The following is a 288,358-nucleotide window of genomic DNA, read 5'->3' as shown; positions in this document are numbered from 1 at the left end:
GGGGGCTCTGGGGTTGCGGGCGCCCCACCCCCCTTCCATTCCTTAAGGAGGGTCTGTATGTATGTGTGTATTTATGTATATAGGTCGCCGCCCTCCGGGCCCCCCCCCCCCTCCAATGAAGGGAGACTTTAAGCCCTGGATTTCCTTGCGGCTTCACGCTATAAACGGGAGGTTGTCAATTATTCCATCAGGTTGTCACAAAATGCGTGCACTGGACACGACGGTGGTCGAGTGAGCTCGGTGGTGGAATGAGCTGGACTAGAGTTACTGTATATGTTACCTTTAGGTAGCAGAGTTGCGCATAGGTCTAGCTAGCAACCACAGCTTTGCGGCGAAGATGCACTCCGTCTTTGCAGGCGACATGACTATCGGTTCACCGATCGGCATCTTGGGCGTGTCGAAGGCCGGTGATTAACTTTACTGTGAATGACTGATGTCAATCCAGCTCGCTGCAGCGGCGTCGTCAAGAAATACAAAAATTGGCCCGAGCGTCAGCTTCTCCGCAACGCGTGGTTGCTAGCGGCGTTTGGGAGACAGATGCGCAACTCTGCTACCTAAAGGTAGCGTATACAGTAACTCTAAGCTGGACCCCGTCACACCGCGCCCGGCGGTGGCAGAATAAACTACTGCTTTTCCGTGCACCAGAAGACCGTGACTGACGACAGGGCAGGGGACGAGGGAGAGGGGGAGCGCTGAAATTGTCGCGGGTTCGGACAGAGTTCGTTGGACCGGCAGCCTGACGTCGTAGTCGAACGCAACGTAGCAAGATTACTTAATCCAGTAACGTTGGTCAAACCCGCGGCTCGAGTTCGGGCAATCTTCGGCAGCGGCGTGTAACTCGAGTACCTGCTCGACCTCGACCAGCGGCGTAAGACCGAGAAGCCGCAGCCCGGAGCCCACCAGCTCGGACCTTCGACGAGGCACCCCCACCAGATAAAAGCGCCGTGTTTAACGGCTGTCCTCTCTCGTCGGGACTTTCTTAATAAAGTTACATCCATAGTTTGTTTATTCATCGCGTGTTGTTTTTGTTGTTCATATGTTGGCAGTCTGTTAGTATGTCTAATGTCGCGTGTATTTTTTGAGCGGGTTGGAGAGTTGAGAGTACTTTGGGGGTTTAATCACCACGTGGTGCGCCTTGTACTTCGCGTAAAGGCGGGGAGGCTTGTCGCACGTAGTCTGTGTATTCTTGCTTTTATATCGCGTATTAAATTCGACATTTGTTGGTATGTACGCTGTGTCGCGGCGCTTGCCCCTAGCCCGCGTTCGATCAGGCGTGGACCTATCGCCGGTCACAGTCCAACCACTTACGTGCACGCGCCGTAGGTCCGTTGTCTACCTATACCCTCCAAACGCAGAGTGAGGTTATCTTAGAAGATTACCCAGCAATTCCTGACACAATACCGCTATCTCTAATAGTATCTGGGGTTTTACGTGCCAAAACCACGGTATAATTACGAGGCACGCCGTAGTGGCGGGCTTCGGAAATTTCGACCATCTGATGCTCTTTAACGCGCCCTGACATCACACAGTACGCGGGCCACTACCATTTCGCCTCCACCGAAATGCGACCGCCGCGACCGGGATTGAACCCGCGACTTTTGGGTCAGCATATACCGCTAGCTCACATTCCTTCTGATTACAGAGGAGATGGGCTTACCAGGAGCATAGCCAGAATTTTTTTTCGTGGGGATTGAATCACCCTTTACGTATATTTGTGTGTGATATACACACATACAAAATTTAAAGATTCCGGGGGGGGAGGGGGAGTGTAACCTCCCCTTCCCCCCGCCAATGGGGCTTGGGCAGCGCGTTTAAAGGGAAACTACTTTGACCTGTTGCGAACGCCATAGACTACTTACCGAAGAAACCCATGTTGTAAAGGTGGACCACATGTTACTTTCCTCCGTCTGGTAATGAAGGCAAACACACACATTAGGATACAGCAATACATGCGCTTATGCAACACTTAAGCTAAACTTGTATCGTGTCATTTTAAAGAAACAGTGGGAAGACGTGACAATAAATAAAGGTTTCAAGAAACGGCGCCGCATCGTTATCGCTGTTGTAGCATACCTTGAAATGCAGTTGGTGGAGTGCACCTAACACGAGACCAAAGAAGGGCACCGAAATATTCACAGCTTTAACGTTCTGTACAATGCTAAAAGTGGTAACTCTCAACATGGTTGTTGAACTAGGCTGTGTGTGCGTTCCTCGTGTCGGTGTTTAGTCCAGCGTTAGATGCAAAGCGTCAATGACATTTAATGTCACGGGGAAAGGAAAAAGAAAGGTGGGAGCATTACGTCACGCTGCCAGCCTTCGCAAGCTAACCCGTCTTGAAGCCAGCAGTGTCCGCCCAAGACGTGACTTTTTGTTGTGAGATCACGCAATAAACGAGATTTGCCGAGACTTCCGTGTATGGTGCGCGGTAGTTTTTAATCGAAGCTCACTCACTCGGCGCCATAGAGTTTCCTACAATACTTACAAGAGGGAACTCTGGCGCTTGTGTCTATGGGAGCTGCAACGCATGACGCTTCAGCCAGCATGGGAATGATGGGTAGTACACAAATTTGTCTAAACTTCGTTCTTTCGGCTTCGTTTGGCTCCGCGTCGCCTGCATCCGCTTTGTCGCAAGACAAAGTTCAGCAAAAGTCAGCAGTTCCACTTCACCACTTTAACTCTTTTAGGCTCGCCAAATCAAACCTGATCACGAAGTTCACATCGGTCTATTCTTTTATCCGAAACGAACGCCAAAACGCAGCAATAAACAAAGCCACAAGTACGTTTGAAGCCGCAAGCACGAAGACTAGGCAGATTTATGTACTACCCATTATTCCCATGGTAGCTGAAAGGTCGCAGCGCCAGAGTCCCCTCTAGTTAATTTTAGGAAACTCTATGCTCGGTGCCGTTTGGCCGGCTCACGGAGGCGGTTTAAAAACAGAACGCCACCGGTAGTACTAAAACGTACCGCGCGCTCTGACGTTTTGATCACGTGTTGGGCAGACACAGTGGGCTTCAGTCGCACTACGCAATGCCAGTTCCTCTGTTTGTTCGTTCACGTTTTATACGGTGCACCAACAAGTCTAACGTGCAGCTGTAGTCTCGTAGTGCACTGTGGCTGTAGGTTGATGTCCATGGCGTGGCGCCTGCGGTGAAAAGTGTGAGGGTGTTTTTCTCCCAGATCAAGCGGATAGTGGCTTTGCTAGCAAGTGATATGGTAAAACGGACAAACGCTGTACCTGTGCGTCTTTGTGTGCGTTCCGTCAGTTTTGCGTCGTTTAATCTTTCTCATGAGATCAAACAGCGTCAGTTCTCGTCAACTCGATTAGCAGGACGCAAACAAAGCAGGAGAAAAAAAAACCTCCTTACAGGTGTGTTGCCACAAGGTTTATCACGCACTTTCAGGCGCAGTTTCCACAACAAACATCCCTTTCCTGCGATCCACTTGAAGCCGTCGAGAAGCATATACAGCAACAAGACATACAGGTAGTGAGAACACAAAGAGCATACGGTACAGTACGTTTTATTGCGTGCAATAAATGGTCGCTGTCACTCCGGCACTGTATTACTTTTCCTTCGCGTCTGTCAGTCGAAACACTAAGACAGAAAAACAGCAGAGTAGGTTGGGGATGAAACAGGGGTAGCTGATATCCTAGTAGATATTAGGAGAAAAAGAAACGGATCTGGGCACCTCACGTCATGCAAGGGACAGATGACCGATGGTCATTTAGAGCAACGGAATGGATACCAAGGAATAAAAAGCCCGCTTGAGGAGACAAAGAAGTTGGGTTAGGTTAGGTTAAGGTAGGTTAGGTTAGGTAAAATGGAATGGGCTCACGCAGGGCAGGATAGTTTGGAGACCTTCGTTCTCCTACATTGGAGGTAAGATAGTGTGATGATGATAATGATGACTAAATTATGGTTCCAGTCCTGGAAAATCCGGAAAATCATACCAGGACAAAAATCAGAACAGTGAATTCTCAAAATTAAAAAAAGAAAAATGGCTCGAATATGTGAAGAAACCATCCTGCCTTTTAGGACTATCGTACGGCAGCAAGTCACAGAGGCCTGACCATGACCGCATCAACTACATCAACTAGGACGAAATGTGTTCGGAAGAAGTGGGATCTTCATCGAAACCAGCGGTAATGAAGAATCTTCACGAAGATCAGAGCTTCTGATTGGAACTAACGTGGTATCGTAAATCATTAACTTGGTGTCGCAGAAAGAACTCACAAACAAAAGAACCGCTTAGCCATCCGTCGAATGCCCTTAAATTTCTTTGACCAAAAGGGAAAACAGCTCTTCGGTGTTTTCTCGGGGATATTGGAGGAGTCTCTTCTAGCTTCTGCATGTTGAATACTGCTGTCCTTTTGTTCGGCACTCTCAGTCAAGTGGTGTGTTTCTTCCCTGATACCGTGGCGTACCTGGAGAAGATACGAAAACATAACTGTGAACGAAAGAAGGGAATTTAAGGGCTCAGTTTTTTTGTTTCACACAGACTTTACGAAAACCAATAGACAATGAAGCCAAGGAAGCTGTACGGGACGTTATTGGTACTCCTTTTAACTGTATTGTACTAATTATGATATAAATATGAAGAAAGTAAGGTGGCGTCTCTAATAATCATATCGTGGTTGTGGGACGTTAAACCCCAGATATTATTATTAAGAAAGTAAGGTGGACGAGAAGACAACTTGCAGCCGGCAGGAAGAAAATCTGCAACCTTCGGACAACGCGCCCGAAGCTCTATCACTTCAGCTACGGCTGTGGTTCTCCTCCTGTCCACATTATCCGGTATTTCCGTGCATACAAACCTGCGAGTGTTAGCCAGCGCCGCTCGCAGCCATGGTGGTGAGTGTCGAACACTTTTTTTGCCAGCTGGCTTCACGTCGCACGATCTTTTAACGAGCTAGCAGCTCACCAATAAGCCCTCGCATACTACCTGAAGGCATCACGTCTGCCGGAACGAGGCCCTTGCTATGAATAGACGATAGAAGGGAATCGAAGGGGGGGGGGGGGTGTATTGTAGTAACTGCGATATGGATGTGAAGGAAGTAGAGTGGTCAAAAAGACAACTTGCCGCCGGTAGGGACCGAACCTGCAACCTTCGGATAACGCGCCCAATGCTGTGTATTATGACAGAACGCGTCTCTGGTTCATACAGACAGTGCGACATAACCGAACATTGAAGCTATCAGTATACCAGAGAAATTAGAGGACAACAGCATAAACCGAACTCTTGTCGTATGAAACCTATCAAACTGCATCTCCTTATATATCATATCAATAAAAAAAAATGAGACACAAACGTACGAAAAACACTGACGAGAGATTTCTGAAGGAGCGGACAGAGCAGGGAAATACATCGACAGACCACAGGAACAAGCAAATGAGCACTGCAAATCGCCCTGCCATAGCGCTCGGCGAAAAAAAATCTTGTTTTCAAGTGCCATTTCTACGTATGAATTGCCTAATGAAACCATTTTTACTGCATTGATTCTAGATAGTCTTCAGTGGCCCAACGGACGCGCCACCTACGTTACCTTCTGCGTTGGCCATTCTCGAACAGTAAATCATAAGGATGGTATCGAACGAATGCATAGAAATCCTGAACACATATCAGCCCTGTTTGACCTTTGTGCGTTGCAACTACTGCGTTGGTTGATGCCTTAGATAAGAAAGCTGATTGAGCACTTCTCGTAAAATAACTGTAATATGATCAAGCGGACAAGTCTTGGGGTGATATACGATGGATTTATTAAGCGTGCGCTAAAAAGCGAGCGCCCATTTATAATAAACAGTGAGCAAGACAGTACAGTATGACAACGAGTTTTGCAGCAAGCAAAGATCGAAACATGTAAATATAGCTGGAGGGCAGCAGCAGTAATGACAAAATGAATACCACGAGGAGGTAATACTGTCACGTTTCCATACTTAGGAGCTCCCTGAGTTGTGTTTCATTAGTTACTAATCCCTTGCCGCCGCTGCAATACATGATTATGTTTCGTCGTACTGAAGTCAACCAAGCACATAGCACGGCCTCAGCGCTCGAAATACAATGAAAGAGGTCTTGTGTCATGTGGTTCAATGATTAAAACCCCGCTTCACTGCGTCAGCCTAGACGTGCACGTTACTGACCGCCTGGAATGACACGAAGACTGACTAAACTCGATAATACAGTAGTCGCTGTAGGCGGCCACGCTTTCTGGTGTGTCGTAGTAATCGATTACGTCAGCGTAGTACGGTATCGTTTCGAGGCACCGTTGACTGCTCCATCGGATCATCTGTTGGCATTCGTTCTTTGAATTCACTGATGATTGCGGCGTTTCTCGCAGTGATTCGGCTCTGCTGGAGCGCGTTCTCAGCTTCGCGAAGGCCCAGTCTCCTTGATGCACGCGATGTGGCCATTTCCCATCGGCAGGATGGACACTGTGTGAGGTCGTGTTTGACTCTGCGGAGTCGCTCTGATGACGACCACCCTGCAATAATTAGTCCTAGATCGGGTAATCTCGAATCGGTATAAAGGGAGCACAATGTACCGGCATCTCATTTGACTCTTTCCATAAAAGGTAATCGAACCTTTCGTTCTAACAGACATTTCGTTCCGTGCATATTAGCAAAGGTAACGACGATTCTTCAGTCCACCGCGAAATGACGATCCTGCCACTCATCATCCGCAGCAATAATCATCAGCTGTAATGATCAGCAGCAGCGTGCTTTGTAATGACTGCTGCGGGACGCATTTTTCTCAAATCAATCTACCATTGCCTATGCTGTGTTAGTTGGCCGCGAATGGTATGCCTGTAAATTTCCTAATTATATCCCACCAGCTACAGATCTCTGTGGTTGACAACTGCCTTATCCTTCCGCCACCAAAGTGCCATATTATACGCCATCTGGTGTGTGCACTACACGTCATACGACAGGCTTCACTGCATTTCTTCTCCTTATACCTCTTAAATTGACTGTAGACTAATCCCATAGGGCCGCTAGTAGACACTGCTGTCGTTCTGTCTCCTAAAGAGGCCATGATACTAAACTTTTCAGCTTGAATTTTGCACCGAGTGCGATACCGTACGCTTCCGTCAGCAAGAATGAAAATTTTGAGCGCATTCGCTGCGGCACAAGAATTGAATTCGAACTTTTGAATGTCGCAGATCGAGGATTCCACGTGTCTCTGAGCTATTCAGAAGTAGTATGGCCAAACACCAAGCGGTGACAAAATGAAACGCGGCTTCTACCACGGTTCCCTAGGCACAGCGAAAGCCAATCTTTGAGGCATCATTTTTGCCTACCGGAAGTACCGGAAGCGATTACAGGAAACAGGTCCTGGCCGCCTTCCTTCGCTTCGTTTTCGAATGTACGCCCCGGCGGGTTTCTGGTGGTTTTCACCGCACAAGTGTGAGAATGGCGGTGTGTATCCAATGGCGACGCTTTTACTAGGCCGCTGTATTGCAGAGCGCGCGGGGCAGAACCTAAGGTGTAGGCCCTGATTTATTTGGGGTAGACGGTACAGCGGTAGCCCATCATTTTCTGACGTTTCTTTGTTTTGTAGCCGCACACGAATGAGAAGGCAGGCTAATACACATTTAAACAGTTCCGACAGCCCATTTCTCCATATATGGACACGCAAACTGCACAAACAAAACACAGTCTACAAACAGTATGAACAAACTCACACAAAACAAAACAAAAACGGGAAAAGCGGTCAGCATGCGCATTAGTGGAAGTCGGCGCGAAACTTCAATAAATCCCTGCCATGCGAGCAACACATCGATGTCTTTTTTGTTTCAAGTGGCTCTTTAACGTAACGCAAAATAGACACCAGGTTCGTATTGAATGTACTTATCGAGTCAATTTAATTTAATATCTTCGTGCAAGAAAATCACGTAAGGCTTATATGTTCACTGGTGGTGAATTCAGGGCTGTGCTTGCCCGGGGATTTGTGTTCTTGCAAGTTGGAAAATATCTCTGTGCGCACTGCTTATAAAACGTGATTCTCCGGAGCATTATGTCGTCACTTGTCCCCATAATGAATAGCAAGAACATACTTTCTTTAGATGTGTCAAATCTTCAGCTAAACGCGCCTTCTATGTGTACAGAACTGTGCTCCGAACTTAGGTCCGCAGATAAGGTCTTGAAATTTAGGCAACATTAAAGTGCTCCCAAACAACTTCTCAAAACAGAAAGCCCAGCGCGTTATCCTCTCCTGGCGTTCCCCCGTCTTTGCGGCACAATTCGTGACGCAATAGTGTCTTCACGTTACGTCATGGGAAAATAAGCTCTCGATTGGTCCATACACCAGGCATATTAGTTGTGAATTGCCTCCCATCCTGATTTTCCATGCGGTATCACACCCCTTCTGCTTTGTCGCGTATGACTATCGTTCTCAATCAGGTGATTTCACCTCGTTTTGTGCATTTTCGCCCGCACAAGCGAAAATAACAGCGTGTAGCCGAAAAGCTCGAAATACTAATAGGCTGACATTGTCCACGTGTCTTATTAAGAAATACGTGATGATGAGGAGATAGGATCTGTAGGAAGGGTAGTGAAGGCGATAAAAAAACCAATCTCTCGTCTTTGAACACAGAGTGGTTTAAGGGGCCTTCAAGTAAGATATCGTCTTTCTTTTTGCCTCTCCGAGTGCGACACATTTTTCAAACCGTCTTTCGACTTCGTAATACCTTCTGTTTAGCTTCATACAATACCTGCGTTATGTCAAAATCAGTGTTTTCTTCTGCAGGACATGGCGTGTGTAACATTCGACGCTGTGTTACACTAACTCATGTGGTCCCCAGTTTAACAGTTTCACTCTCAAGTTTTAAGGGGAAATCTGGCGCTGTATTCACTGAAGGCAACAAATAAATGCGTGAACTGAGCATGGCTTCGCGCTGCATGCCACAATTTGACTTATTAATGCTTATGGGATTCCCACCACAAGTTGATTTATTGCTTCTTTCGCTTAGCCGGTGATTTTTGTTGAGCGCCGAATGTCCTATAGATCAACGGAGTGAATCCCGTTGCCAAACGTTTGAGTAGTTGTGATTGATTGTACAGAGGCCCTACTACGTCATCGCGCATGTGTTCCAGCATGTCCCACTGGTGGCGTAAATCGTGTCCTAGATTTACTTTATTTACAGATCGGTAAAGCGCCGTTTCGTTTAATTTTGACGCTTTAGACGTTTCCAAGCATCGACCTTTCACTCTGACACAAATTGGTATTTGCCTTTCGTGTTACTTTCTGCAAGAGAAAACGCACACATCTTTTTTTTGTTTGTTTGAAATGACCGTGTCGTTTCCTGGGATTAAGAAAAATGTATATTGTATCTTATACCGGTGTCACACGAACACATTCGGTCGCGATCAGGGCCGATCCGGATCGGACGTCTTGATCGTGATCATTATATTGGTCGCTGCTACACGGTACAACCTAATCCAGATCGAGTTTGGCGCAGACGTCAGTCAAACCGCTATCACGGAGCGAGATCGCGTTGCGCAGATGGCGATGGTATTGATCCCGATCGGGCCTGATCACCACTAAACGTGACATAGTAGCAGCTCTCGATCCGGATCGAGGGCCTAATCCGGATCGGCCCTGATCGCGATCACAAGTGCCCGTGTGACACCGGTACTAATTATGACCTACAAACGAAATGGCCACTCAGTACACATTGTTTTCGACAATGACTATTGAGAGAGAGAGAGAGAGAAAGAGCAGAGGAAGGCAGGGAGGTTAACCAGAAGTTTGTATCCGGTATGCTACCCTGCACTGAATGACTATTGAATATTACGCTACTCACTGGTGCTTGTTCGAGCCGGGATGGCTCAGTTTCCGCAACGCCACTTGCGGGCGGCTGGGAATAGGCGCCTCGTTGAAGAAGACCAACGTACTGATCCTGAAAAATCACAAAATTTTAAGATGAGAACGAGGTCCTGTAAACGCGTATTAAGCAGCATATACGCCAGCCTTTTATGGTTCATTGAACTCGGCGTTTTTCGTAAGTAAAGCTATTTAAAGTTTGTCCATCGTTTATTACCATAATTCACTAATACGATGCCATGATTTCCATCATAATGGCGGTTATGGACGTGGTCATGATGGAGAAAAGGTGGTGTTACTGTGTGCCTTAATGAATGCACAATCAACCCGTCTTAAGCCACTCCTCGAAACCCATCTGAAAAAATGGGAAATTATATGCCTCGGAGAACAGTTGCCTGGTCTGAACGAGGATCGAAAGAGCAGTATATAGTTCGCAGCAACAGAGGCACATGGTAATCGTCTTCTCTGGGCTACATGAGACCCCACCGCGTGCGTCTGTTAATGTGATTAACCTCCGGTTCAGTTTAGCCACATGGACGCAGAGGCAAAGGTTTATCACTTGCTCAAGAGGTAGAAAACATCACCCTACGAGTCTCCATTATTTACACCCCAATATCCACAACTATGATGTGAGGCATCCCATTATTATGGTAGAATATGTTAATGACTGATGGACAAATTTTCAATGGGAAAATTGTATTAGCCGCCAACTAATCACAGTAATTATTGACTCGTAGCAGCACTGTAGAAGCGAACAGCGCGGATTCATTCAGTCTTCCAAAAACGCGCCAAGCGATTCAAAGCGCGCGTTTGTACGAAAAGAATTACCGGGGAAACCCGGTCTATGGGAGGTGCGAACGCTCGGTTTCAGCGCGGGTTTCTGTCTGGAGTTTGGATATCCGTGTCGTGTGTGTGACTACCTGCGGTGTAACTCGAACGTCTCTGCACTGGGAAGCAACTTAGAAAGAACCTAGCATCACCTAGCTAAATCCTAGCAACAACCTACAAGCAACCAGATTAGACTTAAGAATTGTCTAGCCTCGCTGTTTCAAGTTTTGCACGACTTAATGTAAGCTTCGCCATTTTTTGTCGTCGGAAGTTCGACATCGTAGAGGCTACGTTGACATTGTCTTTAAAGCATAGTTTCACAACCCCCCCCCTTTTTTTTAATTTAGTCTAGCAGTTTTTCTGCCTGTGATGCACATAATTTAGTCACCTTAGTGTCAACTTACGAGCTCCTTGAAGTGCTGTGGAGGAAGTGCATGTGGGATGCTTACATGCTCAAAATCACTGGACAGGTCGTAGTGTTCCGATGCCGGGGTAGCCACCTCCTGCGCAGTCCCAATACATCTCTAGAACAGAACTTCTATGTTCATGCTTCATACAAACATCCTAGGTCCAAGTGTGAGTGCTCGAACTATATTCACGCTGATCTGCCATTGAACAACCATCACGACGATCACGAATTGACACGTGTGCATGTGAACTTATTCTACTTGCCTGAACGCAAGCTTGAAAATTTGTGGCTCACGTGCTGTTGGATTGTACTGCGGCACAAGTTTTGGGGACTAGTTGGTGCATTGTTTCAAAAAGGATGGATTGCGAAAAAAACGCAAAGCACGTCAGGAAAAACAGAGAGCTGAGCCTGCAGCTTGTAAGTATTCATTCTGAAAGACTGGGTGTGCAAACACGGACATAAGAGAGAAGTAACTTGTGGTGTCTTGACTTGTGTCTTGATGTATGTTTTTATTGCGTGCACCTGTTGCGTTCCTTTTTGTGACTATGTGCATGAATAATGTATGCTGTCTGCGTGTTTATACTTATGTACGCCAGTTTTTTGTATACCGTCACTGCATGCTGAACTGTAATCGGCTGAGAAGCCTAGTCAAGCTCACAAGAGCTTTTTCTTCCCATGCCCTCTATTCCTGAAGTGGAAAATAAAACGATTGATTGATTGATTGATTGATTGATTGATTGATTGATTGATTGATTGATTGATTGATTGATTGATTGATTGATTGATTGATTGATTGATTGATTTATGTCTTGTGGTTTTCGGTGTTTGTTGTGTCCTGACGTCTCTCTTGTGTCCGTATTTGCCCGCCCAGTCTTTTAGAATGAATAGACAGGATTGTGCTGTGTTTGAACATCTTGTGTTCTACTGTAGGAGATATCTTGCTCCCTTTTTATTCTTTTATTTTTTCAGTATTGTAGACTTAATTTAATAAGCGAGAAGAGTAGTTGCTGCCGACATAAATGAACCAACCACCCCTTTTCAACATTTCAGTTGAAAAAGTAAACAATTTAAAGAGACAGTGAAATGTTTTTGATAAGAAACTTTGTAAGCGTAAGTTACGGTCACCGGGTTAGTGAGAATGTCGTTTTGAAGCAAGCATAAGCTGGCTAATGGCGACGACATTAATAGTTCGTATTTACTTCCTTCCCATACCATTAGTGGGGCCAGAAAATTGAGTCTCTAACCTTAATGTTTCTAACGCTACCTAAAACTGAAAACTCAAGCATTCCAAGGACGCTGCATTATTTGCATTGCGTTTCCTGCGCTTAAACTGCAATTTCGACGTCTAAAACTGGACGTACTAGAAATGATACACTAAATTTTGTGGAGTTGAGCCCCAACTAATATGAAAAAGAAACCTTCGAAGCGCAGCCTATGCTCCTAAAGGGACACTGATGTGAAACAACGAATTGGTTCCGCTTGATAAATTGTACTCCGGGAGCTCTAATGTCGGTAATTTGACCATCTTAGGTCTATTTAAACAGGGGAAAGTCAAGGTCAAAGTTTCTTTACAATGTTGGCGCTGAAATCGCCGAGCGTGACGTCACGCATTTCAAAGTATATTTTTCGTATTTCGACTACATTAGCTAAATGAAATTTCTTGAAACTTGGTATGTTGAGCCTATGGCCCCCTCAGAGGACAATGTACTTAATTTTTACTGATTAGTACAACGTAGGACCTAGCAGACGATGCCATCAAAATCTATGACGTTATGACGTTTGGTGCGGGAATTTCAAAATGGCGTCGCCACCCGCATCATCTTTTTTTCGCGTTTTCTAGCTTGCCAAGCGTCTTCTCCCGGCAAGCGTGATGATCTTGTAATTGTCAAAGAGTAATTCACTATAGTCGGATGCAACTTAAGAAGTCCATAGAGGCCCCACCCAGATGTCCAAAGCACGGCAGCCGACCGCCTCCGACTAAAGAAATAGTGCCGCTCGTGCACTAGGCTACGTTCTAAGAAGGCGGAGTCACCGGCCGTCCGGCTCGTGACGTCAGTCTAGAGCGCGCGACCATTCGTGCAAGCGTGTGTGCATCCGCCTTTTAGTAGGAAATACCGCAGACTTCTAAATTTGTATCCGACTATAATATGAGAAAAATCGTATTCTTTTTCTTTAGGGTCCATTTAAGAAAGTGGCTGCCATAACTTTGTTTAACAGTGTGAAAACACTGGGCTCACATCAAGTTCTTCGTGCTGTTGCCTTGGTGGACAGTGCACCATTGACGAGGCAGACCAAGCAATGTCTCGTTGCTGGGAGTGTACTGCTTGAATTGCTGATCTCGAAGCAGGACCATAACTTGTGTGCGGCGCCTGAAGCAAAGAAAGTGATGTCATGGCCAGCATGTGGGGACATCTGCATGGCGGGGCCGTACGTGGCACGCCGAAGTGGCCGAATAGGAAATACTCGTAAATAAGCCATATCTGACGAACAAAACTAGTTGAAATTGAAATCACGTTACATTCTAGTAGGCACCCACTGGAATGTTCCGGTAAAGTTCAACTGTCAAAGTACAAGGCGTTCAGGTTCCCAGCACATTGGAATATAAGACATCATCTATAGCTTCACGGGCTGCATCGACAAAAAAATCAAAGGGTTAATTATGCATTCGCCTAAGGCGACTCGAAGGCGAAAGCCAGTTTCATTTTTTTCTCACTCGATGTGTTGATTCTCCACCACTCACATACGAAAGCTGCCTGCTCCTAATGCGGTTTTCCACTGCCTCCATGATCGGAGGCATTTCAAGCTCTTTCACTGTCGCGAAAATATTGGGACCATGGGGCTGCCCATCCCAGTTCCGAAAGGCAACGAAAGCGCTCTTACGTTTTCTCAAGGATACCGGACTGATTCGCCGTTTGTGATGTCAAACGCGGAACTGTTACGTCGGCTGAAACTTTTCTCTCCCCCTCTCTAACTTTCCTTCCTGCTCCCCCCTTGCCGAGTGCAGGGTAGCCTACCGGGCTCAGTCCTGGTTAACCTTCCCGCCTTTCTTTTATTCTTATTCTCTCTCTTTCTCTCTGCACCACGCCTGGTTTTGCGCTGCGTCCGTGATCGGCCCACCTTCGACCATGCGAAGATCGCATGTAATTACTTTATCACGTGACGTCTCGTTATATGATGTCACGATGACGTCACGACGACGTCACAAGTTTTAGTGATATGTGATATCATGATGACGTCATGTGATGACGTCATTACGTGATGAAGTTTTGCATTCCTTGTGTTGACGTTGCGCCGCAGGACGCCGACGGCTAATTTCCGCGTTTGATAAGGCATCTAAGGCTTTCGCCTGAATAAAACGTCGTGCAAACCAAATTTTTCCCAGTAACCGCAGCTTATCTTGAACATTTGAATGTATTTCTCCTGTATGGCAGTGTCTGTCAGTTGCGATGACTAGTTTTGCTCGTTAAGCACATCTAACCGTCATTTCACTTTCAGTGACAGCAGGTCACCGTGGCCACCACCGAGAGATGGCGCACTTACGCATGTAGCCCAAATTCTTGGGATTAAATTCATAGTGAAGTGATACTGAACAGTGGTTTAAGCTTCTAGTGGCTATCAGAAAGACCACTGTTATCAGTACCCATAAATATTATTTGCTGATGCGTTTGAGTCTCTTGGCCTCTTAACGTTACCATCCTGCATCTCTAACAATTAAATGATACTGCAGTGCAGACTCATAAATAAATACCTCTAAATGGATGTATTAGGCAATTCATTACCTCGCCGATTCGACGTCACTACACACAAAATTGAAACAACATGCGCTTTAATATCCAAAATGGCGGCACCCGTGAAACGAAAATAGAATTCTGTACAAGCAAGTTTGCTGAATTGAGGTGAAACCACCACTGCTTTCAAGGCTGGACAGCGTATTAAGGCGAAAGCCTTCAATGCTTCATCAAACGAAAAATTTGACCGCTGTCGGTGGCGTCAGCGGCGTCCACCCGGGTGGGGCTAAAAATCACGTGGTAACGTCATCATATGACGTCAACAAGACGTCACAGATCCCCCAAACCTGTGACGGCATCAAGACGCCACTGTGAGATTCCATAACGTGACGTCCGGTGAGGACGCCATCAGATGACATCGTCGCTTGGTTAAGGGTTAGCCGATCACGTAGGCAGGGCAAAACCAGATGAGGTGAAGAAAGCTTCCAATGCCTCCAATCCCGGAGGCAGTGCAAAAGCACGTTAGGTGCACGTAGCTCTCGGACGGGAGCGGGGGAGGATCGGTTCACCGACAGAGAAGACAAAGAAGATCGCTTTCGCCTTGAAGTCGTCTTAGGCGAATTCATAAGGGAACCTGTGTGATTTCGGTTCATTACTAAAATTATTACTAAACAGATTTCAGGTGAGTAGTGTGTGTGGTTCGACGTACCTTACATACACCGGCACTATTAAATGTAGTGCCCCCAGTGTAGGGTAGCCAACCGGAAGTGTTTCTGGTTAACCTCCCTGCCTTCTTCTTTTCTGTTTTCCTTCTTAAATGTAGTGCACTGTACAAACATTGAACTGGAGCTAGTCCTATAAGCAGCTTCTAATAAGGGCACATCATTAAGGGGATTGGTCCAATAAAGCTTGTAACTGGGCGAGTTGGTTCATTACAGTTGGTTCAAGGAAGTTGGTTCAAGGGCATTGGTCCGCGGAGATGGCTTAAAACAGGGGTCTCAAACACGCGCCCCGCGGACCTTTCGCTAGTGACCCGCGGCTTCGCACTGAATAAAGTTTCGTGAGTTTGCTAAAGAGTACTCGCGCTATTTTCTCGCTCATTGCAATCAATAGCGCTTTGTTCGTGTAAGCTAGAGAGACGGGACTGGTCTCCAGCATATTTTTTTCGATGAGGCACCTCCAGCGGTCACGATGATTTGAAACATCACCGTGGAACAAAAACTATATTTCATAGTCGGCATCCAGATTTTATTAATTGTGAAAAGAAGTATCGATATTTTTTTTTCGAAACCTGACGTCAAAGCCCCTTCAGAAAAGACCAATACATGGTATGTGCGAAAGGCGTTCTTTTAAATGGGAACGTTAGGTGATATTTTGTTCCAATTCCCCCAGTCCCCGCTCTCTACCATCTTCACTGCCCCGGCCCTTGTGGGACTAAATTTCGCGATTATGGCCCGCGACCCTAGTAGTGCCTAATGTTGACACAACGTTGCCGCAACATTGAGAAAGGTGCTTTAACGTTGTGGCAACATTGCGTGCTACTAGGGTAGCTCCGGTGAGCTTGAGACCCCTGGCCTAAATAACTAAAATTCAATTCTGGAAATCCTGGACCGTTACCGCGATATGATTGAGTGAAGCCGTAGTGGAGAATTCCAGGTCATTTGTGTATCTCTTGGGTGCTTGGACGTGCAGCTAAATCTAAGTAGACCGTTTTAGGAGCTTGCTGCTTTTGCTGGGCTGTTGTCTCTTGTCCCTCCTGCCGTGTACGCTAGTTCTCAGTGCTCCCGCTAGAGGCGCAGCTGCGCCCTCCGTTGATTCAAGGGCGCGTGCTCCGTCGAGAGTGGAGCACGCGCCCTTGAATCATGCACTTGAAAAAAAAAGGAAACGAAAACACCTAAAAAAACCAAGGCAGCAGCGCGGAGGGCTTGCAATGCAGCAGCAGCGCTGGCTTGTGACCTTGCGGTGAGAGCTCGCGAGGCCGAAGAGAGACACCAGCGCCCACAGCAAGCACAAGCCACTACCAGCACCGAGGCGGCGGCAGCAGCGAGGGCTGGCGATTCCGAAGCTAAACGGGCTCGTCGACAAGTGGACTCCGAGGCGGCACGGGCCCGCGAGGCCGCAGCGAAGCGGGCGCAAACAGAAGCGGACCCCGAGCTGAGAGCCCGCGAAGCAGAAGCCATTATACTAAAAGGAAAACATTCACCCCCGAGCTTATCTGATCCGTAAATAAGCTCTTGAACAAAATGTATATACTGCATCAATATGTAAATTTGTGTATATAGTGCATCGATATGTAAATATTAAACATTGTGTATATAATGCGTATGTGCAATCACACCATAACAACTCTCATGTCACTTCTTTATATGATGATGATTAAGCAGATGTACAGAGGATTTACCGCATTTAACCTCTGGAGCAAGCTCCTTCATCATCATTCACTTCGTGGATATGCTGTGATTTTTTTTTAATTTCTTCCCCATCAAAATAAGGGCAACCTGTCCGGTTATCGAACCCGTGCCCTCGAGCTCAGCCAGACACCAACTTACCCACTAGGCTTCCACTTTGGGCCACATATTGTTTGTTTAGGCGACAAGCTGATATATTAGCAACCTTTTCAATGCGGCAATGTGCCTGTAAGCACCTAGTACCCGTGCTTAGACCAAGGTACGAAAAGTGCACTTACATATTGGTCGCGATGTCGTTGGTCTTGTCCAAAGTGGTTCACTTCGAAACGAAGCCCACCAGACTCTGGGCACTGAAAGACTGCGTGAACTGGCGCACTGGGCAAAATACCTTGATTGGAGAGCGCCTGAAGGACAGATGTTGAATTCGCAGTATTAGGAAATGCTAAACTGCGACCAAGCTCCATTATCTTGGAGTGTGCTCACTGTAACGAAGGGCTTATACATTTGTGACTCGCATCATGATCGACTGTCTACAAATGCGTGAAATTTACATAATATGACGCCAAAGCTCTGGAAACGAGATACAAAGCAATGGGAAGTGTTAGAATAAATTTGTGTATTTTACAGCAGTTTATTGTAATTAAAATTCAGTGGTTATCTAATCATTTTAAAGTGAATCATGCTATATTTCTTGATAAACCGAATTCGACGACCCACTTAAACTGCATACATTAGTTATCTGCCAACGGGTAAATAAATACTTTGAAATTCCTTTTATAACACCGCTTGTCCAACGTCTCGCGAAACACGTTACTGCCTACACCAAAGCGATTTTGTGTATAAAAATTTTTCAACCAGAAGTGACACAAAGTAACATTATGCAACAGGAATGTTTAATTTACTGTTAGCTCAGTCTTTGTGAACTCTTTCTTGCCGCTAGAGCACAGAAACAGCAAACGTAAGTCGCGTCTCCAATGAGGATGCCATGTAGCAAAGGGTTTCTATCACGCCAGTAAATTACCCTTTCATAATGCTAAAAGGGCCACTCGTACCCCGAGAGGAAGCTTAGTGCAGCTGGCGACCCCTCCTTGAGTTTCAGGCCCCAAGTTTCCGTGAAATCACAGACCTTTGTAGTGCCAGTAATGACGTGCATAATTCTTCATCGGTATAAATGAATTACATTGCGCTTAGAGGAGGCCGATACTTAACATAATTTGAGGAAGTTTTAATGAGTCAATGGGGCCAAAATAGAACAACAAAATAATGGCATGTGTAAAGTCACCCTGGCATTCAGACACTGGGCTTTCGGCGGAAAGTTAGAAAAAAAATGAGGCTCTGTCTTTTGTTTTCTCGTTTAACAATAAACCTATCGCAAAATTATTAGAAATTACGTTCTCAAAGTAAAAATTACCACTCTGAACTGATTTAGAATATCCCTTTGTGGTCCAGTTAAGCGTTGTTGTTTAGAAGCAAGTTACGTGCGCTATTATGGCAGTGTAGGAACAGTCACACCGACAGCAGGAAATAATAGTGTATGGTTAGGGATATTCTGGATACATGCATTAAAAAATAAACAGAAAATGCTTTAGGACGGTTTCTGGCAAGAAGACGCGGTAGAATAGAGGTGCATTTCTTGCGTTAAGTCTGAATTAGTTCTCGTTAAGAAGAAACGATTGTTTTGAATTTAGCAGGTGCTCCATGAATAGTCAATACATAGCATATTGCCAATGTGATAAACAGGGACCTGTCAAATGGACCACTACGTTCTCCTACTCTCGAATTTTTAATAGGCGGAACAGGCCAATCACCGCGTTCGCGCTGGGGGACCTAATGAAATCGGTGCCCTGATTGGACAAAAAGTTGCAGTAGGTTTGCCCTGAAATAATACGATATTATCGAGATTAAATATTATTGTACTGAGGACCCTACAATAAGCGGCACTTGCCAAGTGCCTGATATCAGAGAAAATACTACTCCACCGAAAAAGAGAGATTAGTGCTGTGTCAGTGAACCAAGAAACACGAAATAAGGAAGTACCATAGCCATTTTAGTATGGGACCTCACTAACAGACGCTGTCGCACGTGGGTGCAAATAAGGGCTAAGAATGAAAGGTCAGGTGGTCCTTCATGTATTTGCCTAAGACGAAATTCATCTTTTTCTTCTCCGTCCATTGTATTGAACCTCCCCCCCCCTCTCCTCAAAACTCTCTGCTCCTCACGTGGTTTTGCAGCACCTCCAGGATCGGCCCACCTTTGACCAAGCGACTATCTTATGCGATGACGTCGTCATGGGACGTTACGCTATGCGACGTCATAGGGACGTCATGACACCGCAAAGTTTGGCGCCTGCGACGTCACGATGACTTCATAGGGTAACGGCATCGTATGATGATTTATTTTTGCATCACTCGTGGTGACGCCGCCCACGCCGACGCTCACTTTTCGCGTTCGATTAGGCATCCAAGGCTTTCGCCTTAATAAGGAGCTCCTATTATCACATCCAGAGAAATTTTTTCACGGTCAAAGTTACAGAGGAATATCAGGTGGAACTTGATTTAGGGACCGCTGCCGGTATGAGGGGAATGCATTTACCGTGGGGAATATGCGCACCAAGCTACTGCACAAAGCATTTGCTAAACAGAAAACACAGCTCTTACATGATCATCTGGATGTCCTCCAGACCCTATAGGTGCGATAGGCAGCTGAGGTGGACAGTGCGCTCGTGGAAGTTGAGGATATAGCTGCATAGCTGGAACAGTCGAAGGGTACGCTTGGCGTTGAGGTTGCGGATAATGCTGTATTGGCGCTGTGATCCCAAGGTCTTCCCAAGATCCCAAGGCCAATGCCTAAAGAGAAAAGCACGGTTGATGTTGCGGGAAGGCTTCTAATGTTGCATGCGTCTGAACGCAAGTGATTCACAAAGGTTGGCAGGGTTCTGTGTGGCGTCGCAGAAGTCTGTTTCCAGACTCGGGTATCAATGTTGCCAGACTGTCGTTAAATCTGGCGGCTAAATTTGCACCTGCAGTTCCAGCTTTCCTTTATGGTTCCTGTTTAATCCACTGTACATTGCCTACTTCTTGTCGGTGCGCGTGGATTTCCTACTTCTTAGACAGGATCGAGTCCGAGCGCGTGGATTCCCTATTTCTGATACATGATCGAGTCCAATCAGTTAATTGTATAATGGTACATACAGCGAAAGAAAGGGCCCCGGCTTCTGCAAAGCAGGGGCCGGTAATTAAAACGGCCGATTTCGCAATTGCCGATTAAAACGGCAATTGCGAAATGCACAGCGGATTACACAGGAACCTTACAGGAAAGCTGGAATTGCAGGGACAAATTTAGCCGCCAGATTTAAAGGGACACTAAAGGCAAATATTAAGTCGACGTTGATTGTTGAAATAACGGTCCAGAAACCTCGTAGTGCTGCTTTTGTGCCAAAGAAGTGCTTATTTTGAAATAAAGTCACGTTTTTAGTGGTCCGCATAGCGTTAGCGCGCTTCGAATCTCCCGCCTGAAAATACGACTCTCATACGTCACTGCTGCCGTGCCCAACGTTGCCCGCTTTTACTGCGCGGCCGCCGACACTAGTAGCAGCAGAGCGGAAGTAGCGGGACCCACATTAGCAACAACGGCAATCGAAGCCATCGAAGCTTGCCGCTATCGCCGCAATGGATGTGGACGGAGAACTTGACAACGAGACATTGGCTCGCGACGCTGGGCTCCAATTCAGCGACTTGAGCCCCGATGAACGCGGTGTGCTGCTGAGGGCTCGTAGTGCCGGCGTCGTTGCGTACTACGATAGCAGCCTCGGCAGTGACTCTCCCGAGCCCGAGCCCGAAAGCAGCGAGGAAACCAGCAGTGCGGTGTCGGGCGACGAAGCTCATGCGGCATTTTGTCGAACTTTCTGTCAGAGCGACTTTCACGAGCGCGCAAAACACACGCGGGCAGTACGCGATCCCGAAACTACCACTGAGACGGGCGAGGCGCAGTTCGGCGAAAACGGAACCTTTGAACCACGCGCGCCGTTCCCCATGGCAACGCCACGGATGTTTTTTTTTTTTTTTTCATGAATCAAGCGGAAACGAACAAACAGCATTTTATTACGTCTTTTGATGCTCGGAAGGTTCTTTTTTTACTGCTGCTAGTTTGATTACTAGTGATTTATTGTAGGCCGACTTCCATACGTCATCGGGATCACTTCGAAAATGTCCCACTCGTGGCGCTCATCATGCGATACATTTAGCTTAATTTCTCGGTAAGTAGGGCACTGCTGTTGATAATATTGCCGTTTTAGAAGTTGTCATACATTGGACTTTCACTAAGACATAAATTATTTGCCTTTAGTGTCCCTTTAACGGCAGTCTTGCACCACTGACCCCCAAGTCTGTCAAAAGACTTCTGCAACACCAAACGAAGCTTTGCCCAAAAGTAAAGGGAGAATTAACGAAGCGCTCACATGTTCATCAGGTCGTTGTCCTGGTGGCATTGGCACGTTGTGTAATTCAGGGCGATTGTAGTCTTGGTGTGGGTTCTCAGGATATTGCTGTGCTAGCTCTTTGGTCGGGACAGTTTCTTTCGTCAGACGCGCCTGAACAACAAAAGTAACAATTTCAGTGCACTCTAAAGCACCACTCCAGTATAATTGCGATTGTTAAAATAGTTGTTGCATCGGAAACGTTATAGCGCTTCACCACTAAGAAGATCTGCACCAGCTTAGAAGCCGATCAGTTAATTATGAGAAGGAGAAACATAAAATCAATGAAGAAAAACAAAGAAACAATTGACAGAATAAAAAATGCAATGTGATATCGGCAATTACGAACGATGCAACGAAATGCAAACACATTGGAAAGTTTAATTTGAACAGTCAAAACAAGATCAAAGAAAAGCCCGCGACGATAATACTGAAGCTGCATTCTGTACTGTGCTGTCTTTTAAGTCTCATATAGACGGACAGAGTCCTGAAGGCAATTTCAAGTCAACAGCCAGACAGCATAAATATGCCACCAAGGATCGGGAGTTGGAACGATAGAATAACACGAGGCTTTCTTTCCTTGCTAGGCTTTCTGCGCCCCTGCGTGCGTGTGCGCGTGTGTGCGTATGTGCGTGCGTGCGTGCGTGAGTGAGTGAGTGAGTGAGTGAGTGAGTGAGTGAGTGAGTGAGTGAGTGAGTGAGTGAGTGAGTGAGTGAGTGAGTGAGTGAGTGAGTGAGTGAGTGAGTGAGTGAGTGAGTGAGTGAGTGAGTGAGTGAGTGAGTGAGCGAGCGAGCGAGCGAGTGAGCTTATTCCGCACTTGTGTCCAGTCAGCATAGTCAGCATAACGAAATCAGTGTAGCGTACTTCGACTCACTGAGTGCCGATGTACTCACGACTCATCATCATCATCATCAGCCTGTCTACGCCCACTGCAGGGCAAAGGCCTCTCCCATGTTCCGCCAATCAATCCGGTCCTGTGCTTTCTGTTGCCACGTTATACCTGCAAACTTCTTAATCTCATCTACCCACCTAATTTTCTGTCTTCCCCTCACGCGTTTGCCCTCTCTTGGAATCCAGTCAGTTACCCTTAATGACCACCGGTTATCCTGCCGACGTGCTACGTGGCCGGCCCACATCCATTTCTTCTTCTTAATTTCAACTATGATATCCTTAACCCCCGTTTGTTCCCTGACCCACTCTGCTCTCTTCCTGTCTCTTAAGGTTACACCTATCATTTTCCTTTCCATCGCTCGCTGCGTCGTCCTCAATTTAAGTTGAACCCTCTTTGTAAGTCTCCAGGTTTCTGCTCCGTACACCAGCGGTGCCCCAACAATGAAATGCAAGTGCCATTTTGTTCCCGCGAGAACAACAGATATTTAAAGAGAGGTGATTGAGCTTCTCAAGTTCCTTTGTGATACCGGGTCAGGCTATGCATAGTGCAATATGCGGGTTTATGCAAGTTAAGTGACGCGAACTGTGCTGCTACGGGTTTTGATGAACATCAGATTGTACATCATTTGATAGGTGGCGCTCGAGCGCAGCGTCTATCGACACAGTCTGCACTGCTGCATCTGCATGACGAAAACAGCAATCCTCCTCCTCGTCCTCCTCTTCATCATCAACAACAATGTCATCACCATCATCATCTGTTGAGAACTCTGCACTCACGAAGCCACTTACGACTACCATTCCTGGTGTTCGACTGGCTCCGGGAGAATCCGGGCGAGGCATCCGTTGTTGACAAATATTAAAGTGCTTTGGCATATTTATTCTTTTCACATTGCGTTTGCATAATGGACAGCTCTGGATGGCAACATCATCGACGTTACTGACCGCACATGGCTGTAAGGGCAAAAAAAAAACGAAAACAAATCAATAATGTATATAAATACACGCGCGCATTGGGACGCTTTTTAGTAATTATTTCTTTATGGTTAAGACATCCTCTGTACGTTTCAGGAATATTTGACTAAACGTTTCTTCTGGGTATCACCGAGTTATTCATTCCACGCAAAGTTCGAAACGGCATCTGTGCGTTCATCATATATGCAACGCATGCGCAACTAGACACCTTCAGGCTATGGACACTCGCTTCGTGTTAAGTTCAACTGTAACGGGGCACGGTGGTCACGTCCCCTTCAATTTTGCTTCTTCCTCTCGCTAGGCTATGCATTCTGGCACTGCTGTCGCACGTCGGAGGCGCATGGTGCCTTCTACACGATTTTACGTGACATATTGGCGCCGCCATTTTGGGCTGTTAAACGAATGATTTCTTATTTTGGTATCGATAAGATCAGGAAGCATGGTATGCACAAACCCAACCGTTTTCATCATTCATGAGGATGCGTCCACCGTTGCACTGATCGTTTAGTTAAAGGTATACGAAAGGGCAAGGTTAACAGCCCAATATGTCTGCACCAAAACCCATCCGTAAATTGTGCATACAGGGAGTTTCAGCTAACTTGTGCGAAGAAGAAGGTAAACTTTTTTGCCGAATCAATAAGATTCGAGTCCGGCGCATTTTTAATGGATCTGGGCACCCGCCGCGGATGCGGTTCCGAGACCTTGTCTCGAAGCAGCTTTCTCGGCTCGCTTGAGAGCCTAGAGTTGTGCTGTCATGTTCGAACTGAGCGGTGTAGTCTTCCAGCTCGAGCGCAGGCTGGCGGTGGAAGAGACGGAGTGATTCTTACTGTACGAATCATCTATCAAGCCCTACCATGCGAAGTATATATTTTTTTATTTCATGCACTTGAAAGAAATGCCGGAAAAAATTGAAACAGGACAGTTATCTTAGCATCGATGAAATAATCCGACCATTCTGAACAAGTGCCAGAACTTTTTCACTTAAGATTTTTTGCTAGAGTTGTTATCTGAAATACTAGTTAATCGATCATTGTTAATTACCCAGGAAGGCGAGTTAGCAGTTATCTTATTAGTGATGAAATAATCCGACAATTCTCAACAAGCCCTACAACTTTTGTATTGAAGCCTTTGTTTTTTGCTAGATTTATTATATTGAAAGATAATTAAGGAATATTTGCTAATTATTCAGCTTGGGATTGGAAAATATGCCATGAGGTGCTGCTTGCGGCTCAGAACAATACTGAATGAATTAGACACGCGTAGGGCATGTCTCTTTTTTTTTTTTTTTTAAGCGAAGCTTCTACGAGTTACAGATTTCGGTGGTCGCGGCGGAATAATTCGCGAAAAACCCGGCGCCGGCGACCGTACAGAAGTGCGGGTGCGCACAATTAGGTCCTCTAATGTGTGTCCGTCACATGCGCCTTTTTTGTATGCGCCTTTCTCCATTCATTGATGATCTCTCGATCGTGGGTTTGTCGGCGACCAGCCGTTTCTAATAAGGCCATCCGATTTTTTATCGAGGCCATTTGTCATTCCACGTTGCCACACTTCATTGTCCTTTCATTGTTGCATTTCACTCTGTCTGGCATGGCCATCGTTGTTGCCTGTAGCAACCAAGTGTTGCGCTGCTAAGCATGTGGGGTGAAGGTTGAATTCCCGGCATGGAGAAAGAAAAATTTAGGGGGGAGCATTTCGAAATGCGAAAGAAAGAAAGAAAGGGGAGAAACAAAGACAGACAGACAGACAGACAGACAGACAGACAGACAGACAGACAGACAGACAGACAGACAGACAGACAGACAGACAGACAGACAGATAGATAGATAGATAGATAGATAGATAGATAGATAGATAGATAGATAGATAGATAGATAGATAGATAGATAGACAGACAGACAGACAGACAGACAGACAGACAGATAGATAGATAGATAGATAGATAGATAGATAGATAGATAGATAGATAGATAGATAGATAGATAGATAGATAGATAGATAGATAGATAGATAGATAGATAGATAGATAGATACAAACAAAGAAAGAAAGAAACAAGAAAAGAAAGAACGAACTAAAGAAACAAAGGAAGTAAGTAGACATGGCACGCATGCCCTGCTTCGCTTGCTTCCATTTTTCGGATAGGGTAGGGTTCCAAAATTTTTTTTAACACGAAAGTGTTTTTTGCATGGTTCCACCAAGACTTCAATGACGTATTTCCGTCACGGAAATGACGTCGAAAACATTTACACGGTCAGATGGCAAAGAAAAAAGGTTCCATCAACGGGCATCGAACCCACGACCTCTCGGTCCGTAACAGCAGATGCCGGGCACGCTATCCACTGCGCCACGGACACAGACTCTGAAGGCTTTACAAACGCGCCTTTTATATCTACTACTCTCCCGGTCGGCAGGGTGGTGTTGCCCTCTGGGAGCGGTAGAGTATTTCGTCATTACTGTGGAGTCCGGAATTAACACTTGCAACGCGTTACACGTCCGTCCCATTGGGCGTGAATTCGATAGAAGTTCAATTTTGTCAATGCCTTAACACACCGCGAGGTGGCGATCTTAGCCCAAGCGTCATAAAAGCGTCGGCCTCGCTCATAGCATCACGCTAATCCAAACCAAAAATAGCTCTGAGACGCGCGCCTACCTCACCTGGCTGTTACACCGCGTTCCCCACTAAAGCGCTCGCCCCGAGAAAAATCATGGCCGGGGCAGCACGACGCGCTTTGCGTTTCCCTCTAGTCCGTCCGTGGTGTTCAATCACATTTTAACATGCCGTGGTATGGCGACCAAGTACTGCGTCCAATATGCGACGCTCTTCTGGCTATCACACCTCGTTCTCTTATTACGCTTTCACCGTTAACTACTACAGCTACCACAAGGTTTCGTGTAATCATTTAACATGGACGTTAGTCGTCGGGATGGAGATGTATCACCAATCGTCAAAGTGGGTGAATCCACGTTAAACGGTGCTATCGCTGCAAGGCATCAATATACATTGTGCAAACTCTTTTATATCACTGCACAGTAAACATTCAGTTACTTCTGTAAGGGCATGCTTTACTTTCGTGTTACTCCTATTCCTATGGCGGAGGGATCAACCATCTTTTTTAGGGGCGAAGCTCCTTAAAGGGCCCCTCACCAGGTTTGACAATTTTGAGCTGACTAGCGCAATGCATACACTGCGCGTTCACGATCACGTCTGCCAAAATTTGCAACGCTACGCGCCGCAGAGATGGGTCAAATTTCAAGCTGAACGCTGCTTGCCCTTCTTCTCGCGGCCGCGCCCAGAGAATTAGGGGATGACGTACATGAGAGAATGGCCCTGCGTAGATGGTAGTGCTGTGACGTCGGTCCTCTACGTAGACGACTGTGCTCTGACGTCGCCAACAGTAGCACGTGACACTGCGATAAATATTTGACACGACGTGTAGTTTGTGTAATTTGTTGCTTGAATGGATGAATAAAACTTGTGAACAATAATAAAACACACAAACGGAATGTGTGCCTTGTCTTTTTTAATTTTTACTGCGAATCGCAGCGAGATTCGAGACTAATCTACCTCCGTTTTGCACGCGTTCGTGTTCTCGCGCTTTGCGCATCGTGCAGACCATAGAGTTTCCTACAATAAACTCTATGGTGCAGACGCCACCCCTTACAACGAAACTAATTTTCCACCGCGTTCCAGCGCTTATTAGGCTCACTTATCCTCCCGCGTCTAACTAGATGTTCATGCGGCACACGGCTAGTCTCGCGTCCGTACAAATGTCGCAGCTTTCGGGTTCAGTATTAGGTTGAAAGCCAAGTGATCGGCGAGGGCGCATTCGGCATAACTTGCAGAGACGAAGCGCAAAGAACGCCGCCACAACACCGCTCGCGTCTCGGGGGCTCGGGCTGGTTCGGGCACGTCATGCGTTCGTGACATTGTGTGCGCATGACGTGTTCATGCGTATGCGTTATGTGATCCTCCCGCTCGCGTGCCGAAGAGGGCAGGGAAGGGATTTGGCTTGTGAAGGCTACACGGGGCGAGCGGCAAGGGTTTGCATCTCGCCTCCTCGCATCATGGTTTCGCGCCGCTACAAATTATTGTTTTTCTCGGCTTCCATCGGACCGATTAGAAAAATTCTTGTAGCATAATGCTCCTTATTGGGCTCGCAACAACTTCCAATGTCTAACTAAAATTCATTATGTCACCTGGTGAGGGGCCCTTTAAGGCGGCACTCGTTCGTCCCTCGTAGTCGTAGTAGTGCGTAACCAGTCGTAACGCTAGTACCAGATCTTGACCTCCGAGGTGGTGCCGGTGGGAGATTTTTCCTGTGCGTTGTTGAACAATAAAAAATTCGCAGCGTGCGCGTTAACTAAAAGCCGAATTCTTCTGTCTCTCATTCCCATTAGCAACGATTGTTTACCTCCAAGGTAGTGCCTGGTGAGATTTCTCCTGTGCGTGAATAAACAATAAAAATTTTGTTCAAAACGCCGTTGATTGATAAAATAAACCAACGAAAGACGCCAGATGTTTTCTAAAAGCAAAACGAAAGAACGCCAGATGTTTCTAAAGCAAAACGAAAAGACGCCGGCTGCTTAACGAAGGACGCCAGATGTTTTCTAAAGCAATGGTTGTCTAAACAATGAAAATTCACAGCGTACATGTAAAATTAAAGTGAGCTGCAAGTCGTCATAACTCATCGAACCTTTAGTATAAACGCGCCCGATCTCACGTCGGTGATGATGTACTGGGCAGAATTCACGGAAGATTCACGGTTTACCGATGAACCTCCGCAGCTTCGCCCACTCATCATCATTCACTCCGTGGATATGCTGTGATTTTTTCCTCTTAATACTTAACGCAAGTTAGCTGAAGTGCCTTGTATATGCCAGCTAGCACATACTTCTACGTTTAGAGAGCAAGACAAGCGTACCGTATTCGTGTAGACGACCTCTGTGTTGGCACGCACTTTAACCATGGCTCCAGGCATTTTACGATGATTGTTCCTGCTCCCGGAAACCGAAAGCCCTTCGTGATTTGGGTCCGAGTCGCTGTAGGAGCGTGCATTAGAATCCACAGTCGTTGCCGGGCATGACTCCACTTCTCGGACAGCGTTTGGATTGGAGCTGCAGACACGTTCGTGTTGCTGAAAATAAATTAGCCAACACGTGAATAAACACGACATGTAAACGTTCATCGCACACGGTTAAACCTAGGCCTTCACTCTTTCATTTATGGAATTTGCAGCAAGATTACTGGGATTGTAAATATATTGGACATATTAATTTATGAAAAAAATGTTGTTTGGCACTTAACGTAATTAACATATTGTAGACACATGGTGCAATACACAAGGGGCTTCTCTGTTCTATTTTGTATCAGTAACATAATTTTTAAGTGTCACCTATCGGTCCCGACGTGGGTGCGGCCCGCTACGTGCTAGTTCACGCCCCGACGGACCTAAATAAAGTTTTTCCATACCATACCATACCATACCATACCATACCTACGACATATGGCATAATTCTACACTCTCGATCAGGTCTCGCTTAAAGTGCCGCATATAGTCAGGAAACCGGACATTTTTCGTCTGGTTTCCTGGATATAGCCAGCATCGAACCAGGACCTTATTAAGAGCGTACTTCTTGAGACAGATGATACTATTACAAACGCCCGCTATTTTTTAGTACAATCAAGATGACCAGGGGCGCAGCCAAGGAGGTGGGGTTGGGGGAATTGAACCCCCCCCCCCCGAAAATTTTCAATTTCGCTTGCGTATATATACACACATACAAACGCACGCACGAACATACATTTGAACCACCCCCGAAAAACTTCTGGCTACGCCCCTGAAGATGACTAAAGTTGAAACCCGCAATAACGAAATCGGTGGGGAAAGCACAAAATGGCTCTCTTGCAGGAATTTCGTTGGCGCGAGAATGTGGCAGGAATCATATGGTATTCACAAAAAAAAAACACATTTTATTTCCAAAAGTCAGCAAGTTTGCTTTGGCAGGCCTTACCATGAAGCAATTTCATGTCTCTCGATCGGGAATCTCATTCGCCACGGTACAATGTTCGCCCCATTCACTGGTCAGTAACGGCGGCACTGCGCTGTCACCAACCGTCATCAAGCGCGCCGACAGGCGAACCTTCTTCCGGCTCCGCTGGATCAGCGCAGATCAGCGCAGAATCGTGGACAGCGAGCTGCGCGCAACGCCGAATTCTTCGACGATGTCCATTTTTTCCCTGTCCTTTTCCACCTCACCGATGATTGCAGCCTTATCTTCCAGCGTGATGAACTTCCGCTTTTTCGTTGGAGGCGGCATCTTCGCAGGCAGTGAAATCGGACGAAGCAATCGCAACACACAGTTCACGTTGCACCAAGCGACCAAGCAAACGCTTCACAAATGGCTCCACACACGCGACTATGTACACGCAAAGCCGACAAAGCCAAGCACAGAGCCAAGCCAACGAACGTAACTGCATGAGGAATGTGGATTTGGCTACGTAGTCCGCGATAACGAGCAGGTGCTTCGGCAAGCCATCATCATCACCATTGTCGCCAGCCTTATGTTTTTTTTTTGTAAACAATGGTGGCGGCTGCTTCTCAAGTGCGCTGTAGCGATAGTTTAGCACAATTTAACTGTAGCATGAATGTATTTCAGCAGTTTTCGAATGTAGTTAACTTTGCGAGAGTAGATTATTCGCGCACTCGTGTTTCAAAAATTTCGTTAATGAGGGGCTGCGGTATGAATATCTTTCGTAGTCGCGAGTTACGAAATGCATTGACTCCTATGGGCGTTCGCCGGTGCTCCGAAAATATTTCGTTGCGGTGAGAATTTCGTTCCCTCGGGATTTCGTTATCGCGGGTTTCGACTGTATTACAAAAATGAACAAGGTTCGCTAATTAGGTTATATCCTCATTACCTAAAATGCACATATTGCAACTGAGAAATATAGCCGGTAACTAGCAAACTTTCATGCATATAATTTACTCTAAACATAGCAGCATCCTAAAGATATGTATTCTCAATGTTTTTAGCTACACGCACTGGTGTTACACTCACTTTTTAGCTTGAATGCATACAACCATGTTTCGGTAAATTAGCGAACGTATGAACACCGGATGTTTCACCGCAAGTTCTGACAGCTTTCTTCCTAAAGCTGGTACCAATTTTTAAAGCTTGGTTCCCAGTGGATGTGCTTCATGGACTGCCTGCTTTAATTTCGCGCACTGCCCTATACACGCTATAGCAGTTAGTTTGAACGTTGATTAGAAAATATTCATTGCACGGATGCATTTCGGTTGACAGTGCGAATCCTCTTTCGCAAGTAATCCATTTTAGTAAGTTCAGTTGTGAGCAATATAAAAGGGAACACTGGAATTACTTCCAAGTGGCCATAGTGCCTAAACGCACTTGCCAAGCGCAAAGGGGTCCCAGCACTAAATATTCAGTCGTAATGGCATCTCCTGGAAATCAGTACGTCACATCCGTATCCGCACATCACTAATCCCTGCTTAAAATGGCCATGACTCCCAATTTTGAATCATAATCTGTGTCATGTGGGTTAATCCTTGTGCTTTCACAAACAAGCCGACGAAATTTCAGTGGATTAGCTCGAGCACTTAACTTACAAGGGACTATTTTTATAAGCACGGGAGCGGCCTGAGAGTTGGACAGCACTGGCGCACTCGCGAGCCGTGACGTAACAAGCTGCTTGCTGTGCGAGCCTCTGCATTCCGGCGGACGATTTTGTTCCGTGGTGAGAGCTGCGCGTGCGATGGAGCCGTTTCCGCCTTCTCCAGGTTGGCATTGAAACTGAATGATTGGCAGCGGCTGAAACATAGAAGACGACAGCTCCGCGCCGTGCCGCACATGCCGTCACACACACCATGGAAAAATGACGGTCGCCGGCAGTGGGCAGGTTTATAGCCTGCGAGTTCTAGGAATAACTTTGCATTGAAATATTCGTTTACATTCTATTGTTCATAAATGTATCGGCTAAGAGACCCTCTACTTCCATTCTTCGCTGAAAACCGCAAACTGTGGGGTGACCATGGATGTCATGGCCGCTTTCAACACTAACTCGACGTTCCATTTCATATTGGTCATGGCTGTACATTTGACATGCTAGTGGGTGTCCTTAAACTTCCATTATCGATGCAGTAAATACAGCGTAGGTGGGTACTTACCTCCAGCCTCCAACGAGGAACTGCCACAACGCAGTGACGGCACTGCAGAATTTGTTGTGGGCATGAAGTAACGTGGCCTTGCCAATCAACGCCTTTCACTGCATCACCGCAGGACAGGCAGATGACTTCCGTTTTCTCACATTTCAGTATATGTTCCTGAAATTAAAACAATTTCTTGTCTTTGGTCGCATTTACAAAGACAGAGGGTATAAAGAATGAAACAAAACATCTCAGAGTTCTATGAATGTGAGGTCAAAAAGCCTGACACTAGGAATAGAAATTTAACACCCCACAATCCTCACTCTATGAAACGTTTTCGCGAATTTTAAACTGCAGTAAAAATGGAGCGACAAAAATCAAGAAATACGCCGCTTTTTTGTTATTAGAGCAGCCATACTGGTGAAAAAGCTGCGGCCGCAAGCTCCTAGCAGAGTGGTTATATTCAACCTATTTTCTAATTAGCAGTACATGACTGGAACAATTAACTCACCACTGCAGCTATACTTGTAAGCTAAACTAATTTTCTTGTGTCGTTGCTGATAAATACTTGATATGCTAGTTACTGCAAGCGCTAAATTATTTGATGGAATAACAGTCAGCAATTGCTTATGGCTGCAAGAGAGATAGATGCTAGGTCTCAGGAGGGAAGCGTTGAGAATTTTATGGTGAATGAGTAATTAATTACCTCCAAGTCTTTCAAAGCGCAATGTTCAGAGCAGGAGTCGCCGTCTTTCGCGCTTGGACAGTAAACCACTTGATCCATGACGATATTTAATATGTCGATTGCGGGCATCATCTGCAAAAGGCAACGGAGAAAAACAAGCCAAAGGTTTAGGCGAGCAAATGGCAGAATATTTCGCGGGAGAAATGTGCCTGCTGATATTAGCAGCTAATCACGTAGCTTGCTAACTAACCGACTAAAGAACTAGCTAGCTTGCTAACTATCGAACTAACTTGCAAGCTAACTAGCTATAATCTCTTAGAACCTAATAATAAATGTAAGCCCCGTTCATAGCGTTAACTGTCCCACCCAGAGAAATCTGCATTGATTTCCCCATCCAATCGCAATTGCTCGTTTCTGTGATGTCAAGCACATTTGGCGTAATTCAGGTGGGTGACTTTCCCATACACACACATGCTCGTTTTGCTGGTTTTCGGCCGATGAACTGGAGCTTGCTTGCAAATTTAAGCAAATATTCTGAATCACTGCTCGGGGAAAAAACCCTTAAACAGGATCTGGGTGCTCGAGCCGACGTTTCGACAAGTGGACTTCTCTTCTTCAAGGCTGGAACTGATTTCAATTCCAGCCTTGAAGAAGACAAGTCCACTTGTCGAAAGGACGGCTCGAGCATCCACCCCCTGTTTACGATTTTTTTCATCGCAAGCTCCCATCTTCCACTTCCTGCCGTTTTTGTTTGCTCTGGGAAACGTAATATTTTAGGTAGGCATGCCGAACTTTTACTTATTAACCTGCGTAGTATTTACATTAGCAGTGAAAAACTACTCATGGTTAGAACAGAAACCACCTGGGATAGCACTCTTGCACAGATGCACAGATGGAGAGAGTTGTTGGCAGGGTTGCCAATGGTGGCTACTTTTCGCCAAATTGGCGAACTTGAGAGGCCCGTGGCGACCTAAAATTGTGAATGGCGACATGGCGAATTTTTGGCGATTTTCGGCTTAGGTCTCCACAGAGTTTTGAATCCTAAGCTCAGTGTCTTCCTAACGAATGAGCGGCAACATTCTCAGTACTTTTCTTGGTTTTAGACCCACGAGTAGAATGTGCACATTACGCGTCATTCGGTATGTCCGTCCTGTAACTCATGTGTACCTCCTCAATTCATCTAGAGAGATAATAAAACGTTTATTTGATGTTCTGTGAAAATAAGATCAGTGAGTGGGATCCCTAGTTCGGGATACCATCTAGATGCAGGAGGTACTGGAACGTCCCCCAGCGACATTCTAGCAAAATGTAAGTCAGCGGACTGCCTTGAAACCGTGAGGGGGCAGTGATTGACTATAGGTTTATGGCTTTATGTGCTTTAAGCTTATCTGAAGTTTCGCATCTGAAGGGGCAAGACGACGGGTTGGCCGCGTGTTCCGACCATTTGTTCCGCCAAAGCTCCAACTACTCTGAATAGCTTGGCGACTTATTCACTGTTGTAGTACCCCCAGTTCAGCTCGCAAAGACTGTTTTGGAATAGCGAAGAGAGGCGGGATACGCGGCTATTTCTGCAATAAAAATTATTTATTGAGGCATTTTTCACTGTTCTCGGTGAGCGTGTGCAATAAAAACAATTGCTATATAACATTTTACATTGTTATACAGCAATAACGCATCGGATTGATGCGTGTAGATATAAGGAACTATAAGAAAGGGTCAGTGATGTCCGGTATCATATTAGTTCACACTGAAAAGGTGTAAGACTCACTAATGATCGGTTCATGTAAGAATTCTGTCGTGTTACCTTCAATAAACTTTTTATTCCTTTTAATTCATATAAGGGTACGTAAAGTTGTCTACAAATAATGCTTTCACGGTTTTCGCCCAAGATTTATACCCCACTTTTAGCTTTGAAACGAGAGGACAGGGATAGAAGGATATCATGAGCGTTTCGTTCATTCACCCTTGCGCCACCACGCACATCTTGCGGCTAGTCGGAGAAGCAGCACCATGCACTCCCATGGTGAAGCGGGCAATATGACTGGCATCGAGAAACGTCAATATAATTTAAGGGTCTTGGATGGTACTGTATTCTACGGGGCTATACGTGAGTGGAAATTTTTATTACTGGGTATGCTGCACATATCTAGAATGACGACTTTTTTGGCGAAATTTGTAAAAAAATGGCGACTTTTGGCGACTTTTTGCTCGTCGTTTGGCGACATTTACTCGAAAGTCAGTGGCAACCCTGGTTGTTGGGGCGGAGCTCGTAGTTATTCCTAACTATAGATAACTCTCATCCATTAATTATCATGAGAATATAGCGATTCCCCCCCTCCCCTCAGCATCAGTCACCAGCAATCGCGTTTCATGATTCGTGTGCACAAAAGTCTTCTCAGGGTGTTAAGTACCGAAAGTATTTTCACACAGATCGCTTGTGCAAACATGTAAAGAAAATCTGCATTACCTCGTCGACTGAAACGTCCTTGTTCTCGTATTTGCAGTGTATTTTCTTGCGGTCGCTGCACTCGAAGATGCATACGCTGCAGAACGCGTGCGACGAAGGATCCTCGAACATATCCTTCGAGAGCATGCCACATTTCGAACACAGCGTGCACAGCGGCAGCTCGTCGGCGAATTTGACCATTAAAGGGCCTCCGGGCAGGTCTCTGTACTGAACGTCCTTTCTCATCCTGGCAACAAGGATATAGTCGATCCTGCAATGAGAACACGTGGTTCGTTCGGTTACGGTTTGGTGTCTTCAGTGAGCCAGATTGATCGAGGGGCCTTATTGTTCAACAGTTTTCAGGCTATCTTCAAAAATGCCAAGAAATATGCAGGACCTCTCAGTATAAACAAGCATCTGAATTATTCGGTTGAGGCTAAGTGTGTATTCTAAAGCATCAACAACTGAATTATTCGCTTGAAACTATGTGTGTATTCTAAAATGGCAAGAGGTATTCAGGACGCCTGATAACATGAACGACCAGTGGTACACAGGTGAATTATTGGATTGACACTAAGCGAAGATAATGCTGATTTTATTAGAGTGGATAGCCATCATTCGCCGATAATTGCCAATATTGGCAAACAGTTAACGTACGCGGGCCAATACTAGCCAAAATTTACAATGATTGGGTTAGCGCAGGACAATACAAAATAAGACATGGCCTAATTCTGCAATTAGTGGTGTATAACATGCAAGCAAATGCGGTAACAACATCGAAACGTCTCTACTAGAGAAATTTTGAATTAGGTCAGAAATTATCGTCAGCCTTATCGTGAACATTACCATACCCTGTCAGAGAAAATTGGTGAAAGACGCTCATAGACACATTGCCTGAAGTAAAGAAAATCTTAAGTCCTATATTCACCTAAGCAAATTGTTTTGAACAAACGCGTAATGGCATTTCCCGAAGTTCGTTTAGTAAGTGATAACTAAGCCTGCAAAACAAAAGATCAAGTACACAGTGGCAATTACTAACAATCGCTTCCTACATATCAGTGTGTGTTGTAAAGGCCAGATTGCTTTAGACAAAAGTACGCCCACCGCGTCACCTGCAAAGTGCATCTACATTTCACGTGACGTCATGGACGTGGCTTCTCGTGATGCTAATACATAAAGAAGGGGGCCACTCTGACGTTATTGAGACAATGTGATTCGTCAGCGGCGAACATGGACAAAAAGTAATCTGGCCGCTGTGATTCTTTCATCCCTGTATGGGCTTCATATCAGCTTGAGATAAGATGAGCAAGCCGCAGAGCAAACGCTTTTAGCAAATTTTCGCAAGCACGCATTATCGGCGTCACTTGAAACGCGAACAGCGGAGCGCGTGGCCCGAGCGTCAGCGACGGTATAGTGCGCATTGTCTTGTGATCTCCACTGACAGGCGCGCGCATCCGCTTAGGCAGCAATGCGCGATACCCGTACATTGCGATATCCTCGTTTCTGCTCTAGTTCTGATATTTGAAAGTGAGGCAATAAAAAAAAGTTCACAGCATATCAACGCGTAACACCACGTTCCCCGCTTACGCTCGCCCCGAGAAAAATCGCGGCCGGGCCAGAGAGGAGACACGACGCGCCTTCCCTCTAGTCCGGCGGTGGTGTTCAATAGATCTTTAACACGCAGCGGGATTAGCTTTCTCAATTGCTAGCCTAGCATCTGTTCTCGGTTCATGCCTCAACCATGCGGCAAGGAAAGGAACATCTGTAAGCGTTAAATTGGCCTTTTCAAACTATCCAAGAATGCCTACTGCAAGTACAGTTGCGAAGTGCCCACTAGATGTAGATGTAGATCCTCTACTGCTGGCTCACACCCACTCAGGGGGATTGGCCAAGAATCGGGTAGCTTAGAAAAAATTATTTAAAAATTAGTAATGAGAATAATTTTCTATTTTGTTTAACAAAAATATTTTTTACAAGTTAATTTTGTGAGAATGATAATTAAAACAATAGGGGGGAAAATAAAGATGGGTGGAATTAATTTTCATCAAATAAGAAATACCTAAATATAGAAACGAATCTTGCTGTACTTTGCTTCTGGTTAACTATGGAACTTTTCAACTGTGGTTATTGTTTAAATCTCTTTGACTGTTCTATGAAATCTTGCATGGCCTCGCACACTTTCCCGCTGCTGTGCCCAAGGGTAAGTGCACCTAGAGATAGTATATTTGATGTTCTCAACTCTAATCCCATTCTGCGTAATGGCGTTTCTAGCAATGTCTTTCGTAATGTAGAAAACGTCTGACATGAGATCAGTGCCCACTATACGCAATAATTCTTCCTTTTGCGAATCAGTGAAAGGCCCACTACATGTCCGTATGCCAACACGTGACCCTACGCAGATGCTCACGTTGTTGATGCTTTTGCGGAGACAGAGAGAGAGGGAGAGAGAACTTTATTTTTGTCCTTGCTGGGGTCAAGGGAGGCGGGGGCCAGGAGACTAGCCCTACCGGAGCCCCCCTTCCTCAGGCGGCGGCCAGACCTTGGGTCTTGGCGGCGTCTTCGAGGATTAAATTCTTCTGAGCGCTTTGTAAGGGGTGGGCATCGAAAGCACCCACTAGTTGCGCAATTCACGTGTTTTGACACCTTGCGCTATTCTACGCTTCTGCTACGTAGTATTATCTGCGTTAAGGAGACTCCTCCCACTACATGGCATTCATATAATGGTTTTTTCTTTTTAGACAGTTTCAAGCAATAGCGTCGCTCTTTGGTAGAACACCTGCTTGCCACGTTCAAGGCCTGGGTTCGATTCTCACTCAAGCCGACGTTTTTTATTATGCATTTTATTTACATCTTTCTCAATTTTTCGATCACGGACAACGACGCCGACGCCAGAATTTATGCGAAACGAGCTCTTCAACGCTATCGCGTTAAAAACTGAATATTCCCGCTGCTTCGGCAGGCAGCCTTGTATTTACACTTACGGCCTGATCGAAAATGCACGAAGAACATTTGCTGTGCAGTTCGATTGATTACAGTCACACTCTAAGAAAAAAAAAAGAGTATGCGTGACTCTTTTCGGAGAGTTCTGACTTGCCACGTATACGACTCTCTTTAAATAGTCACGGTGACTCTCTTGGTGGGTCAGGATCGGCTCGCTCTAGATGAGTCCCCTGACCCTCTAGGAAGAGTGGAAAGACTCTCATCCGAAAGAACACGTTACTACTTGTAGGGAGTCAGACGACTCTTGCCGGTAACACTCCTACGGGGGTCAAGTGACCCACACCGAAGCGTCAAGCGACTCCACAAGTATTTTAAGCTACTCATTGGACCCTTGCTCTACTTTTGCGCGACTACTGTTGAAAATAGTGGAGTATTCATTTTAAGCAAGTCCAATAATACTTGCCGTTCTGCCCAGCGACTGCAAAAAAAGAATAGTTCAGTTTTAGCATTATTTTAGTAAAACTCGTCAAAACAACACATATTTTCTAGCAAAGTTATATAGAAAGCGCGTAAAGATGGCTTTGATTTCCAATTAAGAAGTTTGGGTATTCCTCATTTACATGCTTCTATGAGTATAGCCAACTAAAATGTGTGAATGATGTGCATAGTGCCATATAGTACAAAATATACTGCAGAAATCGGCATCATGTTTCAATCTTTATTCCTTATGATTAAGAATATATCAAAAAGTGGTGACGGCTGTAGGCATCAGACTTGTGGCTTGCTAGGTTGTCGCTCCTGTTCAGCGTGAGCACCATGAAAAACGGTATCTGAAAAGCAGAACGTGATATTATGATGAGAAAATGAAATTGCAGTAAACGTTTGCAAAACCTACACAATAAGTGGTTCACACAGACATAATAAAGGCTAACAACAAAACAACAAAGCACATCCTCCGGCAGCCAGGGGCATGTCGTGAGCGGTTATTGACCGCATGTTTTACAAACGTAACCCATCCTTAAATACTCAGATAAACAGATGCGAGTACTAGGGCCCGAACGACACCCAGAGCGTGCGTACGCCGTCTACGTCGAGATCAGACATGTCATGTGCTTGAATTAGCGCACATAACTCCCACAATCACGTACACTCACTCGATTCTGTTAGAGCGCCCAACGTCATCGCAGTGTATGCAAACCACGAAAACAGCAAACAGAAAAGAGGGAAAAGAGTGAACGCCGGCGGCCGCAACGACGCGCGCCGTTGAAAGTCTAGAGCTTTTTCACTTTACCGGCGAGGCGTGTCCAACTTGAATGACTACCGCGTACATTCTGGAAGCCACCGTACTATATCTGCACCTCAAACTACCCTCTTTCAGCCAACAAAAACCATTACATATAGTGCGTCTGAGCGTTCTGTACACAGGCTTTCTTTTTTTCACGTTCCCACGCGTGGAAGCACGGTGAACACTCAAGGTCGATGGAAATGTTATTATGAAGTAGACTAAAGGGCATCTCAAAACGACATCTTGCACCTTCAGTAGTGCAGACACGACGTGCGATCAGCAAGAAATGACCCTCGATTATTGTTTGCATCGCTCACTTTATGGGAGTTTGTACAGCAACGCGCATAACGGTGGCAACTCGTTAACTGATAGCTATAGTTGGGCATCCGCAACAGCCCCGCGGATACAGGCTACTGTTGGAAATGGCTGGCAGATTCCGCAGAGCTGCTGCAGACGCCCAGCTACAGCTGTATAATTAGGCAGTACACTCACCGTTAACTGGCGCCCGTTGTCGGTGTCCGCAGCTCCATGAATATTCCGCCCTCCAAGCGTCACTTCGTGCACGGAGCCGGCGTCAACACCACCGAAGACGCGCAACCAACGCAACGCATTCCAATAGACCAGGAGACGACTGAGAGAGGAGAGCGGCGCGCCATCCCGGTGCCAACCCCGTCTGCGTCGCCGAGCAAGGCGCCACAACGGCGCCAAAGGGCGAGCGTTCTATATGTATGGCGTATACGGCGGATCTTCCGTATACCGAAGCCAATCGAAACGCGCTTTAGGAGGGTCCAGTGACTCCTTCCCAAGTGCGAACTCTTTTTCTCTGCCTGTACCTTCCAAAAGGGGTCAGATGGACACCCGAAGAGAGTCACGGTTCCATGACCCTCTTTTGACTCTCTTTTTTCTTAGAGTGCACTGACTACTGGGAAATTCAGTTTTCTCGGACCTATAGTGGCCTCTAAACTTTTGAAGCTGACTGCAAGCCTTGTGCACACTCCCCGAAACAGAAGAGGTGCAGGTGGACAAGAGCAAGCTGGAACAGACAAAAGAACAAAATAGATAAAAGAAATAAGTGAAGGAGGAGGGCAGGGCAGGGGAGATATTGGAGATAGCGAGGTTGGGGTGATAAAAGCGGGATTGGACTTCTACAGCAGGAGGGAAACAACAGGAGCAGGCATGGGTGTCCGGACGGGGTAGAGGGGGCAGCCAACTCCCCCCCCCCCCCCCTCTTGCCTCTCCTGGAATTTCGGATATTTTTCTATGCAGTGGCAATAAGCTACACAGTTTCATTAGCACATTCAGCTACCGTATATGCATGTGAAATGGCCTTCAGTATTGACAGCCAACTTAGCACGCTACACACTATTGACTAATCTTGCCGGTTATGTCACGGCAATGAAAGAAAGGCAGCTCGTGCTAGACGTCTCCCCTCCTGCCCCCTGACCCCCCCCCCCCCCGTGGATACTCCCCCCTCCCCTGCAAAAAGTTCTGCGGGCGCCCTTTGGGGATGGGGGGTAGACAAGGGCCGATACTAGTGTTGGCCTCATTAAGTTTAAATTCAAATGGAGTCATGTGCTTTGTACACCTGGAGCCAGACACTTTGTAACGACCCAATATACATAGCTTGCACGCGACGTCATGGACGCACAACATGGCTCCAACATGGCGGCTTAGATGACGTCAAGGCACTATAATCACGCGTCGATTAACCTGCTTCAGTGTGATAACGACGTCGCTGGAAGGCTATTGGATCTCTGTGCATGGATAACGAAGACACCAGCATGCGAGGTGCTGATAACACGAACGTGACGTCACAAAGTTCGCCTGCCGCCATGTTGGTACGCCAACGTGGCCGTTTATGCTACGTTAGTGCAAGCCATCTATAGCGAGGTTAATAAGGTGTTTCGATGAGAGTAGCACGCTATTTGCTTTAACCGTGCACTTAAAGCACCATGCGTGATTCTGTTGCAATAAATGACGCAACTCAAGCAACCCGGAACACTTTTACGCTCATGACACTCTCTGAACACGGAAGTTGATTGTGTACCGAAGCAAGCAAACCGAGCTCTGCGGTATGCAACAAGAATAGGTGTGAGCAAATCGCCATAACCCTTAAGATCAAGCATGGCTGCCCCGCACTCTCGCTTCTAGATTAGTGACAAATCAGCGTTTTTAGTCAAGTGGAAGAAGCGCATGTTGGTGAGTAAATACGGCTAGTAATTATCAGTATTGCCAGCAAAAACACGTCACGTGAGTGCGGTGCACATTCTTTCAAAGCGCTTGTGTTCAGAGCGATACGACTAGTGCGTGTCTAATCGGCAAATCTCCCCTCTCCACTCAAAGCTAGTTGACCGATCGGTAATGATAATTCTTGGGGTTTTACGTTTCAAAACTACAACATCATTACAAGGGATGCCATAGTGGAGGGCTCCGGAGATTTCGACCACCTGTGGTTCTTTAACGTGCGCCTAAATCCACGTTGACGGGCCTCTAGCATTTCGCCTCCAATGAAATGTGGTCGGGATTCGATCCCGCGACCTTCGGGTCAGCAGTCGAAGTTCACCGAGCAAGAACGGCATCTATGGCCGCTTGACCACTGCACTTTCGGGACCACCCACAGCGAAACGAAGGATCTGTGCCACGCTGCGATCGCAAGCCTGCTGTTCTGAATAAATCTTGGTAGCCTTAATAAAGTTTTTCCATCCATACATCCATCCATTCATTCATCCATTCATCCATCCATCCATCCATCCATCCATCCATCCATCCATCCATCCATCCATCCATCCATCCATCCATCCATCCATATTTCTGCACTGGGCGTTTGCCTTGCACTTGAGATATCATTGATAAAACGCTAGAACACGTCCCTTCAAAACATGCTTCGTCGAATACCAACTGCAGGAAAACAACCGCACTGACCTGTACTGACGTCCGGAAAATGGTGTCACGCTCGGCAGGAGATCGTCAGTAGCGAAGATTCACGCGAACACCACCAGGAAAGAAGTTCGACGCACGTAACATTTCTCATTTGCTAAAGAGGCAGCCATATTGCTTCGAGGCTCCACTATGGCGCAACAGCAAGCAGACAGGGAAGCGTTTCCGAGCCGAAGCCCCGATATCGCCACGCTGATTGTTGCTATGGTGACCGCGCCGGTACCGCTCTGCTTTCACGTTACACGGGAATGCCATCCGCTGTGGCTGTGTATGCAGTCGGCTTGGCTGTTGGCGGCGCTGCGCTGCTGTCGAGTGCGCTGCGGCGCGTTTTGGCTTGACAATCTCGCTTCCAGCCCGTTTTCGCGTAGCGAAAAAAGCGTTCTACTACGACAGCGCGACAATGGGCATGAACTGGCAAAAATACGAAGCCTTCATTGGCTGTTTTTTGGTCATCGAGCATGTTTGAAACGAAAGTAACACCCCGTTACGTTAGTGCTTGTCGGCGGGCTAGTTTGGTTTGGAAGCATGGTGATGAAACAGCGCTAAGAGACGAGGACGGTTGTCAGTACGCGCTCGTGTGTGTGCCCTTCCGTCCTCGCCTCTGAGCGCTGTTTCATCACCATACCCCCTTATGTAACACCCCCTAGTAGGGTCTTTAAGGAAAAATTACACCATCTCCCGCTAAAGGGGATCATGAGGCGATGCGAAGCCGGAGCACTTGCACGATCGCGTTCCGTTGGCGTTCATTGGGCATGCTAACGACCTCGCGTCGTGGAACGCGAAGAGGGACGCTACGCGCGTCGTATCTTCCATCTAGCCTGGCCGTTAATTCTCACAGGGCGAGCGGGGGGCAGCGTAGGAGAGGAGAGAGAAGGGGAGGGGACGCGCATGCACTCGAGCTCATCGCGGCGTTGCGCCGGAGAGAATTTCGGCATGTCTAGCACGCGTTTCAGAGGAAGAGTGGAAAGGGGGAGGGGAGAAGGGAAGTGGAGAGGGGGTGGGGAGAGGATATGTGGAGAGGGTATGCGCATGCGCAGTAAGGGTGGTCACGCCGCACACCACCACCACCACCACCACCACCACCGGATTGAGCTCCGCCTTAAGATACTTCGCATCTAATAAAAAGTTTTGTCGTTTTACTGGTGCGCGGTGCAATATGTATCAGGTAGCTGGTACATAACCTGGTGCCTGTGGTAGCTCTACGCACCCAGGGACGCTGTGGCCGCAGCATGCAATACCACGTCTTGCTTCCACCTGTAGATCTTCAGGAACCGCATTGCGGCCGGTGTGAGCTGTGCAAGACGATCTGGCTTGTTCTTGCCTGCCCATGAGAGCGCGTATTCAAGATCGCTCCGAAAGAAGGAAGTAGTGGGCGTCAGCAGTAATCAGGCTCTTGTATGTAAACAACTTTTAAACCGGAAAGATAGGAGAAGTAAGATAGCGGCGCTGAGCAATACACGATCAGCTTGCACCCGTGCCAGTGAGCAGTCCTCCAAAACTGCTATCTCATGTTTTTCTTATTCTTGTTTTTCCTTAATACGGTGCCCATGGCGCTGATCCGTGCTTCCTTAAAGGGCCCCTCACCACCCTGCCAGGGGGATGAAACTTCGCAGTTTTTCTGCCCCGTGACCGCAGCGATCCTAATGTTTGGGGGCTGTACTACCTACGAGCATAAATGAACGTCGTTGTTACATTTTATATTTATTACCAGGTTACTTATTAACTCCGGAGTTTTTAATACGCAAGTGAACCTAAAGGTTCCAGTTCGAGATTGCCAAAATACGAGCGCCACCCCGAGTGGAAAACGGGAACTGCGCCGTCCTATCTCTCACGGCGAAAAAGGGGCGTTTCTTGTCGCGCGCCCATGTATGCTACGGCCTACGGTGTCCCAAAGGCCGCTTTTACCACTGTAAAGTTTGTCTCAGCGAAACCCTTGCAAGCTTCAGCGAAAAAGACGCATGAATGGATTCGCGCTGTCATCACAAATCGTGCTGTGCTGAGTGGTGTCGAAATTCTTCACGCCACACCGGCATAAAATTCTTTCGGATCCCGGCGGACGAAAGGTAGGATCTGAATGCTGCTCGTTTTGTTTTTCTACGCTTGCACGGCATATCAGGATGCGGTTGCAGCAGTAGCTTAAAATATTCAAGTTGTGTTTTTACTATATGAATGGTACGTTTAGACAATAAAAAATTCAAACGAACTCTGCTCTTTATTCTTGTCTAATTTATGTGTACACGTAAACAAAAAATTGGCCGCGTATCTGCGTGCTCCGCTGCAAATGTCGTCTAAAGACGATAGAAGAGGCGCTGCGTGAGATATGAACGCCATCTGGCAATACGTCGGGAAACGTGAATGCTGTGTTGCGGGCTAGTAGTCCCAGCGCAGCAGCAGGCGAAGACCGGCGGTGACCAACGCGACCGGCGGGGACGCCAGCCAGCCCGAACACGCGGTTTGGCGCGAAGCGCCGAAGCAGAAGAAACGTCCGCACTCAACGAGTACTCTCCACACACTCTTTTATATTCACGCCGCCTGGGTAAAGCAGGAATGCCAGAGCGGCGCCCCATGGCACTCGTACAGTGCAATACTGAACCGAAACCGAAACACAACAATGAGCTCGTGCAGAGGGCACGGAGGAAGCCAAGTTTCGGCGCAGTCGCATTTTCAGCGCAGCTTAAGAAACTAGGGTCTCTAGAATTACGTATCTATGTATTTTCTATTAAAGGAACACACCACCTAATACTTACCTAGTGATGTTGCGCCTCATATATGCGTAATGTTTGCTTTTTGATCAACAATGTACACAAGTATGAACCTAGTCAGCCGTTCACGATGGCTGGCCCTTGGGCAAGTGGTTCAACTTTGGCCGAGTGGCTGAATCGAGGGACGTGCCGACAAACAAAAAGGCAGACAGAAAGACAGACCAAAATTTCTGCGTTTAAGTTCCCCAAGAAAGACTATCGTCTTTAAAACACTTACTTAGAATAAGTGATGCAAAATAGGTGGATGTACAAACCTTCATCAATCAGAACGCAACGATTGCCGTTTTGATCACGTGGCGGGTTGCGCAACAGGAAGAAGGTCGCGCGCTCGCCATCTGAATACTTTCCACTCGCTCAATTTGGCTTGCTGGTGCACCCGAATTGAAATTGGCGCTAAATCGCCCCCCCTCTCCCCGCGACTCGAATCCTCAGTCCTCATCAAGATGGCGTCCTCAGCGCATGTCTGCAATGCGCCGCCATGTTTTAGTACCACCCCCAAACACCAGGCGTTCGTCTGGAGCTGCGAGCGAAATCGCGTTCCATGGATGGTATAGGAAGTTTCACTCCCCTGACCATGCGTTCAAAGACAAGGAAGTGGTTTCCTCCTCACCTTCACTACCCTTCCTACAATACAGGCCATATATCTCCCTCGCCACTTATTTCTTAAAAGCACGTTTACCTCGTCAGCCCTAAGCGTTGACCATATCAAGACTTCGCGCTTGTAGGCTACACGCTGTGATCGGCCTACGTTCGATCAAGTGACGATATCATGTGATGGTATCATCATGTGACGTCACGTTATGCAACATCATGACTTCATAGGGAAGTCAAAATGACGTCACGAATTCTGGCTATCTGTGACCTCAGATGCCGTCATATGGTAACGTCATCACGTGACGTTGAAACGAAAGTAATGAAAAGATAATTATCGAATTCTCGTACTCAGAATTCGGGGCACGACCAAGCTTTCCGGAAATCAAGAGAAGGCCGAACAGTATACATATGACAAAGGTGGCTCAGCGCCCTTTCCACACCAGACAAAATTGGAGCACCACAAACAGTGTAATCTATTTTATCCAATTTATAATTGGCTTTTTACACATATTAGAGGCCTTATAAATGCGGCAAAAGCTGTACACCCCAGAAGGGTATTCTGCTGCGCCAAGTTTGAATCCAATTCATGAGCTTGCAGTGTTTTACACTTCAAGCTACACTGGTAAGCAATGGTCCACTAATAAGCGAGAAGCAGCTCCGTCGCCTGTAAACAATTTCTGTACGCCACAAGCAATATGATCTACTTTATTCAATTGATAAATGGCTCTTTGCACATCTTCTAGGCTTTATACAACCGGCAAAGACTGTACAGCATATCAGTACTGTCTGCTGCATCATATCTATGCCTATCTCACAAGCTTCCAATGTTTTAGGTACGCACGTCAGTAAATTATACGAAGACAAATCAACTTCTCAGCCTGTAAACAATCTTCCGTCAGATTCAGGTACTGTGACGCGCCTCCTTGCAGGACCTCAATAAAGCTTTTTTTTTTCAATTGAATCCAATCGAGAGTCCAACATCATGTTCTCTTTTGAAAACAAACAGCGTACCTCCATTCTCCCTTGGAATGAACCCAAGACAGCGAGAAGGGTTACACGATCTTCTATCACTTTGTACGCAACCGCGCACTGACCAATTTACCGTGCAAAAACTGTGGCTCCATCGAAATCGTGGAACAAATTTTCTTTGATTGTCGAACGTATGCCGATGAGCGTGCGCTCAATGAAAATTGCATGCTTTCGATAACACAAAGAACATTATCATTTGGCTGCCTTGGAGCATTTAGCCTGCCTCACGCAACAGAGGTGTGCGATGAAACTTCTGTTCACATACTTTGATAGTATCGGTCAGCTCGACAAACTTTAGTTGCACCTTGAATGCACAGAATGAGAGACTCCATCAGCGCACGTCTCCACCCAAGAGACAAAAACTAAGTCTGTCCTTTTTTTATTTTTTATAATATTTTAACATTCATATTTCATTTTATTTTTAGCTCTCTTTCTTCCTCTTTCCATCCTCGATACCCTTCCCCGCGCAGAGTATCAAGTCAGGTATTTGTATACGATGGCTAAATCTCTGCGTTTCAATTGTCTCTCTCTCTCTCTCTCAATTCACGGTCCAACGGGGTATCTTTATGCACATCAAACGCCGGTCTTCTATCCTTCTCACTCGAATACACCCTCGATAGCGAAGTCAGAGTAGTTGAGTCCGCTGACGCTGACGGCGAAAAGCGGTGACGTCACGTTCCCGGCGACCAGCGCCGCACCGCGTTGGCCGGTGTCCACCGCAAAGGCGCGCCTGCTGACGGCGTGGTCCAGCATCACCTTGCCGATGACGATGGCACCGATGCTGAAGAGCGCAAGCACTGCGACGGCCATCAACGTTCCCATGGTGCAACGGGGCCTGTCGCCCTCCCACTCGGTGCTGTCGGTGCGTTCCGGACGCAGCTCGTCGGCGCGACGTCCCAGGTTTTCCAAGAACCGCTGGGCATCCTTGGGTCGCATCGCATGTGCAGGTGTAGTAGAGGTTGCGAGGGACTGATGATGACCATCCTTAGAACGTGGCAGATACCCACAATGAGTATGTGCAATTTGCAAGTGAGTTCTGCGGAATCGCGCGAGGTTGCGGAAGGGTTATGCAAGGGACAACTGACCAGCACCCGTTTGTAGCACGAAGCCACAAGGAAATCCATGATGATTTCTCAGAAAGTAAATCCTCTTAGTTTGAAGAAAAATTCATGCTGGCCCGGGGTCCAGGAGGAATTTTCCTTCAAACTAAGAAGCTTCCTTTGTGAGAAATCCTTACGGATTTTCTTGCGGCTTCACGCGGCAAACAGGTGGTTGTCGATTGTCGCTTCCATATGTGCTATTTGGTCGATGATTGGGAAATTTCAATAAACAACCACGGGCCATGTATCGACTTGCCAAGCTAGCTATTTCCCTGCATTCGCTTAGAAGGGAGTAATCACTACGTCACATTTCGCCATCTCCGTACCTGGGACGGCTGATATCACGCTCCGTATACTCAGAACCAAATGAATCTAAGAGGAAAGTAGAGGGGATATTAATTGTTGCCTTTAAATGTAGTGCACTAATTATGACGCAAATTGTAATTAATGAAAGTGGACGAAAAAGATAACCTTTCCGTCGGTGGGATCCGGACCCACAACCGTCGAATTAAGCATCCGATGCTTCACCAATTGAGCTACAACCGAAGGCGTTTCCCTTACAACTCCGTTGAGTATTTTAACATGTGCAATCCCTGGGAATGTTAGCCCTAGCGAGGGCATCGTCCAGGAAGGCTTAATGCCTTATAGAGTAGCATGCGTAGATCTATTCGTCAGCTGCCACTCCGTGCAAAAATCACGTGCAACGTGACACCATCTGGAGAAAAGAGTGTTCCACACTCGCAGCCTTGACTTACGATATGCGCTGCTAATATTCCCAGAGATTACACACACAGAAATACCCAACGACGTGGGTAGTTCTCATAGGCGTGCGCAGGGTTCCCCTTCAGGGGAGCGAAGGTTTGTCGCAGCGCTCCCCCCCCTCCTCCCCGAATCATGTCAATGTATGGCGCTGACACTGCGCCGCCCCCAAGTCGCAGCGCCCCCCTCCCTATTTTGTCATGCGTGGGGCTGTCTTTGCGGCCGCCCCCCCCCCCCTCTTATGTGAATAGGGGAGGCGGCCGCCCCCCTGTCCCCCCCCCTTCCCCGTGCGCACGCTTATGGTAGTTCTGTATGTGTAGCTCAATTCGGAGAGTGCAAGACGCGTAATTCAGAGGTCGTGGTTTGGGATGCCAACGAGGGATAGGGTGTTTTTTCTTCGACTTTCATTCATTTCAATTTGCGTCGAAATTACTTCACTATAGTTAAAGACAACAATTAATGCCCCACGTGCTTTCCTTGGTCTGATTGTATGTTGGGTCATTTGGTTGTCTGTTGGTCTAAGAAAGAAACGAGCCTCTCGAAAAAAAAATTATCTTCTTTCGTGCATACAATACTCGGCTGCTGTAGGTCCCACAGAGAGGGTGAGAAAGCGGCGTGCCTCGTCATAAACGTGAAGCCTAACAATTAACGTGTAGCGCCTCTTCACTCCTTTCAAATATACGATCACTTTACTTTGATGCTGCCTCTAGGATTGGCCCAGATTGCCTTGAATAAATATATCTATCAATAAAGAATCCTGCTCAGATATGCGGGGAGATAGGCGATCAACATTTCAACAATGGGAAACATTAGGACACCAATTAATTTATGTGCCAGCGCAGAAAGCTTTTCTATAGTAATTTTCTTTTCACAATTACTGATAAAAATTAGAAAGTTGACACATCAATACGCATACCGTAAGTGCACCACCGCAACAGACGGGGTAATGCATTTCATCGCAGTAGTTTTATGGCCGTCTGATGGTGTTGTTCGAATGAAGACGTCAGCGTATCGTCCGTTTATTTTCATTCTGGACGCAGACAATACCATTCAGAGCCTGTGAAATGTTTTCGCTACCTTATTTCTGTGTATTAGATAAAGGAAATCGTAGTTCAGCTTAGCAACCATCCTTCATTGTTTCATTTTTATCTTGGAAATAAGGTAACAATGCCTGCTCTACGCTCGCATTTATGTTGAATTTCTTTTAATTTATAGTAGTCGTTGCAGAAAAGAAGCATATGATACCGCCCCATAAAGTGCAATCTTTCACTTTTATTTCACAACGACGCTAAATTTCACAACGACGCTAATACGCCGCTTCTCTTCAAGAGAGGAAAAGACGCTATCTCTGCAACCCTAGATGGGAGCCCATCACTTCACCGAATCTCGTACAACTCAAGATGGTGGTCTGCTGGGTCACTGGGTTCAACGTATTTGTAAACGTATGAGCGCTCGAACAGTAGGAACGCAAAGTAACTTACAGGACAGACGCTCAACTTACAACTAATGTTTGTCGGAAATTTTTTGACAATAGTACCGAATCGCGATTGTGCAGCCAAACTTATCACAACGTGGCTAACGAGAAAGCTTACTTATCAGGACAGATTATTGACCGCCACTTTAACTACTTGGAAAGCCCATTTTTTTATCCGTCACCACTATCGAGGGAACACTGACGCGCGTGGTTCAGGGCGCACTAATCTCAGCTTGAGTTGTCTCCACGGCCAGTCTGTGTTTAGACTTGCCAAGTGCATCTGTACTACTGAACTGCGGATTGCACCCACATTCTTTGAAGTGCAGTGAGGTTGTATACAGAATTTCGTTGAGCAACAGAAAGGGGCACATCGGCCAGACGGGCCGATGTCTAAATGACAGACTCAGAAAGCAAAAAAACGGCAGGAAGTGGAAGAGGGAAGCTGCGATGAAAAAATCCGTAAACAGGGGGCGGGTGCTCGAGCCAACGTTTCGAGAAGTGGACTTGTCTTCTTCAAGGCTGGGACTCAGAAAACAGTGATATAAATGTGAAGAAATTAATGGGGACGAAAAAACAACTTGCCGCCGGCAGGGACCGAACGTGCAACCTTCGGATAACGCGTTCGATTTTCTAACAATTAAGCTACAGCGCCAGTCGTCCTCCCGTCTACTTTATAGGGTATTTCTGCGCATGTTAACCTGGGAGTGTTAGTCAGCGCCGCTCGTATACCCATGACGGCAAGTGTGGAACACGCTTTCTTGCCAGCTGGCTTCACATAGAATTTGAAGTGGACACCTATAACAAACATCGTTTTGCCAGCTGGCGTCACGAAGCACGTGACGCCAACTAGCAAAAAAGAGTGTTCCACGCTTGCCGTCATGGCTATGACCGGCGCTGACTGAGCCATCAGTCACACAGCCGTCAAACGCTCCGTCGCGTAACCGTCACGTCAAAAAAAAAAAAGAAAAACGTACAGCAGGCGCGACGGATCAGTAAACAAAAAGGCGACGGCGGCGATAACGTCGACAGTAGCACGTTTTTTTTTTTTTTGCAATGTTGATTGAGTGGTCCCGTGGTCGCCTAAACCTAGAGAAACGAAATCAGCATTGTGCAATAAATAAGTTAAATAACTTCTTATTTGTGTAATGTTTGCGTAAACTAAGAGTAATTTTTTTAGTAGTACACCATGAACACGACGTTGATGTTATTGTAACGCACCATTTTTAAGGATATTCATCATGTCGGCTGCCATGACAACCAGATATCTACTTTCGTAATGCTGAGCGGTTTTCTGATGATGTTGCTTTGTAAGCAGGAAGAGCGACGACAGCACGAAGCTCGGCGACGAAGAGGCATGTGGTTGCGAAACATGTGCAGGCATCGCACGGAGTAAAGACATCTGATTCATTCTAAAAAGACAGGGCGTGCAAACACGGACACAAGAAAGAAGTCAGGACACCTGACTTCTTCCATGTGTGCGTGTTGACACGCCCTGTCTTTTTAGAATGAATACTTACCAACTAGCTCAGCTCTCTGTTGTTCTAAGACATCTGATTGGTCCAATCTGTAGAAGCGGGGCTTCGTCACCGTGTCGGCGACGGAAACGTAGAGCACCGTACTACGTCGTTGTCAACCCGTTTTTGAGGCGAAAACGACTGAGAAATCCTCTACCCTGATGAAGAGCGGGACCGTGAAGGTGACACGACGGACGTTTGACAGTAGGTTGTCTAGGATATGCACGACTCCTCTGCTACAGGGTGGAGACACTGTTTTTGTGGGCGCCACATTTGTTCAAACGTTCCCGTTTGCTGGCACTCCCTGGCATACAGCGATGGAGCCCTTTCACTAAAATGAGCGGATATTTGGCTCAGTTTATCCGTTCTGACCGTACGGCTTGCGCATATATCTTTAGATCTTTAGTAAACAATAGGTCAGGCATTTATTATTAAACGCGAAGCATTTCATGGCAAACCAAAGGTATTTTGAGCATATCTATCTATCTATCTGGCCGCCTAGGTCATCGTGTTTTTGAGGCCTTTTGATGAACTTGATGTATACCAAAATTGGCACGGCATGACAAGAGCGTATGAAGAGCGCAATTGACTGGTCCTAAAATGAAAATCATGCCATGCATGTCATGTGCGTCATAACAAACATGACCTGGTCATGATATTCTAGCGGCCGTTTTATTAAATTGATGTATGCCAAAATTAGCATGGCATGACAAGGGCATGTGCCAAACACAAATGACTGGTTATAACATGAAAATTTTGTCATGTATGTCACGTACGTCATGACATACATGACCTGGTCATAGTGCTCTAGTGGTCGTCATGGTGCTCTAGGCTTCGAAGAGTTTTGGCGGGATCTGGTTTCGTGGTTAACTTTTCGACAGCATGTCTGAGCTTCGCGTTGTTTTGGCAGGAACGAGTGTCTACTTCACACGGGTTTTCCAGTGATGCTTTGGTCGGGTCAATCAGGATGAGATTAATCCGCGCTAATCCGGATTGGTTAAACTGGCCATACTCAGTCATAAAACTGGCTAAGCAAGCTCAACTTGCTCAAAATTGACTTGTTCAGTATTAGAATAATCCGGATTATATTAATCCGGTTTAAGCCGAGTCAGCTTTATGTGGCCGTATTCAGTCATCAAATTGGCTACGAAATGTCAAGTTATTCAACATTGACTTGTCCAGGATTATCTTAATCTGGATTAGTTTAATCCAGCTTAATTCGGGTCGGCTTAATGTGGCCATACTCATTCGTCGAACTGGTAACGCAATCTTTACTTAGCCAAACTGACTTTTTCAAGATCAGCTGAATCCGGGCTAATCCGTATTCGCTTAATCTGACCATACTCAGTCAACAACTGGCTGGCATTCTCAACTTACTCGAAATTTACTTGTTGGGGATTAGCTTAATGCGGATTGGCCTAATCTAGCCATACTGAGCCATTCCGCTGGCTAGGCATTCTCAACTTACTAAAAACTGACTTGTTCAGGATTAACTCAATCCAGTCGGGTGTAATCTACCTCATGGCTAGGCCATCTCATCTTGGTCCGGAGTAGCGTGATTAAATTGAGCACAAATTTATTTGGTCCTGCGATAAGCGTAATCTTATATAATCCACACTAATCCGGCATAATCTGGCGTAATTGGTATCGGTCAATATTGACTGGCACTGACTAGTGTTGGGAGGCTTGTCCAAGCTTAATTGGGCCGGGATATACTGGCTTATAACTAGGCTTTTTAAAGCTTAACTAGGCATAATCCGGCAGATTTATTGATATCGATTAGTATTGATTGGCTTGAATAAGCTTAATTAACCTAAGCTATGATTAACTTGCCTTAACTAGGCTTATCTAAGCTCAAGTTGGCTTAAGTAGGCACAGGTCATATGGGCCGAATTTCTGTTGACTCCGCATTGCCTAAAATAGCAGCTTTACACAATGATTATGACGTGCAGCTATAGCGAGACAAGTATTTAATTCGTGCATGAATTTGTCCAACAGCGTGTTCACGGCCAGCGATCAAAAATGCACGGTCACACGCTGCGACAAGTCAACAACTGATCTCTGGTATCTTGGTACCGCTGTCTGTCGGATGCCAGCGGTCGCGTTTCACTTGCGGCTCCCATATTTTTTAAAGACGATAGTCTTTCTTGGGATACTTAAACGCAGAAATTTTGATCTGTCTTTCTGTTTGTCGGCACGTCCCTCGATTCAGCCACTCGGCCAAAGTTGAACCACTTACCCAAGGGCCAGCCATCTTGAACGGCGGACTAGGTTCATACTTGTGTACATTGTCGATCAAAAAGCAAGCATTACGTATATCTGAGGCGCAACATCACTAGGTAAGTATTAGGTGGTGTGTTCCTTTAATATAAAATGCATACATACATAATTCTAAAGACCCTAGTGTCTTAAGCTGCGCTGAAAATGCGACTGCGCTGAAACCTGCCTTCCTCCGTGCCCTCTGCACGAGCTCATTGTTGTGTATCGGTTTCGGTTCTGTATTGCACTGTACGAATGCCATGGGGCGCCGCTCTGGCATTCCTGTTTTACCCAGGCGAAGTGTAAATAAAAGAGTGTGTGGATAGTACTCGTTGAGTACGGACGTTTCTTCTGCTTCAGCGCTTCGCACCAAACCGCGTGTTCGGGTTGGCTGGCGTCCCCGCCGGTCGCGTTGGTCACCGCCGGTCTACACCTGCTGCTGCGCGTGGACTACCAGCCCGCAACACAGCACTCATGTTTCCCGACGTGTTGCCAGATGGCGTTCATATCTCACGCAGCGGCTCTTCTATCGTCTTTAGACGACATTTGCAGCGAAGCACGCAGATGCGCGGCCAATTTTTTTCTTCGTTCGCGGTTGCGAGGGAAGCGAAACATCCGGTGGCCTTTCGCGTGTGAAACAGTACACAGTGACACACAGCAGCGTGTCATAGCGGTCAAAGAACTGGTCTAATAACACCAACGCGTTTGTAGCACAGTCCTCGCGCTAGCCACTGCACTCCACCTGACACTTTAGAACCAATATGCCCCCCCCCCCCCCCCCGAAGAATTGGCGTCGCGGGGTAGGTCAAAAGGTGTCCCCACCCTGGAAGCGGAGGTGCTGGCATCGATGCATTCTATTTGACGGCTGTGCAAATGAGGAATAACACTCCCAGGTTTAGACGCACAGAAATACCCATAAAGTGGATGTGAAGACGACCGCTGCTGTGTCTCAATTGGTAGAGCGCCGTACGCTTTATCCAAGGGTTGCAACTATAGTCGGATAACCCTTAGGAAGTCAGGAGAGCCGCCGCCCAGACGACCGAAGCGCGGCAGCCGATCGCCTCCGCGACTAAAGAAATAGTCCCGCTCATGCACTCGACGATGTTCTCCGAAGGCAGAGCCACCGGCCGTCCCGCTCATGACGTCAGTCCTGAGTGCGCGCCCATTGGTGCCGGCTTGTGTTCATCGTCCTTTGAGGAGCAAATGCCGCTGACTTCTAAAGTTGTATCCGACTATAAGTTCGGTCACTGCCGGCGGCAAGTTTCCTTTCCTTCCACATTAATTTCTTCGGATTCATATCATAATTACCGCAATACAGTTGAAAGAATACAAATAACGCCCCCGATACCTTCCTTGATTTCGTTGTCTGTTGGTTTTCACGTTGGTTTTATTAGGAGTGTTTTCTGTAAGGATGTTTCTTGGCCACGAATTGGTTAGAAGCCATGGCAGTCCATTTACCAAGCATTTCCAACCATATCGCTTTTTACCCTTTAGAACAAACGATTTCGCAGGCTTTTCGCAGGCTGCCATAAAATGACAGACGGGTTGACCTGCCAAGTCTGAGTTTTTTGGTCGGTGCGAAAACACCCATAAAGATAGACAATGTTGCGTGCTATAGAAGCCCCGCATCAGTTTTCTTGTTCTAGCCTACACATTTGATTTAGATAGGCAAAATGGGAGAGCAAATGCGGATATTTTTAGATCGCATACGAACACCTCATATTGCAACTCGAATGCTTTTGTTTAGGCTAGAAGATCTGGGATGCGAGATGTTGAAAAACCCCAAGCGGATGCATTTATCTAGCAGACCTCCACTGCGGTGCTTTTTTAAAGGTGAACTGTCGTTGCTGTACATTAACCATCGTGGATAAGTCTATAATGAAGTCGCGATATTGATGAAGCAGTACACAAAAGGCATATGTATACACAAGCGCTGGACTGCTACTGTCGCTGTATTGTTCTTTGAACGATAAGGCCAGAGCCGTCTCATGTATGGTGTAGCCTAACGAACGCATCCACTATTGCAGCAGTGATGCATGAACAAGACTTGAAACGAAACAAAAAAAGGAAAAGAAAAAAGAAAAGAAAAGGTAAAGATGGCACTTCATTTTAAAATTCATTTCAGGGTGGGGTAGAAGTCCTAAACGGCACACTTATTCAGAGACTGATACCGACAGAACTGTCACAGCGCATGCGCTTGTTACACGAGATAATGCGGGTCTTTGAACAATAAGGGAACAGTTGCAGTCCAGCAATCACGAGCGTGTTTCCTTAGAAAAAAATTCAGGAGCCTTTCCCGCATGGAGCCAAGCGAAGCTTACGTTCGCATGCCTGTACTACTACTTTTTTGTTTGTTTCTTTCTTTCTTTCTCTTTCTTTTTCTTTCCTTCTTTCTTTCTTTCTTTCTTTCTTTCTTTCTTTCTTTCTTTCTTTCTTTCTTTCTTTCTTTCTTTCCTTCTTTTTATAATGAAACGGGGGCGCGAATAACACGGCACACAAGAAAAGATTGACACAGAACGACGCGCTTGTTTTCTTTCTTTCTTTCTTTCTTTCTTTCTTTCTTTCTTTCTTTCTTTCTTTCTTTCTTTCTTTCTTTCTTTCTTTCTTTCTTTCTTTCTTTCTTTCTTTCTTTCTTTCTTTCTTTCTTTCTTTCTTTCTTTCTTTCTTTCTTTCTGTCGCGCTGCGCAATGCTCCCTTCTAACTATTTCCGTCCTCCATTGGACCTTAATCCAAGTGCCTGGCAGCGCAACACTTGAATTGCTACATGCAACAACGACAATCATACGTTCATATCCAGTGAACAAATGAAATGTGGTAGCATGAAGTGACAAGTGGCCTCGATAAAAGAGAACACTGCTATATCAGGAACGGCCGATCGCCGACCAGCCCAGGATCGAGAGAGCATCAATTATTGGTAAACGGCGCACACAAATACGCATGCGACCGGCGTACCATTGAGGGCCGCGTTTCTACGCACTCGCGGGCACCGGGTCTTTCGCGTAAAACGCCGCCTCCGCCACCTATAGACTATGTTACGTAAGGCATATGGGCGCCGCCATCCTGGGCTGTTAAACGAATGTTTTCCTATTTTTGTATCCCCTGACGCGAACTGATAAAGTCAGGAAACGCCGAATGCACCAACCCAAGAGTTTTCATGTGTATACGCCCAACGTAACACTGTTCGCTTAGTTGTTCAATATAAAACACGGCAAGGTTAACAGCCCAGTATGGCGGCACCGAAACCCGTCCGTAAAATAGTCTATATCTGTAACTCATAACAAGATTCGCTTGAAAAGGCTCATGAAGTGGTCCAATCATGCAATATTTGTTAAGTAACGAAGTTGGGTTAGTTGAAGAAACCGTCGCATCGAAGGTAGAATCACCAGAACGTGAGAACGTGCTAGCTAAGCGTGTACAACTTTCCAATTCGCTGACAGTGCAAGAGCCCAGGCACTGCAGTGAATTGCACTGTCAGCGAACTACTAACTACTATAACGCGCTTGCCGACCATACGCGGGCATTGCACGGTCAGAGCGGTCACGTTGCTCTCAGTCAGCAGCCTCGCAGCAAATACTCGTATTCGGTTTCAGCTCCCATGCAGTTAGGAGTGATTTGCGCGTGCGTAGAGGCGCTGTATATAGTCTATGTTATGGACGTGTTTCTATCCCTCAAGAGGAACGCATATAACAGCAACATCTTAGCGGCACTTACATACGGAGCGGAAACCTGCAAGCTTACAACGAGGGTTCAGCTTAAATTGAGGACGACGCAGCGAGCGATGGAAAGGAAAATGATAGGTGTAACCTTAAGGGACAGGAAGAGAGCAGAGTGGGTCAGGGAACAAACGCGGGTTAAGGACATCTTAGTCTAAATCGAGAAGAAGAAATGGGCATGGGCAGGGCATGTAGCGCGTAGGCAAGATAACTACTGGTCATTAAGAGTAACTGACTGGATACCAAGAGAAGGCAAACGCGCAAGGGTGGAGACAGAAAGTTACGTGGGCAGATGAGATTAAGAAGTTTGCGGCGATGACGTGGCCACGACAAGCACAGGACTGCGTTGATTGGCGGAACACGGGAGAGGCCTTTGCCCTGCAGTGGGCGTAGTCAGGCTAATAATGATGATGATGATGATGATGTTGATGACGATGATGGATGTTTTTTGGTGCCGCCAATAGGGCTGTATAACCCAGCCGTTTTGTATCTTTAACAACTAAACGAAGTGCGCTACAGTAGACGCATGCGCGTGAAAACGGTTGTGTTGGGGCATTCGGCGTTTCATGACCTCATTAATTCACGTAGCGATATACGGAAATAAGAAAAGATTCGTTTAACAGCCCAAGACGGTGGCGGCCTTGTGTCTTACGTAAAATCATCTATCCTTGCAGTATTACTTACACTCGACAGCTGGGCCAGTCTGAACTGAGATATTTCCTGCATTTCTTGCTCTTATGGTCGTTGGCAGGGGGGTGCAAAAGGGGTTCTTGCCCCCACCCATGCCGTGCCAGTGCTGGTATCAGCGTCCTGCCTCTTTTTTCTCATTCATATTCTTTATTCTCCGTATTTCTCCGCCGTTGTACGTTAACAGCAAAGTGTCACGCTGCTAAGATCAAGGACAACAGTGTCGATAGTTGGGAGAGTCGGTGCACGATTGTAGACAAAAAAAAAAAAAACAGCAAGAAGCAACCTACATACACATCTTTTTCTGTGCCCGTTGTTCCTTACTGATTTTTTCATCTACAATAAGATCAAGGAAGCGGAAACCTGGTAAGCTTGGCCAGTTGGTAATGGCAAATGAAATGTTAGGCATGCGCATAATTATGTATTTTGCATCTCGAATGTTAAGTGCTCGATCCCCTTTTCGTGTAATCGCGTTCATGTATACAGGACAGACAGGAACCTGTCTCAATGTTCGTCTCAGAGATCATTGAAACTCCTTGCAATGGCAGGCAGGCATAAATGTGTCGGTGCACTGCAAAAAAAGTGTGGTTGCTCACCTCTCTTTGGTGATGCTTCTGTTGTGTTTATGAAAAATTCGTAAACGGGGTGTGTGTGCTGGTGCCGACGTTTTGACGCTTCAGTACCCCCCCACCTCCTGTTTACGAATTTTTCATCGCAAGTTTTCATCTTCCCCGGAATCCTGCCTTCTATTGTAATAATAAGAATATCTGCGGTTTAACGTCCCAAAACCACGATATGATTGTGAGAGACGCCGTAGTGGAGGGCTCCGGAAATTTCGACCCCCTGGGGTTCTTTAACGTGCACCTAAATCTAAGTACACGGGCCTCAAACATTTTCGCCTCCAGCGAAAATGCAGCCGCCGCGCCCGGGAGTCGATCCTGCCACCTTCGGGTCAGCAGTCGAGCGCCATAACCACTAGACCGCCATGGCGGGGCTGCCTTCTATGGTGTTTAGACAGAAATCAAAGGGCACGTGAGTTTGTTGAGAATGCGCATATCTACGAGCATTCGCAGTTGTGCGTCAGTGTGCCTTCTGTCACTTTGCATGAAAAAGTACTACGTTATCTTGGACTTGTTTGAAGGGTGTTCCTCTGGTGGTGTGCCGTAGTTTTTTGCATATGTCGGTTCCCCTCGCCTTCCCTCGTTCACCCGGCATCTCTTGCGCAGTAACAACATGCTTTTTAATGTTTTTGTTTATATTGTCTTGTCCTTAGGAGTAAAGCTTCAGTTGATAGTCGACGTTTGTTTTTGTCTCTTTCTAGTGTAACTTTTTTGTGGTTTTACGCCAGACAACCACGATATGATTATGAGCGACGCCGTAGTGGTGGGCTCCGGAAGTTTCCACCCAGTGGAGTTCTTTAACGTGCCCCTGAACCTAAGTACGCGAGCCTCTAGCATATCGCCTCCATCGAGATGCGGCCACCGCGGCCGGGATTCGATCCCGCGACCTTCGGGTGAGCAGTCGAGCACCATAACCTGGCGATTGTACACCGCGGCGATTGTGTAGGCCCTGAGTCACAACTTAAACGAGAAATCAGTTCGAGTGAGATCATAACTCGTGTGAGCACAGGACAGCTCATCGATCGATCCTCAGCTGTCACTCATCCGACAGACAATAGAATGCGTGTTGCGTACATATTGCGTAACAGGCCTGTTCCTGAACGCCGTGCTATTTATACGGGATGTAGTCTACACCTCTCGCGAACCTCCCAGCAATACGAGCGTGATTGCGAGCCAGTGTTGCCGGAGCACCGGTTTTCCTTCTCTTTCTTCACCCACGAGTAGGGCTTTATCTTCCGCGCTGGAAAGAGTAGACAGACAGAGGGGGAGGAAAGAGAGAGAGAAAGAGGGGAGGGGGGAGAGAGAGGTTAGTAACGCGATAGGCCTTCCGGCGCAAAAGAGGGGGCGTCGATCAGCCGCTGCCGGCACACGCATCGGCACTCTCACCCGGCCAGCACCCGGCACACTTGTCAGCGCGATGGCGTCGTCGCGCCGCATCGCGTTTCGTCTGGTGGCGGTCTTGCTGGCTGTGCTCGTGCTTGGAAATGAATGCGCCGGCGTCAGTGCCAAGGTGAGTGGCGTGCGTCGTATTCTACCCGACGTCGTGGTCTAGTGGTTGTGGTGCTCGTCTGCTGACCCGATGGTCGCGGGATCAAATCCCGGCCGCGGCAGCCGCACTTTCGATGGAGGCGAAAATGCTACGGCCCCTTGTACTTAGATTTCGGTGCACGTTGAAGACCCCAAGGTGGTCAAAATTTTTGGAACCCTCCGCGGATGTCGGTTGTCAAAAACACATTAATCGATACCGAATGAAAAACAAGAACTATACCTTCAACACTTCCACTACGGTGTCCCTCGCAATCTATCCTGGTTTTTGGGACGTAAAAACCTCAACAAGTATTATTATGCGTCGTATTCACTACAATCGGTATCATCCTAAAAATAATGACAAGATCCGGCCCCCAAGAACCGCTGCGTGCTTGTCAATCACCTATGCAAGATAGACATGCAAGCTAGTTTCTTTTGGAACCGTAAGTGCTTTTTATGTGCTAATGTATATGCCACGCATATCGAAAGCTAAAAGGTTCGTTAGCTACAATCTAAAATATTACGTTTGGCTAAGCATGTGATGTCAGAATCTCTGATTGTCTGTATGGGAGCACCAACTATCTGAAACACGCTGAAAAGTGCATAACAGCACGGAAATGCGCAAATGTGATTGGATGGGACGCGTATGCAAATTCTCTCTGTGTGGGACTGTGATGACAGTGGGCGGAGCTTGTATACTATCTTAGGTTGTAAGTGACTGTAGAATGTCGCATAACTCCTTGAATTGGTCCTAAGCGTTATGCTTTGGCCGATGGTGAAGCGGGGCAAAATTTTAGCGGTGTTGAGTAGTCAGTTGCAAATGATACGCGTACAAAAGAAAACAAATTACTTGCGGCGTGAGCCGTCGAGGTTTTGAGATCGAAGAACTTTTACGGCTCGAAAGAGACACCGGAAGGGGCGTTTGCAAATTTCTTTCTTTCCTGTCAATCGCTTGTTGATTCTGAAGTCAGGTCTTCGAGATCCACTTTCTTCCAATGATGGCAACTGCCGGGCGAGATTTCGCCGGTCGGTCCTTTGATATTGTCCCAAAAATTCTGTCAGTTGATCTCGTTGTAAATTTAGGCACGTGCGTGTACTGATATGACAAGACTTTCGGCTCCAAAGTCGACGCAATACCGGCTGCAAAGAACAACGCGTTCATTTTGCGCTCGCGCGTGTGGTTGGAGTTTCACAGAAGACACGCAGAAAGTGCTTGTGAACTGGAACGAGAACGCTTAGGATTAGGTTTTACTTCTGGTAAACACTGTTATGCGGAAAACCGAAACAGCAATCACGGCTATTTGTAACTGACACCACCTTAAGTCTCATGCTGGCCACCACTACGAGTGTAAAAAAAAACGTTAAATACCCTGACGACAAGTGCAAGAGCTCCTACTTTGCTGTAAGCCTCTTCTAACTGTCGGGACGCGCATTATCTACAGAAGGGTTCACTTGAGAGCAGAACCTCGATAAAGGCAAGAACATCAGTAGGGGAAGGCGAGGGGGTGTTAGAGTGGTTTCGGTATCCGGACTTTGATGCATTTCTAGCGCTTAAAGGGACACTAAAGGCAAATATTAAGTCGACGTTGATTGTTGAAATAGCGGCCCAGAAACCTCGTATGCTACTTTTATGACAAGGAAGTGCTTATTTTGAAATAAAATCACGTTTTAGTGGTCCGCATCGCGTTAGCGCCCGCCTGAAATCAGTTTTTCACACGTCACTGCTGCCGTGCCCAACGTTGCCCGCCTTTACTGCGCGGTGGCGTGCACTGGCGGCGTGCGCCATTCGGGCATCCGGCAACATCACATGCATGCGGCATGTTGTCGAACTTTCTGTCAGAGCGACTTTCACGAGCGCGCAAAACACACGCGGCAGTACGCGATAACGAAACTACCACTGAGACGCGACCGCGTGAGCGAAGCAGGGCGCCGGGCGAAGCGCAGTTCGGCGAAAACGGAACCTTTGAACCACGCGCGGGTTCCCCATGGCAACGCCAAAGAGGTTCTTTTTAACATGAATCAAACAGAAACGAAAAAACAGCATTTTATTACGTCTCCCGATGCACGGAAGGTTCGTTTTTAAATTGCTGCTAGTTTGATTACTAGTGATTAATTTTAGGCAGACTTTCATATGTCATCGGGATCATTTTGAAAATGTGCTGGTCGTGGCGCTCATCGTGTGATACATTTAGCTTAATTTCTCCGTAAGTAGGACACTGCTGTTGATAATATTGTCGTTTTAGACGTTGTCATACATTGAGCTTTCACTCTGACATAAATTGTTATTTGTCTTTAGTGTCCCTTTAAGCGGAATAGGGAAAACAAAACAAAACATGCAGACACGGAAAGAAAAAGGGACCGTAAGAACACCGCTCTTCATGTAAAGTTATTACACAGAAGGGACGTTTTTCTTTCCTTCTTTTTAACAGCTTTAATATCAGCCGACAAACGCCGCAACAACGTGTGTGGCACGTAGTACATGATGCCACTGAACGGTAATTCATAGCAGATATGTTTTGAGAAAGATAATCCGTTTCATTTTGCGACAGCACGGTAGACACAGTTATCACACAGTTTTCATTTTGTTTTCTCATACAAAAGCCCCCCCCCCCCTTTTTTTTTAAATCTGCGGCCGCTTGCCAATATTCTTCAGTCATAATAATAATTGTTGAGGTTTTACGTCTGAAAAGCACGATATGATTATGAGGGACGCCATAGTGGAGGTCTCCGGAAATTTCGGCCACCTAGGGTCCCTTAGCCTGCCCCTAAACCTAAGTACAACGGCCTCAAGCATTTTAGCCTCCGTAGAAAATGCGGCTGCCATGCGCAGGATAGATCCCGCGACCTTAGGGTCAGCGTCGAGCATCACAGTCGGTACACAACCACGGTGGGTCATTCTTTACTCATAAATTCAATTCATACATGCCTCAATTTATGCTGGTCGTTCTTAGCCACTAGTTCACAAAACTAGCAAAAACAAGTTGCGTAGACGAATGTGCACAAGGTGCCTCAAAGGGTCAACGTCTCCGGCGTCCCGGCAGCGGACGGTGGCATGCCGGTCTCGAAGGGAGTCGGCGGCGCCGCGTGCGAAACGCCGGCCGGGGTGACTCAGTTTTCTCCACCACGTGCCCTTGAGTTTTCCGCGTGATGTTCCGTCGCCGACGACAGCGCGGCACAAACCGGGTGTGATTACCGACCGCTTTCAGCGCAGAGGGGCAACTCTCCTTTCCTTCTACCGGTTTGCCATATCCTCGTTTCCCGTCCCCCTCCCCCTCTCTGCCGTTTTTATTATTACCACTTTTTATACGTTGCCGTTGAAGCGCGCGCCGAGGAGAAGACTGCATAGCTGTGCTAACATGACGGACTTGATTGCGGACGAATCAATCACGCGGCATGCGACGCGTTTCGGATTGCTCCCCAGCCAGCATTCGCGCGACGGTGGAGAACTGACGCTGGAAGGGAGAATTTCGGTATTGACAGCGAAGCTCTTGAGGCTATCGGTAACTTGTGCTCCGTCGTCATGAACTCTTCAAGGTGGGCATGCGCCACAGCAATTGGGCAAGCCCCGCTACCGTGTACAGCAGGTGCGAGCGTTAAACGAAAACCCTCCTCGGCGAAGCGGAGCGCGCGAAAGAGAGGGAAAGAAACAGACATGAAAAAGAGATAGAAACAACAAAGAGCAAGACAGAAAGAGAGAGAGAGAGAAAGAACTTTATTTATAAAGTCCAGCGAACTTGACTTGGGGTAGGCCTCAACCCCGGCCTAGGCATCGGCCGCGAGCCCTTGGGCTCGGGCGGCTTCCTCGGCTCGCTGGACGGCCCAAAGTTGTTCTTCGATTGCGGAGCTGAGCAGAGCCTCCTCCCAGCGCACCCTGCGGTTCGATACTGCCTCCTCATGGTTTCCGTGTGCTTTGTCGTCTAAGCTCGAGCACTCCCATAGTATGTGGCCCAGTGTTGCCCTTGTATCGCACATTTTGCATTTGTCTGTCAAATAGAGATCAGGGTAACAGAGACGAAAGATAACTGGGTTTGGGTAAGTGTGTGTTTGCAGCTGCCGCCATGCAACTGCCTGCTTTTTATTTAATCTATTGTGTGGCGGTGGGTATTTGCGTCTTCCTAGCTTGTAGTGCTCATGAAATAATGCAGCACTACAAGACAGAAAGAGAGAAACAAAGAAATAGAGAGAGAAAGGCAGAAGAAGCGATAAATAGAAAGAAAGGGAAAAGAGAGAGTATAAATAGAAACATGCAAATAAAGAGATGCATCAAACAGAGTGAAAGATAAAGAAAGAATGAAATAAAGAAATACTGAAAGAAAAAAGGCCACCTAGCTCCGCTCTTCTTCAATCTTTGCGCCACTAGTGCGAAGCTGCCGTAATTTTTTTTACAGCGAAAGCTGTTATCATTTCAACGGCCGTTTTTTGCGCCGTAGTTGTCCGCCGCCGCCGCCAGTGTCCGTAACCGCTATCGCGCGAAATAAGAAAGGAAACGAAATAAGAAATAATATCCAGGATGGAACGGGGTTCGCACCTGGGCTCTCTGCGTGGGAACCCAGCATTCTACCTCAGGGCCATGCCGGTGCTTGAAACTACTTTGCAAAAAGACCGTGCACAGGCTTCATGTCGGCAAGGAACCACATTAACATATGTAATATGGCGCGGTAGAAGAGTAAAATAAAAGCCAGGCGTCACACAACCCGAATTCTGTAGCCAGGCGTCACACAATGCGAATAGCGCAACGAGTGGGTTGTTGAATGCTTCCAACCCATTACAAAGCGCTCTGCCATAATTCATCGTCATCAGACACAGTATCAACAAAGTGCGCGTAATTCCTTACAGGTGTTTAGCGGGTACCAAGGTTCTCCGCGGAATGACGAAAATGGCACAGTGGCTGCTTCCCAACTTCACAAAAATTATGATGATTTATAGCGTACGCTCACAGAAAAGATCGAGTAGAAAGGGCGTTTTTTTGTCCCACGACAATAGTTATCTGGCTTGCTTGCTTTTCCTTTTTGAAAAATCAGCTCTGGCCACTTTCTTACCAAGAATGTTTTGTCACGCTGATAGCGCACATTCCGTTCGTGGCCAGAAAGTGCCAGGCGCGTTGCGATAATGCAAGGAAAGGAGGGAAAAATAAATGACGATTATTGTTGTGGTACAAAAAGACGCCCCTTTTACTCGATTTTTTTTTCTGTGAGTGTACTGGGTTCCTCGCAAGTGCACTTCTATTGGTTGCCGAGTAATCCCATATGCACCCATGATCCAATTCCTCAGGGTCTCAATAAAGTTCTTTCCATCTAGCTCTTCTCCATCTCCCTCTTTCTCACGTTCACGTATGCCATATAGCGTGGTGGGAGAGTGAAATAACAACCGGGCGTCACACAATGCGAATTACATAACTAGTGGGTCGTTTAAAGCTTCCAACCCACTACAAAGGGTTCAGCCATAATTCTTCATCGTCATCTGTCGTGGCATCAGCAAAGTGCACATAATGCCTTACACATGTGTAGCTGGTACCTCGCTTCTCCGCAGAATGACGAATAATGGTGTAGTAGCTGCTTCCCAACTTCGCAAAAATTATGATTTTTGACGTAGTGGGTACCTTGCTAGTGTACTTGCATTAGCAGCCCAAAGTGAGTTAAAACGGGCTCTAGAAAAGCCGCTCTTCCAGCTTTCTCTGTGACTGTGCTGCACTTTCTGCGCGGGCCTGGCGTTTATTTATTTTTTTCCTAGATACTGCATAGCACGCATTCGACACAAGACAGCGAAAGAACACAGATGCGCAGGACAAGCACTTGTCGTAGTGGAGGGCTCCAGAAATTTCGGCCTCCTGGGTTCTTTAACGTGCACCTAAATCTAAGTAGACAAGCCTCTAGCATTTTGCCTTCATAGAAATGCGGTCGCCGCGGCCGGCATTTGATCCCGCAGCCTTCGGTTAAGGAGCACCATAATCAACAGACCACTGCGGTGGGTAGCGTAAAACTGAAAGGAATCATTGTGAGTGCGAGACAAGAATGAACGATTTTCTGGTATGAACACATCTACTGCAGTAAGTCTTGCTAACCTCCACAGCGTTGACTGCTGTGTATGTAACGGAGTATAGATATGTTATTTTTTTATTTTATTTAAAAATACCTTACAGGCCTCCGTTGAGGCATTGTGTAAGGGGGGCAATACAAACAAGTGGACCTCCGAAGCATAACACAACATAACACAATGTCCGTAACATTACACAAAGTTCATGAACAGCGGTCATGTGATCACATAAGAAGAGCAGTACAATATAATTAGTTCATCAGCAATGGTAACAAAACTATTTAAAAGAAATCAAGAACACTAGCAAATATAAAACGTATAATAAGGAAATATTCATCTAGTCAAACACAACTGAAATCTTACAGTAGTAGGGTTAAATAGAAAAAAAGAAAAAGAAAAGCGACACTGCGGTGCTATACAATAAGAAATTGCAAAAATGTTACGACACAGAGAGCACACTGCGATAATGGCAAACATTTTTACACCTCGTTGGCCAGATAACTGGTCAATTAGTCACGAAATGCATCAGTGTCTGTGAGACATGCGATGCTATCCGGCAGGGAATTCCTTCATCGGACTGCACGTGGAAGCGCAGAGCAGTTGAATGCACGTGTTGATCCGTAAATGCGGGTATAACTAAACTGATCATGAAGCGTGTGTGACGTGGAGTAGGGCCTTTTAAAGCATGCTAGTGTTGTTCGAGATGAATGAATGAATTTGTGAAACAGTGTCAGCAAGGCAATGTCACGTCGAGTACTCAAAGATTGCAATGAAAGGTTACGTTTGATTTGTGTGACGCTAGACTGATAGCTGTAGTCGCTAGAAATGAAGCGGCTTGCCCTGTTCTGAATTCGTTCCAACATGTCAGTAAGGTATTTCTGGTGAGGGGACCAAATAGGGGAAGCGTACTCGAGTTGAGGGCGAACGAGGGTAAGGTATGCTAATTTTGCGAATAATCGAAGGAGCACTTCTTAAGTTTCGTCGCAAGTAACCCAAAGATTGGGATGTTTTGGCTGAAACGGAGGTGACGTGTTTTGACCAAGAAAGATTTGTAGTGAATATAATACCTAGATACTTATATTGTGTAGCGATTGCAACGATGTCTTTTTTGATATTGTATGAATGTCGGGAAGGTATAGGCTTCCGAGTAAATGACATTACTTTACATTTTGACGTATTCAATGTCATTAGCCATTTACTGCACCAGTTACTAATTTGTTCGAGGTCATGCTGAAGAACCAGATGGTCGTCTGTATTAACTATTCTGCGATAGACAATGCAGTCGTCAGCAAATATTCTTATAGTGGAGGACACGTTATGCGGAAGATCGTTAATAAAGATAAGAAAGAGTAATGGACAGAGGACGCTTCCTTGTAGGACACCAGAGGACACTTAAGTTAAGGAGGACGAGAACTTATTTGCAATGGTGAACTGGTATCGATTAGAAAGAAAGTTCCGGAGACATGATAAAGTGAGACAGTCCAATTGAAGAGCTAAAAGATTTGAAATAAGGCGACAGTGTGCGACGCGATCAAACGCCTTCTAAAAGTCCAGAAAAGAGCAGTCAGTTTGTTGGTTGTTGTTCAAGTTAGTGTGTAGGTCTGTAACAAATTCAAGCAACTGTGTCTCGCACGATAGGCCCTTTCTAAAACCATGCTGATTATGAAAAAAGAACTTGTTAGTCTCGAGGTGTCTGTAAATCTGCGAGGCGATAATGTGTTCCAGTAACTTGCAAGAAATACATGTCAAGGAGATTGGACGGTAATTTTCGCATGATGATTTATTGCCATTTTTAAATACCGGTATGATTTTTGCCATTTTCCAGTCTGTAGGAAGGAGGCCAGTCGCGAGTGACTGCTTAAATATGTGAAGAAGAATTTCATTTGACACTGTTACTGTATTTCGTAACATTTTTGAGTTTATACCATCTATGCCACAAGAAGACATCTTAAGGTTATATATGAGTGATGATAGTCCCTCCAATGTGATTTCTATAGGTTCCATGTATTGGTAGCTGAAATCAGAAACGTAAGGTACGCTTGAAGTGTCCTCCTTTGTGAATACAGAACTGAAGAATGAATTAAGAAATCTACAAAACAATAGTTATTTAAAGTGCGCATCACGTCGCTGTTATTTTAACGTCCCTTCACAGTCTAACTTGCTAGGACGGCACTTATGGCCACGAACCGGCCTGCTGTTCAGAACGAAGCCGATTTGCGCAGCTACGCTTGGGTTATCTTTGCGATAGAAATAGACTCGGATAACGAGGCTCCAATTGAGCTGTCTGAGGGGGCGATGCACAACCCTCTTATCGGGATAGTTTATTCAAGAAGCCACACGGCGTGGGAGAATATTGCGAGCGAGCGCCCGAGCAACAGCCACAAAGTCCAGGCCCTGTGCCCTTCCCAGAGTGCACTGATAAGTAGTCCGGAGGAGCCACATAAACAGCCTCGCATAACTATGCTCTTGTCATATTGCACTGGGTCGTTGCTCATAAACAAAGCTTGTCAGGGTATATTGGCACACTCGATTGCGCTGTGTGTGTTGGCCGAACCTGTCACGTATCGCTATCTTTTTCTGTATGTATGGTCTGAATCACTCTTGTCTACACTATAAGAAAAAAAAGTGGTATGTGTGTCTCCTTTCGGATAGTCCTGACTTGCCACGTGTGTGACCCTCTTTAAAGAGACACGCCAGCTCTCTTGTTGGTCACAAGGCTCTCCGAAGAGGGTGTAATGATCTCCAAGGAGAGTTGACGTTCCTCTCTAGAGTCATATACGTGGCAAGTCAACTCCCCGAAAGGAGTCAAAATACTTTTTTTTTCTTTTCTTAGAGTGTAGACCGGCCAATCAGCCGTTTCAGCCGCCGTATTGTGCGAAAATGTGCAGACCCACGCCGTACTGATACCAAGCCTGCACGAAAGAAGGAAATTTTTAAGGGCTCGTTCATTCTTGATACAACCTTAATGAAAACCAGCAGATAATAACGCCAAGGAAGGTGTAAGGGACGTTATTGTACTGTTTTAAGTGTATTGTAGCAATTCTGATATAGATGCGAAAATGTAAAGTCGACGAAAAGCGAAATTGCCGCCGGCAGGTGCCGAACCTTCCGAAGGTTCCAGCTTCGGTTCCTGCAGGTTCCTTTTAAGGTTCGGTTGCAGGTTCTTTTTAAGTGAATTGTAGCAATTCTGATATAGATGCTAAAATTTAAAGTGTGCGAAAAGCGAAATTGCCGCCGGCAGGTGCTGAACCTTCCGAAGGTTGCAGCTTCGGTTCCTGCAGGTTTTTTAAGGTTCGGTTGCAGGTTCTTTTTAAGTGTATTGTAGCAATTCTGATATAGATGCTAAAATTTAAAGTGTACGAAAAGCGAAATTGCCGCCGGCAGTGCTGATCCTTCCGAAGGTTGCAGCTTCGGTTCCTGCAGGTTCCTTTTAAGGTTTGGTTGCAGGTTTTTTTAAGTGTATTGTAGTAATTCTGATATAGATGCTAAAATTTAAAGTGTACGAAAAGCGAAATTGCCGCCGGCAGGTGCTGAACCTTCCGAAGGTTGCAGCTTCGGTTCCTGCCGGCGGCAAGTTATCTTTTCGTCCACTTTACTTTCTTCACATCTATGTCACATTTACTACAATGCACTTAAAACAGTATTATTAATGTCCCCTATACTTTCCTTGACTTGACTATATGCTGGTTTTCATTAAGATGACACCAAGCATAGTCATATCGTAGGCTAGGCCATGGTGGTATAATTTAAGCTTGAACGTAAGCTTGTATCTAACGCGAAGTAACAGCTGCTGATGGCGCCAGCATCCAGGGCCAAGCCCTATACTGCTCTAGACGAGTGTGATTCTGGCTGTACAACCTAATAACACTGTATAGCCAAGTTGTGTAGAACCAGTTCGAAGGTCGTGCGTTCAGATCCCATCGACGGAAAGGGTGTTTTCTCGTCCACTTTCAGTCATTTCAATTTACGTCATAAATAGTACACTACAGTTAAAGACAACAGTTAGTATCCCGCGTGTTTTCCTTTGCCTAATTGTCTGTCGAAGTAATTGTCTGGAGCCATGTTGGTGGTAATTAAAATGATAATTTCTGGTGCTTTAAATGCCGACACCACAATGAAATAACGAGGCACGTCGTAGCGGAGGGCTCCGGAAATTTCGACTATCCGGTGTTCTTTAACGTGCACTGACATCGAACGGTAGACGGGCCACTAGCATTTCGCCTCCGTCGAAATGCGACTGCCGCGGTCGTGATCGAACCCGCGACCTTCGGTACAGCAGCTGAACACCGCAACGATTACAGCATCGAAGCATACTACACGCAACCCAAGCGTTTTACCGAATAAATATGTTGCTAGTAATTGTTCGATTTACCGATTTACTACAATAGACCCTTTTCAAATTCCGCGAGTGCGCTTCCCTGCGCTGCACATTCGCCGACCTGATGGCGGCTCGTGTTGTGCTTCAAGTAGAGAGGGCCGGGATCGTAGTTGCACGTGCTGGGGCTGGTCTATTATGCGTGTTTATACCAATAAAATTGAGTCTACATTTTCTGCGTCATAGCGCAAGCAAAATGCGCTTGAACACGCTGTTTACAGGGTAACTATCCGCCATCAGTTGGGCCAACTGAATCGCAGGAAAGCTAGCGTTACAATTATGAACACAGTCTATTAGAATATCTAAGTAAAAAGCCACACATGTCAGAAAATTTTCCGCAACATTTACAGTTCACTGAATTGATGCAGATGACTGGGTACTAATGTTGCTTGCTGAATGAACGCCTGCCTTATTTTTCAGGAGGCGCTGGCTTTGATATTCTAGTAGATGTTAGTTTACGGGTGGTGAAGTTAATATTATTCTCGTATCTCTTTGCAGCGCCAAACAAGAAAAGAGAAGAGTCAAGTTGACGAGCCGACTGGAAACATCAGCAGACGCAAGCTTCGTGAGTGGAAGATAGTCTGTACCGAAACTTCCCGGCATGCATTGCGCTGCTCCCGAGCTTGTCGTCGGCTGTGGGGAATGACAGCTGTTTTGAGCGACAGCGGCAATTTTTTCTTTACCTCTATAATAAGCATATCAGCAACCACTTCGCTGAAACACCTAACTCTGGACCTTCCCGACTTGTAGATTAAAAAAAGCTCGTCAAACGGGCGTGAATATGTACAGGGCCGTGTACATCAAAGGTGAACACTTCAGTTATATTCAAGACCTCATAAAACCTGATGTTTAATACATAACTCGTGAAATTATTATTGTGCTTATCTACACCTTGATTAGACGTCGTATAACGGGCATTTCCCTCGTGAAGTAAAATAAACATTCAAGTTTTAGCGGCTTGCATACTATTGAGGTATTCACGTTAGATCTAGTCAACCCTATGCTTGCTACCAGAGGCGTAGCCAGAAATTTCTTTATGGGGAGGAGGGGGGGGGGACGCTACTCGAATGCTTGCCACGTTCTCACCTAAGCTCGATTAATTACTACACATATCCTAGTTATAGCTTTAAGATTAATTAGATTAGTGTAGGTGGCTTTAACAAAGTCAGTTTCGCTGCAAGGGTGAAGCAATGAATGCGATGGCTAAAGTGGATGCAGCGCTGTTGTTCGTGGTTCATTTTTCTTGTGCTTCGTCTTTTGCGCCGTTTTTCTTTCCGCGAATGCGATAGCAACGACATGGAATGTTATACGAAGTCAGGCTAGCATCTAACTCCTTCAGGATCCGGTCTGGCGTAACTCTACAAAACAGCGGCGTAAGGGAATACAGCCGCACCAGTGAGCGAAGCGGTTTTCTGCTGTTTGCCGGTTCCAAGCTATGTAAGCGGCGAGAGCGCAGCACATACAAAGGTACGAGCCGTCCGATGATCTGTGTCGAGGTAGCGACCGCGCCCTTTCGATCAGAGTTAGCACTTTCTGCCCGAGTGACGCTGCTTGCATACTGGTCGACGAAGCATGCATAATTTGGATACTGTTCAAAGCGACACCTGACAGAAAACTTTTTTTTTTTGTCGCGCTAGTAAATGACTCTTTCGCGATACCAAAAAACGTCACGGTTGCTGCGAGAAGACGCTTGGTAAGCGAGAGAACGCGCAAAAAGGAAATTCAGGTGGCGACACCATCTTGAAGTTCCCGCATCAGTTGCCGTGACGTCTACTGAGACCTACGTAATTTCTAATCGGTCAAAATTAAGTACACCCTCTTCTTAGGGAGCCAGGGACTTAACATACCAAGTTTAGGGAAATTTCACTCAGCCTGTATGGCAAAAATACGATACAACACATTGAAATCTGGGACGTCATCATGGGTGGTTTCAGCGGGAAATATGAAAGTGAAACTTCTGCCGTTGATCTTCTTGTCTATTGCTAAACCTATGGTGGGGAATACTGAGGACACTAAAGTTTTCAGAGTGCTTTTTGTCAAACCAATTTATTTTTTCACTTTTGTGTCCCTTTAACCAATGGATCTTTATTTTGCCTTTTTCAGCTCCGCCCACGGACCTGAAGGTCGAAGTGTCTTGTGATAACATGTACAAAGCAACTTGGAATTATGACTTCAAGAATAGCTTCGACGGCTTTAATGGGACTCTCTGCAGCAAAGATGAATGCTCCACCACGCACATCGACTACAAGGATCGAAAGTTTTCGTGGCCGCTGCCATCGCCCAACAGTAGTTATAACTTTACTTTGTACGCATACGACAGCGACGGCCGGCAGAGTGATTCAGCAGTCGCAGAGTTCACATCGTTCCCGAAACGTGAGTACCGAACGCTGCATCAGCAAAAAAAAAATTACAAGTCCTAACGCTGCGTCTCCACTGTTGTAATGCGACGTCATCGCGACGTCATCGCATTAAATGAATACGTATTAATCTGTACTCGGTTATAACTGGCGGAGCAAGAAAAGTTACAACGTAAGAAAAACTCAGTTCCACCCACAGCCATCGCAGTGCCTCCCACAAAAAAGTTGCATAAGCACTCCATCCAATAGAGGTTACTCATTATTGTGACGTCAAGCGCTTCTCGAGTGCTTCAGATAGCGGACCTTCTTATACAGATCCACGTTTGTGTCGCTGGTTTTAGATCAGAAACTTGAACGTCTTAGAAAATTTCGTCGGGGATTGTGACATCGCTGCTCAGCCCCTCTGTTTTATGTAGTAGCGACTAGCCATTAACACTTAATATGCATAATATTTACATTAGCATAGCAAAAGTGCTTACGGTTCAAGAGCAAACCAGCAAGCACGACTGTCTTTCACAGGCAAAAGGGCAGCCGCGCCGTGGTTCAATGGCCGCAGCTGCCATTTTAAGTGCGGAGCACTTTAGAGGCCCAGGATATCATGTGCTGCCATCGTTGTCTCATGTCGCTTGGCGTGACGCTGTCAAAGCCATGTAAAGCGCAACCATGTATAGTAAACTATAGCAAGGGGTGGGAAAGGGGGGTGAGTGGGAGTGAAAGGGGGGGGGGGGCAAAGCATATCATAGCTGGGTGTCGTATAGTGTAGCAAGAGGGCGAGGAGGAGAGACGAGAGGGCGAGGAGGAAGGAAAGGAGGAGGGGGATGGAGAAGCATAGCGCGGCCATGTGTACTACAGTGTAGCAAGAGATGGGGAAATGGCAGTGAATGTAAGGAGGAGTGATGTGAGGGTAAGGAGGAAGGAAAGGAAGAGGGGGAGGGTAATGTAAAGGATATTCATGTGTAGTACAGTATAGCAAGGGGAAAGGGAAGTGAGGGTAGAGCGTAGCTTAGCCGTACAGTATAGAAAGGGGCGGTAAATAGAAGTGAGGGTTAGGAGAATTGTGAGAGTGAGGAGGATGGAAACGAGGAGGGGGAAGGTAAAGCATAGCATAGTCGTGTATAGTACAGCAAGGTGGTGGAAAAGGCAAGTGAGGATGAGGAGGAGAGGTGTGGGGATGACGAGGAAGAAACCGAGGAGGGGACAGTCACCATTACATCACAAGTGAATGTTTACTTTCCCGCCATGGACGCCTAGCAGGCTGCAGGTTTGGAACGCCAGTGCTTGCTTGCCATGTGGGCAGGCGAATCAATGCTCCGCACTTCCTACAGCTCTCACGTTGAGTGCAACTGCACACATTTTTATTCTTTGTAACCGGGCATAGAAACATATCTCCTACGCCGTAATTTTCCGGCAACTGCTGACCCATGGAGTGTTATTCTGGACACTGTCGAATTCGGCCATCATGTGAAATTCGCCACCATGAGAAATCTGCCACTGAGACCTCTCGAATTGGCTGAAAATGCCGTCATTACAGAATTTGACCAGGTGCCGGAGTTTGCCTCTATCCAGAATAGCGCCCATGATCGGCAGGCTTCTGCTTGCCACCCCTTGGGCCGTTTATTTATCTATTTATTTTGTTTATTTATTTGCTTATTTATTTATTTATTTATTCATGCGAAAACCTTTTTGCCTCATCAAGCGGAAAAAGTGGCCCTCATGGTGGTTGTCGGCGTCAACCGAAGCGGTACCAATAATCTGATGACGTCATTCGAGTTTCCGAGACAAGTCGTGCGAGATGTGACGTCACGACCTGGCGGATCGCCAATATTTGTGACGTCATCAAGCTATATGACCACGCAATCACATGAAATCGTCGCTTGGTCAAAGATAGGGCGATGGCGGAGTTAGTGCCGCACCATGCGAGGTGCAGAAAGATTCCGAATTGGGGGGGGGGGGGGGGCGGTGGATGAACAATGATGTCGGCTGAGGAGGAAGAGGAGAGAATGAAGATGATGATGGAGATGGAGATGGCTTTCCTCTTCGAGTCGTCTCAGACGAATGCATATGGGACCCCGTGAGTTCGATACTTCTTTATTTCTCCTTTATTTTTACGCACTTATTTATATTGCAAGCACCCTTTGGTCACATTAAACAGTGAAAAGTAGTAAGAAAGGCAATGCAGCTTTTCGAGAAAAAAAATTCTGTGGTCGTTTCACACTGTGTGCATATACAGTGCAACCTAAGGTGGTTTTGTCTGAGTTTTCTTTCTTGTAGAGAATTGCTTTGCGATCACGGTATAACCAACTGTATGCCTTCATTTTCAGCGCCATACGTTATAGGCCTTACCGTGAAAGCCACAAGCCCTACCGAGCTCAAGGTGATATGGTCGGGCAACTGGGTATACGTCATTGAGCTCAGCGCTTGCTCCGCGACAACATCGTGCGTGAGCGCCACGGTTCCGGCACAGAACAAGACGCACACGTTTAGTGGTCTCGAACCTGGCACCAGGTACGAAGTGACTGCTCAGGCGGCGGTCACCATGAACAACCGCACCTGCAAGGGTGACGCCGCCAAGCAAAGTGGCACGACACAGCATTTGGGTGAGAGCTGCGTCCATTACACTTTTGTGGCATAGAGTTTCATAACACTACACTGGAGGCAAATCTGGCGCTAGTCTTTGTGGAAGTTGCAACGCATGACGCTTCAGCCAGCATAGGATTGATGGGAAGTACATGGATTTGTCTAAGCTTCGTTCTTTCGGCTCCGTGTGGCTTGCAGCCGCTTTGTCTCAAGACGAAGTTCAGTAAAACTTCAGCAGTCCCTCTTCACCACGTTGACGCTTCTATCCTTACTCATTCTTCATTCAAATCAGCTCACAATGCGCACAACGAGCCTTCTTTTATCCGAAACAAAAGCCGAAACACAGAAATAAACAAAGCCACAAAACCGTTCGAAGCCGCAAGCACGAAGAGAATCCATGTACTACCCATCATTCCCACGGCGGCTGAACGATCGCAGCACCACAATTCTTTATAGTAAATATTTCAGGAAACCTTATGTTATGTGGTATACTTTGGAAGCTGTCCAGAGCCTGGACGTCGCATGGCTGATGCATGGGCGTTGGCAAGGGAGCGCACGCTTGGCAGGATTACGGTGGCAAATAACGTGACGCGAGGCGTTCGCTCAGATGCCATTATCTGAGCCCGCCGGTCACGTGACCTCGCTTTGCCCAATACGCAAGCGCGCGTATTTCAAGTCTAGTGGCGGAATTACGACATCACGTGATCTCGCTAGCCAATAATATACTCTCGCGCGCTTGCTGCTTCGGTGCCCCGCGGTTTTCACAACGAGGATCTGGCTGCTTCTTTTGTCCCGATAGGTTTTGTCGCATTTGTAAATATGTCACCATAGGTAGTAATTTTGCGGAAATCACTACGCGTTTCAATGAGCAACAACAACAAAAAATGTGGAAACGAGCCGGCCCTCTTGTTTCAATTATTATACGTGCCTTAGTTGCATCTTTCCTTTTTTTTTGTCGCAATGTAATACATACCACTACGTTGTAGGTTCGTTAAATAAAACCAACTTATAAATGATTCTTCTTAGAAGCTTGCGATACTGCTTGTCAAAGGTGCATAAGTAAAGCACTTCTATAATGAGATTGAGAACTCAAAGTGCGACGCAGAGTGGAAATTAAATTAATAAGGTCTGAATATTAGGACGTGATTACCACAGTCACCGTCGGAATTACATACGAAGGTAGCCTAATAGGCACTGCCTAAACAGTTAGTCATTTTTCCTCAATATTCACAGGCGTGATTCAAGAATTACGAAAGAAAATTGAACAGTCTTAAATTTTCATGTTTCTGAATTGCTCGCATTACGATTGGGTGCATTTTCGTCCGCTTTAATTCCTTTAAATTTCGGTTATAATCATTACACTGCTGTAAAACACAACATATAATGTTTGATATGCTTTTCTTGGCTTAAGTGTCTGTTAGTTTCATTGGTTGTGTCTAACAAAGAAACGGGCGCCTACAACAATTCCTTCTTGCGTAGTTTAGAATCAGAAGCAATTTATTTAAGCTGATATACAGGACTGTTTTACCGTGAGACGGTTCATCTTATTCGATAGACTAAACACCTGGTCAAGACAATGCGTTCACTTATAATATGCGCTCTGGTTGACCTCCAGATGTGTTTTTTTTTCAGACCCACCCACGGACTTGCAGGTCACAGTGTTCTGTAACAACACGCTGACAGCCACTTGGGCATACAATGATGAAGTGGTTATTTCTGGCTTCAACGCGAGTCTTTGCAATGAAGATGGAACGCGCTGCCTCAACAAAACCTACCAGTCCTATGTCCGAGACCTCTCATACGAACATCTGAACCAAAACAGCAGTTACACGCTTTTTCTATACGCAACCTTCTATGACAGTCGCAGCAAACCAGCCAAGGAAAGCTTCAACTCTTTCCCGAATAGTGAGTACCCAACGCAGCAACCGAAGAGGTCGCAGGTGCTCGTAGTGCAGCCATCACAACGAGTGGCGTAGCCATTGTGGGATAGGGATTCAAACACCCTTCCCTCCAAAATTTAAAACATTTTGCATATATAGGTGCACACATACAAACGCATGAAAGAACGTACATAAAGGGGGTTGAACCACCTCGAAAAAAATTTCTGGCAACGACTCTCACCACAACTGCAACGCTATAGCATTATACTCTGTTTCATGCATCAAGTGCGATGCTGTGGAAGCTATGCAAGAAGTTCGGTCAGTAAAAGGAGTCCGTGCGTCTCGTGCATGGCCTCCGCGATCAGTTCTGGTTGCGCGCTGCCGGAGCTAGTCACGGAGGCCACGATATGAAAATAAAGAGATGTTAAGCGACCAAGAACAACCTATTGAGAACCGAGTGGCGTTTGTTGATTTACAAAGCACGAAGAGCCGTTATTTATTACTTAGCCTAAAAAAAATAAGATACATTACGAGTGGTAAATTTATCGGACTAATTCTTTAGTCGAACGCATCTACTGCAAGTAGCCTCTTTATGAAGGAAACTGCGCAAATAAACGTCGACAAAGAGTGAACAGAACAGCCCAAGCACATCTAACAACTGAAATTTGTATTGAAAACACGAATAATATATAGGAAAAACCCACGTGTGCGCGATTAAACAAAAATACCTACATGTGCGCACCAAGATAGCCAATCTCTGCTTTGCGTAAGGATACGGAGGGCTTTGCGACACAGCTGTCTCCTGCTTTGAAAATAATACAAGGTTCAACAAGCTCACGTGTCGTGTGTTCTTTGTGCCGCGCAAGAACTTTGGTTCCTCGGAAACGTGGGCTGCAATTACAATCAAAGCAACGTAATGACAGGTTTGTTGAAGGCTGTCCTTTCATTGAGAACCGGTTGTCATTCAACCTCTCATTGAGACAGCGGCCCATTTGCCCGATGTAGTTGTGGCCAAAAGAGATAGAAACACAATACACCACTCCCATACCACAGTCTGATGAACCGTTCCTATGTTTGACTTTACACTCAAACTACTTCTGTGTAGTGCCGTCCACCTTTCTTTCGACAGCCCCACAAATTCTGCTTAACTTATTTCTCGTGGAAAACACCATATGAACACCGTACTTCGCGCCAACCTCCTTGAGACGGTGTGACACATCATCTATGCCCTTGTGCTGTTCGATTCTCACTTTTTCGACGTTTCCTTTGCGCAGTTTCCCTCATAATGAATTACCTACTCGCACAACAGTCTATTCTTCTAAATAGCCTCACTAGCTTTCATATTTGTGCACTTGATGTATGCAGCGGAGCGTACACGTCATCGCTTTCTTCGCGGATACATAATAATATAGGATCATTCAGTCATATTAAATTCATGCTCGATCTGTGAACTGTGAAGTCTTGTTGTTCTGATACTGTCTCCTGTTTATCCTTAAATAACATGCTTTTTTTTTTCTGAGGAATCCGTAAAGACTTTGTTGCAGCTTTTTGCTACAAAGTGGGTCACGGCAATATTACGTTTGATGACACTTAACCCACATGCCGGATTAATTAGAATTGGTTCCTCATACTAACTCTTATCACATTTGTTTATTTATACATATGCATATTGCAGGCCCAACAACACAAACACACACAATAAAGAAAAAAGCTTTGAAAAGAACTAAGCATAATAAAATCTCTTCATTAAACATTCCGAACAGTCCGATCACCACACATAGGCCACATGATTTGGGCTTTGCGAGAAAAAATGCACTGCGCGTAAAAACCAGGCAGTTGCCGTAGCGTCCGCTAACTGTGAAATGACTGCGTGGCCCTGGAGGCGGTGTCGATTCTAAACGAAGGGCGCGTGCCTTCCTGTTGAGGGAGTGTCGCTTCGAGTGAGATAACTAGGAACAGGAAGTTAGTTAAGGGTCTGGATGTGGAAACTTCAAGTGAACGCACAACTGGAAGTGCGTCATGTTTAGGTTGCTGGCTTTTCTTTGTTTAGTTTCTTTCTCTTGCTCTTTATGATAATCAGACATCGGTCATAGCAAATCATACCCAGTTACAGAATGACGCTGGAGAGAGTCTAAAAATACTTTGCATTCAGAATAATTGTTAGGAATGGCCGAATGTGTAGAAAGCGAACACGCCACAAACGCCAACTTACTTCTGAAGGGCGGTGTATTGTTGGCGAAATGACTGATTCTGTCCGCAAGTGTCAGTTACTTAATTACCTAATAGTAAGTTTGACTAATCCTCGTTGCATGCCAACACAGTGTTCGTTCAGTCTCTCAAGCTAGTGGTGCTGTCTCGTATGCATGTACACTGCAACTTAAGTTGATGTTGCCTGACCTTTTTCTTCTTCATTTTTTTGCGAATATTTACCAGTTTACGCCCATTTCCCTTGTTGCTCGTTCTGTGCTGGCACTACAAATGTGCGCTTTTCTTTTCAGTCCCACGCGTTCAGGGTCTTACCGTGAAGCCCATTAGCTCTAGCGAGCTCGAGGTGTTATGGCTGATCCAGTGGGAACAAAACATTGAACTCAGCGCCTGCTCAAAGACAGCAACATGCGTCAACGCCACGGTTCCCGCCAAGGACATGACGTACACGTTTAAAGGTCTCCAACCTAGCACGACGTACGAAGTGACTGCTGAGATTGCGGTCGCTATGAACAACCGTACCTGCGAGGGTGACGCTGCGAAAAAAAGTGGCACGACACTGCAGTTGGGTGAGAGCTGCTTCCGTTACTGATTGTGTTACATTCCATAGAGTTTCCTACAATATTTAGCTGAGGGAACTGTGGCGCTGCTATCGTTCAACCACCATGGGAAAGATGGGTAGTACGTGTATTTGCCCAGTCTTTGTGCTTGCGGCTTCAAACACACTTGTGGCTTTGTTTATTCACGTGTTTTGGCTTTTGTTTCCGATAAAGGAATGGCTGGTTGTGAACCTCGTGAGCTGACTTGAATTGGCCAACCTAAAAGGCTCAAGGTGGTGAAGTGGGACTGCTTTGCTTTTGGGGAACTTCGTATTATGACAAACCGGCTGCGGACCACACGGCTGCGGACCACAACTAGCCGAAAGAACAAAGTTTAGGCATATTCATATACTACCCATTATTCCCATGCTGGCTGAAGCGTCATGCGTTGCATCTTCCATAGGAAACCGCGTCAGATTACCCTGAAGTGTGCTGTTATGAAACTCTTCCGAGCAGTCCAGAGCCTCCTGTTTGTGCGTCCTGCATTTTATAGCTTTTCCCGCTCAATCTAATCCGAGCGACAGCTAATTTGGCTGTCGCTTGGATTAAATTGAGCGGGAAAACCTGTAGCGGTCGAAATTGAGTGCTCGGAGCACAATGTGCACTACTTCAGTGCATTCGGCTGCTGGTAGTATTCTTGCACTCAAGAGAACTTCGGTGGTAGATGTTAAATTCTAATGGTCAAAATCACGTGTTCGGAGCAAAATGGGTATCACTACATTTCTTCATAGTGCGATGGTTATTCTGATCTCCAATCGAAAATTCAGACCTTTTTTCCTGCGTACTTGTGTTTTATATGTATTGCGACGGTGCCAATAAGAGGAGAGAAGGACCTAGGACGACGATAAACTCTTACGAGCCGCTGCTGCATCTCAGTAGCTGTCTCGGCGATCCTTCTCCTTCACAAGCATTCATATCTAAACAAACACAAGTCACTCGTCAAAATATATAACATTATCCCTTTCTCAACCCTTTCGCCACCTTGCGGGATTCCGCAGAACTCAATTGCTATATTCTTTGACCGCGTGCTTCGAGTTGTTGACTAATTCGTCTTCGCGCTGCCGATTGCTAGCATCCTAGATTGACAGAGCGACCACACCGGAAAGGCGTTGGGCCCGGGTTCGATGCCCGTACCAAGACGAATTTTTCTTCAGCTAAGAAGGTTTCCTTTCCGAGAAATCCGTACGGATTTCCTTGCGGCTCCGTGCTACAAACGCTTGGTTGTCACTTATTCCTATAATGAGCAGTAGCTACTACTACTTTACGTAAATTGGTCAGCTTATTATCTGAAGTCATTCGTGTAATCTCATACAGTACTGCCTTGCCGGGAAAGGGATGTCCTTAATCGATAGAATAAGCACCAGCTGTAGTAAAAGTGGCCACTCGTAACACGCTTTATAATTAACCTCCAGATATTTCCTTTTCTTTTTTTCAGACCCACCCAAGGACCTGCAGGTCAAAGTGTTTTGTAACAACACACTGAAAGCCAATTGGGAATATAGCGAAGACTTTAATATTTCGGGCTTCCTTGCGAGCTTTTGCAGAGAAGATGGATCTCAGTGCAACAACGAAACCTACGGCTCTCATGTGCGAGGCTTATCCTACGAACCTCTGTACCTGAACAGCAGCTACACTCTTTATCTGTATGCATTTGTCTCCGAGAGCCTCAGCGATCCGGCCAATGCGAGCTTCCACTCTTTCCCATACCGTGAGTACCGAACGCAGCATTCGAATGGATCGCAAATCAATCAATCAATCAATCAATCAATCAATCAATCAATCAATCAATCAATCAATCAATCAATCAATCAATCAATCAATCAATCAATCAAATAGTGAATTAGTCATTAATAAATAAATAAATAAATAAATGAATCAATCATTTCATCAATAAATCAATCGGGGTCGGTCGCTTTGTATTGTTACATGCTAGCTTAATTGCAAAATGTACAGACGCGGGTCCCAAAGTAGACGGCTGCAACTGGACCCTCGGTGAAGGTTACATATAAACAATATAAGGATTAGCACCAGTGCGAACAGTGGAACCGATATGTCAAATAAATAAAACCGAGCATAATATAATATAAAAAACAGAACTGCTTGAAATAAGGAAATGAAGAACTTAATGAATAAACGCAGTATATGGAAACAGAAATATAGTACATCTGTGGAATGCAGATAAAAGAATTAACAAATAATCGTTTATGCCACTATCATTAAAGCGAAACTTATGCAATAACTGCATACTGCCAGTTCTAACATATGGGCCTGAAACGTGGAGGATGGCAAAGCAACTAGAGAATATTTGAGGACCACGTGGCGTGCAAGGGAACGTAAAATGATAGGAGTAACATTACGAGATTGCAGTACGAGATCGGAGGATGGCAGAATGGGTCAAGGAACAAACAGGTGTAGCAGATATCCTAGTTGACATCGAGGGAAGGATATGGACCTGGCGATGTAAGGCTTAGGACAGCCAACCGGTGGACAGTAAGAGTACAAGAATGGTTATCAAGGGATAGGGAACGCAGTCGAGGAAGGCATAGAGTTAGAGGGAGTGAGGAAATTAAGAACTTCACTGAGATTAAACAGGATCAGCTCGCACAGCATATGCTAAACTGGAGATTATTGAGAGAGGCCTTCGTCCTGCAGTAGGCTAAAACAGGCTGAGAATGATGATGCTGAAATCGAATTCTCGAATGAAATTATGGAAGCATTAGATTTCAGCGACATGGGTAAACGATTCCATAATTCGGTCACACAAAAGAATGAAGATGATTTGCCATAATTAGCGGAGGCTTTACGAAGTAACAAGTTATTGTTATTAACAAACACGGCACTGTTGGTATTTACTGAAAGTAACTTATCGGTGAAGTCACCCAGTGAAGGTTCCCTCAATCCAGCTACCGCACGTGTAATTCGACATCTTTACGACGTAGCTTTCTTTGATGGCAACCAACAATAGAAGAACTTTGTGCCCTACTCTATTGCAGCCACGATCTGATAACTTTTAAAAGACGTTCTGCTGACACTAGCTTCTGCTATTGGCGTCAGATGAGCTGTTCTTTATGAGGCGATGAAAAATCATTCAACACTGGGTGTCGCTGCAGCCAACGTTTCGACAAGTAGTCTTGTCCTCTTCAAGGCATCAACTGACTTCAAGAAGACAAGACCGCTAGTCCAAGCGGTGGCTCCATCGACACACCGTGTTCAAGCATTTTCCATCTCTTCAAGCCTCCATCTTTCACTGACTTCTGCCTTAGATTTATTTTCTGTCTGAAGATTACGTATGAATTTCCTTGCATCTTTGTGCTACAAGCAATTGAACTGCAATGTCACCTTTCATGACGTATCTTCTGTAGTGCGGGATTCTGTAGAACTGACTCCCCATGCTATCTCTTACGACATTCACTTACACATATTTCTTCCGTGCTCCCTCATGCCAAATAAAAATATAGTAAAAGCAGTAAAGGTAACAGCCCCTACAGGCAACGCCAAGGAAAGCTCAGGCGAAAGTTTGCGCCCTGAGGAGACAATAAAGAGAAACTAGCGCGAAAAATGATTTGTCTCGTATTAGTAATTCATTGGTCAACTGCCAGCGTACAATGATCACGTGCTACGTGATTCCTGCTGGCAAAAAAAAGTGTTCCACACTCGCCGTCATAGCTAGGAGTGGCGCTAGCCGACACTGCCACGAAGAAAAAAAATCACAGCTATATCATAATTACTACAATGCAGTAAAAGGACTACAAATAACGTCTCCTATACGTTCCTTGGCCTCATTGTTTTTTGGTATTCATCAAGTTTGCATCATCATGGAAGCGTTTCACATACACCTAGCTTCATATTCACAAAGACTGGACGTCATTGTTCCATGTATTGTTCTTTCGCACAAAGAGACATTTTTTTTATGTTCGTGAGTCAATTATCGGTCACGTGCTTTTCCTGCCTTTTGAAACCGTGGCTTTGTCTTTTTGCTTCGCACACAATTCATGAATAGTTGTAGTCATCCTCTGTTACGTTGCTTCCTGTCAATTCAGCAGATGTGCAGTTGGCGCTGTGCTTTTCTATTTATGTGCTTTTTCTTTTCAATAAAATTTCGCTTGCGAGCATGCGCTTGGCCTTTCATGTCTTTTCTTCGCCTCTGCTAGCGTTGCGCTACCAAAACATCAAAAGAAAAAAGAAAAAAAAAAAACGGCATGCCTGCGCGGAAAGCGCAGCACAGTCACAGCGACAGCGGGAAGAGCGGCATTTCCAAAGCCCGTTATAAAATCTCTTGGGGCTATTAATACAAGTGCAGTAGAAATGTACCCACTACGCCATAAATCAATTTTTGTGAAGTTGCAAAACACCCAGTACGCCATTATTTCATAATTTTGCGGAGAAGCGAGGCACCAGCTACACATGTGTAAGGCATTATGTGCACTTTGTTGATGCGACGGTTGATGGCGATGAAGAATTATGGCTGAGCCCTTTGCGATGGGTTGGAAGCCTTAAAAGACCCACTAGCTACGTAATTCGCACTGTGTGACGCCTGGTCGCTATTTCACTCTCCCACCACGCTATATGACATACGTTAACGAGAGAAAAAGAGAGAGAGAGGGAAAGAACTCTACTGAGACCCTGAGGAAAGGGATCATGGGGGCCTTATGGGCGTCCTCGGCAACCAATAAAGTGCACTTGCGAGAAACCCACAACGATATAAATCATCCTAATTTTTGTGAAGTAAGGAAGCAGCCACTATGAAATTTTTCGTCATTCTGCGAAGAACCGTGGTACCCGCTAGACACTTGTGAGCGTACGGCTCGGAACAAAAAAAAAAGGGGGGGGGGTTAAACTTCACCTTTAAGAGTTGAATGCGATATCGATATCTGCACGCGCACACACGCAAACACACGCGACATACCCATAGCAGAGATTTCCGCCAGCACTTTTATGACAACAGTGTATTGCTTGTCCAAAGTACGAGCGAGTATTGTGCGCTGGTGCACTGTCGGGGCAAACTATAGACAGTGCCCTGCGCCTCTGTTCTCGCTGCGTTTGTACGCGATGAGTTCACTCACTGCACACATGCACTGCACTGACACTTTCAGTCACTGCGGTCAGTCAGTCCGAATGCACAGAATCCATCACAAGCGTGTCAACAGCCCAATAACGTGAATGAACGTCTACGCGCGTGACAATTTTTTCGAACTATCGATTAACCCTCTACTTGCGTGTAAGAGAATGCGCGTACAAATGTGTGCGCCCTTTGTTATGGATAACTAGCGCTGCACCCACTGTGTGTTTACAAGGCAACGTCCGCGCCGACTGGTCGCGCCATCTCTGGTAACACCGCGAAGAGATGGTGCGACAACACAGCCGCCCGTTTCTATCGAAGGCGGCGGCAACAAGAGTACAACGTGGTAGCGTAATCGGGCCGTGTTCGTATCGCCTTCCCAATCGCTAGCCTGCCTTCGCTTCGCGGTGGAGACTTCAACCATGCCGCAAGGAAAGCTAAAGTGCGGGCGCCCTCCGGCTCACATCTTTATTTGCATCTACGTCGAACTTTCGCTCACAACCAAAGACGCCGCCGCCGACATCGACGCCCGAATTTCTGCGAAACGAGCTTTTTAACGCTATCGCGTTAATACTGGACCGATTCGACACACGTAACGCGTGCTTATTTTTGTAATACTAGGCGCAAGTCAGCTGAAACACCCTGTATGTTACTCGCCTACGTAGTGTTCGTTCAATCTAAAGGTTGCGATGCTGGATCATACATGTGTAGACTACAGCCTAAGTTGATTTTACCTCACCTTTCTTTTAAGAGCGGAGCTGTTTCAGCTTTTCGTTTGTCCGCATCGCGTAGACAAGAAACGGGGCATGGCGTCACTGCGTGTTGCCTAGCAACCAATTGGCACAGCTGTGTATTGTATGGCATAGCCGGATGGTGGGAAAGGGAAGTGAGGGTGAGGAAGTGATGTGATGATGAGAAGTGAAAGGAGGAGGGGAGAGGGTAAAGCATTTCATTAGCCATGTATGTTATGTTACATCAAGGGGGTGGGCCATTGCCATTTTGCATCGATTTCCTGTTTGCGTGCATTTCCTTTGTTGCTCGTTCTGAGCTCGCATTGCGAACGCGTGCCTTTTTTTTCAGTACCACACGTTGGAAGTCTTACAGTGAAGGCAACTAGCCCTACAGAGCTGAAAGTACTATGGCTGAGCGACTGGGAACAGGACGTCGAGCTCAGCGCCTGCTCCAAGACTGCACCATGCGTGAACGCCACGGTTCCGGCCCGGAATCAGACGCACACGTTTAAGGGTCTCGAACCTAGCACCACGTACGAAGTGACTGCTGAGACTGTGGTCACTATGAACAACCACACCTGCAAAGGCGACGCTGAGGAAGAAAGTGGCACAACTCTGCAGTTGGGTGAGGGTTGTTACCGTTAGTAAATGTAGTGCAACCGGCTAGTTGTTCCCGAGTAGTCCAGAGCACCCTGGTGGCTCGTGCCGCGTTCGAACGACCGAAATGGTGTGCTCGTCGCACAATCGGTTCTGCCTTATGTGCAGTCGGCACGACTGGAAGTTGAGCGAGTTGGTTCGGATTCATACTTGAAAATGCGCGAAAAGACAGCCACAAACGAAAGGCGCAAAAACACAGAACGACGCGTATCATCCCGTGTGTTCTTTTTTTAGTTTCTTTCGCAGTTCTATTCGCAAATTTTCAAGTACGGATAGGTACAGTCGGCAACAAGATCATACTCCCCACACGAGCGCGTGACGACATGGCGTCAGCGCTGTCTAGTGGCGAGCCGTCTGCTGTCGAGAGCATAGCTAGGGTAAGTGCGCCGCCAGAGCATTGCTGTGGACAGCAACTGCTCGCCACTAGACGGCGTAAACGACAACTTTGCCATGTGCTCGCGGGGTCCGTACTATTTCGCGACCGACTGTACATTCGACTGGTAGTGTGCTAGCGCGCCAGAGCACTTTTGTGGTAAGAGCTGCCCTACGACGGGTGAGACGGAGTGCTGTGAACACTTTCGGTGCATTCAGGTGGTAGCTTTCTAGCACCCCAGAGCACCCTGGTGGCGCATGCCGCCCTCGAATTGTCGAAGTAGCGCGCTCGGGGCAGAAGCGGTTCTACTTAAGGTAATTTTGGCTGGTAGTGTGCTGGCGCGCCAGAGCTCTCTTGTCGTATGTGTTACCTTCTGTTTGTTGAAACAGAGTGCCGGGAGCACTTTCAGTCGCTTAATCGTACGGCCGCCTAAACACACACACACACACACACACACACACACACACACACACACACACACACACACACACACACACACACACACACACACACACACACACACACACACACACACACACACACACACACACACACACACACACACACACACACACACACACACACACACACACACACACACACACACACACACACACACACACACACACACACACACACACACACACACACACACACACACACACACACACACACACACACACACACACACACACACACACACACACACACACACACACACACACACACACACACACACACACACACACACACGAGGCCATCAACAGCAACGGTCGCTTGCGCTAATCTTATTCTGCGGGGTCTATACCGTACATTCCGATGGTAGCTTCCAAGCACTGAAGAGCACTCTGGTTGAGCCTGTTGCCTCCCGTGTTCGACATTCGGAGCTCGGAACTCAATCGGCCGATTCTTTCAATGTCACTGATCAGAGTGCTCGCAAGTGCTGTCGCGTTCAGTCAGGGAGTTCAGCTAAAATCTGGCTGAGTTCGGGGGCACACTGTCCGTGTTTCGTCGTATCGCTTGCAACGAAAGCGTTGACGTCAATTTACTTCTGTTTCCAGCCGCGCATTGGTCTCCCGAGCGGCCACACATTTAGCGTAGTATCCTTAGAGCAGTGCTTCACATTTTAAGCGGAGTCTGCCTTGTTAGAGCGTCTAGAACTTCAGAATGCATACCAAGAGGCGGGAAGCGCGGCCGTGGATAGCAGCGTGTTAAACTCTAAGAAATAAAGGGAGGAGTTTGACCCTTTGTTGTGGGTCCTGGCTCACCACATATATGACTAAATTTGAAAAGACGCATAAGGATGGGTGTTACCCATAGATCAACGGAACACCCCTAAGGGAGTCATTTTTTTGTAAAGTGTACTATAGTCGGTTACAGACCCGTAGCCAGGGGGGTGGGGGGTGGGCTCCCCCCCCCTTTCCGAAATTTTGATGTAGGGGGGTCTTTTACCTTAAATAAATGAAATATGTGTTTTTCTAAAATAGTCAAGGCCTCCAGCAAGTGCCCCCCCCCCCCCCCTCCGCCCGCTCCCGAAAAAAGTTACTGGCTACGGGCCCGGTCGGTTGCGACCCAAGAATATATGTAAGCTCCGCCCACTGCCGTCGCTGTCCGACCCAGACAGAATTTGCATAGAAGCCCAATCCAATCACATTTGCTTGTTTTTGTGACGTCAAACACCTTTCGCACATTTCAGGCAGGTGACTTTCCCATGCAGGCACATGTTCGTGTTGCTGGTTTTCGGCCGAAAACTTGAACGTCCTGTCAAATTTCAGCAGAAATTCCGACACCACTGCTCAGCCAAACGTAACACCGTATTTTCCCGCATATAACTCGCCCCTGCATATAGCGCACACCCCTAGCTTTGACTCTACAAGAAAAAGAATATATATATATATATATATATATATATATATATATATATATATGGTACTGGTTATATTCGAGGAAATACGGGTGCCTTGAACAGGGATGATATATTCTTAATTCTTAATATACGCAGTATTTACATTAGCAGCGCATAAGTACTTACGGCTACAACGAAAACCACATAGCACGACTCTCTTGCTTAGACGAATGGCAGGCGCGGCGCAGTTATGGGGGAGGAGCTTGTATTTATTCCTATGCTGCGACCGACTATAGGCTGCGCATACCAAGGTGTGTTCTTCGATATGCTACTTTGGGCTTGATTATCACGTCAAGAAATTGATACTTCTGCAGCATGCCGCTGAAATAATGCCCAATCTTTCTCTCCAGAACCTCCGACGAACCTCAGCGTCGACGTTTCGTGCGGCAATCAAGCGCAGGTCAACTGGACGTACGAAGACCTGGAATCCATCAACGGCTTCGTCGTCACGCTTTGCCACGGAAGCGAGGCGAAGTGCGAGAACAAAACGCTTTCCAAGTACCAGATGGAATGCTCCTTCCAGCTGCAAGAATACAACGCGACCTACAACGTTAGCGTCCGCTCCTTTCACGACAATACTCGGAAGAACAAGACGTACAGTAAACCAGTCGACGAGAGCCTCACTTCATTCCCGGAATGTAAGTATTACTGGATTTCTCAAAGGCCGTACCACACGTTCGTTTCTGAACGTGCCCGAGCTTGCGTCAGCGCGCACTTCGAAGGCCCCTAAGCCAGCCAGAGGCCGAAGTTCAGTTGTGGTGTTGCAGTTGTGCGCGGGTCTACAATGACGACATAGCACCGAGAACTTTTCGAAACGGCGCCGTGATAGCGGAGTTGAACGCGTTTGGTGATCTATAAGAGGCCATCGCTCGTTTGGTTGTTCACTTCGCTATGCTCCGTTTCATGGGCTCGTCTCCTCCTCGCCGTGCGAGGAAGAAGAGCGGCGAGTACGCGTACGGAGCTTCGAGCAGACAAACAAGTTCTTTTTTTTTGATGACGTCACGGCCAACGCTGGAGGTTACCGAAAGGCCCGGAGAGGACAAGGGATTGTTTCTTAGGATTTGTGTCGCACCCGCGGCTCGTAGCGCTGCCACGCGTTTGGTATTGTTGATCGTGACGATATTCTGAGCTCGATGTGCGCTTTTACTTAAAATGTTAAAAAATAGTATCAGACGTGATTTAGGCACCCTTAAAAAGGCTGAGCATGCGCAGACGGCGTAAGCGCTTGAAAACGCGCTGGGTATACGCGAGCATTCGCCGCGGTCTGATGTCGACCTTGAAACCGCGCGCGTGTAGACGTATTTGGCGCCCTGCAGATGAGCGTAGCTGTACTCAGTCACCAGCCTTGCCGACGTGTAACAGGCAATTCAGATTGATTTCTTTTCTTTTTTCTTTTCACACGTATTTAATAACAGTTGTTGGGGTTTAACGTCCCAAAACCGCGATATGATTATGAGAGACGCCGTAGTGGGGCGCTCCGGAAATTTTGACCATCTGGGGTTCTTTCACGTGCACCTAAATCTAAGTACACGGGCCTATAGCATTTTCGACTTCATGTCGAAAATGCGGCCACTGCGGCCGGAATTGGATCCCGCGACCTGCGGGTCAGCAGTCGAGCACCTTAACCACTAGACCACCGTTAAGGTTCTCACGCATATTTAACATCCCTACTTGGTGTGTAGCCCAGCGGTTAAGAGACCACATTTTGGAGCGTAGGGGACCGCGTTGAAATTCAGCCCCGGCAAGGAAATCTATTTTGATTCATTCATTCATTCATTCATTCATTCATTCATTCATTTCTTTATTCTCAGGGCGTGTTCTTCGAATGCATTAGTTTCTTCCACAATTTTATGGATTGTGCGAGGGGTTCCCCTTCAATCGCGGAGACCATGATTTAATGCTTTAAAGTGTACCGCTGCTCCCTAGGTGGCGCTAGGTGTTTTTCGTAGACACGGGGAGACGGCACGAAATTCAAGGTGTACCATTCCCAGCTCCGCTCTAAAAGGCAACGGTTTTTGTGATGGTTACTCGGAAAAATCACCTGATTGATTTACTCGAACCGGTGCACTTCCCCAACTGTCGCCCATTCAGTACCTCCAAAACCGCCGCAGAAGCCTTTGTTACGAAATGAAGTTTTGATGAAGTATTGTTTTTACCTTCGCGAATGTCACGCACACAAGCTATAAGTTCATGGAAACTTCGCTGGCAACGTAGATTCTTTAATCTCATATACAAACTCTTGGCGTGTGGTTACGAGGACCGAGAGAACTCACTTTTTTGTATATCGGTAGTAAAAACCTTAAAGGGGCCCTCCAACACTTTTTCTGAAGCGCCTACATCGCTGCCGACCGCATCAACGCGTAGTGGCGCTCGCCAGAACTATTGCGGGCAGAAATGACGAAGTTGAGCGCTGGCCTATGATAGGATAAATATAACGTTGGAAGTAATAACGGCGTTACATCACAAAATGGGTTATTATTGGGCTAAGTTTTTCTTTAGCGTGCTTTTTTTCACTAAACACCAATTATACGAACGATCTTAGACTTTTTCAGCTTTAAAACTGCAGCGCCCGGCAAAGAATGCGCCGAACGCCAAGGCGCTGGAGGAAACGCGCTGGGGACGCTCCAGGCGCCGTTGTTTGTAGAAACTGAAGGGAAAAAAATGTGAGAGCGTTGATATAGACGCCGCCGTAACAAGAAATATGACTAAAACTACAAAACATGGCGTTCGCGATTTGCCTCGTTTCGCACGTGCAGTTCACTCTTAATGCCCACATTGCTTGCTACTATCGCAACGGCGTCATCGTTACGTTGGAATGAACGAGCAACATTGTATGCAAGCTTTCCGTACGTAGGATCTATAGTACACTATAGGGTGTGTTCCAATACTCACCGTAGACGGCTAAATAGACAGCTAAGTAGACAGCGGCCATCTTAAGTCCCATTCCAGTTCTCACGTAGCCGGCAAAATAGACAGCTTCGAGAAAGACAAAAGCGATGCAGGCTACTTTGCTGTCCAAACAAGATGGCGGCTCAGCGCAATGCTCGCGTAGCTCGGATCTCGCCGGTATGGTCGTCTGTACACCAACAGGCGCTTTTCCAGGCGCTCAATGTAAGCTACGTTAATTTTTTTAATAGGTGTGAACACGAAAGAGGCTAAAGAAAGAACATTTACGTTTGTTTTTCTTAGCTTTCTCTTCTCGACGCGAGGTGGCATCACGTCGCGTAGACGTCTTCTAGACGCGTTCCATTTGTCGGACAACATGACCTCGATGCTGTCTTCTAAGCTGTGAGCGTAGACTGCCTACGATGCTGTCCAGAAGTGGAACACAGCCATGGGTGCTATCGCGGAACGATTCTCTTTCTTATTCCAATGCTTTTCGTGCTTTTCGCGCTTGGCCATTGGTCAGAACGACGGTCCGTCAGCGTTATCAACGCGATCAGCCAGCCGCGAGTGGTGGATGATAAGAAAAGCATAGAATATGGCATAGAATCGGAAATAGCATCGTTCCGCGATTGCACCCCATGGTAGGATCTTTCAGTTCATTTCATTGGGGCGCCATGAAACGTCACAGGGCGAGTGAAACGTGGTCAGGTGACCCCGCGAAAATCGAGTTGAGGGTAGGCCTGCATTTTATTGTATTTTGAGTGTTCTAGGCTGAATAACTTCGGACTGCTTGCCCCTATCGCTGCCGTTCTTGCTGCACTAATCTCTTCAGCCTTCAGTCCACGCAACCCGAAAGTAAACGATGTAAAACAATGAGGTCTGGAAAAGTGTTAGAGCGTCCCTTTAAGGGCGCCCTTAGCGTTGAAGTATTCCATATAACAATATGGTCGGCTGAGAATGAGCATGACTAATTGTAAGGAGTGTCTTTTCTATGGTGCTTATAAAAATTTGAGAGAGTTTAAAAAACACCGAAGTGAATGTCTACTTGTGAGTCACTTTATTGTGAAAATCTATTTCTTAGAAAATGAAACGAAGCCTGCGCTCCAGTAAATCAACCCAAACTAAGTATAATAAATCTGACTGAATTCCGATTCCCAAAGCCCCTAACATTTTAAACGCAATCCTACAGGGCTTTTTTCTCTTGTTTTCAAAATGGGAACCGCTGCGGTGGTATGGTGGTTCTGTTACTCGGCTGCTGACCCGAAAGTCGCGTGTCCAATCGCGGCCGCTGCTGTCGAATTTCGATGGCGGAGAAATGCTAGAGGACCGTGTACTGTGTGATGTCAGTGCACGTTAAATAACACCACATGATCTAAATTTCCGGAGCCCTTTTATTACGGCGTGCCTCCCGGTGATATCTTAAAACCCCGCAAATTATTATTATTATTATTATTATTATTATTATTATTATTATTATTATTATTATTATTATTATTATTATTATTATTATTATTATTATTATTATTATACATGTAATGGGCTGTGATCATTTCTGTTCGACATCAAACCTGAAGTGCATTGCAGACAGGAAGTGATCTTTAGAAACAAGGGGCGGTAACCAGAAGTGAACTGAAGAGTGGAGGTGAATTTAGCACAGATCGTTTGTGCCCGGAAGGATTGTACATGACATAACTGACGTTATACATGATACGGAAGTGACGTGTCGGAAGTGAGAAATACCTTCAAGGGGAGAGCGAAGTGCGACGTTAGTTCAGACATTGCCTTCAATACCCCTAAATCCAATATTAAAGTCTTAAGAGCGAAACTTTATATGACCAGGTTCTGACGGATTGCGTCCGCGGACAAAACGACGCGTAGAACAACAATTATCGGTGCTGCTCGCCCCCTCGCCACCGCCGATGCCTATGTTTTCACAAGTGTCGCGATACTCGGCGGCGGTACTTTCCACCAATCGCTGTGCCCCATTGTTTTGTGACGTAGAGACCGCGCTAGCGCTGTTATCAGCAGTTACCCTTTGGTCTCGCTGCGCGACTAAAGCGTGTCGTTCGCTCAGAGCGCCGACGCGCACAGAAGCGCGAATGGGCGCGGAAACGACGTGAAGCCGCTGCCTTCTGTCTTCAGAACAGCGGAAGAGCTCTGAGTTTTTCAAGCGCAGCTTTCGAACGTCGCACACTTCAGCGATGGCGCGGTAGGTGGAAAACCAGGCGAGGGTTCAGAGATGTGGTCCTCAGAGGGGCGCAGGTCAGATGCGCATTTGTATGCGCCGTTTTCCAATTACTGGTGCTCTCACGATCGTGGGCTTGTCGGTGAATTGCCGCTTCTGATACGGCAATATGATCTTTTATCGATGTGACTTGTCATTTCCCGTTGCCTCATTCCCTTGCTTCCAGGATATAAACGCGTAACCGTCGTTGTTGTTTGTAGCAACTGAACTGTCGCGCTGCGCGTGGATGAATGTCCACTTTCCAGTATGGAGGAACGAAACACTTAGGAGGGGCCATTGCGTAGTGCGATAGATAGAAAGAAAGAACGAAAGAAAGAGAGAAATAAAAAAAGAGAGAAAGGAAGAAAGAAAGAAAAAAAGGAAGAAAGAAAGAAAAGTATTACGTCAGGCTTCGCCTGCCATTTTTACGATAGGGCAAGGGCTCATGAATTTTATTGTAATATTTGTTTTTTCAGTGCCTGAGCTCGATGACATTGCTGTGACCGGAGTGAGCGAGAATGCCTTGCTGGCGACCTGGACCACCGAGTGGGACGGCGAAATAGCGTTCTATATTTGCTCGATGCCCGAGGAATGCCAAAACCACACCATTCTCGGAACGCCTCGCAAGCACACGTTCGAAGGACTAGCGTCGAACACCACTTACAGGATCCGCGCTCAGTCGCAGGCGACACTCCAGAAAAAAGAATGCCGGGGCCACCTTCAAGAACGTTCCGCCTCCACGTTTACAAAACGTAAGTAGGAAACAAGTGCCGCGCTGTTTTCGCTTACATACACATGTGAAAGCTTCGGTGTCACTCGTCCTGTTAAGCATGGACGCGATTGCTAAAGCGATGCATAATTCGTACGGCGTAGCGCACCACGACAAGGACAGAGAAGAGGGACGCACAGACACAGCGCTAACTTGCAACTAATGGTTTTATTTGCGATCACACATGCCTTATATACACTAACAGTGAATCGATAAAACCGAGAGAAAAACATGTAAAGATACAGCACAAAGCCTGCACGTGTCATCACTAATCACAATAATCTGCACCCGCCAACGTTTAAATCGAAGATTCCAGATACATCTTTTCTTTAGCTGACAGAGCCAAAGAAGGCACACTTACACATTTTTCTTTATTTTTGTCGATTTCGTAGGCTTCAATTATTTCTCGCGTGGTTCTGCCGCGGGCCCTACCGAGAATACGGGTATTTGGAAACATTGGGGCGCAACCACACCTCTGACAGTGAATTCCTAAATGACCAGATACAACTTTTTCTACATTGTACTGGTGCTCCCTAAGTCTTTGGTTCACACACCTTCCAGTCTGGCCTATGTACACGCGTTCACATGTCAAAGGGATACAATACACAACTCCTCGACTGCAAATGACAAATTTTTCCCGGTGCTTTATCGCACAATCCCGCTTCCCGCTACTCTCAGCATTTACCTTTCTGCACATTCCTTGTAATCGTTCGGGAGCAGAAAAAACCACGTCCGCACCGGCCTTCCTCGCTATCCTTCGCAAATTATGTGAAATGGCATGCATGTAGGGCACTACAGCAACCTTGGATGCCTTAGTAGCGGCTGCCGGCTCCCCGGCGTTTGCCCTTCCCTTCCTGCTCACATTTTCGGCAACGGCGGTCAACAGACGCGTGGGATAACCAGAATCCGTTAAACGTTTTGCCTGGGCCCACAAGCTTGCGTCAAGCTTGTGGTGACACGACTTCATCATTGCATTTTGAAAACAGGAATTTATCACAGCTCGCTTTACCAATTTTGAGTGAGCGGATGTGAACGGGAGGACCGGTTTATTTCCTCGCGGTTCATAGCTCCAGCACACTCCTGCCGGCGAAAAATACAGCCCGAGGTCTAAAAATCTTATGAAGTTGTCCTTAGCTACTTCATGCGTCAGCACTAGGGGAGATAACTCCGTCGTAAACATGGTTAGAGTTTCTGAAACTACCGCGTCAAAATTGTTACGTTCATTATTAGCAACTATAAGATAGTCGTCTACAAACCTAAAAACAGCAACAACATCTGTGTGCTTCACACGCTCTTCCAGAACCTGGTTTCGTTTTGCTAAAAACAGATCGCTCAAGTATGGGGCGATGCAGGAACCTATGCATATGCCATTCTTTTGTTTCACAGTGTTCCCTTTCCACGTCGCATAGGTCGAATTAAGATAAAAGCATTAAGGTGAAAAAGTCGGATCAGGTGCTAGATTTTTTCACAGCCAACGAAAAAGCGAATCTTTTAGCATTTTCAATTGATGTCAAAGATCTTTATTACACCCTTCCTCAGGCTGACTTGATGGCGTGTGTGTCCGAAGGTATCGATAGAGTAGATGCGGTTCAATTCCAAAATGCTGCCGGTGTATCAAGTGAACAGTTTTTGGAGCTCCTTTGCTTTTATCTTAATTCGACCTATGCGACGTGGAAAGGGAACACTGTGAAACAAAAGAATGGCATATGCATAGGTTCCTGCATCGCCCCATACTTGAGCGATCTGTTTTTAGCAAAACGAAACCAGGTTCTGGAAGAGCGTGTGAAGCACACAGATGTTGTTGCTGTTTTTAGGTTTGTAGACGACTATCTGATAGTTGCTAATAATGAACGTAACAATTTTGACGCGGTAGTTTCAGAAACTCTAACCATGTTTACGACGGAGTTATCTCCCCTAGTGCTGACGCATGAAGTAGCTAAGGACAACTTCATAAGATTTTTAGACCTCGGGCTGTATTTTTCGCCGGCAGGAGTGTGCTGGAGCTATGAACCGCGAGGAAATAAACCGGTCCTCCCGTTCACATCCGCTCACTCAAAATTGGTAAAGCGAGCTGTGATAAATTCCTGTTTTCAAAATGCAATGATGAAGTCGTGTCACCACAAGCTTGACGCAAGCTTGTGGGCCCAGGCAAAACGTTTAACGGATTCTGGTTATCCCACGCGTCTGTTGACCGCCGTTGCCGAAAATGTGAGCAGGAAGGGAAGGGCAAACGCCGGGGAGCCGGCAGCCGCTACTAAGGCATCCAAGGTTGCTGTAGTGCCCTACATGCATGCCATTTCACATAATTTGCGAAGGATAGCGAGGAAGGCCGGTGCGGACGTGGTTTTTTCTGCTCCCGAACGATTACAAGGAATGTGCAGAAAGGTAAATGCTGAGAGTAGCGGGAAGCGGGATTGTGCGATAAAGCACCGGGAAAAATTTGTCATTTGCAGTCGAGGAGTTGTGTATTGTATCCCTTTGACATGTGAACGCGTGTACATAGGCCAGACTGGAAGGTGTGTGAACCAAAGACTTAGGGAGCACCAGTACAATGTAGAAAAAGTTGTATCTGGTCATTTAGGAATTCACTGTCAGAGGTGTGGTTGCGCCCCAATGTTTCCAAATACCCGTATTCTCGGTAGGGCCCGCGGCAGAACCACGCGAGAAATAATTGAAGCCTACGAAATCGACAAAAATAAAGAAAAATGTGTAAGTGTGCCTTCTTTGGCTCTGTCAGCTAAAGAAAAGATGTATCTGGAATCTTCGATTTAAACGTTGGCGGGTGCAGATTATTGTGATTAGTGATGACACGTGCAGGCTTTGTGCTGTATCTTTACATGTTTTTCTCTCGGTTTTATCGATTCACTGTTAGTGTATATAAGGCATGTGTGATCGCAAATAAAACCATTAGTTGCAAGTTAGCGCTGTGTCTGTGCGTCCCTCTTCTCTGTCCTTGTCGTGGTGCGCTACGCCGTACGAATTATGAATCCTAACCAACTAGCCCGGCAACGTGCCTTAGCTAAAGCGATGGTATACTACTTTGTTTGAGAGTCATTTGATTGCGGTCAACATAAATTAGCCGCAATAAAACATTGGAGTTGCTTTACTGATTAACTAGAGATGTTGAGTGCGTCCATAAACTTCCTGTAGTTTGCAGATATCGACTTACTGGAGAGCCGTTCGCGGTAGTAGTAAAGCCGGAATCGACATCTGCTGGCGCTTTGTCTAAATGTAATACCACGAAAAAAAAAAAAATGACAGGCTCGTCAGCGTTACCGTCGAAAGAATGTAATAAACGTACTGTGAGTTAAGAATTATTTCACTTTCAGTGCTTTACACGTGCGCTTAAGCGCACGAAAATCACTACAGTATCAGCTCCATGTGCCTCTAGTTAGGCTCTGCGTCAGAAGGTGTCGCTAGTTGCGTAGGTGCTACCGTATACATCTTTGGTCACGCGTAATACGCAAAAGATGAGAAGTTAAAGGGTGAAAAAAAAGTGTGCAGTTTCCAAGTGCGGACTTCTGATCCACTGTTTCGACGCGAGGCTGCCTGATGAACAAATTCATAGTGTTTGAGTGGGTACTCAAAAATACAGGAGCAGTAGATTCGCCGAGTTCGGTGCCCTTTTTCTCTGCAACATTAGCGGAGTGGCTGACAAGAACACTTCGACTGCACGCGGTTATTAGGGCGAAAGCCTTAGATGCTTCATCAAACGCGAAAAGTGACCGATGGCGGCGTCAGCACGAGTGATGGAAAAATACATCATGTGATAACGTTACTGTATGACGCGATGATGACGTCACAGTTCGCCAACATTTGTGCAGTCATAATGACGTCACTGCGACATCTCTCCACGTGAGGTTATACTACGGCGTCATCACATGAATCATCGATTGGTCAAAAGTGTGCCGATCAGGGAGGCACTGCAAAAGCACTTGAGTTGCAGAAACCTTCCAAGTGCTCCAATCTCGGAGGCAGTGCAAAAACACGTTGGGTGCCGAAAGCTTCCTGGCGGGACGAATACATACGCCTGAGAAGACAAAGAAAATGACTTTCACCTTCTAGTCGTCCTAGGCGAATGCGTAATGGACCATGTGCCTTTTTCGGTTTGTGCTTAATGATTATTGAGAAAAGTGCAAGATCAGTCGTTGGCAGCAATGTTGAAACATAATCCTTCAACATGGCGCCTGTTTAGTGAAGTGAAGTTTCTTCATGTCAGGTCATGTATACATCTTTTTTTCTTTTGCATGCTGATTGAGTAATCGGAGGTTGCTGCTTACTTTTTGTTAAGAGGTCCCAAAGTGAGAACTGTCAGGGGGACCTCCTAACAAAAAGTAAGCAGTGGATCAGCTCATCCATCAACAAACAGTGGTGAATTAGCAGTAAAATATATATAAAAAAGTACATAAAAAGTAAGGCGGCACAAGGAACCGTATTTTAATTCTGCAACAAACATTGCTTCGTATAAATTTGTGTTAGTGCAGAACGAAAATTATGTAAGGACGGCCACATGAAAGCGTTTTTCGGGTGTGAAAAGTGCTGCAACAGTAGTCAGTTACAACGTAAGTATAAATGGACTGCAGCAACACAGCTATTTGGTCTATATGGAATGTGCTCATGCTTAAGACGCGCGAAAGAAAACGCAGGGACGAAGCAGAGAATACACACAGGACTGGCGCTTTCTAACAACTGGTTTTATTACCGGAAAACTGAGACTTTTCATCTGAACGGAACTGCGCAAAGCTCTGCTAGTACCATCATCAGCGCACCTAACGAAAACACGTGAAAAGACAATCGCGAAAACGCAGACAGTAGTGATATCTCTTTGTCTGATATGGCAATTGAAGGATGACTTACACAGTCATCTTTGTGCTGTGAAATGAAAAATACTTCAACGATTTCCTTAGTTGTTTAGTTATCGCAAAGTGCTTTGCGCAGTTCTGTTCGGATAAAAAGTCTGCGTTTTCCGATAATGAAACCAGTTGTTAGAAAGCGCCTGTGCTGCGTGTATTCTCTGCTTCGTCCCCGTGTGTTTTTTTTCTTCGCGCTTATGAAGCACGAATAAATGAACGCTCCACCCACGGTCGTTGCTGTCCCGCCCAGAGAAAATTTGCATTCATGCCCCATCCAATCGCGCTTGCTCATTTATCTGACGTCGAGCACCTCTCGTGTATTTCATGTAGGTGAGTTTCCTATTTAAATACAGCTCGTGTCACTAGTTTTCGGTCGAAAACTCGGACTTCCTGGCAAATTTCAACAGAGATTCCTACATCATTGCTCAGCGAAACGTAATATTTTGAGTAGGGACGACGAACTTCTAACCCTTAATACACGTAGTATTTACCTTAGCAGCGAATAAGCACTAATGGTTAGAACAGACAGCCCCCAGCACGACTCTGTTGCACATGTGAATGGTAGGCGCGCTGTAGTTCAGGGGGCAGAGCTTGTGTTAAGACGAAAGCCTTGGGTGTCCCATCAAACGCGAAAGATGACCGTCGGCGACGTCAGCGTCCCGCGTCGTCGGCGCCAACACGAGTGATGCAAAACATCATCCCGCGATGACGTCACCATATTACGTCATCATGGCGTCACCCGCCAAATTGCATGACCTCACTAAAACGTCACATAACGTGACCTCACATGTTGAAGTTATCGAATGATATCGTCGCTTGGTCAAAGGTGGGCAATCACGGGGGCAGTGCAATACCGCGTTAAGTGCAGTAAGCTTTCAGACGGGGACGTGGCGGGGGGATCAACACATTGAATGAGCAGGGTGATGGTTTTTGCCTTCGAGTCGTCTTAGGGGAATGCATAAGGGACCCTGTGAGTTTTTTTTTTTAAATGCGAATGCATTTCTTAGTCGGGCTATGTCAGGCGTCGGTGTCCGCGCGCCGGCAGGTGTTATCTCTCCGCTCTCACTCCCTCTCCCATAGCAACAGCTGCGGGCGCGCGCGCTTATCCTCGCCCCTAGCAACCGGAGCAGGTGGTGCGGGCGGAGTAGCGGAGAGTGAGTGGAGAGGAGGAGCGCACTCTGGCGTGTGAGGGCGCTCGCATCGCGGGAGCTCGGCGGAGTTCCCGCGTGTGTGGAGAGAGTGTAGGAGAGGGTAGGTGCAGTGCTTCGCCGCTCCTTCTCTCGCCGTTCGCTCTCTCTCCACCCTGCGCCCCACTCTCCCTTCCGCTGGAGTGAAGCGCGCGCCTGACTCTCGACCGTTCGCTGGCTGGGCACCTCTCATGGCGATGGCAGAAGTCGGTGAAGGCGAATGTCTGACGGCGTCATTAATTTACGCTATTAACATTACTATGTCGTGTACTCTCGGCACAAGAAATGCATTCGCATTTCCTCACGATTCCCTTCGGGGAGGTGGGGGAATTCTTTTTATTCATAGCTTGTAACTTACTATAGTGGATTTTGTTCTGCGCGTCTTTCTCTTCAGGTCCTGGCGAAGTCCGCAACGTTCACCATACTGTTGAGAATGGCACCATCCTTCAAGCCAGTTGGGAACTATCCGAAGCTTCCAACGCGTCCGGTTTCACCGTCAAGTGTGAAGACCCAGAGACAAAGTACACCGAGTCTCGAGACGTTTTCGACCGCACGCCACCGTATCATGTCACTGTGGTTCTTCAAGAGTCGGTAGCCAATTTCAACTGCTCCCTGTTTGCGTTCAACATTAACGCTACCGGCGGGCGCCTTGATGGACCTGCGTACAATTTCAACGTCGCCACGGATGGTATAGGTAAGTCCGACACGTCAGCCCCACATCATCATCATCAGCCTGACTACGCCAACTGCAGGGCAAAGGCCTCTCCCATGTTCCACCAATGAACTCGGTCCGGTGCTTGCTGCGGTCACGTTATACCCGCAAGCTTCTTAATCTCATTTGCCCGTCTAACTTTCTGCCTTCCCCTCGCGCGTTTACCTTCTCTTCAAATCCACTCTGTTACTTTTAATGACCAGTGGTTATCTTGCCTACGCGCTACATGCCCTGTCCATGCCCATTCTTCTTCTTGATTTCGACTAAGATGCCGTATGTACTGAAAAAAAAAAAAGACTTATGACCATCAAGGAAGGAACCGAGACAGAACAGAAAAGGGCGTCACTCGCAACTAATTCATTCTGAGAAAAGCTGCAACATATATAGCTGTAGTAACCACGCTCAAAGCACGACGCCTCACAAGCTCGTCGCAAATACACTTGATAGACGGAATCACCAGAACCCTTTACGTCGCTGCTTCTCTGATAATAATGTTAGTTGTTAGTGACGCCCTTTTCTGTTTTGTAGGGTCCTTCCTTGATGGTTACGCGTCTTTTTCTTTTTTTTGTATTTGAGTAAGCATGCACCAACTAGCCCAACAGCAAGTTCTGCTAAGCCGTATACATGGTCATGCAGGAATGTTTGTGCCAAGGTTCGGTCCTTGAGCTCAGCGGTAATATTAGGTTTACAGTCATGTTGATGAGAGTGGCCACCAGAAGCGTCAATTACAGTGGCGTAGCCAGGGGTTCGGTTTACGAGGTTCTACCTCCTCCATCACTCCCCCTCCCCATTCCAAAATTTTAACATTTTATATGTGTATATCAATAAGGTTGGCTAGTTGGTATTGATACATCTTTTTTATTCATCATCATTATTGATCACCTAATTTAGTACGTGTATATACCGGTGCAGACATACAAATGCACGCAAACAAACATACATCAACAGGAGTCACCCCCCCCCCCCCCCGTCCCACATCTACGAAATATTTCTCGCTACAACACTGGTCAGTTACGAGGGTGCACCTCCATCCCTGAAGGACTGTCCACGGGTATTATTGTTATTTAATATGTATACTCAGACGCAGAAGGACAGAGAGCAAATAGGGAGAGACCAGAATGGCAAGTGCCTCATAGAGGGGCACAACGCCTGCCTATTCTTTCGATACGAAGGAATATATAAGGGAAAGAAAGATCAGAAAAAAGAGATGACAGAAAACAGGAAAGCAAGAAAGAGGTGGTACTTAGCCAAAGTAAAAACACAACGACTAAAACACTGTTGTTTCGAAAACTGTTGTTTCGCAAAGTGTTCTCAGAACATTTAGAAAGTTTTATTGTGAAATGCTTTTTTTTTTCTTTCTTATGCAGCATCCCCGGAAAACTTAACGCTTGTGGAACGCAACGCCACGAGCTTCACTCTCAGTTGGTCCGTCGATCCAAACGCAACGAAGTGCGAAGTCACGGTGACGCCGGAAGGAGGATTCAACGAGGAATTGGAAAAGCTGGAAAGCTCTTGCGATCACGACAAGCCACAAAATGGCACTGTGACGCACACCGTGACCGCTCTTCACCCGTGGACACGTTATAACGTCTCTGTGAAAAACTGCCGGGAAACTTTCTGCGGTCTGCCAGCGTTCCTGAGGAATATCACCGAAGTCGCTGGTAAGTATTTTCTTATTACTATATATTAAGGCAAAAGCCTTAGATGCCTCATCAAACGCGAAAATTGACAGTCGGCGTCGGCCTCGTCGGCGTCAATACGAGTGATGCAAGAAGTCATCATCATCACATGATGACGTCACCATATGACGTCATCATGTCGTCACAGATTGGCAAAATTTTGCCATCTTTATGACATGACTAAGACTTCACGTCGCATGACGTCACATGATGACGTCACATGCCATTGTCGATTGGTCTCAGGTGGGCCGATCACGAAGGCAGTGCAAAACCAGGGGAGGCGCGGAGAGCTTGGAACGCATCCGATCCTGGAGGCAAAACGACGTTAGGTGCAGGAATCTTTCGGAGGGGAGCGGGTTAGGATCAGTGTATCTAGAGTTACTGTATATGCTACCTTTAGGTAGCAGAGTTGCACATAGGTCTGGCTAGCCGCAACAACTATGCGGTGAAGTCGCACTCCCTTTCTGAAGGCGACATGCCTACCGTGCCGCCAATTAACACGTCTGGCGTGTAGAAGACCGGCGGTAAACACTGAGTATCGTTGTCTAGTGTTAATTCAGTTTGCTGCAGCGGCGGTGTCGAAAAATACAAAAATTGTCCAGGGCTTCAACTTCTCCGCAGTGCACGGTTGCTAGCGGCATTTGGAAGACAGATGCGCAACTCTGCTACCTAAAGGTAGCAGATACAGTAACCTTAAGTGTGTCGACTGAGAAGAAAAAGATGGTTCTCGCCTTCGAGTCGACCTAGGCGAATGCGTAAGGAACCATGTGAGTTTTTTTACAATACTGCTGACTGCAATGGAGTCACTGCAGAGTGGGCCGCAATAAGTAGTTACATATCTAATGATCTCTTTAAAAATGGTAGCATAAAATGCATAAATTACGAAATAAAGCAACGTCATCATTGCAACTGGCTTGAGCAAAATTATGAGAAAAAGGCACGAAAGAAAAAAGGCAATGAACTTTATACAGCTGACCGGCAAGCGACGATTAAAACATTTTTATATTATCTATATTCTCGCTCGCGGGAAGCAAGGACACTTAAAAACATTGTTGTTTGTTATAAGCGAAATCTAGATTCTGAATTTATAGTTTGGGCAACTCCTAATCGAAAACATCTTGATTTGTAGTCGAATAATTCCGGTGTTTTGTAAGCGTTAAAGAAACACTGTGTTATTCTCACTGTTGTGAATGTCACGGTATACCTAAAATGGTATCGCGCTCGCACCTCGGCGTCTTGCACCCTGGTATTACTTGAGTTAACTTTGTGTCTACTCGCACAGCAGAAGCGAATCTCGGAGGCCGTGTTGAAAGAAGCACGTGGTTCAGAGCTGCTCCGCCACGCGCCGCAACGATCGCAGCTGCTCACAAGAAAACCAACTGCTCTGTCTATGAACTCATTTAATTAATTGTCATTTATTATCCTGATATTTAATTGGCACTTAAGCAGAACCCCTTGCCCATGAGTTAAAATCGACATATTTGCCGAAATATCCTGATGCGAGCAATTTCGTGTATCTAAGACGTGATCGCATTTTCCCTGCCATGGCAGGGAAAATGCAATCAATGTATTTGCATCGATAATTCTATGGATATATTTAAAGGTTATGTGGAAAAATTATCCCTATGGGACGTGCATTATGATCAAATGTTCATAAATTTAGAAAATTGGATGCTAAGGTACAGAGACCCAGTTCAAAGCGAGTGGAAGAACTTGAATAAATTATTTTGTATTTTATAGCAATGCCTTGTAATTACAAGTTAATTAATTATCTAATTATTGTACTGCCACTCATGCCATATCTCTTCATGAAACGAATTCGACGACCCACTCAAATGAAATGTAATAGTTATCTAACGGCGGTACACATCCCCCCCAAAAAGTAAAACAAATGAGAAATTCTTGTCGGAATGCCCCAAGTCCAGAGTTTCGTTAAACACGGTACTGCCTTTGACGAAAGCTGTTGTGTGTAGCGAAATATTCCACCCAGAAGTGTTATAAAGGAATTTTATGTTACACGAATGTTTAGTTTACCGTAAGTCTAGTGTTCGTCGTCTCTACCTTGCCAACAGTGCACGGAAATGGCAAAATAATGTGGCGTCTCCTAATGAGGACGCCTTGTCGAAAGGGTTATACCCCTGACACACGGGCAAAAGTAAAATATTTTGCAATAAACCACTTTTGTTACACTGAAGGACCCTTTGCAGAAAGAAGTTGCGCCGGTGACGCATGGCACCGCACTAAGAGAGTGAAAGAGAGAGAGAGAGATGAGGAGGAAGGCCGGGAGGTCAACCAGATATTGTCACCCGGTTTGCTACCCTGCACTGGGATGAGGAAATAGGGGTCGGAAAGAGGGTGTAGAGAGAGACAAAAATGCACACACACAGAAAGGTCGTTCTGATTACTGTCGTTCAGAAAGGCCAGTCGATTGCAAGAAGCGCAGTAGCGCTTGCAGGGCCTTCTTCTGCGACGATGTGTCCTGTCCATGGCGTAGAACTCTTTCTTCCGACAGAGGTTTGTCATCCAACTTAATGAGCTCGTTGCAAAGGGATATAGTCGCTGTGTTCTGTACTGTGGGCAGTCGCAAAATATATGTCCGCAAGTTCTTTAGGTCGTTCATTGCCTCTGCGATTAGCTCCGGTTCCTCAGATGAACACGCCATCGCCTCGACAGTGCATTTGGGGGGGGGGGGTCACGCATATCTACAATAGCTCCAGAGGAGATTATGACCGCGCCCAGGGAACCTTTGTCGAAAGGCCGCACTGTTGAATTGTGGACGCTGTATTCTAGAGAACATCGTTTACGTTCGAAATGTAGATGCGGGATCTGCACTCCCGCGATGGAACTTTTCGTGAAGGGAGGTACTCCTTTGTCGTGTGTCACTGCGCACGGATGCCTTTCTGAAAGGTCTCCCCTTACCTAAAGGGCGCTAGAGGACCCGTGTGTCAGAGGTATTTTTGTGTTAGCCACAGCATGAAGTTAGAGGGCTCGTAAATTTTGTCACTCACTGTTTCAACCCCATGTCTATGTTCCAGCTCCTTCGGAAGTGCGGAATTTCAGTCATACGATTAAAAAGGACGTCAGCGCTCTTCTAACCTGGGAAAAGCCGGAACAGCCTAACGGACCAATCAGCGGCTACGTCATTCAGGTTTACAACGAAGATCACAACAAAACAAGTGTCGTCAAAGCTGATGGAGACGTCACTGAGAAAGAAATTAATTTAAAGGATCAATTTAACCTTTTCAACGTGTCCATATCAGCCTACAACGTGGCCGAAACCAGCAATCAGACCATCTACGGCCCAGAGTCTGAGATACAGTTCGAAACGCTTGGCAAAGGTGAGTTGAATAGAGGAGAGTATAATTAGTAGCCATCTTATTCAGAGGTTATGCCTGCACTAGTTGTCATCAGGTTGTGCTCATACACACGCACGCACGCACGCACGCACGCACGCACGCACGCACGCACGCACACACACACACACACACACACACACACACACACACACACACACACACACACACACACACACACACACACACACACACACACACACACACACACACACACACACACACACACACACACACACAACAAATATAACAATTTACTGTGCAATATTAGCGCATGTTTTCTTTCCGCTGTGCACGTTTGCTTTTTCGTTGTTCACTTTGTAGTATCTTTCACCATGTAACCATCTAAATATGTTTAGGAGTGTCGAATTACCTGTAGTTTCTTATATTGTCTAATTTTGGCTTTTCTTTCCTTTTTTGCTGCTTTTTGTTGTTATTTTTCTTAACTCGAACTCTTTTTTTTTGCCTGCGATGTATTTTATTGTTTTCTGTACTGCTGTTTGCTACTTCAATTAATTTTTGCTACATTCACTATTGTAGGAGGTCTCGATTCAATGTCTGACTATGGGACCTCCTTCTGAATAACAAATTTCGTAATTTGTTTATTGACTAAATAAAACCATTTCTGATTTTTGATGTACTAGTCAAATTGTGGTAACGTCACCATTTACGTAGTGCATCAGTCTGGGGAATCAAAGTGGAAAAAAATATAAGAACTTTATGATTGCCACAAATCATTAGTCACTATAATGTTTTAAAGCTCAGTGAAAAGTTCAGGGTTCAATACTAAATCACGGCAGCGGCATTTAGACGAGGACAACACGTGAAAGTTTCCGAGTAGTTATGTTTACGCCCAAGTCAACGTTCTAGCCCTAAATGATCCGAGTTATTACTATTTTTTCCATAAAATGTAGTAATCAGATGAACCCTTAGGCTGGAGACGATGTTTCAGCAATGAAAGTATCCTTAGAAACGTTGACTCGTACTTGTTCCTTTCGCACCACGTGTTGGTCACATTAAATTTGATACATCAGTGAACTATTTTTCTAGCTGTAGTTCTTCAAGTGTTGGAGGACACTTTGTGCCCCTAACAGGCCCAGCTTTGCGTTGATAGGTTAAAACCAATGAATAAATTAAGGAAAAAGATATGTGCATTTCAAAGTACAAAAACCGATTAGTGCTCTTTCTCCTGACACTCTGGCTTCTCACAACAAAATTTAAACATTGCTACGCAGGAACAATAAAGTATGACAGTTTCTTTAAATGCTCCATCGCATGTCCCAATTGACAAGAACTGTATATATATATATATATATATATACATACCTGCCAAGTCTCCCGGATTACCCGGGAGACTCCCGGATTTTGAACGTTTCTCCTGGTTGTACGGGTCATAGGAAAATCTCCCTGAAATCCAGTTTTGCACCGCGCGTCCAGTGCTTTGTCTGGCCACATGAGCAAAATTGTCTGGCCACGTCTGGCCACATCCTAAATGTGTTATAGGTTATATCAGCCGTTAATATTTCGTAGATGATGCGTTTGTGTACACACAAATCTATCGCACAAGTTATCTCGCCTTCAAAATTTTGTGTCACTACTGCTTGAAGTGGAGAGCCCAGCACTTAAAAGGGTAGCCGTTACCGATGTCTGTCGAGATAGCGCATTCGCCAGCGCTCGCGACCGTGTCCGTCTCAACGGCGCCCCTTATGGTCCCTTAAGCCGGGTTCAGACTACAGTCGCATATGTCACAAATGTCGTATCGCGTAACAGCTGCATCGTCCGTTTGCGTTGCTAACGACCTAGTATGTTCACATTGAGCTTTTCGGTAAGGTACGTTTTTTTACGACGAGCCAATCACCGTTCTGAAAATGCGTTGCGTCCTCACTACAGTTGTTGTAGCCTAGCAAGGTTCGCGTGTTTAGCCATGGCTGGGCTGGCTGGACTACGGGTCATGGTTACAGGCCACGGGCACGAACGCAATAAACACCGGCAAACCAACTGCACAGACACGCTACTGCATGACTTGCAAGACGCGCATGAAGACGCATAATCTGGGGAGGACGGAAGCCCCGTGAACGGAAAATGAAAACCGAAACTGCTTTGCCCATTGGTCGTACGTAACGGTCGCATCAATAGTTGTCGTAAAAGTCGCGGGCCCGCCAACATTTACGCAACGTTACGTACTTTACGCTGAATACAACAACTGAACAAGCTCATTACGTTGATTGCGTTTACGGTCACGATCCTTACCGACGATCCGTACGTTGCGCACGTAGTCTGAACACGGCTTTACCCGACGAAATAACTGGTAAGCAAGCGACGACAGGCCTCGCACGCGGAGCGATGTTATCGCATGTGCCCTTCGCGCGACGGTCACGGCCGGGTCGTTTCATCTCTGCTTCAACCGCGTTCGTCCCTAGCGCTAGCGCGCTTTTACTCGCACGTGAAACAGACGATGCGTAAGCGATGTTATCGGTTTGGACTCTCTACAGGCCAGCGGCGACCGCAAAATCCCGCTGACAATGTCCATATAATTGCTATCGCAGTACCCCCCCCCCCCCCCCCCCCCGCGGTCGGCATACTTCATACCCCCCCGTGGAGTATATCTCCCGGATTCCGTTTCTCCAAACTTGGCAGGTATATATATATATATATATATATATATATATATATATATATAGCCACTTAAAAAACCTCCGTAAAGAACCAACGTTGAGCAGGGTACGTGACACTCAGTTTTGAAGCAAGCTGCTTTCCTTTGATGCTGTTTCACTTCTTTTTTTTAACTTGTGAACAGATTTTCACTGCCAATACAAACGTGTAGACGACTTCGATAAGGTCAGGTCACGTGAGATTAAGTTAGGCTTGCTTGGGTTAGGTTATGTTGGGTTAGCACTGTTCTTAAACCATATCACTTGGGGATTTTAACGTGTGAAGCACTGCACGGAGACAAGACACGAAAGGAAGAAACGATTCGACAGGACAACAGCTGTACTCGCCACTATTTATTTAAAAAACAAACAAACAAAAAAACAGGGTTATATACATACACACTAGCGTACCACTTGTAACAATGACTTTCACTGATACACTGAGAGAAATCGTCAAAGATTTCCACATCGCTAAACGAAAAGAGCATTGTACCAGCCAAGCATCAGTTGTACTTAGCGACTGTGAAGTTTCTTTTTTGGTAAATTAACGTAAAGGTTATAACTTCGTATTAGTGGTGGTGATTGTTACACGTGGTATGAGGTTGTGTATGTATGTTAGCCCTGTTTCTTTTTTTTTTTCAAAGCAAACTAGTTGCGAGTGCAGCGGTTGTCTTGTTGAATCGTTTTTTACTTTTGTATCTTGCCTCGGAGCGCTGCTTCATACGTTAAAATGAAATGTGCGGGGTACTCACTTGGTGAGTAGCACGCATACACAATCCAGCATTGCCGATGTTTTTATCTTTTCTCAGGCCCATTGCCTCCACGCCCAAAACCACAAGAAGTAAAAGAGGACAGTGTCCACCTCTCGTGGGAAGAGCCTCAGGACCCGAGGTACAACATCACCGGCTTCAGCATCAAGGTCAACGATCAGCCACCGAAGGAGATCAACCAGTCAAGCTATACAATCGAGCATCTACAACCGTGGACTGAGTACAACGTCAGTGTTGCTTCTTGTACGAATAAAACAAGCTGCGGACAATGGAGGCACCTGGAGTTGAAGACAGATTTTGGAGGTGCGAAAAACAATTTTCGTGTCTAGAGAGCTCAGTTGTTTAAGTTGAAAAAGATGAAAGGAACCGCGTTCTTTTTTTCACATCACAATGAGTAGTTTACTTGAATATTTGTGTTTATTTTCGCTATGGCTGTTAGACGAGCTTGCTTCAAATCGAAGTTAAAAAAATAGTGAGGAAATTAGGACTACACAATTAGAGATTATTATCAGTAGGAGCATTTAGAGGTTCAGTTATAAGTTGCGCACTTACAAAATACTTCCGCTTAAAGTGAAGAGCACCCAGACTGTTTTTTGTGTGTGCACAAGTTCTTCTTTTGTGCTTTTCAGCCTGACTGCTCTGAGTTACGGATAACAAATTCACCCGTCGACACGGTACCCTTTCTAAGGTGCTCTGAAATGTAGGAAATGATATGCAATAGTGGGCAAACGTTGTTCGTAGACACATAAAATAGCTTTAAACCAAGTTGTTTGGTGCAACAAAATGTACAAAGGTTCTAATGTCTTACAGAAGCATTTGGGCAAGAATAAAATCGGGAATAAATCTTCCGTAGTAGAGAACAGCCAAGTAGAGAATGCTTACCTGTCTTAGCACTTCACGCGTAATGCACACGTTCCGTGTTGCCTTGCATCTACATGTTGCAATCAACTTACATGTTTCCATCCACCGTAGAGAACAGAAAGGACAGGCTGAGGGCTGGCTTCAAATCAAACTTCATTTCTCAAAGAAGTGGAAAATAAAACCAGAGCTATCGCAGCGCATTTGTGCACTCCCGCTTCTTAGCTTCGTAGACCTCGAAATTGATCAAAGTACGACGCCAGATTTTTGCAGCAGAAACGTTTCACTTTCTAGCAAACTCAACAACAGTACTGCCGACAAACGTGCAGCATTTTTTTTCTTGATTAGGAAAGCTCGCACAGCGTGTCTCCTGAATTAGCATGCTTAAGATATTCCACGCGTTTGGTAGAACAATTACACAACCGTATTCCCGACAATTGAATGAGAGGTGAGAAAATGCTACTCTTTTCGGTAAGCTGAGGCGTATTATGAGCCAAATGATTGAACATTAAGCTGGTTTACGAAACGATCCTCTCAAACTTCCCTAGTTTACCGATGTAGTCATTAAGGTGTCAAAAATTTGAGCTCGTAAGAGAAGCTGAAGATATGTGGCACGTGTTTCAGCGCCATCGGCACCGCTGGATCTCAAGGCTCCTGAAGCCGGTACCCACTGGATGGAGCTGCAGTGGGAAAAGCCCAAGGTCTTGAACGGCCCGCTGAGCGGATACAATGTCACCTTCAGCCACGGAAGCAGCCATCTGTTTGCTGTCACCACAAATGTGACCTACAACTTCACGGATCTGGTTCCCGGCACACTGTACGATGTATCGGTGTATGCATTCAACGAGGTGAAACCCGTTACCAAGCGTGGACCTCCCACCTCTCTACAGGCCAGCACGCAGGCTGATAGTGAGTGCCACCTCTATTTTTCTCGAGATTGCAGAATCTTTTATCAAATGTGGAGACAAATGAAAAACAAATAAGAATACGATATAGTTATGAGGTATTGTGAGTGACATTTTGCCTTGTCATGAGGCAATACGCCGTATAAAATGCTTTGCCGGGCGAGTTGGTTCATTGTCTTAAAGTAAAAGCAAAGAGCAAGAAAGCGAGAACAAGAGAGACAAGAAGATAGGAAGAGAGCTCACTACCAACTGGTTTATTACAAAAAATATGAGCGAAATTTCCAGTCAGAACGTCACAGGCGCGCCTGCTCACACATCAAAAAGCGAATCCATCCAAAGATGTCCTACAGACTACGGCAAAGTAGCTGAAACTTTCTCCCGCGTACTGCTTTGAGCTGCTTTGCCAGAATCTGTAGGAGATATTTGGAAGCATTCGCTTTTTGATATGTGAGCAGGCGCGCCTATAAGTACTGACTGTGCATTTCCCTCAATTATTTCGTCATAAACAAGTTGGTAGTGAGCTCCTGTCCTGTCTTCTTGTCCCTTTGGTCCTGTCTTTCTTGCGCTCTGCTTTTATTTTAAGGCATTTTGCCAACCTGTGGTAGCAATATACTGACCGACTGTGAGTCGGCTTCTCAAATAGTTAAACACGCCAGGTTTCATAGCTGTTGAAGCACCTGTTCTGTCACCTGCGTTGTTTCTTTGTCCTGTTCAATTTCGCGCTGTCCAGTAATAAAGACGCGAATTACGACTAAGAAAAAAGGGCTACTATTGACTCTAGTCTGAAGCGCTTAATTGGAAAAGAACAAAGGTCTGGTTTACTACGAAAAAGAGCAACCATATCAGGAATAAATCGCAAGCATAGACATGACGGCGAACAATGAAAAAGAGTGACCAAGTTGGAACGGACAAAAAAAACCGCTACTACAAATACGCTGCCTAACCGACTGAACCACCTTTAAATCCTACCGGATTCACGTCAGGTTGTAAGCTTTGAGAACAACAGACCCGTTTTGATTCGTGAGTGTTGCAGTTATCTTTTGATTCGTAGAGTGACCCCTTAATTTTTCTCATATGGGACCCAATGAAACTAGTTTTCTTTAAGCTCTTCACTGTGTGAATATCAAGTTTATGGAGAGCAAGCGATATGTGTAATTTCATATTCTAAAAATAAACACCTGCCTATAACAAATGAAAATAATGAGTTGCTGTCTTGACGAACACACGACCAGTTGTCAAAACATTGAAAAAAGCGACAGTGCCTGCTCAAGCATATTATTTTTTTATCTCTTCAAGCCTCCATGTTCCCCTGAACTTCTCTCATTCGAAGAGTGTATAAATGAACTTTTACTGGCGTTGAGTGACGATGCATTGTGTTGCGTTGCTATTGGTGCACATACAATGCGTTTTACATGACAAGTTCAACACAGGTGACATCTGCGTGCATTTCGTGATGATGCGTTTCTATTTCTCTAAATAGTTTTATTGTCCTTGAACGTGCATAGATATGTAACAAAAAGGTGAAGTTTCCGAAGGAATTTTGACCAACGCATCATACTGTGTCCGTTTGTACTTTCAGCCCCCAGTGGTAATGGAGCTTCAGCTGCCGTGATTGCCGTGGCGGTCATAATTCCGCTGATTTTTATAATTCTCATCGCTGCCTACTTCTTATACAAGAAGTTCCAGAAGAGGACAGGGTATGTGTCGCTTCAATAAAAAGACGATAGTTCAGTTATCAGCAACGCTCTTCCATGTAGGTATGTTGTGATCACTTGGGATGTTTTCGTTGGTATGCCATATTTTGATGTTCATTCATTCATTCATTCATTCATTCATTCATTCATTCATTCATTCATTCATTCATTCATTCATTCATTCATATTTATTTCAAATTCTGCTAGTACGTGAAGATACACAACACTGGATACACCCATAGCCATCGGACAGTAGAGGCTCTAAATAAATATAAATTGCATGAAGAAGTTGTGTTAACAAGGCAGGTATTTTATAAGTACACTCCAATGAAAACAAGAGACAGGAAAAAATAGAGAAAAACTCAAAACAAAAGAAACATGTTTATGAAAAGGCACTCGCAGTATCGTACAACGAAGTGTCATTTGCATGAAACGAATTGTATCTATACTGTACAACAAAAATATATGGAATAAAATATGTGAAATACCGGAGTATATATGGAAATGGGGATATTAGTTGGGTCGAATGGGCAAATACTTTGTTTGGTAAGTACGCCTTGGGAAACGAAAGCCAATCACATTCGGTTGCGTATTGAACTCACGTGATTCGCAGATCCCTGTATTTGAGGGAATAACAGCGCTAGGACGAAGACGAGAAAGAAAAGAACGTGTTTGTGTGCTCTCGCCTTCGTCTCGTTTCCAGCGCTGTTCATTTTTTTTGAGGTTCTCTAACCGTCTTCACTACTGACATGTTCAGTTTGAGAGTAGGTTCAAATTTTCTACTTGCAAATTATCCCAGCAAAAGAGCTAGTGTTTGCGAGTTCAAATCTGAGAACTGAAATCTCACCTTAAACATGCACATATATATGGTATCAAATTTCGTGAATCGTCATTTTTTTTTGTACGATTTGTTACCAATATTGACAGCTTAGCAGCTAAACTACTGCGCTGCTAAGCTTTGGATGGCGTGTTCGAATCCCGGCCACAGCAGCCGCATTTCGATAGATGAGATATGCAAAAAAAAAACAAAAAACGAAACACTTACTTGCAAGTTAAAGAACCCTCAGTTGTCAAAATAAATCGGAAGTCTGCACTATGGTTTGCCTTATGATCACATCGTGGATTTGGCATGTGCAATCCCGCATTTTAGGTTTTCCTGATAATTTTACCCGTCCACTTTCAAAAGAATGGATGTCATAGTCTTCTTCAAAGAAAGATTGATTTCTGAATCGCAACTTCTTGTCTTAAGGCATTTTTATTTTATCTTTTTTTTAGGGAGCGTACGCCTCTGAGATCAGCTGAAGGAATGTAGAAAAAAAAAAGATTGTGTGATTTGAATTCAAGGCGCAGAAGAATGAACATTCCTATTGAGTGCATTGTTTCCTGCATGGTTGTGTTTGAATGATGGATTGTTATGTAAATAAAGAGTGTGCCAAACTGTTACGCCTCTTGTCAAGCAGCATCAGTGGCCGTTCAGTACAATTTGCGAAAAAATAAAGTCGGTTACGGAGAGGCAGTTTCTTATCGCTGGTGTGGACGAGGACAAAAGGAAGAGACACTAGACACATAGTCGGACTGTCGGAGAACGACAGCCCGGCTTGAATTACAAAGTTGCCTGCCATTATCGCTCATGTCACTTGTGGGAAGCATTTTCTCCCATAGATCGTACTTTAAAAAGAGAGCATTGGATGGCTTGCCCATGTTTGAGTCATCCGCTCATATTCTGAAGGAAGAGAATTTTTCGAATGCTTGTTTCTTTGTTTGACGCAACCTTGATGAAAACCAGCAGATAATAGACGAGTTGCAAAAAACAGCGCCATCTGTACATATGTACAGGAAGCAGCCAACGGCCGCCATTGTGCATGAGCAGTCCCGTGCGTTTGGCTGGACATGCATACCACCTGGATCTCACAAAACGTTCGCATCCAAGTGAAACGTTTATCTCACGTTCATACTTCTTTTCACTCGCGCGAACGCCATGTTCTTGCGTGTTTTTTTATTTGTTTTCATGCACAATGGCGGCTTAGTTCAGTGTTGCCTGAACACTTTGGGGCTTTTTACAGTGTTGCTGGTATTTATGCAACTCGTCTATAAATCAAAGGAAGGCATAGGGGGCCTTAATTGTACTGTTTTAAGGGTATCGTAATAATTGTGATGTAGATGTGAAGACATCTATATCACAATCGTTCATAGCGAAGGTCTCGTTCCGGCAGAGTTGATGCCTTGAGGTAGTTCGCGAGGGCTTATTGGTTAGCTGTTAGCTCGATATAGGTTCACGTGCTACATGGCGCCATCTGGCACAAACAAAGAGTGTTCCACACTCGCCGTCACGGCTAAGTGCGGCGATGACTAACTCATTAAGGGTTGGCATGCACATAGATACCGGATAAGTGGACGAGGGGGCGACCGCCGCTGTAGCTCAGTTGATAAGAGGATTGCGCGCGTAATTCGAAGGTCGCAGGTTCGGTCCCTGCCGGCGGCAAATTGTCTTTTGGTCCACTTTAATTTCTTCATATCTATATCACAGTTATTGCACTACACTTAAAACAGTACAATTAACGTCTCCTATACCTTCCTTGGCTTCATTATCTGCTGGTTTTCATTAAAGTTGTGTTACTCATAATCTGTATTGTTTAGAACAGTGTATCTGGTTCACGGGACACGTGCTGCATGTTCACTGTTATTCTTTACATGGATTTTGCTCATTAACTTTAACATTTCACCAAATATGTCTACTTCTTTGAGAAGACACCTTGCCACTGCAAGCAATACAACGTAACTTTGTTTGATAGTTCACTAAGGTGGTAGAACACATTTGCAAACATATACCGCTCACGAAGTTGATAGTATGGTGAACGAAATTCAGATTTTGTCCTTACGGAGTCCTACGGAAGTGCAGCAGCAGCAGCTGAAAGTATCTTGTTCGGGGTGAGTTTTACCGAAATGTTACGACGTCTTCGTTGTTTAATCATTGTCAAGCCGCTGGCAAACGAACAGGGCCTCACAAAATAGCAGCCTCTGGAAACTGTCGATGAAAACATACCGGTAAACTCTGATGGTTATGCTGTTCAGGAACTCTTAGCGACTTGCAACCCCCCACAAAAATAATAATCTGGGAAGATTGCAATAAGTCGCAAATAGCTTACCACAGTGAAGCACGGACCCGTCGACGCTCGCTGGGCAGCCCATTTCTCTATTACTCTACATATCTCTATACAGCTGGGCGGCATTTCTGGCTCCTGTTTAGTTTCCTCTTTCTTCACCCTCTCTTTCTTTCTCTCTATTCTCTCTGTTTTTATTTTCTGTCTTTTTTGTCTCTGTTTATTTCTATTTCCTTTTCTCTTTTTATATTTCGCTCTCTTGTTTTCCTTACTATCTGTTTTTTGTCTTTCATTCTTATCTCTTTCTCTCTCTCTCTCTCTCTATTCCTCGCTTGCTTCCTCTTTCTTTCTATCTTTTTGTTTATTTGCCTCTTTATTTATTTATTTATTTTTGTTTGATTCTATCTCTCTCTCTCTCTGCATTTGTTTCTCGCTATTTCTCTCTTTCTCATTCTTTAAATGCTAAAGCTTTACTCTCTCCCCTCCTCCTTTCCCTTCTACTCAGCCTCCCATCTCTCCTCCTCAACCTCACTTTTTTTTTCTACCCCTTTGCTACACGATACTGTGAGGCTATGCAGTGTTCCGTCAGTGTACCTGGATAGCCAATTGGTGAAGACGCTCGCTTTCGGATCATGGGTACGCGGGTTCGAATACCGTCGCCCCATGAGGAATATTTTTTCGCCGAGATTTTCTCTTTCTTTATGCCTTTCTTTCTTTCTGTCTCTCTATTTGTTGCTCTCTTTCTTTCTCCGCCCACCTCACCGTCACATCTCTCCTTCGCTTTGTGCTTCCCGTTGCTATATGCCGGTCAAATCGGAGCACGTATTCTGGAAGGGAAGATGAAGAAGAGGACAAAGAGAGTGCGTGCCGGTTCATGATGATGATGCTAATTTTGGGTCATGACACATTACGCCGAGTTAGACCAGCTTCGCTGTTAAAAATCTTTTCTGGCACGCTTTAAAAACAAAATGGTGGCTGATTTATTGGTTCTGCTGAGGAAATACGAGAGCCGTTTCCCATCAACAAGGAATGTTTTTGCAAGGCCGTGGGTGGTTTGCAGTTGCTTCGGCTAATGAGCCATCTTGCATGTGCAGCACGTTACAGTGCTAAAGCGAACACACGAATGTGCACCTTTCAGGTTGCTGGTACCCCTAACTGCAAGTGGATCTGTAAACGTTGGTCATGAGTGGCACTAGTCTTTCGAAAGGAGCCAAAACAGTCAACCACCAGTAGTCTTTATGCACATCTAAGCCACTATGCTTTTACAAGAGAGGGAAATCCAGAGGCGTCCAGTAGGCAAGTGTTCCCTTCGACAGTGGACACCTCCGTACCTTTGCAGTGGAGCTTTTATAAGTCTTTTGCTGACGTGTAATCCATCAAGTGCGAGGTATGTGCATAACACGTTTAAAGCTACAGTAAGGGATTGAACTTGCTGCTACAAATCCCGAATTCATAATCTCTGGGTGCTCAACCTTAATACTCATTCGCACCTGCGACTTGCACCGGTCGCACGACCATTTGCGACTGGCGGCTAAAAAACGACTCAAGGCGACCGACGTTCGCAGCTGCGTGCGACTTATGCCCGTCGCCACACAGAATTTGCGTGGGCTCGCATATGGTTCGCATTGCTATTGCCCCGTAAAATAAGCTGGCATCCTGTTCCTGCGCATGTGATTGGTTCAGAGGTTTGCGACTGCATTCGCGCGACTGAAAAATTGAGCAGCGAGCAACTGAGCCAAGGTAGTCGCTTTGCGAACAAAGCGACCATTTCCGACCAGTCGCTTTGCGTCTAACTTGGTCGCGCGACCGGTGCTATTCGCATGTGTGAACAAGCCTTCACTACGGCATCCACAATTAGCGCAGCGCGTTTTTCGCTGTGAATAATTTCGAGGTGACGGAGTACTCTGATAACCTCGGGAATGCCGTGGACTTTCCCCGAAAACCACCCGCTACGGCGGACGCGTTGCGAAGTTTTGAAACGCTCTTTAGGACGCAGTCTAGATGTCACGGGAGACGGGTGATAGCGTTCGGAATGACGCAGGCCAAGGACGCGATATCATTACTCCACGATGTTGGGCGTTAGCGGCTGATGAGGCGAATCTTAGAACGCAGCAGCAGCGACAGATAGTAGCGAGAAAGAAAAAGGGGGGACACCAGAGACGTTGATCTCATTTCACTCGTGGCCTTGCTGCGAAGATGAAGAGTGTGGCGACGCTGATCCTCCTGCTCTGGGTCAACTTGGAAGCTGACCCAGGAGTCACGGTAAGAAATCGCATGCACCAAGTTCAGTGTTCATGAACTCGGGTCTTGATGTATCGCTCTCTCTTATTCTGACGTGGTAGTTACGATTAAGAAGGCGGTAGTCAACTGGAAAAGACGAAACTATTTATTGGGCTAGCTTGTGCCCAGAAAACTAACTCGAAGTACAAGAAAAGCACGATGTACACTGATGGCGGTGATCACAGTCGTCAGCCGTCAGTGATCTGATCGTCGGCGGAACGCGTCATCTTTTATAGATCAGTGATCTAACCTTCCAGTGTTATCGGTGGTGCTCGTGTAAGCACCCGAATAAAATAGGCTACTCGCGTCCTGCGTGTAATCTGAAAAGAATAATCTGAAACAATCGCGAAGCCTACCAAACATTACTGCGCGGCTTGCGCCAAGTGGTGCTAACAATTTTTTTGTGGGTGAACCCCGAACACATAAGAATAAAGTTAGGGCGCGTGACAGTATTTGGCAGGCAACGCTACAGCTACGCACTTAGTGGGATCACAAAAGTCTCGCTTAAACTCCTATCGGTATAAAATGGGGTTAGCGCTTTTCCTCAGCGGTGACGAAACGTTACAGCGTCCGCTTTAAATGCGGATTGGGGGTTACCTGGTTCAACTCTCAGTGTCAACCGGAAAAGCACTGGTTTTCCTAATGAGTAGAGAAGTATCCTGACTTGGGTGTTCGGTGGTGTACGGGTTTTAATTTCTAAAGCTGGCCCTATCAAAGATCAGCCTTAGTGAACTGCTCGAGCATACGCCGCTGCTGTGGAAGGCGGAGAATCGGTGCTACAGGTACCTGTCGGTAAAAGATGTACAACAGGGCTTTCGGCCAGGTACTATAAAGCACGGAGTCTTTAGGCGTTTGACTCCTATGCAGTTTTGTTTACATACGGCATTTCGAAAGATGACGCATTCCTGGGTCATTCCAATAGTGTTCTGTAGCGGAGTCTGATGGTGTTAAATTCAACAGAACACTAATTTTCCCGAGTTGGGACCTTCCTTAGCTTGGTATTTTATAATGCACACTTGAGTAATCAGAGTACAGAGAGTACATTTCGTAACAGGAACGACATTATTGCGGTTATTTACTGTACCTATTGGTATTCTGTAAGAAAAGTGATGCTTTAGTTGAATTTTCCTGAGCGATAGCCAAAATTTTAAAATTATTCAAGAAATGCAGCTTTGTATTATTTCTATGGCAATCCACTGACTAAGTTCACTATCAAATCGTTTGCGGATACCTGCTGCGTACTTATTGAGACTACAAGTAGCAGGTGCGAGTTTACCCTAAGAAAAAAAGGTGTCCTTTGATTCTTCTTTGCTACAGATTGCATAGGTCGGTAAAAAAATTGGAGCTCACTCAGTCTCAGTCAAGAAATATATTTTGCTCTTAGTGCTCACTCAGACTCAGGCTCACCAAAATTTTCCTCAACCGGACTCACCCGGACTCAAACTCAACCTCTGTTGTACACTTCTGTTGTACACGTAACATTACGTACAACTGTTCGTGTTTTTTTTTTACCTTTTTTTCCATAAGTCTTATGAATGTGTATTACTATGTATAATGATGTATAAAGACCAGATCCTCTCATGTTTTTCCTAGTAATCGCTACATTTACCTCTTCCTGTCAATGTGCATTCAAATCAAATGTTTTATTTCCAGCAAAATCAATTTCTGTGTGGTTGATCATTTTTGCTGCTGGACTTTTTAGGGGGCCGGAGCTTTGTCAAGCCGCAGTACTGCGGCTTTTTTTCCGTCACCCCCATATTTCTCTATGAGAAATAAAAGTTGATTGATTGATTGATTGATTGATTAATCAGCCGGACTCACTCGGAATCAGACTCACGGTTTGACATGAGTGCGAGTGAACCTGCGTGAGTGGACTCATGAGTCCGTTAGCATAAAATTAGCTTTTTCGATCATGGTTTCAATGCTCTTTAACGTCAATATCGCACATAATCGGTGCTCTACGATACGCTCTTTGATATTGTACCTTGAAATACGAGTTGTCAGTGGTTTCAATCCAGTGGGATATTTTTCTGAAATGCGTGAATCACACGACATATTTGTATCAAGAACTTCTCGAGAATGAGTTTGCGGAGAAAGGTTGTGGCATCCCCCTTCTTCCCTAACTCATGCATCTGATCAATAAATATTGAGGTGGCGCATGAACGCTAGTGAGTTGAAATATGTGAGAATAGACTTGAGTATAAACGTAAGCCGATATAAGGTGATAGTGATGCTGAAGATGATTAAATAGGACCATAGGCCGGCAAAAAAATATGGAGCTAACTCAGACTCACTCAAGAAAAATATTTTGCGCTTAGGGCTCACTCGGACTCAGACTCACAAAATTTTCTTCAATCTTAATCACTAGGACTCAAGCTCATCAAAATAACAGAATAATACTCACGCGGACTCACTCAGAGTCAGACTCAAGGCCCGATCTGCGTCTGAGTGAGTCTGAGTCAGTCTTCTGATGAGTGAGTTTGCCGACCTATGTACACATGTGACACTCTTATCTATAACTCTCTTTAGAGAGTCACGTTAACTCTCTTTAGGAGAGTCGTGGGACGCAAGACTCTTCAAAAGAGAGTTAGCGTGCCTTTTAAAAGAGAGTCATACATCCCACGACTCTCCTAAAGAGAGTCAGCATGCCTCTCTAAAGAGAGTTGTACATAGGAGTGTCCCACATTTAGCAAAGAACAAAGAAAGGACGCGGTGCTGCAAGTATGCGGCACGCAGGTAAAGACAGTTGCGATAAACCCTCGAATGCCTACGACGTACTACGCTCGCGTCAGTGGTGATAACACTCGGTTAAATATAGGCTGCATGTGACCGCCCGCGGCTACATATTTTACTATTGCTTGTCTTCTTTTGCCCCAAATGTCACATGCGAATTTAGTGCCTGCGTTTGTCTTCACCACATGTTCTCGAAAAGTGTATTGACCTCAGAAACTATTCTAGCTTCCGTTCGGAGATCTGTTGATTTGTGGTAATTTGGATGCGATATAGGTCTCCGAAGCGTTTATGTAATAAATCTTCGCATTTTGAAGCTCTTGTAGCTTTTCCAGCGCCACATACAGCTTATGAAACGAAGTGTAATATTAAGTTTTGCAGTTTTGCGTCCCAATACTACGATATGATTATGTCTGAAAGCGCAGTGGAGGGCTCCGGAAATTTTGACCATCCGGTGTTATTTAACGCGCACCTAAATCAAGCATTTCGCCTCCATCGAAATGCGGCTGCCATGGCCGGGATTCGATAGCGCGACCCTCTGGCCAGTTGTAGAGAACCGTAGAAGATATATGTTCTGAGCAGGGACGTCAACGTGACTTCAGTATGATGAATGAGGGAACTGAACAGTACAATACTCGAGCATACATTCCTTAAGGCAGCGTGAACCGTAACCGTCGACCCATCAAGGGCTAGAATTTCAGTTTATTCGCGCAATCGGCAATTGTAAACGCGCTGCAATTAGCATCCTCGTGGCCAGGACACGTTTACTACAGCTATCACGGTCAATGAGCCAAAGCAAAATTTGTGTAGGTAAGGGCTATTTCCAGAAAGATTTGTTTCCCGTGCAACAAACACAGCATAAATACGGTATATGTTGCAACTTCTTACATGTCGGGCATACTTTGCTTCTTCGTAATTCTCCATCCATGAGCTCTGAGACAACTATGGTAAGATAGCAAAGTCCCTTGCCCTTCATCCAAGACAAATGCGAGCGTGGGAATGTTTTCAATAAAATCTATAAGAGATCTATATTTCTCAGCTCCTTCACAAGACGATTGTGCGCTGCCTTTTCTGGATTCGTTGTCGCAAAATGACTTCCTGTTTTACCACAGCTGCGGTTCCATTAACACCACATCCTGCTCATTGGATTTTAGCAGTGGATCTGTTAGGGCTCATAGTAAGGTGGCTGTCGTAGACAGAATATTCGGCGGGCATGTGCTGCAGAAAGCGGGGATGTCCTAAGCATCTAGCGTAGCATAGCAATGCATAGCACAGTGTAGCAAGGGGGTGGAAAATAAAAACGAAGGTGAGGAGGAATGATGCTAAGATGAGGAGGAACAAAAAGAGGAGGGGAGAGAGTAAAGCATGACATAGCTTTATGTAGTCTAGTTCAGCGAGGGGATGGAAAAGGGAGATGAGGGTGAGCAGGACTGATGTTAGCGGGAGGTGGAGGAAAAGGAGTGGGTGAGAGGGTAAACCATGGCATAACCATACACAGCATAGCATAGCAAGGAGACGGAAAGGGAAATGAGAGTGAGGAGGAGCGATGTGAGGGTTATAGAGGAGGCAAAGGAAGAGAGAGGGTAATATAAAACAGATAAGGAAAGATGAAAGAAGGCGATGATGGTGAAGAAATATCAAGAAACGGCACAATCTGCGTTCGCTAGGAGGCAGCGCTTGCTTGCGAGCTCCGCTGTTCTGGCTCTATCTTTTTTTAAGTCCATTGTGCCATTGTGTTAACAGGGTTCAATCGTGCACTCAAAAGTTGGAGCACTCTCAAGACTCTACAGAAGGGAAGTCTTCGACAGTTCCAGCACCGGTAACGCTCTCAGTCTTCAACCTCTTCCGCCTCTGTTACTGTCCCCCATCGTTTCGCTTTCTCTTAATGTATCATGTATCTTTTTTTGCCTGTATCGCAGTGTTACAAATCTCTAACCTTGAGGCTACGGTTCGCGGTGGTAACCGAGCCACTGTCAGGTGGGAGAATGCGACGGGACCCGTCACCGGCTACAACATGACGGTGTGCCTTGTCAGCGACCCACCTAGGTGCGAATCAGCCACGGGTCAAAAAACCAGCTACAACCTTCACCATCTTGCGTCTGGTACAAAGTACCAGGTCGACGTCTACGCTTACTTCAGAGATGGCGGCGACACTACGAATGGAAGAAATGAGAGGATCTTCTTCAGGACAACAAAACGTGAGAAAAAAAAAAGATTGTGTGCACCCTAGACTTTCTTACACCCTTAAGGGTGTTTTATCGCCCCAGATATAAAGGGGCCATGACACGAAGATTTCGATTATAATATGCGTTGTGTGGGTTAATGCCTGTGGGTTCACAAATATGCTGGCGAAATTTTAGCTCATTTGGTCGAGCACTTCATTTGTAATCCAATATATGGCAAACACGTGAGCGGCCTGGGAGTCGGACAACAATGACACACTCACGAGGCGTGACGTAGCAAGCTGCTTGCTGTCCGAGGGTCTGCATTCCGGCGAACGATGTTGTTCTGTGGTAAGGTGCGTGTGGAATCGAGCTATTTCAACTTTCTTCAGCCTGGCATTGAAACTGAACAATTTACGGCAACTGAAACTTTGGCAGAAGATGACTGCTCCTCTCCCTACAGCACATGACGTCACACACGTTATGGCGAAATGGCCGTCGCTGGTGGTGGGCGGGGTTTATAGCCGTTGATTTCTAGGGTTTATTTTTTACTGAAATGTTATCTTAGAGTCCATTTTTCATATATGTTATCACGGGGATCACGAATACACACCAGAGAAACAGAAGCGAGTATACTTACAATATTTACAAGTCCCTGTGTCACCGAATGACTGCCAGTACCTCGCGCGGCATTCCAGCTTCTTTTTTTGTCGCTTCGTCTCCAAAGGCGTGCTCATGCAGAACGCCTCGTCACTATATATATATATATATATATATATATATATATATATATATATATATATATATATATATATATATGTGCACAATCGACCCTTTACTTCTATTTTTCGCTGCAAACCGCAAATTGTTTGGTGGCCGTGTCATGCCCCTTTTAATACCCAGACATTAAAAGCTACAGGGGTGTTAATACAAACGATGCAAGCTCTGACTACGTGTGCGATGAGAAATGAATCGATAAGTTCTTTACAGTGACTCTGACTGATTATTGTGTGACTGTAATCTGAAAAAAAAAAATGCGGCACATTTCCTTATGAGGTACAGCCATGTGTCCGAAGCATTAGCTGCTCATGATATCGGCAACACCAGGCAACACTATCCAGCACTACCCAGTAGTGAGCCAATAGTAGCCAATATCAATAAGCACATAGATTACACAGCACACTGTGTGGACAAAAGGAAAATACACGACAGCTGTAAATGGCACAGTGGTCCGACTGCCTCTGCCTTCGTTCCGTCCGTAGCATAGTTTAAACCTTTCTAACGTGCCAGTTAGCTACCCTAACAACGTAACAGTACGCATGAATTAGCCAACGTTTACAAGGGCTCGTATAATGTCTCCAGGAACTTGTCACTCTTCCCATTGAGTCTGTAATAGGGCCCCCCCCCCCCTTTCAGTGTTTTCTTTAAAACAATCTCATTTTATGTTTCGTCGTCATAGCTTTCTTCTATTTTAGTCTTGAAATTGGTGGTTTAGGTGAACATTACAGCCAGTTTTGAAACCACAGCATACTACCTCTAAGGAGTTTCACAATCTGGTCATTCTTATTTTCTTTTCTCATGACAGTTCCATCCGTGGAGCACCTCGAAGCCACTGCGCTGGGATCCACGTCAGTCGAGCTCAAGTGGTCACCCAGCGTGGAGAACGTGTCACACTTTGACATCGACGCCTGTCCAGCGGATGGAGGTGCCTGCGTTCACGCCTTCACGCCCAACGTCACCCACATACTCCAAGGCTTGACACCCGACACTACATACAATATCCACGTCCGTAGCGCCACGGAAGAAGATAAAGAACTTTCATTCGGCCCTGCAACTACGGTGTCGGCTACTACAACCCTGCTCCGTAAGTTCGAAACCAGTCGACAAGAAGTTGACAGCGTAACGCTAAGCCTAACTTTGACAGCCTTAGCCTCACGCTAGGAGAGTCCAGGCGAAAGCCTATGCTCCCTTAAAGCAGAGACGCAGAAGATGGAAACCTGAAGAGATGAAAAATCCTTGAACACGGGGTGTCACTGAAGCCAGCGCTTCAACAAGTAGTCTGGTCCTCTTCAAGACAAGCGGCGTTGTCTTCCTCAGATTTCTGCTTTGAAGAAGACGATCGCGTAAAGCACTCCTTAAATTACCTTGGCTTTCTCAGTCTCTTGCGACTCAACTTTAATTCACATTATTTCTCTTTTAGTTCTAATTTATTCACGTAGATTCACATGTCATTCACCATATTCACTTGTCACTTTTAGTCACTTGGCGTACCCCGCCGGGTGTTTTTTGTATAACACCGTCGTGTCCTTGACCCCCCCCCCCCCGCATGTCCTTTTATTGACTTAAATACCGTGACGGAAATGACATGCTCCCATTTTTGGTGGACTTCGACATAAAAGAAGAAGAACAAAACTTTATTTTAAAGGAAGAGGTAGAAAAAAAATTCTACCAGCTTACACTAGGAGTGCCAAGCCTGAAAGAAGAGCGCAGCTGCAGGTGGCCTTCCTTGTATCTGTTTTTTTCTTTCTTCCTTCTCTTTTTTTCTTCCAGTTTCCTGTATCTGCTTTTTGTACTTGTTGCTGTCTCTTTCTTTCCATTTCTTTGTTTCTCTCTCCATCTTTTTCTTTATGCCCTTTCGTTCTCTCACTCTCTGCTTTTTTCTCTCTTTCCTTGTTTCTCTTTATTTCTCTCTCTCTCTTTCGGTCTCGCTCTTCGTTTTCTATCTCTCTTTTTAGTGTCTGTTTCTTTCTTTCTCATTCTCTCTCTTTCTATGTCTTTCTCTGTCTTTCTATCTTCTTATGTCTTGATTCCCTCAATTTCTCTCTATTTTCTCTTTCCTTCTATCTCTTTCTTTCGCTCTCTCTCGCTCTTTCACGTGTTTCACGTACTCCACTTCGGCGAGCTGAGTTTTCGTTTAACGTTCGCACCTGCTGTACTCGGTAGTGGGGCTTGCCCAATTCCCGTGGCGCATGCCCACCTCTAGAGTTTTGCGGACACCAATATTTTTACGGCCCCTTTAAACAGCCTCTCTATTAAAAGAGGACTCAAGGGCATGTTGAATTGGGCCCCAAGTTCGGAGCCCCACTGGCTTCCGCAGCTCGCCTGACGTAACTCGGATGTGGTAACTGGACTTCTGGTTCCGAGCTGGCGAGTTGTGCCTCCCACTGCTACCAACTCTTTACAAGGTTGTAGCCTAAAAATGTTTTTAATTTCCCTGACTTCCGGCGACACTCCCATGAGATGTGGTAAAAGGGTGGCAAACCATCGCACCAAGGACAGGCGTCATAGTACAACGTAGGATATATTTTACTTAGCCGCCATAACTTTGAAAACGTTCTCGACTGTACCATGCGGAGGTCCGAAGTGTCTTCCACATGAAGGAATTTATGGGGTACGCTATATTTTCATGTTACAAACATCGTGCTAAAGGGTTATTGTAGCACTCCGACCTCCTGATTCATTCATTTTTCCCGTTTTTTTTCTTTTTTTTGCAGCGGCGATTTCTGACGTCGTCATTAGGGCGACTTGCGATCACTTCATCATCGCGTCATGGGACTACGCCTTGGAAGGCGTCACTGGCTTCCTGCTGAACCTGTGCACCGAGGGCCAGGCCTGCACGACCCGGTCAGTCGACAAGGATGACCGAGAGCACAAGTTTAGGGTGGACCCCGTGCGACGCTCGTACACGCTTTCTATAGAGGCGTACCTCTGGAAGGGGAACGCCAAACACTCAAGCCCTGTTGTTAATGCATCGGTTACGTCATTTCCCCAAGGCAAGTGCTACTGTGTGGCTGCTACTCTGCAATGATCATTCATACAGTTATAAATTGCTTGCTGTATAGACATTGAGGTATACAGCCCCACGGCTAGTCCGTATCTCCAGGTTCTAGATAAAAAAAAAACACTGGTTACCCTACCATAAAAGAGCAAGTAAAAATTAGATAGGAAAATAAAGAAATGCAGGAAATAACATGAAAATGGACAGTTCCCTAATTCCCCTCTGTGAAGGGGCGTAGCCAAGTGGAGGGGGGAGTTCAAATGCCCCCCAAAGTTTTCGATTTTGCTTGCGTATATATACACGCACACATACAAACGCACGAACGAACATACATAAAGTATGGTATAACACCCCCCCCCCCCCTCCTGAAAAAAATTTCTGGCTACGCCCCCGCCTCCGTGCAAAGTGCGCGAACAAAAGAGGCATTTTTTTAGCAAAAACTAGTACGTTTGGACAAGCGCCCTTTCACATTAGAATTAGTTGCACCGTGCCCTGCAATACATCTGCTGCCACCGCGGCAGCGCTGCCGATGGTGGCTACTTTTCACCAAATTGGCTACTTTACGACCCTGCTTGGTGATATGAACTTCCGGTTGGCGCCATGGCTACTTTCTGACTACTTGGAACTTCTATTTTTGCGCATTTAATAACCATTTTTGTTACTATTTGCAAATCAAATAGCAATCAATCCTAAAAAATAACCATTGTTTCCGAGCTTTCCTGTAGTGTTGGCTGATGCGGGCGCGTGTCCTCCCACCGCCAACGGGCTGGTGCACGACGAGGTCTCCAATGCTCGGCGCGACTGCAATGATGCAATGGCGGAGGTTGCGCGCAAGTATGCAAACACGGCTCCGCGGTGCCGAGTTTGCAGGAAGTAACCACGGAGCTGTACCATGAGACTGAAGTAACTAGAAGAATAAGGATGGGTTGGAGCACATTCGTCAGGGATTCACAAATCGTGAATTGTAGTTTACCACTATCCCTCAAAAGGAAGGTATATAACGGCTGAATCTTACCGGCACATACTACAAATCAGAAACCTGGAGACTTACAAAGAGGGTTCAAATTAAATTGAGGACGACGCAGCGAGCAATGGAAAGTGATAAAGTGATAGGTGTAACCTTAAGAGACAGGAAGAGAGCAGAGTGGGTCAGGGAACAAATGGTTGTTAAGGACATCATAGTCGAAATCAAGAAGAAATGGTCATGAGCAGGACACGTAGCGCGTAGTCAAGATAACAGCTGGTCATTAAGAGTAACAGACTGGACTTCAAGAGAAGGCAAACGCGCGAAGGGGAGGTAGAAAGTTAGGTGGGCAGATGAGGTTAAGGAGTTTGGGGGTATAACGTGGTAGCAGCAAGCATAGAACCGGGTTGATTGGCGGAACATGGGAGAGGCCTTTCCCCTGCAGTGGTCGTAGTCAGGCTGATTATGATGCAAACACGTGGCCAGCACACTGCTGACGCTGCCCACCATCTCTTGCTGACACCAGTTCTTAATGCCGAAGCACAGCGCCTGTTCTGTTGTGAACTTGACAAAAAGAGATATCTGCAACAAAATGAAGCTGGACTGCTCATTTTCAACCAGATTTCGCTACTTCATGGTGGACTGGTTATATGGTAACTCTATGTCAATTTCGGTCTGCGGCTTCGAGGAAAACAGCTTCAACATTTAATTTTCCATACTGAGTTGTAGGCCCTAAATGACGTTGGCAAGAAATATTGTAGACAAACTCCATGTAGGTGCACTAAACTTGTACGAATTATTTAATATCTTTCGAGCTCAACCGTGGCTTGAAAGGCAAGCAAGAGGGAACAGTATTGTGCTTCTTATCCTGCATCTTGGCTTATTCGAAATGATATTATTTATCGCTTTTTTTTTCTATTTGCATACAAATCTGGCGCTAAAGTTTTATGGCATGGCTACTTTGGCTACTTTTAGCTTGAGTTTAGACTCTTTTTCAAGTATTCTCAACGGTAACCATGCACCGCGGCGGCCCAGTGCTCGACTGCTCGCACGAAAGTTGCGGGTTCGATCCCTGCCGTAGCGGTGGCATTTCGATATAGGCGAAGTGCTAGAGGCAATAGACATGGGCAAGAGACTGCGGCCGCGGTGCGAAACAAGGATAGTTTAAGTGATGCTGCATATAGACTATTTTACGGATGCGTTTTGGGGCTGCCATATTGGTCTATAGCCTTTCCGTTTAGTATCGTCAACAACCAAACGAAGAATGTTGCGGTCGGCGCATGCGCCTGAAAACGGTCGGGTTGTTTCATTCGCCGTTTCATGATCGTATTAATCCAGGTCGTGACACACAAAAATGAGAAAACATTCATTTAACAGCCAAAGATGGCGGCACCTATGTGTGATGTAAAATCGTCATTGGCGTAGCCAAGGGGGCGAGGCTGGGGGACTCAAGACCCCTAAAATTTCTCAATTTTGCTTGTGTAGGCATGCATGCACACAAAAAAAGTTATGGCAACGCCTCTGAAAGTCTTGTATAGGACGCTCATGGGATGACGGTTGCATTTCAGTTCCCAGGCTCGATCGCTTTGAAGTCAAGCCAATCTCGTCCAGCGAAGTCCGGGCCAGCTGGTCGAACGGGTTCGACGCCGACGTCCGCATACAAGTGTGCGTGTCGCATTCGACAGAAAGGAACTGCGCAAACTACGTAGCCCACGGCACGCAGCAGGCCTACATCGTCAGCGGTCTGTCCTCCGGCACCAAGTACAGCGTTGAAGCGACCACAGCCGTTACGTTGGGGATAGACACGTGCCTTGGTCTGCCTGCCAGGAGAGACGTGACCACGCTTACAGAAGGTGCGTGACGACAGCTTGAGTGAGCAGCACGAGCTTTTGACGACCCAAATTTCAGGCACGTGTTATACCCATAGAGTTTCCTAAAATATTTACTAGAGGGGACAGACAATACGATAAACGACACATCTTAAAATCTGCCTCTAAGACCAGTTGTCCGCAAGAAACGCAAAAAAGCTCTCAAAGCCTTCTTTGCTGAAGACAGTCTCGGCCAGCGTGCTAAGACTCTTTCCTCCTTCAATTCTATTCTTTTTTCTTTTCTTTTCCTTCTTCTTCTTTTTTTCCCTTAACTCCTTCGCCAGCAAAAGGTAGCCATCCGATCTGAGAACTGGCTAACCTCCCTGTCCTTCCGTCTTTCTGTTCTCCTCCTACTCTTTACTAGAAGGAACAGTGGCGCTGCGATCGTTCAGTGCCAATGGGAATGATGGGTGGTACATGGATTTGCCTAGTCTTCGTGCTTGCGGCTTCGAAAACACTTTTGGCTTTGCTGTTGTGTGTGAGCTTTTGTTTTAGATAAAAGAACGGCTCGTTGTGAACCCCATGAGCTGATTTGAATTGGTGTGCCTAAAAGGGTCAAGGTGATGTAGTGAGACTGCTGAACTTTTGCTGAAATTCGTTTTGCGACAAAGCGGCTACAGGCCACCCTGAGTCGAAAAAACGAAGCTTAGAGAATCCATGTACTACCCATGATTCCCATGCTGGCCGAAGCGCCGTTCGTTGCAGCTCCCATAGACACTAGTGCCAGATTTCCCTCTAGTGTACTACTAGGAAAATGGCTATATCTACATTTGATAACGAAGTAAGCGTTTATGATTAAATTCATACTGGAACAAGCAGCGCAAAATAGGAGGATACAAGAAGGAACAGGAAAACGAGACGAGCGCTAAACTGAAACTAAAGTTTGTTCAATCAATAAACATTGATCCCAACTGTACATCATCAAGCATAAGCAAGTCATCCCGCTTCCCAAAATGATACTTTATCGTTTTGGCAGCGAGGTGAGGTGTTTATGCGTGAAGGTACGCACCGTCACTGGTACGCACATCTCGAAGGTATTTCAGCGTGGCAGAGGCTTGAGCACTGTCACCCGCGAAAAGGCACAAAGGGCAAAAGGAAGTGCCGTAAAGGGCACCGTCTGACATGTCTTTCGTCGCGCCGCATGGCGGTAGGGCCCTGAGGGCTTCCCTACTTTGACTTACAGGGCGTCGTCGCCTGTGCTCGTGTGCTTATCTCGAGAGGGGGGAAGTGGGGAGGGGTCAACAGATGGCTCATGGTTTTGTGCTTGTCGAGCTCTCGTCGTGACAGTTTGCTTTGAAGCCATGAAAGCACGAAGGTCACTTCGCTCGTTTTAACGGCCGCTTTTGCCAAAGGAGTGAACTGCTAGCTTTTCTTCCTGTAACATTTCAATTCGTTGCTATCGCAATCATTGCTTGGCTCTTGCGACGAAGCTATGAATTTTTTTTTGTTCCAGCTGTCTGCAGGTATGACGACGAGCTGATGCAGACAATCAAGCAGATCTCGGACAACGTGAAGGCGTTGACTCGGCGGCGAAGCCAGTTCAACGCGAATAGGAGAGACGATGATATCAGTGCGAAGTGCGAACTGATAGAAGCCAAGTTGAGGACATTGCCGGAGAAAGACGTCAATGACTGCTTCGACGACATCGACAACCTGATAGAGACCTACAAAAGAAAAACACCCGACCTGAGCTCAGAATAAACCGATATCATTACCCAAACATGACATGTATTTACAAGGCGTTACCTTTCTCTGTTTTCACCGAAGTTAGGTTGTCCTAAGATGCTGCACCGAATATAGGGGTGTCATGACATGACAAGAACTTCATTGATGCCCTGGAAAGCTCACCCCCAGGGGGACCCGGGATTCGCTGGTGCCTTCACCCATAACGGGACTGCCAGACTTGGGCCCACCGCAGCATTATGGGCCTTCTGGACGGCTTGGAGTGTTCGTAGATGTTCTGCACTCTTGAGGGCAAATTCACTGGAGCCCTTGATATTAAGTGAAGAGGCGTCTAAAGGTGGGCACAGCCAGAGCATGTGTTCCAAATTAGAACATTCGTGTGCGCACTTGCGGCATTCCTGTGAGTTTTCTGATTTTTTAAGTGCATTAAACGGGGAGTAGGGTAAGATCTAGTCTGTAGCATTCTAAGGCTAAATACCTTCAGTTCAGTTCAGATTTATTTCCTTAAAGGCCCCCATTCAGGGGGTGTTACATAAGGGGTGGGATTACAAATAATGACAAACAGTGAATATTCAATTAACATTGCAAATAAGACAAACGGCGAAGTTTCAAATTAACAAAGCAGGTGATCAGTGACGCGTTCCTGGAAGGTAGATGATGAGGCAATGGTGACAATGTCATAGGGCAGGCCGTTCCAGTCTGAAGCTGCTCGGAGGAATAATGAAGCAGAAAACGTAGCGGTGCGTGATGGCGGGAGGGCAACTTGAAGTGGATGACTGGTCCTACTTATTAGAACAAAACTGTATACCAGTGTGGATGGGAAAGTGCGCACCCGTGAAACATGACACTGTATGTTCGTAACTTTCGTTTCCTTAAGGTAGTTTTTGCTCAGGAAATATTCATACTGCGCCAATAAAGACATGGCTACTAAGAACATTACGTTACAGATACGAGCGTATTAAAAAATTAGGGCATGCTGAAGCTTCGCACTAGTGCTGCCAAACCTGAAGCAAGTGCGGAGCTGGGAGCCATTCTTTGTTTCTCTTTAGTTTTCTATTTCTTTCTTCCTCTCTTTCTTTCTTTTTATTTCTATGCCTTTTGCTGTTCTTTCTCTCTATTTCCATTTATTTATTTTCCTCTCTCTACTACTCGCTTGCCTGCTTTTTTGACACGAAAGTGTTTTATGCCGAGGTCCACCAAGACTTCAGTGACGTATTTCCGTCACGGAAATGACGCCGAAAAATTTTGTCCTTTCTTCTCACTCTCTATTTCTTTATCTCTCACTTTCTTTGATTTTCTCTCTGTCACTCTTTGTTTCTTTCTACTACTCTCTTGGTTATTCTGTCTACGCTATGCTTTACTCTCTCCCGTCCTCCTTTTCCTCCTCACCCTCATTTCCTTTTCTCAATCTCTTTGTCACCCTTTGTTACCCTCACTTTCTCTTTCTTATGCTGTCTATCTTTCTTTTTCTTTCTGTCTCTTTCTTTTCTTTCCGGCTAGCTTCCTCTTTATTTCTATCTTATTCTCTTTACTACTTTCTTTGTGTTTCTCTGATACTTTGTCTTTCACTCTTTCTTTCTTTTTCTGACTTTTTTCTGCATGTCTCTCTTTCTCATTGTTTCTACGCTACTCTTTACTCTCTTCCCTCCTTCTTTGCCTCCTACTCACTTCACTTCCCTATCACACCCTCTTGCTATGCTATACTGTACAAGACTATGCTATGTGCTGCTGGCATGCCTGGATAGCCGAAGGTTTACGATGCTCGCCTTCGGATTGTAGGAACGCGGGTTCGAATCCTGACTCGCCAATAAATCCCGCCCCGCGAAGCTGGACGATTATCAAGTCTAACAGGACAGCCAATAACCTCGAAACAACGTAATAAAGCTCAGCAATGACCTAGAAGGAACCTAAAAAACAACAAAGCTAAGAGCCTAGCAACTACATAGAAACAACCTTGCGTTACCTCGCTAAAGCATGGAAACAACCTAGAAGTAACCCAGAAACCACCTAGCATCTCCTAGCTACCCTACAAACAACCTACAAGCCACCTAAACAAACCTAGCATCACCAAGCTAAAGCCTAGCGACAACCTAGTATCACTTAGATAAAGCCTAGCAAAACGTAGAAGCAACCTAGCATCACCTAGCTAAAGCATAGCAGAAACGTAGAAGCAACCTAAAAACAACATAGAATCACCTAGCTAAAGCCTAGCAACAACCTATAACCAACAACCTAGCTAAAGCCTAGCAACAACCTATAACCAACAACCTAGCTAAAGCCTAGCAACATCCCCTTGCCCTCTCCTCCTGTGGCAACACCAACGCAAGAAACCGTGTTCTATAGCAGCTTCGTGAACATCTATGTGTCTTTCAACCTGCACAGGCACTGGTTTCTTTGCTGAGGATTGCAACAGATGCAGGTATGAGATAGATGTTCAAGGAGTAAGAAAGGGAAAATAGACAACCACCCGTTTGTAGCAAAAAAGCCACAAGGAAATTCATACGGATTTCTCAGAAATAAAGCCTCTTAGTCGCCGAATAATTCGCCCTGGTCTGGGGTTCAAACCCGGGACCAACGCCTTTCCGGGGCGGTCGCTCTACCGATTGAGCTAACCAGGAAGCTAGCAATTGGCAGCGCGAGGACGAACTTATCGACAACTCGAAGCAACTGGACACATTTTGCAAATCAGTTCTGCGGAATTGATTTCCGCAGAACTGATTTGCAAAGTGTTCAAGGAGTGTTTCCTGCTATCCAAGGAAATAAGCGCTGGAGCACGTATTATGTGCAGCACTTCTGAATCCACAACAATTTTCCAGCAAAATTTGTCACATCTCAGGTTTGGTGCACTGAAAACACGCATGAAATCACCGAGACGTCGCCGAAATTGTACAGGAATTGCGAACTTTTGGATCGGGATGTAACTCCAGGGCGGTTTCATCATTACCCGTTTACATTATGTAGTACAGATTTAATGTGCTCAAGAGAATGACGCAGTTTCTGTTGCCTTTTCATTTGTTTTTTTTTTGCTTTTGTAACGGTATTTCATATGCGTAAGTATTATGAGGAACTCGAGCTCACACGAAGTGATGATATACCGAGATAACGAAGAAGAATGGCTCATTTGTTTGGAGATGAGTCACTCATTTGTCCCTGGCCGAACGTATACAAGCCTCAAATAATGAGATAGACTGGGGCAAGGGACGTGTGATCGCTACCGAGAAGGACCTGACCTCCAGGTTGTATCTGGAATCTCTGATGATACAAAACAATTAGCGCAGCTGGCACTAAGTTGCGCGAGGCTTCTTCACAGCAGAACTGGTGGGCACTTACCGTATTTACTCGAATCTAGGCCAGCCCCGATTCTAAGCCGACCCCCGAAATTCCCAAGGCCAGGAAAAAAAAACTTAATCGTACTCGAATCTAAGCCGATCCCCCCACTTTCACACATCGTTTTTTCGAAAAAACGTCGGCTTAGATTCGAATAAATACGGTAGCTAATCCTGACTTCTCTAGGCTTCTACCCTCTCACATCTCTCTTTCCCACCTCTTGCAATACTATACTATACTATACTATACTATACTATACTATACTATACTATAGAATACTATACTATAGAATACTGTACTATACTATACTATACTATACTACTATACTATACTATACTATACTATACTATACTATACTATACTGTACTATACTATACATACTTTCTCTCCCCAAGAATTTCATTCTTGGCGAGAGCCAAGGTTCATGATGATGATAATTTTCTATTTACGACATATGGTCAACCCCGAGCATAACGACACTGCTGTAAAAGAAAAAGCACACTCAACCACATGAACGGTAATCTGCTCCCCGCGTACGCAAGATGTACACGCGCTTTAGCATATATAAACGCTTAGCCCTTCTTCCTTGGCTTTTACTGCGAACAACGCTCCCGTTCTGGGTGCCGAAACGTCATTACATTGTTTATCCTCGTGTGTTCGGCGTCCTCGTCATTTTATTCAATTCCCTCATTTGTTGCGCTCACCATACGTGAACTTTGTACTCCCACTGCTATGTTATTGTCACCTGGACCCCGTCAAGCCGCTCTCATGGCTTTTAGCCCAGTGGACCTTCCGGCATATTGTCTAGTAGTTGAAATTTGATTCGCATTCTGATCATACCAGCTAAACAGCAGACTGGAGATGATTTTTGCATAAAACTCAATATAGGCGGCAACAATACAACGAAACGTTCAATAGCACTCGCTGTGAATAAGATGGATATTTTTCACCCACTGCTATTCACCGATAAGGCCTGTCAAAAGAACACCAGATGGTCAAAATTTCCGGAGCCCTTCACTACGGCGTCTCTCATAATCATATCATGGTTTTGGGACGTAAAACCCCAGATATTATTATTATCATCACTGTGGCGAGAAAAACAGGTACGGCTGCACTGGGTGCGCCGTTACCATGGCGACCGGTGTTCTTTCCTGCGCACTTAAATGGGCACGGCGTAACAAAGAAAAGAAAGAGACAGCCGAGCAAACCAAACGAAAGGAACAGCTTAAGACCAGTTTAAGAACGACAAACCAACACACCCGATCCATCGCACTAGTAGTTATAACGTAGTTCTAACGTTCTAAGAAGCATTACTAGTGGGTACTGCTAATGGCATTTGTAATTATTTCATTTTCACTCTTTCTGAAAGGATCGCTAGGCGTAGATAAGAGTATCAAAGCTGTGACTATGTCTCTCAGAAATTTCGCGGAATTCTCATGATGTGTAAGTGTTCGTGACGTATTGCCGGCGTTCAGAGAATAGGAGTGGATCATGAGGCCTACGTATCGGACAAGGCACGTAAACGTTGTGCGCCCTATGACATTTGAACCGCTACGCATCTTATCTCTTATCAGTTGCGACGCTTGCCAGCTTCGTTGCGAAAGCACCGAGCAACTGCGTTCATTGGAAGATCACCGCAAGCCAAAGTCCAGGTGCATGGGTTGTATCGTAAATGAGTTTTATGTGCAACTCAGTCCGGACTCCTGCAATATCTTTCCTCCCCCCGCTGCGCCAAGGGCTGCTACATCGCGACGCAATAGGTGCTCCAGCTGATGACGTATGAATGGAACGTCATCTCCATATCTGCACGGGAGCTGATAAGGAATAATAAATATATACGTGGCAGGTGTTTCCGCAGGGGATCGCGGTTCTCAACCAGCGACGTGTAGCGGCATTCGCAATGGCTCAAGTGTGGCTATTGGTAGCTTATGTCTTCATTGCTGGCGCACTCTACGACGCACCATACGCGAAAGCGCAAGATGTGGTAAGCTTAAATGTTTATACCATTAACTTATACCAATATCAATACAAACTCAATGTGGACTGCCTCATGCAATATATCTCCTGCCCTTGCTGTGTCAATCGCTACATCGTGACGTGATAGGTGTTCTAGTTGATGCGCAGGAATGGAACAGCATTTCAATATCCGAACGTGAGCTCAAAAATAAATATATAAGGGGCAGGTGTGTCCGAACAGGGTCTCTGCTTTCAACGAGCAGCACTCGCAATGGCTTAGGTGTGGTTAGTGGTAGCGTGTGTATTCAATAGTGGCACATTTCTACGATGCGAGATACGCGAACGCACAAGATGTGGTAGGCTCGAACGTTTGCTCCAATATCTTTGGTCAAGTATTACCACTCTTGAACATCTCACCATTCATGCGACCTGCTCAGCATTCACACCGACAGCAAGGCTAAGAGAATTGTCGATTCTGTGAACGGTGTTTGAACGATATACTTACGCAGATGCGCACACGCCATAGAGCGTGACGCAGTAAAGGTACCGTGGTGGTACGTAGGTTTTGTTGGTGTTAAAAGTGTAGATGGGAGGGAGGTATTACGCTCAGTCATGATTCAGCTGGGGCTCAGGAAAATCGCTTCTTTGTACTTAGCTCAAAAAATTAATAATAATGTAATATGTACATCAGAAGTGAGCAGCGATAGAACATCTAAATTTTATGATAAAAATGTTTAAAAATTCAGAGAGACAACGCTTAAGTGTAACTCGTTGTCGTTATGTGCCCACTACATCAAATAGACTCAAGAGCTCCCTTTGAAGCGTTTATACCTATTGGTTGAAGTGTGTTAAGCTTGTAAATCAGATATTACCTTATATTCGAATTTGAAGAATGCTGTGGGTTGTTCTCACAGAGCCATATCTTATACCCCTCCGTGAGCTCATGGAGATTTCACAGAAAAAGAAAACTTTATGTTCTCGTTTATAATGGTGCAATAGGTGACACGTTGTCAGACTACCATCATCGTTCATGGTGTCTTCATTTTTCGGAAGGTTTATGGAGTACATCAAATTTCCAATGGGAATATTCTTTGATCAAAAAGATGCTATATTTTATTTGTACATTGCAGGCACGTGTCGGTTCATTCTATTTCAACTTTTGTATTCTCATTTCAGGTGCCTGCCGGCAAAGCGAACGTACCAGATACATGCAAGTATTATTCTTCCTATAGTTGCTCAGACGCAATAAGGTTGCTTGAAAATGCTGGTAAATCTACGCTAAAATTGCAGTGCTCACAGAGGCCGATGAAGCAGTGAAGTTCCCAACACGTACAACATTCACCTCCACTACTTGTTAGGGTCAGGTGGTTTCGAAAAAACATTTTGTCATGGCTTTCATACCGCCAAGCATTGACCATAACATTAATATGTGGGGTTTAAAGTCCCAAAACCACGATATGATTGTGAGAGACGCCGTAGTGGATTAGTCCAGAAATTTCGACCACCTGGCATTCATTTACCGCTCTGTCAACTGGCGTAGTGTCCTGATGCGTATGTGGCATTTGTCAATGTTCTTTTCTGCATACTTAATCTGTTCAACTTACCGTTTTATTGACTTGCACATTGGGCGCAAGTATCATAAGCCTTGAAATTATCTAATGATCCTTCAGTACGGTTGCTGCTCGAATGCGCATCACGAGTATGAGATCCGTATACATAAAAAGTCATTATGTAACTAGAAAAAAATCAATTGAATAGCTGTTAGGTTTATATTCGGCAAATATAGAAGTGAATACTTTTCAGTTAATACGCACGGACAACGTTCAAACCCTGTAAGCCCACAGAAAGATTGCTCGATCAACACGTCTTTATAATAGCATGTCAGAAAAAAATAAGCTCAAGGTTCCAGAATGCATTAAGCCTCCCTCAGTGAAAAGGATTCGCAAAGTGCATGAGCATTCACTTGCTCAAATTCTTTGCCGAAATTAACAGTTTTAAACATAGCTTCTTCCCTAGAACCGTTCAAGAATGGAATTCGTTACCGCCATCTGCTTTGTCCTCAGAAGACTTTACTAGTGCATGTGCACATGTACTTACTCACTAACATTATTACATGTGAAGCATCTTATGGCGGAGTTTAATCCGGTGGTGGTGGTGTGCGGCGTGACCACCCTTACTGCGCATGCGCAAAACCCCCTCCCCACACCTCATCTCCACCTTCCCCCTCTCCACTCCTCCTCACCATTTCCCCTCTCCTCTTTTCCATTTCCCCTCTCCCCCACCCCTTTCCCCCTCCACTCCCCCTCTCCCCTCCCCCCTCTGAAACGCGGGCTCGACATGCTGAAACGCTGCTTCGCATTGCCTCATGGTCCCCTTTAGCGGGAGATGGTGTGAGTTTTTTATATATCTTTTATGTTATACTTTTCTCTTTTGCGTTGTGTTAAAAGTGATGTCTTTATCCCGCGGTGACCTTGCGGCATTCTGTTGATGCACCCCAAATTACTTCTTAAAACTGCATTTGGTGTCGTGTTCGCAGTGCATGGAAACACGTGTTATTTCGATTGGACATTTATAATGAGGCGTTCAACCCACCTTACTTCCTGCAGGGTTTAAGGTCACGGGCCTCGAAGCCAAGTACGTGGGCGGTGGTCACGCCATAATTGAGTGGGTGGAGTCAACGGGCCCCGTGCTGGGATATGATGTCATCGCATGCACAGTGCAGATGCCCCGCCTCTGTGAAAGGGCTGACGTCAACAAAACGCGCATGAATTTAAATAATCTTCAGCCGGACACTGAGTACCTCGTCAAAGTCAGGCCCTTTGATGACACTCGTCCTATGAGATATCACGGAGAGCAAGTTTCAATAACCTTCAAGACTCGTTCACGTATGTATTTGAACACTGCCTTTTTTGTGCAGTTCTGTTAGACTATTACTGCATATTGTTCCTCATATTCAAGTGTACTCATATTCAGTAGCGTTGCTAGAAATTGTTTTCCTAGCGGAGGGGGGGGGGGGGTCAGTTATACTTTATGTATGTTCGTGAGTGCATTTGTATGTGTGCCTGTATATATACACATGCAAAATTGAAAATTTTTGGTGGTGGTTCAAACCCCTCCAACCCTCTCTGGCTACGCCAGGGCTCATCTTCTTCTATTCATAATGATATTCGTAGTACTCATATTCCAGCGTGCTGCGTACGCATGCTCAAACGAATCTTGTACTGCCTCACAAGTGTTGGTGTCGTGGGTGTGATCACACACACACACACACACACACACACACACACACAAACACACACACACACACACACACAAACACAAACACACACACACACACACACACACGCACACACACACACACACACACACACACACACACACACACACACACACACACACACACACACACACACACACACACACACGCACACACACGCACACACACACACACACACACAAACCGCGGTGACTAGAGCGCAAAAAAAATGCGGCACTCGAAGATGCGGCGGTGACATGCGTACGCCGTTTTCCGGTAATTGATGCTCACTCGATCGAGCGCTTGTTAGCGATCAGCCGTTTCTGGTGCCGCAATCCGATGTTTTATCGACGTTAACGAGGTGACTCGTCGTTTGATGTTGCGACATTTCATTGTTGCCTGGGTATACACGCACGACCGTCGCTGTTGCCTGCAGCAACTGAAGTATTGCGCTGCTAAAAAACGTGGATGGTGCTACAATTCGCGTCAAGGAGGAAGGAAGCAGTTAGGAGGGGCGTTGCGCAACGCGATCGAAAGAAAGGAAGAAAGAAAGAAAGAAAGAAAGAAAGAAAGGAAGAAGAAAGAAAGAAAGAAAGAAAGAAAGAAAGAAAGAAAGAAAGAAAGAAAGAAAGAAAGAAAGAAAGAAAGAAAGAAAGAAAGAAAGAAAGAAAGAAAGAAAGAAAGAAAGAAAAGTTGTACGTCAGGCACGCACACACTAAGCTTCGCTTTCCGCCATTTTCCCGATAGCGCAAATATATAATAATCTGCTTTTTACGTCCCAAAACCACGATATGATTATGAGGGACGCCGTAGTGAAGGGCTCCAAAAGTTTTGACCATCTGGTGTTTTTTACCGTGCACAGAAATTTAAGCACACGGGCCTCTAGCATTTCGAATCGATCGAAACGCGGCCGCATCAGCAGGCATTCGATCCCCCGACCTTCGCGTCAGCAGTCGAGCATCATAACCGCTAGACCGCTGCGGCGGGTCCGACAGGACAAGTGCTTCTCAATTTTTTAAGCGCCATAGCAGCGCTTACTATGAAATCTTACTGCATCCATATCTTTCTTTTTTTAATTCAGTACCAGTGGTCCGAGGACTGAAGGTGTTGAGTTCGAGCGCTACGACCGTCAAGCTTGAGTGGACAGCCCCGGACGTGCACGTGAAAGGATATTGTGTCACTGCCCAGTCCTACCAAACTACACCGCTTGAGGTCAACACGACTGACAATTCGATGACCTTGACTGACCTTATTCCTCAAAAAGAATACGCAATAGGAGTAGAGACAATTAACGAAGAGACAGGTGGCGCGACGTACGGCCCCGCTGTCAGAGTGTCGGCAAGGACCACTGCACTTGGTAAGCCTTTCTTCAATTCAATACCTCATTTAAATCTCATTTACAATGAATGAATGAATGAATGAATGAATGAATGAATGAATGAATGAATGAATGAATGAATGAATGAATGAAGCAGTAGTCACGTAAAGCTACTGCACTGAGTAGCTTGACCAGGCGACTTTCCGTTATAACGACAGCAACCGAGAGTGCGTAGGATGTGCATAAATAAAAAAAAAACACACAAAACACATACGCACACAGAAACGCATATATATTATCAGCAACGGCTTATGACTGAGGCGGTGTTTAGTCTATCGAACAAGGACAACCGTTTCTTGCAGCGCAGTGCAGTATGTCAGCTCACATAAAGGACTTCAGATCACAGGGTATCCGATTTACAAAAAGGGGAAATAGCTACTGCTCATGAAAGGGATAACTGGCAATCACCCGTGTGTAGAATGAAGCCAGAAGGAAATCCGCAAGGATTTCTCGGAGAAGAAAGCTTCTTAGCTCACGAAAAAGTCGTCATGGTCCGAGGATTGAACCCGCGACCAACGCCTTTCATGTGCGGTCGCTCTAGCAATTGAGGTAACCAGGAGGCAAGCAAAAGGCAACGCAAGTTCGAATTAGCCGAAAACTCGAAGCACATGAACACAGAGTGCCGTAATTTGTGTTCTCCGGAACCCCTCAAGGTGGCCCGAAGGGTGATGAAAGGGATACCATCATATATTGTGATGCGTGATGGGTGTTTAGTTAAAAATAAATGCTTGTAGAGGTGAAGAGTCGCCGATACAGCTACTGAGATGCACAAGTGGTTCTTAACGTAGTTTTTCGTCAACCTCTTCCTCCATCACCTCTTATTCGAAACCTAGTAAGCGATATTCAGTTTTTTTTTAAATTCAATTCAATCCTATATTTTTCTCTGCTATTAATGAAAAAGAAAAACTAATACATTTGGGAGCTCGAGTAGGCGACTGCCCCCTTACAGCGACAGCAGCAGAATGCGGACATTGCGTAGGATGGGCATCACTAAACACACACGCGCGCGCGCACACACACACACACACACACACACACACACACACACACACACACACACACACACACACACACACACACACACACACACACACACACACACACACACACACACACACACACACACACACACACACACACGCACGCACACACACACACACAGAAAACGAGGCACACAAGATCAAAATGTTAGACGTTAGTTGTCCATTCCACAACAGTGGTATAAATAGAAGTCTCTATGTTAAACTGTTTCAATCAGATGAAACAAATCTCTGAGAGAAAAAAGGTGGCAAAGCGGTACAAACAAGGCATTATGCAGAACTCGAGCAACGAATAGTGAAATCAAGTGGTGAGTAGTATAGGTCGCACTAGCCGGCGTTAACATCGGTCCCTATGAGTCGCCCTTTGGTCGTCAGTCGCCGATGGTCGGGAAACCTGTGCAGTCGCAAGTGTGAATGAGCCTTTACCTGTAAACTTCATCTAACAATGCTCACACAATGATATTTGGGAATATTTCAGAACCTCCAACTGGCGTACAAGTGTTTTCTACCTGCGATCGCAAGGCGATCGCTTCGTGGAAGTACTCTGGCGACCCACTAACCGGCTTCGGGCTGCTATACTGCTTGAAGACAGGCGACCGTTGTATGCAGAGGGACGTTTCGGCCACGGATAGGAACGCCTCAGTCGACGACTACCCGACACCGGGAGATTACATGTTTACCATTCATTCATATCTAACGAAGCAGAACACGCGGTACTCGAGTGTACCGATTACGAAGAACGTCAGCATCGCCGGGCAAGGTAAGTGTAATGCCACGATTTGCAATATTTATTTTAGCAGCGTAGCTGCCTCAGCTTTTCGTTGAGTAGCGCAGTGTTCGAAAGAAGGGCGTCTAGCAGGTGTGCGTCACTGAAGTAACAGTACAAAACTATCGTACCAAGAATTGTGAAATTCACTTCCATCAATATCGAAATGTATAAAAAATTGAATATTTAGATAGCCAAAAAACACCGGAAAGAAACAAACGAGAACAATCATCGGCATGAAAGCATAGATTTCAAGGAAAACATAGACACTTTTCCACCACCAGCAGAAAGACGTGTCTAGTTTTTTTTTTTTTTTCGATGTTATGTACGAACTAGCCCAGCAACAAGTTCTGCTACGAAAGCGTAGATGTATAGCAAAGTGACATAACATATATACTCGTATAACGAAATACACTCTATAAATATGAACAATAGTCAACTACATTAGTGAATGCAGCAAAAACGTCTTTCGAGTGGCGGATATCGGTGCATCGGCCATTTCCCACACAACCTTCCCAATATCAGCTTCAGCTTTATATAATTATGAGGCAATTTATTTTTCTGCAAGGAGTACAAGTTTACATATTCAGTACATACCACAGAAAATAAATGACCAATTTAAAGTGCTGTGTAATAACGCGCATAGTGTTAGTTTATCAAAAATTACTTCAGTGTAATCGAGCGCTTGTCTGCTGAAAGTTAGTACAGCCAAACATGCTGGGGTGGTGTTTAAATTCCACTGCGTAGATTATACGCAAGCGGACTTGATAATTCGAAAATTTGAAGAGAACTGCACAAAAATGGCGAACCTTGCACTAAGTCGCGCCAGTCTTGATTAGGCGAAGCTGGACGATACTGAAATCTAACCTGGTTGCTTCTAGGTTTTTGCTAGGCTTTAGCTAGGTGATATTAGGTTGTTTCTATATTGCTTCTAGGTTGTTTCTAGCTTTTAGCTACGTGATGCTAGGTTCTTTCTATGCTGCTTCTCAGCGGAGAGAGGTTCGTGGTAAACCACAGACAGTCACAGGCACGACACGGATATCCGAACTCCAGAGACAAGCTCGCGCTGAAGCCGAGCGTTCGCACCTCCCTTAGATGTACGGGCACCTCGTCGTTCGCGTAGGGCTTTCAATTGGTATTACCCGCCCACCTGTTGCCTTCTTCATTTTTAGTGTGCCAGTGGTGAGTAGGGGTATCTTCACAATTTCTGTGGAATACTCGTTCATGTTGATTATAGGTTTAGTGCACACGAAAGTTTTTACGGCCAGCCTAAGCAGCTTCGCTAATAAAAACTGATGGTATCACGGCAGGAATAAGGCGTAGTGAGGTAACTGGCGGGTTCGAATCTCACGCAAGCGTCTGATTTTATGTTTCTTTCCATTTTTTTCCTCTTTAAATTTAAACAGCTCCTCCTGTCGATGCCCTCCAAGCACGTTTCCTCAACGACACGACTCTTAGAGTGACATGGGGAACAGCGCACGTCGGCATGATCCACATCCGGGTCTGTCCGATGCCTTCTTCCGGAAAGGAGTGCACCTTTTACACGACCAACGGTGACTCGCTGGAATACCAAATCTTCGACATTGGACGTGACCCTGCGTACGACGTACTCGCCAGCTTCAGCACCTCAGTGGAAGACATGCGGTGCCTCGACGCGGAGTCTTCAGTTATTGTCAGAAGTCCTTCACCCGCAGGTTCGATTACTTTCAGTATGCTGTAATTAGAAAACTGTTTAGCGTGGAGTAAGCAAAAAGTGTCTCCGTTCTATGCGTAGTACATTTACAGTTGAAACTCGATTTAACGAAACGACGGCCACGCTCGAATTACTGGTATTTCGTTAAGAGGTGGTTCGAAAAATCGAGAAAGGAATTATTCGGCTCTTCGAAATCTACAGAATCACAGAGTCCATAATTGAGGAAACTTTCCGGCTCAAATTGAACGAGGACACATAACACAAAGAAAGAGGACAGGCGCCAACTTCCAACTAATTTTATTCCAACAGGGGAAAGAAGATTTTATAGCACAGTCAATAACGATGCTCATGTGCGCGCGCATCACAGTTCTTTTTTTATTAACAACAAAAGAACCGCAAGGTGCTGCTGAAAAAAACTTGGCTCTTTATTTTGAAGTCATAGTGAAAATGTGCTGACGCAGGTGTCGCCCCTTTGCGTTATGTAATACGCCTCTATTATTTCGCTCTCCGTGATGCGCGCGCACTGCCTCCGTGATCGGCCCACCTTTAACCAAGCACGGATGTCGTGCGATGACGTCGCCATGTGACGTCAAGTTATGTGACGTCACAGGGGAGTCATGATGACGTCACAAAATCTGTCAGTTTGTGACATCATGATTGCGTCATATGGTGACGTCACTCGTGTTGACGCCGCCGACAGTGAACGCCGACGCGGACACCGGTCAATTTTCTCGTTCGATGAGGCATCTAAGGCTTTCGCCTTAAAGACACAGTAACGCAGCAAGACCTGAACGCTACCATGTCATTGCTCGTGCCATCCATCTACACCTGCCCATGCGAAAAAACCGCTAGGGCGGCCCGGACATAGAGCCGCCCGGACACAGGGGGCACCATGTCCGGGCGATGCAGGCCAGGTAGACGGTTACGCGACGCAATGAAAGGCTGCCGATATGCGGATACGCGGAGAACGAATGCAGTGATTGTGTAAGCAGGCCAAGTCAGAAAGTTGCGAGGAAGCGATTAGTGCAAGCCGTCGCATAAGCGATGAAATATCGAAAGCAACCACCGTCGCACTTAGCACCATCCGGTACGCACGAGCGTTATCGACTTTCAACTCCATTGTTCCATGCATGGTAGTGGCGTGCAGCCTTGCCAAGGTAAAGCTATGGCCGTGAATGGGGCACCCAGACGCCAAAACGCGTGCTCGAGGAAAAACCAATTTCTATGACGTTGTGGCATACTTTTCTTCTTCTTCTGGCACGACGCAGTTGGGACATAAACTAGTAGTGGGTAGTCTGCTGAGGAGGAAGAAGAAGTAGTTGGAACAATGGCGGAGATACATTAATAAACCGCGCTGTGTTTTCGGAACCGCGTTCCAACTACTTCTTCTTCCTCCTCAGCAGACTACCCACTACTAGTTTATGTCCCAACTGCGTCGTGCCAGAAGAAGAAGAAAAGTATGCCACAACGTTATTTCAGTAAAAACTTCGGTAAATCGAGTTTGATGGCCGAGTTAGTTCGTGAATTCTGGTTGATGATAACGCTGAGCCCTATGCGTATTCGCTGGGGAATCGAAATTTATTCATCAGATTGGGAACTAGGTACAATTGTGTTTTTAACTGTGTTAAAAAATTTTGTCGAGTTTTAACGGTACTGGATACTATTCGGAACATGTCATATTCCGCCACATCGTTGGGTTCGCCATTTTGTCTGTTGTTATTCGTCCAAAGGGCAGATACATCCTTTCTGATTGGACCCGAATACCGCCATTAGAGAATTTTCATAGTATACTGGAATTCTTCGATGCCCAACATAGTGCTCCTTGTAATCAATCATGCGGGGAGAGCCTCTTAGAAAGGTGTTGACTCGACGGATGGTTGATAACACCACCGCCGAAAGTTTAGATAACAAAAGAAAACCGAGTGGGGTAATGCAACGACTGCCAGACTTCGCGCGTTAGCAACGAGATAAGATAATTGCCGATCTTTGCCCTTCGCCGCCACTCTCAAGTAGTCTGGGTGTACCGGCCAACTTACGTCACGATTCTGAGTGCACGCGCTGTTTCAGGTCCACTCGACATTGCTTTAACGTTGCAACACATTTTTTATTGGCCACGCTGCATCCCATTGCGGCTGTCTATGCGAAAGGAGTATCTCATTCTTTAGATTATCATACTTTCTGTGGGCATTTTTTTTTCGTTGAAAAGCTTGTACTCGCGTTGTAATCAGGATACTGGGTTGAACACTTACTGCAGTTTTCTTCATGTAGTGTTCTAGTTTGTCCTAAGTATACACAAGAACGAAAACTTTCAATGACTGAAATTGTTGCAGAGATGAGTAATTTACTAAGAATCTGTAGATCCCAGCATGACTTATTACAGTTGGGATACAACGCAAGAGGTTCTCGATGTAATTACAGAAAGTACAGATCACGGATTTTGATGAGTAATATTGTATAAGGATACATTTACAGCAATACTTTAACAAGCTGTCGGTCACTATTCAAGGCTATAGCGTTGATGCGCTGAAATTCTGCCACCGCATAAAGATAAACGTACTGATTTTTTTTAAGGTGAAAGCAATACATGACCCATCAGTGGAAAAATCCGGCTGGCTTAGTAAACCGTGCAAAAAAAATACCACTAACCACAATAAACTGTGGCTCGAGGCGTGCGAGCTGTGCATTTCCGTGGTCTTTGTGATGTATGCGTGATAAACACTAAAAAAAAGCTGCATTCGATCCACTCAAGTATGGCTCGAGCAGTTCGAGCTGCGCGCTTACTTGGTCTTTGCGGCATTCGCGTATAAATAAAGCCAATTTTAGAGGCCATATGCGCTTACGCCTTCAAGTGGACTTAAGTGCGTAAGGGACTCCGGTAACGTTTGGTTTGCTATTACTGAAAACTCACTCAGGTTCGTTTGTTGGCTGTAGTAGTGAGACACTCTGTTTCCATATTACACAAATGAAGACAATCAATATAATGCAATGATTTACTGAGTTGTCTCAGTAGAAGCAATACCTTTCATCTGCAAAGTGAAATTGCGTCTTTTCTTCAACTAATTTATGGTTATATCACGCATTACGTAATACAATTATGCAGTACAAGGTGAACGACATGTACTGCGACAAACCACGCATAAAATATCCACGTGAAGTCTTGTCAGGGGACGACGTTCTCAACTTAAGAACATCAATATCGAGCTAACAGACTTTCTTAAAAAAACGTTGACGGTGTTTTAGACATAAGCAAGAGGGTTGCTCCTGTGTGGACATTTGTTCAGAGCATCCGGGTTTGATGAAGAATGCATCAGTAGGTGGATCGATATGCATAGATAAGGAGAGCTTTTTTTCAGTGAAGACATGCGTTGCAGGACAAGGCCAAGTCGACTTACTTGTGCGAGCAGGGCTTACATTGGGTAAATAAGGCTGGGGTGACAGTACTTCTAGTGCATTCTTGTGTCGTTGCACTGAAGCTCTAGGCACAATTATGCTGAGTTATTACTTCCTGCTGACAAAATGCAATAATGTGGCATATATAATAGTGCTGTAGAAGGAACAATCTGGCATACATAAATCTTTCAGACATTTCTTACATAAAAAAAATATAAATTTTGGACACTGTCTTGCATGCTTAGACATGGTTTCAGAAAAGTGAGCAAACTAGTGCTCCAAATCTTAGATACAGACTCATAGAACACAGTTCGCGATAACAGTAGTCATTTCGCTGGAGCATACTTTCGAATATTCGTTGCAATACTTGTCAACTTATCTTGAAAGCGGTTCCACTTGGGAGAGTGGGAAATATGTGCTGAAATTTTTCACTTATTGCTTGCACTGAAGTGCAACAATATTATGGGTGTATAATAAAGTGTTAGTTACATATTAACTTTGAATTCCTTCGTTCTACTCGTACAGGTGGGCACAACTCAGCCTCGTCCAGTGGAGTATGTGGACTATTGATGATGACGTTACTGCTCCTTCCTACGCTGAAGTCTAGCTGAGGAGGGACCCTAAGCTTTCATCGACTCATCATTACCGCCCCAAGAGGAACTCGCGTAGAAGAGTCAACTTCACTTGTGACCTGAGGACAGATGTGGTTATATGACTGAATGTTTTTTTGTGGTGCTTGTTGCTGTCCTTGGGCAAAACGTCCGTAAAATATGTATTGACGTATGCGTTCGAATTTCACCCAGCTTTTTCTGTGCCGACATGTGAAAAAAGAAGTGCCAGACAGCATCTTTAGTCGTAATTACGTGTATCCGCTTTTATTTGTGCTCTGTTTGAGGACTATTTTTGTATAATGTTTACATGCTTACGCTTGTATATAGGGTGCCATGTACTACCATGTATGTGTCTGTGTGACTAGTCAAGTTTATTATTCAGATTAAAGCGCTCATTATGACGATGCATTGCCGATGACGAGGCGTGCATCAAACTGTCTCGCGTTAACGTTCAAGATGAACGCGAGGGCTAGGCCTTATCTATATAGGGTCTTCGCCTAGATCGAACCTTAAGAGGAGGAATATGTGTGCTTCAGCAAAATATGCAGCCAGCGAAACACTTTCGCAAGTGTACTTCATCTGAGTTGCGTCATCTGAACACTATTCAGGCCTGGAAGGCAGCGCTCGACGAAGTCTAAGCACACCCTCGATCCTGGCAGATAACGACTGAACTCTGAAATTATACTTTTAATTAATTTAGTAAAGGAGTTACAATACACATTACACTTCTGCTTCAGTTACATAGTTCAGTTACACAGTCCTAGGCGTAAAAAGGCAGTGGCGTGTGACCACCCGCTGCACTCAGCTGCACTCAAGTGAAGATCTTCCTGCCACACCCTGGTGGTCATAGCTGGCCAGTGTTTTGAGCCCATGATCCGCGTTGGGCCAGATGACGGCGAAGGGCGCAGTTTCGTTTTCGAACATGGGGTAGCGGATGAGCAGGACAACACAATTTAAGGAATGTAGCGCTGATCTTTTCTTTAGTTAATGGTCACCTGTGGAAACGTTGAGTGAAACAGGCCATGAAAGGAGGTGAATGACAGAAGACAGAAAGCGACGGGTCATTAATCTGACACCTCCTGCTCTTCTGACGTCATACAATGTTGAAGTTCACCTGAAGGTATGATACATTGAGTGATATAATGCACCTTCCGAAGTGAATGTTAACGCCTGGCTAATTTATCGTAGGACGTTGTCTCAGGTAGGTTAAGTTTCCAAGCGCAATTTATCGCTGTGGCCTTCGTGTATGAAGATATGTTTCTTCATTGCAAATAAATTGCTAATTTATCTTCATTTTATTAGCTGAAATAAAGAATGATGACAACAACCAGAAGCTTGCCTTCTTCATCGCTTCTTTCCGAAATTGTCGCGTATTTCCAGTGAACAAGAGTTTTCACGATCACGAACTAAAAGCCCCCAATCCATTCAATGTACACTTGAAACCACGCATTCAAGAGTCCATGTAGAAAAAATTCCTCTAAAGAAAATGAGACCTTTCATGGGGATCATTCTAGTCCTGGTAGCAGTTGTCAAACTGCTCTCCCTACTTTCACTACGTCCTTGTATATCTGTGTACGCAAATTAAAAAAAAAGTTAATACTGCATTCCTGTCAATGCGTAATCACGTGATACTGAGCGCTTGTTCCCTGTCTATTCCTTTAGTTCCCATGTTGTTTTTCTCACTGTCAACTTTCGACGTGAATCGTTCACTATCCCAATAACCCGCCTCGATATCGACTATGACACTGCCGTGCTGGAGTGTGCGTGCATTTTTTCCCTTTATATAATTCCAATCCTTTCTTTTTTTTTCCTTCCTTACCTTTCTGTCCCCCCTTGAAACTTCCCCAGTGCACGGTAGGAAACAGGAAAATTTTCTTCTGCTTAAACTGTCTGCCTTTCACATAGCTTTTTCTCTTAAACCACTCTGCTTTGCCGTTTATGGCAAAGAGTGGTTTTCACGAAGTCATTCTCCTTTCGATTCGAAGTGGCTGACAACCCTTTTTCTGACAACTGTGCTTGCAAGGAGACATTATAGCACATATTCTGAGACTGTCCTCGCTACAATGCGCAGAGAAAATCACTCGCGGTATCTCTAGCTCACTTTGGTCAGAGACCGATGACGGCGGAAACTATTTTGGGTTGTCGTCCTCAGAAATCATCGCGGGGGAAGGCGACGAAGGCAGTGCTCAAGTTCTCGAAGACATCAAACTTTCACTGGTGGTTATAGACTCATGACATCATCATGACGGTGAGGTGTGTGATTTTGTGCGCACGTGCTCTCCCTCTTTTTCGGTCCCTTTCTCCCTATCTTTATTTTTAACCCTTGGTGGGGCAGCGGGACTCATAGTCTCACTTTTTTCTTCACCATGTTTAAATTTTTTAGAACAAAACCACTGAATCGACTGCTTTCAGACTTTTAGCGCGACCGCATGGATGTTCTAGAAAGCGATTTTGGTAGTGTTTTTAGGGTATTCGCAAGGTGGCAGCACATGCCTGTGTTCCAAACGAACCATTCCGCTTGCACGCGCTGTATCCTTTTTTCGTCAGATTTTGGCGCGCTCTCCATTCGATTCAACATGAGCGGTATGCTTGAAAACTTTATTTCATACTCACTATTTCCTAAATGTGCTATTATAGAGCTTTTAATCGTTCCTACCGATACAGTTTCCTCGAAACTTTGTGCAATGCAAAGTTGACGACATTTCAGTGATATACTTCCGAAAGTGTAACCAGTGTAACATTGTGTGAAACTGATTGCAGTATCCAATTTTCATTCTGCTTCACGCAGGGATGTCTCTTCCAGTGGAGGAAGACACTGAGTTGCTTTTTTTAGTTGTTTTTTTTCGTCAAATTAAAGGCCAATGCCTGAAGACGCTTGAAAATGTACTGGTAAGCGCGAGTGTGCCCTGAAAAAGTAATTGCAGTATGTTTTTAAAAACTAGTGTCAGTTCCTACTGTACCCTGACGTCATAGCACGGTATGAGCTTCTCGTCACCTGCTCGCGCAAGATGTCATGACGTTTGCACAGCCGCTCCGCTCCAGGGCTCCGTTGGTGACCAAAAGCGCCAATTTTGAATGCTTAATTTGGTACCTCACGTCATCACAACTAGCCATAATGTGGCGTGAAGTGACTAGAATTGACGCTGTAGCCTGACGTCACGATAGTGTCGATGTCAATAGGTGTGCCGTGCGAATCAATTTTCTCATGGTGCAGCTATTGACATCGACACTATCGTGACGTCAAGCTACAGCGTCAGTTCTCGTGAACTACAGTTAAAAACTACAAATAATGTCGCCTAGGCTTTCGTTGGCTTCATCGTATGCCGTCTTATTTATGTTGTGGCCAAACATATTTTTTCGACAAGTTATCTTTCTGGAAACACTGTATCACCGGCTTCGGTTAAAAGTTACCTACACGAATAGTTACCGCTACGGCCAGACTGCTACAGCCAGACCTTAGTATCAAAATAAATGTCCTTATCACCATTTACTGAGCTTCATACTTGCTATGAGAGCCATCTATGTATAATCGAAATTTGTGCGATGGAGTAAACTAAGCATCGAAAATTGGGGTCAGTATCCGTTTAACACAGGATGCTGGGTCCCTGGCCCTGCCCATGAATATAGCGAAAATGATCGAACTTCTTGTTCGCATACATCGAATCTATTGGTCTTCTCAGCAAACTTTGATGCTTAGTCAGGAAAGTGAGTGTCGTGCCCATAAGTGTTCCTTTCCTGTTATATATATATATACACACACACACACACACACACACACACACACACACACACACACACACACACACACACACACACACACACACACACACACACATATATATATATATATATATATATATATATATATATATATATTTCAAATTTTGTAGTAACTGTCGGGCCTGTCCATTCATCGCTTGTGACAGCTATTTTAATATCTGAATCTTATTGTTTTTTGCATACATTTCCGTCCACACTCTTTTAGGGCCATTTTTCCCCTCCTCTCTTCTCCCTGCAAGTAGGTGAATACACGCTGGCTGATCAATCTGCTTTCAATAAAAAGCTTTCTTTCTCTCTCTCTCTCTCTCCAAAAACCCCATCTCTGGCTACGCCAGTGAAACAGGTTGTGTTCTTTAGCGGCATCGTTAACATCGATTTGTCTCTCGGCATCCACAGAAGCCGGTCACGTTGCTGAGCATTGCAGCGGACGCAGGCATCAGATACATTTCAAGGGAGGGTTTTCTGTTATCCAAAAAAATCAATGCCTAATGAAGCACGTGTTCACTACAACCCTCTCTGTAACCACAACGTTTTTCCAGCAAAATTTGTCACAACGCGTGTCAGGTCTCGTGCACTAAAAACATTCATAAGAATTATCATAGAGACGTCGCCAAAATTGTACATAAATTGATACCTTTTGTGTCGGCATATGATTCGTCCAAGATGGGGTCATCTTTACCAATTTACGTTGTTGTATACAATTAGTGTGTTCAACCGACTTACTCAGTTCCGTTGTCTTTGTTACTTCTTTGTTTTTATTGCTTTTCTAAAGGCACGTATCATATTCGTAAATGTTATGATGAGCTTGAGCTCACACACACTGATGATGATATATACGATGAGGAAGTTGTGTTAGTAATAATCATATTCCGAGATGCCGGAAATGCATAACTCATTTGCTTAGCTCACAATATGTGAAATTTGTACCCCAACTGCCATGCTTTTGTCACCTGAGCCATGTCAAGCCGTTCTCACGGGTTTTATTGATTTAATTACTATTTAGAACATACTACAGGCCCCATTAAGGGCCCAAGCAGGAGGGACGTAAGCTCACGATATGAACAGGTATAAGAGAGCGAAATGAACACTGATTGAACAGTAATACAAATGTTTAGCAAGATGTAAAACATGGCGCGAAAATGAACAATTGGAATACAAATTGAGCAAGAAATACTGCAAATGCGTAGCGATATGAGAGTAGCAAACAATATATTAGCAGTTCAACCTAACTACAAAAGTGTACGAAAAACGACGACATATTAAACAGCTTACTTCATCGATAGCGTAAATGCAGAATAAATTAGCTTCGGGTGAATTATTCCAGTGACATACGGTACGGGGAAAGAAAGCATATTCGGGGAAAAAGCCAGTTCTCGTGAGATAAGGTGTTAAAGATTCATCGTGTCGGTGCCTCGTTCGGCGTGCTACAAATGGCTTCCAGAAGGGGTGTGGACAAATAGTGAAATGATCGTTTCTCACCATGAAAATGAATTCATGTCTATAAATTTTCCTCCGTAATTGCAATGCTTGAAAGTTATTATCTAGTATTTGTCTGGGTAGTTAGTTAAGCGATATTTGGGAAAAAATGAATCGGACCGCCCAAGCTTCCAGCTCACTGTATGGGCATTGAAATTTGATTGCGATTATCATCACCTCAGCTACAAAGAAGACATTCGACGATTTTTGCAACAAATGCAATAAGTTGCAAACATACGTCAAGAGGTTCAGTAGCACTCGTTGTCGAAAATATTGTCACGGGTATGGAAAGGTGACTATATGAATCCATTTTCACACTCTGCTATTCACCGATCAGGCACCCACGATTACGACGAAAAAGACAGGTACGGCTGCACTGGGTACGCCGTTACCATGGTAAGCGTTCTTCTGTTCCGCGCACATAGGCTGATACAGCACAACAAGGAAAAGAAAGAGGCAGCTGAGCCTGCCAAACGAATAATAATAATAATAATAATAATAATAATAATAATAATAATAATAATAATAATAATAATAATAATAATAATAATAATAATAATAATAATAATAATAATAGCAAAACCCACGATGTGAATGTGAGGCATGCTTTAGCGAAGAGCTCCAGAAATTTTCACCATCTGGTATTCTTTAACGTGCACTGACATCGCAGAGTACACGGACCTCAAGCATTTCGCCTCCACCAAAACGCGACCGCTGCGGCCGCGATCGAACCCGCGACCTTCGGGTCAGCAGCCGAACACCTGTAAACGCTACACCACTGCGGTGGACTGCCAAACGAAGGAACGGTTTAAGAACAACTTTAAGAATGACAAACCAACCTTTCCAATCCCAACCACTAGTGCTCTCCTGCCTAGTTCTAATGGCGTTTTCCATAATTTGATTTTTGAATTTATTTCTGTAGCGTTACATTTTCTATTGGCAGCACTGCATCTTCTTGTGGCTATAATAATAATTGTTGGGGTTTTCCATCCCAAAATGATGATATGATTATGAGAGACGCTTTAGTGGAGGGCTCCTGAAATTTCGACCATCTATGTTCCTTTAGAGTGCACCTAGATCTAAGTACACGCGGCTATATCATATGACCTCCACCTAAATGTGGCAGCCGCGGCTGGGATTCGATCCTGTGACCTTCGGCGTAGCAGTCGAAAACCATAACCACTGGGCCATCGCGGCGGGGTCTCCTTGTGGCTGTGTTTGCGAAAGAGGTGTCTCATTGTTTAGATTATCATATTGTCATATTTCCCATATTGTGCTATCTTTCTTTTTTTCGTTCTAAGGTTTCCGACACATGCTGTAGCTAGGATACTGGGATGCCGTGTAATGCAGTTTTTAAAATTTCGATGTAGTGTTCTAGTCTGTCCTAAAAACATACGAGCACGCAAAATGAGAAGGAGGAGGAGGAGGAGGAGAAGAAAAACGGAAAGACAGGGAGGTTAGCCAGTTCTCAGACCGGCTGGCTACCCTGTGCTGGGGAAAGGGGATGGGGGAGTGAAAGATGATAGAAAAGGGATGTTACAAAAAGAAGAAAAAAAAAGAACAATAGTACGATAAACGACACTGCTTAAAGTCTGTCTATGAGATTAGTTTTGCGCAAAAAGCGCAATAACGCTTTCAAAGCTTTCCGTGCCGAGGATGGTTTCGGAATGAGAATGTTGCAGAGATGAGTATTGTACTGAAAAGCTGTAGATAGCCTAAATGATCATACTTGGTGTACTATACACCACCTTCTCGATGGTAATTAGTGTATCCAATCAGATGACAGATTATGAACTTATCTGGCGTAATACTGTATCCGGCTTTATTTACTGCAGGCCTTTTAACGAGCTGTCAGTCCCTTACAAGGCTAGAGTTTTGATGCTAAAAGGCGGGACGTGCAAACACAGATGACAGAGAGAAGTCACGAAAATACAAACGCCTTTCTACTTCTGCTCTTTTGACTTCTTTCTTGTGTCTGTGTTTGCACGCCTAGTTTTTTTAACATGAATGCCTACCAACTAGCTCAGTTGTCTGTTATTCTAAACTTTGATTCTCCTATAACCTGCCACTCGCATAAAAATAAACGTAAGTTCTGCAAGGCGAAACCATGATATGCCTCAGCAGACGAAACAATTTGGCTTGCTTACCAAACGGTACACAACATACCATAAACTACAATACACCGTGGCACGAGGAGTTGTAGCTGCGCGTTAGCTTCATTTATGCGGCTTTCGCGAAGAAAAAAAAAACGCCGTCTTTCAAAGGCCATATGCGATTTCCCCATCAAGTCGACCTAAGTCCACAAGGGACCCTGCAACTTTTCTTTGCGGTAACACTGAAAACTCTTCTAGATTCGGCTGTTCTCTGTAGCAGCCACAAACTATATTTTTATATTACCAAGGTGATGGCAACTAATATAACATAAAAATTAACTGAGTCGTCTCATTAGAAGTAATACCTTTTGTTAGTAAAATGAAAATACGTCTTTTCTTCAACTACTCTACCATTACATTCCTTACAGCTATAGTGTACAGTACTTACGGATTGAAATGCGACACACATTTCTAGTATAACGACTGCCACGAGCAATTTTTCATGATATACTGCGGTCATGATAACTTGCCTCACACAACAGAGGCGTGCCATGAAACTCCTATTCACATATTTAGACAGCATCGGTCAGCTCGACAAACTTTAGTTGCACCTCGAAACCACTTAATGAGAGACTATCAGCGCACGTCCCCACTTAAGAGGCAAAAAACTGTTAGCTTTATTTATTTTTTTTCTATTTTAACATCTTATATCATTTTTTTCTCTCACTCTTTTCCTGTGTTTCAGTCCCCAATCCCCTTCCCCGCGCAGAGTAGAAAGTCAGCAACTTGCATACGCCAGCTAAATTCTCTGCTTTTCAATAAAGTTTTCTCTCTCTCTTCGCCCAACATTTTCGGGTTTCAGTCCGTGAGTACTTTACAAGGTAAAGAACACGTACCGAGATAAAACACGGGCATGATATTCACACGAGGTCTTATCAGGGGACGACATTCTCAACTCCAGAGCATCGATATCGATGTAGCACTCTTTCTTTGATAAATGTTGACGGCGCTTAAGAGATAAGCAGTAGAGGGTTGCTTCTTCGCTTTTGTTCAGAGCATCCGGGTTAGATAGGGACTGTGTCGGCAGGTAGACCTACATTCGAAAATAACAAGAAGCTTTTCTCAGAGAGGACATGCGGTGCAGAACAAGACCAAATCGACTTACTTGCGCTTGAACTTAGCATTGAATGAACTAGGCTGCAGTGATAGCGCATCTAGTACAGTCTTGGTTTTCTTCCTTTCCTGCACGAGGCAGATTTATACTCATTTATCATTTCCCGCTGGGAAGATAGAATAGCATGGCATATATAATTGCGTTGCCTCAGTAACAAAGTCGCCGGTATGAAGATTTTAGACGTTTATTACATATCAAAAACAAACGCTGGGCACTATCTCGCGTACTTAGACATTGTTCCGGAGGGGTGTGTGAAGTAATGCTCCAAATATTATGTACAGAATCGCAGAAGACAGGTCGAGATAACAATAGCCATTTTTCTTAAGCATGCATTCGAATGTTTTTTCTCATGAGGATCATATCTGCAATTTCAAACGTGAAGTGACCTTGATGATTATTTATTGTAAATTCTTATTTATTGCACTTCTTGAGGACTGCATACCCACATAATCAATGTTCTGATTTTTTTGTTATTTGAACAGAATGCTTGTGCTGCTCCGTGACGCTAAACTGTAACAGGCTGGGCAACCCAGCCTTGCTCTGCTGAGCTTTTTAAGCGAAACTTCTATGCGTTGCAGATTTCAGTAAAGGCGACGGCGGTATATAGTTCGCGAACATCCCGCTGCCGGCGAGTGTACAGAAATGCGGGTGTACACAGATAGGCCCCAGAAGGTGTGCCGGTCACAGGTGTATTTGTATGCACCGTTTTCCATTAAATGACGCTCTCTCGATCGTGGGCTTGTCGGCGATCAACTGTTTCTGAAATGAAAATATAACCTTTTATCGAGGTCACCTGTCACTTCATGTCGCTACATTTCATTGTTGCATTTAATTCTTTAAAGCACGACAGTCGCTGTTGCCTGCAGCTAAAGAAGTGTTGCGTTGCTAACCACGTGTGTGAAGGTCCAATTCCCGGCATGGAGGAAGGAAAAAAGTTGAGCGGGAGCATTGTGCAGTGTGATATAAAGAAAGAAAGAAAGAAAGAAAGAAAGAAAGAAAGAAAGAAAGAAAGAAAGAAAGAAAGAAAGAAAGAAAGAAAGAAAGAAAGAAAGAAAGAAAGAAAGAAAGAAAGAAAGGACGTAGGTCAGGCACGCGCATGCGAAGCTTCATTTTACACCATTTTCCCGATAGGTGAAGAGCTGCTAATTTTTTTTTCGTAACATGGCCTTTGCTCTGTGAAGCGCTAAATAAATAAAATTCAATGAAACTGACATATTTATTGTGGCACTTGCACATTTATTGCGGATGCACTTTCAATTAGGAAAGAGGCAAATATGTGCCGAAAATTTTCAGTTATAGCTGACACAAAACTGCAACGATATTATTGGTATATAATAAAGGCTTAGTCATATAACAACTTCGAATTCCTTGGTTCTCTTCGCACAGGTGGGCACAACTCAGGCTAGTCCAGTGGAGTATGTGGACTACTGGTGCTGACGTTTCTGGTCCTTCCTCTATTGAAGTCTAGCTGAACACGGATCTCATGCTTTCATCGACTCATCATTACCGCCTCAAGAGGAGCTCGCCAATAAGAATGAACTTCAGCAGCGATCTTAGAAGAGATGTGACAGTATGAGTGAATATGCGTTGTACTATTTATTGTTTTCCGTCTGCAAAACGTTCGTAAAATATTCTTTGACGTACGCCTTCAAATGGCACCCAGTTTTTTAAGTGTCGATAAGTGAAAAAAAGTGCCAGACACAACGTTGAGTCATGTTTTCCGCACATCCGTATCACACATACGCATTCTGTCCCTTCTAGTCCGCATATGTCACTCTCATAGCTGTATGAGTCTTTCCATATAGCAGATACGGACTCCATTCATTTCTTGCGACAAAATCCCCATACCCATACGGAATTCTTTGCGCACCATGTGTAGGTCTCCATATCTTCCTTACCATTACCATAAGCCTCCGTGTACGTCCGTAAAAATCGATATATTCCTTACGACAAATATAAGGAATCCGTATGTTTTAAGTAAGGCAACATAAGGAATTTTTTAATAGGAAAGTACCTGTAGTATCGTGTTGTGTGATTGTGCGCTATTTTCTATAACTTTTACGTCCTTACGCTTGTATATAGGGTGCTACGCAACTGCCATGTATGGGCTTATGAGACCAGTCAAGTTGATTGATAAGATTGAAGCCTGTATTATGATGATGCATTCCCAGTGACGAATTGTGCAGCAAACTGTATCGCGTTAACGTTCACATCGAACACGAGGCCTAGGTCTTGTGCACAAGTGCGCGAGTCTTCAACAAACCCGTAGCCACGAAAAGTTTTCGCGGCTACGTGTTTGAATGAGGAAAACTTTATCGATGCGTCTTATCTGAATGAAGTCTTGGCCTCGATCGAAGGTTAAAAGGCGCAATATGTTTACTGCTGGAAAATATACTGCCCGCGAAAGATGTTTCTATGCGTATCCCATCTGAGTTGCGCATATGAACACAGTTTAAGGAACGTGACAATGATGTTTTCTTCCATCCATGATTATTTATAAACATAGCGTAAAACAGGCCTTGCACGGATGTGAATCACGAGGTGAATCACGAAGAACGCACAAAATTACGGGTCATTATTTTGTGACCTCCGAACCTTCTGAAGTCATGCAGTTGATTTAAACATAGGATACATTGAATATTATGATGTTCCTAAGTGAATATTAACGCCTGTAAGATTTATTGCAGGGCTTTGTCTCAGGGAGGTTAAATTTACGCGCATAATTTATTGTTGCGGGTCTTCCTGCGGTACGATCAGTTTTCTTGGTTGCAGATAAAGTGTTAACTTCCGTTGATATTCGTACCTCAAATAAAGAATGTTGACAACAACCAGAAGTCCTACCTTGATTGCTTCCTTGCTAAATCGTCGTGGTTTTCTATAGTATATATATATGTATATATATATATATATATATATATATATATATATATATATATATATATATTATATATATATATATATATATATATATATATATATATATATATATATATATATATATATATATATATATATCTATATATATATATATATATATTTCCGCTGGCTTCCGACGGAAATCATCCGTTGGAAGCGAGCGCTTGTTCCGCGTGTATGTGTTTTGCTCCCATAACCAAATCACTAAAATCCAAAATCGATAACCAGAGGCTAATCCATCAGACCATTAGGCCGGCAAAAGCATAACGGATATTAATTGTTGTCCAACTGCAATGTGGTAATTATGACGTAAATTGAAAGTAATTAATACTTACGTAAAATCACCCGTTCTGTCGGGGGCTTTGAACCCACAACCTTCAAATTGCGTGTTCCGCACTCGCCGCCTTGGCTATACGAGTGGCGCTTCGTGGGATTACACGTACAGAAATAACCTACGGAGTGGACGGGGAAGCGTCTTCGGTCGTAGCTCAATAGGTAGGGCATGGGACGCGTAATTCAGAGGTTGTGGGTTCACTGAATGACATAATGCAGCGCTAAAAACACACACACACCACAAAGTAAGGAACACAAACCGACGGGACAGGCGCTACTCACAACTTTAATGAAGACTGCAAGATTGTGGCACATGTATACATATCCCAATGCGCAAACGCAACGTCACAAACGATAGGGGGTGTATCATATAAAAAATTTGAAAAAAATGTGTTCCACATTGTACAGTTGTAAATTGTAATTGTAATTGTAAAGTTGTGAGTAGCGCCTGTCCCGTCGGTTTGTGTTCCTTACTTTGTGGTGTGTGTGTTTTTAGCGCTGCATTATGTCATTCAGCAAGCACCAACTCGCCCAACAACACGTTCTTCTTTTGTGGGTTCTGATCTCACCGACAGAAAGGGTGCTGTTTCGCCCACTTTATTCCTTTCAATTATCGTCCTAATTACTGCACTACACTTAAAGACAACAATTAATGTTCCCTATGCTTTCCCTGGTCCAACTGTCTGCTGGATTCGCTTGGTTGTGTGTAACAAGAAATGAGCCCCTGGGAAAAAATGACCTTAGATTGTGCACTTGGTATTTGTAGCGCTTTTAATTGTTAGTACAAATCGCTAACTTTCGAAGTTGGACTCTTTACCACATTTCTCACTTTCGACCACCAATGTTCATAAATAAGTGTCACATTGCCTTTGCTTAGAATCAATGCTCTTCACAACGCGCTGTGGCGGAGTCCACGCACAGAGTGTTCTGGTTCGTGTTCTACTTCGAAGTCCAACCAACAGAAAGGACAGAAGCACAATGTGTTTCCTGTTGATATCTGTTCTTGGCACTGGCACAACAATAACCCTTATCACCGTTGTCCGAGTGAGCCGATAACTTCTGCGCTGATAGACAAGGTTCCAAGTACACTGCCGTTCCATTTCGAAGTTGGAGATGGACGTTGATGTCGCTGCTGATGCCATAAAGTTCCGCATCGTTCTGTGGCTTGTTGCGCTGTGCGCAAACATTGATACAACCTCGTTAACGGTGAGAGTTACCTTGCTGAGTTAAGTTGCCTTGAACTGTTCATATTCGGCTACTGGAGCTGCGTAGTATGACCAGTGACATGTCATTTCCACTTCATGTTAGGCTCAAGGCTATGACGAAAGAAGCGCTTCCAGTGGATACTTTGATTACACCGGTGAGTAAAGTTTCTCTTGCTTCAGTGTGGGATACGAACCAGAAAAGGCATGAAGCATGTCAAACGGTTTCACTTGATGAAATGTAGAACAGTACCAAAAAGCACGCACAAAGACAATACATACACCACACGAACGCTGTTTCACTGTCAACCTACTTTGCTAAAGAAGTCGCGCAATAAAATGTTTCCTGACAACACGTAATTTTGTGCAGGACGACAGATTAAAGAAGTGAATGAAGCAAATAGAGAGTTCATGCATAACAAAAGCTTTATGGCTGGCATGCAGTCGTCTACTAATCTACCTGGGAAAGAAACGGCGTTGCTTAACACAACAGTATTGTTGCAGCAGCGCCGCAATATTTTTACCAATCAATCAGGCTGCAACTGTGGTGTATTTAAAAGATCATTTTGGAACGCTTAACTTCACCAACCTTTATTGTTTGTTCGCTTATATTTTGTAATTTTTTGATCAAATGATGTTGATAATGTGCTGTCATCTAGTAAGCTAAATAATTTTGCAGAACATATTTATTCCGCCACGTGACAGCAAAAGAATAGTCTTCATGAACTCGTATAACATTTCTATTTAAGTTATTCTTTCAAGGTGGTTTTTACGTTTTCAAAGACGTTAGGGAGTTTTAGGATAGGGTGCACAAAGCTTTGCGTTAGCGCTTGTCACCACTGCGCAGGCGTCATACGCGATCCTCTGGGCATCCCCATAAAGGGACGAAAATAGCGTAAGTACCCAACGAACGCTATCTTTTCATACCCTACTGCGTACCCTTTGCGTACTGCCTATTAGTCATGAAAACTATGAGTCAGGGTGCGGACGTGACGACAGCTCTAGACACTTAGGTTTCAAATTTTTCCACGGCTTCTTGTGAGTTAAGCATTTACTGAAACATTCCTAAGGATTAACGACCATAGCTTAAATGTCTGAAAACACAGCTCGCGCTTTTCAGCAATCCGATGCCCTTATGAAAATTCTCTAAATGGCATTGTTTGCAGAATTTCTCGTTGTTTATAGCTTTTAAGTATTGTATGACCAACGCTTCTTTCTTTATAAGCATTGAACTAAAAGTGTGTACAAAAAAGAGGCTTGAAGCAACTGAAGATACTTAAGAAGTTATCAGCGTGAGAGATGTGCAGTTACGCGCATATAGATACAAGGAATGTACGACTATCTGCAAGTTTAATCAGTTAGAAGATAAGATACCAGAGCTTGGCTATCTTTGTTGCTCTTGCGAAAACTCGAGAGAAGTGCTGTTGGCCAGTGCAAATAGGCTGAACAGAAAATTCTTTCAGTATCCACCTGTCACATGTAAGCAGGGCAGAGAGAGAGGGAATAAACGTTTATTTTGAGCAAGCGCACTGTGCAACCAAGGTGGGCGGCCTCCTTATTCCAGGTAGCCGCGTGCCTTCGCCATCTCTCGTGTCCGTTGAGCCAGGCATCACTGATTCTTGAGGTCTGGGTCCGATAGCTTGGCTTCCCACTGCTCTTCGGTTAGTGTAGCGGTACTAGGGTTTTGTATGCATGCCCATACTATACGGCATAGAGTATGCGGGACATCACAGTACCTTCAGATGTACGAGTGATCAGTCGGTGAGATACGGAGCTGGCGGATAACTTGTGCCTAGCCTGTAGTGCTGTAAGATGTCGCTGCAATATTTGGGTACACCTTCCTTCCTTCTTACGCACAGTCCACTTTGATTTATAAGAATCATCTGTAGCTCCATCGAAATCAAAATTTGCCTCTCTATGACGCACCTCTTGAAGCGCCTCCGATTCACATGAAGGTGCCATCCAGTACTATGTTATCAAGATACGAACGTGCATGGAACGCAACTGTCTTGTTTAAGCTTGCGCGAATTTTTGTATGCTCACTTCTTTCGATCTTCCTAATTTTTCATCCCTTAGTCCTCTTCCCCCCGCGCATGACAGCAAACCGAACGCGCGTCTATGTAACCTTCCTGCATTTCCCTCCTTCCTTTTTTCTTTCCTTCCACAATGAAAAATCAGATGCATCAATTTTTCTGAAAAACATGAAAATTGATTTTGTTCAAACTGATTAGTAGTCGTCCAATCTCACAAAAAATTAGTTTTGAAACTATAAGGCGACCACGTAGTAAATGTTTACCTCTGTTCAGCAGTTTGCCAGTAAACCAGATTGTCATACTGTTTTCAGGGGGGGGTCAACCCCCCCCCCCCCCGAATTTTTTCAATTTTGCTTGCGTATATAGGCACGCACACATACAAACGCACGCACGAACATACATAAAGTATGGTTGAACCCCCCCCCCCCCCGACAAAAATTTCTGGCTACGCCCCTGCTGCTTTCTTTTAGATATTGGCCCTGTACAGAAGCTCTCCTACCGTATTACCAACGTCACTACTCTCGAGGCAACATGGGAGCAACCTGATACCACGGAAAACATCACAGGGTACGCTTTGGAATGCACCGAGGAACAACGCCACAGCATCAAGAAGATAAAGGTATTTCCAGAATCAAAGATCGTTCAAGCAAGCCTGAATTTGGAGGTCCAAGTGGAAACCTTCGAATGTAGTGTGTGGGCGTGCTCTGAAGACCATAACGGAACGGCTGTTTTCTTCAACATTACAACGTTGGGACTGCGTGAGTATAACGTATTTCCTGTTGTCGCTTTTGGAGTACATTCGCGAGCGACATAAGGTTTGTCAGGATGGCCACTGTGTTCGGGACAAACAATGTTCAGTAGAACAGACAATTCTGTGAGTTGGTTAGGATCTACCTTAGGATTCTTCTTAGGAAGGAAGAAACAAGCGGAAAGACAGGGAGGTTAGCCACTTCTTAGACCGGCTGGCTACCCTGTGCTGGGTAAGGAGGATAAGAGGTGATTGTAAAGAGACGTTACAAAAAAAAGGAAAGAAGAGCAAAAAAGGGAAAAAACACCGCTCAAAGTGTGTCTTAGAAAGGGTATTAGAGACACACCGCTCAAAGTTGTCCGCAAGAAGCGCAAGAACGCTTTCAAAGCCTTCTGTGCTGAGGACAGACTCGGCCAATGTCCCAAGACCCTTTGTTTCGATAAAGGGTGATTATCAAGTTTATCTAACGTATCTAACGTATTTGGCGCATTCACACCGGGACACTAACACATTTTAAAAACAACTCAGAAACACAAGGAAGATGGAAGACACAATGCGAAAGGGCCCGTCCATTTGTGTTTTCCATCGTCCTTGTATTTCTGCGCTGTTTTTTATAGATGAAACAACGTTCAACTTGCGGTTAGAACTGTAGCAACACCCGCTCTACTCATGGCTTATATTTGTATGTTTTAAAGCACACATTGTTGCACAACGTACATAGCATTAATGATAAAAACTGATTTAAAGTGGTGCGTAAATATTTTCGACTCGTCGACATAAGATGTGCTGCCAAAAATATCAGTGACTCGTTTGATCACCCCTCAGCTATTATAGAGTATTTCCTTAACGTGATTACGTGATTGTTATTGTTCCTTTACGTTGTGACGTTTGCATACGATCGCTTCTTAGGCTTTTGGCAAAACTCAAAGTGGCCGACGCCTGCAGCACGCGACCTTCATATGGGTAACTTGCGTTAATGTTTGGCATACATACCGGTCATACTGAATTGCAGCCTGTTCAATTCTTGAGGCAATTGTGCATTGTGTGCTGAAGTTGTCAATGCAATAACGTAGCCATTCTCTTGCTCACACACTTAATTTGCCCTTAAAATATTGGATATAGCGTGGTTAAGTAAATTGGCCTAATAATATTTGCTGGGTTTTTACATCCCTAAACCACGACATGATTATGAGGGACGCCGTGGAAGGTTCCGAAAATTTTGACCACCTAGTGTTTTTTTTTAAATTGCACCTAAATCTAAGTTCACGGGCGTCAAGCATATCGCCTTCATAAAAATCTGGCCGCCAGGGTCGGTATTCGATCCCGCGACCTTTGCGTCAAAAGTCGAGCACCACAAACACTAGACTTCCATGGCTGTTTAAAATATGTCTATTCAATTACTCTTCCTGCAGTATGGTAATCATTGCTATGATAAACAATTATCAATATTTATATGACAACAAGTTGGTCACATATCTTGTACGTCACTATGCGTGCGCCTCATTTCCTTTTCCATTTTTTGTGAACAGATCCCGTGGCGAACCTCAGCTTCCTTGGTGGATGTGATGGCAGTTTACAAGCAACGTGGTCGTACGCGTACAAGAATGAAGCTGGGTTCAATCTTACGATCTGCCGGCAATCAGAAAAGAAATGTAACACGACTCTGGTCAAAAAGAACGTTCGACTTTACAAGTTCTTGGCAAAAGCATTGGACGTTCAGTATCAACTAAGCGTGAGCGCGATCGGCAAGATTTCTGGAGTGAACGTCCGTAGCAAGGATATTATGGCGAACGCCACGTCGTTCCCGCGAGGTGGGTTCTATCTTGTTTTTCATCGATTTATGTGATTTTCTACTCACTTTGCATGCCTTTCAATGCTGAAGTTCACCCCGCTGAAAGTGTAGATCTGTTGCGCAATGATTGTTAGTACAGTGGAATCTTGATACCTGTTTAACGGGACCGTAAAATAAAACCTAATATAAAAACCGTATTAGCCAAAGACAGGGGCGTAGGCAGAAATTTTTTCGAGGGGGGGGGGGAGGCAGATGTGGTAATTTTTTGCTGTGTATGCCATGGTAAAAAAAATACGGGGGGGGGGGGGGGGCACGGGCCCGGTATGGCCTCCACTGGCCAAAGAGGATGAAAAAAAAAGCAGGAAAATTTTGCTAATCCGACAGACACTCCCTTTCATTGAGGAACAACGAAGTAGCTAGTCAATTTGCGTTGCATTTCCTTATTTTCATTAATTGGACGCATGGGCCGCGCCTGGCAGCGGTCTCTTCGCCGCAAAATTGACGTTGCTGCGGCCTCAGCGACTCCGCAACGTGCAGGTTGTGGCTTTTTCAAAAGTGGTTTATTTGTATAGCGAAGGACAAACTTAGTATTTCTATGTATATTGCTCAAGATCCACATTCGCGGTCGTATTATTCAATTTTTGAGAAAAGCATGATCGTATTAAACGCACGAAAATACATTATTATCCAGAGACATTGACCGGGAATAAAAAGAAAAGGGTATCATGGAGAATTGTATCAACGAGATTCCACTGTATGTAGTTTGCATGCATTCATGCAGCCCAACTATAAAACGACAAAAAATAAGGCATAAGCTCGAAAAAGACGAGATAGTCAAGACAAGATAAACATCCCTGAATACGGGGTGTCGCTAGAGCCAGCATTTTGGCATGTGATCTTATGTTCTTCAAGGCAGAAACTTCCTTAAAGAAGGCCAGACCACTTGCCGAAATGTTGACTGCCGAGACAACCACAGTTCAAGGATTTTCATTACAGAAAATTAATATATCTACTTTGAAATTGAATACTGACTCGTTTGCCTAAATTATGATAATGACGCAAGTGCGTGAAAATCATATTTCCTAGCATAATGAACCCACCTACAATTTTTATATCACCTCTGATGCTAAAAAGGGAGGAGGCTTTTTTAGGCATACTTAACAGTTTTTAGTGCAAACATAGTTTATAAAACTGCCTTGATATGGGTAGCTATCGTCAGTAATGAACGTGTGGCTATAGGCGTGCGGTTACAGGTGATAGCTATAGGTGTGTCTTTTAATTTTATAGTTTGGCTTTAGCACAAGATGTGAAATACTGCCAATGTTCTTGCACCATTGTTGAGTAGTCTCACATCTCTCTGCATTAATTTTAGCCTGGGCTGTTCAAAATCGGCAGTTTTAAAACAGGCCTTTAAAAGGCCACAGTTTTCCTAAACTGTGACTGGAGAAACGACCATGCTCTCGTAGTATTTGTTTTACCTCAAAATTCTTGTAATGGGAATGCTTTTTTTAGTGCATCTTTCCATTCAGTTTTCTGCAATATGATTGGTGACCCTCACAGTTTCAGAAACTTCATTTTTTTGGTTGCTGGGCTGCCTTTGCGAATAAACAAAATGCTTAGATATTAGAAATCAACTGATGCATGAGAAATTGACCTATCACCGGACCACAAGCAATTGTCCCTGATGTTCCTAATTCCGCACAGTTGCGTTAAAACAACGTTCCCAGCGGGGAATTTATCTCTTCCATCTAGTGCCACTAGCGCCAGCAATACTGCCCATTCTTCCTATCTCACCTGCACATTGTTGTCAATTTTTCCCGGGCATCGACATACCGAGGTACAGGACAGGAAGAATGGCCGAGGTTTAAAAACGAATTAATATGTAATTACGCCAATGGTAGCAAATGAGACCTTAATAGTTACCTTTAATTGTAGTTTGGTAACTGAAGAAAATTAAAATAAAATAAAGTGGACGAAAAATCACCATTTTTTCTTCGGTAAGATCGGAACCCACCACCTTCGAATTACGCGTAACTTAACGTAATAATTGTTAAACTACGGTTAAAGACCACAATTAATGTCCCATGTGACTTGATTGACCCAATTCTCCGTTGGATTCATTTGGTCGTGTCCGACAAAAAACAGGGCCCCGCGAGAAAAGAGTTCTCCTTCGTTGATCAGTTAATATTACTGTCGCTGTTAATATCACAGTACCACACTTCAGAATATCGCAGTATTAGTCTCACAATATCACAGTATCACAATTGTCATCACAATATCACTGTTCCGGACTAATGCAATAGAACGTAAACCCTCAACTTTCGGGATTGTTAATTTACTTAAGAAACCAACACCTTGTATTTCAACACTTTTTCTTTACAGTTCCCTTGCTCGCCGACGTGGCAGTCCAAGGTGCGAGCCCCGAAGCGCTGACGGCAACATGGCAAACAAACTGGATCCACGAGATACACTTTTCCCTCTGTTCTTACAATCATACAAGCCAATATTGCCAAAACTACAACGTGTCTGGCACGCTTCATCGAGTCGACTTCACAGGCCTGCTTCCGCAAACCACGTACGACGTTAAAAGCAACGGCCAGGTCACTTACGGGAATCGGACATGCGTCGGGCCACAAACAGAGCAATCGGCTTCCACGTATTCGCTGAGTGAGTATTTGAAGCCGCAACTCTTTGAGGCTTTATGTACTGAGCATTATTTGTTTTAGGCTGTAAATGCGGAACGGTATTCGGCTCACTTACCCCTTCTGGGTTGTTCTAACTTGCTTGCTGTGGAGAGGTTGAAGTGTGCAGCTACTCAGCTACTCCATATCGCTGGGTTCTGTACCACAAAAAAAAAGAGAAAGGTTAGTCAAAAATAGAAATGAACAACAAAACAAATAGCGACTTGCAAAAAATACAAAGTAAAGCTGTTTATACGGTACGTATGCTCACATAGTGTACAAGTGAGCAAACCTAAACACAGTGATTATATCCTCAAGCACTGAACTTTGAAAGGAACATTTGTTGTTGTGCAACATTTCATTACGCTCTCTTCTCCTTAATTTTTTTTTACAATTCACCGTAACTAAAGTAACTCAGTGTGGAAAGTAAGTAGCTCTTACTTTCGAAATTACACAAAGACTTACTTATTAGTCAACAGTCATTCTGCTCGTTCTCTCACAGTAAGTATACAAAATGAAGAGTAATAATTGGTAATAAACTCATCTTCCTTTTTTTTATGAAGCTAGGTGTCATTGTCTACAATGTTAAAGAACGGTACCAAAAATCTGGTTGGTTCAGCAGTTACTCAGGTTGTTGCTGAGATATTTCTTGCGCTCTGCTTGGTGACAGCACCGACCTCAATTGCGACGAGTGCAAATGAGGAATGCTACACGATTTCTGCGGTTGTGAAGAGTCACGTGACTGTTGGTTTTAGCTGTTAAAAACGCATTAAAAGCAAACGTCAAGCAGGCAAACCTATTTATCCCGTGAGCCAAACAGGGGGGTTCATCGTGGGCTCTTTTCTTCGGTAGACACAGCCTCATGAAACCAACAGATAATGAAGGCCAGGAAAGCCCAGACGACATTATTTCTGGGCTTTAGCTGTAGTACAGTACCTATTACATAAATGGAAAAGAATTAAGGCGGATTAAAGATCAACTTGCCGCAGGGAGGGACCGAACCTATAACCTTCGTCGTCATGCTTGCGAGTGGCGCTGGCTAACACTCCTAGAATTACACAAAACATACGTACCCGATGAAGTTGATGGGAAAGTGACCGCCGTTGTAGCTCAATTTGTAGAGCATCGGGCGCGTTGTTGGAATGTTGTAGGTTCGGTCCCTGCCTCCGGCAAGTTTATTTTTCATCTACCTTAATTCCTTGTCATTTAGGTCATAATTACTATACTTCAGTTAAAAACAACAAATAATGTCTCCTATACCATTCTTAGCTTCATTATCTGTTGGTTTGATTATATATACACTAAGCCAGTGGCGTAGCCAGAAATGTTTTTCGGGGGGGATATGGTTGCAACCCCCTTCCCTGCTCTCGCCAGTGCACTGAGCAACATTCATATCGTGCAATTCAACTTTGGTATCGAAATATTGTGGTTTCCATGACTGGACTATAGCACTGAAACATTTCTGTGTCTACTATTTGTGATCAAGGCTATAATTACCACGTGCATTAGGTTAATTATGGTTGTTTAAATGAAGTAAATGTGTGAATTACTGTTAGCAGACAACCATGTATGGTGAAAATATGCTAACGAGCGGAATATGTTCAATGAATGGAATAAGTCAAGAGGACTGGTGTCGCCATCTGTGTGAAACAGTTTCAGACGCGCTGTCCACTTCATTCTCATTTTCACGGATGGTGGCGATAGCTACTTGCGCGCCTTGACTTCAGGTTCTGTGTGACGACTTTTGCGATGGCAGCAATTTTTTATTTCAAGGCGTCGTTCGAAGAAACAGATGACAAAGCATCGTCTTTGGACCTACCAAACATATATCGGTCAAAGAAGACAAATCAGGTGCATTGGGACATCGGAGTAACGTACTGTTGAGGTGCAAAAAAGGTCGAGGTTCTCCTCTAACACCATGCACACCACTTGGTGACTGAAATAGAGTAATCCGGCTCATATTCAACAAGTGAAAATTTTCCTGGATAGCGTAAATGTAGGCCTATAACGAGCTTTTGCAAATGCATTTTCAGAGTATTTACTGACATAATTATTCTTAACTTATTCATGTCTCAAAACTTTTATGAGAATTTGCTGTTCTGCAACCTGCAACTTACAGCTTTATCCGATGTTTGTAGGTTCGGGCTCTACGGGCGGGAAGTGGTCTGTTCGTCAACTTTCATTTCATTCTATTTGTATCACAATTACGACACTACAGTTTAAACTACACATAATAACTTGATTGTTTCCTTGGCTTCGTTGTCGGCTGGTGTGCTGTGTCTAACAGAGAAAACGAGCACTTGATCATTTCCCTTTCATTCGTTATTTTACATCCAGTATTTTTTGTACGACGCTTGCAGTTCTGTCAATTCAAACATTTATTAGTACACAACGCAGGCTGAGTGCCCCGAAAAACATAAAAATCTTTGTGTGGCTGTTTTTAGCATGATCAATAGCTTATTCATTGCTTTTGAAAGGGACATAATGTACCTATTGGTGTCTGTTTCTTTTTCTTGTCTTGTTGTCCAAATGATATACTTCTGTAGTTTTCTTCCCTCTGCGCCCTTAAAATCCACGAACTCTCAAGGCAAACAGGATTGCATGGCGCCATCAGAAGCAGTAAAGTTCATCTCTTAATTGCATTATGCGTCGTTTTTATTGCTTTGCGCTCCCAGCTCTTGCTCGGAGCCGCTTCATAAAGAATTAGCTGTGTTGATCAAAAAAACCTTATCATAGTAATTTGTTTTATAACCTAATTATGCATATCAAAGCTGCTTAATTTCTCTACAGATCCTGGTCCAGTTCGCAACTTGAAATACGAAATCGACAACGTCACAAGGCTCGCTGCAAGCTGGGATGGACCTGTCGAAAGCGTCGATTACGACGGTTACGTGTTGCATTGCGTGGAGAAGAAATTTGGTCCAGTGAAAAGTATGGAAGTTTCCCAGGCCGAAAAACACGCTACCATAACGCTGGATCTTGAAGAACAGCTAGCAGAGTTCGATTGTGCAGTCTGGGCTTTTGCCTATAATGGAAGTGCACGGAACAACGGAACGACCAGCAAATTTTCTGTCGAGACAAGTGGTATAGGTACGTGCAAGGCAACATATTTCGATAATTGAGCATCCGTGACGCACATTCAGAGACATTTCAAATGTGTAAAGACAGCAGTATTCGTATCGCTATGTGTTTGAAAATTCTCATTGAATGTTTTCGAAATTGCTACTGTGTTTTCGATGCAACGTTTGAAACCACTTGATTCAACATCTTCTGGAATTGTTGTGAGCTGATAAGACTTCCATTTAAATTTATCACTAAGCTATTCAAAACACTGTGAAGATTTATCGTCACTAATTCTAATTACGTGCATGAAGTGTCCTGTATAAAGAACTACTGAGTGAGGCCTACAAATACACGTACGAAAGCCAGCCTGTAAGTGATGTTTATTGAAGTGTTATGTTTTTAGACATATGATTTCAACCCATCTAAAGCATACTATTTTTCTGCTGATTTTTTTAAAGCATGTATTTCTTTTCGTAACAGCACTATACTTATAATTTACTTGTATGCTACTTGTATGCTTTTAATAAAATAGTTCGCTTTTTTATCTCTGGCGGTAAATAATTATGTGCAGGCCCGCCGGAGAACGTCACACTTCTTGAAAGGACAGCAACGAGTTTGGCGTATTCATGGACAAAGGATCCAAATGCACCGAACTGTCGTGTCGAAGTGGTGGCTATGAACGCAAGTGAAGTATTCGAAGATGACTGCACCAGCATCAGTGACAAGGACCTCATTCACTACAACGTCACGAATTTGACTCCTGGAATGAGATACAACGTTTCGATACAGAACTGTGCCGAATACTGTGGTCTAGCAGCAGTGATTGGTGACCACACGAACGTCGCTGGTGAGTTAGAAAGTACCGTTTAATAATTACCGTAACGGCAAATATTGTACTTACTATTTTTCGAAAATGTAACGTTCAAACACTACCTTGTGTATCAGATGCGTAGTTTATAAATCAGACTCTCCACTCGAGATTAACATGATTTTTGTAATACTACAATAAAGCCAGTTTTAATCATTATAACTTTTAACAAAAACACAGATTGAGTCGTGTCTATAAATGTTTAAAAAGGAGACGCCCAAAAGCTTCACATATTTGCATTGAAGTCGACACTGTGTTTGTGCTCGCTGTATTTTTGCTTGACCTTTCTATGACTGCAGATCTATATACTTAACTTATAATACTGCACTTCTGAGGCCTGTTAAATTAGATGTGTTAGTCGACTACGCACACACACTTTATATATCTGTGTCACGAAATATGATACGTGGAATCTACAAAAGCTAATAACGTGTACGCATACACAAAAACAACTCTTAGCTAAGGCCAAGGAATTCAGCTGGCATTTTCTCTTAGGATGGAGGTTTACTCGTTGCACAAAAGTTACGTTAATAGTAACATTTTCCAATATACTTCGCTTAGTCTATGGAACTTATATCTAGAACTGCATAAGCACTGTATCTTTCTTAATAAAAAATATATTGCAAGATATTGTTGGTACGCAGTGACCCTGACGAGAAACTGGTCAGAAGTACTATCTGACACTTAAAAACATTCACTCGATGTAGCGTGAACTTAGTAATGGAAACATGTTGCGAATTTGTTCCACATGTTTTGTGGAACCTTCGGGAACGAAACATTAAAGTTCTCTGTGTAACCGTTTGCTTCTATTGTCCACTTTCAGCGCCATCAGAGGTGATGAACTTCAGCGCCTCAGTCACTGGGTTTGTAAATGTGACGTTCACGTGGGAAAAGCCAGCCGAACCAAATGGGCCCATCGATGGGTACCTGATCCGCATCGTGAACGAAGACAGCAATGTCACAACGGAAATTCTCGCGAACGGATTCAGTACAGACGTTACCATCGTAGTGGTATCGGAGTTTACCTACTTTCGCAGCGTCGTCACCGCCTACAACGTGAAAATGCCAGGAGGAGAAAAACTCTTCGGTCCGGAAACATCTACCACCTTCGAATCTCTTGGAAATGGTGAGATTCTCTAACTTTGTTTCTAATCAAACCAGAATGAACATGGGAAAAACGCCAAGCTTCATCTTCTACATACGAAATAGGACCTCCATGACAGTCAGTACTGTCTGTCACGGCAAGTAGTGAAGTGACAAGAACTCTAAGAACCAGAATAGATATTCAAGTGGCGATATTCATTTTCGCTCATAGCCAAGTCATCGATTCTCAAATTTGTTCTAGTGGTGACATGCATGCTCCAAAGAAGCTCTACCTTCAGCAACAAAATAAGGACGCAGAATGTTGCGAAACTAAAAGGTGTGTAATTAGTACTGGCAGTAAATATTAAAAACAAGCAAATAAGAAATTATAGGGCTGTTTAGGTTTCTTCCACAATGAATTGACGCACAGACCACAGAGATCAAATAAATGACACAAAATATTTTTATCACATTACTTCGGCGGAGATTATAGAAAAACCTTTTGAGGGCTATTGCACTTTTGAGACACGAAATACTTAGCAAATAACTATTGCAATGTTTGGAGCAGCGAAGTTATTTGTATCTTAATTATCGCCTTTAATCGAAAACCAATCCTATCAAAATTAACATTTTTTTCACTTTTGCAGGACCGTTTCCACCTCATCCAACCGTACGTGATGTTCAGGAAACAGATGCGGGAGTATACTGGGAAAAAGCTGAGGACCCCAGATATAACATCACCTCTTACAACGTAACCGTCGAAACGAAAGGCAGCTTTCCCACAACAGACACCAAATTTAACTTAAGCGAACTGAACCCATGGACGAGATACGTGGTCAGCGTTGCTTCGTGTGCACGTGAGACTAATTGCGGTGAAGCTAGGTCCACGTCTTTTCGAACGGATGTCGCAGGTAAACATACCTAACTACTTCTTGGACCAATAGTTAGTATATAGGGTATATATCAGATAGGCCGTGACATCAGCACGTTTTAATGCGACAATAGGTTGAAATAGTTTACAGAGCAGCAGCGCATTAGCAATAGGGTGAACACACGCGGAATGTGGATCACAAAGTCCCTAGCCTGATTGTAAAAAGTGGGAAGCACAGATGAAAGTTAACTGGCTGAAATACTTGGTATTTATATCCGTATTGCTCGACTCATCGTACTATTGAATCCACTAATAATATTGCTATGTGAAAAACAAAATCAGATTTTGAGCAACTGTACGTTGACAGAATTTAGGCTAAAAGACACAACTGTTTGTGAGGCACCTGTTCAATGAAATCAACGTGTACTGGCACGAAGTATTCCTCCCAAGAAAGTTATCTTTTTGTGATTGTTGTTGTGAAGTTAGTCACTGAGCAGGGCACCATGAATTTAACAAGATTGGCATGCTGTGTATCAATGTGCCATTACAAAGGATTACATGATAAAGTTTTTGCTAGTTCATTTAACATTAATGCTAAATGAAGCAAATAGAGACACTGCCAAAAAGTGGTGTGCGTCCACACCTCTTGCAATGCAAGGGCAAGTGCCCTCCTGTTTCAGTTAGCGGCAAATTGCAATGTTTGCGCATAAGCTCATTGAGGCATCGGCCCGTCTGGCCGACGTAGGACCGACCGCAGGAGAGAGGTGCCTTTAAGGCACCTCTCTCTTTTTTCGCAGTGTCTCGATTGTGGGGAGGGAACGTAATAGACTGGAGAGAGAAGTATGTGAAGCGTTCCACATCAGGAAGTTGGGCGCTGGAATATGTGTCAGTATACCTTCGGTGTACGTCACTGATAAAAAATTTCCATACCTGGCGAAGCGATAATTTCCCATGTAGTGCACGTGTTAAGGTCCGGTTAAGATAAAAATAAAGGGGGCGGAACCTGTTAGATAGTATGTTCGCGTCATCCTCCTGTTGGCTCTTTAAGCATGCGTGGCGGCGCTCTAGGGAATACCGCTTTTAATAAACTTCAGTTGTAAGTCCAGCCTTGTCCTGTGCGTTTCATTTCTTCTTGTGCTCGCGTTTGAATCTTGCTGGAACTCTTCACTTGTCATCATGTACGAACTGGCGCAGAAAACCACACTGCTAAACTCTTTTTACCGTAATTCGCCAAAATCTGCTGCACATGGAATATGAATCCACCTCTATCAATAGCGTCTACCTTGTCGCAATCATTGCCAGTAGGTATTCTTAAAAGCACTTAGCTGAGTTTTCGAGACAATACAAAATACATCCTCTCCTAAGTGACAGGTACGTGATACAGTTGTTACATAAGCACCGCATACCAACTGGTATTATAGCTAACCGATGTTCTCCCAAAGACAATGTTGGTGTTTTCTATCAGTGAACATGATCGAGCCACGGAGATAACGGTCTAGAATAGACGCATCGCTATTACTGAAGTCAGATGAGCGCTGCAGATCCTGTTAGAGGCCTATCTGTGATATGCTTGTATTTTTAAAAGTAAGGCTGAATAAATCAACGTATACAACTCCTCTACTTTTCTAAGTGTTAACCATTACCCGCCGCGGTGTTCTCGTAGTTATGGTGCTCAACTGCTGACCCGAAGGTCGCGGGATCGAACCCCGGCCGCGGCGGCCGCATTACGATGAAGGGGAAATGCCAGAGGACCGTGTACTTATATTTAGGTTCACTTTAAAGAACACCACATGGCCAAAATTTCCGGAGCCCTCCACTACCGCGTCCCTCATAATCATATCATGATTTTTGGACGTAAAACCTTAAAAATTACACTATTATTACTGCATAGAAATGCACAATAATTCACCTTTAACTTTGTCAGTAACAGAATGGAAAGACTTATCCTCCAGAACTGCCAGAATGACACAGTCTTCTTCGTTAAACTCACGTATTACGTATCTGTATTCCTGTCGTTTTCGGTAATGAATGTGATCTCTCAGGGCAGTCCTTAACATCCGGTATTTTGATTGGTTAGTTGTACAATTTTGTAATACATTTGCCTTTACACTATGTTTCGCGAATCGTTGTACCATAGCACTGTATCAACCACCTGCAATGATTTTTTGTATGAAATAATCTGTTGTGCTTTAAGTACGCCCCCCCCCCCCATGATTATTACAGCGTTAACCATTAAAGTATCGTTCCTCTAAATATACTCTCTACAGCGCCATCAAAGCCGTTGCGGCTTATGGCCAGGTCTGTCGGTGTCGAATGGATTTACTTGGAGTGGGAGCGCCCAGATGTGCCTAACGGTCCAATTGACGGCTTCAATGTCACCTTCGCCGGTCGAAACGTTTCATTCGACGCAGTGACAACAGCGTTGTCGTACAATGTATCCCAACTAAGCCCTGGAACATCGTACAGCGTCTCTGTGTACGCCTTCAACAACGGATTCTACAAAGAAAAACGAGGTCCTGCTGCTACGCTCACGACGTCTACTTCGAATGTTGGCAAGTACAGACCCCGTATTCTTTCAGCCTACTTGATTTGTGTTTCGGGGCTACCTGAACTGAATGTCATGTGAGAGATCATCGGTGCGAAAGAAAGAAGGCGAAAGAAGTAATGTTTTTATATCTTGAGTGGTCTATGATGATCTCGTCACCTCTGCAAGTACCGATATGCGGTAGAGAAACTTACTTGGCCTGTGGCTGCTTTATTGCTAAAGCCTTAGATGCCTCATCAAATGTGAAATCTGACCGTCGGTGGCGCCAGCAAACGTGATGCAAGAAATCATCATCACGTGATGACGTCACCATGTGGCGTCATCATCACGTCGCAGATCGTCAAAATATGTGATATCATCATGGCGTTATCATGAAGCCACTATGACGTCAGATAACATGGCGTCACATGATGACGTCATTACATGACGTCCTCGCTGGTTCAAAGGTGGGCGAGTCCTGGAAGTACTGCAAAACCACGTGATGTGAAGAAGGCTTCAGTTGCCTCAGATCACGGAGGCTCTGAAAAGCCACGACGGGTACAGAAAGCTTCCTGGGGAAGGGGAGTAGGGGGGATCAATACACTTTAGTGAGAAGAAAAAGACTGCTTTCGTTTTCAAGTCGTCTTAGTCAAATGAATAAAAGGCCATGGGACTTTTATTGTAGACATATATAAATGTCATGAAATATATCGTGCTTAAGTTCAATTTTCATTACGCTTGGAGCAAGTATGGAAGTCATGGCAATCTCTTTCACGTTGAAAGAGAGTGAAAGAAAAGCAACAGCGGAAAGGTCAACCAAATTGTACCCCATTTGCTGTCCTACACCGAGAGTGCGAAAACGTCAGGGCAGTGCTGCATGTTTTACAATGTTCACGTCAGCTTTTTGTACGTGTGTGCGTGTGTTGCGGCATCATTTGGAATACGTGTGTGTCACTTCTTATACAATTGTCTCCTTAATGTTCTTGTTACGAACACATCTCATAGTCATGTTATATTAAGTGCATAAAAAACCGTCTCTACGGACTCTATCCGCGATAGCCTGCGTGACCGCCTCGTATGTATTTCACTCTGCCCTTAGGTTTTCTCAATTTTTTATGCACCAGATATCGTATATGTACATAGTGCTTATGACAATTCTTTTCCTTTATTCTTATTTTACTCTTTCCAGTTTTTATTGTTTTTGAATGTTTCTTCAATTACTAATATCATGTTGATAGGATAGCCGGCTGTAATCTAGCCTACCTTGCCATCTTTTTTCATATATATATATATATAACAGTGTTCAATTTTATTTCCAGCAAAAGCTACAACCGTTCTATTCCTAATAATCGCTGTGGCGTCGTTCGTCATAACAACTGCTGCTGTCGCTGTATACTGCCTGTGGCCGCAGGTTACTTCAGGAATTAAGTAAGTACGCTTTCTCTTAGAAGTATTTCTACAGCGGAAACATTCTGTTTGAAGAAACTAGACTGTTGCATCGAATGGATTAGGCAGAGAAGAGCTTACAATAACTAGAAATTTGCACAACTCATAATTTCAGGCGTACAACGACGTTTTAAGAAGACGGACCGCCTTCATTGTAAGCCGTTGCTTATATAAAACTTCATAACTTTTCTCTCACAATTTATATGCATGTATGGCGCATGCTTTGAGTGGAATGGAAAGTTCTTGAGCACAGCTATGCCACGATAGATATGTTTTGTTTTTTAGTTGTGGCTTCTTTCTCAAAATAAAATAAAATCATGTACTACGGTTCCTTGTGTACCGTAATATCGGGGTGAAAAGTACCAAGCACACCACATTTGCAAAGAATTTTTGCCTTAACCTCACAACATCGGTTTTATGTAAAGTGTCAGCGTGCAGTAAATTTTGTGACCTACGCAGTTATGTATTAGGTTCGAAGGATGATGCCTTAAGGAAGCACAAAGTCGCATTTGCTGTAGAGCCCGAGTATGGATACTTTTTGACCCCAGGAATAGTTGCACTATGAGGCATCACATGTGTTCTCTCCCCTACATATTTGCTTCACAAAGTAAAGAAGATCGATGTTTTATTGAGTGTAGCATCTTCGGTGGAATCTTTTGGGGCAGATTTTTGACATATGAGAGAACATTTCAAAATCTAATCATACGTGCGCAGAGTTCTTGTGGGCTACTCAAAAATATGTTGTAATTACTTTTGTTTGAAATAACGCATCTATGTCCAGTTTGTGGCTGTTCGTATTTTGTCGACCATTATTTCTTACGTTGATGGAAAACCTAACCAACCTTCAATAAAGAAAAGCTGTTTATTTTAACGCATACACGTAAGCACGTTGTGACGCATTATTATGCACCAAGCAGCAACGACATAAGATAATTACTCCTGAATAAGACCAATGGCATGTTGTTTAAGTTCATGTGAGGAAACATGAAGTAATCTATTATTTTGTGATATTTAGCTAAATATCTACAAGTGATCACCTCGTTCTCAATAGTTCTTCTGACCACAAAACTCTCAATCACTCAGCTGATATACGGTAGTTCGTGTGTTCGTTAAGCTACAGGTGACCGATTTATTTGAAGTTGATTTGCTTAATTTACAAGATGCCCATACAGAATCAGAAGCCACAGTAACGTGCACTTTATATTCACAAAGGGAAAGAAAAACAAAGCACGCGAAACGGAATAAACAGTATGTACAGAATGGTATGAAATGTTTTTATAAATATTATCACACAAGGTTATGTTGTTCGATTATAAGACGGCTCCGCAGAGGATTAGTGATAGAAGTTGATCTAACATAGAAACATAGTAACTGTAGAAGCCAGTACACGCTAACAAACTTGGGAGTTATGCCATGTTGGGAACGTATAATTTTTGCAATATAAGTTCAATTTTCTTTTGTCCAATACAAACCTTCAAATCACCATATTTCTTTTGTTCCTAGAAGAAAGCCACCTACCGAAGAAGATGAGACGGAGCTGCACACAATCAAGCCATGGCTGAGGGTTCGCCGTAAACTGTGTCCCAATGCTGTGTTCGGAGAAGACAAGGATGAACATCTTTTTAACTGAAAATTTGTGTGTATAAATGGACGATTACGAATTCGTCATTTTTCTGTTTTTCACTCGCATGACCTTTTATGCCTCACAAGCTATTTTAACACAGATCGCATTAGTTAAAATACAGATGGACGCCGACCAAGGTGAGAAATATTTACTGACGTTTCGACTCCAACTCGGCATGCTTGTTGACGGTGAAGGGCGAAACACGAAGGCAAAGGGGTTATATGCGGTTGAATGCATGACGTAATGTGGGGGCGTGTATAGGATTAATATTTTCCGTTGTTGCGATTCAAAGTGCGTGCCGTTGTCTGGATACGCAAACCGCATTAACTTGAATTTACGTTAATGCAGCCGTTGGCCACTCAAACCCCGGTTCAAGCTTGGCAATGCTTTAGGTTACTTAGGCAAGAACGTACATCATAACTGCATATCGGGTAGCGGCGCTGAAATTCAGAATGCCCGGGCTCTAAGTTACTTCAGCGCCATCATCCGGAAATTTTCGAATTCCAGCAGTAGCCGCCGAAATCCATGGCGCACCGCAGCTTGGGCCGATTACGGGGTCTGGGGGTGCCTTTTTCAGTTATTGTTGATAGGGGGAGACACTATCTCTCACGCGGCGCCTTCGGTTCCAAAGACGGCGAAACGACTGGTTTGGAAGTACGCTTTAGGAGTTTCATCTCTCTCTCTTTGTGTATTTCAGTCCCCAATGCCCTTCCCCACGCAGAGTAGCAAGTCAGCGAATTTACACACGCCGGCTAAATTCTCTGCATTTCAATAAAGAGCTCTCTCTCTCTGTATACGATGGGCCGGAGTCGGTAATAAATGTCTTACATTATCACTAACTACCCAAAGAGCGTACAAATGCAAACATTTATTTAGAAAAGCAGGCAAATCTGCGGTGTGTATATTGGGCCCAATCGATTAAACTATACAACTAATGTTTCCCCCGAATAGAGGCCTTGGCTTCTTTTTCTGCAAGCTGGGTGGGAGAGAGAGAAAGAAAGCTCTTTAATGAAAAACAGAGACTTCTGTAGGCGTGTATAAAGGATCTTACATGCTACTCTGTACGGGGTAAGGAGAGTGAGGACAGAAAAGAGGAGGAGGGCAGGAAAAGAGAAGGAAGAAAAGAGAAAAATAATATGATCGTGTTATGCACATGTCACAACGTAATGGTGCTGATGTAAGTTACGTTCAAACTGGGTGAATTCCGCGTCTTATGCATGTTTGAACCCACGAGGTTATCGGTGACACGATCGGTACAAACCAATCGTAACCCAGAACCGCTGTCAACCCGTACCCTTAGCCTCAGAAGTTCCAATCCGGAGCATGAGAGCAGTGCAAAAACAATAGTACACCACGCTATTACACCACGCTCAAAGGCTGTGTCTAAAACAATTGCGCTTAAAACGTGACCGACAGGTCTTTCGAGGGACACGCAACGTTTTGCTGATTATTTACTGTTCAATACGGATTCAATCTCGTGTCATCCAGCTCTCGTAATTTTCTGTGCACATCAGAGTACCCTGTTTGCTTTATACCAAATGCCACTCAATTTATGTATGTTTCATTTACTTTCAAAATTTCCCATTACCTATACATCTATTTATTCATTCAAAGTGGCCCCAGAAGACCTGGAGCGTTATCTGTGTGACTGCAGGCGATACAGATCAGAGAGACAGTCTCTGAAAGCCCCTAAATATTTCGGCATCTAGGTTAGTATCCTTTCACAAGAGGCCGAACTATACGTGCATTGGCGTTACACACAAGGTAAGTCTTGTATTGCGACCTGACGTTTGCAATCCTGGGATTTTAACGCGCCGCACCTCCGTCATAATTACGAGGCATGCCGTAGCCTGGTGATTCCGCATTAACTTTGTCCAGCAGCGCAATGCGGGCACCGCAACATACTCTGACGGGTGAGATCAAGATAAACTTTCCCGCTTGTTTTTTTTTCGGCATCAAGAAGAAACAAGCAATCAAAACAGGAGAGTGAGAGAGAGAACCTAGCTGTCTTTGTTAGATGGTTCAAAGTTCACCTGGTGATAGTGTCACGCGCGTTTCATGATTTGCAATCAGTGCTTACGTTGCGTGCTCAGATTAGTTAACGAAGGCACAGCTTTGCGATTCCGCATGTAGACCATGTGCGCATTCAAGCCATTCCCAAGAGAAGTTGCTGTTCTCTACCGTGAGTGGCTTTTCAAGAATACTGTTTTGATACTGACGGGGTGGCCCGGATATATCACTCGATATATTGTTGAATATAACCGTTGGGGTTTAACGTCCAAAAACCACGTTATGATTATAAGGGACGCCGTAGTAGGGGGCTCCGGAAATTCGGCCACCTGGGGTTCTTTAACGTGCACTTAAATCAAAGTACACGGGCCTCAAGCATTTTCGCCTCTATCGAAAATGTGGTCGCCTCGGCAGGAATTCTATCCCGCGACCTTCGGGTCAGCAGTCGAGCCCCATAATCACTACAGCAACGGGGCTGGTGATATATTGTTGATGTAACTGTCAATTTGTATGAAAGTAAACACGCGAGTGCGTGGCCTGCGCGCTCCAGCGGCTGCTTGCAGCGCCTTCAACAGCGAGAGCAGTCACAGCCTCTTTTAGCGTCATATAGTGGCGAGCAAAGCAACCAGTCATGAGTGATATGCAACCGGCTGCAAGATTGCAACGCCGTACCCCTTCAGGACATAAGAGGCGGGGCCAGTAGCGTGTCGTCCGGTGCTTCTAAACTGTGCTTGTCAGGCGAGCGCACTCGGAAATGGGAAGCTCTGCCACTTGGCTTTCACGCGTTACGCTTAGGCTAATTTAGAGCGATTTTAGCGAGAGTCATGCAGTCAGGCGCCAGAGCGCGCAAGCCATGCGCTCGCATTTTCATTTTCATAAAAATTGACAGTGTGCATGCTCGTGTTGTGCTGCTAAAAGGGACGAAGAAAATTTTACGACTTGTAACCATCAAAATGGACTGCATGATATTACTGGCAGAAAAGTAATAATAATAATAATAATAATAATAATAATAATAATAATAATAATAATAATAATAATAATAATAATAATAATAATAATAATAATAATAATAATAATACTAATAATAATACAGTAAAAGCTCGTTAATTCGAAAGTGTCATTTTTCAGATTACGCGGGCTTTCATTATCAACCGGAAAAAATGAGTGCGCAATTAATGCGTTGTTAAAAATTACGCAGTAGGATGTCACTTGAACATTCCTACATATGCCTCATTGACACTTTGATAATTAGGAGAGTACTGGTCGAGTTACAAAGATCATTACCATCTTTAACGAAAAAATAGTGGTGTCTGCTCCAGTGCACTACGAACAATATGAACTAGGTTTGCTTTGTGTAACAGCGTTCCTGTATTTTTAAATCTTGCTGCGTGATAGTTGCGACTCCCTGTATATTGCTATCGTTGCTATCCCTGTATATTGCTATTGTTGCACCACATTATCACTCATGGCGTTCTTTAGCCAAACCTGGCTCTTGTGCCATTAAGAACTACATATCGTCCAGGGGCGTAGCCAAGGGGGGGTTGGGGGGGTTCAAACCCCCCCGAAATTTTTCAGTTTTGCTTGCGGATATAGGCACGCACACATACAAACGCACGCACGAACATACATAAAGTATGGTTGAACCCCCCCTCTCCCCCCCGAAAAAAATTTCTGGCTACGCCCCTGATATCGTCCTTGATAGCACTTTTACAGTTCTCACGAAAATCAATCTTCTTAACATTGCCGCATTTAAAGGGGTCGCGACACCCAATTTTCGATCATAATCAGTGTTATGTGCGTTCGCAAATAGGCTGGCGAAATTTTGTCGCATTTGATCGAGCACTTAATTTATAATTGGACAACTTTACGAACGCTCGAGCGGTTTGCGAGTCAGGCAACACTGGCGCGCTCGCGAGCCGTGACGTAAAAAGACGCTTGCTAGGCAAGCGTCTGCATTCCGGTTAAGGATTCCGTTACGTGGTCACGTGTGCATCCAATCTAGCTATTTAAGGTTTATTCAGCTTGGCATTGAAACTGAATGATTTGCAGCAGCTAAAACTTTGGTAGAAGACGACGGATCCGCTCCATGCAGGCTACGGCATCACACAGGCCATATAGCGACATGGCCATCGCCGGTGGTGGGCAGAGTTTGCAGGTGGCGACTTCTAGGGCTTACTTTGCACGGAAATATTAGTTTACAGTAAATTTTTCAGACATGCATAAACATAATAGCCCTTCTACTTCTATTTTTTCGCTGAAAACCACAAATTGTTAGGCGATCGTGCTATGGTACCTTTAAGCATTGTGTGTTAGCCAGGATTTCCGTGCTGCAAGTGCAGGCTCGACATACAACCGCCGCATCTGCGATGCGCTCTTTGCATTTGCGATGTTTGTTTGCGATGCCCATACGCTGCAATCGACACACGCCCTATGACGTAATGACCGTGGATGGCCAATATATGTAAATAAGACGTTTGAGTCAACAATGCAGCATACCACAGAGGCAGTCGATAATCAGTGAAAGCACACTTATCAAGCCTGATCTCCGATAGCCCGTACCCGAGGCCGATCGTCATGCATTCAGATTGATGCGTGTTTTTGGTTTCTAAATTGGCACAACTACGGGGCATTACGCAGAAGCGCAATAAAGCGCACCTCTCATGTTTATATACGTGTTCTCATTGGCCGCATGAGAAGGACAGCGCACGTAGGATTCTATTTATACTTGAAAACACACAGTCAAGGTGATAACCTTTGTACACTTGACGTGAAACCTACAAAGGTGTCCCTGGTTTCGCATTAAACGCCATTTTATCGCGACAGTGAGATGCAGCTTCAACATGGGCACGTACACGAGGATCCAGCTGATAGTTATACTGGCGTTATTCGGCAAAGAACAGCAAGCTTTGTGCAGGGAGACGTACGTTAAGGTGAGCAGCGTTACGCCATTTGCTTTTTTGCTTTTCTTGGATTGTTCAAGTTGCATAGGTCTCTAACGGTACGTACGCTTTTACAACTACTGACAGGAGGGAGATGCTGTTCTTGGCTCTCAATATGCTCCTCCTAGCTTCACTGCAGAAGGTGAGTGTTTTTACCCAATGTTACAATATCTCATCCAATAATAGCTTACCCAATATATTAATACCCAATAATATATAGCCCAATAATTACCCAAAATTATATCAATAATATCTGACGCTTTACGTGCCAAAATCACGATATGATTATGAGGCACGCCGTGGTGGACGGCTCCGGAAATTTTGACCGTGTGATGTTCTTTAAGGTGCACTGACATCGCACAGTACACAGGCCTCTAGCCCTTCGCTCCATCGAAATGTAACCATGCGGCCGGAATCAAACCCGCGACCCTCGAGTCAGCTTCCGAGCACCATAAACACTGCACCACCGAGGCGAACGCACATTATTAGGCAGTTTTAGAATAGGATACGCAAAGATAGTGTTTGTCGGGTACCATGCGCTATATGACGTCAAGATGACGTCATATTGTGACATCATCACGTGATGATGTGTTGTATCACTTCTGTTACGTCGACTGTCAATTTTCGTGTTTGATCGGACATTTAAGGCCTTAAAGTTAAACAATGAGTGGCAGTCCCTCAGCACGAGCAACAGCACGAGCAACAACACGATAAAACACTTAGGCGCTCAACACTATGCAATTACATCGTTAAATTTTCCGACAGTCTTGATATCGTTAAACTTTTATCGCCAGTCTCGTTAATTTGATTACGAAGACTGCGAGTGTGTAATAAAGTGCAAAGTTAGACAACATGGTAGCAACATTCACTGGTGTCGACCCTCAACGCCTGCGTGTTAAATTAGAATTGATCGACGAGGAACAGGGTCACTGATATCAAGGTTTTTTTTTAAACAGTTGATTCGTATGCCTGAGAAAATTTGCTGTGCGCTTGGATTCTCTCTTGAGAAGATTAATGTAAGACGTAGTACGACTCTCGGGTGATTTTCTAGCGCAGACCTGTTTTTATTCGTAACAACATCTCGTTAACCATCGGGACAGCCAGAAGGCTACGTCTATGTGTAACAAGGTTTATTAGATTACCGCTCACTGTGCGCGGCTCAACAGAAACGTATTTGAAATCGCGTTTCCTCGCTCACATCTTCTACCTCGGGCACGACTTTGTGAGAAACGCCGTTCTAAATTAAAGATGAAGGCGGGAAAACGTTTCGCAGAAACTTGGCTACGCAAACGTCTGTCGTTTTCTTGACTCAACTTGACAAAAAATAAAATAAGCCTTACGCGATAAGCCTTACGCTATCATTTATAAAAGGGTCGTTCCACTGTTCCGCATCCCTTACAGACTTGAAGTTTTATGTGCAGTACTAGGCGATTGAAACGCGATACTCGGAGCATGTGGGTGCTGTCGGTGAGGGTGACGGTGAGTGCGAGAGCGTTGGGGACACATGGCGACTGCATGCAGTAGACATCCGTTCAGTCTGTGGTTCTTGGTGGTGCCGTGGAAGCGCTCCTTCCCATGGAGCCAAAACACTGCGCTCACGTGACGAGTCGCGCGAAGCGGCTGGAGAGAGAGAGAGAGAGAGAAGAAATAATAGAGAAGGAAAGGCAGGGAGGTTAACCAGTATAGGACAACCGGTTTGCTACCCTACACATGGGGACAGGGTGAAGGAGATTTAAAGATGGAGAGGAAAGAGAGAGAGAAAGATAGAAAGATAGCAGATGACACTGCACACACAGAATCAGTCAGTCACTCTTTTGTGGTACGCGACATTTCTTTAACAGCCGCTTGTCCAAATTCGTCTTGGACAGTAGACAGTAGACAAATGTCTGCTGAAACAGTCCTTGCATGTCGTCAACAGAAGACATCACAGCGAAGCGGCTGGAGCTTGCGGACGCGCTTACGGTGGACTGCAGCACTCTGCCGGCGCCACCGAGAACCACAGGCTGAACGGCTGTCTACCAGATGCAGTCAACATGCGTCTCGAATACCCTCACCGTCACCCTCACTGCCAGCAGCCTCAAGCTCCGCTCACTGTGACGTGATCAGCGTGCGCTAAGAACGTCTCCTGTGTCCACCAAGGTGGTGATGAAGTACTGTCGGCCGCAAAAGTTTGCGGGATCTGCAGCGCGTGGCGGAGCGACGGAAAACTGCATTGCTGCGTCAGCTACCGTGACGCAGCAATGCAGTTTTCCGTCGCTCCGCCACGTGCTGCAGATCCCGCAAACTTTTGCGGCCGACAGTACGTTGGTTTTAACTGAGGAACAACAAAAAACGCTGCAAAATATCCAACTCACCCTATTGGATTCCACACACAGCGGACCTCCTTCGCATTTTCGCATATCATCCAACGATATGATGCGAAGTGTCTTAGTGGTATTGTTTCACACCTTCCTGTGACAGTGCATTCGGCAGTACACGGCGAGGAACGATCGTTTTTAACAGAAGTTTGTATCAGAGGACATCTCAAAGCTAAGTGGTCCGCCGCGGTGGTATAGTGGTTGAGGTGCTCCACTGCTACTTCCAAGGTCGTGGGTTCGATCCCGGCTGCGGGGGTCGCATTTCCATGGAGGCGAAATGCTAGAAGCCCGTGTACTGTGCAATGTCGGTACACGTTAAGGAACATCCGGTGCTGGAAGGTCTTGGAGCCCTCCGCTGCCGCGTGCCTCGGAATCATATCGCCGTTTTCGGACGTAAAATCCCAATATTATAAAAACTGCGCGAAAAACGTGGACGAAGGGAGACAAGAACAGCACAAGCGCATGGATTACCAACTCGCCCAGCAGTTCATTCTTCAAAGTAAAACCCGAACAATTATTACTGTTATTTCCTAGTGACAATGTCGTTACTGCTACGTGAAAGAAAGTAGTGATCTAACACGGTGTCTTTTCTCTAATTTCAGGGAATGAAAACTCTGTCCTACAATTATCCGAAACTCCGCCAGCGGCACCGACAAACTTCAGTGCATCGGCTACCTGCGACAGTCGGGTCGTCGTCACGTGGTCGTACTCGGACGAATCTGTGACGTCATTCCGGCTTCGAATGTGCATGGCGGGAATCGCGACTTGCCAGGAAGCAAGCGTAGCCAACGACTACAGAGCGTACACTTTCCACGTGGGAGCGACACAGAATACGTACCAACTTTCGATGTGGGCTACACGAGAAGATGGCTCTCACTCTGTCAACAGCACGCGCGTAGCCGCTAACGTCACAACGTTTCCTCACGGTACGTCTCAGCTTCGTGTACAGTCACCCACAAAAGTTTACGGACCACGCGAGCGCTTGCTAAACTGCCTGGCTGCGCCACCAAGTGGTGCGCCACCTAGCGTCGACCACAGCGCTGGGCCGGAAATGGTTCTCCTTATTATGCACTGGCATATCAATTTTCTGCTACCGCGCAGCGCATTGCTAGTTCGTTGTTCGTTCACGCAAAGCGTTTATCTCCAGTATGACCATCCCACTTCTACCTTGATAGCAAATCTAAGTTAATCTCGGCGTGCCTCGAAAGGTGTGCCGTTGGCTAGATATCGCCTTGTGAGAAAGATTGTGACAGATAACGGTTATGCCGATAGGTTGCTCTACAATCTTACGCACATAAAGCCACGGCTGTCGAAGAGCGCGTTGCGTTAAAAAGAGGAAGGCGGCAAATATTTGTTCCCAGTGAGAAAATCGCCAGGCCATCGATGAAGGAAGAGACGAGTCATGAGCGCGCAGCGCTGCTGTCGATCGCCGCTGGTGTTGCGGAAATGTCGCGAAGAGGCTCTTGACCCCGCGATCGCGTGGCACGTAAACTTTTGTTGTTGACTGTGCAGTGAGCATGATAAATTTGGGGATCACTGGGTTTGAGGAAACTTCGAATTACTCAATTTGGGACTGTATTCTGTGGGACTGCACAGTATACGCTGTTAGCGAGTTTTAGAAAAGGTCAAATATATGTATTCGAGGCTGCCTGCCGAAGCAGCCGTAACATTCAGCGCATTGTCTTGCCTCGTGATTCTTAAACTGTTGACGGCGACTGTAGAGACACCGCAGAAAAAGATTAGCCCGAGTGATATGTGGCCGGAGCGGTGAAATCGCCATACGCGGCGCTGTTGGCGAGCACACCGGTAGCCAGAGTGCCAAGCACAGTCCACTTTCCCAAGCGGGGGTGATGGGTAGAAAGGCGACCCATCTTAACGCCCGCCTGTTAGATGTTATCTTACGGGTTACTTTACGACTCATTCATGCGTTATTGTGACGGGGCACGTGACCCTCTTCATTTATTTATTTATTTTTTGTTCTGGCGTAGCGCACAGCTGTCTTTTTCACCTCAGTTTCGACCAACACTTTTCTGACAGAGCTTTCCATAAGCGGGCTTTCGAAAGAGTCGCTTCCTGCCGGCCAGCCCCCGATTAGGAAAATGGACGTGTGCTTGGCACTCTCGCTTATCAGTGCGCTCGGGAACAACCGCACTGCGAGTCGCGATTCCACCGCTGTGGCCACAGATGGCACGCGCTAATATTTTTCTGCGGCGACTGTACCTTGTCACTTACCATGTCACTGTGGGAACATGGCTTTCGAAATATGTCCCTGGCACGGCATCTATGCGTGGGTTTATGATGCTCAAAAAGAAAGCGCTCGATCTGCGTCTCATGTATACAGCCAGAGTAAAAGGTTCACTGATGACGAGACCCAAGAAAAACCCGAATATTCCCGCTGCTTCCGTAGGCAGATTTAAATTTAGATTTCCGACCTTTTATAAAAAATGCCAACAAGTACTGTACAGTTCCACGGAATAAAATAAAGAATTGCTGGGCAATTAAAAGCTTTCTCAAACATGGTAGTATTCAAACATTTGACACCGACTTTAAGTTTTTCTGTGCGTTTTCTCGTTCTGTGTTGCTGGGAAAATATTTTCTTAGCCTTATAAGCATGTCCCCGACAGAATGTCCTTGCGTGGTTTTTAACGTGCTGGAAGAATGATCGGTCCGCCTCGGTGCTACAGTCGTTACGGTGCTCTGCGTTGACTTGGAGAGTCTCTGGTTCGATCCTGGGCGCGGCGGTCGCATTTCGATGGAGGGCAAATACTATATGCCAGTGTATACTGTGCCATGGTCTGACTGTATTTGTGCGCGAATATTGCTTACTGTTTATTGCTTGTCTCACTATGCACATCCTTTCTATTATGAAAGTATTGCTCTCTTTCATTCTTCCCATTTGATATGTATACCGTTGTTGTAGGAGCTCTCGATGTTTGCTGCCATGTTGTGTGGCTAGACGGGACTGATGAAGCTCTCCCTGACGCAGCTTTTGTCCCGTCTTCCTCATCACACCTTTAATAAGTATAGTAATTGATGCGGTTTTGCGTGCTAAAACCACGACATAGTTATGAGGGACGCCGTAGTGGTCTCCGGAAATTTCGAGAACCTGGGGTTCTTTAACGTGGGCATAAATCTGAGCACACGGGCCTCTAGCATTTGGCCTCCATCTAAATGCGGCCTCCTCCACACGCCTCATACATGCCCTGTACGTGTTGTGGGAAATAAACTCAAACTAAATATCAAACACAACCAACAACTTGTTATATAGTTATAGCAGGAGCCGAGCGTATGCGGGCGCTCCTGCTATAACTATATAACACACACACACACACACACACACACACACACACACACACACACACACACACACACACACACACACACACACACACACACACATATATATATATATATATATATATATATATATATATATATATATATATATATATATATATATATATATATATATATATATATATATATATATGTATATATATATATATATGAACTTGTCATATCCCAAATTACCTTACGCTCCACATTGTTGTACACTGCAACCAAGCTGAGGACCGAAGGCCTTTGATGCGGCTCATTTGCCGGAATATGACCTGGAAATGGCGGAGCCGTTAATTAACTTTCAGCTGTCAAACAGGAGAGCCTAATTAAAAACCATGTCCGAGGACATACAGGAAGTAGCAATTTACGGTCAGCAGCACCAGCGGAAACTCAGTTTGTAGGGTACTAATTAATCTCATTACCTCTAACATTCTTCAGTTCCGCTGATGGACTCGGCCGTTGTGAGTGCGCTGACGTCTAGCGCGCTACGAATTACGTGGACGACGGAGTGGAAATACCAATTACGCATCACCGTGTGCCCGTTGGAAGGAACAAAGAGACATTGCAACGACTACGTCGCGGATGGCTCCGAGTACGTGTACACAGTCACCGGACTCAGTGCGAGTACGCTGTACGAGGTTGACACGACTGCGCAGGTGACTCGTTACGGGTTGACCTGTACGGGCCCGGTGTTCGAACAGGACGTGACGACGTTTTCATCGGGTGAGTGCGGGAGTTACGTTGATTGGAGCTTAACTATATTAGTTATGTACAAACCACTAATAAGGAACCCGATGTTAGACATCACAACGGTAGGAAGGTTTGTGAGGCAACCAACACAACTACAAACGTGAACTTGACAAACGTATTGTGTTCCACCTAGCGCTTCTTTTTTTTCACTTCGGCGTTTCAGTTTTATGCGATGTAAGCCCTTGCGGTGCTCTGCCTCAAAAATATTGGTTTAACTGGCCTCAACGCCAGTTAAACGAGTGAAAAGCAAAAGTGACAAGCGAAAAGATAAGATGAAAAAGATGAAAAATTTGCGAACACGGGGCGTCGGTGGCGCCGACGTTTCGAGAAGTGATCATTTCTACTTCAAGGCTTCAGTGGTCTATCTTAACTCGTGTATGTAATACACCATACCCTCTCCTCCAGTCCAAACAAACGAGGAGGAAAGATCAAGTGTGAAAATGGTGGTGGGGGATAGCGGAAAGCTAGAATTTTATGAAAGAACTCACAAGGGCTCTTTTGCATTCGGCTAAGATGACCTGTAGGCCAAAACCATCCGTTGTGGTTATTTTACCGAGCAGTTCATATGACGCGAACGCCGCATTGTCAAATCTATACACGACTGCCAAAGCGCATCGCCTTCATAACCATGTATAGCACATAACACTGTTCGACGACGCGGTGGTCTGTGCATCTTATCTCGCTAATGGCTTCAGCAAACCAAGCGGCCATATGCGTTTCTTTTTAACGTTGGATATTTGACTCTTTATGGGAAAGATTTCGCACAGGGACTCCACGAAATCCCGGATTCTAGAACAAAGGTAGCTTCCCTGTAAGACGCAGGTACAACGTTTGTTTCAGTGTAATTGACTGCAAACAGTGTAATTCTAAAATTGTAAAATTAACTGCCATCAGTGCAATTGACTTCAAACAGCAAACTTAGATGAAAGAGAAGATGACTTCGCCTTTAAGTCATCTTAGGCGAATGCATAAGCGACCATGTTACTTTTTATTTTCACATTTTCCTTGCTGATGTTGTTGACAGTACCTTAGTTTTATTCCCCACAGCCATAAGAAAAAAAAACATTATTTATGGGGCGGGTTATCTATAGACTTCAATAAGCAGTGCGGCTACTGAAAACCCGCCCATCGATTCGTTCACAGACATAGGTCCCGTGCGAGACCTCATCCACACGGTGATCAACGTAACGGTAATCTCTGCAAGCTGGGACGAGCCTGCCGAGGCTGATCGGATTGACGGCTACACGATTATTTGCAAGAACGAAGCAAGCGGCCAGTCCACGACTGCTGAACTCCTTCGCACCGGCAACGTGAGCATCGTTTTGGACGTCAAGCAACAGCTCGCGAACTTCAACTGCTCAGTCAACGCGTTTGCAACGTGGGAGAGTGGGCGCCAGGAAGGACTGGCTAGAGTATTCGAAGAAGCTACTGATGGCATAGGTTCGTTCTTTTATTTAATTATTTTTTAAGTATTTTTTTGTTAGGAGATGTAAGCGCTTTTGTATAGCACCGGCTACTCATTTTCATATACAACAAAGAGAGAGAGAGATTTATGACAGAAAAGCTCAGAGGTCGGCCTGAATCCATTTTCTGACCTGCTACTCAGCGTTAGGAGAGGAGAGGGGGTGGAAAAGAGAGGAGAGAGGAGGTGCTTGTCATGAGGACGGAGGCGGCGATGAAGCAAAACCATGAATGTCCAAAAGCTACTTACAGCCACTTGTCGAGTTCCGTATTTCGCAAAAACTTGTTCAGCGCTTTCACAATATTGCGCTGATAACGAGGTGGAGGTCCTAACAGAGCTTTTTCCGATACTTGTTGCTTCAACAAGAATGTGGCCATCGATTTTCTTCGCATGGTATGTCGCGGGCAGACGCTCAGGAGGTGTTCTACGGTCTCAGAAGTACCACATACCTCGCAATTCGCACTTCCTGAAGAACACACGAATACAAAAAAAAAAGTTACACAGAAGAGCACCTTGAGAGAGTTCATGTAAATAAGTTGTCATAAGGATTAGGAAATATTCACGAAGTCACTTCCCGTAGCGACACGAAAAGCTACACAAAATACAGTCCAGTCACATAACACCGTAGTTCCCACAAACCGCAATCACATGAACACTGCCCACGCTGAAAATAACACTACACAACGTCCGCAGCAGCACTGAAGTTGGCAAAATTCATTCACGATGTCACATAATTATATTCCATACGTAGCGACACACAACGTGGCAAGTCCTTCGGGGCAGAAACAGGAATGCCTGTGGAAATCTTAGCTGCATGTCCTGATCATTACCTTAGTGTCTCGTTCGGTTATCAGGATGGATGCGCTAGATGCGTTTTTTTTTCGTCCAGCCTTCCATGGACGATTCATTGCTATGAATAATTTGGGACCTATGACTACACAGAGCCGCATGCGTTGATAATAATTGTTGGGATTTTACGTCCCAAAACCACGATATGATTACGAGAGACATGTTGGAGGGGGAATGCACTACAGTTAACTACGACTTAATAAAGCTAGATGACGGACGAACGTAATAACACCGATACTACCGAACACCGATCGTAGATTGACTGTTGTCCCCTTTCATAGAATTTTCGCCCTTCAACGTTCTCTTCAATAAATTCAGTTGATAGTTTGCGCTTGTCGTGTTCATTACGCGTTCGTCCGTCCTCTAGCTTTGTTAAGTCTCAGTTAACTGTAGCGCATGCCCCCTCCAACATGTATAACCAACTAGCCCAATTTCTAACTTTGCTAACTTTGATTACGAGAGACGCCGTAGTGGAGGGCTCCAGAAATTTCGAGCCGCGCACCGTGAGTGGATCGTACTGTTTAACAGTAATAAATACAAAATACAAGTGTTCTCATAGAAAATAGATATTATTTAGTTTATCACATACATAAGCAGAAAATGCCTTGCTATAGTCGTTATTTCGTAGACCTGTAAACGCTAGGTTCCCACGCCGAGATGGATCGTGGAAAGGATCACCGCAATTTACTGCCCTGGCAGCTTCTTTTTATGGCGTCCATATTTGTAATGTTCAGCAGCAGCAAGCTCGTTAGCGAACCGAATTATCAGTCCACTCGAGTGAACCCAGCTGTTTATGAGGTTATTGAAGCTTCATTTTTCGCTAACGAAGTTTCTAAAACCAATACGCAATCTCGGAATTCGTTCACTTCGGCATCGCCGACGTGTGGAGCCTGAAGAAAAATGAGTACCTGAAATATACGATCCTGCGCTATCAACGAAGATTGGGGTGACTTTGTAATTTGCTTCATAGATCTACTTTTTATGAAGAATGCAGTGTTGCTTTTTTTTGCTTATTGACATTGATGCCGCATTATTAATGAATAAAATCGATCGGTTCGATCGAGACACTGTTGTCCGCGCCGGCCTGCTATCGCCTTCGCTGAAAGTCAGTGAATTTCTTTTTTCAAGGTGAGAACGTGGATGGTAATCTGCATTAGAGCAAGACACCCCCCCCCCCCACCTCCCAACAAAAAAAAAGAAAAAAAAAACACGAAACGTAGTTCGTTTACCAGGTTTTCACTGGGCACGACTCATGTCCACTCCCCATTGGTCTTACTCTTTGGCTACTAATGATCACTGTGCTGCGTCCCCACTGACACAGTGAGGAGATATCTTCGAGCACGTGGGTTAGGGATACGGGTTGATAATAATAATAATAATAATATCTGGGTTTTTACGTCCTAAAACCACCACATGATTATAAGGGATGTCGTAATGGAGGGCCCCGAAAATTTCGACCACCTGCGGTTCTTTAACGTGCCCCTAAATCTAAGCACACGAGCTTCTAGCATTTTCGCCGGCATCGAAAATGCGGCCGCCGTGGCCGGGATTCGATCCCGCGACCTTCGGGTCAGCAGTCCAGCACCATAACCACTAGATCACTAGGCCGGTTTAGAATACGGGTAGACGACACCAATGCACAGGCGCGACGGCACGAAGACACGCCATCTCTGTGCTGAAGCTTGCCTGTCTGCGCGTCTTGTTCGAGGTGTACTGTGTGAGGCACCAGATTTCTTGATGCCTTGTAAAGGTCAGCTGTGCGAGTGAGTGAGTGAGTGAGTGAGTGAGTGAGTGAGTGAGTGAGTGAGTGAGTGAGTGAGTGAGTGAGTGAGTGAGTGAGTGAGTGAGTGAGTGAGTGAGTGAGTGAGTGAGTGAGTGAGTGAGGTTAGTAATTTGATGGGACGTCGATTGATGTGACGTAAAATGCAAAAGATCAGTGTTGGAAGTGAACCAGTGAAATTAGTTAATTAGGAAATTTTAACATCCTTAGGTAGCTTGTTTGCTTCTGGCTTATTATATTCTCTAGGTGATTTTGTAAACTTCACAGGAAGCATTAGAGTTGTTGCGAGCAATAACAAAAGCGCATTTACATTGTTCAATGCTGTCCTTCTGAATTTTTTGCAGATTATATCACTTAAATCATGTCTAGCGATACCTTAAAATACTTGTGACAACAATCTTTCGTTCCAGGCATGGAGGAAATAAAGAAATGCATCTTCATAAAAACTTGTACAAGCCGATTTACCGATTTTTCTTTTTCTTTCTTTTTCTTCTTTCGTTTTTCTTCACAGCTGCACCCCGTGAAGTTAACCTCACGAATTCCACGAAGACCAGCCTTACTTATTCGTGGTTGGCCGATCCAACTGCAAAGAAATTTCGGATTCACGTGAGAGCTGTGTCGCCTAATTGCAGTACTTTGGACCTCATTAGGTGGCTCGACACAGAAGCGCACGTAGCATTCGTCGAGAATACAGTCCTGCATTTATCTCCGGGAACGCTGTACGAGGTCTCCATTCAGAACTGCGCCGACTACTGCGGCTTGTCGACAGTCGTCCGAAGCACGACCGAAATAGATGGTGAGTTTTCGTTATTGTTGTGTCGTGTTCCTTCATGTACCGCGTAAGCGTCACTATTAAGGCTAAAGCCTTAGATGCCTCATCAGAAGCGAGAAGTGACCGTCAGTGTCAGCGGCGTCGGCGTCAACACGAGTCATGCAAAAGATCATCGCCATGTCATGACGACACCTAGTCATACCATCATGACGTAACAGGTCGCCAAAATGTGTGAGGTCATCATGACATCACCGTGACGTCACCTACCGTGGGATAACCTGGTGACGTCATCACGTGACACCGCTGTTTGGTGAAGTGTGGGACGATCTCATAACCACCTGAGGTGCACAAAGCTTCCAATGACCGCGATCCCGAAGGCTGTGCAAAACCAAGTTGGGTGCACAAAGCTTTCTGTGGGGGGGGGGGGGGGGGCGGTTCAATACAGTAGATTGAGAAGATAAAGATTGATTTCTACTTCGCATCGTCCTGCGCAAATGCGCAAGTGATCGTTGATGTTGATCGTTCTCGTTGGAAAGAGCATTGAAATTAAGATATTCTGATTAAGTTCGGCACGAAGCCTATTTCAGAGCACCCCACATGGGCACGTGCAGGATAATTCGCGATGACAGGGCAATTAGGGCTTAGCGCCGCCGTCCTCGCATTTCTACACATAAGGGACGATAACAAGGTATGTGCAGAACAGAATTTTTTAAACGTTGGAGTACTGCGCCTCTTTCCACCCATTTTTTTTTTACTGATAACTTTGCTATTTGATTAGCAAACATACACAAATGTAGAAAAGGCACAGAGAAAATACGGAGTGGGCAACCGCCACCCCCCTAAGAGGCGCTAGGCCAGCCTACGCTTTCGCGAAAAAGGAACACAAATATGAGATGAAGTTAAGAAATAAATAGGAAATAAACACATACGAATGCCAATGCTAAATACGCGCAGGCATGAAACCCATCAAAAATATTATCATGTTGCAAAAATTGTAGAAGAGATGACGGGTAAATGTTACTTACAGCTTGCTTACAAGCCAGGCTGCAGTACTTAGAGACAAGCTAGCAGCCGAAATCAATAGCATTTCGCAAGAGCAAATGCAAAGAACGAAGTGTTCGTGGGCTGTCGTTAATCCAACGTCCCTGCCTAGAGATAAAAGTGCAGGTCACTTTAGTGTGCGTAGTAATGTAGGATGGCGATCGTCTTGCAAAGTTAATCAGCACTAAAGACGAAAACACAAGAAAGAAGCACACACAGGACCAATGCTGAACTACCAAGTGAGGCTTATTCGATGAAGGCGCCTTTTAAATGCGAAGCATTTCTTAATGAACCCAAGGCACTTTGAGGGCTTCTATCTACGTATCTATCTTTATAGCCTCCTACGTCTGGGTGCTCTCGTGATCGCCTCCTTAACTTGGTGTACACCAAAATTGGCATGGGAGGGTAAGAGGGCTTGACAAATATGACTGTCTGGTCATGACATGAATAGCGCAAATATCATCTCGCGTACGTCATCAAACCCTTTCCTCCCGACACGTGTGGCACATACCCATTTACCAAGGGCCGCGGTGTACGGGTATGCGCACCACAGGTGATTGACAGTTTATATCTGTCGAGGAGCAGCGAGAACAGACATTCGTAATTTATATGCGAGAGCGTTAAGAAAAACCGACATCGGCAGCGTTGACCCGACGAATGCAAAGAAGAAAAGTCAGGAACCCAGCAAGATTCGAACGCAAGCATTCTGCGCGGCAGTCAGGTATTCTACTACAGAACCACGCAAGGTCTACAAACTGCGTTGGAAAAAGACCATATGCAGGTGCAATGTCGGTGAAACGTCAATTGTGGTTGCTGAACTGGCTATATAATTTTACAACAAATGTATACTACGATACAGGTGTCATGTTAGGTTAACGTCTGTGGTTACAGTGTTGGCACCGCTTTCATAGCTGTCTAATAAACATTAGATTTTTATTTCTATGGTTCAGCGCGCTATATTCAAGCGTTGCTCTACCCGGAGGAATACGCTAACGAAAGTTATGCATGAAATTCACATCATCGCACCTTAAAGTGCACATCGTTTGGATAATACTGACTTATGTGCTCTAATGTGAGCGCTGACGTTACGTCAGACCATAAGTTACCCTTTAAACGCCAGTTTAGTCGACGTTCCTGGTAAACCCCCGTTGTGCACACAACTATTACACGTACAGAAACACGTCGACCCACCTTGTAACGCTTGGCTCAAAGCCAAAAAATGCCGCATTGAACTACTCGCTGACTGTTTCGCATGAAACCAATTCCCACAAGTCATATATGATCTGTCGAAATTTTTATAGTGTCACCCGTCACCAATGACACGACACCACTCGAATAAACACAGAATCTAACCACAACATCACTGGTACCTTCTCAACAGAAATCAGGGAAAACAACAAGGAGACCAATACACGGAAGCGTGTGACATCTCGGCGATATCACGTTGAAGCACGAAATGTTATTACGGCAAAGTGTAAACAAGTTTAGTCATTTATTGGTAATAAATAATTGTTGGGGTTCAGTGCCCCACAACGATGATATGATTATGAGGGATGGTGTAGTGGAGGGCTCCGGAAATTTTGTCTCCCTAGGCTTGTTCAACGTGCACCTAAATCTAATTACACGGGCCTCAAGCATTTTCGCCTCCATCGGAAATGCGGCCGCCGCGGCCGGGATTCGATCCCGTGACCTTCGTGTCTGCTGTCGAGTGCCATAACAGCTAGACCACCGTGGCGGACGTAGTCATTTATACAGAGGTCACGTTTCTGGAATGGGCAGAAAAGTGTACCGCGTAAATTCACACCGTATTTTTCTTTATTTTTTCAGCACCCTCTCCCGTGCGGGAGCTTCAGTCGAACCTAACGGGCTTCTCTGATGTCACGCTGACGTGGGAACGGCCCCAGATGCCCAATGGACCGATTGACGGATTCGTCGTCAAGCTCGTGAATGAGAACGTGAACAGAAGTGATGTTCATACAGTTGATGGAAGAAATTTGAGTCTCAGCGTTCACCTACGCGATCATTTCACGTACTTCAAGGCATCCGTGTCCGCTTACAACGTTGATTATAATCATAATTTGACTTTGTACGGCATTGAAGAGGAGACAGACTTTGCCACACTTGGAAAAGGCAAGTTAAGGTATTCTATTACGCGCTCTTTAGTGAAAAGGAATATGAGTCCTTTCAAAGAATGTTATATCATTAGATAGTCTAAGGGTGAAACCGTAGCTCAAAAATATATGACGTGTATGCCATAGTGCAGCCGCTAAAAACATATTCAGTATTCAACGTTGTGAGCTGCCTCTGGGAGACGGCTGGAGCTGAGCACCTGTCTGCCTTCTTCTTGTCCGCCACTGTGCGCATTTTTCAGTTGTTAGTCGGCGTTTGTAGTGTCTTGACTTCTCCCTTGTGTCCGTGTTTGCACGATCTGTATTTTTAACATGAATAATACCTACCAACTAGCTCAGCTCGCTGTTATTCTAGACAGCAATGTGTCACATATTCAAATAGAGAAGCGGGCAAGGGAGGGGTAGGGGGTGAGATAAATATAGTGCGGTGAAAGAATAGCAAGTGGCTTGACAGCCGTAATACATGTTATTGATGTTCATGTCATAGTTTGTTGCGGTCATGCCTCTTCATGTAAGAATAACTGGAACTCGGCAAATGAGTTGCAGGCTGTGTAGCATTCCCTAACCTGTATTTTTTTGTCTAAATCTTTAACTTGTAGATGGTAAGAGAGAAAGAGAGAAGGAGCACAGGAAAGGCAGGGATGTTAAGACTATGTCCTGTTTACTACCCTACAACTGGGTAGGGAAGGGGTACAAGAAAGCGATCTTATATAGACATGAGAGATAGAGAGTTGCCTAGAAATTGGCAATATATATTGCCAGCTTTCATTAGCTTTTATGATTCTTGGCAGTATAAAAAAGAACGCTTTCTTTACATTTTATGGCTCTGCATTTCACCTCGTAGTTCAAGACGCGTCCTTAAATTGTCTTTTTTTTCTTCGATGCAGGTCCTTTTGCGCCATTTCCTAAAGTTGAAACCATTGGGGAACGTCGAGCGACGTTGTTCTGGAAAATACCTCGCGACCCGAGATACAATATAACTCACTTCTGCGTTTCCCTGAATGGAACCGCGTGTTCCTTTACTTCCGGATATCGCTACACTCTAGACGAGCTACTACCATACCGGGCGTACGCCGTTAATGTATCGTCATGCACCAGCATGATGTGTGGAGAGAAGCGTTCAGCACATTTCTCAACGGATGTTGGGGGTAAGCGTGGTTTTCGCAATAGACTGTTTTACGGATGGGTTCCGGTGTCTACTATACTGTGACAACGATGTTATCTCTAAAGTTAAAACGCCGTTATATCTACTGTTACAACGCATATCGGATATAACGAACTAACTTACCGTCTCGATGTCACTTCGTTATAGCGGGGTTCGGCTGTATTACGTGAAGCATAGTGCCCCTGCTGGACAATCATATGCTTGATTTTCTTTTACAGTTCCCTCACTTCCAAGAAGTTTAACCATGGAGTCGTTGGGCACATCTTGGATTGATGTGAAGTGGCAACGTCCAGAAACACCGAACGGTCCCGTAAGCGGATACAACATTACATGGAGCGACGGCGATCACGGCATCACGTCCATAACAAATGAAACCACGTTCAACGCCACACATTTAAAGTCGGGCAGCCCCTACAAGATATCTGTGTATGCTTTCAACGATGGTCGTCAGCAAAGAAAACTTGGCCCCGAATCAGTTATAAATGTGTCTACGGACCCCCAACGTAGGTTGCCGCCTCACGCCGATGTGCTTTTCTTGCAGGGTCTTCGATATTGTTGCTTATAATAGAGACTAGGAGTGGTTTCAGAAACAAAATCTACATATGGCCATAATAATAGTCATTGTTGGGGTTTTCCGAAAATCACGATATGATTATGGGAGGCGCCGTAGTGGACGGCTTCGGAAATTTCGACCATCTGGGGTTCTTTAACGTGTACCTAAATCTAAGCACTCGAGCCTCTAGCATATTACCTCCATCGAAACGCGGCAACCGCGGCCGGGATTCCATCCCGCGACCTTTGGGTTAGCAGTCATTCACCATAACCACTAGACCACCGCGGCGGGTAAGACATGGCCAAAGAAAGAAACACAAAATAAAGAAATTTACGTACTTAATAACATTAAATTCAGCCGTTTTGCGTGCTGAAACCAAGATATGATATGAAGTACGCCGTGATGGGTGACGGCGGAATAATTTTGACCATCTGACCTCCCCATAATGCAGCGCTCTGATCGGAACTTCAAGCTAATCCCACCTTAGCTGCTGGGTATCATGCCATAGCTGCCATGCTGCTACGGTAGGCCGCATGCACTTTTGTCGTTTAAAGTCCTGTTTCTATTTATCAACCAAAAGCCTTTCTAGTAATGCATCAGCTAACCCGACATGCAGAAGATCCATTGAAGGTAGCTGCACAATTTACACCCTTTCAGGCCCAGTGGTCCCTATTGGAATAATCAATATTGCAGGCCTGTCAGCAACTACATGTCAGCAAAAAGATGCTCTTCCATGACAACTCATATTTAGCATCTGCTCTACATGTGCTTCTAACTTGCCAGACTTGAGACAGTGAAGTGAACGATGAATTTACAAAAGAACTCGCACTGTTCCCGCAATTCGCTGAGGGAACTTTTACTTTCACACTGCAGAGGTAGGGCCTTTATTTTAGTTTTGTGTAGAAAATTCAATTTTCGCTGTTGGGCATTGTTCTGTACCATCGAAATAGAATTAGGTGATAAATTATTAAATATTATTGCAATTATCGAAATAATTGATTTTTTCCGATTACTGATTGTTTTGAGTGAAAGCATAAGTACACATTTAAAAAAAAATTATGCATTACCAAGATCAAGCGCACCTAAAGTTGTAGAAACCTGTTCCTTAGATTGAATCGAATTGATTGAACCTGGAAGTTTTAGTAATACATGTTCCTTGCAGAAATACCCTCCAAAGAAACACCCACATCAACAATAGCAATTGCTGCCACAGCATTGTTCATGGTCCTCCTTGTCGGGTCTGCTTACGTGACCGTTGAAACGATACGACGAAGAAAGCTGGCACGCCTTGTGGAGGAATTGTAAGTGTCGAGCAGTCCGAAATTCTCGCAGCTCTGGACAGTCCATCGCTTTCGGCCTGGTTTGCTATTAAGGGGAAAGCCTTAGATGCCTCCTCAAACACGCAAACTGATCGTCGGCGGCGTCGGCGTAAACACCAGTGATGCATAAAATCATCGCCACGTGAGGACGTCACTACGTGACGTCATAATTACGTCACAGGTCACATAAATTTGTGACGTCATTACGACGTCATCATGACGCCATATAACGTGATGTCACATGACGACGTGATAATATGATATCGTCCCTTGGTCAAAGGTGGGCCGATCCCGGAGGCACTGCAATACCATGTAAGGTGCAGATGATGTCTGAGATCCCGGAGGCAGTGCGAAATCACATTGGGTGCCGAAAGCTTTGGGAAGGAGGGTGGATGCAGGCAAATGCATGAGAGACAGCGAGACCTTTTTTTCGGGTGCCCTTGCTTTCCTCCAAGCCCGTTAAGGTGCTTAAATTCGCAAGCAAGGAAACGGAACTTCTGGTTCTGCTCATTGGGAATTGCCTTTATTCAAGATGATTAACTTGCGGTCTGATTCGGCGAGATCCCGAATGCGTAGTTAGTCTGCAGTCGAGAACGGACATGATTATGTGTGATATTATGGGAAATTCCCTCTGTTCTAATGACGGGAACTGGTTCAAGTGCTAGATAGACGCTTTTCAATATTGATTAATCAAACAGACACATTTATTTATACGAGGTATTTGAGTCGAATTACTGTGCCGGTAAACAGTTTAATAAAGAATCAATATCGTCGTCAAGAGCCATATTTGGAGTATCCATTTGAAGCAATGTCGTAGAGCTAAATTTCTCTTATTTTGGTAATGGCAACTAATTCAATGGACCTAAATTCAGTACTATCCCAGACAGAAGACAAGTGAAAAAAAGGCCACCCGTGAAAGAGATGGTTAGTTGGCGTTCTTCAGGCCACAGGAAGACGTCCAGCCGAGCCTAACTAACTTGAATTTAGCAGCTCTCGCTGGCGTGTTGTTAGTTATAAACGAGCTATTCAGTGGAACCTAAAGCAATAACAAATTACGTACTCTATGTATTTCTGTACCACATTAAATGTCATTAGGCTAGTCATTCAGGTAAAAACAATTGTCGCTTACAACTACAGTGAACTAGAAGAGGGGTAGTGGGCTCACTGCACGATAGCGCCAACTGGAGAAGTGAAGCTGCTGATGTTGCGGTGGTCAAAGAAGCTGCAAGTGTAATCGACGGTCGCGACACCTGGTGCGCAGCAGTGCTACACTCTTAATCAAGTACCGCTGAAAGCGCTAGATATAGCCAGCATGGATGAATAAACTTTATTTCGGTCCCCCGGAACGCGCCCTAGCACGTTGCGGGCCGCTCCCATGTCGGAACAGGAAGACCAAGTCTCTCTGCTGCGTCGCGGGCCCGTTGGACTGCCCATAGTTGTGCTTCGAGTCCGGAGCTGGTAATAGCATCTTCCCATTTTGACGGCGTCCGGAAACCGGACATTTTTCGTCTGGTTTCCTGGATAAAGCCAACATTTAACTAGGACTTGATTAAGAGTGACAGAGGGGAGACGCGACTCGCAGGAACGAATGGTGCTTACACTGCTACGCACCAGGTGGCACGACAGTCGAGGCCACTTCAAGCGTTGGTCGATATAAATGAAGCGTCTGTGACCAACGCTTTCTCGCGAAGAGACAGCGCCGGCCTCACGCGTTCGGCGTCAGTGAGCCCACTACCTCCCTTCTGGGTCACTGCAATTACAGCCTAATCGTAACTGTAAGCTCCACCTAGAGCCGTCGCCGTCACACCCAGCGAAAATTTGCATAGATACCCTATCCAATTGCATTTGCTCACTCCCATGACGTCAAACACCTTTCGCGTAATTCAGGTAGGTGACTTTGCCATAGAGACACACGCTTGTGTCACAGGTTTTCGATCGAAAACATGAACTGCCATCGAAATTTCAGCAAAGATTTGGACGTCATTGCTCCGCCAAACCTAATATGATCAGTAGGGACGACGAACTTTTAATTCTTTGTATGCGTAGTATTCATATTAGCAGCGAAAATGTACTTATAGTTAGAACGGAAACCAACAAGCACGACATTCTTGCACATATGAATGGCAGGTGTGCTTAAGTTCTGGGGGCGGAGCTTGTATTTGTTCTTAGGTTCTAACGAACCGTAGTACCGTAAGAAAAATATACTAATTACGTATAACTTGCCTTTTTTTTTCAGTGACTGTCATCCCCTGGTCTCTGGTGAAATAGCACCGCCGCCTAGAAAGCACATCTTAAATTGCTGGTCTTCCAGCGTGTGAACTGCGTCAAGATGGAATAAAAAAAGAGGGCGGAGACAGCACTTCTACGTTTGCTACTTTTACACTCTTAGGTATTCAGTCGCACTGCATAATATTAATTAAACAATACGCTTGCATGCAACCATATTTTATCGCCATAATCATCAACTCTCACATTTGACTGTACGCAGGAGAAGTATATCGAGCTTTTATTTAAAGAATGGCGTAGCAAATTAAAAACGCCGTTCACTGTAAAGAAATAAAAACTCTGTGGACGTACACTTAGCCTTTAGCCTTTAGGCGATGTTTTCGAATGTAACATTTCGCGTTTGTCATCCACATACGCATAAATATATCTAACTGCCATCAGTGAATCATTCAATGTCATCAGAGAGTTGCTAAAAAATTATGATGTGCTACTCCTGCAATTTTTTCTGCCACTTGCTTTTTTGACGTCAAACGTTTCCGTTTCTCCTTTGCTGTTCTAGTGCTTTTAGTACGTAAGGTATTTTTCTTTGCTGTTTTTTACAGAAGACAAATTCCCAAGCCAGCAAAGGCCAAATTTCGTCTGGAATATGTGTCCCTATAGTACTAATGATACTCTACGAACAAATTCTTCACTGGTATCTAGATCATCCACCTCAACCTTTCCACATGATAAAAAAAATACCTGGCTGCGATAAAAAAATACATGCGTCAGACAAGGTGGACTTGTGATATCATCGCACTCGAAAGGGTAGGGCCCAACATTGTAAAGACAGTTATCACAATAAGATACTTGTCAAGTGGTCGGTACATTTCTTTTTGCAAGTTTATTCCTACAGCCTCCAACGCTCGTAAATATGCTGAAACAATGACCCATGTTTAGTATCATTTCTATGGAAATTATTTCAGTCATAAATCTGTTGTACACGTATTTGGCTAATAGCATTTAGGTTTCAGAGGTTAACCACTCACCTTAAAGGGAAGCTGAAGGCAGACAGCATTTTATGCCAGAGTGAAAGGTCAACGCATGGGAATGCCTAAGACGTCAGTAATATGCACATCAGTCCTTTATGCAATCGAGAAATTAGGGTAATTGCAGGACACTATTTGCGCCGCAAGTTGGAGATTCTGGAACACAAGCCCTATGACGCAGCAAGGCCTCAGTCTAATCAATTACAAGTACGGAAGCTACCCATGACAACGAATAACATTTCGGTGCATTGCAAGACGAAATAAAATCAACTTTGCGATTTCCGTCTGGTTCATGCAAAAAAAGAACTTCTTCACGCACTCTTGACAACGACGCAAGTTATGTTTTTGCCTGCTTGTGCCCCGCTAAAGCTCCGCTGCGCCGTACCGCCAGCTGTCGGGCAGTAAAGGGCTGGCACTGTGAATTCTACGTCGCAAGGCCATTCTCGGAGGCGGGCGATTTGAACTGAGCTAATGGTATGCGGATCACTGCAAAGTAATTTTCTTTCAAACTAAGATTTCCTTGGCACCAAACATGTGCTATAGTTATTGGAGTTATTGGAATATTGGAAACGCGTTCTAGTTATTGTTGGAAGTTGTTGGAACGCTATTTCAACAATCTACGTCGGCTTAATAGTTTGCCTTTATTGTCCCTTTAAGGATCGAAAAACGGAAATGTTACATACTGCAAAATTTTATCTCACCGCAGAAGTACAGAGGTGCACATTAGTGATCGTGACGGTGGACTAAAAGCTCTATAACGGCAGCTTGAGTGGTCAAACTTTTCGTCTAACATTGACAAGAAATCCTATGGTAAGAAGAACTTAAATTAAGCATCCTGAGAAATGCCATCCCTTAGGGCGACACTATGAGACGGTCCCACGTGGGGACAGTTAGACCTAGCCTTATGATCGCACAAAGTACACTTTACACAAAAAGCACATAATATCATGCGAAACCTTCTTAATTTTGAAATAATTGATTTTGAGAGTGCAATTTAGAAGTGCGGACACAACGAGTTCCACAATCTTAGTAATCTATTCATTGTTAATTAATGTAGGCTTGCAGTTATTGATTGTGTTTGCTAATTGTCGTAGGAAGCCGGTGCTAAAGTGTTTTAAAGCCATAATTGGAACTTTACTGTCAGTTTAACTCATATGAAGACAACGGAGGTTTTCATGCAAGTTAGCAATGTTTTGTTACATGAACTATAGCTTAGCTTGGCTCACATTAGAACGTTCAAAGGTCGTATAATGCACTCTTAAGACGCTAAACATGTGTTACGATGACCTAAAGGCACGTTACCTAAACCACACTCACCAAAAGATAGCCCTAGGAATTTGTATTTCATCCGGATTTCAACCATTGCAGTAGAGGCTGTGCCTCCCCCTGAAGCCGCAGAACAATGAAACAATGCCAATTCAGTAGGCGTGCTTGGCTAAGCAATACCTTCTTTTCAAATGCGTAGCCCCCAATCTCTAGATAGGAAATGATAGCCAACTTCTTTCCTTCTAAGTAGCCTGTCAAGGTATGTTTCTAAAATAGTTGCACCCGATATTGCAAACTGCTGACATGCTCAACGCATCGTCTGCTTGTTTGCGAAGGGAAGATGCGAAACAGACGGGAACGCGTCTGAAACAAGCACACGAGCACTCAGTGATGCAAGGCACATCACGTAGTAATACGCTGCCTACAAAGGTCATGCAAAAATTCGGGGACAGTTTAGCTTCGTCTTTAAAGTTGAATGCGGTAGCCATATCCGCACGCACGCACGCGGGAAGACGCGCCGACCCCCCCCCCCCCCACACACACGCACACACACGCGCGCACACATACACACATGACATGCAGGGGCGTAGCCAGAAATTTTTTTCGGGGGGGGTTCAACCATACTTTATGTATGTTCGTGCGTGCGTTTGTATGTGTGCGTGTATATATATGCAAGCAAAACTGAAAAATTTCGGGGGGGGTTTGAACCCCCCCAACCCCCCCCCCCCCTTGGCTACGCCCCTGATGACATGCCTATAGTAAAAGTAAAGGTTTCTGCCTTCTTGAACAGCACTTTTATAAGCAGCGCACCCGCCTGTCTCGGAGAAAGCGGGATAAAAAAAAAAAGAAAGTGCGGACGCCCTCTGGCCCATATCTTTATTTGTATCTACCTCAAAGTTTCGCTCACGGACAACGCTGCTTTTTCGCTCACAACCAGAGACCCCGCCGCCGACGACGCCGACACCAGAGTTTTTATCGAAACGAGCTCTTTAACGCTGCTCGTTAATGTACACAAAGCAGTGCATGTAACGGTGCACAAGATGCAAGGTTGTATCGATTTCAGCGAGAAGAATGTTCACATCGAATGCCTATTGATACCTGGACCTTTTTATAGCCTTGTAAAATGGTCATTTTCAACGATGCACCCTTTACGTAAAACTGACAAGAATGATGTGAACACGAGCGTTAGCGCGATGACTAGCTCATTATTGACAAGAACTCAAATAAGGAAGTCGAGAGTTTTACACCAGGTGTCATATCTGAGCGTACAGAATCACAGATCACAGAACATAAATGTTACATACGACAAAACTTCACCGAACAAGGGCAGAAGTATACAGTCGTCAGCAAGCTTAACTCGAATGCTCCGCAGCGTGTCATAAGACGGTTTCAGTGACGCAAGCGCTATCAGTCACCCCTAGGAGTATCAGTTGCTGAGGCATTATTTCCAGGCAGTTATGAATGTTGGTGTAACGTTGCAGATGTTGCATCAGCATTACGGCAACGATTAGGTCTACTAGAGTGCTGACAGCAGAATTAAAGCTGTATAAGTGCAGTTTCACTAGTTGCACAATCCCGCTAATTTCGACAGCGAAGCGTGGTGACATAACCATTTCGCAAAGTACAAATACACAAAAAAGTACACAGAATCAAACGAAACCTTCTTAATATGCAAAGCGAATGTACAAGGAGCCCGAGACAAGAAAAAAAATCACAGCATATCCACGGGGTGAATGATGATGAGTGGGGCGAAGCTCCGGAGGGAATCATCGGTAAACCGTGAAACTCTTCCGTGAAATTCGCCCAGTACATCATATAAAGAGTGTGAAACACCGTGTATATATTTAACATCAAACTTCTATTGTACTGTTGGTTTACGTGGTCCCTTCATTATCACCGCTTTGTGATCACTGAAATGCAGGGAAAGTGTCCGCTCCCGAGCGAAAGAGAAAGCGCGCCAAGAGCGAGCGCCTTGTCTGCCTCCATCCGGCGACTCCGAGCAAAAGAGAAAGCGCGCCAAGAGCGAGCGCCTTGTCTGCCTCCATCCGGCGACTCCGAGCAAAAGAGAAAGCGCGCCAAGAGCGAGCGCCTTGTCTGCCTCCATCCGGCGACTCCGAGCAAAAGAGAAAGCGCGCCAAGAGCGAGCGCATTTTACGATTGCAGGCATCCAATGACATGCGCAATTCTCATTATGCTTAGAATAACAGAGAGCTGAGCTAGTTGGTAAGTATTCATTCTAAAAAGACAGGGCGTGCAAACACGGACACAAGAAAGAAGTCAGGACACCACAAACGCCGACTAACAACTGAAGAGACGCACAACGGCTGAATGAAAGAAGGCGCGAAAACTTATCTGCGCATGCCCATGCAACAGGCGAACCTATCAATCCGGCACGCGTGGCGGTCTACGTGGAAGATAACTGTTAAGGCGTTTGATTTCATCTTTATGGAAGTTAATCGACGGTTGGCTCACGCATGCGCTACCACTATTCTCGATATGCCATGCTTCAATCATCAGGCGCGTTTCTTCATTTCTATGACGGTACAACACTGCGAATTCATCGAATTGTGGCGTGCACTTACAATCTCGAGAATGTAAAGATAGATTAGAAGGTGAGCCTCCTCTTAGCGATCTCTCATGTTCCAACAATCTCTGGTTAATGCATCGGCCCGTTTGTCCTACGTAGAAGCGGCCGCAGCTGAAAGGGACATTATACACCACACTCGTACGGCAATCATGCGCCATTATACAAGCGCCATCTGTCATCTGTTAACCGCAACTCTGGATGGATGGATGGATGGATGGATGCTATGAGCGTCCCCTTTATAACGGGGCGGTGGCAAGTGTGCCACCAGGCTCGAAAAAAATAGAAAACAAAAACAAAAACAAAAACTTCACTCTTTTTTTTCTTAGCTTTGGCCTAGTGTCCTTACTTCAATTAAAACTATTTTACTCAAGAAAAAAAAAAAAGAAGAACTTAAGTTTTCAGCTCCGTTCTCTGCCCTTTACGGCAGAATGTCCTTATTTTTGTTTTCCAATATTTATTTTTGTCCTTTCTCTCTAGTTTTCTGCCACCAATACTCTAACCGTCTCTTACTTATTTCAATCGCGGGTATGTTCAGCTTTCCATTGTCTCTAAAACCCAAGGCGTCATGTAGGCTCGTGCCCAAACGTACACCTGGGTGGATGTCTCCACATTCAATCAGAACATGCTCCGCCGTTTCCTGATCTTCCCCGCAGCACGTGCAAGAAATACACGAAACGCCATCTAGTGAGCAATTCATTAAACTAGAGCTGGCTACATACATACATACATACATACATACATACATACATACATACATACATACATACTACTACTACAGAGGATGGAACGACTCACACCCTAAGGAGCTTCGCCCCTAAAAATTACATTCGCGAAAGCGTTTGCAGTAATTATCAGTAGCATTTGCAGGGAGGCTAGTCGCCTCAAGCCGCGAACAATGAAGAAAAGTCGATACAGTGGGTGTGCTTCGCAAAGCAACACTTTGTCGTCAAATCTGCAGCTACAGCACCACCATTTATAGATAAGAAAAGATAGCCAGCTTTTTGTCTTCTGCATTCCGTGCCAAAGTATTTGAAGTAGTTACAGTCGATATTGCAAACTGCTGACACGCGATCGTTCCTCGTCCTTCTCGCTCTGTTGTCTGGCTGCTCTTTAGGTGGTTTGGGCTGCTTACGTTAGGAATGCTTTTTTTTTTTTTTGCTGAGGGGACATGCTCTTAACAGGCATAACTCATACCGAAGCAGCCACATCGTTTCATACTTCACCACGCGAGGGGCCCCGATTTGAAAACTGCGCTGTCAGTGTCACCAAACCTTGAGAGCCCGTGGTCTTAGCCCCCTCCCCCCCGCCTCCCCTGTGGGGCGCTAGTTCCTTACAATATTTAGGTGGGCGTTTGGAAGCGACGCTAAATTGGTCACAATTAGACGCGCTAGCATTAATTATACGATCCGTTAGAACATATCCGATTCTATTTTTCTATCACCAGACACAAGCCTACAAATTATCGTAAAAAAAGTCACCAGCAAAATTTTCTCTGTCAGGGGTCCTTTGACGCGAAAGCCTTAAATGGATCATAAAAAGCGAAAATTGATCGGCGTCCCGCGTCAGCGGCGTCAACACGAGTGATGCGAAATATTATCGCATGATATCATCACCGTGCGACGTCATCATGGCGTCACAGATCGCCAAAATGTGTAACGTCATCATCACGTCATTACGACGTCGCTGTGACGCCACAACGCGACGCCGCCTGTCATCGCGTGACATCCTTGCTTGTTCAAAGGTGGGCGGATCACTGAGGCAGTGCAAAACACGCGGGGGTGCCTCCGACACTGGAGGCAGTGAAAAAGCACGTTAGGAGCAGAAAGCGTTCAGGTGGTGGCGATGCAGGGTCAGAAAATCGGCTGAGAAGAAAAAGAAGAGGGCTTTCGCTTTCGAGTCGTCTTATACCCTTGTCACACGGGTAAGCTTAGCCGCTGTTATAGCCAACTGCAGTGAGCGGACGTAACCAGTTACCGCAAAACAGACAGAGGCGCTGTCACACGTTTGCAGCGCTTCCAAGCGTTCTTTAGCTGATATATGGCTGCGTTCGTGCAACACCACTATAACACCGCCTTGTACAGGGCTTCACGCTCGATTATGGACGCGTCAGCAGCGTGTTTTGATGCTCGTCTATTAAATAGCGCGAAGCCCTGTGCAATGAACGAACGCAGCCGTGTATCAATCTCTTGAAATGCACACGAGATTTTTGCAGCACGGACAAACTTGTACCTCAAAGCCGGTAATTTATCTTCCCAAATGCGTATCAACGCCTCCGTCGTCGCAACGGTCCAGTTGACACGCTTTTGGCTCGATATTTCGCTGGGAGCCGAGCTGCTCGCGTCCGACATGGGGGCCGCCATGCCGTCAGTTTACGGCGCTAACAGGGGTTGCCTACCTCCGTTTACGAAAACGGTCGTTAGCGGATTAACTGCGGTTAGGGTTGTTCATGTGACAAGGTACAACATCCGTTAAACTTAACGGCTGTCGTACTTAACTGTGGTTAGACTACCCGTGTGACAAGAGTATTAGGGTGAATGCATTAGGGACCCTGTGAGTTTTATTATGGTATTGCCACTAGGGCAGCACGTATGAATGTCATTTATCATCTGTTCCGCATATACAAAACCAAGTTCTGCGCGTTATTTTTAGCTTTAGTCGCGAGAGTAATATCATTACCATACGCGGGGATAATATTTTCCTCATAGCGACTTATTTATTCGCGCTCAATTTAATTATCACGCTTTTCAGGTTAATTAATGAACATCTCACCCACAGTTTTATTTCCTTCAATTCTTCGTAGGATATTAACCATACTGGCTTCGCAAAAAAATTATTTCTCGCTGCACAAAGCTGTTAGTAATTACGGCAACATGACAGCATCAATCTGCGCAATTAAAACCTGCAATTTTCTCCTGTATCCATCTAAACATTTTGTGCTGCATTTAATGAAGCACTCAACCTTTAAATAAATACCTGAATCTCACATGAATTCTTGATTGTACGTACAGAGGTGTTGCGCATATTTTTTCTTTATTCAGTTTATTTTAGTTTTGTAATTACATCACATGATAATGATCCTCATTTTCAGTGTTCGTTTGAAGCTCAATTTCTTTATTAAACATTTATGTTATTACAATAAAGTTCCATGGTCTTATAAATTGTGGTTATCAATGTATTTTATCAATATTGCATGCCTTTCTGCAGAATTAACGTGTATGGACGTTCTATCTGTTACTTTGGTAGATTCTATATTTCTTGTCTAATTCCGTAATTACTAAACATTAACCACGCACAGAGGATCCCGGTACAGTCTCCTGACCTTTGCACCCACTCTTCTTTATCATTTTTCTCGTAATATTAATCATCATCGTCATACCGTTGGTTAACCTATGACTAATCTTGGTTATAGTTGGTTTATATTCGTTAAACGGCCTAATTTTGGCTAAACGTAGTTCAATTAGCGCTAATGCCTGCCAGCTGCAGTCCTAATGCTGACAAACGTCGGTTAATGGGACAGTATGTCGGCCTAATGACTGCTAGTGCTGGTTATAATATCAGTTAATGTAGGCCACCCGCTCTTATAAAACCAACGTTTCCTCCATACAATTTGTCCCTCATACGGTTTTTTAAATGTGAACCATGTTTGTCGAGGCAAAGGAGACGCCCGTGAGCTGGACTTCCTTTTCAAGCGATCCTTGTACTGACTGACCAGTGTAGCTGGGGATGCCGGTGTTCCAAAAAACCCTCCTCACCCACAGCTGGCACGCACCCAAGAAATATTAAATAAAAAAATTCGGCAGATACCACGTACCGTGGGAGTCGGAGTTATGCGAAGCATGCGGCGGGAAGGTGACTGTGGCGTAATTTTTTTTACTGAGCGACACGTTACAAAATGACGCTAAAGATCTGTGTAAATTTGATACGCACATATATATGTTCAAGAGCAGCATATGTGTTATATAACCAGTTCTTTACGGTTGGGTGACGCTGCCAACGGCAACGTGGGTATTACGAACACCAGAAGCGGTAAGCTGATATGTAGTACTTACACTTGTCCCTTATGATGGTGAACGCACGCACGTTTCACGAACCCGTGTGCATGTGTGGAAGAAGTTCTTGACAGTTCTTGAACGAGGTCATCATCTCCGTGATCAGTGAGCACCTTGTTATACTTGTTATAGGATCCGGTGGTGATCGCGGTGACCAGGCGTCCATGTGTAGTGAAGTATGAGGTATAGTACAGCTGTTGGAATTCGTGGATGCCTCGGTCATTTTTTGTCGAGAAATTGTCTGTCGATAGAGCCGGCGACATGTCGGAACCTGAAGCCACCCTTCGCGTTGGTGAGGTATAGGCCGTCGAGGCTGGTAGGCCTGGATAGTGCTACATAGACCAACATCAGTGGATGGTGTTTGTCGTATTCGTAGACTACCTGGACGTATGTGGCCTACGTAGTCTAGTCTACAAAGCGGCTGACAATCAATCTGGCATCATCCTTGGTCAGCATGAGGCCATCGCCCAGCCTCGTAAGAAATGAAGAGTACACTGCGTCATTCTTGCGGACTAAGTGCACTTTGCGGTGCGGTGATGTGGATATCATACGTAACTTTCATTCATGTATTCCTCCGGGGTCGAGCAATGCTTCAATATAGCTTGCTGAATCATGGGAATACAAATGTAATGTATATTATACTGCTACAAAAGCGGAGCCAACACTGGAGCCACAGACGTTAATCTGATATGGTGCCGGTATCGTAGGAGTATCATGTAGTGTTTATTGCTTTTCTGTAAAATTAGATAGCAAGCACCACAACCACAATTGACGTTGCATCGATATTACGCCCGCGTAGGCTGTTTTTCCAAACCAGTTTATAGACCTGGCGTGGCTCAGTGGTAGAATACCTGATTGCCACGCAGAATGCTTGGGTTCGATTCCTGCTGGGATTCTAATTTTCATTCTTTCCATTCGTCCGGTCAACGCTGCCAATGTTGATTTTTCTTAACGCTCTCGCATTTAAGCTACCAATGTCTGTTTTCGCCGTTCCTGGGTTGATATAAAGTGTCAATCACCTGTGGCGCATACCCGTAAACCGCGGCCCGTGGTAAACGGGTATGTGCTACACGTGTCCAGTGGAAAGGGTTTGACGACGTACGCGACAGGATTGTCGCGTTATCAATGTCATGACCCGACAGTCATATTCGTCAAATCCTCTTACCCTCCCATGCAAAGTTTGGTCTACACCAAGTTAAGGAGGCGATCATGAGAGCACCCAGACGTAGGCGGCTAGATAGATAGATAGATAGATAGATACGTAGATAGAAACGCCCAAAGTGTCAAAGGTTCGCTAAGAAATGCTTCGCATTTAATAAATTATATTTTCTTTCCGGGGCTGTGGTTTGAACACGGGTCTCTCCGGCTCGAAAGCGAGTGCCTCGACCACTAGGCGCCACGCCTGCGTTTGCTCAACGTGAACTGAACTGAAGCGTATGAATGCATTCTACTGACGATGCTCAAAACAAATGGGAAAGCATTAAACTTGCTATTGGCGCTTCGTTGAAATATTTCGTGTTGGTGGACTAAAAGTGATTTGCTGGACAACGCGTAAGCTGGACATCAGGAATTGCCCATGTAGGGGAAAATTCTGACTTCCCGAAAATCGAATTCCAGCACGCGTTTCAATGATCGCGTGATGGTCCTTTCGTTAATCGTCCGTTCTACAGGCTGACGAACCCTGGAAGAAATATGAGAGACGCCATGCGATTCATCCCGAAAACAGCGTCCCGCAAGGGCCGCTGCCTAGAAAGAAAGAAAGAAAGAAAGAAAGAAAGAAAGAAAGAAAGAAAGAAAGAAAGAAAGAAAGAAAGAAAGAAAGAAAAGCAGTACGCCAGGCATATTCCCGATTGTGGAAGGACTACCGATCTTTTCTATCTGTGTTCGTCTTCTCTCGTACAGTTAGATCAGCACGAATACCGATCACCCTGTCCAAGTCTCGCGGGCTCCAGTCATAGGAATAAATCGTCATGCCAGTAAGCACACTCGTATGTATCAAGTGCGGTCAACGACCGACATTGCTATTCAGTGCCGCAACTTATTGTCGCGCTTCAAAAACAATACGCATTCCTCTTTCCACCGAACTGAAACTCCACCAATCGTTGTTTTCAACGCCTATAATTTAATCTCGCACACTTCGCTGTTATCGGACAAAAACAGTCTACGCAACTCACAGCGGGTGCGTAAAAGGCAGCTCCAACTTCTATCGCTGCTCTTGAGGACGTCAGCTTCCGAGGTGTTGGGTCGGACTATCTTCGCAGTCGTATTCCAGCACATCGAACCGGCACCATGTTCCGCTGCGTCGCGGTCGTTCTGCTGGCCTCTCTTCTCTGTCGTGTCGACTCGCAGGTAAGTACTATGGCAGGGGTAACCTTAACCATAATTTAAACAAAACATGCTCAGTCGCTAAAAGTGCACTGCGCATTGCAGAAGCCTAACTGTCATTTTTTGTGCGTGTAGAAAGACAAGTGCCTTGAATGTTAAGTAGTCGTGCTATTATGTACAAGAAAGGAAGCAGAAAGGGACAAGGCAGGGAGGTTAACCAGAAATAAATCAGGTTAGCTACCTAGCACTAGTTCTCATCAGTGCTAGGTAGCTTCAGTGCTAGGAATCAGGGAGGTGGAATAGAAAGGTGAGAGATATTGAGGAGGGAAGAAAAGAAGAAAAAGAAAAGAAAAAAAAAACAGTGAATTCACTGCAGCGGGCAGGACTACATCACAAGTCACAGGTGTTCGCTAAAGCCCGTCGTCCTCAGAAAGAGCAAGAGTGCCTTCGCTGCTTTGTGGGCTGGCTGAGGAGTGATGGGGACGGTGTACTAGTGGCCCCATCATGAAAAGTGGACCATCGTCCGGTCGTCGCAGTGCGTTGGAAAGTACTTGTTTCTCCGAGGCAAATCGCGGACAATGGCACAGCGAGTGGTCGATGTTTTCTTTGGTGTCGCGAACATCGCATGCCGTGCTGTCAGTCATTCCAATGTAGGAATTCCCCGAAGTGATCTTCGCCTCCAGGTTTATTTCACGGAGCGAAAGTACAGTGTGTCCGTAAAACCATGGTACGCTTTAGACAGGTCACAGAAAATTGATGATGCAATGTGGAAATGGGAAATCTTCACCAAATACACGGAAAACTCTTCGTGTTTCTTACCTGTTCAGTACAGTTCAATGTTACCGCCATTTTTTTCTCGTCATAGGTTCGGAAAAAAAAAAGAGCTCACTCAGGACTCACTCAAGAAATATATTTTGCTCTTACGGCTCACTCTGACTCAAACTCATCAAAACTTTCCTCAGCTGTATTCAATTGGACTTAGACTCACTAAACTTTTTTTTTTTTCAGCCGGACTTTCTCGGACTCAAACTCAACGACATATTACTCAGCCTGATTCACTCAGACACAGACTCAGGGCTCCATCTGAGTCTGAATGAGCCTGAGTGAGTCAACTCATGAGTGCGATAGCATAAAATTAGCTTTTTCGACCGTGGTTTCAATGCTCTTTAACGCCAACATCTCAGATAATTGGTGCTCTACGCAGCGCCTTTTGACCTTGTACCTTCAAGTGCGAGTTATCAGTTATTGCGCTCCAGTAACGTCATTTTTATTGAGAGACTTCCCTCACACGAAATATTTTTATCAAGACCTTATCGTGAAGAGTCTGCGCGGAAAGGTCAAGGAACACCCCCCCCCCCTCCCTGAGCTCACGCCTCTGATCAATAAATATTTGTGGTGGCGTATGAAAGCTAGTACGTTGAAATATGTGTGTGTAGACGCGACTATAAACGGGATCCGATATCAGGCTGATACTAATGCTGAAGGTGGATATATAGGACTATAGGTCGGCAAAACAAGTGAAGATCACTCAGACGCACTCAAGCAATATATTTTGCGCTTAGGGCCCACTCGGACTCAGACTCACCAATATTTTCCACAACCGGACTCATTCGGACACAGGCTCACTAAAATTTTTCTCAGCTTTTCCACTCGGACTCAAACTCACCAATATATTACTCAATCGGACTAACTCAGACTCAGAATCACGGCCCGACCTGAGTCTGAGTGAACCAGAGTGATTCGATCCATGAGCGGATTTGCCGACCAATGGTTCTCCTATACTCGCCTAAACGATAATGAAGTTCTTTTCACACGCGGTTAGCGACATGTAGTCTAAGAGTGAATAACGTCTGTGATTCTCTGCTTGAAATGATTAATGTCATTGATGCGTTCATTGTACACGTTGCTTCTCATAACCCCATAAGTAAAAGTATAATGGCGTCAGGTCCGAGGCTCGCAATAGTCAAGTCTTGACAGATTCCCTGCCAATTAGCCACTGGGTATAACTATCTAGTGCACCATTATTTTACGGACACATTGTACTTCAAAAAATATGTTCGACGAAAACTTCAAATCGCGTATATGAACGAATGGGGTGAGAGCTTCGTATTTGTGCAGCAGTTGTCTTTAACCCTGGTAAACTATCGCCGCCGCTTAGCGCGCCCCCATCCTACGTTCGCGTTACATCAGGTGAGTGCACGCAGACGTTCAACTCCTGATGTCAGATAGGGTTCGTGACACTGAAAAAATATGCTCGTAGTCCGTCAGATAGGAGCAAAAGCACGCGAATATAAGTGATAACGCTTTCTTATGTTGTGTTTTGTATGTCGCTTTATGTAGAACCATTGCCAGGTTCGGTGCACTGGTGAAATGCACTTGCGCTTACAGCATTCAACTTCTTCGACGAAATACAATTTTAGTCCTTAGTCGGTTAACCCCTACGAAAAAACGTAAGCTCTGCCCACAGCAATCGCTACCCTCCCAGAGAGGATTTGCGTAAGTGCTCCATCGAATAGCGCATACTGCTCCGCTATGTGGTTATGGCGCTCGACTACTGACCCCAAGGTCGCGGGATCGAATCCCGGCCGCGGCGGCTGCATTTTCGATGGAGGCGAAAATGTTTGAGGCCCGTGTACTTAGATTTAGGTGCACGTTAAAGAACCCCAGGTGGTCGAAATTTCCGGAGCCCTTTACTACGTCGTCTCTCATAATCATATCGTGGTTTTGGGACGTTAAATCCCAGATATTATTATTGATAGCGCATACTCATTTTTGTGATGTGAAGGACGTCTCGAGGTGTTTCAGTTAGTTGACTTTCCCATACCTAAAGACGCTTGTGTCGCTGGTTTTATGTCGGAAACTTGAAAATCCTGGTAATTTCATCGCAAATTCTGATATCGCTGCTAAGATAAATGCCACATTTTAGGTAGTAACGGCGAACCTATAGCTCAAAATATACGTAGTATATACATAAGCGAAGAAAAAGTACTTAAGGTTGGAGCGGAAACCAGGAAGCACGACTGTCTGCCACAGGTGAAGGGCCAACAAGGCGCGATTCTGTGAGTGGAGCTTAAATTTTTTCTCGGGTCGCAGCTGGCTATAGTTTGTTCCACTTGGAATGATATTATCGTACTGTCGACAATTATTTCGCATTACATTTTAATAATCGTTGGGGTTTAACGTCCCAAAGCCAAGATATGATTACGAGGGACGCCGTAGTGGAGGGCTCCAGAAATTTCGACCGCCTGGGGTTCGATCGCCTGCGACGGGCCTCAAGCATTGCCGCCTCCACCGAAAATGCGACCGCCGCGGCTGGGATTCGATACCGCGACTTTCGGGTCAGCAGTTACAACACCACAACCACTAGACCACCGTGGCGGGTATTATCCTATCAAATGTTGTGAAATTAATGAGTTATATTTGGGCAGGTTGCGAAGTCATATGTAGATGCCGACAGCAGTCCATACGCTATTGAAATGCCAGCCACTGTGTACTTCATGTAAAATTATCTCATGCAACACCCGCACTTGCAACGCCCTATTCGCATTAGTTAGAACAACCAGATAAACATAAAAAAGTGAAAGGCAACCAAATGTACAAAAAAAAGCTTCTCAAATACGTTTCAATCCTGAATGTATATATTGTAAGCACATTTATCGTACTTCATCGTTCTCACTTGTACATAACCATCATCATCGCCATTGGGTTGGTTGGTTGCTGTTCTGAGCCGAGGCAGACATCGCGGAATAAACGCTGCTGCTGGCCCTGCCTGGTGAAGTCTTCCTGCGTCTTTCAGAGACGTCTTTCAATATTTTCCTGCCCTCAACATGTCTGGCTTTACTAAATGCCTAAAATTTAACCCTCTGTCATTTGATAATACAATGTGGGGGGTCCTTTGTGTGTGGCGCATATTTTTGCCATTCTACAATTTGTTATAAAGAGGACATCACACCAAATACACGTCTGAACTTTGTCCTTTTTCGCACTGGTGATTCAAGGGTGAAATGATTATTTATTTTGTTACTCTACGCGCGACCAAATTGCATTTGAGAGCAAAAAGATTCTGGCATATTCAGTCGCTCATTCTTAGTTTGCTGCGTCTGTCTCATGAACGCTTTGCACGGAGCTGTGGAAGTACGAGCTCTGCATCTATTCGCGACAAATGCTGTGAAACCAGACATTACCTAGCATCGATCGTTAGGGTGTATGTGGCTTAATAAGCTTGAAGAAAATAATTGCGACAGGCGAATACAAGAAACTGCTGACAACTACGGCAACTTTATACGCAAATGGTTCCTTTTGAAACGACCTTTTTTGTAATTGAGCAGCAGTAAAGTAAAAAAAAATTGAGTAAATACAGTAATTTCGTTCCATATCATTGTTCAAACGTTCCATTTATAATGTTCGTTGACAAATTTTACCCTGCAGACAAAGAGAATAGCATTGAGTTGCCCGCTAGTTCGGCATTTTGGTTGTCTGTCGCCTTGTTGACACAATAAGCTCATATTCCCACATCTCCGGTAACAGTATACAGTGGAATCAGGGCATATCGAATTGTAAGGAGATCACAAAAGAGTTCTATGTAGTGCGGATTCGATGTATAAAACATTTTATATGTTTATAGAAAATATTTTCAAGGAAACTTTACAACTGTTTGATGTACACAATAATTCGCTGTATGTGAGTTCGATATATGCGGGTTCTACTGTACTCCTAACTTCCTCTGATATTCACGGCCTATCTAATAACGACTCCCATGCAGTGTATTAAAATTTTTTGAGGAGTATTTTCTCATTTTTGGGATTATTAGTATCGGCGTTATTTGCTTTATTCTTGCTAATCCCTACTAAAACGTTCCGTATGTCATTCCAATAATTCCGTATGTTTCCGTAAGAATCTTATGGAAATATAAGGAAAATATACTGAAAACATATGGATTCCGTATGGAAACATATAGAATAATTGGAATGGCATACGCAACGTTTCAGTAGGGATGCACCTGCCCAGTACTGTGACGAGCATTCTCGGGAGTTCGCTTGTGAGGCGGGAACCAGAAAAATAGTACAAATGTGGTAATTTTGTGTGTACAACGACTCCTTTGTTTTTCATGTTGCTGCTACATCCGGGGTCTCTACAACGTCACGTACTCAGGAAAATGGTGAGTCTGTTTTCAGGCTGAAGCCTTATACGCATCATCAAACCGAAAAAAAAGCTCCCGTCGGCATCAAGAACACGAGTGGCACCAGCAATCTCATAACGTATCGCAAAACACCGAACATCGAGTAAAGCATGGCAAATTAAGTAAGAATGAACTGAAAGTAACTGGGAGACACACTAGTGTTCGAGAAGTAAATTTAACGTGCACGAAAGTAATTAGGAGCAAGAAGCAATTAATTGTAAGCAATTCTGCGTGACATACAGTAATTAGGAGTAAAGGAGTAATTGAAAATAAATTCAAAGGAATTTGAAACATCTAGTTAAAATACAAAAGGTCAATGACTCTGCAAAGTAAAATTTGTAACTATAAATATGTAAAATCAGTAAAAAAGAAACTGTACACATATGACTTCGTCACACAGCATTACGTCGACTTTATTTTCTCGAATTTGCGTGCAGGAACTCGGTACGGGGCCTGAAAGAACGGTCGGAGATTTTCTTCGGGAATAATGCGGTCTGTAGTAACAGGGCTTTGCCGAAATCTTGAGAACTACGAGAATACTCCTTGTGTTGTATTAGCGAGCCCTTGAGCTGTTCTTACTATTGCGGTGCAATATTCTGGCTTATGTCGTAAGCTAGTTGAGGAGCTTGGACCGCCGGGATAAGTTCGGTAGAGTCCGCGAAGCCGAAAGCGTCGCTGGCTTCCACAATTTATTTGCTCTCTGGGCTGCCGGAACAGGATCGGTGTTGGCGTCGCAGGGTCTGTTATGCTCCTTAGGTTGAGGTCAAGGTCTTAATCTGCCTGGAGCTTTCGGGAAGGAGCCCGCGCTTTGTGTGTAGGATTTGCTGCCAGCGGATAGTTCGACGATCTGGGATTTCTTTATCGTCTTCTTCGCGGCTTGGGCTTGGATCACCGCTTCAGGGGGGAGTCAGGAATATGAATGAAGCAGCATTTGAAGCAGATGTCACGTGGCTGTGAGCCTGAAGAAAGCAAACCGCGGCCGGCGAAGATCAAACGCTTGATTGGGCGAACTTCTGCCCAGTAAATGAAGTGCCACTCAATGTGCAGCAAAAGCGGCAAACACAGACGTCGATCGTCGGTAATGTCATCGTCGGTGGAACGTGTCATCTTACTTACAAGTGTGGTCGATCAATGCAGCGTTATCGCTGATGCTCGTTTTCGATCTAGAATAAACTCGACTACTCGTTGCTTGCACTCAATCTTAGCAAAATAATAACAATAATTGTCGGAGTTTTACGCCCCAAGTACCATGATATGCTTATGAGGGACGCCATAGTGGAGGGCTCCGGAAATTCCGTTCATCTGCTGTTCTTTAACCTGCACCTAAATCAAATACAGGCATCTAGCATTTCACGTCCAGCGGAATAGACCGCTGTGAGAGTTCCTTTCTTTTGTCCTTATTTTCTTTTTTCGCGCTGCTTCAATTAATTCGCCACATATAGACCGACCTGCCCAAACATACAAGTTGTTGCAATATCTGCACATTTTATTAATACTTCGTTAAAACGCAGTTTTACTGCATTTTTTTCCTTTTCGCACAGTTCCGGTGGTCCAGAATTTGACGGCAAAAGTTCTGGGTGAGACATCCATCAAAGTGGAGTGGTCCGCCCCGGCCGAAGGCGCAGACGAATACAAAGTGTCCGCTGTAGCCGTAGACGCACCACCAGCGGTCGTCTTCACGAAGGACACATCGGTGACCTTCAGACACCTTGTTCCACAAAAGGAGTACAGTATAAAGGTGGCCATTATGCACGGTCAAACTGCTTACGAAAGATACGCCAAAGTAAATGCGACGACCAATGAAATTGGTAAGTTTGTTTTGAAAATTATTGCGTGTCGAGTGTTTCAGCGTGTACAGCGTGAACCACTCCTCACATGTGAAGCGGCTTTAACCACTGGAAACACACTTCTGCAAAACAATAATTTGCATAAATGGAGGTATAACGCTTTTTGGCTTGCCTAAACAGCAACTTTCGTTTGCTCAATGTTTGATATTTTACCTGAAATACCCTTGATGAGCTAAAAGAGGGGAAAAATTCCTCTACATGGGCTGCCGCTGGGGCTGGTGATTCAACAAACGGAAGGAACTAAAGCTGTTATGAGTTGCCAAAATATTTGTGGCTCGTAAGACAGAGTCCCGGCAGATAATGGAATTCACTAATCTAAAAAGCTCTCAAAATTAGGCGAGTTTAGATTAATAGATCTGTCTTAGAGCTACGCCTACAAGCCCACCAGAAATTGAGTGTATACCTAATACTGCCACGCCCACTTCTTGTCTTGTTTTGATGTATTCGGATTTGACCGGCGGGGACGGTTATCAACGCTCGACGCTGTCCGCTAAGCAGTGTTCGAGAAGCTTCGCGATGGTAGTAGATTGTTTTGTTAAGATTGCGCCCCGCACGCGAATGTTCCAGCTTTGTCTAGAGATAACGCCGCCACCAGCGATCTTGCTGGAAAGTTCGATAGCGCCTGTATAAAAGTCGACGCGCTTGACCGCTTGTCAGTTGATCGACGGTCGACGCTCTGTTCATCGCTATCAGTGTGTTGCTGTAGTTTGACTTTCAGTTTCTCGGCCACAAATTCGGCCAAATAAACAGTTTCATCTCGGACGTGCCGACTGTTGTCTTCGTCGACGTCACGACCACGTGACATCTGGTGGAGGTGCTGCTTCTTCCATGATCCGGACGCCCCAGCGAAGCGCTGACCCAAGCCCAAGCCGCGAGGAGGACGACGGCAAAGAAAACCCCGATCGTCGAACAAGCCGCAGGCAGAAGGGACTGCAGCCAGAGCACGGGCTCCTTCCCAAACAAACTAGGCAGCCCCAGGTCCCAACACCGACCGCAGCGACGATGACCGACCCCGTGCAGCCTGCGCCGATCCTACTCCGGCAGCCCAAAGAGCTGCCAACCTTCCGCAGGTTGTCATTCGAAGACCCGGGAACCTGGCTCGAGACTTTCGAAAGGGTCTCAACATTCAACACCTGGGACTCTGAGGACAAGCTGCGCCACGTTTACTTTTACCTTGAAGACGCAGCAAGGACCTGGTTCGAGAATCGGGAGTCCACTCTTCGAACTTGGGACGCCTTTCGCAGCACTCTCCTGCAGACGTTTGCAAGCGTCGTCAGAAAAGAAAGAGCCGCAGCCTTGCTAGAGACGCGGGTCCAACTTGCGAATGAAAGCGTTGCCATATTTGGAGAGGAAATGACCAGACTGTTCCGCCACGCTGACTCAGCCATGCCTGAGGACAAGAAAGTCAGGTTGCTCATGCGAGGGGTAATGCAAGAGCTCTTCGCTGGGCTGATGCGGAACACACCCTCGACAGTCCAAGAATTCATCTCAGAGGCGACGACGATTGAGAAGACGCTGGAAATGCGCAACCGCCAGTATTATCGCCGATCGATTCAAGACAGCCCAGCGGTTCATGCCTACGGCTCAGACGACCTGTGTGAAACGATCCGAGCGATCGTGCGGGAAGAACTGCGCAAGCTATTACCTTTACCAGAGCCTGAAGTTGCCTCGATTGCTGACATCGTCCCAGAGGAAATCCAGCAGTCTCTGGGCGCCCCCGAGTCAGCGCAGCCGCAGCTGCAAGCAGTGAGCTATGCTGCTGCAGCCCGACGCAACGCCCCGCCTCCTCGCCCACGTCTAGACGCCGCGCCGCCCCAGCAGTTCCGCCGCCAGGCACCACCGCCGCCGCCACCGACGTCATACCGCCCGCCAGCCGGCCAGCTATACACGTCGAGGAAGACCGACGTTTGGCGCGCCCCCGACCACCGCCCACTCTGCTACCATTGCGGGGAAGCTGGCCACACTTACCGCCGCTGCCAGTACCGACAGATGGGACTGCGTGGGTTCGCCATCGACGCGCCGCGTCCACAGCGAGGGGAAAGACCACGCGACACCGCCGACTACCTCGCGGGAACGCAATGGACGCCCCGACAACCTTCCCGTTCGCCGTCGCCAGGCCGCTACGTCTCCCCCCAACGCCGACCATACACTGGCCCAACGCGAGCCCGGTCACCCAGCCCCTATCCGGAAAAATAAGGGCAGCAACCGATGGAGGTGCGGTTGCTGTACGACGAAATACCGAATATCCTCCGCCGCCGACGACAACGCCGCAACGAAATCTAAAGAACACGCCGCAAGCCGAACGAAGCCCTGACGTCGAAACTTCACGGCCAGAAGAAGACCTGACGACGCAACTTCGAAGCAGCGGGACAAACGGACGTAGCCGTGATCCGACGCCGCGACCAAATCGAAACGGTAGGCGACGAACGAGTGACCTCGACGTTCTCATCGACGGCCACAACGTCACCGCTCTCGTCGATACTGGAGCTGACTATTCTGTCATCAGTGGACCGTTCGCGACGAAGCTGAAGAAAGTCAAGACCGCCTGGGAAGGCCCCGAAATCCGGACAGCTGGAGGTCACCTAGTAACGCCGGCAGGAATCTGCACAGCGAGGGTCTCCATCAACAACCGGATTTATCACGCAAGCTTCGTAGTCCTTCAGCATTGCTCCCGAGATGTCATCCGTGGTATGGACTTCTTAGGCCTTCATGGTGCAGTCATCGACCACAGATCCAAGTCGATAACACTATCTACAGAAAAAGCATTACCGCGGTACACGCCGCCAGGGAAGCATGCTTTAATGTGCTGGAAGACCAGGTCACCATTCCCCCTCGCTCCAGCGTCATCATTTCCGTCGGCACTGAGAAAGTAGCAGACCTGGAAGGCGTCGTTGAAGGCGACCAGCACCAGTTGATTAACCGCGAGATTTGCGTCGCAAGAGGAATAGCAGACTTGCAGGGAGGCAAAGCAACAGTGATGCTCACAAATTTTAGCAACGAGTATAAGCACGTAAACAAAGCCACGACAGTCGCCTACATCGAAGATATTGTGGCAGCCACCAATGCTTTCGCCATCGCCGATTCTTCCGAGCCCACACCGACGAACCAAGCTCCTCAACCAGCTTTCAACGTCAATGCTAGCCTCCCGAAGCATAAACAAGAAGAGCTCAAACCCCTGCTCTTGAAATACAGGGACTGCTTTTCGTCATCGACAAGAATCCGCCAGACCCCAGTCGCAAGACATCGCATCATAACAGAGGAAAATGTCAGGCCACTCCGGCAGAGCATGTACAGAGTTTCGACGCGAGAACGCGAATCCATAAAGAAACAAGTCGACGAAATGCTACGCGACGACATCATCCAGCCGTCGAAAAGTCCATGGGCGTCACACGTGGTGTTAGTGAAGAAGAACGGAACCCTACGCTTCTGCGTCGATTATCGCCGCCTGAACAAAATCACGAAGAAAGACGTTTACCCTCTCCCATGGATAGACGACACCCTGGATCAACTCTACAACGCGATGTACTTTTCGTCGATGGACCTCAAGACCGGCTATTGGCAATTCGAAGTCGACGAGAGAGACCGAGAGAATACTGCCTTTATAACACCAGACGGCCTCTTCGAGTTCAATGTTATGCCCTTTGGTCTTTGCTCGGCACCTGCGACGTTCCAGCGCGTTATGGACACCCTGCTGGCTGGGTTGAAGTGGCAGACTTGCCTTGTGTACTTGGATGACGTCATTGTGTTTGCCTCAAGCTTCGAGGAACACCTCCGGCGCCTTGACGCTGTACTACAAGCAATCAAGACCTCTGGCCTCACCTTGAAGCCTGAAAAGTGCCGCTTTGCATACGAGAAGCTACTGTTTTTGGGTCACGTGATCAGCAAGGGTCCTGTTCGCCCAGACCCGCGGAAACAGCTGCCATCGCTGCCTTCCCGCCACCCACAGACACGAAAGCCGTGCGCCGTTCTCTCGGCTTGTGCGCCTACTACAGGCGCTTCGTCATGGAATTTTCACGAATCGCCGAACCGCTAACTCACCTCACGAAGACCGACGTGCCATTCAAGTGGGAAACAGCGCAAACCGAAGCATTTGAAGAACTGAAACGACGCCTTCAGATGCCTCCGATACTAGCGCGTTTCGACGAATACGCCGACACGGAAATCCACACCGACGCAAGCAGCGTAGGACTCGGCGCCGTCCTTGTGCAGAAGACTGACGGGCAGGAAAGGGTCATCAGTTATGCTAGCCGGTCGCTATCAAAGGCAGAAACGAACTATTCCACAACAGAAAAGGAGTACCTAGCGATCATCTGGGCTGCATCCAAGTGTCGCCCCTACCTCTACGGCAGGCCCTTCAAAGTTGTGAGCGACCACCACGCATTGTGTTGGCTAGCTAACTTGAAGGACCCTTCAGGTCGCCTCGCACGGTGGCGCCTACGACTTCAAGAATTCGACATTACCGTCGTTTACAAGTCCGGAAGAAAACATTCCGACGCTGACTGCCTGTCTCGCGCCCCCGTCGACCCACCGCCGCCGGACGATAAGGAGGTCGACTCCTTCTTGGGAACCATAAGTGCCGACGACTTCGCTGAACGACAGCGAGCGGATCCAGTACTCAGAGGCCTTGTGGAATACCTCGAGGGCAGGACCACCGTTGTTTGGTAGGTATTCACGCGGGGACTGACGTCGTTTTTCTTGCGCAATGGTGTTCTCCTAAAGAAGAACTTCTCACCGCTTCGAGCCGATTGCCTTCTCGTGGTACCCTCCATACTGCGGCCAGAGGTCCTCCAGGCTCCGCACGACGACCCGACGTCTGGACACCTGGGTGTTTCTCGCACGCTAGCAAGAATACAGGAGAAGTACTACTGGCCGCGCCTTTCCGCCGACGTCACTCGTTACGTAAAGACCTGCCGGGACTGTCAGCGACGCAAGACACTGCCCACTAGGCCAGCCGGACTCCTGCAGCCTATCGAGCCACCTCGACGGCCGTTCCAGCAAATCGGGATGGACTTCCTGGGGCCGTTCCCGACGTCCAATACTGGAAACAAATGGATCGTCGTAGCTACCGATTACCTCACCCGCTACGCTGAGACAAGGGCCCTGCCCAGAGGCAGTGCCACCAAGGCAGCGAAGTTCTTCGTTGAGAACATCGTCCTGCGTCATGGCGACCCAGAGGTCCTCATCATCGACAGAGGTACGACGTTTACTGCTGACCTAACTCACGCAATACTGAGATACAGCCAAACAAGCCACCGCCGGACCACAGCGTACCACCCACAGACAAATGGCCTCACCGAGTGGCTAAACAAGACCATCGCCGAGATGTTGGCCATGTATGTCGACGTCGAACACATGACATGGGATGCCATCCTTCCGTATGTGGCCTTCGCATACAACACGGCCGTCCAAGAAACGACGCAGATGACGCTGTACAAGTTGGTCTACGGAAGGAGCCCGGCGACGACGCTCGACGGCATGCTACCCAACGTCACCGACGAAGAAAAACTCGATGCCGCCGCTTACTTACAACGTGCCGAAGAAGCTCGACAGCTCGCCCGCCTACGCGTCAAAACCCAGCAGCACACGGACAGCCGTCGCTACAATCTTCGACGAAGCTTCGTGGAATACCAGCCCGGCGACCGTGTTTGGGTCTGGACGCCGATACGCCGACATGAGCTTAGCGAAAAACGCCTTCGGCGATACTTCGGGCCATACAAGGTTCTTCGACGCCTCGGTGCTCTTGACTACGAGGTCATCCCGGACGGCATTACGAACTCCCAGCGACGCCGCGCACGACCTGAAGTCGACCATGTCGTGCGCCTTAAGCCGTTTTTTGCGCGTTAGCGAACCTGGGGACTCTATTTTTTCCTTTGTTATTGTAATTTATTTGTGTATGCACTTGTTTTTTTTCTTCTTCTTTCACAAGCATCGGGACGATGCTTTTACAGAGGGGGGCAATGCCACGCCCACTTCTCGTCTTGTTTTGATGTATTCGGATTTCACCGGCAGGGACGGTTATCAACGCTCGACGCTGTCCGCGAAGCAGTGTTCGAGAAGCTTCGCGATGGTAGTAGATTGTTTTGTTAAGATGGCGCCCCGCACGCGAATATTCCAGCTTTGTCTAGAGATAACGCCGCCACCAGCGATATTGCTGGAAAGTTCGATAGCGCCTGTATAAAACCGACGCGCTTGACCGCTTGTCAGTTGATCGACGGTCGACGCTCTGTTCGTCGCTATCAGTGTGTTGCTGTAGTTTGACTTTCAGTTTCTCCGCCACAAGTTCGGCCAAATAAACAGTTTCATCTCAGATGTGCCGACTGTTGTCTTCGTCGACGTCACGACCACGTGACAATACATTTGATCAAAGATTACAAAAATAAAGAAAAAGAACCTAACTATAGAAGAGAAGACGAGACTATGGCGTCCCCCATAATCATATCGTGGTTTTGGGACGTAAAACCCTAGACTCCTACTTACAAACGAAAACTAATTAGCCTAGGCTCAACCTAGAAATCATTAAGCATTTCTTCGATTTGTATATTATATAATAGCATACTGAACAGGCAGATGTAATAATTAATGCTAATAATTATTTATTACCTATTATTTGATAGTATTATTAGTGCAAACGGATGCGCCCGGCAGGTGTTGAGCCAGCTAATAATTTCTGCTACATTTTCTGTGAAATGTAGTTACCAGCGCGAAAAACTTAAAGGAGGCGAAAAGTGTGTGGTAGGACGCATGGCTAATGCTATTGATCTCGGGGTGGTGCAGCGCGAAGAAGGTGGGAGTGTTCAATGCTTTTACATGTGCGTGCGCGCATGTGCTTGCCAGTGCGCGTGCTTATGTATACATGCAAAATTTAAAGGGGTACTGACACAAAATTTCGCGGCTGAGATAGCCTGCTGGATCGATTGCCGTGTACGTCGTGTACCATCTGCAAAATATGGACAGCGAATAAAGCTTGGAAGGTATTTTATATGAATTTTGAAGTTCGCGAGCGCGATCTAGCATTATAGGCCGCACCTGTTGCATTGACACCCTCGGAGGTGACCCGAGGTGACCCCCCTACTTCCCCTACGTAACCGTTGCAGCCGGTACAAGTTATGATGACGTCGTAGCCGCCATTTCTGTTTTGACGCGCTTCCCGACGAATCGCTCCTCGCCAGCGGGTCAAGCCTGAAGTGATTCGCCACGTCGAAAATTCCTTCCATCCCCGCCGCAAGAAAATCGTCGCCGTCAGACGACGATGAGCCCGACGACGACAGACCGTGCGGAAATGCGTCACTGTTCTGTGTGCTCACGTGACCGAGCGTTTCACTCGCTAGGTGGTGACAGTTGCCCCGACGGCTTGTCGTTTTTGGAGCTCTGTAAAACCGAAACTAAGCTGTGTCGGTAATGAGGAGCTTGTAATTAATTATCTGTCGCGCGCTGCAGCAAACGATGTGCCGTGTTATGACTAACAGGCCCCCAGCAACACATTGCAGCAAAAAAACGCGGGGCGCAAATTTTTGTGTCAGGACTCCTTTAAGCATTTCACAGGGTTGGTCAACCCCGTCCCCCTTTTTAATCTCACGCTCTGGCTATGCAAATATTACGCCACATCATAATTTAGATAAGGGATGGTAACTGCAGCCATTTCAGTGGAACGTGCCTTCAATGATTTATTCTCGTATGTGCAATTGCAATAATAATTTCTCGGGTTTAAAGTGCCAAAACATCGTTATGATTATAAAGCGCGCCCTGGTGGAGGGCTCCGGAAATTTAGACAATGGGTTGTTATTTCACATGTACGGACATGGCACAGTAAGCGGGCCTCTAGCGGTTCGCCGCAATCGAAATGTGGTTGGGATCGAACCCGCAACCTTCCGGTCAGCACACGAGCGCCGTAACCATTGCACCACCGTGGAGCACCCATATGTGGAATTGTATGTCGAAGGCATTTCTACAAACGAATGCGGAAAATATGTGCTGAAAATTTATTATTGCAGCAGTTAATAAGCAAGAACGATATTGTTGGTGCATGATCATGTGCTGGGTATATAACAACCTTGAATTCCTTTGTTCTGTTCTCAGGTGGACACAACTCGGGTTCATCGAATGAAGTGTGTGGTCTTGTGACGCTGGCTCTACTGCTCCTTCCTTTAATGAAGTGCAGTTAAGCATGGATCCTGTGCTTTTATCGATGCATCGTTATCACCCCAAAGGAAACTCAGCGAGGAGAAGGCACTTCAGTATCGATGTGAAAGGAGATGTCCAGATTAAAATTTTCGGAATATACTGCGTCGTAATTCTTGCTGCCCTTTAAAAAACTCACAAAGTATCTTTTGACTTAGGCCGTCAAGTTACAGCAGCTGCTTCTACTGAAAAACAAAATACTATCCCCGATGTGCAGCGCCTATAGGGGCGCGTAGCAGACGCTTCATTTGCGCGCGTGCGATTTGCTGCTTGTGCGCGTTCCAGATAATTACTTTTGCGGCGATAGTGTGCGCAAAGGAGCCGCACTTTATAATAGTGGACACGTGTCCCATGTCAAAGCTGTGTGGGACGACAATGTACGCCACCATACGCGCCAAGTGTTTGCCACAGACAAGCGTCAACAAGCTTCCCTACGAAGTGGAGCTCATCGTAAGTACACCGCCTTCGTTATAACGTCGCGATCAATAATGCCTGCATGCGTTGACGCGTGAACCAACGTTTTTTCTCGACACAGTAGCTTCGTTTACGTGCCATGTGTTTATATATAGATTTTGAGGGAGTGCTGTCGCAACGGCGTATAGATTTCACAGGTGCGGCCACGCGAAGGGTCAGCGTTGGTAAAGCTTTGAAACCAGCACGATAAACTTGTGAAAAATAAACGATACACTTGTCATCATCGGTGCAGAAGCGCACAGCGAACATTCTGCACCGATGATCGCATTCCAGTGCCATCAATAGGTAGAATGCAGCCGATTTCGTCCAGCACACGCGTGATACCACGGCGCTTTTGTAAAGGAGCCGTAACCTTCCCCACATTCTCTGGCATTGCGCTTCGCGCCATTCGTTTTTCAAGAGAGTCTAGGCATCGCGTCTTATCGCTATTAACAACCTCATGTGCATTGTAACGTCTACAATGCAGGCGAGGCGACAAAGTGTAAACGTAGTAGCGTTCGCTGAATACGTAGCGACATAAATGGAGAAATAAAAACACGGTAATCGTTCTAACACTGCCGTAAACAAAGCGCGATTGCTTACTTTCTACGTCGTACAGCAGCAATCTACCAGCGTCGTCGCTCTCTCTCATGAAATAGCACCGGAAACCTGTAGAAGTGCGTTCCTGCGATTTTTTGTGTGTGTTTGAGCAGCCGACAATGCAGCAGTTATTTTTCGACATCGCTGAGGCCCGACAGAGTCGTTAAATCACGACGAAAACACATCCATCCGTGCACTCGCGTAGACGCTCGCTGGAACACTGCTCGCCGGGACCCGTCAGCGCTTCCGAGCCGTGGCGGCAGATGGCGTCGTCGGCGCTTTGCGCATCGCCTATACGAATTGTAAGTCATGAGGATCCAAACGCGTATTACAACGTAATACATATGAAAAAATCCGTAAACGGGGGGTGGGTGCCCGAGCTGACGTTTCCACAAGTGGACTTATCTTCCACAAGGCTGGAACTGATTTCCTTAGCTATCGTGTGTATTAGATGTGAAGTATCTTAAGGCGGAGCTCAATCCGGTGGTGGTGGTGGTGGTGTGCGGCGTGACCACCCTTACTGCGCATGCGCATACCCTGTCCACACACCTCTCCACTCACCCTCTCCCAACCCCTCTCCACTTTCCCTCTCCACTTTCTCTCTCCCCTTCTCCTCTCCACATTCCCTCTCCCATCCCCCTCTCCCCTCTTCCTCTGAAACGGGGGCTAGACATGCCGAAATTCTCTCCTGCGCAACGCCGCGATGAGCTCGAGCGCATGCGCGTCCCCTCCGCTTCTCTCTCCTCTCCCACGCTGCCCCCCTCTCGCCCGCCTGTCGACCGCGTTCCCCGCTCGCCCTGCGAGAATTAACGGCCAGGCTAGATGGAAGATACAACGCGCGTAGCGTCCCTCTTCGCGTTCCACGACGCGAGGTCGGTAGCATGCGCAACGAACGCCAACGGAACGCGATCGTGCAAGTGCTCCGGCTTCGCATCGCCTCATGGTCCCCTTTAGCGGGAGATGGTGTAATTTCTTTATGCCTCGTGCCCTCTCCAGCACAAGGGAGAAGGGGAGGGCAACTGCTATAGTGGAGGTGGTCGAGGGAGGGGGAGAGGCCGCCGTGACCAACTGGGAGAGTCATAAGGAAGGCGAAAAAAAGGAAAAAAAAAAGAAAAGATAAAAGGAACAAAGACCGCGGGGGGAAGGGAGAGGAGAGGGTATACGTTTCGCTGAATGATTGTCAGTGGAAGCACGCGGCATTTTAACAATAGTAGATTCGAAATTCCTAGAAGAAGGGCTTAACTCTCATTGGTTTCGCTGTGGATGTACCATACCGAATACATTCAAGAGCCCCCTTAGAAACGTTAATACCTGCTGGCTGGAGTGTATTGAACTTCTGAATAAGGTATGACTCTGTATATTTTCTGTCTCTCGGGGACCGGAAGTTTGACTGAAGTATGTAAGGTTTGAGATTTTCGAAGTTGTGACCTGGTACATTAAAATGCTGTGCCACTGCTTTGGGTAACTTCTTCGCCGTGTCCGCGTGGTGCCCGTTTAATCTAACATTAACAGGTTGTCCCGTTTCGCCAATGTACCGTTTTTGACAATATGACCATTCGATCATGTAGTTAACGTTGGAACTAGTGCAGGTAAAACTAGATTTTATATGGTGGACGTAATCACTTCCGGTGCATTTAACTACGTCATCTTGAAGGTGTTTACAAGTCTTACATCTTGGACGAGAACAAGGTGTTATGTGGGCAGTAGAACGAGGGTTTACTTTTGCATGCACTAACATGTCCTTAAAATTCCTGTTGCGGCGATACACGATCTTTGGTACTCCGGGAAACGCTTTTCTAAGGCGCTCGCTGCTCGCCAGTATTGGGTGATACTTACGGAGGATATTATTTATGTTTGGTAGCGCATTTGAGTACTTGGTTATAAATGCTGGCGGCTGGTTGGGCTGTGCTACGGGGGCCCTTTGAACTAGTGATGATTTCCTATCTAGTTGACATGCTTCGTTGTAGACCTTGTTAATCTGACTTCTTAATCTCATCTGCCCACCTGAGTTTCTGCCTCTGCCTCAAACGATTGCCTCCTTTGGAATCCAGTCTGTTACTCCTAATGACCAGCGGTTATCTTGCCTACGCGCTACATGTCCTGCCCATACCCATTTCCTCTTGGTTTCGACTAAGATGTCCTTAAGAACCGTTTGTTCCCCGACCCACTCTGCTGTCTTCGTGTTCCTTAAGGTTACACCATTCATTTTCCTTCGCATTAACTGCTGTGTCATCCTCAATTTAACATTGACCCCCTTCGTGAGCCTGCAGGTTTCTGCTCTCTGGCACGTCACGTGGCACAATATAACACGATGACAGAAAATTCTGCTGTTTTGTCGCATTTACGGACACGCTATGCAATTTTGACCCAGTGGTCTGTCAAGAGGTTCTGTTCAGGGTACGTTGCATCAAAAGATTTGTGAAGGGCTAGAACAAAATGGCCGAGTTATTTCAGGGACGCTTCTGTTGTGACAACACATACTTTTTCAGTGCTACAAACGTTTCTTATGGCACGCAAGGTCTCTGTTATAAAAACGCACATGCGACAGAGTTCACTCCTGTTGTCACGGCGAAAAAACTACTGTCGCATAACAGAACAGTCTATCGCTGCAGTAGGAATTTGTAGTAGCTACAGAGAAATCTTATCACAGCAGCAATATCTGTTATATTGACGGCAAGTTCCGCTGACATTTTCAAAAGCGTAACTGTATTCTTGCTATTTTTTTTCGCGTTAAAGGATTGACAACTACTTTTGTATAAACCTTTAAATGCTTACGGCAGTGCACGTTGCTACGCAAAACTTCCTTGTGGGTGCCTATAGCGGAGTTCGCGAGGCTGTTCTCAAGCACATTTTATATCCATGTAATTTGCCAATTATTTAGCATTTTAGGGTCGTGTACCAATGCGTTGAAATAAATGCACGGAGTCCCTAATGCATGCACCTAAGACGACTTGAAGGCGAAATCCAGCTTATTTTTCTTCACAGTCGATGTACCGATTCGGCCCCGCCACCCTCCGAAAGCTTTCTGCCCCTAACGAGGTTTCGTTCTGCCTCCAGGATCGAATGCCCCTCCCCTGTTTTTGCACAACCTCCGTGATCGGTCCACCTTTGGCCGAGTTACGATGTCATGTGATGGCTTCATCATGTGACCTGACGTCATGATGACGTCACAATGACTTCACCAAGTTTATCAATCTTTGACGTCATAATGGCGTCGTATGGTGACGCCATCACGCGACAAGTGTCCCCGATGTCGCGAGACGCCGACGGTCAATTTGGGCGTTTGATAAGGCATTTGAGGCTTTCGCCTCAAGAAATCTAATAAACTAAAGTGAACACGATACTGAAGTTTACTGGGGGCCAGCGCACCGCCGCTATCAGTGCCCACTGATCAGGTTATCTGATAAGCGGTAGTGGGTGTGCTGGTCAGATAGCTCCTGAATGGCGGTGTAATTCCTGTCAAGGAGCGGGGAGCATATAGAATGAGCTCACGCCAAGAAACCTCTTTGTATTCGTGGCGTAGGGGTCAGCGGGTGCGACTACCGTTCTTGTGGGCGAAAATGTCGGAGCATTGATTCTGTGGTCTGGTAACTCCGCGAAAGTTTTTACAGCAAAGTTGAGTCAATGGGGGGGGGGGGGGATGGAAAAAAACGCGAACAGCGCGGTTCGCAGTTTTCAGCGCGCTATGACCTGAGTGGCAATAAAAAGACGCTACAGTGGATCTCGATTGTATCATGGATGACTCCAGTGGCGTTTTATTATCATCTCGGCTACAACCGATTGAAAAGATATGCGAAACAGCACAGATCATAGATGTGGCACTGTTCGCATTTCTTTCCATCACCCCGGTACCTCAAGCCCCTAAGTTCTCAGGGGAGGGGGGATGGATGGATGGAGGGAGGGGCGTTCACACTTATAGCACTCATACTGAATAAGAATGACACTAGCTAAACAATACGCTAGCATGCAACCTTCCATCCTCCTAATTTTTAGTTCTCACATATGGCTGCACTCAGGACAAGTGCATCTGCCTTTTATTTGAAGCATCGCGTAGCAAATTTCATACGATGTTCACTGTAAAGATAAAAAGCTCCCTGCACCTACACGTTTAGCCTTGAAGTGATATTGTTATACACAGTTTCACTTTAATCATGGGCATATCTAAATGCCATCAGTGAGTCATGCACTCTCATCAGAGAGCTGCTAATCAGTTATTCATTTATTTATTCAGAAAACCCCCACAGGCTCCAGCAGGAGTATTGTGTGAGGGGGGGATTATACAGTGTATAAGATCACATAAGTGGAAGCATTAAAACGATACATGTTATGCTACATAAAGCTATGAAACAACGTTATATAATTGTTAGCGAGAGCAAGCGTGACATACAACTAATAAACAAAATGCAGAGATACTCATTTGTAAGGATACATCACTTGACAACAGCAAATTATACAATAGTTAGTGAAGAGCATGTATATGATTTAATGGAAGGTAGAAGCCACTAGTCATGAAAAAAAGTTATGATAAGCTACCACTATCCTCTTTTACAGCGAAAGCTGTTATGAGATCATTTCACCGGCCGTTTTTGGCGCCGTAGTTGTCCGCTGCCGCCGCCGCTGCCGCCGCCGCCGCCGCCGCCGGTGTCCGTAACCAGTATCGCTCGAAATAAGAAAAAAAAACGAAATAAGAAAAAATTCCAGGATGGAACGAGGTTCGAACCTGGGCCCTCTGCGTGGGAGCCCAGTATTCAACCTCTGAGCCATGCCGGTGCTTGAAACTGCTTTGCAAAAAGGTCCTATACAGCCTTCATGTCGGGAAGGAACCACATTAGCATATGAAATATAGCGTGGTAGAAGAGTAAAATAAGCACCAAGCGTCGCACAACGCGAATTCTGTAACCAGGCGTCACACAATGCGAATTGCGCAACGAGTAGGTTGTTGAATGCTTCCAACCCATTAGAAAGGGCTCTGCCATAATTCTTCGTCGTCATCAGGCACAGCATCAACAAAGTGGGCATAATGCCTTCATGCGTTTAGCATGTACCATGGCTCTCCGTAGAATGACGAAAACTGGCACAGTGCCTGCTGCCCTATTTCTCAAAAATTACAATGATTTATAGTGTAGTGGGTTCCTCGCAAGTGCACTTGTATTGGTTGCCAAGGAAGCCCATAAGCGCAGCCTTCATCGTCATCAGTCGTCGCGTCAACAAAGTGCACATAATGCCTTACAGACGTGTAGCTGGTGCCTCGCTTCTCCGCATAATGACGAATATTCGCTTAGTAGGTGCTTCCCAACTTCACAAAAATTGTGATTTATGGCGTAGTGGGTACCTTTCTAGTGTACCTGTATTGTAGCCCCAAGAGAGCTTACAACGGGCTCTAGGAACGCCGCTCTTCCAGCTTTCGCTGTGACTGTGCTGCGGTTTCAGCGCAGGCCTGGCGTTTTTTTTTCTGTCATGTGCATTTTTACATAAAACATTTCTGTTGCTACTTTGCTCTTAATACGCAAGCTTTTTTTACCATATGCATACATTCCCAAGCCACAAAATGAGAAAATTCGGCTTGTATGTGTTGCTATTGAAATAAGACTATTCTGCGAACGCACAGTTCGCTGCTTTCTGGATCGTCGCACTGAACCTTTCCACAGCATCTTCAAGATTGGAATAAAAATACCTGTGTCAGTCAACGCGCACTTCTGATATCATCGCGCTGAAAATGGTGAGGCACGACGCAGGCACGACTTTGTAAAGAGAGATATCAAAACAGTATACTTGTCAAACGGTCGGCGCATTCAACAAAAGTTTATTCTTACAGCCTACAACATTTGCAGATATACTGAAACAATGACCGAATGCTTACCATTATTTTCATGCAAATTCAATTAGTGATCAATCTCTTATATACCATTAAGCTTATAACATTTAGGGTTCAGTGGCACAGTGATCACTCTAAGGGTCTGTGTCTTTTTTAAATTCATTTTTTATAGCCTACGTTTCTGCACATCATGGAACAATTTAGGACACCTGCCGAGCAAAGTTACTTAGTCATAAATCTGTCATTACGCAATAGGCTGATAGTCTTTAGGCTTCATTGTCACAGTGATTATCGGAAGGAAGATTTCCTTTTTCAAATTTATGCCTACAGTCTGTAATGTTTGTATGCATACTGAAGCAATGATCAAGATTCAGCATTATTTACATGCAAATTGATTTAGTCATTGATCTTGCATATACTCACCAGGCTGCTAGCGTTTAAGCTTCAGTCACACAATGCTCACCCTAATAATAAAAGAATTGTCACATACGACAAAATCTTATTTCACTGTACAAATCCAGCGGTGTAGATCAGTGGTCCCCCAACTAGCTTCAACTGTTCACACAACGTTGCCACAACGTTGTGAATGTTGCCGCAACATTGCATACGTTGTGTCAACATTATGACAACAATGGGTGCTACTTGCGGGATGACGACAGAATAAGCTTTACAAGGGCAGATTGTCTGGCACTACTTCCCCGCTAACTTTGACTGAAAAGCATGATGCCACTCCCTATTGCACAGTGCTCACAAATACACGAAAAGCACATAAACCCAGCGAGGCCTCGCTAGTTTAGAAAAAATCACGCCTTATCCACGATGTGAATGATGATCGAGGAGCTGGCTCGGAGATAATCGGGTAAACCGCGAATGGAATGTACAATTCCTCTACTGTCATATAAAGACGTCACACGTTGTTATAGTAGCGATTGTGGTCAGGTTGTCGTCGAACCACAAGCGGCCGCAGACCTTGCAGCTGTGGCCGAACGTGTGGTCGAGGAAATCGCGCTTGAAGCGCGCGTCGGCGCCACCAACTTCAGGTAGCGACCGCTTTCAGCGCTTGGCCGCTGCATCCCGCGCCCGTACCTCTTCAAGGTTCTCTTGCCGCCGCTTCCGCACTGCTCCGGCTTCGCGGGCTTGTATCTCGGGGTTCGCACGACGCTGACGTCTCTCTGCGACCTCGCGAGCTCTCACCGCAGGTTCTTGGTGGCGAGCCCACGCTGCTGCTGCCTTGCGAGCCCTCCGCTCCACCGCCTTGTCTTCTTCGTTCATGGTATTAGTATCGAAGCGTACTGCCGGAGTGGAGCGAGCGCCGCATGCTACAGTTGGCTGTGCTATTAGCCCCGAGAAGTTGGGGTGGCGCCGCCTGGCGGGAGGCGTAGATGACGTCATGGCAAGGACTCTTCGATGCCCGCCGTGACGCGCCGGCACATCGCGCGCTTTCTTCGTGCGCTGTTCCACTGTTTACGTTCGCTTTTTGCCTGTCTCAAGCTTCAGATGAATGACGAAAACAGCATCGATAATGTTCCTAGTAAAACGACAAAAACTTTTATGCATCTTTTTTTCAGTCCCCAGCGGTGCCCGCGCGCCGTCGTGCACACTTTGAAAGTGATGATCAGGTTTGTCGTTGTGTCGCGCTGCTAACTTCGGGGATGGGTCTGATTCCCGACCACAGCAGCCGCATTGCGACGGGTGTGAAAAGCAACATTTCTCTGCTTAGATACAGAAGCACGTTAAAGAATTAGAGGTGGTCAAAATTAATCTGCAGCGTGTCTCACACTCGTGTCGTGGTCTTGACACGCAAGACATTATTAGGTTGCGTTGTCCACGGGCAATTCCTTTAAAAAATATGATGGCTTCGCCTCCACAAGTGTTATTTGCATCGGATGCATCTGGGATCGGCGGACAGCGTTCTTGCCCGTGTGCCAAGCCCCGCGCACGATTACGAGAGCGATTGAGCCTTGAAAAATATCTCGAAAGCGCTCGCCCGAGAATAGCGCCGCAGTTGTTGAGTTTGTTTTTCTTGTGTACTCGCTCACTCATCATGTTGTTTAGTTTCACGTTTTTCTCGCAATAATTTCGCGACTTCATTTCACAACATAAAACAGTTGAGTTAATTGCGGAAACTCCTTATTGCTGTCAGATTCTGTCTTCACGCAGCATCGTAGCAACGGCGCTGTTACACTTGTATAAGTACTAGTTTAGATAGCCAGCTCGTAAATTAATTTTCTTTACATTTGATATACCCCTGAGCATCATCAACCTTTATGTGGACATGACGTGCGAGACCATTAATTCACTCATTAAGGTGAATGACGTTCAATTAATACGTGGGCCACGTCACTGAGAGTGCCATCGAAACAGTTCAAAACGCTCCTTTCGACTTCCAGGCGTTCGTTTTGCAGGCGATTGCTATCAACAGTGCTCCTACGTGAATTTAACATTACCGCATGTGACCTGGCGGTTGATCGGACCAGCAGTTCAGCAAATCAGGGTATACGGCCACATAATCCCAGACGAGTTTTGAGAAGAAATGTTTACATAATCCAAGTATACTAACACCTCAGAATTTCCGAAACCATTGTGTGCATGGCAGTATTATTTTGTTTAATTTCCCGGATGTATTAAGTGATTATTTAGATAGACAGATTTATCTAAAGTCTCCTGTAGCAGAGATCGCAGTTCTGTCAAATCACCTAGATAATCTGCAAAGGCAGACATAACTTGTACGATAAACCACAATGTAGTTAGTGAATTGAAAACGTCCTAATTTAATTTGTAATCTTCGGGACGCGTGTTTTAACCGTGGAGTCTACGCCAAGTTGTAATGAAGTTGGGACCATTAGCGTAAATTATTTAGCACCGATGTCTTGGAGTACGCGGTGAAAACAACGAACGCATTGCTCTCGTGCATCACCATTTTCACGGTGAATCTTCCGTTCGGACGGGAATTCGCCCATTATAAGCTATATTATCCAAACTTTCTACAGCTTACTAAACCTTCGCTAATAGTGGAAACTTCCACCTTCTACCTTGGGAAATCTGCATCGCAAGAATGAGCAGTAATCACCACCGGATCGCGAAAGAGCGGGTACGCGGCGGGCGCAGAAAAAGGCGAGCCTCGGCAGCGGAGCAAGCGAGTCCTTGCCGTGACGTCCCATCGCCACGACTGCCGCGCCGCCAGTGTTCGTTCTCGGGGCTAATATGTGGTTTTGCCAGTGTTATTATCATCATCAAGGCTCTCGAAGAACAAGAGGAGGAAGACTTCTCTTTCGCACGAGCGTCCGCATGCTACAGTTGGCTATGCTATACGTGTTTTTGCTTGCGTTAATACCATCATCAAGTCGCTCTAAGAACAAGAGCAAGAAGACTTCTCTTTCGCACGAGCTGCGCCTGTAGCGGTCGCCTCTGCAACTAAGGTTACGCTTACGGTGCGGGACTTTGCCCTAGCTTAAGAACCTGACGAGCCAGCTCCTAAAAGTGAGCTCACAAAGAGTTCTGAGGCAATGAAAGGCATTTGCAAAAACATTTGCAGTAATCTTCAGTGGAATTTGCTGACAAGCTAGCTGATGACACGTAATTCATAGGTATACCAACAAAAATATAGCATGAATCCAGGAAGGTACATGACTGACAACTCTGTTCTGTGGCTTCTTGGTTTCTTGCTATCTTTGTGCTTTTATACCTATGATCGAACAATGCAGTTATCTATTCTTTTTTTAAATGACGTAGGCTTTCAGTTGTTAATTGTGTTTGGTTAAGTATCGGAGGAAGGCAGTGACAGTGTTTAAAAGCCATAATTGGAACTTTGATATGAAACTGCTCATTGTTCAGTATAACACAACGAAAGTTTTCTCGCAAGCTAGCAATGTTTTGTAACATGAATGAATAGCTTTGAGTGGCTACACATATGGAAAAATTCAAGGGACATATACGTAATAGAAATGCACTCGTTAACGCTTAAATATGTATGAGGCTGACCAATAGGCTCGTTACACACCCCGCACTCACCAAAAGATAGCCCCAGGCCTTTGTATTTCAACCGGATTTCAACCATTCCAGTAAAGGCTGTGACCCCTCCGCAGGCCGCGAACAATGAAGCGATGGCTATCTAGTAGGCGTGCTCGGCAAAGCAATAATTTGTCGTGAAATCTGTAGCTACAGCACGGAAGGGATAGCACGCGTCTTGTCTTCTCGGATCCCTTCCAAAGCATATTTTTATTAAATAGTCACAGTCGATATTACAAACTTATGATATGCTCATACGCGTCGTCGGCTTGTTTGCGAACAGAAGATGAACAATAGACGTAAATCCACCCATAGGCGTACACAAGGTTCTTCAAGAGAGGGCTCGGAGAAAGGGGAGAGGGGTTAGTTTTACCGCGTCGCCACCCTTTCCCCCTTTGGTCGAGCCCGAAAAAAAAACTTCGCAATGGATACGCAGATCGGAATGAAGCGATGATGGCTGTCTCACAAGGGCCTGCCTTCGGTCCTCGGCTTTCCGGGGCTAGAGGTTGGAAGTAAACAGCTCTTGGAATGCAGCATAAGAGGTCCTCGGCTACCAGTATCGTCACAAACCAGCATCACGATAACCCTGCGCATTCTGCAATAACGTGACAGGTCTGATGGAGTAAAGATATGGGGCTCACTTTACGCCCCCGTATGTGGTTAGGCGGAGAGGGCGACTTTGTTGTCCTTTTCTTTGTCCTTTTTTAGTTTTGTGATTCACATTACATAACAACGATGCGCAGTGAGCGTTCATGTTAAAGAGAGCCTGAAATGAAACCATGAATCGGTTTAGACTGATAAAATATGCTCTGAAAACTTTATTGTCGTTAATTTCACCATCGTAGGCTCAATATTAGAAGAGTAAATCAAGGTTAAAATTTCATTTCTCAACTTCACGCCGTAATCTCCGCGCGTGACGTCGCGCACTCCAAGCTGTTTCATTTGTATTTCGGCCACTGTGGCTCAACGAACTTTTCTGAATTTAGCAGGCTGTCTTTGACCCCCTCACAGGACAATGTACGTTATATTTACCTATTAAGAACTACGTAGGCACTAGCAGGCGGCGTCCAAATCTATGAAGCCACGGTTACTGATGTGGGAACTTCAAGGTGGCGTCGCCACTGGCATTTTATTTTTCCGCGTTTATCTCACTTACCAAGCACCTTCGCGAGGCAAACGTGGTGATTTTCGTATTGTTAGAAAGTAATTTACTAATACGATAAAAACCGACTTTCTCTTTAGTGTCTCTTTAATTTTCCTTGCACATTTCGAGGGCTAATGTTAAGATGTATTTTTTTTATCAAATATTAATGTCATTAGAATGAATTTCTATGTACTACTTATCAATTTTAGTGATCAATGTCTCTCATCAGTAGAATATTGCTGTACAGTTAACTTATACCTACGTTCTTTCCGTTGCTTTGGTTATTGCAGTATTTCGCTAGTAATTTGAAAATATGTACCGAGTAATCATGTACAGAGGGTCCCGGTACAATCTTCTTACCTTGGGACCCTCTGCTGTATATCCTTTATGTCGTAATCTTCATCAACGTCGTCATTATTTTTGTTAACGGATGACTAATCGTGGTTAGCATTGTGTAGTATTCGGTGAAGCTGTCTAGTGTTGGTTAAACATGGCTTAATTACGGCTAACGTTGGTCACCACAGGCTTACTACTGGCAAACGTCGGTTAGTGGGTTGACATGTCGGCCTAATGACCGTTAGTATTGCTTAACGACAGTTAATTTAGCTTATCCGCTCTTAGAAAATTAACATGGTGTCCGCGCAGGGTGTTCCTACATCGGCTTTTTCGATGCGAATGCAATTTATCGTCAAACGGCCGTGACGTTAGCGCCGTTTTTTTTTTTTTTTGCTAAGTTGCTCCTCTTTCATGCGGTTAGGTCAGCATGAAAGCGAGTTCATATTGTCAAGACGTCGTCGGCTCCAGCCCCAGGAATAATTTGTCATACCAGTGTTGAGCGTACCAATCAGTAAAATTCCTATGTAGTAAGCCGAGTCAACGACCGAATGGGCGTACAGTGCAGCAACTTGTTTTTGTGCTTCAAAAACAATACGCCTTGCTCTCGCCACCAAACAGTAACACCGCCCATCATTGTTCAAACCAACTCTAATTTAATCTCGCGCACTTCGCGGTTATCAGAGAAAAAACAGTCTCGGCATACCACGAAGGGTCCGTAAAAGGCAGCTGCAACTTGTATCGCTGCTCTCCAGGACTTCTGCGTCCAAGGTGTCGGGTCGGGTTATCTTCACAGCCGTGTTCCCGAGCTCCGTACCGGCACCATGCTCCGCGCCGTCGCTGTCCTTTTCCTGGCATCTCTTCTCTGTCGTGTCGAATCTGAGGTTAGTACTCGGGCGAGGGAAACCTTATGGATGATTTAGGCAGTGCTGCATAATGCACAACGATGGCAGACAAGAAAGACACAGACAGTCTGCAGTCGTTGTGAACCATGCCGCGCTGTCTAAATGATCCCTGTTGTTTCAACTAGCCCCGACACAAGCTCTTGGGAAACGTTAACCCGAATTTACGAAATGTTCAATCGCTAAAAACGCGCTGCGCGCTGTAGAAGCCTAACTGTACTTGTTTTGAGCGTAGAAAGATAATGACCTTATGTGATAGGTATTCATGCCAACTATACTTAAAGTATGAACAATCTGAAGCGGCTGTCGTCTTCACGTTTATTTCACCGAAAGAAAGTACAGTGTGCCCATAAAGTAATTATATACTTTAGACCGGTCACAGAAAATTGACGAAACATGGTACAAATGGGAAATGTTCACCAAATATAGGGACCAACACTTCAAGATGAATAAAAGAAGCGCGAAAAAACGCGAAACAATACGAAGAAAGATGAGAGGCGCTTACTAACTACTGCATTTTTATTGACGAAAGCAAAGTTATATATATATATATATATATATATATATATATATATATATATATATATATATATATATATATATATATATATAGAGAGAGAGAGAGAGAGAGAGAGAGAGAGCAAAAAGACGTCTTTACCACGAACAGAACCACAAGATGTTTCATGTTTACAGTAAGTCGCGCAAAGCATGGCTCAGCAAAGCACGGGCCCGTCGCCGCTCGTACTCCCCGCCGACCTTTACATCTAGCTACGAGATGCTCGGCTTTCTCCTCTTGAGTGTGCATTTTATGAGGACGCACCATGACTCAATAAGCTGCTCGCGCGCTCTGATAGGACGCCTGTATAGCCGAGTGGTTAGGACACTCGCCTTCAGATCGAGGGTACGCGGGTTTGACTCCCGCCTCGTGACGAATTTTTCTTTCTGCAATACTTTTTCTCTTTCTTCATATATGTGGTTCTGTCTCTCTGTTTGTTTCTCTCTTTCTTTTAAAGACGATAGTCTTTCTTGGGGCCGGTCGTGTTGGTCACCGCCGGTCTTCGCCTGCTGCTGCGCCGGGACTACCAGCCCGCAACACAGCACTCATGTTTCCCGATGTATTGCCAGATGGCGTCCATATCTCACGCAGCGCCTCTTCTATCGTCTTTAGACGACATTTGCAGCGAATCACACAGATACGCGGCCAATTTTTTTTCTCTATCTGTACTCGTTCTCTCATCCATCAGGGTTACCACAGGCCGTAGCGGTTAGCAGCGGGATTTGCCCAAATTCTCTGGCACATACCCGTTTATGATATTGATAGTTTCGCGGCAGGGTTCACATTTTACGGCCGGCTTAAACAACTTCACTGTTAAAACAACCGATGTTTGCATCCAGGCACATTACCTCAGCCTTGTTTAACGCGAGAGAAGGTTTTTCCGCACAGTTAACACCAGTTTCAAAATTAGGACAGCTTCAACAAGCTCTCGTGCTGTGTGGTTCCTACGACGTGCGAGCACTTGAGCATCAGTCAGGACTGGAGAGTAGCCACAATCATGACAGTGCACGGACAGATTCGAAGAAGGCTGACTTTTCAGAGGTAAACTATGATCTATCAGGCGGTCGTTCAGACAAATGCCCGTCTGTCCTAACGAACATTTGGCGCACATGAAAGACACTTGGTAAACAACCACCCTTACCAACTCGCCAAACAGCATATTTTCATCTCCATCTTTTGTACCTGTTCAGTGCAGTCAGATGTGATCTCCAATTATTGCCCATCGCACATCTAAACGATATACAAGTTCTTCCCACACATGGTTAACCACGTGGGGTGTAACAGAATGAATCACGTCTGCGCCTCTCTGTTTTAAATGATTAATGTCATTGATACGTTCACTGTACACACGTTGTTGCACACCCCGCAAGTAAAAGTGTAATGGTGTCAGATCCGGGGCTCCTGATGGTCATGGCTTGAAATAATCTCTGCCTATCCACCGCTGGGGGAATGTATTACTGTATCATGACTTTACAGACACCATGTACTTCGAAAAATATTTTGTACGGAAACTTGAAATCGCATATATCAGCAAATGCGGGGAAAGTTTCATATTTTTACCGCAGATGTTTTCAACGCTGGTGAACTATCGCCGTTGCTTAGTGCGCACTTGCCTCCTAAATTCGCTTTTCGGCAGGTGAGAACGTGCAGACATTCACTAATGCTGCGACTCTCTGTTGTCAGATGCGGTTATGGAAGCTGAAATGTACTTATAGTCCGTCAGATAGGAATAAAGGCGCGCGACTCTGGAGACAACGCTTACTTATCTCGTGAAGTCTCTTATTCGGTTTATATAGAACCAGTGTCATGTTGGACGCACCAACAATAACGCACATGTACTTACAACGCGCATTTCTTTTCGTCGAAATACAATTGTAGTCTAGGTTGTTCCAACTAGAATAACATTACCGTACTGTCCACAGATATCTGCCTTAAAATTTTCCGGAATGAACGTGTTGTATTTGAATAGGTTGCAATTTCATGTGTATATGCCAACAGCACTGCGTACTCTATTCAAATTTCAGATAATTTTACTTGTGTGTAGCACAAGTAAAATTATCTCGAGGAACGTTTTAATCGCATTAATCAGAACTTACAGATAAACATAAAAAAACAAAGGCAGGCTTCCATAAGAAAAAAGCTTTTCGAATATGTTTGTTTCCTGGATGTCAATACTTACTTGCACTAAAAATGTCAGGGTTTATTGAATGCCTGAAATTTACATCTTAACAGTTTGGTAATACAATATGTTGTTCCCCCTGGGCTTGGTGCATTTTTTAGGGCTTTTGCATTATGTGACACGCAGGACATTACAAGAAACACATGTATGAACTTTCTCCTGTCGCGCACTGGTGACTCACGAGTTATTTTTTTACTGCACCTATTACCAAAGCCAACTTGAAAGTAAAGTTATTCTGGCTGTTTAAGTTACTCAGCATTAGCGTTTGCTAGGTCCATATCATGAACTTCTTGCACGGAGCTCTGGAACTAGGCATTAAAAATTTGTTTGGGACAAATGCTATGCAACCAGACATTACCTTGTATCGATCGTTAGTGTATATGTGGCTTTATAAGCTTGACGCAAACAATTATGGCAGGCGAATGCCGGTAGTTGCTGGACACTAGGCCACTTTATACGCAAATGGTTCCTTTTGAAATGACTTGTTTGTAATTGAGCAGCAGGAAATTAAAAAAGAAGTTCAGTGAGTGTAGCAATCTTATTCTACATGACAGTTCTAATCTTCCATTTATAATGTTCATTAACAAATTTTACCCTGCAGACAAACAGGATGACAATAAGTTGCTCACTAGTTTACAGTTTCGGTTTTTGTGTGTCACACTGTTCCCACTCCAATAAAAATATTGCTAACAAATCCATTTTCCCACGTCTCCCAGTAACAATATACAGTATAACTAAGATATATCGAATTGGAAAGAGCTCCCAAGGAGTTTCATTTATAGGTAATTCAATATATAAAATATTTTATACGTATAGAGAACATATAATCACGTTAACTTTACAACTGTTCGATATAGAGGATAATTCGCTATATGTACTAACAGGAGAGCCTAGCCACGAAAAAGAAATTCAACGAAGAACAAGAATTTATGGGGAGGAGCGCATTCGGCAGACACTCCGAAATAATGTCAGGAAATCTACCACTGTCATTAAAGCGAAATATATACAGTCACTGCATCCTGCCAGTTCTAACATGTGGTGCTAAAACAAGGAGGATAACAAAGCAACCACAAAAAACGTTGAGGAGCACGCAGCATGCAATGGAACATAAAATGATAGGAATAACATTAAGAGCTCGGGCGACGGCAGAATGAATCAGGGAAGAAACAGAGGTTGCAGACGTCCTAGTTGACATCACGTGAAAGAAATTGACCTGGGCTGGCCACGTAATGCGTAGGGCAGACATCAGGTAGACAGTAAGAGCAACAGAATGCTTAGTAAGGCATGGGAAACGCACTCTAGGATGACCGAGAGTTGGATGGAGCGACTAGATTAAGAAGTTCGCAGGGATAAAGTGGAACCAGCTCGCAGAGTGCAGGGCAAACTGAAAATCATTGAGAGATCTTCGTCCTGCATGGACTAAAACAGAGTGAGAGTGATGGAGGGGGTGATGATGGTGGTTACGATGATGATCTGGGTTTGATATATGCGGGTTCGACTGTCTTCCTAACTTACTCTGGTAGTTACAACATATGTCACGATGATCTTACACGCAGTGTGTTAAAAAAATTCGGGCAATATTTTTTTTTCTTTAGTGTTGTTAGTATCAGCGTTGTTTACTTTATTCTTGCTAATGCTACTGCCCAGCAGATTGACGAGCTTCCTCTCGAGTTCACTTTTGACGCGGGAACGAGAAAAATAGTGGCGATAGTTGTAATCATGTCTCAACAACGACACAATTTTTCATGTAGGCACCGCATCTGTGCCAGTCTCCAACGTCACGTCCTCAGGAAAACGGTGAGTCTATTAAACTTCCTTTGACGAAAGCCTTATATGCCTCAACAAACGGGACACAACCAACCGAATCGAATAGACAATAAGGCAAGGGAGAGCGTAGAGGAGTTGTTGTCTTACTGTAGTGCACTATTTGTGAGGTAAATTAAAACGAATTGAAGTGGGCGAAAAAAAGTATGGCTGCCTCGCACTTGTGGTGCCTAGCCTGAAGGATGAGCGGAGCTGGGCGGCCTTCCTTTATTTTTTTGATTTCTTCTATTTCTTTCTCTTTCCCTCTGCTTCAAGCATCTCTTTTTGTATCTCTTTCTTTATATTTCTTTCTCGCTCTTTCTATCTCTATTTCTCCTTCTTCCCTTTCTTTCTACTTCTCTCTCTGCTCCTTTCTCTCTCGTTCTATGGTTCTCTTTATTTCTCTCTTTGTTCCTCTTTCTGCGTTGCTTTCTGTTTATTCTATCACTTTTTGTGTCTATTTCTTTCTACCGCTTTCTCTCTCTTCCTACGACTATCACTGTCTTTCTATTTTTCACGTCTTTATTCCCCTTATTTCTCTACATTTTTTTCCTTTATCCTTCTTTCAACGCTTTCTCTCACTTTTTCTCTCTTTCTTCCTCTCTATCTTTCTTTCTATCTATATGCTTTCTCTTTCTCTCTCTTTTTCTCGCCGAGCTGCTATCGTTTAACGCTCGAACCTGCTGGACTCGGTAAAGGGGCTTGCCCAATTCCTGTGGCGCATACCCACCTGTGAAGTTTTGCACTACGGAGCACAAGTTACCGATAGCTTAAACATCTTCGCTGTTAAAATAAATGAAGAAGTTGAGGTCGCCATTAATTGTCAATGGCTACCTTTTCCACTTGGTTAAAGGTAAGCAGCAGACTGAGTCTGCTCCTTACCTTTAATCAGACTTGTCCCTTGAGTTTTAACGTTCAGGTATATAATAATTCAATTGAAGGTAATGACGGCCGAGGACCCGTGATGTCACAAGAACCGTTTACTTCCCCCGTGTACCCACAAAAACGGGGAACCGAAGGAAGACCGTTGTGAGAAAGATGTCATTACTTCTTTTTTATTTTTGCATCTATTGCGGAGCTCCTTTTCTTTCGGACTCAGCAAACGGGAGAAAGGGGGAAGGGGGGACTTCCCTTCCACTAATGAATAACCCTGGGGTTTTACTTGCCACAACCACGATATGATTATGAGGTACCCATTAGTGGAGGGCTCCGGTAATTTCGACAACCTGGGTTGCATTAACTTGCGCTTAAGTACACTAATGGGAGAACCCTGCCGTCCATGTGATAGGACATGGCTACCATTAATGGATAACCCTGGGGTATTCCTCACCAGAACCGCTATGTGAGTATGAGGGACACCGTAGTAGAATTCTCCGGAAATTTCATCCACCTGCGATCCTTTGACGTGTGCCTCAATCTAAATACACCAATGCTGAGCCCTGCGATCCCCTACGGTAATGACGACACTAATGCATCTTTTTTATTGGTTTTGTGCAGTGTTCCCAGGGAATCAAACGGCCCCTTACAATGTACTGGTTGTAGAAGATGACAATGCTTGCCACAACCCCGGTCCATTGGAGGTCAACGTGACATGGCGAAGGCCGCAAGTCAAGAGCCCGATCAAAGCCTACAAGATCCACGTGATTTCGGTCAGTGGTAGTGACAACACTGTCAACCTCCCCGGCGACGTCACAAGTCACGTGGTCGACTCGATGGAGTGTTGGAACGCGTACATCCTTCGTGTCGAGGCTGTCTTCGAATCCGGACAGTCAGCATTTTCAAACGCCACGTTTCATGTTACAGGAAACCGAAGTAAGAACTTGTCTCTGTATCGCTTTCTTAATGTTGTTCAAAAACTTGGAGGACGCTTGGCCTTCGATTCCAAGAGTATAAGCGATAGCGGTAATTGGGCATCGCCTTTTCAATCGCTAGCCTAGCCTCGCTTCTCGGCGGACACCTCAACCGCGCCGCAAGGAAAGGAACATTAGTGCGAGCAACATTGGCTGTTTGAAACTGTCCTTGAATGCCTACTGCAAGTACAGTTGCGAAGTGCCCCCTACGCCTTAATTGATCCGGTTGCAAATTGGGGAAATACCCACTAGGCGTCCGTAAGGCAAGACGGATTCACTTCTTAGGAGGGGCGTTTTCTCAATTTCCGGCAAATACGATGAGAAACTATTTTGTAACAGGGAAATTGCCGTGGAGCAGTAACACAGACTAAATAATAATTTTGCCTAAGTCTTGCGATTAAATAACACGAGCTCTTTGCAATTAGTCCTCAAAATTTGCTGGCAGGGCACGCAAGATTTTCCGCGGAAAGTGATCAACAACTTCGTAAGAAAAGCAGTAAAATGAAGAGGCGTGTTGAGCAGTATCTGTACAGAACATGCTCCATAGTAAGATGTTTTCGGGCAAGTTGGTTCGTACTGATGTGAAATAGAGGAGCGCTGAAGAAACATGGACTCGAGTAAGAGATACACATAACAAGCGTGCGGCTGTCTTGCGGCTGTATCTTGAACATGAGCCGAAAGTTGAGCGTCTGTCCTGTGTGTGTTTTGCTGGCGTCCCCGTTTCTTTAGCGGTCCTTTGTTCCGCAGTCAATCAGTCAGTCAATCAATCAATCAATCAATCAATCAATCAATCAATCAATCAATCAATCAATCAATCAATCAATCAATCAATCAATCAACTTTATTTCCTTTGGACAGGCGGAGTACGGGACTAAAAGCTCTAGCAGCTTGGCAAGGTCCGGACCCTGTTATAAGTTGGCAAAACAGCACGATCACGTCGCGCTGTTGTCGACATAATGTCCAGAACACTTCAACGTCGGGGTCTTTGTTGCTGTCTTTCGTTCCTCTAATAATCCGTATGAAAATTTTTATTCAAGAAAAATGGTGAGAAGAAAAAAATCACCATCTCCCGCTAAAGGGGACCATGAGGCGATGCGAAGCAGTGTTTCGGCATGTAGAGCCCGCGTTTCAGAGGTGGAGTGGTGAGGGGGAAAGGGAAGAGGGGAAGTGGAGTCGGGAAATGGGAAGGGAGGGTGGAAGAGGAGAGGGGGATCAGGAGAGGGGTAGTGGAGAGGGGGGGGAAGAGAAAGGGGAGAGGTTAAGTGGAGAGGTCGAGGGGAAAGGGGAGAGGAGAGGGGAGAGGGGGAAAGTGGAGAGGGGTTGCTCATACGCAGTAAGGGTGGTCACGTCGCACACCACCACCACCGCTATAAAATGCTTCACATCGAAAAAAATGGTGAGAAGCCCATGTCAGAGATGGCATTGAAAGTACATTGAGCACAAATTGAAATGTCTGCGCGGAAGTTGTTTAGTATTGAAAAGTGGCCTAAGACTATTCATTCTAAAATGATCGAGCTGCTTAATATTAATTTATCGTCGAAAATATGTAGAACTCGTAGTGTTATGATTAAAGAAAATACGCTTATAACTTCACGCCATAAGGGAGCATGGCGCAGCGTCGATGGGATAAGGAAAAGGGAAATGAAAGAAAAGAACACTAAAGTAGAGGCCCCTTTCCCTAGATATGATTACGAACAACACCGAGCACCAGACCGGGCACCTCTTCCCCAACAGAGAAAGAGGTGAGTGCCCGGTGTCACTGGGAATCAAACCCATTGCTTACCACGTTAGAAGAGGACGCTCTGACGATTTGACTACGGCTCAATCCTCCAAGGCACAATTGTCCTTTTCCAGCTTCTCGGCAGACCCGTCTGTTAGTGGCGCGACCAACTAGCGGCACTCTTGTTTCTCTTTAAATCGCTCCCGGTCGACCACTTCCAATTTTTGCAAACATTAAAAAATGTCTGAAAAATAAAACTGGTACGAAATCGATGGTTCTCATTCAAGCTATTAATTATATTAAGTACCCATGATATCGAAGTATGTGTTTGCTGAACATACGGGTCAATTAACAATCGGATTAATGCAATGGCTTCACTGAAAGAGATGGCGCTTTTCTTGTTAGCAGCTGAGATCGTTGCGGCACCTGACGGGGCAGACCTCAACCGCACGTTTCATTGGACGTGGCCTCTGAGATCCGCTTCAGCAGCGTGATGAAACACAATGTTTAGAGAGAGAGAGGCAAGGGAAGGCAGGGTGTTTAGGCAATGCGTTGAACGTATCCGGTTTGCTGCCCTGCACTGGGGGAAGGAATAAAGGGGCGAAAAGGGAGACACAAGAAAACAACCACAGTTTCACCGCAAGCCCGAAGCATTGGATGCGATAGCAAGAATTTGGAATGTCACATGAAGAACTTGCAGCTCGCCACTGAAGCACAAAGAAGGGCGCCCGAAAAGAAGGCACAGGCATACACAGGAAAAGCGTGAACTAACAACTGTCATAGTTGTTGCGTCTTTGTGCTTGAGCAACCCGCTGCAATTGTGTCGACAATGGAGAATCAGACGCTCTTACATATTTTTTATCAGTTAAACTGCGGCGCGTGGACTAACCCCTCTTCGTCTCCTGCCACACGGGGTCGTCTGACGCAAGGCGTGCCCGGTGTTCTTTTTTTGTTTTCGTTCCACATCACGAGCGGGTACAGAAAGGCGCCACTTTGTCGTGCGTGTCTCAAGTGCAGTTTCCCAATTGACAGAAAACGTAGCAGCGTTTCGTGACAAAAAACACGCTCAAGTTCCTCCGAGATCTGCGCACCACCAGCGGTAAATGGTGCATATAAATAGCTCGCCGTTATTTCGCGGGCGCACACATGGCGCATGGCTGAGTTGTCGAATGCAGTGCCCTGGGAAGTGAGGGGTCGCTGGTTCGAATCCCCGATCGGGTGCTTTTAGTGTTATGCCTGCTTTGTTTTTCTGTGTGCATTTATATATATATATATATATATATATATATATATATATATATATATATATATATATATATATATATATATATACAAATACATATCCAGGACATGACAGTGACGGCAAAAACCGACCGAGAGTGTCCATATAATTGTTATCGTAATAACAAGTAGGATGTAAAGAATCGCAAGCACATCCAGTATACGGGTGGTCACACAGATTTGTTGATTTTTGGTATGTCAGTAGCGCTTTCGTTGCCTTCTACATCCTCGACGCACATGTCCATGTTCCTAAACTCTTGTTCAGAGAAAATGGTCTCGAGTGCGGTTGGTCCATGGCTGTGTGTAATCTTTATTTCGAGAAATATTCCAGTGTACAATAACGCCGACGTGCGAGTGCTACTACCAGGCTCTTAAGTCTAGGGTTAGGGCATTTTCCAATTTTTTGCACAATATTATCAATGCAAGCGGTGCAATCAACTCCTTTTATGTCTTCTTTCTCAGCGCTCAGGTACTTTCCCCAGGATCTGCGTGCCGTGGAAGGCGACAAGAAATGCCACGGCCATGCTGAAAACACATCTGTCGTTCTCCACTGGAAACCCGCCATACTGGGTCACAATTTTACCGTAATGGGCTACCAGGTCGAGATCTACTTCGTCAATGGCACCACCAAGGCATTCGACCTTCCCTCCACTGCCGCTGAATTCGAGTACGAGAACGTCCCTTGCAACGGCACAACTGTCTTTGGAGTCTCCGCGGTCCTGCTCTTGAATGCTGCCTTTCCTCATGGGACCGAAGGGCTCTTCATCTACCCCGCTGCCTACGTAGCTGTTTCATATGGGCGTTACGAGCGTAAGTCAAAAACTCACAAGGTCCTTCCCGCCTTTGTCTGACTCGAAGTCGAAAACCGTGTTCTTTTTCTTCTCAGTCGATCGACTGATCCTCCCCTCCATCGAAAGCTTTCTGCCCTTAGCGTGGCTCATGCTATAATTAATACGCCACAATTTAAAAGTACAGGAATGGCCCCTACGCTACGGCTCTGTTATCCGTTAGAAGGGTAGCGGCTTTGGCTAGTTGGTATGCTATGACGAATTGTATAGCGCCCGTCCTCGTTTTTTCTGTCTGTCCAAGTACCCTGTTCGCGCTATACAATTCGTCATTATCCGTTAGCTTCATCAGGTTTCGTCTAAAAAAGAAACAGTCCCCTCTATTTATTCCCCTTCTTTCTTTATCATGTAATTAACTTTTTCCTTTCTTTGTGTAAACATATAAAGGAGAAGTAGAAGGTCTACATTGTACACTCTGTTATGTGCGGTTATGTTCTCGAAACTACGTGACAACAACCAGGTTCGCCTTTAGGCAGAATTCAAAAGTAGCCAGAGTTCAAGCTAATAGTAGCCAAAGTAGCCATGCCATTCAGTTTTATCGCAACAATTTGTAGCCAAATAGAACAGAAGCGGTAGTAGGAGTATAGGTTTTACTGATCAACAACAATAATATCATTTTGAATAAGCAGGATCATTTAAATAAGAAAACTATCGTTCTGTCTTGCTTGATGTTCATGCACCAGATAAGCTGGAAATAAAAACTACACAAAATCAGTGAGCCCGCCGCCTGCATATAGTTTCCTTAGAATACAAAGAGTTACTTCCACATACGGAGTGATTTTGGAAAATTCCAACCAAGTCAAATGAAACATTAAACATTGAATCATTTTTCTTTGAAGCCGTTGGCCTAATTTGATTAGAGGAGTTTACATAACGTCAGTCCAGCTTCAGATAGTGAAATCGGGTTGAACATAAAGAGCCGAGCTGTATTTTCTTGCGCATCTTTTTTTTTTCGTCCCGTTCTTACACACGCTTGTAGGACACGCTGCGCATCAGTGTTAGAAACTTAAATCACGCTTAGCATCTGCATACATGGCGGGCAGTGTGAGCAGCGTGCCAGCCGCGCATTTGAAAACGTGCGTGCGACTACACCACTCCATATTTGGACGAGCACCTCTCATTGCTCTGTGGTGCCTTGTGCGCACTAGCCGGCTGGTGGGGAAGGACGCCAAACCCTTCAGCTGACAGCACAGAAAAGCTTAGCAACAGTGTATTGTCACTGCAAATAATAACAAAAATGGCTACCAAACAGAAGTTCAAAAATATAACCAGAAAGTAGCCATTGAGACAACCTGAAATTTTCGTCGCCAGGTGGGGTCGGAAAGTAGCCAATTTGGCGCGAAGTAGTCACCAATGGCAAGCCTGGTTCGCAACCGACAAATGAGGCAGATGGTAATGGACATCAACGAGAATTTTCCGGTCACCACCAGGGACTTCCGTTTTACGTTGATATACGTCATGTTTCTCAGATGTTCCAGTACTTATACTTCAGAATCAGAATCAGAATCCACTTTATTTCCAACGCACTTGTTGGGGGTCCCCCAGGCCGTAGATCTTTCCTAGGTGTTATAAACAACCTATCTCCCCGCAAGATGTTCTGTGGAGTGCTTGTCCAACGTATATGCGAGCTAAAATAGTGTTTGTAACCGCACATGTACATTTTCTGAATATTTACCTATAAGCAAGTTTTACTCCATTTCCTTTTAAGACGAAAGTGTTTTTTGCTGGGGTCTACTATGACTTTGCTGACGTCATTTCCGTTAAGAAAGTGACGTCGGTAAAATGACACAGATTTGTGCGCCAACATCTCCTTACATAATGTCAATAAAAAACCCAAAAGAAAAAGATTTTTTTATTTGTACGAACTGGAAGTCTAACGCACGACCGCTCGGTCCGCGACGGTAGGTGCCGGGCGCTCTACCCACAGCTGTCAAAGACCAGTAGACATTACGCAATCTCATACATCGATGTACAATAAACATTCAATTACCCCTGTGCAGACACGGTTCACTCTTGTGCTATACCGATTCCTATGGGAGGGATTAACCTAGTTTCTTTCTTTTTACTCAGTTCCACTTGTCCAGAATTTGAGAGCAAGGGTGCAGGGTGCGACCTCCATCAAGGTCCAATGGACCCCTCCAGCCGAAGGCGCAGTCGAATACAGAGTGTCCGCTGAAGCCGTACACGCACCACCTTTGGTCGTCTTCACGAATGACACCTCGGTAACCTTCAGACACCTTACTCCCGGAAAGGAGTACACCATAAGGGTGGCCACAGCGAACACCGTGAACGGCAAAACTTCCTACGGAACGTACGTTGAGGTGAATGCGACTACCAACGTCCTTCGTAAGTATGAAAAATTACTTCTGTACTACCTGTACATTAAGGTGTTTATAAAATTGTGGCGTGTACACTGTAAACTGCTTTGCACCCTTGAAGTTGCTTCATAGGCGTGTGCACGAAAGGCGGGGGGGGGGGGGGGTAGAGGGCGTCCGTTTTTCATAATCATCCAATGGAGGTACAAAGTCAGCCCCATATGTTTACTAACTCGGACCTCTGATATCATTGTTTCATGGGCTGGATTATGGCCGCGAAGGGGATAACTGTCAACCAACCTTCTGTAGCACGAAGCCACAAGGCAGTCCGCATGGATTTCCTTGTGGCTTTGTGCTACAGAAGGTTGGTTGACAGTTATGCCTTTCATAATCCTTCCGCCACCTTGCGGGATTCCGCAGAACTCATTTGAATGATTAAGGCTATGCAGGTCGTTGACGATAATGGCGGTCGAGAAACCCCTCATGTTGCATTCCAAGAACGGTTTAGTTCGTACCGAACGGTTTACTGCTTCCCACCTCCATCCCACCTGTACGCCCAGAAAGCCGGGGACCAAATGCAGGCTGTTGAGAGAAGCATGGCATTAAATGCTGAATTCCCTCCAGTGTAGTGTCGCAAACCGGACGCGCGTCTGGTTGACCGCCCTGGTGTTCCTTCCTATCCTTCATCCTGCCTAATTTTCGCATCTATTGCGAAGCTTCCTTTCTATTTTCGAACTGCTCCAATACAAAGAAATGGGGTGGGGGGGGGGGGGGCACAGTTAAATTTGCCCTCCCCCTCAGGGATTTAAAGTCGTTTACTTTGCAGTATTCAATCATTATGTATGTACTTTATCGACAGAAGCGGCCTATCTATCTATCTATCTATCTATCTATCTATCTATCTATCTATCTATCTATCTATCTATCTATCTATCTATCTATCTATCTATCTATCTATCTATCTATCTATCTATCTATCTATCCATCTATCTATCTATCTATCTATCTATCTATCTATCTATCTATCTATCTATCTATCTATCTATCTATCTATCTATCTATCTATCTATCTATCTATCTATCTATCTATCTATCTATCTATCTATCTATCTATCTATCTAATCTGCGTATTTTTCTTCATCGGCTTTCTAATAAACAGATAGAGAGATCCTTTTAACGTACACTATAAGTATAGACTACATATTTAGGAATGAAAACACGAGTATGTTTCTTTATTTCAGAGCCACCAAGCGAAGTAGAGGTATTCGCCACTTGCGATCACAGGGTAGTCGCTTCGTGGAAGAATACTGAAGACGCACTCAGTGGCTTCGAACTGAAATTCTGTGAACACAATCAGAAAAACTGCGTCCATAGGAGTGTTGTAGCCACGGATAATGCCACCACCTTCCATGTATCCTCGCCACTGGAAGTCTACACGGTTCACATACAATCCTGCATAAGGGATGTCCACACTTGGAATTGCAGTGAACCGGTGGTGAGGAGCGTCAGCGCATTCGGACAAGGCAAGTGCATTTAGCTGAGTTGGAAGAGACACCAGAAGAGTGTAGGAATGGGCGTATCGGTACACCCTAATTACGCATTCTTAGAAGCGCGAGGGGCACGAGGGAATAGAAGAGAGTACACATCCAACTGTTTATTTCTTTCAAAGGGATCTTAACGCACTCCGAATTCAAGGATGAGAGAGTGACTGTTTTCTCCCCTTAACTGCCCTTACTACAGGCGCTATCTTCTCCGTGTCACTTAATTCTTCGTAAAACACGTGGACAATGTCCGCACTAAGCGTTGAGCCTATGAGGATTTCGCGCTTTTCGGCTACACGGTGTTATCTCCGCTTGCTCAGTCGAAGACGCACAAAATGAAGCGAAATTAGTTGATCGCGCACAATAACCACGCGAGTTAGGCATAACGGGCGTGGGAGACAATTCACAATTGATATACCCCGTGTTATGGACCAATGGATCGCTTATTTCGTCATGACGTCACGTGACCCGACGGCCGCAGTCAGGAATTGGACCGGAAAGACAAGAAACGCCAGCAGAGAATAACACGCTCGTTCTTTGTATTTTCAGAGGTTGTTTAACGACTGATAGTAGAAAATATCGCGATACAACGAAGACAAGAAAGACCAAACAGGACTATAGCGCTGACTACCAGTCAGCGCTAGTCCTGTTTGGTCTTTCTTCTCTTCGTTGTATCGCGCTGTTTTCTGCTATGAATATGTACCAACAAGCTCAATTTCCCACGCTTTTAAAGTTTAAGGATTCTTTAAAACGCTTCACCAATACACTTGCACACTCGCAAATCAGTCATGCGCTAGACGCAACAATCGCAGTTCAACACGGGAATTATCTTTATCGGTGACAGCAACAGACGGAGTGCTCACACATTTATCTTCCAAGGGAAAAATTTTTTTCTGCTTCAGTAATTTTGCGTGTGGTCCGATCTCGGCTCGAGGCAGAAATAAGTTCTTCCTTTAAAGGTGACAGCGTTGCACTCTTTCTGTGGTTCTCAACGATAAAGATATACTTAGGGTTATTCACGTGTTGAACTGCGATTGCTCTCTGTCGTAGCTCAATTCATAGAGCAGTGGACGCGTAATTCGAAGGTAGTGAGTTCTGTTCCCACCAAAGGAAGAATTGATTTTTCGTCCTCTTCGATTCGGCCCACTTTACGTGACACCGGCAGCCTGTTCACGTGACGTCATGAGGAAATAAGCTGTTCATTGTCCATACACGAGAGATATCACTACAGTTAGAGAAAACAATTAACGTGCTCTATGATTTTCCTGGCCTAGTTGTCTGTGGGATTCATTTGGTTGTAAGTGCTTGAGTTTATTTATCTATCTTTATTTTTAACAGATCCTGCAGTTGAATATCTGCAAGCAAGTTTCGTCAACGACACTTCGCTTAATGTGACGTGGGGAACTGAGCACGTCGGCAAGATTCACATCAGCGTTTGCCCTGTCTCTCCTCATGAAAAGAACTGCACCTCTTACACGACCAACGGTGACTCGCTGGAATACCAAATTGACGTCGTCGGCCACGATACAGCGTACGAAGTGCGCGCTAAGTTCAGCACATCAGTGGGTTACATCCCGTGCTACCACGAGGAGTCTTCGGTTAATGTGAAAAGACCTGCCGCAGGTTCGGTTATTTTCACTACGTCATTATTAAGTAGTGCTTTATTTCTTAATACGAGCACGCAACATGCATTTACGTTCCATGTGTTACAGCTACCAATTATTCGTGACTGGGTGGGCAACACATACACGGAAAAAGAAAGAAATGGACACCACGGACGCAAACTCACAACTGCTTTATTAGACACAACGAAATACATGTTCGCACCCCATTCATCACAGACACAAAGATTCTCGCGACAAATAAGCAAAAATAGAACCGGGAATTCATTGAAGCTTTCCATATAAAAAATATGGGAGACAACTGTGTGGCAGGCTTCTATCACGTTGTAAGAAAAGGAATTCGCTTTCTTGCGGAGCACAAGTAAACTCCGGTTACAGATGTGTGAGGTCAGCCACAAGTTTGATACCAGTTTTCGATCGTTTTGCCTTCACATGACGTAGGTTTGTTTCACCGTTGATTCAATCATATTTTTTTTCGTAGTTCTTCGAGTTCATCGCCAGGGTTGGCCTGTGTTGACGAGGACAAAAGTCCATTTCGTCGTTTCTTATAGAGCAGTTGTGAGTTTGCACCCGTGGTGTCAATTTTTTTCTTTTTCTATGTCTGTGTTGTGCAGCCAGTCGTGACTAAGTACCAGCTCACCAAATCAGTGCTGTAGCTTTGCCTGTATCGCGCACGACGTTCACTACGAATTCTCACCTACACATCGAAACTAATTAGCCCATGTTGATTCCAAAAATTCTTAAGCATTTCTTTAATTCATAACTTAAATTATCAACATGGCAAGGAGGTGTGCTTGCTAATTAGAGAGAAAATAGAGGTTCCCGACTAGGGCGTGGCCAGAAATTTATTTCGGAAGTTTGGAGCACACACATAACTCTTTATGTATGTGCGTGCATTTGTTCGTAAGTGCGCGTGTGTATGTATACATAAGAAATATGAATATTTCATAGGGTTGACCCCACCTCCCCCCCAACGTCACCCTCTGGAAACGCCAGTGGTACCTGGCATCATAATCTTCAAACTTGGATAGCGCGAAGTCGACCAGGGCTACGAAGGAACACAGATGCACAGGACAGGCGCTACTCGCAACCTAACTTTATCCAAGTTTGAAGATTATGAAGCAACTTGCCCAGCAACGTATTCTGTTAACCTGATATCATAATTTGGATAAGAACTAAAAACAACTATAGCCATTTAAGTGGCACGAGCCTTCATAAATGTAGTCACATTTTCAATTGTATGTATAGCGCGTTTATACACACGAATGGGGAAAATATCTGCTGAATATTTTCTGTTACAGCGGCCATCGGCATAGCAGCAAAGGTAAGGTGGAGGGGTTCAAGCAGCCGCCCCCTCAAAAAAAAATGAATTTTTTTTTTTAATTTCACACGTGTATACAACACGCACACATACAAACGCACTCACAAATATACATAAAGTGTGCTTGAACACCCCCTCCCACCAAAAAAATATTCTCGCTACACTCCTAACAGCTGATAATCAACATGTACGATATTGTTAGTGTACGATCAAGTGCTGGTTACATAACAACCTTGAACTCCTTTGTTCTGTTCTCAGGTGGACACAACTCGGGTTCAACGAATAAAGTTTACGGACTCTTGACGCTGGGGTTACTGCTCCTATGTTTAATGAAGTCTAGTTGCGCATAGATCCTGCGCTTTCATCGGCACGTCGTTATCACCCAAGAGGAACTCATTGAGGAGAGCGCACTTCAGTCTCGATGTGAAAAGAGATGTTGCGAAATAAATTTTTCGGAATGTGCCGTGGAGTAATTCTTGCTGCCCGCCAAAAAACCTTCGCACAAGATCTTTGGACTTACCCCTTGAAGTTTCAGTAGATCTTTCATCGAAAAGCAAAATGTTTTACACAAAGGTAAGTCACGAGTACCCAGCTGAAATTACTACATAGTACGACGACAGAAAATTCTGCTGTCTTGTCGCATCTTGGGACATGGCATGCTATTGAGGCCCGGTGGTCTATCGTGAGGCTCTGTCGAGGGCACGTTGTCTCAAAAGATTTGTGTAGAGCTTCATCAAAATAGCCTAATTATTTCAGGGACACTTCTGTTGTGACAACACATATTTCTGCGGTACTACAAACATTGCTAGTGCTACTTTAGCTCTGTGGTATAACAACAAACAAGCGACAGAATTCACTTCTGCTGTCACGACAAAGAAATGACTGTCGCACAACAGAAGAGTTTGGCGCTGCATCTGGAATTTTTAATAACTACAGAGCAACCTTTTTGCCACAGCAGCAATATGTGTTGTTCGTGACGGCAAGTTCTGTTATTTTCAGCAGCGTAACTGCATTCTTGCTATTTTTTTCGCATTACAAGATTGACAACTACTTTTGTCTAGACCTTTAAATGCTTACGCTAGTGTACGTTGGTACGCAACTGTCTTGTGGGTGCCAACAGTGGAGGTCGCTAGGATTTTCCAAAGCAGCTTTTATCTCACTCTAACTTGCCACTTATTTACCGCTTTATGGTTGTGCAGCAATGCGGTGAAGAAAAAAAGAAACTCACAGGGCCTCTTATGCTTTCACCTAAGAGGACTGAAGGCGAAAGCGATGTCCTTTTTCTTCGCAGTCGATGTACTGATCCTGCATAGCCACACTCCGAAAGCTTTCTGCGCACCTAACGTGCTTTTGCACTGCCTCCAGAATCGGAAGCTTCTCACCTGATCTTGCACAGCCTCCATGATCTTACCCCTTCACGTCACTTGACGTCATGACGACGTCCCAAGGATGCCACAAACGCCCAAGGATGCCACAAATTATCTCTGTGATGTCATGATGACGTCACGCCAAGAAGCATGCTTGTATTCATGGCGTAGTTGTCAGTGGATCCGACTTCCATGCTCGAAAACCGCGGAGTCGGAGGATCGATTCCCCGCCGCGAAAGATTTTAAAGCGAACTTGTTTACCTCAAGCTCCTATGTTCTCAGCAATGAAAGGAGGGTTGTATTCACACTTAGGTACTCACGAATGGAAAAAACAGACACAGCCAGCCCAAATGACTACCCTACTGCAGTAAGGTGCTCACTCACACGGAATAAGAACGACACTCACTGAACAATACGCTAGCATGAAACCATCTTTTATCGCCATAATATTTAGTTCCCACATGTGACTGCACTCAGGACAAGTAAATCTGGTTTTTATTTGAAGCATCGCGTACTGAATTAAATGCGACGATCACTGAAAAGAAATAAAAGCTCCCTGTACATACACCTTTAGCCTTCAGGTGATATTATGAAACAAAATTTCATGTTAATCACTGACATCCACAAAAATATATCTAAATGCCGTCAGTAAGTCATACACTGTCATCAGAGAGTTGGTAATCAGTTATGATAAGCTGCTACTATGATTTTTTGTTCTGTCACCTGCTTCTTTACATCACAGGTTTCCGTTGCTCCATTGCGTTTGTAGTGCTCTTAATTCGCTAGTTTTTTTTTTTTTTTTTACCGGATACATACATTCCCAAGTCACTTAATGGCAAATTTCGGCTTGTAAACGTGTTGCTATTGTAGTAAAGCTATTCTGCGCACACACTGTTCGCTGCTTTCTGGATTGTTGCCCTCAATCTTTCCACATCATCTTCAAGATTACAACGAAAAATATCTGTGTCAGTCAACGGGGATTTCTGATATCATCATGCTCAAAATCCTAAGGCGTGACGCAGGCACGACTTCGTAAAGAGAGCTATCACAATAGCATGGCTGTCAAGTGATTGGCACATTAAAAAAATATTCTTAGAGCTTACGATGTTTGTAGATATGCCGAAACAATGACCCAGATTTAGCGTCATTTCCATGCAAATTAATTTAGCCTTCAAGCGTTTATGTGCGCACTGAACTGATAGCATTTAGGCTTCAGCGGCACAATGCTCACCCGTCAGGATCAAAGATGAGAAATGTGACATACCACAAAATTTTATTTCACTACACAAGTGCGGAGGTGCACATCAGTGGCCCCAAGGAGCGTCACTTGTAGACGGAGCACTGCCAAAACTTTATCAATGTTGCTGTAACGCTGCAGGAGTTACGTCAGCTTTACGGCAACAGTTCGTGAAATTAGAGTGCTGAAGGGAAGATGAACGCTGTATAACGGTAGCTTTTCTGCTACTACTTTCTAACTAACTTTGAAAACAAAGCAGGGTGACATCTCTATTATACACAGTGCACACATGCACAAAAAATTTCTAAGCTTGCTGAAAGATGAAAAACAGCGCGAAAAAACGCGAGACAAGACGGAGAAAACTACAGGACAAACGCATACTAACAAGTGAACTTTTATTTTTCGTCTCAACAAGGCTGGCGCGAGATATGATAGCGACGATGTATTTTTGGCTAAGAATAAGTTTGGTTCATAATGCGCCGCTGTTGAAAGGAAGGTGGACGGGAGTGCAAGATCAAACACAGGGACAGCCCATCGGAGTGTGGTAAGGGAGTTGTTTATCAGGGACCTTTCACGTGCGGTAAATGCGGTAAATGTGTGAATGTGCGCCTGCAAGATCCCCGTCTATTGTTGAAAGGGCAGCCTTCGTCAAATTTGGCCCTGCACCATATAGGAAGGAATACTAAGGAGAGGCCCTGAAGTCACATTCGTGAAGCCTCCGCATCGCAAACACACTCATCGCCTCCTAGCAAAGGAGCAGCTAAACATATCGCGATTTCCGCCGCGTCGTTTGCAAGCGCATGAGCGCATCAAGCAAGTCACCAAACTTTTCCACTTTTTTTTTTCGCCGTGCAAGCGGCGCAGTTGATACACGCGTGCTGCTCCTTCTGTGTGTTCCTTCTGTGTGTGATCTGCACCAGCTATACACAATGCCCAGCTGTTGCGTATAGCCGGTGCAGATCGCATGCACTGCGGAAAGTGCCGGGCGGCACTTTACATGTGTACGTAGTTCGCTTCATTGCTGATCATTCATGCATGGTATTTGCATGCGAAGCTCTCAGATGTGCGCTCTGTTGCTTCTTACTAATTGTGTCAACTCGGAACGCACGTGAACTTATGTTTTTGGCGTCTGACGCGCCGTGACATAACATGCGCCGAAGCGTATCGCGTTTTGGGAGTCCGTGTAGTTCATACGGAAGGGCAATAAACTTTTGTTGTTATCGGACAACGCGATGTATGTATTGTGCGGTGTGCGCTCGTTGCGTGCTAGTAGCTGTGTGCGCACTGGAGTTACAAACTATACGTGCAAGATTGCATATACAATACAGCGGTGTCCTATTTTCGACGTGAAGTTACGTGCGCCGAATAGCTACTACGCTCACTCCGTATATACGAGTAAACAACTGCTAATCGGCCAATAGATCGGGAAATCGGGCTACGAGAAAGGAAAAAAAAGGCCTAACGCCAAGCAGAACGCGTAAGTGGCTGCTTGGTCAGTTCGAATACGATGATGCAGGGGCTGAATGTTTTTGATTACGGCACGTACCGGCACTACTGTTGCACAAAAACGCCCCACGAAGAATTTCAGCACGCAGCGCTCGGGCCTGCCACGCATGAACAGCCTGGTAAACGTCTGCTTGCAACATTTCACTGCATGCAAACCGCGCAATACGCTCGAAGTTTACGCCGGGACTACAAACTTGCGCAGAAGCGTACCAGCGGGGAGAGCCCGCCGCGGTGCGTCTGCTGTTTTGTTTGCCCCATACCGGTTTGTTTGCCCCAAAAATTTGATGACACTTCCGTCACACTTTTCGCAATGCATTGGGATACGATGGGGCCTCTCCTGAGCTTTCGTTCCTCCATGCCCTGCACTGCCGTGAGTGTAGGTGTACTCCTCCCCTGTCTGTGATGCCAAAGCGCTCGCACGTCATAGGGACCACACGGCACGTGAGCTCGTGGAAGCTTTCTTAATTTTAAAAGCTGGTAATAAATGTGTGGCTAAGCCTTCTCTTGCGTTAAACAAAGCAGAGATAAGGTACCTGGATGCGCACATCCGAGGTTTCTGGCTTTGTTCGGGGAGAACATGTATTTTATTGCGAGAGCAATTGTATGGGTACTCTCGGCTGATTTTTGTCGTTGCCGTCATGTCCCGGATATATATATATATATATATATATATATATATATATAAGTGAGAAGAAGGACCTACGTACGAAATGTAGTTTTATTAACGTTTCGGCTTGTGGGCTTGCCCAATTCATAAGGCGCACACACACCTGTGTTTTTTTCTGCGGACACCAAATTTTCACGGCTGGTTTAAGCATCTCCGCTGTAAAAGCACATAGAACCAAACGAAAACTTCTTAATTTGCAAAGACAACGTACAAAGGGTTCCGAGGTGAGAAAAAAACTTTCGAAAAAGCGTTTGCAGTAACCCTCAGTAACATTTGCTGGAGGGTTGTCGGTGATGCATAGTTCGTATAGGCATAAAAAACAAAGGTAACAAGAAACAAAGAAAACACAGGACAGAGTTCACCCTCGTGCGTTTTCTTGGTTTCGTGTTACGTTCGTGCACATATGCATAGAAACATTGCGTCACCAACACTTTGTCCTAAGGAAGGGCAACTTTAAGGGCTCGTTTTTCTTTGCTAGACACAACATTATTTACAACTAACAGACAAGAAAGTCAATGAAAATATAAGGGATGTTATTTTGCACTATATATGATGTAAATGTGAAGAAAGTAAACTAAACGAAAAGATAATTTGCCGCTGGCAGAGTGCGAACCTGCTACCTTCGAATAAAGTGTCTGATGCTCTACCAACAGAGCTACAGCGGCGGTCATACCCACGTACACTGTATAGGGTATATATGTGCCTTTCAGGCTTGGGAGTGTTAGTCAGCGCCGCTAGTAGCCATGACGGCGACTGTGGAACACTGTTTTTCTGCCTGCTGGTGTCACGAAGCACGTGATCGTTTTACGAGCTGGCCGCTGACCAATAATCCACTTATACTACCTTAAGGCATTCACTCTGCCTTAAGGCTATCTTCTCCGTTTTTTCTAATGAATTTTGTGTCCAACACTTTGTCCTGTGTCTTCTAGGTTTCTTGCTTACGTTTGTGCTTCTATACCTAAGAATTATACCGCAATTCATTCTTTTTTTAATGACGTAGACTTTCAACTGTTAATTTTGTTTAAATGTCATTGGAAGGCTGTGATATAGCGTTTTAAAGCCATAATTGAAATTTTGGCGGGGAAGGGCTCATTAGTCGGTATAAGTTGTATAACGACAACGGAGGTTTCCATGCAAGCGGACCATGCAATGTTTCACGAAGGATAGCTTTGTTTAGGTCACTTTTATTAAAGTGTGAAAGGCATATACTAACTGAAATGCACTCGTAAGATTCTAAACATGTGTCACGCTGATCAACAGGCACGTTAAACACCCAACACACCCCGAAAGATAGCCCCCAGCCTTTGTATTTCACACGGATTTCAACCATTTCAGTGACGCCAGTCGCTTGCCTTTACGCCACGTAGAATGAAACAATGCCGATCCAGTAGGCGTGCTTGGCGAAGCAATCCTTTGTCGTAAAATCTGCAGCTACAATACGCTAATGTCTGCATAACAAAGGATAGCTAGCTCCTTATGTCCTATATTATCTGCCAAAGTAGATTTTTAAATAGTTACAGGTGATATTAAAAACTGCTGGCACTCTCATAGACGTCGTTTCCTTGTTTGTGAACATAAGATACGAAACAGACGTGCACACGCCTGAAACAACCACACGACCACTGAATAACGAAAGACATTAAATCAGGTTCGCTAACGCGAAACTGAGAACTGCACATTTTGCTTTCACCCTCATTGTTCTTTCTTTTATTGCGATAGCAATTATATGGACAGTCTCGGCCGGCTTTTGCCCGTCGCCGCCGTCATGCACCGTATATGCATAAGTATATATATATATATATATATATATATAAAAGCCCCAAAGAAAAATAATTCAGAAAATTGCTTCCAAATCGCGGAATCAAACCAGCGATTTCTCGCTCCGCAACGCGTGGCGGTGACCACTATACGCCACAGAACGCAGATTCTTCAGGTAGCGAACGGTGAGGGTTATATACACACCCTTTACCGCTGGCAGGACTCAGACGCGGCAGGCGCTTATAAGCGTTCCTTCATTACCAGCGAGATAGCGCGAGGAGCGCAACGGGCGCATTTAAAAGTCGTTGGCCAGTTCGCTCGCTTCTTCTAATGTTTGCGCAGGGAGAGCCTTGCCCTTCCGCTGTCTGCTCGCGCGGTAGTTGCTGCCGAGGGGTAGATTTGTCTGCAACGGAGCAGCGCGTCCATCACGGGCCGCTTTTCTTCCTATCGCAATCATTGCTTCACCCTTGCGGCGAAACTGTGAATTTTTTGTATGCATATTTTTAATAGCGCAGCTGTTTAAGCTTTTCGTTGCACCGGGTAGTGCGAACAGAAATTTTGATCCTCATGAACCGGCACGCGATCTCTTCGTGCTATTTCATCTTCTGCTTTGCTCCCACAAAACGCGCGCCAATTTGTCCCAAGCCTAGCATATTAGCCAAGCATAGGAAAACCTGAACAAGAAAAAATTGGCCGCGTATCTGCGTGCTTCGCTGCAAATGCCGTGTAAAGACGATAGAAGAGGCGCTGTGTGAGATATGGACGCCATCTGGCAATACGTCGGGAAACATGAGTGTTGTGTTGCGTGCTGGTAGTCCCGGCGCAGCAGCAGGCGAAGACCGGCGGTGACCAACGCGACCGGCGGGGACGCCAGCCAGCCCGAAAACGCGGTTTGGCGCGAAGCGCTGAAGCAGAGAAACGTCCGCACTCAACGAGTACTCTCCACACACTCTTTTATTTACACGTCGCCTGGGTAAAACAGGAACGCCAGAGCGGCGCCCACAACCGGCAGCCTGAAGGCCGCCCACAACGCTGCTTTTTCATTTTTTAAATATTTTTTTTCACCTTCTTGGCCTTCTCAAAACTAAAGTTTTTCAACACCAACCCATGGCATTCGTACAGTGCAATACAGAACCGAAACCGAAACACAACAATGAGCTCGTGCGAAGGGCACGGAGGAAGGCAAATTTCAGCGCAGTCGCATTTTCAGCTTTGTTGAAACAGCGCTCACTATGCTCGCGGACAACTTTTCTTGGCAATGAAGCGAAGGCTACAGAGTCACAATGCACGTATCCTACCGCTAATGAATATAGCCCCACAATTGCGTCCGTGTTTTCTGCGTGAGATATATAAAATAATCCTTCATTTTCTACATGTAGCATTTTGAGGCAGAACGCAGCGCACACAAGCAAGATATTTGCGTTTCTTTTACTTTATACGTTGTCACTGCGTTTTTGCGTGCGTGAAAAAGTTGAGCCTTTTACCCGTACTACCTTACACGCTAAGCGCGTTTGCGTCGAAATGCAACGCTAGACATCACTTTCTATGGCGTTACGAGACGCACGCCAAACCGGACTACTTCGCGTAGCAGTACATGTGCAGACGCTCCGCCCCCGTAGCTTTCCCTTCATTGCCAAGAAAAGTTGCCCGCGAGTATAGCAGCGCCTGTCCTGTGCCTTCTTTTACTTCGTCGTCGTCTAGTGAGCGCTGTTTCAACAAAGATGAACGCATACCAACTCGCTCAAGCTTCCATTCTTATGCATTTTCAGCGCAGCTTAAGAAACTAGGGTCCTTAAAATTACGTATGTATGCATTTTCTATTAAAGGAACACGCCACCTAATACTTACCTAGTGATGTTGCACCTCAGATATGCATGATATTTACTTTTTGATGGACAACGTTCACAAGTATGAACAGCCGTAGCAGTTCAAGACGGCTGGCCCTTGGGCAAGTGGTTCAAATTTGGCCGAGTGGCTGAATCAAGGGACGTGCCGACAAACAGAAAGACAGACAGACAGAAAGACAGACCAAAATTTCTGCGTTTAAGCTCCCCAAGAAAGACTATCGTCTTTAAAACGATGGCAGCTTCGCCCTAATGGTTCCAAACCTGAAGGAAGAGCGCAGCGGGGTGGACTTTCTACTTTTTTACTGTATTTGTCTCTGTTTCTTTTATCTATCAGTTTTTTTATCTGTTCCTTTCTAATTTCATTCTTTCTCTGCCTATTTACTTCTCTTTCTCCCTCTTTCTATCTTTATTTTCATTCCTTTATTTTTTGTCTCCCTTTGCTTCTGTCTTTCTGTTTCCTCGCTTCTCTTTATTTCTTTCTTTCTTTCTTTTTCTGTCTTACTCTGTTTCTTTCTATCTCTTTCTCTATATTTCTATCTTTTTATAATATTATTCCATTTGTTTCTGTCCATTTTTCTCTTTCTCTTTCTTCCTCCTTTGTTTGGGTTGGAGGAGAGGGTACAAAGCATTACATGCAAGCGCTAAGGAAATCAGTTGCGGTCTTGAAAAGTACATGTCCACTTCACTCTAAAAAAAAAAGGGAGCGAGAATGGAGCAACGGACTCCGTTCCTCCTTCGGAGCCGCGACTTTCTCCTTTGCGGACGATTTACTCGTCGCGCCCTCTTGCGGCAAGCGCCAAGGGAGAAACTTTTCTCCTCAACCACGTGACTTGCGCGCGCGCGCATGCGCACGCCGAGTTAAATCGTGATTTCGTGCTGCGGAGAGCGGCTGCCCTTTCGCGGTCACTCGGCAGCCTCAGACCGGACTATCCAGTGCTACCGATCTCGGCCAGTCGCGTGCAATTACTTGTACCTAGGATTGATGCGAGCAACACACGAGTGACGTTCATTGTTTTTGTTGCGTTGAGTAACGTGTGTGGAGTTCTTTTTTCTTTTTTTTATAGCCTCGGCGTGTGCGCGATGCGCCGCATACTTCCGTGTGTCTCGTGTTGTTTGTATACGCTTGCGCACGATCTGCTTGTCATAAATACAGTAAGTCCCGCTTCACAAAACAGTCTTGTTTTAATGAACACCTTCGACGGTACACCAATAATTCAACTTTTTTCGGCGTTAACATACTTGGCTAGAGCACGCGTTTTTAGTTTTACACAGCACTTATAGCACTTATCAATGCAACAAGCAATATAAAGAAGCATGAAGGTTAATTTTTACAACATTTTAGCAAACGTGATACCACTGGACAGTGCATGCGTGAAAGTACGATAACATATAATTGCTGGAGTTTGACGTGTCGAAACCACCGTATGATTATGAGGCACGCCGTAGTGTGGGACTACGGATTAATTTCGATCAGCTGGGGTTCTTTAACGTGCACCCGAACATAAGCACATGGGTGTTCTTTGCCTTTCGCCCCCATTGAAATGTGGCCGTCGTGGCTGCATTTTAACGTTAACCTGCATCATAATTGCACATATATGAAAAATAAGTCAATGACTTCTGTCAATTAAGCCAAAATTCTCAATCACATGCGTTTTGGAATACGCATGCCATAACTGAGAATTAGGACCGACTTATGCACGCGTGCAGTATGTATCTCTCGTTCTCAGGATTTTGCTTTGGCGTGCGAAACTCAACACAAAATGCGCTTCTAATGACAGCTGTGCATAGTGGGTAATCACTAACACTCTCACTCACCTTCGTGAAAAGAGTATTCCAAATCCAACGCAAGACTAACCACCGCCACAACGACAACTACACAGTTGTCGCACAATGACCGCAATTTCACACGCCAGGCGAATACCGTGACGTAACAGTAGCATGTAGGTACAGCGTACTGGAATATTACAGAACACGTAGTGTGGGTAGCGTTCTTGTCCATAATTCGCGCGGTGTAGCGCCAGTTTCTCTACTCAAGTAATCGAGCTGCCGCGACGCCAAGAGCCACAGACATCGCCCTCGAAAGACCACCGTCCGGTGCGAGGCCATCTTGTCTTGTTTCTTCGCACGACCCGCGTTGTAACGTATACGTATACACAAATGAGACGGCCGTCCGCCGCGGTGGTATAGCGGCTACGGTGCTCGGCTGCTGACCCGAAGGTCGCGGGTTTGATCCCGGCCGCGGCGGTCCCATTTCGATGGAGGCGAAATGGTTGAGGCCCGTGTACTTAGATTTTGGTGCACGTTAAAGAACACCAGATGGTCGAAATTTCCGGAGTCCTCCACTACGGCGTCTCTCATAATCATATCGTGGTTTTGGGACGTTAAACCCCAGATATTATTATTATTATTACAAATGAGACGGCCGTACCGCATCAGAAGCATTGTCACTGAAGGGCTAGCAGTTGAAAGAATTCATGGCCCATCGTCATATATGTATACTTGTGGTCAACGCATGAACAGAATGTGAACAGATGTTAACGCCAAACCACTCAACGAAGTCGACGCGACGAAGGCGACGGAATCTGAACTATGTTGCCGATGTTGCGCCATCACACAGTAACTATTGAAAATAAAGAAATAAGAACAGAAATTTCATCTGTGGCCGCTGTCGGAAGATGGCGCTACTTCAAAATGTCGCCGGAATGGTATGAACGGTTCACAATATGGTCGTTTTCGCACTAACTTAATCAACTCTCTGTAATTATATTGTTCATTATCATGCGGCTTTAGATTAACTGGTGCGCTTGGCTAAGCCATAGCTAACATTTAATAATGTCGGCGTATGTTGTGACGCAGCCATGAAATCGTAAAGAGTTGAAGAAAAATGACGCATCTTTGTGCCACCATGGTCCACTGTAATTCAGTGACTGTATAAGAGCCAGCGCTTCTTAGAGGGGTATGTGTAAACGTCTATACGTATGCGTCTGTAGTGAATTGTTTGTGTTGTAGGTTTTATTCATGCGGATGAATTGTGTACGTATTGAATTGAATGTGCGTACTATGTGTCTGCCTAGTGAACATGTGCGTATCAACTTTCCGGTGTCCTTGAGTAATCCATGAATGGGCCCACCTCCCCGAAATGCCGTATGCAGTATCGACGTACGCCGCCTCAGTCAGAAACAACTTTTTTTTTAGTATTGTCAGGCCCCGGAAAGTCTCAAGTTCCAGCGATCGCCGCAGAGGGCGAAAAAATCAACCGCGGCGAGTTCCATCGATATGCGCGGAGAGTGGAGCTACTGACTCCTCTTTTAGCGGTCGGATAAGTTAGTTCGCATTTTCCGTGTTAGGGGCGCTCAACGCGGCCAAAAAATTTATTTCAGAATGTATCAGAAGATTGTTGAAAGCTTAGTTACCGTGTCATTTTGCATATAGCTAGTAGGGACCAGTTTTTATGTTACTTGTAGAGTTAATACAAGAGCTTGATTGTTTGAGGACAAGTATTGAGATTACATTGACGCTCGAAAAGCAGCAGCCCATTGGTATCGATTGCGCTTCGGCCGGTTATTTCATTCAAATTGTACCGCGGTCGTTTGCTTTGATCGGCGTTACGCAGCTCCGTTTTAAATCAGTTTTGATATAGCAATGCGAGTTTGTGCACCAAATTTTACATGCCGCTGCCACAAAGCGAACGTGTCTAAAGCCTGTGAATCACGTCAGCTGCGGCGCTTCACCGGCTGCCAGCGTGAAAATTCAATGCCAGCAAGGAGCTCGGACACTACCTACGAAAACGGAATAACCATGCACCATGTGGGTGTGCGCACCGGTGAGTGAAAATGCACTGCTTTGCATTTGAACATAGCTTTTTTTTTTTTGCGTGCGCTACGGTTTTTGTCATTTCAAAAGGTTTTACGACTCGTCCAGCTGATCGGATGCACCGCTTGTGGATTACTATGACATTTTCTAAGATTATTTACTTCGCTCTCACTTTTGCAAAAAATATCTTTACTGCTAAACTTTGTAACACAGATCACAGCATAAGTTTTACCTATTTCTGCACAAATTAGTCTTCTGAGATAAATGCTCATAAGTCCAATGCATGGTAGAGCCAAGTGAAATTATAGTATGTATATGCATTTATACATTTTCGTAAGTTTACAATCATACATATTACATTTGCACATACCATGTAGTTTATAGAGTTGGGAAATTAACTAACTTAGTATCCTCTAATTGAGGCTTGGTCAGACACGGTCCACTGAAGGTCACCACTAAAATTCACAAACAAAGCAATGTTATGTGCACACTATTTTTCTCATGCAGTGCTCTCATATACATTCTTCTCAGACATGAATCGCAATCCACTCACGCTTCTACTTTAGTAATCATTATTTTTTCCTCTTCCAACCCAACCACAGCCTCCAAGAAACTGCTCATATCAGCACACACTCGGATGCTTTATCTCTGAACCTACCTCAAGTCAGCAGAGGATTTTCCACTACTGAAAGTAAATTCGTCGTCCCAAATCCTCACAAGGTATGGCTGTGGACACTTTACTTATTGAACCAATTTTTTTTCTTTCATCATTTCTTTCTTGCTTTTTCTCATGACTCAATTTTTTTTCTTCTCAGAAAACTGGACAAAAGGGAGATCATTGGTTTCCAAGCTACCCACACCAAGTCGTAAGAAGCTCAAGAGTCGCCTATCCACCACCAAAGTTTACCAGGCGGACAAATGCAAGCCTTATACTGAAAAGCAGTGATAGTGTACGGTATGTTGAAGCAGTACAAAATTGGGTCCACAAATTATTGCTTCATGAATTACTCAGTTTAGAGGAAATGTGCTGGCTTCAAATTTCTTGGATAGTGCATGTGATGGGGTGCACATACTGTACTTCAATCTACGTGTGAAACTTTGCATAGGGTATCACATGTAACTTGGTAGCAAGTGGGCCAGTAGTAGTGCATATTTAGCAGCACTTGTTTTTCCCAGTGAATATAGTTTGCTGCAATTGTGGAGGCTGTTGCAAAGCAATGGCAGGGAAAGCTACAGTAGTGCTGAAACAAAGAGTTATGTGTACCGATTGCTTGTAGGGAGGGACATTGTGAAGGTTCTAAAATAGAAAACTGTGTGCAAACACTCGTGCCTTCATTAAACAAGGCATTTCGTGTAGTGGTCACCTGGAGAATAGTTTCCGGGTCGCTACTCTGGAATAAATAACGTTTGATGATGGGAGCAGGAGAATAGAAGCATGTGCATAAGGACATTTTGGGCAGTGTCTATGAAACAGGCTGTTGAATTTGTAAAGCATTTGAAAATTTAGTCTTTAGTTTTATTCACTGAACTTCGCCAATACATTAATGGGATGATATGTAAACAGACACATCCAGAAAAGAGGGTACAGCGCCGTTGCATTTGTGCAAGCAATTTGTTTTGTATGTGAAGTGGAACCACAGACAAGTAGCAAATATTTGTTCTAGATAACAGACCCGACACATGACACGGAGTTTTTAAAAGTATGTTTATTTTTAACAGAATAATAAATGAGTGCACTCAATAGATACAATCAGAGTTCAATAGAGTTGGCCAGCGTTTGTGCATGTTAAAGATTTGAATGTGTGATAACTGCTATTTCTTTGATATTGGCGTGAGCTATATATCCAAAAAAGGCTAGTTTTGTGTTCATGCTTGTGATGCGCTGCAGGTAGACACGGACCAGAAAAAACGAGAACAACACAGGGTGATGCGCAACACCTTGTGCTGTTCTCGTTTTTTCTGGTCCGTGTCTACCTGCAGCGCATCACAAGCATGAAGACGTGCCATCTAGCCCCTATTGCCGCCTTATTAGTTTTGTGTGACACCCGTGTTAAAAGTGAGGCAGACAATTAGGAGGTAGTGAAGAATGAAAATGTAAATTCAGCTTCTGCAATCGTCCATCGTTTAAGCAGTGTCTTTCACGACTATGCACCATTGGCACCAGAAAAAATGGACTAATTTATTTATTTTTCAGTGCGAAACATAGCAATTAAACAAAAAAGCTAATTATATACATTTGACAGAAATGATTACTCACTGCCTATTTTCCCAACATTGCTACTATTACTTCCAGCACCTCCTAGCTGTCTAGTATAATACTGTTCCAAATGTCTCTATTGTGCGCGCACACATCATGTGCAGTCTATTGTCGGTGCTGTCCACTGGTACATCATTCTTTTTTATTTATAAATGAGTGCTTTCAGGAACACGCGCAGGCATCCGCTATCACATACGTCAGTTGATAAACAGTGGGCGAGCAAGGGTAGCTCACTTCTCGAAACTTGTCTTCCGTGACAACCTTTACAGGAATGTTCACTTGCTGAAATGTTGGATTCAGGCTAAGGCTTTCCTTATTCGCCAACAGTTACTCAACTGAAGTGTTTGTCACTGCAACCTCTTTTGAAACATGAACCAAGTTTCCTTTTCAACGTGATACCGTAAATGGTGTTTTCCCAGAACACACGAGCTTAGCTGAACTGAAAGTTGAGCTAAATGGTCGGAATTCATCGTAAAAAGATTGGCGCGCAGGCACGAACACAAGGATATTGAGCACAATAACGAGAACACGTTATGTACAGGAATAGCTAGCACAACAGAGTGGTTTCACTTTTTTTTTTTTCAGCGCCGAGTGGCTCTCGCCAATGTGTTATCAAAATAGTACGTCAGGCCGAAGCTAATCTTACTGACACTGCATCTTTTGCGAGCTTTGATGCTGTTTGTTTATTACCGCTCAAATCGTCAAACGCGCATGTGTGAGAAAGAAGACGGGCAGCACTGTACGCAAGTACTGTGCAAGGGTCACCCATCGTAAATAGTATCGTCTGACGCTTCGTTCTGCGTACTATAAGAGGTATGCTGAACGAGCCAAGAGACATAGAGTTGCTCAGTTTCAGCTGGCAATTTTATTAAACAGATGTATATTTCTGTTTCTTGTATGTATTGTTCAACTCTGTAACTGACAGTGCTGCTTGTTTACATGTATACTGCTGCATTCACGATTGCCAATAAACAATGTAAGCTTACTTGCTTGGCGTGTTTTCTGCCAGTTGAGGCCGCTCGGTCACCTGGCGACGTAACGAAAATATTTGTAGTAACGATAGGCTGCCGCGGCGCGCGAATACAACCCCCGGACAGCAGTGAATAAACGCCCAGAACCAGCGGGTGCGCACCGCGACCGCCCGCACCCGCCAGCAGTGCTGCAGCCATATTGCCCCGGCGCAATGATGATGATAGTTTTCGCAGCGCCATCTCTTGGTCGGATACTTTAGTTCACAACGCCACCGCTACCCTTATTTCCGTTGCACTGTTAAAGGTACAGTTTCCCTTCTGTAAATGGTAGTATAAGTGTTCTGTGGTATTGTTTAATCCCTCTAGATGGCGCCAGCTACCACCTACTTCGCGGCCGCGGCGCTCTCATAGCTCCACCTACTTATATGAAGTTGAACATCTATCTGTCGAAACTATGCTCTGCTGCGCTGGGATTGTTTTGATGCGACAGAATGTACATTTTGGAGGCACAAACGCGTGGATAACGTCGCTACACCGTGTGACGCTTCGACAAATAAAGACAGCAAGCGTAACGTACAGTCTCCGGGTGAGAGCCCCTTTGCAGTATCCGTCTCTTTTAAAGTGAACGCCGTCTCGCTGGCCGAGCGAAACGTACGAATTCCGTCGTTCCGTTTCGCGAGGTTTTCATCACTACAGGTTTGTCTGCTTGATTTTATTGTCATAGCGTTCGATATTAAGCTCAGCGGGACCGTTTTTTGTGACTGCCAGTGCCGCATACTCTTTATCAGTCGAGAATCGATGCGCTCGCTAGGCCTAAATCTATTGCTCGCTTCACTGGCTTGGCGTCAGCCATCTTGATTTTGACGGTTTCTCCATTGAAAAGGGGGGAACGGTTTCTCCATTTGAAGACGAACATTGGGGACATCGCCGTTTCTCCCTTAAAGGAGAGAGGGTCACTCCATTTTTTTAAGAGTGTTGTCGAAACGTCGGCTCCAGCAAACACCCGCTGTTTACGAATTTCTGCGCACAAAAATATGTCTCATAAGACTTCTTAAGTTTACTGCACGCATGTTTCGCACGTGTGTCGAAAATTGCATATTCACCTCAGAACATTCCCTTAAGGCGTTCTCCATAATACTGTTGTTACCCCAGCGCATAAATTATCTCTGCTGAATGCGTGAAATTCTTATACTCTTATAGCGTAGTTTCGAAGCCACGGTTAGAACCTAGCCTAATTAGCGGCAAAAACTTTATGATCCAGTAATGAAGCGCTGAATTGCTTTGGGCCAAATTGTAAAGAGCTCATTATACCGAACACGAGTAGGTGTACAACCACACGGTCTTGCGGCGCTAATGTGATTAGAAAGTTTGAGACGTTCTAGCGGATAATTAACGCTGCTAGCTGTACGTCCATGGCCCCTGCAGTGTGATCAAATTGCAAGTAGCGCGTGTTGAATACAAAAAAAAATGAAATGAAAAAGAACGAAAATGACCGAGTTTGTATAACCACATTCAACGAACGCAAAGCCAGCTCCAGCGTATATTGCGGCCCTAACGTTCTAATTTTGAGCCGTTACGGAATAAATTTTGACGCAAAAGCTATGAAATGCGTAAGCGTTATGCGGTATGCCGTCCCGAATATTGCCGCAATGCGGTTATTTCTGAGAAATCTAAAAGAAGTGTCAAACAAACAACAAGTAACTGTTTTTTAAGCGCACATTCGCAGTAAGATGTGTAACTACCGCAAATCCGGAAACATACGTGAATCACAGTTACCAATCTAACCCTTTGACCCGCTGTGTACACAATTGTGTACACCACTTCTTTTTTTTTTCATTTGTAAAGACTAGGGGCTAAGAGAGAGCAAGACACGTTGCGGTTTGGATAAAATGAACCTTTTGCATAATAAATTTGTCTTAATGTAATATTATTTTGCAGTGTACTGTTGTATATGGTCATTTTCCGAAGACACTACACTGTTCGACGAGTCGTTCGACGTGCCCCTTCCAGCGAACCACGTAGAAAGTGTAATTTTTCTTTGCTCCAAGTGGACATACCCGAAAACAAATTTGCGCTATATTTCTGGCGTAAGATTTCATTCTATTAATGCAAGAACGAAGAATGAATGTCTTCCCAATTAATAGATGTTTAATTACAGTTGAATTCGAATTAATTACTACTGGAGACAAATTAACGCATTATCACTATATTTTTGTTGCTATAGAATATCGAGACGTTGTATCGATTTGACGCATTCACAGACAGTTCTTCGTAGGTGGCGTCTGAAAGAGCCAAGTGGGCCGCATACCATTCGCTGATTTCGCAAACTCGAACGCCGCACGGAACGAAATTAGAAACTATGAAACAACGTTGATTTTACGCCTTCAATGCCTCAGAACACATGACTTTCGCGATCTATATTTTTCAATCTAACTTCCACGCATTGTCTCTATCTGGATACAAATTATGGAATTTTTCATTGCCACGGAGGAGAGAGCGAATGCGTCGAAGCTAATGTGCTTCGAGTCGGAATGTCAAGTGTGGATTTTGTTGCGTTCATGCGAAGCGTTGCAAAAAAGTATCACGGATAACATTCCACGTAGTGATTGCAACACGTTTCAGCAATCATTGAACTGAACAGAGAAGTTTGCAGAGCCACCAGACAGATTTGATTTAGGCGGTCGTCGAATTCGATTAGCGGAGGGGGTCCATTTTCTTCATTCGGGTGGAAATAATGAATTCGCGCACAAAGTGGTTTGTCGCTGCTTGCGTCTTGAAAACTTCGAATAACCAGAAAACAAAGATTACACTGCAAAACTGCTCAAGAAGCGATGGAAAATAAATTACATTTTGCTCCAAGAGAAGCGAAACCGAGGGGCGTTTACTAATAAGGTTTGAAGAGGAAACATTCATTTTCTGGACAATAGAAAATAATGGAATTGCGCGCAGCCGTAGTGAGTGCAAAAGAAACTAAATATTTTCGGAACAAAAGAAGACGAATAGTACTTTGTTTAGAATAACAGAGAGCTGAGCTAGTTGGTAAGTATTCATTCTAACAAGACAGGGCGTGCAAACACGGACACAAGAAAGAAGTCAGGACACCACAAACGCCGACTAACAACTGAAGAGACGTACAACGGCTGAAAAGAAAGAAGGCACGAAAACTTATCTGCGCATGCCCATGCAACAGGTTAGTCGGCGTTTGTGGTGTCCTCACTTCTTTCTTGTGTCCGTGTTTGCACGCCCTGTCTTTTTAGAATGAGTACTTTGTTCACGCGCAGCGCAAGGCATGGTACTTTGATATCCACGCATGATCATTTTTATTATTTCGACTTATGACAATGCTTTAATTTTCGTTAATATTATCGCGCTTCAACAAAACCGAAAAAGAAACGCGCCTTATTATGACCCTAGCGCCACAGTGACACACGAATAACAGCTGCCAGTACGGGATACTTAAGAAAATTACGAAAGGCTTGCGTTCACACTTAGGTTCATAAATGCTTACATTGTTCGTATTGTAACCACTTTTGCGTTTCAATTGTATGTTGTCGTTTTTTTCTTGCTTACCTGTTCATCTTGTATAACTTATTTTTCTATCTTTACCACTGTTTACCATAGCGTTGTTCTCAGATGTATTATTTAAGAGGAGGTCTCAATCAGCCTCGCAACTTTGAGACCTCCTTCTGTATTGTATGTCCCATATGCAATGTGTCACATGTACGTACTTTAAATAAATAAATCTTGAATCATGGCTAGGTAAACGACACGCAGCAACTTGCATGCAGTATCACACCAAGTACTACAATTTTAATACAGGTAATGAAATAGATCTTTAAAGAACAGAAAAAAACGATGAGAAGAACACATGGCAAGTCTACAACGTCACATTTACAAAAGCGAAGAGTCTAGATTAGGAAAACTGCCAACAATCTAAAAAGTACAATTTATATCCCCTTCTGATATAAGGAGTTAATCAGCTTGTGCAGTGAGGATAAATATTTCACATTTAGCAAAGTTTCTCGCGTACAACACCGCCGTCCCCTTCACCGAAATCTGTAATTCATAACAACGTTCGCTATAAAAAATGGTGCACTATAAGTGAGTGCAATCTACCTCGTAATATGAATGAAAAAGTGAGCTACGTGAGCGGAAACAGCTATTCAAAGCAGGCTCAACCATCCAAAAATAGAGCGTTATACTGCCAGGAAACCCTGGCCTTTGGGCGTGCGCGTTCTAGCGTCCTAGTGTACATCTCTCCGCTTTCTTTTGTTAGGCAGCCTCACCAAAAAAGAGTACAAAAGAACGCAACGACTTGCGTACACAAACCCCTTGGGGTTCCCGGCACTAATACTCTCTAATGCTTAGCTTTCTGAACGCTTAGACTAGCCACAATAATGTAGTGGCGGTGACGTTCCACAAAGATTGAAATTACAGACTTTTCTGCGAAACAGAAGTTCTGTGGCGACTGAACAGTGTATTGTCTGCTAACTTCAGCCCTTTCCTATCAAGATTTCACGTTTATTCGCCATTTCAATGGCTCTGAGTGCGAGCTTCGAAAGGTATTGTTTTCTTCGCTCCAAAGATAGCAGCCTGTTGTAGCTGCTTCGTAAAAAATAAAAATAAAAGAAATACCTTCTATCAGCGTCTGTAACGCCCCCAAAATGCTGGAGTCGTGGCCCTTATCGGGCAACAGTAGGCGTCCTCTAAGTAATGGCGTCTCTATAAAAAAAGGCCCTTGAGGGTTTACTATCAAAACTCTCCAAAGCTCGCCTTGAACACTGGCGTTTCGCTCCACACCTTTTGTATAATACAGCGAGACGCAAAAGCAGCACCATGCAAGGCGGCACCGTCGCATCGTTTCTCTTGGCTTGCCTTATCTCTCAAGCTACCTCTCAGGTTAGTGTTCCGGTAGCTACGGTAAACTTTGTTCGCGAAGAATTTTCTGGCACGGTTATTCTTCTAAGAGTTTTTGGAAGGGAAGCGGCATTCCCTTGCAAACGGGCCATAAAGGAAAACCAGTACTTCGACTTGGACGAACTTGGCTCGTGGTTAACAGGGAGAACGCTGCAAGGACCACAGTACAATGGGCCAGCACTGTCCAGCGCGTTGTGCCTCGTTTGTCTCTAGATTTTCGCACTGTGTTCTCGCCGGTCAGCCTATGGAGTCTATTGTTTACTGAGTAAAGGAACTTAATCGCTTCTGCTGTTTCCCTAAAAAGTATAGCATCGACAGTGTTTGCATTGTAACGCTCGCCATTATATAGCGCTTAATTAAGCACCGACAACCCGTCTGTCCGAACGCCATCAAGGAGGTTTCAAAAGAACTGCCGGAGTGGAAATTATGCATTAATGTAAAACGATATCCACCCTAATATGGCGGCCGCGGCTACCATCTTAGTAGGGGCAAGATAAAACATTGGCCTACAGCCAAGGAAAGGGAGTGTTTTTCTCCCACGGCCTGCGAGTTGAATAGGGCAAGTCTTTCCAGACAAATACTGCTCAATCTGTGCCTTTGTGTTTCTGGCTTCTAAACGAAAACTCAGTCTTGGAAAATTTTATTGAAGTCATCAATGTTTCTGTCAATAAGGTACTTTCGGGAACAACGATCTCTTATCTGAGAATTAATCTAGCGTTTACACAAACAAAGCAAAACAACTTGATTTGTAAACGGGAAACACCCGAAAAGAGCATGTTTTCGTGATGAAGGGTGGGCAAGCGCTGCCTTCACTTTTGGGCATTGCCAAAGCACAGTCGATCAAGCAGCCGCGGAGAGAGGTGCCACTCCAGCATTGTTTTTTTTTAAACCTCTTTGGGCGTCATAAACTGCGTGTAATTAAGACACAGAAGTTCTGTAGCCCAAACGGATACTTCTGAACAACCTTCCTCACTTTCGGCCCCACTTTCAAAGCTTTGTGAAACTTGCAAGTGATAATGCCGCATTCATTATTGAAGACTCTTCGTAGCCTCAATCCCGATCACAATCTATGTTATGTTGGTTAATCCTTGCGCGTTAACAAACAAGCTGACAATATTTTAGTGCATTTCGCGAGCACTTAATTTATAATTGAATATTTTTATAAAAACACCAGCGCCCTGAGAGTGCGACAACACCGGCGCGCTCGCGAGCTGTGGCGTAACAAGCTGCTTGCTGTGCGAGCGTCTGCATTCCGGCGAACAGTTTCGGTCCGTGCTCGGCTGTCCGTGCAACGCAGCTATTTCAGATTTGTTAAGCTTAGGATTGAAATTGAACGATCTGCCACGGCTGAAACATAGAAGACAGCGGCTCCACTCCATGCGGCGCATGACGTCACGCACGCTATGGCAAAATGGCGGTCGCCGGCGTTGGGCGGGGTTTACAGCCGGCGACTTTTAGGGCTTCTTTTGTACTGAAATATTCTATTACAGTCCATTTTGCATATATATAAAGGATAAATAGACCCTCTACTTCTATTTTTCGCTGAGAACCGCAAATTGTTGTGTGACCGTGTCATGGCCTCTTTAAGCATGGTATTTAACTGTAGTGTAGTAATGATGACGTAAATTGAAATGAAGCAGCTTGCGTGCTCGATATCGTGATTTTGATTCAATGAGCTTGCCTTCCTTTATCGATAGAACTGAGTTGTGCGCCGAAAGAAATTTAGCAGCAGAACTTCGGTCACGACGGTGAATACGACACGCTTGTTTTGCTTCTTTGAAGCGGAAAGCCAATCCTTTTAATGAACGTTTCACAGTATTTTATGCAATTAGCGTTAAATATTACTCGCGTACGTACAGGGTGAATTGTCACTATGACTCTGGTTGTCGGTAACCGGTGTCGATATCATATATATACATATATATATATAATATATATATATATATATATATATATATATATATATATATATATATATATATATATATATATATATATATATATATATATATATATATATATATATATATATATATATATATAACCCGCCACGGTGGTCTAGTGGTTATGGCGCTCGACTACTGACCCGAAGGTCGCGGGATCAAATCACCGGCCACGGCGGCTGCATTTTCGATGGAGGCGAAAATGTTTGAGGCCCGTGTACTTAGATTTAGGTGCACGTTAAAGAACCCCAGGTGGTCGAAATTTCCGGAGCCCTCCACTACGGCGTCTCTCATATCATATCGTGGTTTTGGGACGTTAAACCCCAGATATTATATATATATATATATATATATATATATATATATATATATATATATATATATATATATATATATATATATATATATATATATATATATATATATGGAGGAGAGAAAGAAGGGAGACCTGCCTACAGTATCGGGGCCTGCGTGATAGTTTATGTAACCCTTCTATATCTATATAAGCATATATCTCAACAAAACAAGGATAACGTCTGTTAGACAACTCAAGCGAACAGAGAATTAGGCCAAGAAGGACATTAGGGACAATATTTGCTGTGTACAATTGTAGGATGATAATTATGACGCTAATTGAAAGGAGTTTAAGTGCACGAAGAGTTGTCAAGAAAAATGCTAGAATTGTACAGTGGTAATACTTGTAGCTCTCTCTCGCTTAGTAATTGATAGATAGATAGATAGATAGATAGATAGATAGATAGATAGATAGATAGATAGATAGATAGATAGATAGATAGATAGATAGATAGATAGATAGATAGATAGATAGATAGATAGATAGATAGATAGATAGATAGATAGATAGATAGATAGATAGATAGATAGATAGATAGATAGATAGATAGATAGATAGATAGATAGATAGATAGATGCCAGTATTACCACTATACCCTTCTAGCACTTCAATAGACGCGTTTACTTTGACTTACACAATCTAACAAAAAGAAACCTAGCCCCGAAAGTCTATGCGACGCTGCAAAATATTGTCAATAAATCATAGCAGTTCAAGCACCTTTTTACTCGACGTTTCAAAACTCCAGCCCCGCAAGCTCACGAATGAAGGATTCATTGGAGTGTAATAAAGAGCAATGACTTCTTTTCTACGAACAGTGCGAATTTAGAAACAATAGCGGCAGTGTGCGAACTCTTTCTAATCTTGTTTTGCGCATTGCAGCGAAGATGGAATGTCGAAATGAAGTGGTAACACCAACAATAGCGACGGGCGAGAGCGTTAGCGCACAATAGAAAGCGCTCGAGCAGTTCAATGTTTTTTTATGGAGCGCGTAATCTTTCTTATCGACGCGAATAGTTCCAGAAATCAGGCGCCGGCGATGAGAACAAGTGGGGGCGTCTTGTTATTGAAGCGGCGCGAAATCAGTTAACTTTCTCGAGTGGCACGTGAGAGTGCACCGACCCTAGCGACGGATGATATGTTTCAGTGCTTTGCTTGATGTTTATGGAAGGTTAGTTTCTTTAAATATTTGAAGTTATCTTCTGAGCACTCAAATATTGAAGCAGTCGCAAAACTTCGCAAATCTCATTCCGAATTTGGGGATCGCTATGCATGGCAACATTCAACGGAGCAGCCACTGCGTGAAAGTTGCGTGAAAGTTTCAACACCCTACGAAGAGAACGCAATGAATATGTTTGAAGACAGCCTCTTCCAGTATATGAGACATTTAATTTATTGCTCCAATGAATAAGCGAAAGCTTTCTGGCTTACCAAATGCAACCTTACAATGGTCGAGGGTTGGGCTAGTTGGTTCATGGTTAAACTTGGGAAAAAACAGCGCAAAATTGAGACAGGACACAAGACGAAGAAGGCACGACAACAGCGCTGTTGTCGTGCCTTCTTCGTCTTGTGTCCTGTCTCAATTTTGCGCTGTTTCTTTCCCTAGTTTAATCAAATGCAACCATAACCTAAGATGTACAACTATATCTTAAACTCGCGAGTGGATTTTACGCCTGATTTATTAGGCGTGCGCAGGGTCCCGATTAGAAGGGGGGGGGGGGGCAAGGTTAATTGCAGCCCGCCCACCCCCTTCTACCCGTTGGTCCCTCACAATATATGAAAAAAAAATGAACACGAAGCTACGACTTGCTTCTCACAATGACATGCCTTTCGTCCTCGGCTTTCTGAGAGTAAAGATGGGAGGCACACATTTCTTGGAATGCAACATCAGGGGCCTTCGGCCGCCATTATCGTCAAGAACCTGCGTGGCTATAACCATGCCCTTTGAACAACGACGTGACAGGTTCGACTCAGTAAATGTATGAGGCACACTTAGCGCTCCCACTTAGGTGATTACGGGGGGGGGGGGGCAGTCCCCCTCCCCCCTGCTCTTCTCGTGCGCACGCATGTGCCGGTTTCCACCAAGAATTAAATGATATTGGACGGTTGTGTGACCATCGGCATCGACGTCAACACAAACGGAGCCAAAAGTCGCATGACCTCATGTGACCTTTGAACCATCATATCATGGTCTATTATATGATGCATTCAGTCCCGGAATCGTGTGTCGTGGATTGTAGCGCTTCGCCCGTGTCCATCCTGATTTCTGTCTTTTGAATTTAGCAGCGCTTCCTTTATCACCCATTAGCGACCTGCTCTAATTTATGCAGTTGTTTCTTCTTTTGATCTTTAACGCTATAGAATACTACTTCTAATATTTTTGTAATAAAGTGGCCCTTTGCTAATACAACTTCGTTTTCTTTCGGTACCTTGTTTTTCATGGAACGATGTCTCTGGAACAACTCTCTTCTACAGTGCTGGGAATACAATGGTAAGTTTACTGTGCAATTTTCGTTCCATGAGAAAATCAGCCACTAACGTGATGCATGCCATGGGCCTAAATAGATTGTCGATAATGTTAAGCTGCAGGTAAGAATGTGTGTTCATACATACATTCTTGCACATACATACACGCAAAATTATATGAAGGAAAGAAGGCTTTTCAAGGGCTCGTTTTTCTTTGTTGGACATAATATTAATGAGAACTAAAAGACAGCCTGTTACCAGTCTGTTAACAGTCTGTTAGTTCTCAATAATAGTGTGTCCAACACAAGATTACATGTTCTTTCCTCTTCCGCTAGTGTTGCGCTACCAAATCATCAAAACGGAAGAACGCGTGAAACCCTTTCAAAATTGCGTATAAAGAAAATACAGTCGGTACCCATACGGAAGGGCACTTTTCATTAAAGCTAGAATTCTTTTAAGAAGTCCTCACTCTCTTTTACTATTGCTCTGATTAGCCCATATATGGCTGTCGCATAACGCATAGATAAATTAGCAGAATCAGTATGCACTCATTAGCCGCTCCAGTAGCGTGGTTATGACATCCTAACGTCACAGAGTACATGCTACGCAATAATGAATAATGACAGCACATTGCCAAAACGAGCAGTGGTCTTGAGATTGCAGTAAAAGCTACGCAGTGTATTCTGTGCACGTGGTCCTGCACTGAATATGAATACCGGCCAATGCACTATATGGCTCAAGCAGCCTCTATGCATTGAACACAGCGCAACTGAATAGAACGTGTACATGGGAATTGCGAAATTCGATAG

At 45.2% G+C, this 288,358-nt stretch overlaps 6 protein-coding genes and 1 non-coding gene across 8 annotated transcripts; 5 read left to right on the top strand and 2 right to left on the bottom strand.

Annotated features, from left to right (window-relative positions):
* Nucleotides 1–4,176: 4,176 nt before the first annotated feature.
* LOC119401549 (uncharacterized) lies at nt 4,177–20,027 on the bottom strand. 2 transcript variants are annotated; one of them, XM_037668443.2, is made up of 6 exons: nt 19,851–20,027; nt 17,472–17,597; nt 13,295–13,426; nt 11,053–11,151; nt 9,801–9,896; nt 4,177–4,424 (listed from the first exon to the last, which is right to left on the bottom strand). In XM_037668443.2, the coding sequence occupies exons 1-6, from the start codon at nt 19,938–19,940 to the stop codon at nt 4,230–4,232; spliced, it is 738 nt and encodes a 245-aa protein (XP_037524371.2). In that variant the 5' UTR covers nt 19,941–20,027; the 3' UTR covers nt 4,177–4,229. The 2 variants fall into 2 exon arrangements, with proteins under 2 accessions (XP_037524371.2, XP_037524370.2); XM_037668442.2 differs by lacking the exon at nt 4,177–4,424 and adding an exon at nt 5,671–6,479.
* Nucleotides 20,028–20,487: 460 nt separating this feature from the next.
* On the bottom strand, nt 20,488–42,166 carry LOC125756215 (uncharacterized). Its single transcript, XM_049418166.1, has 8 exons — nt 41,972–42,166; nt 34,846–35,095; nt 32,400–32,510; nt 31,715–31,870; nt 28,451–28,663; nt 23,348–23,509; nt 21,650–21,781; nt 20,488–20,511 (listed from the first exon to the last, which is right to left on the bottom strand). Exons 2-8 carry the CDS (start codon nt 35,068–35,070, stop codon nt 20,488–20,490), a joined length of 1,023 nt encoding a protein of 340 aa, XP_049274123.1. The 5' UTR covers nt 35,071–35,095; nt 41,972–42,166.
* Nucleotides 42,167–59,831: 17,665 nt separating this feature from the next.
* On the top strand, nt 59,832–178,039 carry LOC119401548 (uncharacterized). Its single transcript, XM_049418165.1, has 37 exons — nt 59,832–60,007; nt 70,931–70,997; nt 72,536–72,805; nt 75,111–75,386; nt 76,999–77,271; nt 79,745–80,020; nt 81,486–81,758; nt 86,190–86,465; nt 89,127–89,414; nt 94,363–94,638; nt 101,090–101,389; nt 102,775–103,068; nt 106,122–106,424; nt 109,900–110,163; nt 111,343–111,627; nt 113,203–113,320; nt 118,596–118,680; nt 123,172–123,247; nt 123,348–123,626; nt 125,176–125,454; nt 127,085–127,363; nt 129,901–130,185; nt 131,654–131,899; nt 139,773–139,901; nt 141,504–141,779; nt 145,013–145,300; nt 154,894–154,952; nt 162,144–162,278; nt 162,381–162,432; nt 164,778–165,065; nt 166,585–166,866; nt 169,230–169,514; nt 172,319–172,618; nt 173,163–173,438; nt 174,283–174,585; nt 175,190–175,453; nt 177,681–178,039. The coding sequence occupies exons 1-37, from the start codon at nt 59,915–59,917 to the stop codon at nt 178,037–178,039; spliced, it is 8,757 nt and encodes a 2,918-aa protein (XP_049274122.1). The 5' UTR covers nt 59,832–59,914.
* Nucleotides 178,040–178,693: 654 nt separating this feature from the next.
* Nucleotides 178,694–181,051, top strand: LOC119403076 (uncharacterized). Its single transcript, XR_007417348.1, has 2 exons — nt 178,694–179,365; nt 180,887–181,051. It is a non-coding gene; the product is annotated as an uncharacterized LOC119403076 (transcript).
* Nucleotides 181,052–185,860: 4,809 nt separating this feature from the next.
* LOC125759416 (receptor-type tyrosine-protein phosphatase H-like) lies at nt 185,861–201,044 on the top strand. The gene is made up of 7 exons (XM_049418164.1): nt 185,861–185,950; nt 186,047–186,101; nt 192,094–192,378; nt 193,549–193,845; nt 197,008–197,292; nt 200,137–200,449; nt 201,038–201,044. Exons 1-7 carry the CDS (start codon nt 185,861–185,863, stop codon nt 201,042–201,044), a joined length of 1,332 nt encoding a protein of 443 aa, XP_049274121.1.
* A 286-nt stretch (nt 201,045–201,330) lies between these two features.
* LOC125759642 (protein sidekick-2-like) lies at nt 201,331–206,037 on the top strand. The gene is made up of 4 exons (XM_049418661.1): nt 201,331–201,586; nt 201,822–202,106; nt 203,319–203,457; nt 205,712–206,037. Exons 1-4 carry the CDS (start codon nt 201,538–201,540, stop codon nt 205,791–205,793), a joined length of 555 nt encoding a protein of 184 aa, XP_049274618.1. The 5' UTR covers nt 201,331–201,537; the 3' UTR covers nt 205,794–206,037.
* A 10,883-nt stretch (nt 206,038–216,920) lies between these two features.
* Nucleotides 216,921–259,463, top strand: LOC119403075 (uncharacterized). Its single transcript, XM_049418163.1, has 7 exons — nt 216,921–216,980; nt 245,269–245,397; nt 249,902–249,947; nt 251,451–251,765; nt 255,267–255,614; nt 257,720–257,995; nt 259,450–259,463. The coding sequence occupies exons 1-7, from the start codon at nt 216,921–216,923 to the stop codon at nt 259,461–259,463; spliced, it is 1,188 nt and encodes a 395-aa protein (XP_049274120.1).
* The last annotated feature ends 28,895 nt before the right edge of the window (nt 259,464–288,358 follow it).

The sequence above is a fragment of the Rhipicephalus sanguineus genome, chromosome 8, assembly GCF_013339695.2.
Source record: "Rhipicephalus sanguineus isolate Rsan-2018 chromosome 8, BIME_Rsan_1.4, whole genome shotgun sequence".
Classification (NCBI taxonomy): domain Eukaryota; kingdom Metazoa; phylum Arthropoda; class Arachnida; order Ixodida; family Ixodidae; genus Rhipicephalus; species Rhipicephalus sanguineus.
Note: the sequence above shows the minus strand (reverse complement) of the source record. Positions and strands in the feature narration are given on the sequence as shown.

Bases quoted from the DNA above. Each gene is read 5' to 3' on its own strand.
- LOC125756215 (XM_049418166.1), bottom strand. From the start codon at position 35,070: ATGAGAAAGGACGTTCAGTACAGAGACCTGCCCGGAGGCCCTTTAATG. The intron at 32,511-34,845 runs GTAATGCAGATT...TGCCTTTTGCAG, and splicing joins AGGACGTTTCAGTCGACGAG to ATGATGCCCGCAATCGACAT. The intron at 23,510-28,450 runs GTACGCTTGTCT...TTGCCCTTACAG, and splicing joins AGGTCGTCTACACGAATACG to CCATGTGCGGTCAGTAACGT.
- LOC119403075 (XM_049418163.1), top strand. From the start codon at position 216,921: ATGTTCCGCTGCGTCGCGGTCGTTCTGCTGGCCTCTCTTCTCTGTCGT. The intron at 216,981-245,268 runs GTAAGTACTATG...GCTGCTCTCCAG, and splicing joins TCTGTCGTGTCGACTCGCAG to GACTTCTGCGTCCAAGGTGT. The intron at 249,948-251,450 runs GTGAGTCTATTA...GGTTTTGTGCAG, and splicing joins GTCACGTCCTCAGGAAAACG to TGTTCCCAGGGAATCAAACG.
- LOC125759642 (XM_049418661.1), top strand. From the start codon at position 201,538: ATGATGTGTGGAGAGAAGCGTTCAGCACATTTCTCAACGGATGTTGGG. The intron at 202,107-203,318 runs GTAGGTTGCCGC...TGTTCCTTGCAG, and splicing joins TGTGTCTACGGACCCCCAAC to AAATACCCTCCAAAGAAACA. The intron at 203,458-205,711 runs GTAAGTGTCGAG...TTTTTTTTTCAG, and splicing joins GCACGCCTTGTGGAGGAATT to TGACTGTCATCCCCTGGTCT.
- LOC119401549 (XM_037668442.2), bottom strand. From the start codon at position 19,940: ATGCAGCTATATCCTCAACTTCCACGAGCGCACTGTCCACCTCAGCTG. The intron at 17,598-19,850 runs GTAAGAGCTGTG...TCTGTCCTTCAG, and splicing joins GAGGACATCCAGATGATCAT to GCGCTCTCCAATCAAGGTAT. The intron at 13,427-17,471 runs GTAAGTGCACTT...TCTTTGCTTCAG, and splicing joins AACGACATCGCGACCAATAT to GCGCCGCACACAAGTTATGG.
- LOC125759416 (XM_049418164.1), top strand. From the start codon at position 185,861: ATGGGCACGTACACGAGGATCCAGCTGATAGTTATACTGGCGTTATTC. The intron at 185,951-186,046 runs GTGAGCAGCGTT...AACTACTGACAG, and splicing joins GCAGGGAGACGTACGTTAAG to GAGGGAGATGCTGTTCTTGG. The intron at 193,846-197,007 runs GTTCGTTCTTTT...TTTTCTTCACAG, and splicing joins AGAAGCTACTGATGGCATAG to CTGCACCCCGTGAAGTTAAC.
- LOC119401548 (XM_049418165.1), top strand. From the start codon at position 59,915: ATGGCGTCGTCGCGCCGCATCGCGTTTCGTCTGGTGGCGGTCTTGCTG. The intron at 123,248-123,347 runs GTAACGCTCTCA...CCTGTATCGCAG, and splicing joins CTTCGACAGTTCCAGCACCG to TGTTACAAATCTCTAACCTT. The intron at 173,439-174,282 runs GTGAGTTAGAAA...GTCCACTTTCAG, and splicing joins TGACCACACGAACGTCGCTG to CGCCATCAGAGGTGATGAAC.